General features: G+C 45.2%; 1 protein-coding gene across 1 annotated transcript; it reads right to left on the bottom strand.

Annotated features, from left to right (window-relative positions):
* Positions 1–49,978: 49,978 nt before the first annotated feature.
* On the bottom strand, positions 49,979–279,748 carry LOC138480549 (growth hormone secretagogue receptor type 1-like). The gene is made up of 2 exons (XM_069612291.1): positions 278,989–279,748; positions 49,979–50,325 (listed from the first exon to the last, which is right to left on the bottom strand). Exons 1-2 carry the CDS (start codon positions 279,746–279,748, stop codon positions 49,979–49,981), a joined length of 1,107 nt encoding a protein of 368 aa, XP_069468392.1.
* Positions 279,749–288,358: the final 8,610 nt, after the last annotated feature.

Raw genomic sequence — 288,358 nt, 5'->3', positions numbered from 1 at the left:
TAAGATTAGAACGTTTGATATAATACAACAACAAAAACACAACTGTTGGGATAAAAGTAACATTATGAGCAAACAGTATTATGGTGAAGGTTTCTTTGATGGAAAGTGTCTAAGCCAAACACATGCTTCCTCAGGGTTTTCAGTCAGTTTCACTCCATCGTGTAAAACAATTTTAAAACTGCAGGCTTGATCAAAACAGCTTTAAGCCCACGCTCCCTAGCCAGGTGCTTGGCTTCATTAAATGTCTTTCTTTTAGGTGCAACTTCCTTTGGAAAGTCTGGGTAAATATGGAATTGGTACCCTTGCCAAGTTAGAGAGTCTAGTTGCCTTGTAATTTTTAACACCTTCTCCTTCACCGCGGTTCGTGCACATTTGATGATTTGTCTTGGCTTCCCTTCTTCTTGTTTGTCGGCTCTAAAAATGTATCCAGATCATTTGGTTCAACATCACTACCAGATAGACTTGCTTGCAGCACATCTATCACCAAATCAGACAGATGCTGGTCCGGTTTTTCAGGAATGCCAATTAGGCGAACATTGTTGCTCCTGGCCTGTATTTCCAAATTCATATTTGATATTTGCATCCTGGACATCTTTTCCTGTAATTCCCGATAAGCTCTGTAGCTACCAGGCTTCTCTTTCAAGTCCAGATGCCCTGCTCTCAACATCTACCATACGAGTCTCTGGCCCACAGAATTTTCCAGACAAATCATTCAGAGTAGCCTTAACTTCACTCATGTCAATGGCCACCGGCTTCAGTCGCTTAAAGATGTCAGCACAGCTAGGCGTGTCATCCTCAGGTTCTTCACTAATCTGTTTAGGCTTCTTTGAAAGAGGAATGTCCACAGCCTCGGTTTTCTTCTTAGTAGACATTGGGCCTCATTACAAATCGCCCGGTATGGAAAGAACGGTGGCGGTAAACCCGCCGCCAGCGTTGTTTCCATGCCGGGCGATCACAACTCCTGCAGGCGGGAGGTGATGTTCCCGCCAGGTCTGACCTGGCGGGTTTACCACCTCCCGCCTGCAGGCGGACGAGGAAACACCGGCAGCATTACGAGATGCTGCCGGTGTTTCCATGATCCCCATTCCCATTGAGTCCAATAGGACTCAATGGGAATGGGGATTAACACCATTCTGCCTCTGTGATTCCCGGGAAACCGGGGTTGTAATGCCCCGGTAATTCCAGGAATCACGGAGGCGGAATGGTAATACGAGTCCGGCGGTAACCAGGTGGTTTTACCGCCTCGGTTACCGCCGGACTCGTAATGAGGCCCATTGTCAGCGAGGTTTCAGATGGTTGCCAGGGAGGAGGACAGGAGCTGCTTCCTTAAGCTGCTGCTCCTTCAGAGGCCATTCTTGAATTCCCACTACTAGTTAGAAACTAACAGATCCCAAAGAAAAAGGGGTTCAGCACTGCATCTCTCAAATGCATCAGATTTAAAGATCCAAAACTAGGAGCGGATTTTGGAGTGTCTTGCAGGTATTCAGCGAAACACATACCCTATGTTGAAACACTAGTACATCTAGAGAGACCCTTCAGTCAAAAGGTGTGGATCCTCAAAGTGAAAACCCTAACTTATGCTAACCCACAGCTGAAATGTGCATGAAGGAGAATTGGTGTTTTCCCCTCCTGCAGCCTTAGCATTTACGAAGAAAAATCCATCCTTCCCATTTGCCAAATGGAAAATGATTTTGCATAGGTAGAAAATTACCAGAGGTTTTCCTGTCTCTTGGGAGGGCATTTTAACCACCTGGAACTTAAAAACGTTATTCTGTACAGGAGAGACAACCAGGAAGCCAGGCAGGAGAAGAGCAGCAGACAAACACCCCCTCCTGCACTTGACTAAAGCAATAGAACCTGAGGAGGGGGGCATTACTGGTCAGGTAATGACTCTGGGGTGACAGTTATAAGCCCAAGCAAAGCGAGGGCTCTAACTATAGCCCAGGGGCATTACCTGATCGGTAATGCCCCACCCTCCAAGTGTTCTATTGCTATTAATAAGTCAGCATGGTGTACCGGGGTACTAACAGCCATTTCTCGAGTTGAGACACAGCGTTGTGACCATTTCTCAACTAGAGGGGAAGGAAAGCAAAGTAAAAGGCTGCCAGGGATCAGGGAGAAGAGACTACATGTAGTCCCTTCTCCCTTTTCATGGCGGCCATTGAAAAGATATGAAAAAAAAGAAAACCAACAAAATGGGCGTAATGGATCGGGCAAAGGGACCTTTCTTCCTTTTCATGGAGGCCAGTCGAAGAAAAGGGAAAGAACTTAAGGGACACGCGCCTGCGCACCTAGTAATCCGGCAAGTCTTTCATGTGCTGGTTACGACCCGACGAGGGCCAATCAGATAGTATGTTATAAGCCGATTTTCCTCACTGGGTACTAATGAGGCAAAGAAACAGAGTTTGTTTTAGGCTGGGAGCTGAGGAGAGGAGTTTGCTGAGGAAGCAAGAGAGCATCAGAGTTAGGGAGCCCCTTTAGACCAGAAGAGGGATGTGCTTGAGTGGAGGAGAGAAGATCCCTCACCCCCCCGAACCTCAGAAGTGGGTTCTGCTCCAGTGAGAGGGAGAATAGCCGTCTGAACCAAGATGTGTGTACTGCAGTAAAAAAGAGAAGAGCCCCTGGACCTCAGAAGAGGGGTCTGCTCCAATAATTTGGAGAGGAGTCTGCTGAACCCCAGAAGAGAGGTGCAATTCAGTGAGGGGGTAAAGTGTGACCTCCGAACTCCAAAAGAGGGGTCTGTTCCTGTGTGGTGCAGAAGAGACCCAGAAGAGGGGTGGGATCCATTGAGGGGTCGAAGAGGGCCCCCCAAAAACCCAAGAAAGGTGACTTCAGTAAGGGGGTGGAGTCCCTTGATCCCCAAAATAAGGGTGTACTCCCGTGTGGGGGAGAAAAGCTCCCTGAAATCCAGATGAGTGGTGTGCTCCTGTGAGGAAGAGATGAGCCTGTGGAACCCCAGAAGAGGGGTGGGCTCCAGTGACGGGGAGGAGACCCCCTTGAGATCAAATGAAATCTCCTGACCCAAGGGAGGGGTGAGAAATAGTATGAGAGGGAGTGACTTTCACCCCGGAAGAGGGGATGTGTAACATAAGTGGAGCGTCCATGGCATTCTGAAGAAAGGGGAAAGGGGAGTAGAAGGGGGAGAGAGAGAGAGGTAGGGAGAGAGTGGGAGAGAGCGAGAGAGAGAGAATACATGAATGAATATATACCCATGGTTGTGGCATGGTGAGCAGGCATCATATCCTTCAGTAAAAGACGGGGGGGGGGGATAAGTAACAGAGGGAAGGAGAGCCCCATTTAAGGGGAGGACTTCTGGGACACGTGGCATGGGGAGGGAACCCCTAGGTTCTGAGAGAGGTGGAGAGGCCTTGTGGCCCCAGAAGAAGTGCTAGAGCAAACTAAACAGGAGAACTTTCTTTGCTGTCCTTCATTTATTATCCTGAGTTCAAGGACTACGTCTCCCAGGAATCTTTGTTACAACCATCCTGACCAGTCTTATGTTTTACTTTTGTTTCCTAAACCGCTTATTCAGGTGTCAGTAGTTGTTTCTTCTCAGTCATGTGACAGCATGCAGTAATACAACAATCTCCATCTATTTCAATGCAACTCCTAAATAAAATAATTTTTAATTGTATACCATAGCCAATTAAGGCTTTTTTATACAAGATGTATAAAAAATATAAACCCATATTTATATACAAACAGTATGAAATACAGAGTAAAGTGAGTAACACCAAAAATAATCAACACAAAGGCAGTGTTAGAGATACTAACAGCACAGTGAAGATCTCCATCTGAATGTGCATTGCTGTTGTAATTTCTAAGTATGGGCTTACACCTTGTTTGATTAAGTATTGAGCACTGCAGCATTCTACTTATCCCAGTCGGAGTGTTTTATAACGTGGCCTTTCTTTCTTCAATATGGCCGCCGCCATCACAGGCACCAGAGTGCCTGTTTAGCCCTGCCCAACTACTGCTGTGATTGGCCTATGCCTGCTAACTAAAGCCAATCCAGTGAGCCGGCAGACTGTGTCGGCCCCCCTACAAAGGCCCACTCTAAGGCCGCTGCCTGGCCTGTCCGTCTGTGGCTGCAGTGCTACCATGACTCTCTCAGCATATGCCTTATTGCCTTCCGGCACATCTTCAGTGCTTGGGCCGGCCATCTAGCTCATTTGTTGCTTCATTGGGTAAGTGCCGACAACTTTCCTCTCTCCTGCGACCCGACTCAGCACTCTTTCCTCTAAGCCCTCGTCTGGGTCCTCTAACTGCCGGCGTGCACATCTCCAAGCTCTTTCATCTGAGCTTGTGCGCCCTTTGATCATGCCACCGCAGTCCCTGGGCCCTAGACTGCCTGCCTGCCCTGGCAGGATCAGCGAGCCATGAAATCTTTCCCCTTTATCTCCATTGTGCACGCTCCATTTTCTCTGCTTTATTCCCCATCTGTTTGACCGACTTGTCCTGCCCTCCATATGCACACTGCTACACTGAATCCTCTTTGTTCAGCAGGAAATAGTCGTGCTCCTCCGTTGCATTCCACGCCTATTTGTTGATCTCTTACCTCCCGTCAATCTTTTGATGCCTGGAACCTTGCCTTCATTGCCTACATGGTCATTTCCCATGCATTTGCCTCGCTACCACCTGTGGTGTTTTCATTCTGCTGCCACTGTTTGGTTCTCTAATTGCTTGCATTTTCATGTATGTTTGTATTTCAATTTGTAGGCCCTCTTGAAATCTGTTGCCCCCCTGAAGTGCTTGCATTACAAGTCTGTTTTGAAATTCAATTCTAGGCCTTTTTAAAATAAATCTGTTGCCCTGCCGAATTGCTTGCATTCGGGACTATTGTAATTCAAACGTAGGCGCCTCTAATACCTGTTGCCATATCTGGTTGTTTGTTAAATGTGTTGCCCTGCTCCGGCACTCTTCATGTATGTTTGAACTTTCAAACCTGTGTATTTGTATAACTCTGCTGCCCTCATTTGAACCTTGTTTAAAGTACCTTCTTCATCTATATCTGCTTGGCTGCTAGGACGCCTGGTGAGTTCTTTCGTGCACTGTGCAGTCCTCTGTCTCTCTCCCTCCCCTGGTCATCTCCCCCACCTCCTTTGGTGGTCTCCATTTCCCCTATATATTCAAATTGCTTCTCTACTACCTATCCTCCCTCTCTATCGGAGCCTGGAAGGAAAATGTTTAAGAAGGCTCTCCTGGTCTCTAACCCTGGTCTGCACATTGCTGACACCTGTGACAATGCTCCTCCAGGCAGACTATTACCGACATTCTCTTTGTTGTTCCCTCTCTTGACCTATGGACTCCCCACATGGTTTTGGTCTTCTTCCCTTTCTCTTCGTCACCCATTAATGGTGGAACTAGATGGAAAGTGTTTTCTTCGTAAACACTTCTCATCATCCAGGTCTACCTGAATGGCACTATCATGGCCCAGGGTTCTCAGCCCAACCTCCTTCTTCGTGACAGGTGTCTTCTGTCTCTCATTAACTTCCTCCCTTCTCCTACAACTCCTCCATCCTCCACCACCTCTCATTCTCCCCTGCACCCACCGGCAATGGTACCCCGCCCCTGTAGCCCACCCCAAAAAACCTTTGAAGGGGGCAACCAGCTTCACTTAACCTCAATTCTCGCCCTGCAGTCACTCTTCTGACATCTGTCCCCTCCTTGAAGATTTTGACCTTGACGTCCTCACACTCACCGAGACGTGGTTCAATACCAACTCTGTCACTGCTTTTGACACTCTTCTTCCAGAGGGTTAGAATATCCTCTCCAACTCCAGGCCTTGTGGCCCTTGTCTTCCCTGAGTGTATCTCTGCTTCTATCATGCTCATTCAATCCTATTCCTCCTTTGAATGTCTTGTCTGTAAGCTTTGCTCCGCTCCTACCCTATCGATCACTTTTGCTACCATCTATAGGACCCCTGGGCTGGTCTCCCTCTTCCTATTGGAGTGGGCCAACCTCACCTCTTCTCTCCTGACCCCTACCTCTAAGCTTCTCTTCCTCAGAGACTTTAATATTCATCTTGATTCCCCCGATGTGGCCCCCCCTTCTGCAACCTCTGTGATTCCTTCTCCCTCACCATACTTCCCTCCAGTCTGACTCACTCAGCCAGGCACACTCTTGATGCATTCATCTCAGCTGCCCTTTCTCTCTCTAACCCTCTAAGCACACCTGTCTCTTGGTCTGATCATTCCCTCCTCTCCTCTCACCCGGAGCTCCTTGGCTCCCCAGCTAAGCCTCTGTCTGCACTGCCAGCCTCCTTCTCTATCATCCGACCCATGAAGCGAGTGTCAATAGCTGCCTTTGTCACTTCTTTTATTCACCCCACTCCTGCTCTAAACTCTCACTCTGATTCAGCCCTTGCTAACCTTCGCCTTTCCTTCTCCAACACTCTTGACATCCTTGCCCCTGCCACAAGGATCCGCATGAAGCCTGCCTCCAAATGCAACAGTGGGTACAATTCCAACCTAGTCTCGCTGAAGAGCAAGTGCAGAGTTGCAGAATGGAAATGGTTGGCCTCTGACATGCTGGCCTGCCGCCTGCTCCAAACGCATTACAGACTCTCCATTCGGTCCGAGAAGTGGGCCCATATTCAAGTCTGCATCTCTAGAGCCACCAAAAACACGGCTGAACTGTGCAGAATTGCAAGGAACTTGCCAATCCTACTGCAGTCTCTACTTCTTATCTTCCTTCCCAGGCCCTCTGCACGGCGCTAGCCTCCCACTTCACAAACAAAACTGAAGACTTTCTGTCCTCACTCTCCTCTACTCCCCTCACTTCTCCACTTTCACCTAGGCCTCCCTTGGACTCTCTCTCCACCCCTCCCACTCACCTCCTTTTCACACATAGCACTTGATGAGGTCTCCAAGACTGTTTGCTCTGTGAAAGTCTCCTCTAAACAGGTACTTCCCTGCTCCTCCAGAACTTTCAAGGACAATATTGCTGCTGTCGCTCCCTCTCTGGCTGAGTTCTGCAACCACTTTGCCACTGGCTGCATCCTTTCCACTACCTCTAAAGCACTCCCTTGTGCACCCCCTCCTAAATATGCCATCAGTGGACCCTTCCTGCCCAACTAACTACAGCCGTATCTCCACTACTCCCTTCTTGGGCAAGCTTTTTGAGAAATTGGCCATCTCCCAATTAATCCACTACACCGCATCTGTTGGATGTCTCCACGACCACCAGTCTGGCTTCAGAGCAGCCGGTGGCAAGGAAACTTCTTACCTGAACACCTTTGAAGACTTACTCTCTAACCTCGACTCCTCCACTCCGTCTGTCCTCATCCTCCTTGATCTGTCCTCTGCCATGGACACTGTCAATCACGCTACCCTCTTAAATCGACTCAGTTCTATTCTGGGCATCGCGGACCAGGCACTGGCTTGGCTGACCTCTTTCCTTTCGAATCGGCCCTCCCAGATTTTACTCGGCCCTTTTCTCTCCTTTACCGCACTCGCTACCTGCGGCGCCACTCCGGGCTCTATCCTCTTGCCGTGGCTCCTCAGCATTTTCCTTGCGTCTCTTGCTCACTTGGGGCCTCATCAGGGGTTGGGCGGAGCGGCAAAAATGCAACAGTGATGCTATTACTGCCACATTACTGCTCCGCACAATCTCGAGTTTGGGCGGAAAGCTGGAGATTTTTGGCACTATTACCACTGGCACTATTACCGCTTGTGATAATAGCACTGAAAAACCCATAGAGTCCTATGGACTCCTAACAAATGGGAACTAACAGTGCCACCGTAACTCGGGATCTGGTGCAAATTGCCCTGGACTGAGTTGCGGTTACACTAATTGTGTTGGGCGGTATCCTGGCGCTGTTACTGCCGGGATATCGCCCAACTCATGATGATGCCCTTGATCTCAACCTTCTCTCCACATTTCCATTGTTATGCGGATGACACTCTGCTCTTATTTAAGCTTCTCTCCTCTACCTCCTTTACTTCCTCACTCATTCCTGATTGTCTCACTACTATTCAGGCATGGTGTGCTGCTAACGATTTGTCTGAATGCCAGTAAGACCGAGATCCTTCTCATTGGAACTCCACCCGCTTCATTCCCCCTACTCTCTGGCTGCCCTCATTGGGCCCCCTCCCCCACTTGTGAGGCAAAAAACCTGGGTGTCATCTTTGACTCCCCTCTCCCCATCTCACCTCATATTGCTGACGTTGCCAATAAGGCTCACTTTCAGCTTCACCTTCTCAGAGGCATTCTCTCTTTCCCCGCCTTCCCTCAGAAACTCCATTACTCTAGAGCTCTGGTTCTCTTCAGGCTGGACAACTGTAACAGCTTCTTCCTCAATCTGCCTCTTTCTTACCTCTGCCCTCTCCAACCAATCCAGAAAAGGACTGTGAGACTTATCCTTGGCCTCAAGCCCATGGACTGCATTTCTCCAGCCCTAAAATCTCTCCACTGGCTTCCGGTGCCACAAGGCTTTCTGGGTCCTGGGACCGCATTACATCCAACTTTCTTTCCCTAAATACCTCCCTTCGGTCCTCTAGCTTTAACTCCCTGCAGGTTGGTCGTTTCTCCAAGCAGAGAGTGGGGGGTAGATCTCTTTTTTTTCCTCAGGAGTGGCCTCCCCGCTTCTCTCAGACTTGAGCCGGATATCCTTAAGTTACCGAAGCTTCTCAAGACCTTCCTTTTCTCCTCCTCTTTCCCTCTCCCCCTTCCTTACTAATGCTCCTGTGCTGCTGTGACTGGCTTCCAGGACCCTTCTGAGTCAAACAGGGGCCAGGCCCTCCCTTGACTAGTCTGCCTCAGCACCCCCTTACTGTAACTTGCCCTTGGGCTCCCTTCCGTGACTAGACTAGAGAGTCTGGTCTAGCCCCCTTCTTCGCACTATTGACCCTATTCCTGATCCTCCTGCGCACTACTAGACTACTGAGTCTGCCCCCCACCCCTTGCACTTCACCCTCATCCCATTCACTAGAGCACTTGTCCTGGCTCCCCTTATCCATCCCCTGGGGCCCCTGTTACCTCTCTTATTCCCCCCTTATCCTCCCTCTCACCCTGTCTGCCCCTCCCCAGACTTCTGCTTGCTGCACTTGCACAATCCAAATGTCACAGGACCTAGTAGGACCATTTACTGTTGTTTTTCCCCTTCTGTTCCCCCTCCCCATTTGTCTTGTGGCGCCTGGAAACACACTTTGTGGTGTATAGGCGCCATACAAATGTCCAATAAATAAAATACTATAGTTTAGTGAAGTATTAAGAACAAGAAAAGCAAAAGTACAATAGGTTTAGGCACAGTTGATGGCATGGATTGCCATGGTCCTTTCCAAGAACTTGGAAATGTGGTATATTATTTTGAGGTAATTTCCCAGATAAAAAGCAATGCTCAGTGAGTTCCATGTCCTTCGTGAGGGAATCCGGAGCACCACAAGCCAATGCAAACTTGGTATGGATCTTAATCAAGCTTTTACAATCAAAGATGAGATATTGGGAACTCTCAATGAGTGTGGTTCCACACAGATGGCACATATGCTTTGGAAAATCATGGCAATAACTGATTAAAGGTTTCCACCTGATTGAATATGATCCTCAAATAGGTTATGTGACAAATCCCAGGGTATTGTCACATATTCCATGGGGAGGCCCCTTTGTATGAGGCCAGGGTGGTGAGGCAACTACCCGATAGTCCCCTGGGGAGTGGTACTCAGCGGGTGGATTTCATGGGAGGTGAAGTCCCTCATGAGATTGGTGACAATGGTCCTGGGAAACACAGTATTCACTCATACCTTTGGTGTCCCCATCTTCCTTAACCCGCACTCAAGTTCCTCTGGTCCCCTACACCACTATTTGTTATGGTTTAGTAGAGGGCATCCTTAAAAGACTGGGACGAGGATGAGGGAGACTCATCTTAGCCTGTTGCAAAATATCACTGTGACGAGGAAGATGAAGCAAGGATGTGAAAGCCTACCACGGAGCTAACATGTGGTGCAGCTGCCCAAAGGCTAACATGATCGTAAAAGTGAAGTAGGACTCATTTCCAGGTCGTCGAGCAGCCAGCCCTGGAGGAACAGGGAGAGAGACGCTGGTCCTGTACCGAGAAACCTAAAGTCTGGAGGCTGAGACGCAGACAGTCACAGGTACAGAAAGGTGCTAATGAGGCAGACCTAACTGGTGGCAGAGGCACAGGAAGCCAGACCGGCGAAAAGCGACCAGGAACAGACACACAGGCAGCCAAAGGAATGAGAGAGACACTAGAGCTGCGAGGAGAAAGCTGAGCGGGAAGCTGAAGGGGAGCGAGAGAGAGCTGGAGCTGTGGAGCCGCGAGAAGGACGTCACCAAGCGTGGCAGGAATGGAGAAGCTTTGTTCCACCTCCTGAAGAGACCGGAGGCTGCCCCGAGAGTTCCCAAAGGTAGATAAAGGGACAGACTGGCCAGGGGGTATTGAGGGAGCTAAGAAAACTCCTAAAAACATCCAGAAGAGCCCAAGAGGTTGAAAGGGATCCTGTACAATTTAATACAAACTTTGCATATCTTATAAAAACACCCCGAAGATTACAAGGGGGATTAAAAATGAAGCACACAAGTAAATATAAACTTTATAAATCAAATAACATCCCAAAGCACACAAGGGGTGAAAAAGAGAACATTCAATTTATTGTAAACTGTGTGAAGCAGGTAAACATGCGCTGAGGGGCTCAAGAGAATAATAGAAGAAGCATACAGTTAGATACGAACATTGAGAGTGGACATAGGTGGGACAGTACCTTCTAGGTAAGTGTTCCAGGTCCCTCCAAGTGAAACACTAGGTAACAAAGGGATAAGGATCCCGCCAAGACAAAAGAACAGAGTCTGGGACCCAGATGAAAATGGGCAAAGCCCACCAGTGGAAATGCATAGGGGTCGAGGACCCACCTCAATACAGGAAGAATTATAACAAGTGGGCTGGAGCCCAAAAAACACAAATATCTTTGGAACTGAAAGCTGTGGAAACCAATTCTGGATGGCGAGTATACCAGACTTGCTGTGCTATTGGAAAAGTCTACAGTGAAGTCTGGCATATTAGTGAACCAGACCTGACAAGAGAGTGGAAAGGTTTATCTTTGTGCTACGAGCTGGGGAAAAGGATTCCCCCAGATAATTTGAAGAACTTTGTTTTGTGAACCAGGAACCTAGGAAGAGGTTTCCCAGGAGAGTTGGGAACTGGGTTAACTTTAAATTTGGCTGAACTTATGAACAGTGAACATTAAGCTTTAAGTATTCTTTTGCATAAGAACTACACTTTGGTGTCGACTACCAGAACGGGAGTGGCCTCCTTCTGGAACTAAGAAGACACCAATTTTTCCTTTGGTTAGATTGAGAGTGCAAAGGACACAGTACTGTTGACATTTTCATTTGAATGGCATCCTGACCGAGTCCATAGTATTCTTTTGTTGAGGCAGGGCAACCCCTCTTAGTGGTTAGGCATTGTTGGGCCCTTCCCCAACCCTTTTTTCTTTCATTGTTGAACAAATAAAAGTCTTTATAAATTAAAATGCCACCCCTGTTTCTGACAGCGATGATGGTGCATTGCGCTCCTGCCAGTAGTGAATATATTCCCCACTTAAGCTTTTTGTTACCAGATCAGTGATCAACAGAATGTATTAACTTTTTAGTATACGGGGGCGTGGCTAACCAGCCATGGGACAAGTTGGGTTTCACTGATGCTCCTGCCGATCCTGCAAAATCCTATAATGCGCATATGAAAGAAGTGCTGTAGATGCTATCCAGACGGACCTACAGCTGTGTGAATGAGTATAGCATGCAGCGCGCGACTCGCGGCCTGAATCGGGAGATGAAAAGAAAGTTACGCGACAAAGAACAGTAACAGAGACCCGTCGATGCCCTGGCAAGATGGCCGCATTGCGGGAACAAAGGAAATAGGACCCGCACTTGGAGGTCTTGCCTCAACGGATCAGGAGTGCCTGCAACACAAGAGGAGACAGCGGGGATCTCACATGGTGCCGAGCAACTTTGCGGTGGCTGGCGAACACTTGTGTAAGGTATGGGACAGCTGGGAAGCGGACCCTCATTGCCTGGTGATGCGGATGCCAGTACAGATGATACCGCCGAAGAATGCTGAATAGCGTATCAGCATAACTACAAAGGCGGTTCAGAATGCTTGTCGCCCTGTTGCTAGAACACGATCATGCCCGCAGGCAATTGAGCGCTGGATCTTCAAAGCGAACAGCGTAGTAAGAGAGGCGTGAGCTGCCTTGAACATGGATACAATACAAAAGGCCCGGCGGCACATAACAAGGGGCGAGTCATAGCAAACTGTAACAATAACGCATGGACAATGCTGTGCCGGCACCCCCGAGAGGATTGACAAAAGAGCCCCACATCCTCACTAGGCTGCACAGCTAATAATGCGCACAGCTGTGGGATACTAAGTTGCCCGGCCAGTAACGCTGCAACAAAATCCGTAAATGCACGCAGTAATGCGAGACTCGGCCTGAAGGACTTATCATGGGCCATTCTAGAAGTAACAAAAGGCGGAGTCCTGCATAGGCAGAATCCATGGATATAAAAGTCATGCTACAAAGCACAGCATCAAAGAATATGTGAAGCATAATCAGAGCCCCTGAACAACTTGATTGTATGAATGGAGCCTAGAGGAACCTGAAGGGCAGCAGGAGCAAACATAAGCACAACAAGGGCGGACTCGCTGAACATCGGCGAGGGCCTAAAGAGAGGTGATATGACACTCGAGGGCTGGTGGAATAACCAAAGTGAAGGTTGACATTGAGTGCATGGTGCTAAAATTAAGGAGGATCCAGCAACCTAAGGGAACCACGTGACCAGGGAACCTGATATCGTGGTGCGTATTAGAAGAAGGAAGGCGAGGCGTGGGTTCTGTTGCTACCTAACTCTTGGCTCTAAAAGCAACAACGGGATAATACCAGACTACGCAAGTATTACCCGGAGCGAATAAGCAAAGAGCGGTTCGAGTGGACTCCCATTGGTACACCGGCAGCTCCCAAACAGAACTAAGAACCAAACGAGCCTGGGCAGGCTGAAGGGCCAGAGAGACTAGCCCCAACTACTTTGAACTAATATACTAGGTGGCGCCAGGATGGCTTCCAAATTACCCAAAACAAAAGGGAAACCAGCAACGATGGAGGAATTCACCAAAACACCTCAGCCAACGGCGGGGACCAGGAATAAGGAAAAGAACCCACAATCAGACAACGCACCAGGGCGTAATGATCAGCAGATCCTGGACACAATTGCGGACCTGAAAACTGCATGGGAAACTAAGCTGGAGGCAGCCATGGCCGAACTTAAAACATCATTGGATCTTAAAATTGGAGCGGTGCAAAAGGATGTAAACCTGCTGAGACAGGATGTAAAGAAAATAGCGGAGCGCACAGGTGAACTGGAGAAGGCAGCAAACTCAAACACAGCGGCCTGCACATCACACGCCTCGGAGATCCACATACTGCGGCAACAAGTGAGCAATCTGGAAAACAGAGCAGAGGAAGCTGATGGACGGGCCCGCAGAAACTATATACGCATTATAGGGCTCTCGGAAGGCGAAGAAGGCCCAAACCCCCCACATACTATATAGAGCCGTGTTTATTCCCCCTGGGGAGGTAAATAGGGGTGCCGCGGGAACAACTGCCAGTCTTACAGATACCCTGGGAGACCCGCATGTTCAGATACCTGGGCATTGATATCTATCACACGGTGGAAGCAGAATATAAACATAATACCATGAAAGCGGTAGCGAACATTGAAAATAGCATGAAGTTCTGGACTTGGCTCCCACTGGCTATGAATGGGAGGGGGGCGTTGTTAAAAATTGTCGTATTGCCTAGGCTACTACACTTTTTTGGGAACATACCATATATGATACCAAAGCGCTTCTTTGTCAAACTCCAGAGCATATGCAGGGGCTTCATTTGGCATGGAACTAGGAACAGAATTTCCCTGTGGAAGTTACAGAACACGTATGATAAAGTGGGTATAAAACGGCCTAACTTTGAGATTTATTATTTGGCCAGTCAATTGCAATAAGTGGCCAAATGGTTAACGGAAGACACAACATCAGAGTCCAGACTGTTGAGATCAGAGTGTGCCCCGTTTTTTCTGAAGAAATTGATATGGCTGCCCAAACCTGAGCCAAGAGGGCGCAGTGGATGTTGGAATTGGGATGGAAAATATGGCGCAAGGCCTGCCAGGTCATGGGGAACCCAACCCCGTGTTCTCCGCAAGTGCTGCTAGTGGCACTGACCAGAGGAGACGTGCAACTGAGGAATATGATTCGCAAGCACTGGGAGCCTGTGCGAATTGCAACAGTAGGAGACATATAGCAGGAAAGGGAAGTAAAGGAATTTGGGGAGTTGGTAGCAGAAACGGGTCTACACGTAGGGCAGTATATCACTTACACTAGATTGCCACGGCGGATCAGAGAGACATGGTCCGAAATAATGCTGGATGATCAACCTGACATGGCTATAGAAACGATGTATGATGTAGTAGAGGGAGGCCATGAGGTTTCTTGAGCCTATGAGCTCCTGATGTCCAGAGTGGGAATGGGAAAGGAAGTGACCCAATAGAGACAAGACTGGGAGGAGGCAGCCGGAGAACTCATGAGTGATGGGGTTTGGGAGCGGGCTCAAGGCTATCATAAAAAAGTGTCCAGGAACGCAAGACTACAACAAATATAACGTTATGTAACCCTCAGGAATACATGACCCCCCAGAGAATAGCTCGGTTTAAGAATGCTTGAAGACAAACATACCCCAAATGCAGATAAGAAAACACAGGGATGACACATGTTTTGGGCATGTCCAGAAATGTGGAAGTTCTGGGGAGAAGTAGCCCACCGGTTAAATGAGAAAGGGATCAAGCTAAGCGTTGAATTAGTATGGGCATGCCTGATAGGGGGGTTCCCTAGACCGCATCAATTGAAACATGTGAGCAAGCTTAAGGACTTGCCATATATACATGCCAAGCGTAGGAATGCCATGGGATGGAAAGCATGCAATAGACTGAAGGTGGAAGTTTGGTGGAGCGATCTCCAGAAATGGACCGAAGCTGAAACAGCAGTATGGAATGAAACGGCAGTATGGAATGAAGCGGGCCAGTAGGGGAGAGGAGGAGGAAGCAGGAACCCTGACGGCCTGGAAGCACTTAGTGGCCACACTGTTTGGGTCCACCCAAGACTGCTTAAGTGACCATGACACTTCTGATAATATGGAAGGGGAGGCTCCCACGGAGCAGAGGGAGGAAGAGTGCAAAGTGGAGTCAGCTCGAATTGTGGGGAGGGTAAGGGGTAAACAGTAGATACTTAACAATGTATACATGATGCTAAACTATAATGACAAGTACTACTGGCTTTGTTGAAATGTTGATTGTTTGTTGTAAAACCAATAAAAATTGTTTTAAAAAAAACCTTTTAGTATATGATTTAAAAGCAGATCTAGTTGAATTATTGGGAGAAATGTCATGCCCTAGGCACCATCTTCTGAAAATCTGAATATCTTAATTCATTGCAGTTTAAGGATAGTTGCTCTAATACTGGCGTTGGGTGGGTGTGAACCCCCAGATAGGGGAGGGCTACTGGCAGTCCCTGGATCCAGAACTCATGGGAGGTCCAACACCAATATTATAGTTCCTTTATAGAACTCATTTTCATTGGTCCTATGTTGTCAAAGGGCTGGCCTGGCTGTTTCCCAATTACCTAATTCTAAAATGTTGCATTGTGAATGTCTTCCCATCGGTTTAGCTGATGCCCCAGGCCTGAGACAAAATGTGTTCTCAGCTCTTTCTCGGCTTGAAATGTATCTTCCCAAAGTAAAGGTAACCGTTTTATTTCTGCGTCATAATCATGTGTGACTCACCACTGCTTTTGAATGCACTTGCTTTCAAATGCAACATGCAGGTGTCCTTGTTACACTGTGTTGCAAATCATGTCTGGGCTTTTGCGAAATTGTCTTTCGTTCTCAAGACAGGTCCTTGGCTTTCTGTCAGATTTGCTGAACCACGTGTAATGACTCCATGCTCTGGGCTTTCTCTGCTATGAATTACTCGTATTTATGAAGAATGAAAAATGCTTGTCTGCCGGAGTTCAATGTGGTTCAACATGGGGAATGTTATCTAAGCACAAGACCTTGGCTGAGGCCTGGATTTGTGAGGTGCATTCCATTGTTCGCACCGGCCCAGCGCTACTGGACTTCACTGAGACAAGTGTATTTGGCTGTTATGTCCTAAAACCAGGCATGGCTTCCACTCTGCCATTTTATAATGCATGAATTACTTAGTTATAGCGCTGTTAGGTGGTTCAAATACATTTGCTTTTCCATAGGGTTAATTCATGTAGCATCTGCAAGCTTTTGTGCGGATTGCACATGTCTTTCACGTCTAAAGTGGCTATGTCATAAGGGTCCTAATGGCACTGAGCATGTCTTCTTAACACTTCTAGTCAAGATTGTCAATTGAAGTGTCTCTGCTTGCACCCAGAAGCTCTTCATCCACTCTGGGCAAGGTTTGTGTTGCTTTTAGGTTACAGTGTTGGTGAAGGGGGTATCTTTCAGCATATTTGTCACCCATGGGCGCACTGGGGACTGGTGCAAAATGTTGTGTGCGCTCATTCTTCTTTCTGATCTTCTTTCTGTTCATGTATCTGATGGAAGGAGGAGCAGGAGTAGATTTCGGCCTCCCCTCTTCACTGGTAAGGTTACATTCTAAATAGAGATACTCAATCGAACATCTTTAAGGGCAAATTAAAATTGGCTTTTAAGCAAAGCCTTTCCAATTGGGCAAATTTACCAATATTTGTTAGAGCCCAGGCCTCCACTCCATACAACAATGTGGGTATAGCTTTCATGGTGTAGAGTTTTAATACAGCTTTCAATGGGTATCCACCATGTCTGTGTGCAAAATACCTAATTTCCCAGAGCAATTGCAGTATTGTACGCTTAGTGTTGTTGAAGTGTGAGGACCAAGTTAATATATTGTCCGTAGTGACACATAAGTAGTCAAAATCTTCTACAATGTCCAGGGTACATTATGTAGCTTCCAGGTACATTTTGATCTTAAATGTTTCCTGTCTTTCTGAAAAATCATGATTTTTGTTTTTGTTTATTATTACTAAATCATTTTTGTCTGAGTAATTTGCGACCAGATCAAGTTGGTGCTGCAAACCCTTGGCTGTACAGTCCAAGAAAACAAGGTTGTCTGCATATCCCAGCCACTGTAACTTGGGATCGCCTAGTCGCCTGCCCAGAACATAAATAATCCTGACGGTCAGAAATATATAAATTGAACAATATGGGTGCCAATATGCAACCCTGTAGGTGGGGATGTTCTTGGTAGTGTGCCCCAGTTGGGAGACCCAAACCTTAACCAGAGGTTCACTGTCTCCAGAGCTCTGGTTCTCTCCAGACTTGACTAATGTAACAGTCTCTTTCTCAGTCTTCCTACCTCTTCTTTCCGACCTCTTCAACTTAACCAGAACAGAACCACAAGAATTATCCTTGGCCTCAAGCCCAGGGACCACATTTCTCCGGTGCTGAAATCCCTCCACTGGCTCCCTGTGGCTTCAAGGAAAAATTTCAAGTCCCTCTGCATAGTCCACAAGGCCCTACTATCTACACCGCTCTCTTCCTAAATACTCTCCCTCCAGAGCCCTCCGCTCGGCCTCCTCCAACTTTCTGCAGGTGAGCCGTTTTTCCAAGTAGAGATTTGGGGGTAGATCCTTATCCTCTGCAGGTGCCTCCCTCTAGAACAGCCTGCCTGCCTCTCTCTATCTTGAGCCGGATATCCTTAAGTTCCAGAACTCCTCAAGACATTCCTCTTTTTCTCTCCCTTGCTAACCTCTTTCTTGTCCCTGTCAAACCCACCCCAGTATACAAACTGTACTCCTGTGATGACACAAGGCATCCTGCCATCCCAGGAAGCACAAACCAATCGTGGCCCCCGTCAAACCCATGAAAGCACTGTCATGGTCTGTACATGGCCTACTGCCACACCATAAGTGACAAGTGCATTGCCTATGACATTGCCATGACAAATACCTGATGACTGCCGACTCCCACAATGTGAATGACTGCAAGTGTACCATGTAGGCCAAGTGCCATCAACCTCAATGCACACAACGTGCACCATACACATGCAATGAGTTCTGCACATATAGGTAAACAAATCAGGACTATATACATGTTCCCAACCCACACCCCTCCATGTCTCACACAGTCCTTTCATGTCTTGCAGGTGACACTGGCTATCTGCAGTTACCATGGCTGATGACACCAGTGAGGAACCCTGGCACACCACAGGAGAAAGCCTACAATGAGGCGCAGAGGAGGACCATGTTATGCATTGACAGCACATTTGGGTCGTTGAAAGCAAGATTCAGGTGCCGTCACTACACAGGCAGTGCCCTCATGTACAGCCCAGAGAAAGTAGGCAAAATAGTAGTCCTATGCGCAATGGTCCACAACTTGCGCATACGACAGAACATAGAAATGCCTCCAGATGAGGACCATTCCTAGCTCAGATGAGGAAGACATTGAAGGTGTAAAAAGGGCACCACAGGACATACGTGGGGATGTGAGGTAAGGACGAATGGTCCGCCAGGACTTCATGGACAATTTCCTCTGACTTGGGGCACATGTAGCCCTGATACGTGCACTGAATGCACATGTCTTGACACCATTGAATAAAAACTGTTCAAATGATCATTAATCAACTGTGCTTAGTCATCAAAACAAGGAACCCCTAGCCCCAACACCATCACGCACTAGCCCCAACACAAACTCCCACTAGCGCTTTCTCTTTTCCCCTTTGTCTGCAGGCTTTGCAGCATATAATGCACAGCACTGTGAGCGCCTGGGTGGGGTGCGTGTCTCAATGACACCTCACTAGGGGTAGACGACTGCACGCTTCTCCGGAGATGGTCCATGGTGAGGTGAATGGCTTTGGCACCCTCTGGCTCGTGAGACACTGGCTGGCATTGCTGCGAACCATGCTCCTGCAAAGATCTATGGACCTGGACAACCGTCTGGATGCCCTCTGTATGCAATCCCACAGAGCCTGTGAATGCCCCAATTGTTCTTGGGCTATGGCACACTTATCTGCCTGCTTCTGCTCCATTCTGACTAGATGATCCCAGATGGTCTGCAGTGTGGGGCCCGGCACTGGCTGTGGTGTATGTTCACTGCCATGGACGACATTGTGCACTGAATGGCAAGCAGCCTCGGCCTGCTCATCGCAGGAGGAGTCCTGTTCATAATGTAGAGCACGGTGGGATGACCGATGGGGAAAGTGGTGTGTGCAATGGGGAGAGGCTGCGCAGGGAGCAAGATTCCGGGGGGAATTGGTGCACAGGGGAATGTTGCTAGCTCGATTAGCAGGATGCAGACTCAGACGGCACATATGCATGGGGATGCCGGGGTTGTAGGCTGTCATCCCTACTCTGGCTCACGTGTGACTCCACAGTTGCCCCAGCTACGGTGGTGTTTGGCCCTGTTGCTTGTAGCGGTGCTTCCACGATTGGGTCCTGTGGAGGCCCCATGGCCGTGTCCTTCTCAACGGTTGGTGTGCCCATACATGGCACGCTGACATGGTGCCTTTTCTTCGGTGGCTCACTTCCGCACCCCATACTGCCTTGGCCTGGCTGCTTGCTGACACTGGTTGGTGCAGGTGTCGTAGAGGGTTCGGCAACCTCAGTTTTTTCCTGGGTGTCTTGAGTGCATGCTGGGACAAATTTAAATGTGCGTTAGCACTTTGGTGCATGGCGATTCAACTTTCACTGTCACTTGTACTATGTCATCACAGTGTGTTCGGCCTCCTGTGGGGGCATGCATCATGTGTCAGCCACTGTGTTCGTAGTAGTGTCAGTCACTGTGTTCATAGCATGCATTGCATCTGGATGACCAGGTGTGGGCTGCCCTGCTTGCTTTGGATGTGCAACCTGTGATGGGTTGACCTACAGGCTGTCCTTTCCAAATGTGCATCAGGAATGTTGATGCTTGGTTTCTGGTAGTGCAAGTCAGGCGATTGCAGTGCATTTAGTTGTGTGTGAGTCAGGTGGACGTAATGTCGGGCATGGATTTGACATTGTGTCTACATGGAGCGTTAGAGTTGATGGGCTTGTGGGTCTGACACACATCCCCTGATGTGCATTCATAGACATGGGCTTGTAAAATGGTTACATGATGGCTGTGTTGCCTGTGCATGGGTGACCACTGTGCGGGCAAGGGATGGTTATGATGTGCAATGTGGATGTCCATTGTACCTTTGTCATTCTTGGCTACGTCATCCCCTCCCCTTCCTGCCTGGGTGTCATGTAAGGGGTGTCATTGCTTCACTGACATGGATTGTGTATGCTTGCTGGGGTTCACATCACTTGCAAGCATGGCATCCTGTGTGTTTGTGAATACTTACAGGGTTGGCCATGTATGGGACCATATTTTACTCGGGTACTCGCCAGATTCCCCCTGGCTGCTGGATCCAATCTCAGCCATGCCAACGCCCTCGATCTCGAACATGTGCAGGATGCCACTAACCATCTCCTCCCAGGGTGTGAGTTGCAGTGGTTCTACTGTTCCACCTCTAGTGGCAGCTGTCTCCCGGCGGTGGAGGGATATTAGGCTCCTGGCCTTAAGGTCATTTCATTGCTTCATCATGTCATCAACCTCACGTTGGACGTGGCCTACGGCCACCACCTTGTCCCTTATTTCAGCCATTATGGTGTTTTTCCGCTGTTGGCTGGTCTCACGGTTTTGGGCCCTATATAGCTCCTCGGAGTGGGCCACCACCTGCTCTGCTAGTACAGTCAGCTCCTACTCTGAGAATTTTGGCTTGCGCTGCCTCATATCGGGCACCCTTGCTTTGCCCTTTCCTCCTGACATTATTGGAATTATCTGGGTGTTTGGATGGCACTCATCTGTCCAGATAATTGATGGATTGAGATTTCTAAAATGGCCACCTCTGTGCTTCCTTTTATTGCGATGACAAATTTCCGTCGGCCGAACTCCAGCCAATGGTGATTCTGCTAACCGGTATGGCGTTAACGAATATTCTGCAGATTTTTGGCAGACATTTTGCTATGTACTCTGTTTTCGGCAGTAACACCACTGAGCGGAATTACCATTACCGCTGTTGTTCAGTACCACTATCCCTAGCTTGTATAGTATCTGCTAAATCAAGTACCAAGATTAAAGATCATGCCTAATTAGAACTGCCATGTCCAAAATGTGCATCATTGAAGTGTAATGCACAAAGATGTAGCCAATGATCGAGACACTGTTATAAGTGCCCGCTGACAACCGCACCATCTCCTGAGAGAGGCCATTGTCTGGATGTGTTGCTGGCGAGAGGTAACAGTATGTCTCTGACTGAGATGCTACCAATTTATTGGTCAGATCACTTTGTGCAATTCTTCTCCATAAATCGTCCAATAGAGAATACATTACAAACTAAATATGAACCTTTTGTCATGATGCCTGCCCCCAGAAGACCAGACCAGGCCCATCAGCCCCGGAAGCAGGCATCATGCCACTTGGAGCATGCCCAAAAGCCCCAGTTAGGGGCTGTTTAGGTGCAGTCCTGGCGCCTATGGCGCCAGTCTCATAAAGATAAAGTCAGTCCTGGCGCCATGGGCGCCAGGCTCATTATTGATAACTTACCTGAAGCAGACCATGCTGCATACTCACCTGAGACCGACCATGCTGCATGAAGACTCAAGCCAAATGAGGCTTAGGAGGGACTATTTTACTGAAGGGACTATTTTGTTACTTGGGTGGGGCTGTGGAAGAATACTTACCTGGATCTTCTTCCAAGGCTATTTAAACCACGCCCGGACAGCCACACGTGCTTCGCGTTATTCTGCTTGCTGCAGCGTAACGCTCACCGTGTTTTCATCATGCTCCAGTCTTCAGCGACGCCCGCTTCAGTCCTGGGACTCCTGAAACAAGAAGAAAAGAAGGATAAAGGTTAGAACAGGAGTTTTAACTTTAATCCTTACCTGAATCCTTATCCATTTCGCCACGGAACTGAAAGACAGAAGTCTTTGAAGCATCGCTTTGCATTCCTACGGCGCATCGCTGAACTCACCTGCTTGGCAGTACTTCAGCATTCCATCACGCTCTCTCCATCTCGCGGCCGCCCTCCGACACCTAAGGAGACAAAGACAGCAAGGTGAGCAAGGGGACTCTCTAAGGCTATACAAGCTACCCCCAAGGACTTACCTGATTTACCACGGGAGGTACTCACCTCATCTCGGGTCGGCGCAGTCAACTCTGCTTCATCGCCGTACCCCGGCCCCTAAGGGGAGAAAGCAAAGACAATACGAGTTACCCCCCACAAAACTTACCTGATTTACCACGGGGGTCTCACCTCATATCGGGTCGGCACAGTCAACTCTGCTTCATCGCCGTACCCCGGCCCCTAAGGGGAAAACCACAATAGACTTACCTGAATCTTACCAAGTGCCATTTGGAAATCTTCGAGTGGATTAATCGGCAACCTGCAAGGAATCGGACAGAGTAAAGATCAGACATTTGAACTCTTATGAACAATTGGACTTTAGAGTCAATACTGGAACTCACCAATTCCTCTACGCCAGTGAAGTAAATGGTCATCAACGCGCCCCTGCGGTCGACGCAGGATGGAGAGCTCATCCTTCCAAACCATCAGGTGAGACTAAGGAGGGGACATCAAGAGTAATCTGTCAGAAGACAACGGGAGTGGGGAAGGTGGGTTGACACTCAATTCCACGGGTGGTTAATTCCTCTTCTCCTTTGCAGAAGAATATTCTTGCGAGCCAGACAAACTAGGCTGAGCGGGCCAGTCCAGTCAGTCATCTCGGCGCTACACGTCACGCTGGTGGAAACAGCGGCCCAGTTCCGGTCGACGCCCCTGTGGGAACCAGGTGAGCGTAACAGAACGCAAAGCCTACCCACAAATACCCACCTGGGCGTCATGGAGACCTCGGAAACTGATCAGTTGGCCCAATTATTAGGGGAATTAAGGGCCGAAGTGCATTCCGCCCGCCAAGAAACCAATGCCCTCAGGAGGGAACTGATAGTGTCAAAGGAACGAAATGATGAGTTGGCCAGACAACTATTACAGAGCCTGGCTGGACAAACACCTCTACCAGGACTTGGGGCAAGTCCAGCTCCTGTACCATCGAGTAACCCGGTGCAGATAAATTAACCTGGAGCCGTTCCTTTGGCTCCGCCTGAACGCTTTGCCGGATACCCAAAAGGGTTTGCAACATTCATGAATCAATGCCGCTTGCACTTTTTATGTAGACCAGGAGCTTTCCCAAACGATCAGGCCATGGTAGCCTTTGTACTGTCATATCTCAGCGGCAGTGCGGCAGATTGGTCCATTCCACTAGTTAACCCAATTCTTCGGGATTTCCAGGGTTTTCAAACAAGCATGGTAAGACTATTCGCCCGACACTCCCGAGGACAGGCTTTGGACAACAAACTTTTATCCCTACGTCAAGGTAACCAGGATCTTTTATCTTACATTGCAACTTTCAATAGATTAGGAGTGGAAACCGAATGGCCTGAAGCCAAACGAATCACATTATTCCATCGAGGACTTCGGGGAGAACTCAAAGATGTTTTGGCCCAAATCGTGAACCCGCCTCAAGACTGTGCTGAATATATAGATCTAGTGGTCCAGCTCGATCACAGACTTCAAACCAGGAAGGCTGACCGAACCAAGTTTGAGAACAGGGTGTTGGTTAAAACCCACGTAAGCTCCAAGGGAGTAGATGTCTCAGAACCTATGCAAATCGGGGAGGGGTTAAAGGACCCTTAACCCAAAAGGAGAGAGATAGAAGACGGCAACTGCAATTAAGTTTATATTGCGGAACTACTGGTCATTTTCTTCGGAACTGCCCTGTAAAACCACCCAAGAAAGTTATAGGAGCAGCAGACGAAAACCATGTGAAATGTGACTCGGGAAACGACCACGCCCGGCAAGCGTAGAGGTCCGCTTGTCGAGCTTAAAGAAGGACACTCTGACCTCGCATTTCACCATACCCATGGTCCTTGTAGATCCAGAGCAGCCATCACGCATGCACGCGGTAAAGGCGTACATAGACAGTGGAGCCATAGGAAATTACTTGGACTGGGAATTGGCTACTCTCTCACCCGCAAGACCACGGCTGATGTTGTCACCACTGTAGATGGAACGGAAATTGCCTCTGGACCCGTAACTCATTCCACTGCAGAGATGACATTGCTGAGTCAAGATGGGCATCGAGAGGCTATGATGTTTGACTTAATCAAGGCCCCACAGTTTCAGCTGATACTGGGGATACCTTGGTTGGAAAAACATAATCCCTGCATTGATTGGCAAGAGAAGAGACTCACCTTCCCAGAATGTGCTCACACCTGCTACCCAAGGAAAACTCAAAACTCAGTCCTGGCCCCAGTAATTCCAGTAGCCATACAATTACCTGTTGAATACCAAGACTTTCAGGATGTCTTCCAAAATGAACAGGCAAACATCTTACCACCTCACAGATCGTATGATTGTCAAATAGATCTTGTACCTGGAGCACAACCAGCTTGCAGCAGAATCTATGCCCTTACGGAACCCGAAAATCTCCATTTGCGCCTGTACCTAGACCAGTACCTTGCTAATGGCTTCATTCGCCCGTCCAAGTCTCCTGCATCTTCAGCTTTGTTCTTAGTACCGAAAAAGGAAGGTGACCTTAGAACATGTATAGACTACCGCGCACTGAATCAGATAACCATCAAGAATCGATACCCACTGCCTTTGATCCCAGAACTACTAGACCAGGTGAAGGACGCTTGTATATACACGAAACTAGACCTTAAGGGGGCATATCATCTGGTACGTGTCAAAGAGGGTGACGAATGGAAGACTGCTTTTCGCACCAAGTACGGACTATTTGAGTACCAGGTGATGCCCTTCGGACTATGCAATGCACCAGCAGCCTTCCAGTTCTTCATGAACGATGTCCTCCGAGAGCTTATCGACGTTTGTGTGGTCGTTTACATCGACGACATCTTAGTATACTCTTTATCAGAATCTGAGCATGTAAAACACATCCGAGCAGTCCTCGAGAAGTTACGCCAGCATAAATTATATGCTAAACTGGAAAAGTGCATCTTCCACACTATGGAAGTGGAATCCCTTGGATTTATTCTGACCCCGAGAGGAATCCGGATGGATACAGGAAAAGTGGATGCCATTCTTAATTGGCCTTCGCCAAGTTCAATCAAAGGAGTTCAAAGCATGCTTGGCTTTGCCAATTTCTACCGCAGGTTTATCGTTTATCCCGGACTTCTCGCACATTGTACATCCCATTACAACGCTATTGCGAAAAAACAAACGCTTTGTGTGGACAGAGGAAGCCGAGAACGCCTTCCAAGAGTTAAAAGCTAAATTCACATCTGCTCCCATATTAAGACACCCGCGCCCCGAGCTTCCCTACGTAGTGGAAACAGATGCATCCAGTTCAGCCATAGGAGCAGTCCTTTCCCAAAAGGATCCCGAAACTAACCAGCTTCACCCGGTGGCGTTTTGGTCAAGAAAATTTTCAGCCCCCGAATTAAACTATGCCATAACCGACAAGGAGCTACTGGCATCAAGTCTGCCTTCAAGGCTTGGCGGCACTATCTACTGGGTGCCAGACATACCATCACGGTCATCACCGATCACCGCAACTTACAATACCTAAAGACAGCCAAAGCCCAATCATCGCGCCAACTCCGTTGGGCTTTGTTCTTCGCCGAGTTTGATTTTGTAATAACCTATCGACCAGGTTGTAAGAATGGTAAAGCAGACGCCTTGTCCCGGATTGGAATGGGAGAAGCAGAAATAACTTTAGAACCCATACCCATAATTCCGGAACAGAGAATCCTTGGCCTGACATCCATACAGACACTGGAGGACATTCAAAACAAGATCCACCAACTCTTTGATTCCGTTGCCCTACAGGACTGGGCAAAGAAAGGTCCAGAGTACTCTGTCATCGATGATTTACCTTATTACCAAGGCCGGCTATTTTTACCGCAAAAGGAACTACAGGAACCTGTCATTTTCCATTAACATGACACCTTAATAGAAGGGCATCCGGGTATTGCAAAACCCAAAGCTAAAATTAGGAAGCAATTTTGGTGGCCCACCTGGCGAAAGGATGTCAAGTCATTTGTCATGTCTTGTGGCATTTGCGCACAAAATAAAGGGCAAAAGAAAAAACCTGCTGGATTATTGCAACCATTAGACATACCACCTACCCCTTGGCATACCTTGTCATTAGACTTCATCATGGATTTACCCCCGTACCAAGGTTACAATACCATTCTTGTTATTGTAGATCTTTTTTCTAAAATGGCCCACTTCATTCCTTTAAAAGGGATACCTTCAGCTTCAATCCTGGCCAAGGAATTCCTTGAAAATGTTGTCCGCCTGCATGGCTTTCCTTCAGTGTTAATTTCGGATCGGGGCAGTCAATTCATTTCACATTTTTGGGGGAAATGCTGCCAACTGGCACAAATTGATGTTAGGCTTTCGACCAGTCACCACCCTCAGACCCACGGTCAAACGGAGAGGACCAACCAGACTCTTGAACAGTACCTCAGTTGTATGCTACATCAGTCTGAGGGGAATTGGAAAGACATTCTGTGGATCGCAGAGTATGCATACAATAATTCCGTACACTCAGGAACTAGACAAAGTCCTTTTTTTACCATTTATGGGCACCATCCTCGATCCTCTGTTTTGGACTCACCCCAGCATTTAGAGATGCCCGCAGTGGACCATCTCCACGCTGTTATTACACAAGCCTTCAAAGAAGCAACCATCCATTTGCAAAAGGCTAAGGAAAAATACAAAAAGGATGCGGATCAGCACAGAAGTGAAGCTCCTCAATACCAAATAGGGGACCAAGTATGGTTAGCCACTAAGCACTTACCACTCAAGGGGACTCGGACCTTTAACCCCAGGTATTTGGGACCTTTTTCTGTCAAGGCAATTATTAACCCAGTGGCCGTCAAGTTGGACCTACCTGCTCATATGCGAATCCATCCCGTCTTCCACGTGTCTCTTTTGAAGCCAGTGCAACCAGGAACTAGGCTAACCACTCCACCTGAACCTATCCTCATAGACGGGGAGCCCGAGTTCGAAGTCAAGAATATTTTGGACTCAAAAAGAGCGAGATCAAAACTCTTTTACCTAATTGACTGGAAAGGTTATGGTCTGCAGGAAAGGTCTTGGCAACCTAGTGACCACGTGCATGCACCTCGTTTAGTGAAGATGTTCCATCAGGAATTTCCAGACAAACCACGGCCAAGGGGGAGAACGACTTTAGGAGGGGCCTTGAGGGGGAGTGCTGTCATGATGCCTGCCCCCAGAAGACCAGACCAGGCCCAGCAGCCCCGGAAGCAGGCATCATGCCACTTGGAGCAGTTAGGGGCTGTTTGGGTGCAGTCCTGGCGCCTATGGCGCCAGGCTCATAAAGATAAAGTCAGTCCTGGCGCCATGGGCGCCAGGCTCATTATTGATAACTTACCTGAAGCAGACCATGCTGCATACTCACCTGAGACAGACCATGCTGCATGAAGACTCAAGCCAAAAGAGGCTTAGGAGGAACTATTTTACTGAAGGGACTATTTTGTTACTTGGGTGGGGCTGTGGAAGAATACTTACCTGGATCTTCTTCCAAGGCTATTTAAACCACGCCCGGACAGCCACACATGCTTCGCGTTATTCTGCTTGCTGCAGCGTAACGCTCACCGTGTTTTCAGCAGCTCCAGTCTTCAGCCACACCCGCTTCAGTCCTGGGACTCCTGAAACAAGAAGAAAAGAAGGATAAAGGTTAGAACAGGAGTTTTAACTTTAATCCTTACCTGAATCCTGATCCATTTCGCCACGGAACTGAAAGACAGAAGTCTTTGAAGCATTGCTTCGCATTCCTACGGCACTGCGCTGAACTCACCTGCTTGGCGGTACTTCAGCATTCCATCACGCTCTCTCCATCTCGTGGCCGCCCTCAGGCACCTAAGGAGACAAAGACAGCAAGGTGAGCAAGGGGACTCTCTAAGGTTATACAAGCTACCCCCAAGGACTTACCTGATTTACCACGGGAGGTACTCACCTCATCTCGGGTCGGTGCAGTCAACTCTGCTTCATCGCCGTACCCCGGCCCCTAGGCTTACCTGAATCTTACCAAGTGCCATTTGGAAATCTTTGAGTGGATTAATCGGCAACCTGCAAGGAATCGAACAGAGTGAAGATCAGACATTTGAACTCTTATGAACAATTGGACTTTAGAGTCAATACTGGAACTCACCAATTCCTCTACGCCAGTGAAGTAACTGGTCATCAACGCGCCCCTGCAGTCGACGCAGGATGGAGAGCACATCCTTCAAAACCATCAGGTGAGACTAAGGAGGGGACATCAAGAGTAATCTGTGGGAAGACAACGGGAGTGGGGAAGGTGGGCTGACACTCAATTCCACGGGTGGTTAATTCCTCTTCTCCTTTGCAGAAGAATATTCTTGCGAGCCAGACAAACTAGGCTGAGTGGGCCAGTCCAGTCAGTCATCTCGGCGCTACACGTCACGCTGGAAACAACAGCGGCCCAGTTCCGGTCGACGCCCCCGTGGGAACCAAGTGAGCGTAACACCTTTATTGCTAGCCCGGAAATTCAAAGATCTGTATAAGATCTCTTGAGCTGAGGTACAAGAAACCTCAACCTCTATTGATACCTCATTATTGTGCAAGGAATTTTTTCATTCAGGGTTAAGGATTTTGGATGCAATATGTACTAATATGGCACCCTTGAAACCCAAGAGGAAGAGAACATCCAAACTATGGTTTACTCAAGATTTAATACCTCTACAGAAATTGGTTTGTCTGACAAATCGAAAATGGAGGTAGTGTAGAACCCAAGAGGACTCTAGTTGGGCAAGGATGATGTTATGCAGCTATAAACAGACAATTTTTGAGGCAAATGGAGACTTTTTACACAAGGAAATAGCGACAGCATGTTAACCAGTCAAGAGAACTGTTTGCTATTGTGTCTAAATTCTGCAAGCCTAGTTGCAATGTACCCATTATTCAACCATCCTTAATACTGGCCAGTAGTTTTAATGGATTCTTTAAGGATAAAAATGAGCTTATTAAGCACGATATTATGGCAAAAGCTCAAACTGAGGTAGCAAATCCCTTGGAAAGGCTACCCGTATTGTGCACTCCGCAGGTTAAGACAATGGACTCGGCTGTCATATTTGATTTTCATACGGTATCTGAGCAGTATGTTCAATCTCTGATTACAGCCCTCAAACCCACAAATGATCCTCTGTTCCCTATGCCTGCCTATGAAGCGAGGCGTATGGCTCAAGAGATCACATCTTTTTTAACTGGTTTTATTAATACATCTTTAAACCAGGGCAAAGTGCCACAAAGGTTAAGAAACACTATTCAGACCCCATTGTTAAAAAAAAGCGAACTTGTACCCCACCAGTCTTCAAAACTAAATACTGATTGTAGGACTTCCATGGCACAGGAAAGTCTTAGAAAAGGTGGTTACCTGCCAGCTGCAGGATCACATGGAAAATGAGTCATTGCTGGACCACTTTCAGTCAGGTTTTTGACCTAAGCTCGGAACTGAAATAGCCTTGTTGGCTGTGCAGGGCGATCTTTTAGAGGCCATGGATCGTGGAGAGTGATCACTTTTAGTGATGCTGAACCTGTTTGCGTCCTTTGATACGATCAGCCACCACATCTTATTTGATTGATTGAGAGTGGTAGGCAAAGTCTCTGAACATTCCATTAAGTGGTTGGAATCATTTTTGGTTAACGAAGAACAGCAGGTTAAGTTGGGAGGATACATTTCGGACCCTATTGTGACAGGGTGTGGAGTCCCACAAGGGCCTTCTCTGTCACCTTTGCTTTTCAATTAGTATTTAAAACCATTAATGGCTATTCTGAGGCATCACGGGATGAAGTACCATTCCTATGCCGATGGCACACAGATTTTCATCAAAATTGGACATTTTGATGACACCTTCACTAGGGTCAAACAGTGTTTGGAAGAAGTGAGTTGATGCATATAAATCAGCTTCAGCTGAATGGGTCCAAAACTGAGCTCATTTTGTTCGGACCCAAACATTTACTTACATCTGCAAAAAAAATGGCTAGTCCCCACACTCCTAGGCACGAAGCTAGAGTTTGCCTCTAAGATAAAAAACATAGGCTGCATTTGGCAAAATAATCTTGGTTGTGATTTTTAGGTAGGAGCAAAGGTTCAGGCAGTCTTTTTTTTCACTGCGTTTGTTACAGCAGGTGCTGTTGTTTATACCAGAGGAAGATCATGCTATAGTGGTGGGAGCTTTTTACAAACACCCATCTGGACTACTGCAGTAGTTTGCTGATGGGCATTCCAGCCAAACCAATACTTAGGCCCAAAAAGCACAGAATGCAGTCATTAGATTGGTTAGCCATCAGGGAAAATCAGCTCATGTATCCCCTATCCACCGAGCATTGCCCTGGCTGACAGTAGAGGACTGTATTAAATTTAAGACAGCGTGCCACATTTTTAAATGTTTAAATGGATTGGCACCTCCCTATTTAAGGGACAAGATATGTCGACATGAACGGTTAAGGTGTTTACCGTCAAAGGAGTTTTTGGTTCTGACTGTTCCTACATCAGTATGTGTTTCAAGGGGAGACAGAAGATTCGCAGTTTTTGGGCCAACTGTGGAATGTGTTCCGCAGAGAGATTAGGACTATTTGACACGCTCTACCAGTTTCGTACAGCACTTAAGACATTTTTGTTTAAATAAGGACTACATGGAGGATGATAAGAGACCACCTGGCTATGAAAACTTTGTATGTACATTGCTTGTTTTAAAAAAAAACAAACTTTATTTAACATAGTGGCAGAGTAGACATGTTACCTCCAACACATTTATCATAGACAAGTAAATTACAACATTGCGTCACATAAGCATCAGTTTTCTGTAACCGTTTCAGGAGTCAAATTACACAGTATAGATTAGTTTACATTGTCACATAATTTACTGTTACTCATTTATTCTCAACAGGTAATCTCGAAAACGGGCCCCAAATATCCTTTGGCCTACATATGGGTACAATCATTGAAATATAGTCTTCCTCTCTCTCATTAGCATAAGTTACTTCTTCAAGCCATTCAGCAACATTGGGGGTTGATCTGGAATTCCAATATTTCAGTATTCGTTTTTTGGCGATCTAGCAACCCAGGATGAAGAGTCTATGGATTTTTATTGTTATATTTCCAATGTCTACTAGGGTATCAGCTGCGTACCAACATTTCTGTTGGCTCACCGATATCTGGTTCTTGGGGTAAAAATTGGCCACCGGCGACGGACCGCCGGCCTGATTCTGAAATATTGAAACGATCTGATTGGGTTGTTGCCCAGTTTAGCCACAAATTCCTCAAGTGCAAAGAATGTCCAACCAGGGAACAGGTCCTGTAAAGTCATCTATTCCCCAACATCCCACTTATTTTTGATGTCCTTGTCGTAAATTGGAGGGAGCCCTGGGCAGTTCCATAGAGGAACCGACCCACAGTATGGTGCCGCCACACCTAATCTCTTAAACAGTCTTGGCCAGGCATTTACTGTTGTGCGGACCAGGTCAAACAAACATGAATCCCTGTGTTGGTCAGCCAGAATAATCAACTTTAAATTTGTAGGCAAAGCACTATATGACTCCAGGGCTTGGTGTATTGGGGTATCATTGGTGGAGTACCAATGGCCTGCGAATTGTGCTTGAGATATGATATAGTAGAGGTCAAAGTCAGATGCTACTAGGCCACCTTTTACGAACGGTTCAGACATTCGTGTTCCATTTCAACCCCCGTAGCCCATACATATTTAATTGCTATTGAGCGAAGTTTATTAAAGCTCGTCCCGGCCAAACCGGGATATTGCAGAAATAATATAGCAATAAGTAATGAGACCCTGTCATATAATGACATTGGGAACTTTGCCCATAATTGTAATTTGGTTGCCAGTGTGTCCAAATAAATTTCGTGATTGTCGGCGAGCAGTGAGCGGTGTGAATGGGAGATAAATATGCCCAGGTATTTGAGTTTATGTGGGACCCATCTAAATCCCAACAAGTCTGTCGGGATATGTGTGATGTCGGTCAGTGGGAATAGTTCTGATTTTGCTTCATTGATTCATTATCCGGAATGTGTTGTAAATCTACAGACTTCCTCCATCACTGTGGCAATATTCTCTTCCGGGTTGTGTATATTTAAAAGTTTATCATCCGCATATAGGTATATAATCTGTGGTGGCCCCGCTATATGGAGACCCCTATGCCTGTGGTTATCCCGCATCATTTGGGCGAGAGGTTCAATCATCAATGCAAAAAGCAGTGGGGACAATGGGCAGCCCTGCCTTGTGCCGCGTCCCATAAAGAAGGCAGATGATAGCGTGCCATTGGTACAGACTCTGACAGATGGTTTAATGTATAATAGCCGTATACATTTTATGAAATGATCCCCCATTTGCATCTGGCGCAGGACTGCAAAGAGAAATTGCTAAGAAACCGAGTTGAGTGCTTTTTCTGCGTCAAGTGAGGCAGCAACTGCCCTGGCCTTGCGGTTTATTTAGGACATAATGCATAATGAACAGTCTACGCAAATTAAGTGCTGTTGAGCGCCCAGGGATGAATCCAGATTGATCTTGATGCACCAACGTTGACATGTATGGCAGGAGGGGGGGTGGATAAGATTTTGGCATAAATCTTTATGTCAGTGTTAATCAATGATAACGGTCTATACAAGGCCATTTCAGACACTGGTTTGTTAGGTTTTAGTATACCATAATTACGGCCTCGGAGAACGTAGATGATAGTTGACCGACCTGCAGGGACTTTTCCTAGACCTTCAGCAAATTGGGTGCTAGGATTAGTCGAAGTTCCTTATACAGTTCAATTCCTATCCCATCCGCCCTGGAGCCTTCCCGGATGAAATGGTCATTAATGCTTCTGTAATTTCTTCAAGCGTGAACGGTTGATTGAGTATTGATGTCTCAGGAGGGAGGCATACGAGCAAAATTTCGTCTAGATAACATGACAGGTGTCAGTACATTCATCTGCATTGGTTTATAGGGTTTCATAGTATTGGTGGAATTCACTGTTAATCTCTTTGTGTGTAGTTTAGTATGTTGCCTGTGTGCTCCTTAATCCCAGTGATGTGTTGTCCCTTTTTCCCTCGGGATCACACCTGCAAGAAATGAGCCAGTCTATCTGCTTCCCTGTATCGCTGTGCCTGGAAGGGTTGATTCCTCAGATGGACCTCTCTACCAGCCAGGTCTCTGAATTACAATAGGTTCCCTTTAAAAAGTCCCAGCAGTGCTTTATGTGTAGTGCTGTATTCATTTTCGAGTTGCCTCAAATCTATTTCTACCATTCTCAATTCTTCTCTCGTTTCTTTCAGACCACCAGCAGTCATTGAAATCATTTCTCCCCTCAGCCATACCTTTAATGTTTCCCAGACAGTGGAATAATGGGGTACAGATCCCTCATTTCTTTGGAAAAAATCCTCGATCCTATCTTGTAGTACCTCCAGGAAATTTGCATCAAGTAAGCATCAGGGTGGCAATCTCCACGCGGGCGGGGGACACCGGGACCTTCCCATTGTATCAATAACGATACTGGTGAGTGATCAGAAATGGTTCTAGGGTATATCAAGCACTCTCTGACTTGCGGCATCAGCCCCGTAGAGACCAACCAATAACACTAGATAGTGCATCATGGACCAATAAATAATAAGTATATTCACGTGGATCAGGGTTATGATCTCTCCATACATCCACCAATTGTATTTGTAACAAAATTTGTCTTATCATGTGACGTGCATTCATTAGATCACATTGGGTATCTCTTGATCGGTCCAGAACACAATCCAGGATAGTATTAAAGTCGCCTCCCCAGATAATTGTGTAGTTGTGTCCCCCAAGCAGGATCACCATTATCTGCACATAGAACTCACGGTCATCGAGATTGGGGCCATATGTGTTAACAATATATCTCCCTCCGCTCCCCATAAAATCACATATTTCCCCTGCGGGTCTATACTTTGCCTATCTTCATTAAAGCACAATGAACAATGTATCAGAGTCATTACTCCTCTGGCCTGAGTTGAGTAGTCAGTATAGGCCCGCTGGTTTCCCCAACCAGATGCATATTCCTTATTGAGTGCCCTTTGGGGATGGGTTTCCTGTAACATTACTACCTTAGGGCCATTGTGGTTTATATATGCAAGTACTTTAATTGCCTTAATAGGGTTGTTCAGACCACGGACATTCCATGTTAGGAAGGGGATCTTGTCACCTATAGTATCCGATGTGTTTCATATAATGAACACGTCTCACATGTATAAATGGCAGAAATTCTATTCCTGTGTTTACTAGGCAACACGTCTGTACTTTGATAAAACATATTAGCACCATTTCATACCCTTTCAACAACCCCAGCGGTTGACAACCACATCCACTATTAGCCCCAACTTGACGGATGTCATCACCCCTCCCTCATCATCACCCCCAACTTGACGATGCAGCCCAAAAGGAACTGGAAACTTCCTGGGGTGAACTGCGAACAGTGGTTCTAATCGTGCAGCTGGTTCCAATGTGAGCAACCTGTCCCAACTATACCAGCATTGCACACCAGGGTGTATATATCGTCGAGGCCTGCGGTTCCGATCACGGTCTCGCCTCGGGAGAGGGATTGATGCTTCCACTTACGGAGTGGTCTCAGATTGATTCTCAAAGAAATGTGCACGGCCCCCAGGTTGGATCCTTAGTTTGATCAGGAACATTAGGGCATACAGAATTTGTCTGATTCGCAATAGCTTCTTGACAGTCATATGGTTTTCATAGAGCTTGCATGTGAGCTGCGAAGTTTGGGTAAATATGGATATTGTGAGCCTCATAGCAGAGCGTACCTTGCTCTCTGGACATTTGCAATATGAGATCTCTGTCCCGGTTACTTAGCAGTCTTGCTATGATGGTACGGGGGAGCCCCTGGTTTAGGGATGGGAGCCAGTACACGATGAGCCCATTCCACCAATAATTGTGGGGAGAACTTTTTGGGATCGAACAATGTTTTTAGCAAGTCTTCGGTAAATGTTTCCATAGAACCTTTGCATGCCGCCTCGGGTATTCCAATTATACGAACATTATTTCACCTTGAGCATGATTCCAGGTGATTTCACTTATTACGGATTTGGTTAACCTCCAGTTTCAATTGTGTTATATCGCGGTCATGTTTGTCGACCTTGTCCTCTTTTTTGCCAATCCTGCTTTCTACCTCATTTATGCGGCTGCTTTCTTTCTTCGGTTTGGATTTTAGTGAGCCTATGGTGGAGACGGTGTTATCTAGTTTCATATTCACTGCCATAAAGCTGCTTTGCATCGCCACTAGTATATGGTCTTCGCGGGTATCTCTGGAGTTCGGGGCATGTTCGTCATGGATTTACAGGTCCCGGGGCCTTGGTGGGGGTGTTCGTGAATGAATCCATGGGCCTTTTTTTTCTCTCCGGCCCATTTTGTAATGTTCTCCACTTTTATTATTATTGTTGTTACTGCCCTAGGGTCCTGCCTGCTGAGTAGATCAGGTATCTGGTCTTCAGAGGTGTCTGAAATGGGTGGATAACAGTACTAGGGGTCAGCGAGTGGGATAACTGCTCAATGTGCCAGTATTGCACTCCCACCCAAGGCAACCACCATGTTCTCAGGAGCCGAGGAGTCAGGACAACACCCACCACAGTCTGAAAGGATTTAGCGCGGTTGTGGCATCTGTGCTCGGGCCCGGAGAGTCATACTCTGGTTATTGACCCTATGTAAAATGTTGCCTATTCTTGAAGGATGTTTAGATCGTGAACTTGTTTCCAGAGGGTAACTGAGGACATATAATTGCATTTATCATAGCGCTAGGGTCAGTCCAGGACGAAATTGTGCACAGACCTGTCAATCTGTATTCATGCAGCACTGCAGCATCCAGGCACCAGGCATTCAGGCACTAGGCGGGTGCATCAAGCAGCCTGTGTTCCTGGAGAAGTTGTCTTGATCGATTAATGTTAGCGTATATGTCACAGTAGGGCTAAGGGTAGTAGTCTCCAGGGGTGACTCGGGGTAGTGGCATCATCGCAGAACAAATCTGCACTCCCCAGCAGCCTCAGTGGTCCATGCTGCAGTGCACAATGTTTCATGGCGCAGGCTGCTCCCACCCAGTGGGTCTGCCTAACTCCAAGTAGCCTGTTACATGTATCAATACTGCAGGCCACTTGGAGCAATGCGGGCATTGGGTATAATCAAGGCCCCGGCAGTAGTCTGCCCTCCTAAAGTTTTTAATCCAGTTTTCGGATGACAGCATTTGTATCCCAGTGGGGCTAATGGCTGCAGTCTCAGGAGGCGATTTGAGATGGTATTAGTGAAAAAGAAAGTCAGTTTGTGCTCTCGGGGGATAGTGGAGTATGTTCCAGCATCGATCCGTGCTGTATGTGGGTCTGCCGGATGCCTAGCAGTGTATTGTGTCCTCATACACTATGGCCATCAGGTTCTGTTATCAGGCCGGGTGTAGCCTGAGGGTTCACCTTGTGTGCTCTGTGCCATAAAGCAATGATCTCGCCTGTCCCGCTGTGTGCCCTCACCGTGCGGGCAGGCGTGGTCATGTCTGGGTTCTGCTGATTTATACGCCATGCCCAAATGACAGTGTGCTGCTGGTAGTACGACGATGTGGGTTCCGGTCCACTGCCCAGCTTACCGTTTTATCAGTCAAATATTCTCAGCCTTCTCTGTGTCAATGATGCAGACAGCCAGATTCAGCCATCAGGCCACCTGCTGCGAAACGGGCAGAGGATATGAGCAAGCAAGGCCTCGGTTAGGTGTAATCAGTAGTACAGGCTGTGGATGACAGCATGTGTATCCCATAGGGGCTAATGGCTGCAGTTACCACAGGTGTCTCAAGACAGCAGCAACAAATGTTAAAGCCAGTTGGAGGGCTACATCCCAACGTTGAGCCACACTGCATGTGGGTCTGCCGGGTGTCTAGCTGTATGTTGTGTGCTCATATACTGCAAGCGTCGGATCTCTTTATCAGGTCGCAATGGTGCAGTGGCTGTTGGGTGTAGCCTGACAGTTCCCCTTGGGTACTCCATATCATGAAGCGCTGGCCTCCCGTATCCTGCTACGTGCCCTCAACGCACGCACAGGAAGGCGTGGGCGTTAAGTTCTGCAGGTTTATTATGCTGTGCTCAAATGATGGTTTGTTGCTGGTGGTAAGGTGTTGTGGGCACCGGCCCCCTGCCCAGTTTACCATCCTGCCCAGCTTACCATCTTAACGGTCAGGCGTTCACAGCCTGCTCTCACAGCCAAGATGTGCAGTCCGTCATGCCAGTGCAGTGTGCCTGGAAATGTGGATTGGCCACTTCTCTTCTCATGGCCACGTTTTTCGGCGGCGCACCGCTCAGCCCACACAGTGCGGTTTTACATGGTCTTTGAGCCGCTGGTTCCCCGATCCGTCCACTGCATAATGGGATCTTCAGAAGACGATTTGGTGGTGTGAAACAGGATTTGTGTCAAAACAGGATCTTATGGGGCTGGAGCTTCCAACTCAAGCTGCCATCTTTTAGCTGCTCAGCAGCGCCCCCTCATGTACCCTGCTTGTTGATTCCATCATTTTATTGTCAGCAGCGCCTCTATACGGTTGAGTCTGTTATAAGCGTATTTATAAATGTTCAAAATCAAATCAAGTGGTTCTAGTGGGTTGTCTAGTCACTAGGGAAACGTCTGTTAAGCATACGCACATGAAAGTTAAGTAATCTAGCACAGTTTATTTCCTTTAAAACGAATACTAAAATGAGTCACGGAAGAGAGCGATATGTCTAATCCCAGAAGATGATTTTCCCTAGTGTGAGTTTCGGTGGGAAATATTTGCGTTAAAGTCTCCAACCACCACCCTGGGGATGCCAGGCTTTTGCTCTCCTGTATTGACTTGATTAAATGATAACTACTATAATGTTCCTTGTTATCAGGTGGAGATTGATAATTCATAATGTTATCAGTATTCCATTGGGAAGGGCCCAAGAGATGTTATAATCCGGAAACATAGTCTGTGAATTGAGCTAAAATTTCAATGTGGAGATAATTTTTAAAGCTAATGATGAGACCTTCCTTGGGACTACCTTTAAGGCTCTGCTTAACTACGCTTGTCTTGTGCATCTATTGTCAAAAGCAATCTGGTTAGTTTTCCAGGGTTCTTGAAGTATCATGATACTGTATTCCCTCAGGTGTTCCAAGAGAGCAGAGTAAAGGCACTGCTAGGGCCTCATCGGGTTATTCGGCTGTAAGGTCTTTGGAAGCAATTCCCAATCCATCTCATCTGTGTTCATACAACCCACTAGTGGACTGAGTGTCCTATATCTCTTCCCATTTTGGTCGCCAGATACCCTAATATTCTTGTGTCCGGTTCGTTGAGTGGAATGTTGTCTCGAGGGATATTGACAGGGCTCTTGATGCCTGTCCATGGTCCCAATAGATGATGTCATTATACTAAAGTTTGTCATTTTAGATTGAAACAGTCGATTACAAGTTTCAGGGAGCAGAGGATCTCAATCACAGAACAATGTTTTAACCCAAATGTAGTAAATCATAGTCATAAGATAATACGTAAATATAGTATGTGGCATAAAATATATCAATGAAGAGGCAAATTGAGTATCTTCAAGAAGTTCAACTGTCAGAAAATCTTTAGTAGTAATAGTCCGTAAAAAAGGAATTTGATTAAACTAGTGTAGTATAAGTCCCTGATTGTGATAAATGTCATTGCTCTGACAAAATAGGCTCTGTACTGCCAACATATTGCAAACGCCTTGTGAGCATACATTAGAAGGACCCACAGAAGGCTCTAAGTAAGATTTCTTTTCGCAGCTCTCCCAGCTCTTATAGCTAAAAATGTTGTCATCAGTAGGTAGTGAGAGTCTTGAAGCGTTAATGACTGAAGTGGGATTTTCTGGCTCTGCAAATAATCAGGCGATATCTTGCAATATTTCGACCACCGAATCCTCCATATCTTGAGGGTTAAGTTGGGATTTGGTTGCAGTGGGAAGCTGAGTTGCTGATTTATGTATAGTCAAAGGTAGGAAAGTTGGTATATCGCTTGTGCCAGGTGTGGTAATATCAGTGGGAACATGCCTTGATTTAGATCTAGCTTCAGAACATAAGTCATGTGAGTCTTGTATAGGCGAGAAATACGATGTGTCAGTGGTCGAAGTGGGCGGGAGTGGTTGGGAGCGGTGCTCCTCTACTTTTTTCTATTAAGTGTTACTGCTCCTATACTTTTATTGTAAAAAGAAATCGTTCCAGAATGGTTTTAATTAAAATAAAGGTGTAGGAAGAAGTTGAAACTTGTACTTTCAGTGCAGTGCACGGAGCGTTCCCTTAAAGGGCAGGCACATGTGTTTGGGGGTTTGTATTGTGCGTTCGAGGGAGCGTGGCGATGTGGTTTGTCGGGGGCAGGGGCAGGCCAGTAGGGGAACATAGTTCCACTACTTCTTTTCGTATACTTTGACCACTGCGCTGTGGTCGGCGTGGCGTCATTTGCACGTACCTTCTGCGCTGCTTTTATTGTTTTAGCTGATTTTCCAGGTCAAAGTGACATTTATCGTTAGTAATTAGTAACACCAGTGTAGTAATGGAGTATATTAGACTGTTCTTATAGTGTAGTATATGTTTTCTGATGTGGTTGAGTTTGCACTTTATTTTCTTTCGCTTTCAAACTTGGAGCGAGGAAAGGGTTATTGCCTTGTGTTGAGTTTTAATTTTAGAATTGGTAGTGTTCGCCATCAGCCCTGGTGGTTCTTTGGTAACGATGTCAAGAATTAATGGGGTATATGTATTTATCAACATTATGTTGCAGTTGCAAGGAATAATTTTTTCCAAGATCATGCTGTCCTTTGGTTTTAAGTTGCGGAGTACTATAGTATCAGATAACAGTGATTTCTTGAGTTACCTAAAGGACGTTTGGGAGTGACATAAGTCAAAATGTATTTGATCGTAAGTATGAGTAGTTGAAATTTGGTGTAGGTCATTGCAGTGCTTAACTAGTGCAGTCAGCAAATAGTTAAGAGCACAAAGATGTGTGCCTGGGTGTAATCACTTACGTCTTCACCACTAGCTTGGTTCTCCGGGCTTGCAGGTGCACCCCCATTTAGTTCTTATTCGAGATGGTCTTCATTGTTAGTAGAATTCAAAAAGGAGAGTTGGGGGTATTGAAAAGGCTATTGTCCACTATGTCCAGCTCTGCATGATGGACAGTGAGGTTGTCAGTGTTCACCACTTTCACAGTAGGAATGGTGTGAATGGATGATTTCACCTTTCCAAAAATATCACTGATCCCCATATTTCTCTGAGACTGCTGCTACCACAGTATGTTTTTTGTGTTAGTTGTGTAGATTTCACTGCTCTCTGCTTGAACAAATGTGGGAGAATCATGGTCAGCTAAGGCAAGGGATTGTAAGATGCTGTCTATTAGTTTGCTCCCCAGATATGAATGCAATGACGCTAGGTCTGCACCCAATTGAGCTTCAGGCGGATTTTCAACCATTTCGTTCAGGGGGTAAAATGTTTGTAATTTTACCAGAGGTAACTGTTCGAGATTTAGTATGATTGCTAGATTCTGAGCATAAAGCCTTCGTGTGGCCAAGCCTTGGGTGTCTTAATGGTTAGGGTGGAACTTCTATAGGTTTTTCCGAAGGGCCTGTGGCACTGCCGATATAGTGGTCAATGTATTGGTTGATCTAGGGTTTGAGGCCATAACACCAGAACTGAATAATACTGCCGTACAGTGTCATAACTCTGGACAGTGAGACATGCATCGCCGCCAGGCTGCTTCAGTGGCGCAGTGCGGGTTGAATAGAATCAGCTGTACAGTTCAAACGGCGTCCAGCCTAGCATCACTGCAGAGGGAACCACAGCTTCAACCTCCTCGCCAAAGAACACCCAGGAATTAAGTTGCTGCTCCAGGTAAGCACTGCAATGCAGGATAAATAAGTTTGGCTGTGCAGCTCAAAGGTGTCCAGCCCTGCAGTCACTGCAGAGGGAATCGGTTTCAGCCTTCTCGCCAAAGAAGACCAAGGAGACAAGTCGCTGCTCCAGGTAATCCTCCAAAATCAGGAATGGCTTTTGAGTCTGCGTGACTTGTAATCCTGCAGACCCGTAAAGTGATGGTTTTACTGTTTTGCAGTATTTCCAGATGAAATAGGCAAAACTCGTAATCGGGCCTTAGTACTTACATACTGTTTTTTACGGTTTTGTTGCAAACCTTTGAGCAAACCAGCAGCAAAGCACCCGAATGCTAGACATTACACAACCACAGCATCTAGAACCCCTCGGAGACCACTACAAGCATACATACATTGACAGTGTTGCAGTCTGGACAAATGTACTAAGGTGTAAAGTAACAGGAGCATTCCACAAAGTTTGAGCAATGTGAGCACTTGCAGGCGAGGGTGAGAACAAATTCCTGCTCGGCAGTGATTTTACTATCTGAAACTGGCAGAGTGTGTCTTTGAAGGCCAAAGTTTGAAGTTGGGGTCAAGGAGTACTCATGTTCTATCTGTGCGCTCCTCCTGCTCAGAACGTTTGGTATCAGTAAAAATGCATTCGGCAAAAGTGTACATCGGCAAAAGTTTTAATTCACAGAATTTTATGATGGAAATCAAGACATAATGCAACAATGTAATAGTATATATTTCAAACCGTGAGAAATCATCCAATTTCAAGTTGGCGAATAAATATAACATCATTTCTAATGATAAAGAAATGGGTAAGACACAGTATTTGCTTTGTAGTCGTTTTGAGTCTCGATGTGACCAGCACACATGTTCAGAGGATCGGAGGTAGAGGGGCAGTCTTTCCATGTTGCTAATGATTCAGACTAGTGTGAAGCTGGACTCTCCTACCCCCTTCTAGCCATGTGTACTACTTTGCGATTTCTCAGCATGCATTTCTTTATTTACTGATATAGAGGCGCCAGAGGGCTCTGTCATGCTTGAGTACCAAATGATATCCTTGAAAATATAGAATTCGCAATGTACACAAACTATATATCAGCTGCTCAAAGGGTGCCAAAACTCTACACCTGCTACTGCTTTTTATAATAAGTCTAAGAAAACAAACCAAGTGGTAAACACCTTCTTTGCACTTAAAATAATTCTTAATTCATATTGAACTCCAATCTTCTCTTGGTCACAAAACCATCTGCCACTGTATTTATATACATTTAGTAGTGAAGGTAAACCTATTCTCTGTTGCCAAGGACAGTATCTTTCCTTGGTAACAATTAATTTAAATCTTTATTTGTTGTATTAGTACCCAGCCAGAGGGTGAGGGGCCTCAGCCTCTCAACCAATGGGGAGCCTCAGAACGGGGGCATTACCAGATGGTAATCCCTCCACCCTGAGCCTCCTCAGGGCTGGAGGGTGCCATATTCCCCTCCAATATACCTCCTTTACCTTTTGTGGTAACGTGGGCCGAGGGAAGGCTATACAGCAGCAACCTAAAGAGCTATAGTACAACAGTCCAAAATAAAGAGAATGCCGAATCATGGTTCTATAAAAATATATGTACTTTAATTAAAAACAACATCTGCAACAGTGACTAAATAGAAGAACACACTACACAACTCACCCGTGAGGAAAGAACACAGAATAAGCATAGAAAGAAAGATGTAGCACTCCTGATAAGGAATCTGGTGTTAAGGCAAGTATAAACAACAATGCTTGTAAAAAGGATATGTTCTTGGCTGCAAAAAGGGGATTGGTGACCTAATCAATATCATGGGTGCAACACTGGACATGGGGGGGGGTAGTTAATAATCAGTAGAGCCTTCTTGCAGGTTTACCAGTGTTCAACCAGGTTTCGAGTTGTTTGCAAGTGCACCAAACCAAGATTGAGGACTGGGCTTCTTAGTTGATTTAAGTGTGGAGTGGGCGTCGACCCGGGTCAAATACAGGGGCTCAGGTGCTCGAAGGCGGCCTTCACGCGATTCAGGTTAGAGTATTCACCAGGATCACTTTGAAGTCAAACCGCTTTGAGACGTTGTAACTGGTGGTTAGGGTCGATGAGTTATGGGTTTGGAGCTTGCGATTTGAGGTGTAGCAGGTTCAAATCGTGTGGTAATGACTGGGGGGGAAGTCGACAAGTGACGTCCCAGCGGTTCGAGTCAAGGTTCGGCAAAGTGTAGTTGATTCGGGCAGGTGACAGGCTCAGCAAGGTACGAGATGGCTTTGAGTTGGTTCAATGGGTGCAAGCACATTGGGTCAAAGAGTTTGAGTTGCACTGCCACGTGGTTCCAGGCGACGAGCAGGTGTCAAGCCAACTCGAGCAGAAGTATATTGCGGTTCCCTAACTGTGCTCGAAGGAGCGTGAATCATGAGGGTCACCATGTTCGGTTCGACCTTCCAGGAGATGGCAAAAATGCTCTGGTGGCTGGATGTGCAGATAAGTTTTAGAGGTTCGATGCAGCGTTCAAAGATCGCTGTTCAATGGCATCTCCCAGAGTCTGGTTGACTGTTGATGTAGATCAGCAACAAAGATTCTGGCGGTCTGAAGGCGGTTGAAATGAGGATCTTCTGGTTTGAGCCAAGGCAACGACCTGCTCGCCTGCTGGGGCACAGTGGCAAACTTGTTCGAACACATGGTGAAGTGGTTCAATATAGTAGAGTGCAAAACGCAGCTCTGGTGGGTCCTGTAGATTCGAAGGCGAGAAACAGGCTTGAATTACAGTTTGAAGTCGTTTGACTGGAGATGATCATAGGCTCCCTGGATTTCTTCCTCTGGTTGCTGAGAGTCCCAATCCATGAACTCAAGGATACATTTCAGTCCTTGTTCTCGTGCTCCCCCACACAGGAGAGGCTGGTCCACAACTGCAGGTGTCCCTCAATACAGTGAGGTCCTGGGTACCATTGTGGCTGGCAGGGAGCAGGTCTTGTCCCAGCAGCAGTTCACCCTTGGGATTGTTAGGGGACAAACCATGTCTCTGCCTTGGACTCTGTGTTCACGTCACTGGTGCAGGTATTTGGGAAGATCAACTTCCACAACAGAGGTCCAATTAATTGTTCCTTAGGTGTGTGTTCCAAAGTGAATCAAAGGAATGGAGGCAGACCCCTTGTTTTGAGGGTGAAAGTCCACAGGTGATTGGACTAAAGCTAGCCCGCTCTAGGGGTCCAATCCCTGTTCTTTAGTGGACTTTGCCTTCTGACATCTCACCCAAAGTGCTTTGTGCTAAAAGGAATTGGAATGGGCAGGAAATAAAGATAAAGGAAGATTAAACAAGATGGTGGAAACTTCCAACTGTAAAGCGCTCCCTCCGTCTACATTAACTCTGCCACCTTCCATTCTAAATAGAATCAGAGGCCTTTAGTTAGATATGCAGTACCATGGTGTGAGGCCAACCCTTTTGTGAATGGGTGTTTCCTTTGATTCCTGTTCCCAGGCCTGGTTCCTGTGGAATGGCTCTCTTCTGGGGAGGGTGTTGCCTGCCCACATAGAAGGAAAAAAGAGAGGAAATCCCCAAGGCTACATTCCTGCCAGCTACTGCAAGACAGCCTCCTGTGGGGAAGAAAACACACAATCCTTTCACATCTCAGCTGGGATCACAGGACTGACATATGATATCAAAATGCAGTGGCTGCATGTTCTACTCCCTTTTCTTTGTTTTCTAACATGGTAGGGCCAGTTAGCAATTAGGATTCGGACAAAAGACTTGTTTTGGACTTTGACAAGCACCCTTAGTTTTAGTTTTGATAGGTAGGCAACTTCCCTCATAGAAATAGGGCAAGTTAGCAGATTTCCTTATCATTTGACTAAAACCATATTGAACATGTTACTAAGTCGTCCGACTCCTCCTCCTGGTTCGCTGCAGAGTCTACTGTTCTAGTGGCAGATACATCTTTAAATAGGAGCTATACCTAACTTATGGAATGGTGAATGGTATTTTTCATAAATATTACAGTCTCTGGGTGGTTAGACTTCTGCCTGGCCCAACACTTGAGTGTTATCAATAGTTCATAAAGTTTGACAACAGGTCAGATCTTTCTTGCAGATATTAGTTCAAAAGAAAGATTCTTCAATGCGTTTCCAGTTACTTTCCCCAAGTCTCTTGAGAATATGCCTGTGGCTCTTGGACTCAATGTCTTATGACTCTCTTGGCGACTTTTTCACTCTCGCATATAAACTTTATATTGGGCGTTTGCTCACTCAGGTTCCTGTAACCTTGCTTGGATGCAAAATGTTCATATTCAACTCAATTTGGTTCAAGCAGGTTTGGGTTTCCCATGCTCCCATAACCTTGTCGGTTTCCCCTGCTTATATGCTAAGAGTTTGTGTCTGTTGATCAGATTCACAAAAATGCTTGCCTGTTTGGGTTTCTCAGGTTCCTGTAACCTCATAGGTTCTTCCAACCTGTGCCCAAAGTGTCTGTATTCCTCTTGTTCTGCTTTATACACAGTGCTTACCCGTTCAAATTTCTCAGGCACCCGTAGCCTTGTAGGTTCTCTTAACCTTTATTCAAAATGTTTGTATTTTCCTTTTTCGACTTCATACCAGGCATTTGCCCATTCAGATTTCTCAGGCTCCTGTAACCTAGTATACTCTTCCAGCCTTGGCTTATGGTATTCATACCCTTCAATGGTACTCTCTCAATGGGAGTGTTTGCTTCCCTGGTACTGTGTCCCTCGACACTAACGTCCGTCAGGATATATAGCTCAGACAATTGTTTCCTTCCCGGCAATCTGGTCTCAGCATCGGTAGCTAGGTCCACGGCCTACCACTACTTCCTCACGATCAGGCCACCAGAGGAAACTGGTGCTTCCCTATCTCCGCCTCTCCCTCCGACCCTGGCTTCTCGGTCGGATGGGGTGCCAGCCTTTGACTAGCATTAGGCTTGCTCCCTACCCCACCGCCTGCTCTTCAGTCTGGCGTGGCTCCGCCTCTCCAGGATATCTCTTTCGCAGAGGTTTACCTCTGCGTAGGATTCACTCACCTCCCTGCATTGGAGATTCCTCTTTGTTCACAGTTCCTCCTGCGCTAAAGAATGTCATCATGGTAAAAAGGGGTGTGTCCTTCTTTCGACCGTGGCACTCAGACGGAACTCATTATTTGATGTCAAAGAGCTTGAAGAAATGACAATATTTGGTGAAACCAAAGTGAAATCAGAAATACATGGGTTTTCCTGCAGTTCCTTGACTGTAGAGTTCAGATGAAATCTAGCATTACCTGGAGGCAAAGAGTCTGAAGAAATGTCACTGTTTGGTGGTTTCAAAACAGAAAAAACAACAGTCTTTTCAATTCCCTTATAGGGTGACACAGTAGTCTGGTCTGGTAGGTCCTTCGCGGACTGGGAGTCCTTGCCCCCAAGAGGGGAGTCACTCCCAGTGAGGTCCCACTTGCCCAGACCTCTAAGGAGGGTCTTGTTGAGCGGGCCCGCCTCCCTAGCTGCACAGGAGGTAGTTCCCCTATGGGGAGAAGGTACACATTTTCCAGATTTGTGTCAACTCCTAATTATAGGGTTTTGGTACAGGGGTGCATGTCTTAAATGCAGCTCCATGTGCTGCAGAGCTGTCAGTGCAACTGTCAAATGAGCACCTGTGACTTCTGAACCTGCTCTGTGCCACTGGTAGAGCAGGCACTGCAGATCAGGATACTGATGCAGCAGCATGCGACAGGTACACAGTGTGCTTTTGGCATGGGGCATATGAAAGAGGAATCTGATTGGCAGACTACCCTTCTAGAGATGGAATTACATGTATAATTGTTTTATAAAATAAAAAAAAAACAGAGCTTCTATGCCCTTGACAAATGGCAATCCACCACAAGAGGTAAAAAGACCAGTCCCCAGATCAAAAGGAAAAGAAGAAGCACTGCAAGAGGTACCACTCACAAAGCAACACCTCTCGCCACCACTTATGTTTCTCTTTGAAGACGAGGGGTCACTGCTCCAAGGACTCCCGGATGCAGTGCCATAGCTACCATTTCCCTCCCAATCCTCGGTCACAGTGTAATGGGAAGCTGGCAGGGCCTTCTGACATTGAGACCTTGCAGGCAGCGCCATCCCCCTCCACTGTGGCATTACCCACTTCCCTTGGGGATAATTATTTCACAGATGGGTCAAATATTTGACACCGAAGGGCACCCAATTCCCCTATTTCCTAGAGAGGAAAGGGACTTCCATTATTGGCATTTGCTTCAGACCTTCAGGGAGACAGTGGCCTGGAAACTTCCCCAGAGTTGGACATCCTACCAACGCTGACTCTGGGAAGAGACAGAGGAGTGAATCCATCAGCTGTACCCGGTGCGGACTCTCAGGCGAGGGAAATCATGAAAGATGAACAGCTTGTCCTGGGTTATACTGGTGCCCATGCAGGAGTGGCTATGATCAAAACAAGCCTGCCAAGGTGGAACATTCGCTGCATCTCAGAATATAATGATCTGGCTGGGAAGATGTGCCTGGCCGTCTCCGGGCTCATTCTACCTGAGATCTGATGGCCACCTCTGCTTTACAAAGGGGAGTCCCTGTCTTGTACATTTGCCAAGCAGCTATGTGGGCTTCTCTGCACACCTTTGCCAAACATTACTGCTTGGATTCACTTTCAGTACAGGATGCCCACTTCAGCAGGGTTGTCCTCCAGAGAGATTTCTGGCGTAGGTGGTGTCCTCTTGGTCTCCTCCCTCCTCTACGTCCATTTAGTGCTATGGGAGTATATCATAGATGAGGAATTTGTGTGAGAAAGGAATCCATTAGGAGAATTAATGACTTATACCATGGTAATTTCCTTTCTGATGTATGTTCCTCTCATGGATTCCTCATTGTCCTCCCAACCTACCCCACTTGAAGGATAGCCAGTATACCTTCCCTCAGCATCTGAGTGCTAGGGAAAAAGGATGGAACTAAGGTCACAGCGTGTCACGCCTCAAAACATTTAATCCCAACATTATGTCCTGCTTGTAGCACATAGAATCATTGTGCCGAGTCACGCTGCACCCCTTTGTGGTGGAAAGGTTTTTGAAGAACAGCTACGCTGGGAAAGATTATCATAGATGAGGAAAATACAGGAGGAAAAGTACCAAGAGTTGAGTAATTTCCTCTACTGGAATATTTGGCTCCAAATTCATTCATTGATAATTGTTGGAAAGCCAAAATGCAGTCCTTACTAAGTAAACAAAACAAAAGGTAGAAAACATAAACATTGTACACCTGGACAGGGTAATTGTAATTAAAACTTTAAAAAATGTGTTTATTAGTGTAACAGTTTAATAAAAACTTTTCACACACAATGTAATACAATTATCATTATACATTTTACATTATACACTCATCTAACAGTTTAAAAAAAAATGTTTATTACGAGTTTTAATCACAGAAGTGATTTTTACCAGATACACATAGAGTCACAAACAAATGGAGATGATGAAACTAAAGCAGAGCAAACGTAAAAGCGGGAAGAAGAAAGAGAAAGAAGTGGAACATTCAGTGGTTTCTGTACGATAATCAGAAGAGAGAAAGAACAGCCCCTTTGAAAAAGTGTATGCAGACTCTAAATTTTCTGCCAAGGTCTCTGGTGCTTTATCTTTAAAGATTAAGTCCAAAATTCTGGTAGCTGCTATCGTCCATGAAGGTCTGAGGCCCCCTATAAGCCGTTCCCACCAGAGAGCTTTGTCTGTCAAATAAGCTTTCTCCAAGTGATGAAGCAAGTAGGGAGTTCTGTATGGAGATGTCCCTGGACATGATGGGAGAAGATGCCAGAGCGTTTCAATGGTTTGTTTAGATTTGCAAAAACGGCAGCTGTTAGTCTCGGAGAGGCGTCTTGTTTGCAGGATCTCATTTATGGGCAGTAGATTCAGCCTGCCACGAAGAAGTGTTGATCGTGTTTTTCTATTTGGGTGTCTTATGAGAAAGGGTTCGACTTCGTTCAATTTTCTGACCATTGGGGGCAGATGCGGTCAGTTTGTAAGCAGCTGCCTTCTCTAACGTATTTATCCAGTCCATTTCATCTAAGCGTTTTTTGGTTTTTGTCAGATTACACACCAGTTCTTCAGTGGAGCTGCCACAGACTTCTAGATGTAGTTTGCATTTAGACTCCCAGGTGGTCAGCAATTTGCATTTGCCTGTGTACATTTTTTAATACCACATCATAAAATTAAAACAGCAGTAACTACAATTTGATTAGAACACGAGAATGCGGCTTTGTTGCCCAAGGTCATATATTGCTAATGATTATTTTAAAATGTTTAAACTCCCAACTTTATCTGGTTACCTTTCACACTATTACGAGGCTTTATATTTACTTTGTTATTGTTTACCAAAAACTAAACAGCTGTTCAGCTTGATAACCACATGGTTTATAGCGTTCGGTATATGCCCAGCACTATTTATTTGCTTTATTAATACATGGGAAGTCCATTACTGAAATAAACAAAGCATTTTCTGTAGTGTTCTTCTTCGCCTCGCTGTTCAGTCCTCTTAGCCTGTTTTTACTCAAGTTATTTTCAGGCATCCTACTGTCACCTATAATTGCCATTGCTGCTTGATTGAGGATTAAACCTGTTCATTTGGGTATGTTGGGAGATAAATGAACCCTAATACCAATATATTCACAGTTATTATGAATCAATTAGTGTTTCAATTAGCAACAGCTGAATAACATCAAGTATCCATCATACAAATCAGTTCAGTTTGTGACCCTTGGTTAGGCCAAAAGTTGTGTTTGAATAATAAAAAATGGTCTTAGCTTATTGTTGGCGCAGTTATTTTTTGTGTCCTCCAGATTCTACTAATGGTGTTCCATTGTCCGATTTTGAGCTAAGAGATGACAAGCAACCGTTACCTCCCCATTGGACAATCAAGGGAAACCAAAATAGCCTCTATATTAAAAAATAAGATGCGTGTTGTTAAAATTATCTGAAATATTCAAGAGCTATCCAGCGTGTCAGCATGTGACGTCAAACCGTTGGGTCCCTGGCACCTCTCCAGCTAATGTCAAACATGTAACCTCCGTGGCTGCAAGAGATGACTGCTCGCTCCTGGCTATGTTTCTGGATTTCAAAACGGGGCTCTGCTTCAACATCTTATTCATGGCCCTTCTGTATTTTTGTGACATAATGTTATAGAGAATGGGGTTAATGGAGGCACTTAGGTAAAATAGAAGCATAGAGATAAGGTTGAAGTATTGCGCGATGTAATAGAGTCCACTTTCCCCTACGCTTATCCAGGTGAATAAAATCCGTCCAATGTGAAAGGGCAGCCAGCACAGCGCAAATGCCAGAACTACAACCGCTGGAAAAAAAGAAAAAGATAGGACGGTTACATATTTACAAAACATACGTTTGTAAACAGCTTGTGACGTACATACACAAATAAATATCGACAACGCTAAGATGTTCAAACTAGTGCTTTCCTTTGATAAGTTAAGGCATGTGTAGTAATAAAACTCATACTTCATGATTTTAAGATTTAATTCAGTTTATTAGGAGGACGTCCCCTTAAGGCCAACCTTCAACAGCCAGGCCTCTTCGTGTATGGTTCTGGAATCATGATTCCAGAACCATACAAGGAAGCATGACCCTAGATACAGAACTATATACATGTAAACATTCTACATCATAACATCTCCTCCACATTCATTTTATAATCGATGAAAAATGTGGTAATATATGGAAAAGTTCTATACATTAAAGAACAACAAATAATATGGTTTATAACATACCATGACTGTGAAAACTTTGACTATAATAAGACTTAAACAAAAGAATTCATAGCTGTGGTGACTCCTTTGAGAGAAATCAATTTGGCACAAATCCATCAATGTAATTGTCAACAAGAGTGCCACCAGTTTCAGTAATAAATAAAATCCTTCTTGCAATTTTGCACGATCCTCCTAGATCTTGAGGACATATAAATGTTCCCACACATTTCTCCAGACATCTTTTGATTAGTTATTTTCTCCGCTGTGCCACTATCACTTCCAGGTGTAATATACTCTCTGGCATCTCTTGAAGACATGTAATTGTCGTTCAATATCTTTGGTGGGACATTAACTTGTTTCATTTCTCAATATCCTTCCTTTCTTGCAAGTATGATATCATTACAAGACCACTTCTTGCCATCCTCCAAAAGTACCGACTTCTTGGAACAATCAAACACTCTTTGAGGGGACCGAAATTTTGACTCTCCTTTCATGACTTTCTTAGGTTCTTTTACTGTAATCCAATCTCCTTTTTCAATTCTACTCTCCCTTACATGTTTTTGTTCATAATAATTCTTATATTCATCTTGCCTCTTCTTTACTTTCTTCACAATTTCTTACAAATCAATTTTTTCCTTTTTCTTTAATGCCATCCAAGCAGGTCTAAGTCTGTTAGCGGCAATTCTCCCTTTCAGCAAAGTGAACGGTTCCTCTTCAGTCACAGAGTGCGGAGTGACTTTGTATGTATTGAGTGCTTCCTTAAGTGTTTCTTTCCATGGCAAACTATTGGCAACAGCCAATTGAATAACTCCTTTTATAAAACGATTTATTCTTTCTACTAAGCCGTTTCCCATAGGATGGTATAATGCTGTCGTGCTGTGTTTGATAGCTCGTTCCTTCAAAAAATTCTGAACCTCCTGTGACATAAATTGAGCCCCATTATCGGATATCAATTCTTGTGGTTCACCTTCTCTACTGAATATTTTTTCTAAAAATGTTCCAACCTTCATAGCAGATACAGATTCTTCAATAATTCCGCACTCTACCCATTTAGATGTATAGTCGACCAACACAATGAAATAGATTTTTTGTGGTTCTAGTATCTCATATAGGCCAGCTATATAAATGGCCAACTTTGTCCACATTGAACTGGGTACTTCTACAGGTTGCAACAGTGTAATCCGGGTCAATTTCCCTTTGTCACTCACTGCACATGCAGAACATTCTTTGACTAAGGTTTCTTATTCACTCCACATGTTAGGCCACCAGTAGGCTTCTCTCACGCTTCTCTTCATTAAGCTTCTCCTCACATGACCTTCATGGGCAATTTCCATAATTCTCTCTCTCAACATCACTGGAGGAATTATTCGATCCCCTCGGTAAATACATGCATTATCACATGATATTTCATCTTTTATCTTCTCCCAGGATCTTCTCAGATATTCTTGTTCTGAATCTTGTTTCATGGCCTCGATTCATTCTTCCCTCGAGAAACTGGAATGTACCTGTGCTATGATACATTCCATACTTTGTTTCATCTGTCAATTCATCATTGTCGTTATGGTCCTCCCCTTCAATGTCACATGGTAGGTGAGAAAAACAATCGGCCACTATGTTTGTTCTTCCCGGTGTATACTTTATAATGAAATTGTATTGCATAATGACCAAAGTCCACCTCCTTATTCGTGGAGATGTCAAATGTGGGTTTTTTGAATTTAATACATGTATGAGCTTTGATCGGTCTTAAGTTCTATAGGAATACCCCAAATGAGCCCTTTAAAATGCTCTAAAATCCATTTGACTCCTAAGGCCTCCTTCTCAATAGTTGAATAGTTCTTTTCTGCTCCTCTCAAAGTTCTGGAAGCGAAAGTGAATCCATCTTGCACTTGCTCCAAAAAGCCCCCCAAACCTATGTTGCTGGCGTCTACTGATAGCATAGTCTTGGCACTAGAGTCAAACATTTTGAGGGCAGGTGCTTTGTTAATTAATTTTTTGATCATATCGAATTCTCTCTTGCATTCTTCAGACCAGGAACATTTTGTACCTTTGCTCATCAGGTCCCTCATTTTATTTGTTTTGTCTGAATAATGATCTACAAATTCGGAATAATATTCTGTAAGCCACAAAAAACTCCAAAGCTGGTGTTTGTTGGTCGGATCAGGAATATTAAAAATGGTGTCCACTAGTGCTTCCTTAGGTTTTATGCCATCAGCATTGATACAGTGACCCAGTTAAGTTACTTTCTTCTTCTTTATTTTACATTTCTCAATCTTGAGAGTCAGACCTTTCTGTTGGATTTCTTGTAGCACACCTAACAACTTCGCATCGTGTTCATCTTCAGACATAGCAGATACCAATATATCGTCTTGAAAATAATGTACACCTTGGAGTCCATTAAACAGATGATGCATCAGTCTCTGAAAAAAAAGCAGCTGCTGACGCTAGGCCGAATGGCATCCTTTTATACCTAAATGCTCCCAAAGGTGTTATGAATGATGTAAGTTGTCTGGACTCTTCTTCCAAAACAACCTGGTGGTATGCAGAAGACAGATCTAACGTAGTGAAAAACATTGCCGGTTTCATTGTGGTAAGCATTTCCCCAATATTTGGTAGAGGATGGCGATCTACCCAAATATTGCTGTTAAGATCTCTCCGGTCAACACACATCCTGATCAACCCCGCCAGTTTTTTCACTATAACAATTGGGGATAGCCATTCGGAACTCTCAATTGGTTCAATAATGTCTTGCGAAAATAACTTTTCTAACTCCTTTTGTAGTGCTTCTCTGGTGCCAATCGGAATATTTCTACCTTTGTGCACCACCGGTTTTGCCCCTCTCTTAAGTACAATGCGATTCTTGAAACCTTTAAGGACACCATTGTTATCATTGAACACTTTAGGAAAACTCCTGGCTAAATTGTCAGACTAATCACAACTATTGTCAGTTATGCTCAATATGGGTACACTCTCACCAGGATGTATCCTAATCCTCAACAACGCTTGTTCCCACCAACCAAATATTGAAAATCCATTTTCAGCCACATATGACCTACAGTAGGTTTTTCTTCCTTCAAAATCCAAATGTACCCATGTATAACCTATAATATTAATAGGTGTCTTGTCATAACCAGTCGCTCTTACTTTAGTCAAATGTAAGTCTTCCATTCTTTTCTTTAATACATTCAAATAGGTTTCCACATCCACCATTTGTATACGGAGAACCAGTATCAACCATAACCTGTAATGTTATACCATTTATAGTCATAGGCACCCATGGACCAACAGTGCCTTCAGTTGGTGTAAAAGCTAATATTTGTAGTTCTTCAAAACCGTTTGTGATTGCCAACAAACTACTTGGACCACCAACTTCTTCCAAAGCCTTTATACTTGTCACGGTACCTCTTCCATAGCGACCGGTATTTCTTGGTGCATTATTTACATAACGTGACTTAAATCTGCCTCTTCCCCTGATATTGCGACAGACTTTGCAAAAATGTCCCACTTGTCCACACTTGTAACACTCTGCTGAGAGTGCTGGACAATCTTTCTCTGTATTTGCCATCCACACTTATAACATTTGTTTTGTGATCTATGGGTAGCTTCTTTATCTTGTCTGGGACCCATACCAAAATCCAACTTGACTATTCTCTTTACAATGGCAACCAAAGCTTCCTCATCCTTATTATATTGGAGTGATGTCTTGGACTGACTTTATATCAACACATTCCGGTTTGTTTTGAACTTCCCTCATACATTTCTCTCCCAGTTCTATTGACCTGGCTATCTCAACTGCTTGTTCTAGTGTCGGGTGCTTTGCTTGCCGCAATCGCTGTTGAATCCGGGGATCTGCCACATGTAAAACAAGTTGATCCCTTAAATATTCATCCGCCACTCCTGTGAAGTCACATGTTGATATAAGGCCACTTAATGCAGCAATATAGGCATCAACAGTTTCACCCTTATTTTGTTTCCTGGAAAAGAATCTGTACCGTTCCAGAACATTATTTGTCTTGTTTCCAAAGTGTTTGTTCAACTTTGACATTGCAATCTCATATTTTCTGACACCACCTGCAGAGTCTCCAGACCCTTCCTCCGCCTCGTCTAATACAGGTAATGTTCTAAAAATCCTTAGTGCTTCTGCGCCCACACAATTGAGTAAAGTGGCTTCTTTCAAATCGTCATTGTATTTAGCCTGTCCAATCACTCTCAAATAAACATGAACGTTTTCCAGCCATTGCTCCTAAGAGCAAACAGGATTTCCAGGCTGCGCCAAAATTTTTATCGGGGCCGCAATATTCTGCAATGTGAAAAATGGTTTGCAGTTGAATTAACAGGAGTGATTTATTATTATTCCTTAATTTTAATTTCCTTTTTTTTGTTGCAGTTGAATGTTATTAATATGTGAAAAACACTCTTATTAACACTGTCCAAATGAATTCTAGCAATGTTGCACAATTCGGGTTGAAATATGTATTACTGCAATACTATTTTATTTTTTCTTGATGCTAACATGACCTTGTTCCTGAATTGCAATGAAGCAGTGCACTGTGTCTTTAACTGGATGTTTAATTATAAATGCTTTATTTTCATCCAATGCCCAAGCGATTTCACACTCCACTTGTACTATTCTGATGCTCATATGACCTTGTTCCTGAATTGCAATGATGCGGTGCACTGTGTCTTTAACTGGGCGTTTATTTATAAATGCTGTATTTATCCGTCCAATGCCCAAGCGATTTCACACTCCACTTGTACTATTCTGATGCTCATATGACCTTGTTCCTGAATTGCAATGATGCGGTGCACTGTGTCTTTAACTGGGCGTTTATTTATAAATGCTGTATTTATCCGTCCAATGCCCAAGCGATTTCACACTCTGTTTGTACTATTAGGTGCACCACGTTCTTATTACATTGTCCGGTACACGGATTATATCTGTATATTACTCTGCATCGTTCGCGTAATATAGCTTATTCGTAGCGTGATTTTTTTCCCGGTAACCATGGCAACACAGCACTCCTCAAAATGGTGGCACGTAATTCACGCTGATAGGTAATTTACTTTAACAGTTCTCTACAGTACCTTCAATGCCTTGGCAGATTCGACGTAATCACGTACAGGGTGCTTTACTCTACTTTTATTACCGTTGGCCTTCAAGTCTCGTGCTCTGTTCATATTCTTATTACCGATAACTGTGGAATTAAGGTCACTTTTCCTTTCTCTATCCTGAAATTGATCGGCACCGCATTCAATATCACTTGCCTTATTCTCGCACGTGGGTTCTAGTCGTCTTGTCAATATATCCTGATACATGTAACTACAATCAGGAAATCAATGTCGGGCACGCAGCTGGGGACTTCCTTCACAACGGCTCCTTGTCACCAACTGTAGTAATAAAACTCATACTTCATGAGTTTAAGATTTAATTCAGTTTATTAGGAGGAAGTCCCCTTGAGGCCAACCTTCAACAGCCAGGCATCTTCGTTTATGGTTCTGGAATCATGATTCTAGAACCATACAAGGAAGCATGACCCTATATACAGAACTATATACATGTAAACATTTTACATCATAACAGCATGTTTGGTCCTGCAGATGTTACATTCATACCACGTCACTGCGTACAACGTGATGTGGGATTATTGAACGGCGTGACGTTGGGACTTCAGAGAGGAAACCCGGCAGTTACGTGCCAACAGCAAACCAGGCTGTTTAATTTTAATGTTTAATTTAGCACACCTGTGGGCTGCCATCGTTCCTCGCCCCACACACAGGGCACAAACCATTTGGAACACACTGTTCCCAAAGTCACACTGGCAACGATGGGGTGCATGGCCCACATGCAAACATTAAATAAAATAAAGACAGAAATATATAAGCGCTTCACAGGGCAGCAACATCACTAAATGGACCCGATGGCACCAGAATCTCATCAGGAACCAGCACTATAGTCTAGAGGAGGCAGCTGCAGCTAAGCTGCATGCCGCTGCATTGACTCCAGGAATATTTATTGTGATTAATACTTACAGTGATTTTACTGTGCAGCCTTACCCCAAATTTCCTTTGGTTTTTATACTTTTGATTTTTATTGTGTGCTTCTTCTAGTGCCACGTCTCTCGTGGTCACGTGATCTTCCTGCGGCCACGTATGTGCTAGCAGTCAAGGCAGCGCAGCCGATGGGTACAGCGGGCACGCCTAATGCGTGCTAAAGGCAAGCCCATCTGTGCTTGTCCGGCCATTGGACAGGCCTTGGGGTTCTGCTGTCACTCTAATTAAGACACTGGATAGGTGCTACTCCAGGACAGATTTACTTAATCTAGCACCCAGTAATACTAGTTTCCGAAAAAATTGTACAGTGGGATTAGTAAATGGTGTGAAAATTCCCACTGTTGGCCCTAAGCAGCTTAACTGTCTTATGGCTAATGTGTGTTCCTTATCGGCCCATATTATGGAATGCGATGAGACACTATGAACACCAGCCTGATAAGGTTTTCCTGACTGAAACCTGGCTAAATGAATCACCAGGGCCAGATATTGTTAAAGCTCTTCCAGCTAATTATACAATTCACTGTCAGCATAGAGGCTCATCTAGGTCTGGTGGCGGTTTAGCATTTATTTATCTTCACTTAATTGTATGATTGTGCCTTTTGTACATTCACATAAAATGGAGGCGTTGCTGATACGTTTAGCCCTATCAGCCTCTTTGACTTTTCATGTCCTTATAGTTTATTGCCCACCTACATTTGATTCTTCCTTTCCTTTTACCTTTACTGAGCTAGCAGCAAATTTAAAACTGTGCTTCGCTAATATTCTTATCACTGGAGACTTCAACTTACATCCTAATGACCCTTCTAATCTCTCTGCCATTAGCTTTATAACAACTATGGAGGATTTAGCCGTCCCTCAGCTAGTTCTCCAGCCCACTGTCCATCTTGGTAATACGCTTGACCTAATTTTCTCAGCAGCTACTTTGATAAGCGTGTTTCCTGCTCTTCTTGTTCTTTGTACTGACCACTTTTTGGTGCCTTTTACTATCAATACTACTGTGACTCTTACCACAAGGCTTATCCAAGGACTGTCCCAGCATAAGTGGCACTTGACTAACTCGGCTGATATTTCGGCCCACATTGGCAATGCCTGCATGTCATCAGTTAATATAGATCTTGAAAGTCTTTCTTGAATTTTCACCACTATGGCTAACAACCTAACTCCTCTAAGGCCTTCCCGCTTCCGGTTCTGCACACCCGAGCCCTGGTTCGCTCTACAGTTAGCTGAGCTCAGGCTTCGCTGTAGGAAATCATAAAGGAAATGGTGGGTTGGGTACTGCACTGATATGAGAGTTTTATTTCGCAGTGCGTATGCAACCTACCACAAAGCGAAATTTTGTAAGCAAAATGCTTCCCTTTCACTAATCGTGTAGAAGATGCTCTGAATCAGCCCATGGAGCTTTTTTCAGATTGTTAGGTCACTGTCTTCCTCAACTATTGAGGATGCCTCCATACCCGCCTCCCAAGCGATTCACTCTCTTTGTACTTTCTGGATAAAATTCTGGCTATTAGCCAGGAGATTACCTCTTCTACTGTGTCACGTCCCATTGAGGTTGACCTTCCTCAATTTGAGATATATCTTCATGGACTGCTTTTCTTTTTTCTCCTATGGGTTTTATTAATGCGTAGAAAAAGAGGTCTGCCTCACCCCTTGACTCTATTCCCCTTTCTACGATGAAAATCATTATTGCAGCCATTGCTCCTGCCGTGACTGGTGCAGCCAATCTATCATTCTCATCTGCGGTTATTCCTAACATTCTTAAACACGCCATGGTGATTCGACTTTTTAAAAAAAAAACAACCTTGGACCCCTTTCTTTCTGCTAAATATCGCCCCATCTCTTTACTACCTTTTCTTATGGAGCTTCTGGAATCACTTGTCTCCCCTTTACTCTCTTCTTTCTTGGATAAGTCCTTTTTTTCTGATCCTTTTCAATCTGGTTTCAGACCAAGGCAAGGAACTGAGTCTATACTTGCTTCAGTTGTGGACAACCTATCACGGTTGTCTGACTGGGGTGGGGGCGCTGATCCTTTTAGGTCTCTCGGCGGCCTTAGATACCGTTGCCACCCCAACATGCTTTGTTGACTGGCAAGTGCTGGGATTTCTCAATCTGTCCTGTCCTGGTTTGGATCCTTTGTGGGTAACCACACACAGTCACTCTCTTATTGTGCTTTTCAATCTGATTTCATTCCTATCACATGTTGGGTTTCCCAGGGTTCTGCTCCTTCTCCTATACTGTTTAATGTCTACATTCAGCCTTTGGCCAGGCTCATCCAGTCTTATCTTATCCGAATTTATAAAGCGCAATGTAAGCCTGAAGGCATCTTGGCACTGAAGCTACAGAGGTAAGGCCAGCCAGAGGACAAGGGCTAGAAAAGGAAGGTTTTCAGAGCTCGGCGGAAGGACAGATGGTCCACCATGGTACGTAAAAGGAAAGGAAGGAGATTCTAGGTCTTTGCTGCCACCACTGAAAAGGCAGGACCGCCCACTCGAGTCTTGCCCTGGGGGCTGGATAATCTTGAAAGCTTGCGAATGAAGAGGCCTGGCAGATATGAAGGAATTCTAATCCAATTTTTTGCAAAGCTTTGTGAACCAGACAAAGTGATTTGAACTTAATGTGCTGCTCAACAGGGAGTCAGTGGAGTTAGCGCAGTAACAGGGTAATGTGGGCACCAAATGGAGGATGAATAACTGCTCCAGCTGCCATATTCTGCAGCAGCTGAAGACGCTGGAGCAAATGGCGTGGAATAGCAAGATATAAGGCATTACAGTAGTCAATGTTACTGATGACCAGAGAGGAGACTACTGGAGCATGGAATTTCAAAGGGATACACAGAAGTACTTTCCGGAGGGTCCACAGTTTAAAGTACGCTTTCTGGCAAACAAGAGAGACCTGATCGGCCATGGAAAAAGAGGCTGAGATTTTAATCCCAAGGTCCTTCACCAAAGAGACCGGAATTTAAGCCAGTTTAAGGCCTTCCAATCACCAAATGCTTCTAGGCAATTCCCCAACTGACCGCCGTCTCTGGTTGAGTTAAGTCCAGCCGCACGACAATTTGCCTATCGTCGGCATAGGAATAACACAAGAAGCCAAAGGCGTGAATTATGCCCAGGAGAGGTTTGATGTACAAATTAAATAAAGTGGGAGAAAGTGAGGACTAAGCAATGTTCCCTCATATAATTTTTCTCTGTATGTGTGGAACTCCCTGGCTGTCGTGCGCACATTATTTTCCACATGCACGATTGACTAATGAGGTAATATGTTTTGTGAGCAGGCGTATTTAGTGAACTACAATCTCCGAAGAGAGATTAGAAAGGAATTTCCTCTTCCCAGTCACTGCAATTATTTATCTGTTTAAAAGGTGCATCTTACAATACTTTCTCCAAACACATATGCTAAAAGAAATCATTTTACATGTGATTATAAAGAGTATTAATGAACCAGGCCAGGACTTCAACATCTGCCACCGTACCTTGCAAACGTACTTCTGTGCAGAGAAAAATGTGTTCTTAGTGCCACTGGAAAACACTCATGTGTATTTCAAAAAACAAATATTGCTTGTCATAACTGATGTGGCTGTCAACAAATTCAGACAGAATACGACATTGCAGATGGATTAATGGCAATTAGTACCCCGCGAGGGTCAATCAGATTGTAACAATCAATCTGTTTGACCCTCGCCGGGTTGTTACCCGGCAAGGACAAATTTACCTGACGATTAATGCGCATCGTGTCCCGCGCAGTTCCTTTTGTTCCTCCGGTCATGTCGCCGTGAATAGGGAGAAGTAACTACCTGTAGTCCCTTTCCCTGATCCCTGGCAGACATTTTTCTTCCTCGATTCGTGAAATGGTCGCAGCGCCATTTCTCAACTACCGAAAGATTGCTATTAGTACCCTGGTACGATGTGCTGGGATACGAATAGCATGGGACCCTCAGGGGGAGGGGGGGGGGGCATTTCCGGTCGGGTAATGCCCCCAGGGCTACATCAAAGCCCTTGCTTCACTTGGGCTTCTAACTATCGCCTGTAATGCCCCACCTCCACAGGTTCTGTTGCTTAATTAAAAGCAACGTGTCAAAGAAAAGTGCCAATAGGATTTCCAGTGCCACTTTAATGAAGTAATTAAGGGCCAGGAGAACATGGCTCTAATAATGCGTATAAAGGATGATAATCGCATCAGAATAGCTGCACTTCAGAATATGATAAAACAATCCTGTGCCTATGCTTACTATCCACATTACGTTGTCCTGTAAATTGTGCTAATACCAGCCTTACAGCTAAGAGACATACACCATCATTTTCTACTCCCTAAAAAAAAAAAGGAAAATGCGCCTACTTGATGAGTCGAACAAGTGACCAGCTGGGAAAGACCCAAGTCAGACATTGAGGCCACAAGTTGCTTAGCTAAGCAACAATTTGCTTTGTTGGTGGAGAGATTGAAATCACCAACAATAACCAGATTAGAATATTTTTGGTGTGGCATAGCAACAAGTACAGAGAACTCATCGAGAATTTACGATCATAGCCCGGAGGGCGATATATCAAAAGCACATATATTGGTGTATTGGTGGGTGATAAAGGAATGCGAATCAAGATCCCGTCCATATCAAAAACATGATTAAATTGAATAGAAAACTATAAAATCAGATTTAAAAATAACAGCTACCCCACTAGAGCGGGGGGGGGGGGACTGCGATCACAGCCCAGCAGCTCGTAATTAGGAGGTAGAATTTGAATAACAACAGGTTCAGAAGGAGGGCCCAACCAAGTTGCAGAACTGAAAACAAAGTCTGGATGATCATCTTCCACCAAATCTTTACAGTTGTGTGCATGCGCAGCCAAGGAGCATGCATTCAACAGAAAGCTATTCAAAGTGGGCATTCCATTGCTGATCACAGTAACCTCATGAGCAAGCAATCTATTGAAATGCTCAGGAAAAATAATGGCACCTGTGGCCAGAGCGAGAAGCTCTGGCTGCGGAAAGCCAAGTAAATCAGAAGGAGAGCTTGCACAAGGCAGCAACCATGGCCAAGCCTGGGCATGGACGGGCACAGACGGGTTTGCCATAAGCGCGTCTTTGGTGCACTGACGGCGTGCCCGCTGCGCCCGTCCGCTCCGCGGGCGTTCTCTCCAGCACATTTATGCCGGAGAGAGAGAGCGAAACGCCGGTATGGAGAAAGAAAGAGGACCCGCCGTGGAACATGCAGAGTCTTTGCAACAATAAGCAGTAACAATGTATCAAGCACTGAAGTAATATTCGGGTAAACCACAATGTTAAAAGTTCAGCACAAGCAGACTAAAACAATTTAGATCAGTGCACACAGTTTATACAACCGAGGGGCTTTAAAATGGAAGTCCTAAATAAAGGACAACCTCACCTCTCGCAGTTAACAGCAGCGTTCTCTCCGGCACTTTAATGCAGAGAGAGAGAAAAATGAGGCATGCGGGCTCCGGTGCTAAGTCTTACGCCGACGATACTCAAATTGTCATGTGTCTCGATCTGACGGCAGCAGACGCAGCTATCCGCCTGCGTGATTGCCTGGAGTCCGTGGGTAGCTGGATGACCCATAACTGGCTGAATCTGAATGCTGACAAAACAGAAGTTATGGTGTTTGGGTCTCCTTCATCTACCTCTTTCTGGACACTGGCCTTTTGGCCTACTTCTCTTGGTCCGGTCCCCAGTTGCGGTGATGAAGGACCGTCAGTATGGTCTGCAAAAATTGATATTTCAAACTTAAAATCTTGCGAAAGGTTCTTCCTTTTTTGCCTATGCACTTTCGCGCCCCTGTGGTAACATCTTCCATCTTTGGGTTTCTGGACTATTGCAAATCATTGTATTAGGCAAACCTTTCTACCCTCTCAATAGGCTTCAGGTGCTGCAGAGCTCTGCAGCTAGGACTGCCACTAGCACCCCTACGCATGCCTCCATCTTGCCAGTTCTCCGCCTCCTGCACTGGTTGCCAGTGGACCGCTGTATTGAGTTTAAGGCACTCTTGATCGTCCACTATGCTTTTTATGGACCGTCTAGAGCTTTAAGGTCAGAGCATGCTTACCTGATTCAGGTTCCTAGGTTCAAACATTTGTGGTGGGAGGATGTGCCTTTCTGGTGGCAGCAATAATCCGCTAGGACAGATTGCTATGCTCCATGCGCACGACTGAGAACCATCTGCTGTTCCGACGATTACTCAAAACTCTGTTGTTTTGATTTCTTTCTCTCTAGTTCTTCTGCTGTTCTCCTCTTTAGGTTCTTTTTAGTGACATGATGCCTTTATTGTCGTAAACTTGCGCTCCATAAATTCAGATTAACATAACATAACATTCCACTACATACCCTATCCCACTGACACGGGACATTGGGGTAAAAATAAAAAGCATCACTTTAAAATGTCTGCCACACCAGGCCCAGCCACACCAGTCAGACTTGCACTGGCATTCAAATGAAACAGCCCAGCACAGGGTGCCACATGCAGTACCATGTGGCTGCCTCGATCATTATGCCAAGGTATGCCGATCGTTGGGACCAATGGCGACCCAACGCCAACCAGCCCAGAGGCCAGCACCAAGGAAAAATAAACAGGCCAAAGCATGGCAAGTCGAGGCCGAGAACAACTCATCATTGCATGAATCTGAAGACGAGGATGACAGAACAGTGGCAGCCATCATAGCACAGCATCCATGGAAAAGAAAAGGGAAAGTCCACCTGATATGTGCCTTAGGGCAAGGAGGGAGACAGGAAAAGATAAAGAGAAGACCCTGATGCCTCATACAAGTGGATAAGCAGGACATAACAATGACCATCGACACTGGAGCCTCAGTAAACATCATGCCACTCGACATTACCATGGATGAATCCCCAACCGACACTGAAAAACACCAACACGCTACTGTATTTTAGGGCGATTTTGCACGACACTCAGCAGAAAGGGAGGCACAAAGATTCAGTTTAAGATATGTTGTCGATGCCGGCATAGAGTGCCTACTCAGCTGGGGCTCAGTGTAGGACCTGGGGTTAATACAATTCATCTGCAATGTCACTGACACCGATGGTGTACAAGACTTGCTAGCAAAACATCCCAACATACTTCATGGGATCGGGTGTCTCAAAGGCAAGGTGGTCAAGTTACACATTGACACAACCATACAGCCCCAGGCGGTGCGACATCAGAGAACACTGTTCCATATGCAAGACCTGGTCGCAAAGAAAAGGCTGGAATAATCGAGGTAGTAACAGGGCCCACATAGGGGTCTCCCCTATGGTTGTGACCAAGATCACTTTTTCTCAAAGATAGACCTAAATGCAGGTTACCACCAGCTAAACCTACATAAAGACTCGAGGTACATTACGATGTTCTGGGCGCACCTAGGACCGAGAAGAGACAATAGACTTAACTTCTGCATTTCCTCAGCGGCTGAAGTGTTGCAGCAAACAGTCCTCCAAGATCTCCCGGGCATCTTAAATGTCAACGACATTCTCATCCATGACATTCTATTTTTTTTAATATAACATTTTATTGTTTTTTTTTTTAAACCCAAAGAAAACATACAGCCCCAAACAACGAGGTAAGCAATATTTCCCTTTCCCGCCCATTCGTAGTTCCACATCTTGTTCCACATACAGAAGAGCTTGGTACAACCGGACATTTAACCACATTAATATTGCGCAAACTGGTTCCCTTACGAGTCCTTGGGTTTTAGCACAGTCTGTCCATACAGGTTACTGTTCAGTGTGCATCTTCCCATTTTTGCCATATTTTCTGAGCTTTCTCAGGACATCCCCGGGCTGTATACACTCTTTTTTTCCATCGCAATACAAATGTCCACATCTGTTAACCATTGCTCATAAGTCGGTGCTGTTGGAGAGCCCCAGAGTTGCGCTATATTTCTTTTCAGTATTGCAGAGGTGGTAGATAAAAACGCTTTTTCATAACGTGCTAGCTCGATATCCTCTTCTATTCCCAAAAGTAGTTGTTTGGGGCTCATGTGAATTCTTTTGCCCATTCCCCTTGACAGTTCGCTGCAGCATTGCTGCCAGTATCGTTGGATGACGGCACATTCCCACAGTATGTGGTAGTAGGAGCCTTCCTCCCTTTTACATCTCAGGCAGTGTGGGTTGGTGGTTTTCCCCCAGTTGAATAGGGCTACCCTCGGGTAATAAATTCTGTACAGTACCTTCAGTTGTATTAACCTGAACCTGGAGGAGATAGCCACCTCTCTGGGGAACATTAATGCAGCCACCCAGTCCTCAGGAAGTATGACGCCCACATCCCTCTCCCATTTGGCCTTGAAACCTGATAGTTCTTTCGTGGCGAAGGAAGTTATGGCACTATATAAGGTAGACGTGACTTTGTGTCTAATCATTTCTGGGAACAGGTTGCGTTCCAGCGGGGAGTAGTCCGGCATGTCTATCATATCGGGGAGATGGACCTGTAGTGCATGTTTAAGTTGCACATAGTGGTATCGTTCATTGGGGGGAAGCGTAAAAGTGGTGGCTAAAACTTCGAATGGTATTATTTCGTTTTCTCTCACTACGTCCCCAATTTTCGTAATGCCTAGTTGGGAGCAGGAGCGCCATTTAGGGAGTTTGTTCACTTCCGGGAGGTGTTTATTATTCCACAGTGGTTGTGCTGGGGTTAGCTTCCCGTCCCAGCCTAAGTATTTATGAGTATCTGACCATATTAGAGTTATATGTGTCTGCATGGATGGGGCTGCAGCCCGGTCTTTTTGGCAATAGAGGTATTTCATGATGGGTCTTTCTTGTGGGTTGGAATCCGGCATTCTGTTGTGTGGTGTCCCTGTGCAGTTTATCATTTATTATTGCCATTTGACTGTCCCAGTAATATGTTTGCAGTCGGGGGAGTCCGATTCCGCCTTCCCATATGTAGGGTTGTGAGTGCCAGACATGGGCATACCCCTTTCCATAGCAATTTCCTGAGTATTTGATCTATTCTATGAAACTCACTGGTCGCAACAGGCGTGGAGCATTTTGCAATATATAAAGAAAGCGGGGGAGGGCCATCATTTTGAAAAGGGCAGCACGTCCTAATAGTGTAAGTGGTAAGAACATCCAATGTTGGACGTCATCTTTGAACTTTAACGTTATAGGGAGTAAATTCTTGGGCACATAGTCTGTCAATTTATGTGTAATTTGTATGCCTAGGAATCTAAATTGCTCCCTTTCAATGCGGTTGTCTGGTACTGCGTTGTCTATCTGCCTCACTGGGAACAGTATGGATTTAGACCAGTTGACACGAAGGCCGCTGAACCTGCCGTATCTTTTTAGCAACTGCATCACGATAGGGCAAGAGTCACGTGGGTCCTGTAGGTATAATAGTAGGTCATCTGCGTATAAGGACACCTTGTCCTCCCAGTCTTCTGCCAATCTGAATCCACTCCATGTTTGTGTGGATCTTAGTAGGATTGCTAAAGGTTCAATCGCTAATGCGAATACCAAAGCTGACAGGGGGCAACCCTGTCTTGTGCCCTTTCCCAGCCGGAAAGGATTCGACACATGCCCGTTTACCTTGGTTACCGCTTCAGGAAGGTGATATAGCAGCTTGACCCAGCTCATGAAGTACTGTCCCATACCCATTCTTTGCATAATCGCCCAAATTGCTTCCCAATGAACAGAGTCAAAAGCCTTTTCAAAGTCTATGGCAAGCAAGGCCAGGGGGCTCTGCAGCCCAGGTACTTTTACCAGTGCTGTATGTAATCTGTATATATTCTGTCTAGTGGAACTCTCCGGCATGAACCCGCACTGGTCTGGGTGTACCAGTGTGTGTATAACTTGCTGTAGTCAGTTGGCCAGTACCTTTGCAAGTATCTTGGCCTCGCAGTTTATTAGGGAGATGGGTCTGTAGGAGCTGCACTTGTCAGGTGGTTTATCCGCTTTTGGTAAAACTATTATCGTGGCTTTCCTAAGGTCTGGCGGGAGGCAACTCAGTGAATGTGAGTGTTGAAAAAGGCGTAGCAGGTGCGGGGAGATTACATTCGTGCCAATTTTCTTCCATATTTCGACTGGGAAGCCGTTTGGACCTGGGGTTTTCCCTGATTCGAGTTCTGACATTGCCTGGGTTATTTCTTCCTCTGTGATTTCTTGTTCTAATATGTTGAGCTATTGCACACTTAAAGTAGGGAGAGTGATTTCATCCAGAATATCAGTCGATAGCGGTGAGGATGGTGCTCTGTACAGTTCTGTATAGTACTTTGCGAACCCCTCGGCTATGTCCTGGTCTGTTACCAGTGGATCTGGTCCTTCCGTCATCAGTTTCCTGACTTGGGTAAGGCCCAGCTCCCTACGTTCTAGCCATGCTAGTATTTTCCCGGCCTTGTCCCCTGTCTTGTATACCCTTGCTCGCATCACTGTATGTGCTTGTTTAGCGTTATCTAAAGTTATGTGTTGCAGCTGTTTTTGCGCTAATTGTAGCGTACGGTGTGTAATGGGTTATATGCTCAACTTCAGCATTCTGTACCTTTGTTTCGGCTTTGCGTATTGCTTCTAGATGTTTCTTTTTGTGGGCTGAGGTCCAGGCTATGATTTCACCTCTTAATACCGTCTTTAGAGCCTCCCATAGTGTTACCGGGCTGTCTACAGAGCCAATATTCAATTCAAAGTACGATTCGGTGACCTTTTGAATATGTTCTACCAGTTCTGGGAATCCTAGGTAGTAACCATTTAATCTCCAACTGGGTGGGGGAGTTGATCTGTTGGTCTTAATCGTTATTGTGAATGGAGAGTGATCCGATATGCCTCTGGGGAGTAGGTGTGCCTCACATGCTTCATGTATATTGTTTAATGGTAGGAAGAAATAATCTAACCGGGACAGTGAGGCATGAGCTCCAGAGTGATACGAGTATTCTCTTTCGTTGGGGTGCAATGATCTCCATATGTCTTGCAGCCCCAGAGCATTAGTGAATGTGGCGAGTTTAGTGCGTGTTTCTGGATTTCTGGACCTTACATGTGTTATATCAATGTCTATATTCATTACTTCATTGAAGTCTCCCCCAATTAGTGTAAGATCTGCAGAGTTGGTAGCAAGTAGGGGCGTAATGTCATTGGTCAGAGAGGTTAGCAGATTGGGTGGTGGATATACAGCAGTCATGGATATAGTGCGTTCCCAGAGGGTTCCTGTTGTGTGTACGAATCTGTGTCCTGTGTAACAGTGATGGGTATATATGGAAGTCTTTTGTGTACTAGGATTAATACCCCTCGCAATCCCATTGTGAAACCGGCGTGTAATGCCAATTTATAGTTCGAATGTTTAAATAGTGTGCACTTTGTACCAGCGAGATGTGTCTCCGTTAGGAAAGCTATGTTTGGGGAGTTTCGGTTCAATGCCTGCAGGACCAGTCGCCTTTTGATGCTATTACCAAGCCTGTTTACATTCCATGTCATCAGCCGGATGGTTCTATTTCTGTTCATGTTGGAGGTCGCTGCCATTTGAGCTGTGTGACTATAGTGATGCTGTGTTGGGTGTCTAGAGATGCTGCGTGATACAGCGGCCCGTTCAGGGATTGGTCATGGTCGTGCGTAAGGTGGTTATCTGCCGGGACATATGTACTCCTGTGTTTTGCGTGGCTTATTAGTAAGGAAGCTGTTGCCATGCTTGTGTTGGAACTGGTGCGGTGTTTAACATTACAACTTTGAACCCCCCACCCCATACTCCACCCAACTTGAAGCATCTGTCGCCCAATATAATAAATTCAACACACTGTCAAAAGGACAGTCAACTCATTAACTAATAACTATTACCTAATGTTCTTTTCTCTACTCGTTCTGCCACACCACCCAAATTGTTCACAATCCTCACAGAGTTCGGGATCGTAGGTGGTGGCTCTTAGGGGCCCTCTGCTTACATCATGTCCCTTTGACGGATTTACAGCAAAGTGTGAACAGGATTTCACAGTACCCTTGCATGCATGTCTGGCGCGTGCCCTGGTGTAGTCTCGCTGGGTGTACATCTGTTGTCCTACCTGGTTTAATGCGTCAATTTTCTATTTCTTGAGCCGGACCATTCGGTCCCGGTCGAGGGGGGAGCCGCCCTCGTTGCCCTCTGTCTCCTGGAAGTCTGGGCCTGCCCCCAGAGTCCGGGATCCCCGAATCCCAATTCCCGGCGATGTGTGTCTCAGCCCATTTCCAGGCCTCTTCTGGGTCCGTAAAGTGCACCGTGGTGCCGTTGTGCTGGATCTTGAGTTGTGCCGGGAAAAGCAGTCCATATTTGACGTTCATAGAGTGCAGTTTCCTCTTTAGATGTTCAAAGGATTGCCTGGCTTTTTGCACTTCCCGGGTGTAGTCCGGGAAGAACGCGATTTTGGAGCCGTTGTATGTAGTCGGGCCTCCAGATCGGGCCATCTGCAGTATCGCGTCTCTGTCTCGGTAGTTCAATAGTTTTGCGATGAGGTTCCTCGGGGGGGCCCCAGGTATTGGATGTCCTGATGGTACTCGGTGGGCTCTCTCTATTGAAAAGAAATTGGAGAAGGATTTCGGTGCCGCCAAGTCCGCTAGCAATTGCTCGAGACAGAGCTCCATACTGGGACCTTCTGCTCCTTCCGGCAGTCCCAAAATGCAAATATTGTTACGGCGTGATCTTCCCTCTCGCTCCTCCACTCGTGCCTCCAGAGATTTTAGACGTGTGATTGCCTGTGATAGTTGCAGGTGGACCCCGCCAAGATCATTCTCCACGTTCGAGACTCTCTGTTCTACTTCCCCTGTGCGAGAGGAAAGCTTTTGGAGGTCGAGTCGGAGGAACGAGACCTCTGCTGAGATGCCGTCCATTTTTTTCTCCATTGAGGAGCGAGAAGTAGCGATGGCGGCCATCACGTCCTTTAACGTCAGGTCTCCAGCCTCAGGCGGGGAGGCTGTCGGTGGTTCCACCTCCATTGCAGTGGTGGGGGTGCTAGATGCGTATTGGTCCATGGTGCTTTGCGTGGTACCCTGTTTTGTTTTATCTTTGCCCATGGTGCCCCCTGCTCGTCTCACACGGTGGGGATGCACCTTACAAGGTTGCGGTGCAGCAGGATGTGTCTGGGGCACCAGCGCTTGTCTCACCCCTCGACACAGTCGTGCGTGTGTCTCCGGCACTGCGGAGGTCCAGTTGGCAATCTAGGGTCCCGCCGGGTCAGTGCACGCTTGCGTTCCGCAGGCCCGCATGGAGGAGCTGGCTCTGGGTCCCTCCTCCCCTCCTCGTAGTGCTTCGGCGGCCCGTGTCCTCCTCAGTCGTTGGCCGCGGCGGCCATTTTGACGGTCATTTCCTCACGCCCAGGGGGCCTCCGGGTTTGTCGAAGTAGATGCTGAGCGGATTTCATCCGGGAGTCAGGATTTATTCCAGGGGTGCTATACTGCTTTAGGTCAGCTCGGGTGTCTTTCCAGGCCGATTCGGTCCGTCCAAAGGATATTTAAACAGGATATCGCGGGCGGCCAGAGGGAGCTCACGGGACTTGCGTCCTTGCTGCTCGCATGCTGGCCACGCCCCTCATCCATGACATTCTCATCCATGCAGAGACCAGTGCTGAGCACATGCACCGACTAGCAGCAGCCCTCGACTGACTAGATACAGCCGGCTGGACCATCCTCAAGGAAAAGTGTGAATTTCTCAAGGAAGAGCTGACCTTTTTCGGCTACGTGCTTAACAGTAAGGGCATGTCAGCAAACCCCCCTCAAGGTTGCAGATATCAAGGGAGCCACACCAACCACCACACCCACGGAAGTGCACAGTTTTTCAGGAATGGCAACATACTGTGGGAGGTTTATAAACAACCTCTACACAGTTTTGGAACCACTGCAAGCCTGGACCAAATCAGCTGCTAAATGGGAATGGAGCAAACACTGTCAAGAAGCTTTTGAGTGCAACAAAGAGTCCCTGTCTGCCGTAACCACTATGATATACTACGACACCTGCTTACAGACAGAACTATACATACATGCAAGCCCAGTCAGACTGGGAGCTATTTTGGTCCAAAATGTCCCTTCAGGTGGAATACAACCGGTGGTGTATGCATACCGGGCACTGAACTCCACGGAGCAACGTTATTCCCACATTGATTAAGAGGCCGTTGCTGTACTGTGGGGGTGCAGAGATTTTCACCTGTACTTGTAGGGATGGACGTTCAGACATACATGGATCATAAGCCGCTAATTCCCATTTTCACAGGCTCAGCACTATACCCCCCGGCAAGGATTGGAAAGTGGCTGCTACATTTACAATAATATGATTTTTATCTCATATACCAAGCAGGAACCGACAACCATGCAGATTTCCTGTCCAGGCAACCCTGCGCCGCAACGGCGACTGAAGTAACAAATTACACAGAGACAAAGGAGCACATCTGCCGGATCATACAAGCCATGAATCCAAAGACTGTCACTCTGGCTGATGTGATGGCAGTAACGAACGATGATCCATGCTGTGACTTGGTGAAAAATGAGATACTGGCAGGGAGGGGGGAATTCCTTTTTGCAGAATAACCACAACTGCAGCAAAGCAGCAACAGACTTCCTTGCAGGGGTATTTAAAGTTTGCCACAAACTATCCATCACAAGTGAGGGGCTCATATTGCAGGGCACACACATCCTAGTACCACTCAGTGTATAAGACAGGATCATCACGCTCGCATGCAACTGGCATCAGGGTATCGTCAGAATAAATGTGCGAATATGGAAAAGAGTGTGGTTCCCAAAAGTGGATGCCAAAGTGGAAAGCAGTGTGTTGGCATGTCACCCATACCAGTCCACAGGCGCACCCCGGAGACCATAGCCAATCCAGTCACCCCCGAGAGGCACCTCACAATGGGAGGCATTAAGCATTGAGTTCTGCTCTGTACAGGAAGGGACTTATCTCCTAGTAGCCATCGATGACTATTACCACTATCCGGAAGTGGAATTCACCATCAATGGCAGCGGAAGCGGTGCTGCCAGCACTTGAGAAGATATCTGTGACACAGGGGCACCCAAATCCATAAAGAGTGACAACGGGCCCCCATTCCAATGCAGAAAATGTGCAAAGTATTTGGATGACCTCCACGTACACCATCACCTCATCACACCGATGGCCCCAAGCAAACAGGGATGCCGAGTGGTTCATGAGGATAATCAACCAGTTCCTCAGGATCGTGAAAACTCAAAATGCCCCATGGAAATTTGAGCTATACTGTTTCCTTAGAAACTACAGACTAACACTGCATGCATCAACTGAACCCCCACCCCCTGGCGGATGTCATGTATGGCACCAAGCACAAATCGTCCATACCGCACCACCGCTACAAGTAAGCGAAGGTACTACACCAAAGGCACATACATGCAAAGAGAATCAAAGCGAATTTACAGATGTGTGTCAAACAACGGGCCAAGGAGTCCCACCATAAGGTTGGGTATCAGGTGTTAGTCCTCCAGAACACCATAAGATCAAAATTAGGCAGCCCTTTCGACACCACTGCCTGGACAGTAACCCGACAGAAGGGATCCATGATAACAGCTGGGCGAGGCAGCCAGACAATAAGAAGGAATGCATCATAGTTCAAGAGATCCCCTGCGACCATGTGGAGAGCGAAGCACGACCAAACAGACACCAGGGGCAGAGAGGAAGAAGAGACCATCGGAGTCGGCCATGATCAGGAGGAAAGAATGGGACACAGCCCCAGCTCCGACAGCTGGGCAAAAGCAACTCAGCGAGCAGCCCTAGCCCCAGAGCAAACACAAGCGGCAAGCACCCCACATGAGAAGGCAGCATGGCAGCACAACGGGTACCACCTGAGGGGGCAGCACCCAGCCCCCCAGGAAAATGAAGTGACTGTGTGTTAATCTGGGACTGTAATGTGAAAAACAACAACAAGGGCGAATTTATATATAGCTGTCATGTGGGCAAAGAAGAGGGATGTTGTATTCATAACAGGTCACCGCATACAGCTGGACGTGTGATTAAACGGCAGGACGGCAGGACTTCCCGGAGGAGGCTGGCCGTTACGGGCCGACAGCAAATCAGGCTGTGGCAGGAACACGCGGTTCCCAACGTCACAGCAGAATCCTGCTCAGTAGAAGCTGATTTTGCAATAAAGTTTGCTTTGTAGACTTTTTAAAAAAAATGTTTTTTTGAAAGTGGAATGCAGATTCAGGAATCGTGCCATTTAGCACACCGGAAGTACCGAACACGTCATCTGCCAAAGCTAATTTACTCCACTATCAAATTGTACACTCACATGAAAAAACATGTGTTTTGTTCACTTTTCAAGTGCAAATTGCTAACAGGGGTATTTTCCGTATTCGTGTGTTCTGGGATAGACATGTCATAATGTTGATAGCATAAAGTACGTTACTGGTAGGTAATAATTGGTTTGCCCGTGTAGCTGTTCTCTCAAGGGATAGCCCAGTGTTGCGTATCTGTATTCCGGAGGGCCCCGCACTTGGGGCTGGCTCTGGTCCAGGAGGCCGCGCGGCCTAGGGCGCGGCATCAGCAGGAGCGCGGACAAACAGACACACACACGCTGGACTGTGTTCGCCCGGAACTGCCTCCCACTGTCGGGGGCGGGGCTTTTATTAGGCGGCCCTATGCACCGCGCTGCGGGACGTAGGGCGGATATAACATTCCTCCTTTATTTCAAATAAACTTAACATCAACACAATCAACATACTCAACTTCAACCTCCTGACACAGTTCTCTTTTCACACTGTACCAGCTCCCCCTTGTGTGGGATGCCTGGCGACTGTGTCCTGCTCAACATATATAGTCATTTAGCCTCGCAGGCGGCCTCGCGTTGGTTTTCAGACCATACCGCTTCACCTGGGGGCTGTCCCCGCTCGGCTCGTGAATCTGCTCACCTTCACTGTGTGTGTCCCCACTGCCGGGCAGGCTCTCTGACTGCCAGCTGCGGTCCCATGCGGCTTCTTCCTCTGGGTCTTGTGCCGGCTCTTCGCTGTCCTGTTGTAAGTTGTCGTCGTCTTGAGGGCCCTCGCGATCCGTCCAGAGAGTGCAGGGCACGGGCTTGAACCAGGAGGCATTCCTTGTCACTTTCCGGCGTCCCCGGGTCACAGTTATCATGGTCCCGCGCCGGTTGCTGACAGTCCATGGCAGTTCCTCGTACCTGGTGTCTAGCTTGGACTTTGTGGGGTTTCGTAACATGATGACTTGGTCACCCACTTGATGGTCGGGCGGCCTTGCTCTTCTTTTGGCACTCATGTGAGCATTGGCACGTCTTCTCCTCATTTCCATGCGGGCATTATCAACGTCATCGGGGGTCCTGCTTGGGTGATGGGGAATCGACGATCTGATGATTGTTCCGAACATGAGGTCAGCAGGTGGAATGCCCGTGGTGCTGTGTGGGGTGACCCGATAGTTCCGCAGGAACCGGTATAGGTCGATCTTCCACGGGCTGGCGTTTGCCCTTGATACTCTTAGCACCTTATTGATGGTCCTCATAAAACGCTCGACGTCCCCATTGGCCTGTGGCCACCTTGGCATGATGTGGTGGTATTTTATACCCAGTTCCTGTAGATATAGCCTGAATTCTTCCCCTGTGAACGGGGGTCCATTGTCACTCTTGATAGTTGTGGGCAGACCATGAGTGGCAAACATCTTTTCTATCACCGGGATGACCACTTCTGCGGCGGTGGACTCCAGTATATCGACTTCTGGATAGCGTGAGTGATCATCGATTGCCACCAGTAGATGTAGGCCCTCTCTGATTTTGCAAAAATCAATACTGATCAACTGACCATCGTGCACGGCCGCGCTCGGCCGACAGAATCGGTTCTGGATCTGGGGGCCCACCCGTTATTTGGCAGGGCAAGCATGTGTTTACTAGGCCTTCGACACGATCGTCGATATGAGGGAACCACACCCTGTGTCTGACCCGGGCCTTTGTTCTTGCGAGACCTTGGTGTCCTTCATGTGCTAAGGCTACTATCCTGTCTTGCAACTTTGGGGGTATGATTATACTATCTCCCCTTAGCAGCAGCCCTCCTTCGGTGATTGAGAGGTCCTGTCGAACCGTGAACATGCCAGATAGGAACTCCCTAGCCCCCTCTGTTCTGTTGCGGGTGTGCGTCATGAATTCCTTCCAGTTTCCTGACATGATGGCATCTTTTACCAGGTCGCAACAGGGGTCATTCTGGGTTTCTGTTGCAATGTCCTCAATGTTTACAGCTTTGAGCCTCATGGCCCGAACCACTTGGCAAATGTGTTCCTCCGTTTCTTCGGCGATCAGAACTTCCTGCTGAGTTGCTGGTCGTGGGTGTCTCGAAAGGAAGTCCGCCGGGTTGCCACTGCCCGGCTGATAGACAAGTTCGAAATCATATTGCTGGAGGTGTAGCAGCCACTTGGTGATTCTGGCCGGTGGGTGCGCCGATGACCCGATGAAGATTGGTATTAGGGGCTTGTGGTCAGTGATTGCCGTGAACCTGCGCCCATACAGGTACACCCCCATAGTACGGCAATGGCCTCCTTCTCTATGTGGGAGTACCTTTGTTCCGTTGCTGTGAGTGCCCTGGATGCATATGCGATCGGTCTTTTCTCGCCCTCCTTTGTGACCTGCATCAGGATTGCTCCAAGTCCTACTGGGCTGGCATCCACGAATAGTTCTGTCGGGAGGTCCGTGTCGTAGTAGGCCATCTTGGTTTCAGTCGACAGGGAGTCTTTAATGCTCTCAAAGGCTTCCTGGCATTTCTGCCCCCAGTCCCACTTAGTGCTGACCTTTGTTAGTTTGCGTAGCGGTTCAGATAGGGTTGCTAGGTTTCGAATGAATCTGCCACAGTATGTGGCCATTCTCAGAAAACTGCGTACTCCGGTGGGGGTCACCGGGGGACTAGCAGCTTGGATGTCCGCCACTTTTTGTGGATCAGGTGAGATGCCGGTGCGGTCAAATTCGTACCCAAAAAAAGTGATTTCCGATTTTAGGAACTCACACTTTTCTCGATGGATTGTGAGTCCGGCTTCTTCCAGCCTGCCCAGGAGGGTCTTGAGTCTCGTGATGTGTTCCTTGGTGTCTGGCGCATGTATTAGGATGTCATCACTCACGTTCAATACCCCTGGTATGCCTCTGATGACCTCCTGGATAGTCTGTTGAAAAACTTCTGTGGCCGATGAGATGCCGAAACTCAGGCGCTTGTACCTCCTCAGGCCTAGGTGGGTTGAAAAGGTGGTAATGTAGCGCGACTCTCTGTGGAGCTTGAGTTGGTGGTACCCCGCCTTTAGGTCCACCTTCGAGAACACACATGACCCGGTGAGGTCGGTGATGATTTCATCGATTGTTGGTGTTATGTGTCGTTCCCTTTTTATGGCCGCACTGGGCAGGCGCATGTCAATGCAGATCCGGACTTTTCCGGGCTGTTTGGGCTTCCTGGTGACCACCATCGGGGAGACCCACGGCGTTGGTCCCGTGACCTCTTCAATGATGCCGGCAGCTTCCAGTGTCCTTAGCTCTTTCTCTACCTGTTCCCTCATGTGGAACGGTGTCCTCCGGTGTCTCACCGCACGTGGTTGTACTGATTGATCAATGTGTAATTTGATGGTCTTGCCCTTGAGACAGCCTATCCCCTTCTGTAGCTTGGGGTGTTGCTTGAGAAAGTTCTCGACTTCGGTTGCATTGTCAATCTGGCAGATGAATTTGACCACGCCCAAGTCTTCAGCCGCATCTCCGCTCAGTAGGCTTTCGATTCCTGCCTTCACGACATATATCTTTGACCACACCTTATGTTTGCCATGTTCAAGAGTGGTGCGGAACATCCCGATAAATGGCAGGGGCCTCTGGCTGCCGTAGGCAAACAGACGGGTGTCTGTGGTTTTGAGTTCAGGTGGTATGTTAGGGTTTGGAAGACACTGGATGGCATGACGTTTACCGAGGCTCCCGTGTCGATGGTCATCTGTACATTCTGGCCTTGGATGGTGACCGTGCATTTGCGTCGCCTGGCGGTTCTTGACGGTGGTACTGGACCCTGGTTTACTGTAGATACCAGGTATACCTTCCGGCCCTTTCCTTCGCTCTCCGTGCCTGCCGTTTGCCGTAGGGCTGAGAGATCATCCCCTTCCTCTTCTGTCGAGGAGTTGACTACAGCAACCCTCCTTGCGCTGGCTTGCTTCTTTTTTTTCGATGACCCCTTTTCCTGAGAGCCTTGCGGGGGCTGCAGCGGCATGTTCGCTGATCTGCACACTTTCGCGTAGTGATCCTTCCTGCTGCACGCTCCGCACGTGGTGCCTTGTGCCGGACAGTTTCGCCTTCCGTGTCTTTGGCCACCACACCACCCACATACCTTGGGTCCGGGTACTCGAGGTTGCCACCTGTTCTGGGTGTGGCTGCCGCCAGCTTCACCTCTCGTAAATTGTCTGTCGGAGATCTGGGCGACCATTGCTGTGGAGAGGGACGGCTGCAGTTTCTGTAGTGTTGCTTCCATGTTGGCGGCCCTGGAGTGGGCAAGCTCTCTCTGTCGACCCAATTCCAGGATGCGTTGTAGAGGTATGCCTTTCTCACTGAGTACGAGCCGCCTCAGCTTCTCCGAGTGTATGCCATTTATGATTTGTCTTCTAATCTCCCTCTCAGTGTTCGTGAACTCACACGACATGGCCAGTTTCCTCAGCCTCGTGTGGTAGGCGTCTAGAGTCTCATCAGTGGCCTGGATGGTCGTGCAAAAGATGAAGGTCTCATAGTCTGGATTCAGTTGTGGGAGAAAGTGTGCCGTTAAAGCGTCCTTTGCACTCAGGTATGCGTCTTGGCCATCATCAATGTTCAGGGAGTTGAAGATGCGTAGTACCTCGTCGCCCACACTGAGGAGTAGATGAGCTTTCATCTTTCTGGATGACGTGATATCCTTGCAATCCATGGCCATCTCGAACTTTTGTAGCCATAACTGCCATCTGGGTCCACTGGACGATGGGTCAGTGAACGGATCGAAGGGTTGTACCAGCGTCGACGAACTGCCCTGTGTGCGGGGTGGTGGCGACGCCATCGACAGGTTTGCCGCGATCCTGGACGGCGTGGAGGGTCCAGGAGTTGATGTCCCAGCCGCCATGGTGTCACGTACCTTCGATTTGTTGTTTGTGCTGTCTTACTGGCCAGATGTTGTCCTGCCTTATGGGTTTGTGCGCACTTTGCAGTGAGGAATGTTCTTTCGTGGTGAATGTGCCCACTGGCACTTGTGCGCCGTCCGATGGGCGCCTTGTGGCATGTGCGCCATGCGAGAGAAAGAGAAAAAAAAGTTCTCGACCCCCCCTGGGAGAGGGCTTGAGAAAAAAAAAATGTGGTTTTTTTTTGGGGTGGGGCTCACGTGGTCTCTGTGGCCCCCACCGGGTGTCCAAAAATTCGTTCGGGGCGTCCGTGGGGCATCCGCGTGTTAATTGCTCTTGAGCGCGTGGTTGCTTGTTCACTTTCTCGTCGCCATTGTTGCGTATCTGTATTCCGGAGGGCCCCGCACGTGGGGCTGGCTCCGGTCCAGGAGGCCGCGCGGCCTAGGGCGCGGCATCAGCTGGAGCGCGGACAAACAGACACACACATGCTGGACTGTGTTTGCCCGGAACTGCCTCCCACTGTCAGGGGCGGGGCTTTTATTAGGCGGCCCTACGTCACCGCGCTGCGGGACGTAGGGCGGATATAACACCCAGAATGTGAATAATTATTTTCCGGCTCTTTAAAACAGCCGAGCTAGACAGTCTCTTAGAGCTACAGCACTTAAGATTTTATTTATTTACTTGCTGTTTGGAATGTGTGCATTCTGATTACACTGTCTATCTGTAGGGGCCTGCGTTTTGCCATCTTTTATAAATGCATGTCAGTGTGATTAATTATCAAAGAATGTAGTGTATAATTGGCACAGGATGTTTAGGGAAATATCATCTTTGTTTTGTAATTAATCTTTATATTACATTTCCTGAAGCAGCAAATACAATATGCAAAATGAAAACAAGGAAGGTCTGAAAGGGTGCGGAAAATTGCAGGCGGGATGATGAGAGAGTACAGCAGCAAGAAGACAATAACGGTTAATTGACAAACTGCATTGCGTAATCTCATGTGAATGAACCATCGATAAAAGAAATTCCCCTCTAGGATAAAAATGGGTGCTCAGGCGGTCGACTAATGAAGAAACAGTCTAAAACCTGGCAAGCAGACACAGTATATGCAAACAATTCATTAGTAAGCAGATTGCATGAAAATCACATTGACCACACCAATATGCATTCCTAGATAACTAGTGGAAGACGAGGAGGGAGCATAGTGCTTGATGCAGTCAATGCAAAGCAGACATGCATTGACAAAGCCAACAGTTCTGGCTTTTGTGTGTAGGCATGGGATAGGCATTTGCAAGGCACTACCATAATCCTACTACCTGGCAATAAGAGGACAACTGCTGGAAAATGGTGTGATGACCTAGCCATATGAGAGCAGCACCTATACAGAAGCCAAAAATGTTGGCTTTGTCCATGTTTGTTTTGACCAGAACTTCAGTGCAAGCAACAGATATGGATTACGTGGTGTAAGGTACACTTTGTTAGGACATTTTTTACACCAGTAGCACATTTAGGACTTGGCGTTAAACCAGTAGCACATTTACAAGTAAAATTCAATAATTAACTCTCAACAGACTGCTTGGAATGTTATGTTATGTTAATATATTTATACCGCGTCAAAGCCCGTAGGCATCCAGGCGCCGAGAGCAAGAATACTGTAGCAAGAACTACCACAGAATTACTCTAAAAGAAAGAGATAGGTTTTTAGTTGTTTGCGGAAAGTAAGGAGGTCTGAAGTTTTACGCAAGAATGTTGGCAGAGCATTCCATGCTTTAGCTCCTTGGAGGTGGAAGGCTCTACCCGTACCTCGGGTGCGTTTCACTCGATGTTGTTTAAGGAGATTGGCGTCTGCTGACCTGAGATTTCTCTTCGGCTGGTAAATGCCAATGATATCTTTGAGGTATGCCGGAGCGCTGCCAAAGATACATTTGTGGCATGTGGTCATCAATTTAAATTGGATTCTATTTTTTACCGGGAGCCAGTGTAATTTTTTTCTGCCTATCGATGTGGGTTCGGAGTACTTCATTTTGAAAATGACGCGAATAGCCTTATTTTGGATTTTTTGTAACTCTTGGATGTCTGCATTGCTTGCTCCACCCAAGAGTGCATTGCAATAATCAATGCGAGGCAAAATAACGGCTCTCACAAGTTTCGTGCGATTCTCGACCGAGACTAGAGGAGCGATTTGCCTAAGCACTTTAAGGTAGTAATTGGTACTGATGGTAATAGCTGCGACATGGGCTTGGCAGTCGACTTCGCTATTCATATATGTACCCAAAGTTTTCACTTTCCGAACCGTATTGATAAAACTACCATCGATAGTGAAACCCACGTACTCTTGTCCCAGCTTAGTTTGTGCCTGTCGTGAGCCAAAAATCATAAGATCTGTCTTCATAGCGTTCAGGCATAACCAATTGGTGGACATCCATTGTTTTATCGATTGGTAGACTATGTTTATTGCGCCTTGATCTAAGTCATAATCTCCAGTGATGTTAAGAACCAGTTGGAAATCATCTGCGTAGTTACAAAAGAAGGTCTGTAAGAGACCTAAGTCGTAGCAGAGAGGGAAGATGTATATATTAAACAGCAATGGAGATAGACAAGCCCCCTGGGGCACGCCACAAGTAATGGTTTGTGGCCCAGAAGAGCTGTCTCCCCAATGTACCCGTGACTGACGACCCTCAAGAAATGCTCTCAACCAAGTGGTAGCATTCTCAGAAAGGCCCCCAACAAACTTCATTCTGTTAAGTAAAATTTTGTGGTCAAGCAAGTCAAAGGCTGCCGATAGGTCTAACAACATCAGCAGCCCTGACTTGCTACTATCCAGTCTTGAGAGCATATGCGTCTGCAAGTCCAGGAGCGCACTTTCAGTGCCGTGGTTGCTTCTAAATCCAGATTGCTTAGGGTGCAAGATGCCAGCCATCTGGACGTGGGCTTGAAGCTGGATAGTAGCTATTTTATCGATAAATTTAAAAAAAAAAACAGGGTATTTGTGATAGGCCTTAAGTTGGCCGCATCCGTGGGGTCAAGGCCTGCTTTCTTCAGCAGAGGTGAAACTGCTACGTTTTTTTATGGTTTTGGGAATTACGCCTGTTCTAAAGGAGGCATTTGTGAATCTACAAAGAAAAGGAGCAAAAAGCTCCTTATATTCCAGGATGAATTTGGACGGGAGTAGTTCGCCGGGGCAATTGGTGGGGTGCATTGACTTCAGAATATTAAGGATATCAGCCACAGAGGATGCTGTGAAGGAAAAACCCAAAGTGGAACCTAATAAAGCATCTCGGCTAGATGTAAAGCTGAGCTGAGTTTGGGGTGATTGTGCAGAAGCATAGTATGTCTCGGTGGGCATAGAGGGCGAGGTCACTGATGTCTCGGATTTAATTTTATCTTGGGCTTTCAAAAGTTTGGCTGCGAAGGCCTTTTGTACCCGTTCGCAGTCATCATTAGTAGGATTTATAGGGAGGCAGCAGGCCTCTGGTTTCTCCCAGGATTTGAAAAGACGAAAAAGTTCCTTCGTCTCATCTCCAGCTGAACTGATTTGGTTATTGTAAAAAGTTTTTTTAGCCTCAACAATTGCTGCCTTATATTGTTTCTCTTTTTGTTTCCAGATCGCCAAATTGATGGAGGATCGGTCTTTTTGCCAGGTGTGCTCGGCTTGTCTTTTAATCGCCTTAAGTTCCGCTAGAGAGGGGGAGAACCACTTGTGGCGATTTGGAAGATCTCTAACTAACTTGTCTTTCATGGGAGCGGATTTGTCAAGCATTTTAGTGATCTCTTGGTTATAATTATTTATAAGTGTTTCCGGATCATCAAAGTCCGTGGTTTTATTGATTAGAGTCTGCATACATTCGGCCAGAATCGGCTGGGAAATGTTTTTAAAGTTTCGGGCTTTCACTTTGTGTGTAGGTACGTGCTTTCTATGTGTTAAAGCGGGAAGTTTCAAAGTGAATGAAATGGTGGAATGATCTGACCAGATACATGGTCTGGTCATCACATCTTTAATCTGAATATTATTAGTGCCAATCCAATCCAAAATGTGGCCTTTATTATGGGTAGGTTCCACCTTTTGAATAGTAATCTGATTGTTATTTAGCATTTTTTCTAAGGCTAGTGCTTTTTTGTCTTTTTTATCATTTTTCCAGCGATTGAAATCTCCTAACACGACCAAACCAGTGTTGGTGGTCGACATGGGTGCTAATATGTTGACAATATTTTCATTGAAGCCCTTGTCGACGTCAGGGGGCCTATAGAGGAGAACTAAATTCAGGGTAAAGTTCGGGTTGCAGTTCATCTTAATGTGAATAATATCGCTCCCAGGACATTCGATTTTCGCCTCGTAGAAACCCAGTGATTTTTTGCATAAAATAGCAACTCCACCACCTACAGTCCCTTCACTATGCTTCCCAAGGAAGACATATCCTGGAGGTATGATCTGTTCTATGGTAGGGCCATGTGAGTCGGTGAGCCATGTCTCAGTGAGACACATAACGTCCAGTTTGTGTTCCTGAACGTAGTCGTAAATATTTAATGCATGTTTAACTGCAGAACGTGTATTCAAGAGTGTAATGGAGAGTGGGACGGGTGCAGCGGGATGGCTGTGTAGTATTGAGGTGGGTAGGACGTCAGTATGAGTTTTGGGAGCATTATTATGAAATGCAGAGGTAGGGGTCTTACTTTGCATTTTTTGACGACGATATGTTGGGAGACAACAGAGTTCAGAGTCCAACACGTCTCTGCACGTCTCTGCACGGACCCGCACAGACTCGCAGTTCGTTCGCGCAGGCGCGTTCGCGCCGGAGGACGAAATAAGTGGAGAGCGCAGGAAACTACAATCCTGATGGGATTTGTAGTTCCGTGCGCCTCTTCACTCGTGTGCGTCGTAAAATGAGACAGTCACACGCTTATTTACAGAATTTAACAGAAAGCAGTCATCCACTTCGACCAAAATGCACAAGCAGCAATTCAAGTTTAAAAGTAATTAAATGCTAATGTTAAAATGTTAAAATGTACAGTTTAAAATTCAGTTTTAAGAAAAGATTCTATCTAGGCAACTAACTGTATTTAGTTGCGCACAGTAAGCACAGTTAGAGTAAAGTTTGTTGTTACTTCTTGTAAAAGTTAACTCGTAGATCTTAGGGGGATGTGTTGTGTGGTGGGGCAGGGAGTAGTGGCTGGGAATGGTCATAGGGATTAGCACGTTTATAGGCAGTGTGGTAAATCAGAAGGCCTCAGACAAAGAGGTGGCATTTCAACTTGAGCGTTTTATTTAACAAAAAGGAAAATAACCTTACCCTACATTAAAGGGTTTGCCCCACCTAACTGAATTCTAACTTGGGTGCTTGTCGTCAGGGTGGTTGTCAACTTAAGTGTCCATCCTATGTCTAAAAATCTCCTACTCCGACCCTACCACTAATAAAAGATACTCTAAACAACAGAAGATCACCAGGAGAATGACTTGCTTCTCTTGGTTCACCTTTAGGGCTGTTTTCTAATAGTTCTGAAATAGCTTCTGATTCAACAAAAGGTGGGACCAGGACAATGACTTTCTTCTCCTGGTCAAACTGCATCAGTCTTAAAGCTTGTTTTCGGATAGTCTCTGGTGACAGCCTTCAAGAGCGTTTGTAGTTCCTCCCAGGGACTTTGCTTGGCTTGACCAGATGTCCAAGAGTTCTTCCTTTTCAATACAACAGTCTCAGGCAACCCTGGTCTTCTCTTTGAGCAATGAAACATGGGAGCTCACTCCCGAAGTATCCTTAGCTTCTACCACTATTTTTAACAGCACAATTGTTAAAGAGACCCCTCTTGTAACTTCCTTGGCTCTCAATGTCTCTCTTATGATTATTGTGAATGGGGAGATTTCTCCCGAGGCACTCTTCGCTTCTGCAATCTTTGAAACCATGAAACCATTTTTTATTGCTTTTGGTTTAACAAGGTAACGTGCAGACTTGCATATCAATGTATTACTTTAACATAACACAGTTACGTCTGCTAACCTTCCCATCCCCTCAAATCCCCTCACACGCCTACTGCATACAATAGTACAACAACTTTACAACTGAATCTGATGCATCCACGTTTCTAAGACTATACACATTCCGTACACTCCCCATCAGCCAACATCCTGACACCCAGTTATGTCTATCACCATCTGCCTCCTGGCCTCCAATCCCATAGTGCTCTGTTCCGAGTCATGGCTGGCTGCTTCTTTCCAGTCCAGAATCTCTGCGTTCATCAATTTCAGGAGAACCGTCCACCACCCTCGCATCTCAGGTCCTTTTTGTGCTTTCCACCCCATCGCTATTCTGCGCTTTGCCAGAATGTATGCCAAATCTTTTAATTTAGTCACATATTTAGCTTTCTTTGGTCTTGCAAAGCCACCCAACAGACAGGCTTTTGGGGAACCAGTATGCAACATAATGCTTGCCCGCGCTAACGCCAGGGCTATCTCATCCCAAAATCGTCTTATATTCCCACAGGCCCAGAACATATGAACCAAATCCGCATTAACTAGCACTTCGGACAGGCTTGGGCTGCTGCGTGGCCCTATGTGTCACATACAATTGGATCTACTGTAATCTGGCATTTCTAGACACCTTTTTGTGATAAGGCAATGCTCCGACCACATTTCCTCTGACAATTGTTCCTGCAATTCCGCCTCCCAGCTCTGCCTGACCTGATCCATCCCACCTCCCATCCTAACCATCAACAGTTCGTATATTCTCGAGATCTCATGTTCTCCTTCTGAAACGTCGAAAAAAGCGCCTCTAGTTTTTCATCAACTTGTAAACCCTCTTCTGCTGCTCCCCAATTCAATCGGTGTACGTGAGGTGTTGTCCCGGATGTAGCACTGTATCTGCCGTCAATTCTCTGAAGTCTAAGGGCACCCCTTCTTTCAGCATATCACGCACCGTTGCAACTCCACTGGGCGCCCAATTCTTGCCCACATTTAATCTCATCTGCCTATCATCCCCATACAGTGTGACCAGTGGGATCTGAGGAGAATATGGGTCTACCCTCCCTAGTAGCTTGCAAGTCCGTTGCCATAATTCCCTCCCCAACTTCAATAATAGGTGCGGGCAAAAGTCACGAGGTGCCTTTATCCATATCACTTCTTTAAGAAAATATGGGGTTGCTGCTGCTTGCAACAACCGTGACTCCTGTGTCAGTTCATCTGACAACCATCTGGTCACAAACTGCAATTGGCTAGCGACAAAGTATACTTCGAAGTTGGGCACTTTTATTCCTCCTTGCTCATACGAATTCTGGAGTTTCTGTAATGATACCCTACATCTTGAGTCGTTCCACAGGAAGCTCCTGCATTTTACATTCAATTTCTGAAAAAAAGGCTTCAGGATAGCGTACAGGACATTGTTAAAACAATGAAGAAGCCTCGGCAGCACTACCATTTTTAACAGGGCTACCCATCCCATCATTGAAAATGGCAACTTGGCCCAAAAAGACATGGAATTCTCTATTTTGTCCACTGCTTTCTGTGTATTCTCTCTGTCTCTGTGCTCAGTCTTGGGATCATGATATATATCCACTCCTAGGTACTTGACCGTGTCCACCTCCCATTTAATCGGAAGCACTGGCAAAGTAAGCTCGGGTTGTCCTGCGTATTCTCCCAGGCGGAATAGGCTCGACTTCAGTGCATTTATTGTAATACCCGACAAGACCGCATATCGTTCTAACACATCTAGGATATACTGCAGATTGACCTCAGGGTGCTGCAGTTACAGAAGCATATCATCTGGGTACAATGAGAGGAAATGCATTCCTCCCAGCGTAGCGGTGCCCGCATCTATGTATTCTGCTCGGAGGCAGACCGCCAGTGGCTCCAATGCCAAAATGAACAATATCAGGGACCACCGGCAACCTTGTCTTGTGCTTTTGCCCAGTTGCCACTGTTCTGAAACAATTGTACCCATTTTAACTCTCACTATCGGCTCATTATATAGTAACTGCACCCACCTGATGCACGTGAGGCCCATACCAAATTTTCCTAGCACTGCTATAACCCAAGGCCATCTGACCGAGTCAAACGCCTTGACCACATGTAGCGAAGCCACAACCAAGTGGTGTGAGCTGCCTTTGGTATAATCTATTATGTGATGCAGTCTTCTCAGGTTACTCGTAATGCTCCTATGCGGGACATATCCCGTTTGATCCGGATGTTTTAACTTGGCAATGGAAGGTTTAAGCCTATTGGCCAATAGAGCCGTGGGTATCTTCCCATCTTGATTCAACAGTGACAGAGGCCTATATGAGCCACAGTCCGTAGCTGGCTTGCCTGGTTTCAAAAGGGGAATAATTATTGACTCTCTAAGTGACCCAGGTAGATGGCCTATGTGCAATGCCTCATTAAGCATTGTCATCAGTGGGGCTATGACCTGTGCTCTATATTTTTTGTAAAATTCACCTGGTAACCCGTCAGCTCCACAGAATTTGCACGTCAGCAGCTCACTTATAACTTGCTCTACTTTCTCTACTGTTATAGGGGCCTCCAATTTATATGCATCATCTCAGACATCGGGCACTCTGAGGTTTCCTCATATAATTTCCTATAATACTCATAGAAGCACTTATTTACCTCCTCCTGAGTCTCACACAGTGTCCTGTTTTTTCCCCACCAGTACTCTAATCGTTTCTCGTTTAGTCTCGCTCTTATATAGCCAGGCTAACAGTCACCCAGGCCTGTCCCCTTCTGCATGTTGTCGCTCCACATACTTCCTATAGCTCAACTTGCTTAGCCTGTCCCAGTGTTCCAAGCACTCCTTCTGCAGGCGAGCCACCTCTTGTGCCTTGTCTCGAGGACTGTCCTCCGCCACCTCAGTGGCTTCCAGTTTAGCCTCTGCTTTACTCAGATTCTGCTCAATTAGCTCTTGCATCCCTTTTGATTTTGCCAAAGCGGCCCCTCGCACCGCCACTTCAGACGCTTCCCACAATGTGCCTGCCGTCTCCACACTACCCGTGTTATCTACAAAATATTCCTTCACCTCTCCCCTCAGAGTCTTGCAAAATCCTGTACCTTAGAGCGCCTCAACCCTAAGCCTCCATGTTGGAATTCTGGCCCGGGGAGAAAGCAGCTGCCACGTGGCTGTAAGGGTGCTTGGTCCGATAGCACTCTCGCTTTGTATTCTGCTCCCGTAAACTGTCCCAATATTTACTCCCCAGTGAACACAAAATCCAACCTTGTGTAGAGGTTCTTGGAAGTGGTGTAGTGGGAGTATATCCTCTCATGGGGGCGCATTGCTCTCCATACATCAGACAGCTGGAATGCTTGCAATAACATGCTCAGGGCCTTAGCCGCTGGCGCTGGATGAGTGTATTTACCATCTGATCTATCTACCATCGGGTTAAGTGTACAGTTGAAATCCCCCCATAACAATGTTCCATCTCTGTAGGGGCCAATCTTGGGAAACAATGATTGGAAGTATGCTTTTGTGTTCAGCGCATATGTGTTGACAATACAAATCTCTATTCTCCACCAATCCCTGTAGTACCACCATTCTACCCTCCTCGTCTAGGGATGTTTGGAGGACTTTGACCGGGACTGTCAGCGCCACCCATATCAGGACCCCCCTGGCGTACGCCGAGTATGGTGTGCCAACCGTCAACCCACTCCACTTCTGTGTCAAGGTATTTAAGTTTTTCTTGGTGAGGTGTGTCTCTTGCAACATGGCAATATCTATCTTCTGACGTTTCAGATAAGACATTACCCGGTTACGTTTTATATAACTATTCAATCTCCTGACATTCCAGGATACTATTTTAGGTTCTCGCATTATGTTTCAGCATTTTGTTCATTTAAAGGTCTGTACATATTGCAACTCCAATAAACACCAAATATACATCTGGAGGCCCCCATTAACTTCCCCCTCACCCTCCTCCCAACATCAGCCCAGCTCGGTGTCACATGCTCAGGCCTTCCCATTTGTCGCCTCCTTCCCTGGATCATGTCCTGGTCCGTAAGGCGCAGTGGGCGGATACGTAACTGCTAGTATCCATGCAGTAGTACATTTCTGTGTGGTGTGGTCTAAAATGAGCACCATGTTGTTAGCACCTACTTTTAGCAACTCTTCTGTGCAATGTCTTCTGTCCAGCTTCTTCAGTACTGCTATAGCTGCTGTCTTCTACTTGCATTTATTCCTGACTACTTGGGTCAACGTCTTCTCCCGTGGACAAGTTCTGCCTGTCCATCCATTTTTGTACATCTTCAGGGTTGTCAAAAAAGAGATTGCAGAACTTATAGATCACATTCAGCTTGGCTTGGTACAACAGCATATATTTCTCATTAGCCTCTCTGTCTCCTCTTGACCACTATATAGCTCATTAGCTGTTTCTGGACCTGCAAGGTGTAGTCCAGGTCAGCTTTTATCGTGGCTGATGCCCGTTGGATAGTCCCACCCTTTGGAAAGTGCGCCAGAATCTTTTCCCTGTCATGGTAATTCAAAATCCAGGCTTTTATTGGCTTCAGTATGGCCCCTGGTTGTGGCCTTCTTGTCAATTCTCTGTGCTCCCTTTCTACCCTAAAGCCCTGGCTGAGGGCCCCATCAGCCGATCTCCTGCTGCAATAGGGTTTCGATGTATTACGTCGTATTTGCACCTTCTTCTCCCTCCGGGAGCCCAACAATACGTACATTGTTGCATCTGGCCCTCCCCTCCGCATCGTAAGCTCTGTCCTCCAGGTTACGCACCTGTTGGCGCAGTACTCTTTCTTCTGTGGTGTCCTTAAGGCCACTAGTATTCTCTAGCACTGTTTTTTCCAGCGTACCCGTACGTTCTGCGAGGGCCCTCACATCTTGTCTGAGCAAGGACACGTCAATGCTGATGGTGTCTATCTTGGCTTTGAGAGACTCTTTCAAAGAAGCTATGGCCGCCAGGATCTGCTGGTCTCCCTCCACAAGCTTCTGATCCTTTTGAGGTGTTGACGTTGCTTGGGGAGTACCCTCTGTTGAAGGTGCTGTCTTGGTACATGCTTTCAGGGTAAGTTGTTTCCCTTTGCTCTTCTGATGTTTGGATGCCATGACTGGTCGCCTCCCGCTATCTCGTACTCATCGCACTGTTTGTGACCTGAGCGTGTCAGTCCTCTGCTTGTCACCTTATCTGTGTAGTAATATGGGCAGCGTCTTGCCACGCTTGTCATAGAGTGCACGGTATGCTGTCAAGTGCTGTTTATTGCCTCTTGCGGGCGCCTCCACTGTATGCTTCTTCATGGTGTTGCGAACAGCGGGGCGGCTCTGATGCACGGGACACCAGCCGCCAGGGGCCTTATGGGCCAATGAACTACCTTCCAAGGAGCGCACCATTGTTAATGGCTACGTTTTTAACTCCTCCGGTACTTATCTGTGGCAGCTTAGATCAATCTGAATAGCAGGTCACTCTAGGCTTGACATTGCAGGGCTTTCGGCCCTTCCATGTGCATAAGAGATCATAGATGGGGACCCCTCGAGTGTCATCGGCAATGCTCCTGAGCACTGTCTTACTATTCTGCTACGCCACTACAGTGTCCTGCTCTCATGTCTTCCCCCAGTTTGAAAGATTGGTATCCGTCCCAGACCTCTTGGTTGTGTAATCTTCATTAGGGTTCTTTTCTTTTAGTCTGTTAAGTTTCCCCCCCACCAGGCCTCTGACATCAGCCACAGCTTTACATGCCCCTTTTTCTGCTCCAGTCACACAGGTGAGGTTTTATTGCTCCACGTTCATCTGGCATGAGTAGGAGTGCAAACCGGGGGATCATTTAGCTCCCCCCAGAGTCATGCTGGTGGATGTGCCACCCTTTGTTCCAGCACAGGGTAATATGCAAAAGCCCTTACCGTGTATGAGGCCTAGTGTGTCATGCCCGACACTCCAGCTGGCACTTGCTATATACGCCCATTCAGTGTTTCTGTATTTCCAAACCAAGCCCTTTATTCGTCATGAAGTATCCAACCTCCACAGCACATGACCTTTAGCCAAGCTTCTGTGGACCTCTTCGTGGTCTGGTAACACTCGTGTCTGGGCTTCGCTGCTTGCAGACACCGTGATTGACTCTTACAAACGAGCTTCCTCCCTCGCTCTCTGTGCAATAACTTGATCTCAGTATCTCTGACTTCCCTGCGCACCGCCTCCTGCTCATGGACCGCAGTCCACCTGGTGTTGGTTCCCTGGAGCAGTGCTGAGTACTTCTTATGATGTGCCACTCTGTTATATATGTTCTGTAGCCCTGTTTTGCCCGGTATCCACTGTCTCTTTGTGCAAGCCTGTTAACGTTACATGGCGTGTTTTACATCAGCCTTCACCCTGTCCAGGCCGTACAATGCATGGTTTGTTTCGGCAGTGGGGGTGCTGCGCACTGCTGTTGCTTCGGTCTGCTCCTTCCTTCTCATCCGTGCTGCTGACACGTCTCAGTTCGGTTGCTTTGTCCGGCATACTGCTTTGCTTTGGGCGGACTGAAGTGGGGGCCACCCTTGTTTGTTCTTGCTTCGCATATGGTGCGGTCTGCTGAATCCTCATCTGTTTCACCTTACGGTGCAGACTTTGTTGGGAACTGACACCACGTATTGCTGTACTGTGTTCGGACGGCTTTCTCCGTGTGGGAGCGGACCACACTGGGAACCGCCGCGTTACATTGAAAGCTATTCCTACAGCTTGCTGCCTCGCATGCAGACGCGGACCACAGTGGAAACCACACTGGCACTCCAGTTACAAAATGTTTCCGCGCCCAATCCCATTTAGGATCGCAGCAGGGGACCCTCCAAGGTTTTAAAAGGTTCCCACGTCGGTCGCCTCTGGACTGGGTTCCGTTCTGCTTGTTTGCTTATATTTGGACTCGCTGGGATCGCATCTCTGCGAACTGGTTCAGTTAGTTTACCGGGCGTCAAAATGTGTTCTCTGCCGCCAAAGCGTTTCTATAGCTTTCGCTGCCTTGTTTGTTCTCTTGATGCCGGCGACCCTCTCTATCCTAGCCCCTGAATGCCGGGACCGCCGGTTCTGCAGCATCTCTGGCAGGGCACGTTTTTATCTGGGGCCTCACTCACATGAAGCTGCTTGTCCCAGGGTACCCCCACATTCTGGGGGCTCTCTTCGCACACCGATCGTAAATAAGGTCGGGTCTCACGCTGCAACTGGCAGGGCAGCAGCATACAATGCTTTTCCACTGCTTTCCACCCTACGGCCACAAACTTCTAAAGAATCCTTTGTTGTGTGGCATGTGCCATCTTGGCTATCTGCTTTCTTGCCGGGCCCGCAACTTCTCCATTTCCCGTTGTCCGTCACCGATCTTTTGCAGGTTATTTGTTTGGTCCACTAAGTGCATGGCCACTTCACACCCACGTACATCCTTTTAAAGTGTCCTGATGGTGCTTATAGCCAACGTTCTCTCTGAGGATTATGTCGGATCGTCTGGAGCTTTGCGGGAAACACGTCCTACTGCATGGCTCTTAAGCCACTCTCCTGTTTCTGCAATCTTCCTTTCAATTATTCTGATGAGGAAGCTTTCTTTTGAAGCCATCCTCACTCTTGGTAATTTTGGCTCTGGTACTGTGACAATCACTCCCAATGCACTCTTCCATTGTGATGTCTTTATCACTGGTAGTGTGATGAGAAAGATTACGCCAGAGGCCTTCTTCACCAATAATACCTTCTCAGTAGTTACTGGATGAGGGAGATTACTCCCAAAGTATTCTTCAGTATTGATGGTTTTAACACTTACTGTGACAAGGGAGATTACTCCTGAGATGTTATTCACCCTTAATACCTTCACAGTAATCCCTCTGATGAGGGAGAATACTCCTGAGGTACTCTTCAGTGTTGCCCAAATCCCTACAGGGTCTCCCGTGACTCCTGCTACCTTCTTTCTCATGAGGCCACATCACTGGCTTTTCCCATGGTGTTGTTCTCGTGTCTTCTTGCTGAGGGATCTCAGCATCTCTCTCCATGTTCCGTGCTGAACCGCGTTGGCTCTGCAGCTTACTAGAAGTTTCAGTGTCAGCGTAGTTGAAGGACTGTACGGTCCACTTCCCCGAAGTCATGCCACCATTAGCTTGGTTCCAGCTTCTGCCTAGGTCAGTTCTCTGCTCCACAACGGGGGGAGTTTTTTTTACAAGCCTTCCACAATGTCCTCATGGCTGAGGACCAGCTTCTTCTGCTTGCTTCCTCGTTCCCCGGTATGAACGTCCAGGGTTTGATGGACTTCATTCCAGGTTTTCGTTTCAGTAAGTCCTTTCTTGCATTTAATGGTCTATAGCTGGGTGCTCCCCAGCGGAGTGCCACATTTTTCATGCTTCCTTGGGGCCACCTCTTCTCATTACTGCTGATACATAGAAAAGGAGTAGTTTGCATCACTGCTTCAATCTTCCTCTTCTTAGTACTTTTGAGAGATGTCTCATGATCACCTTGTTTGTTCCTCCTTGTGTTGGTACTGCCATGTTTTATATAAGGAAAGGAGGGCGTATTGCAATAACAGACAGTAGTCTTCTCAAGTTGGTTCTTGGAAGACCTTGAGGATTTCAGGTTCTGAAAGGTCAGTGGGTTAGAGAGTTCCATCACAGAATGGGAGTACGTGTCCCCATGAGGGGAGTATCTCCCTGTGAGGTCCCACATTCTGAACCCCTAGGGGTAATATCAGGTACCGGCCTAGCCTCACAGGGAAGGGCTCCGCTCTGCGGAGAAGTGTTGAGATCCCATGAATTGTCACAGTAGTCAATGGGTTGGTAAATAACCAAAAGAAAACAAGCTGTGTGCCCCTCCTCAAATGTTATCTATCTTCTACATGTACTCTTAATACAATAGTTTCAGCTTATAAGTGGTGCTTGAAACCACTAACAGCCAAAACTAAACAGGGGCTACTTTTTACCCAGCTAAGAAAAACTGCCAATTAATAGGTACCTGTAAGCAATGGATGGGGGTTACAAAGTCCTAAAATTACAGAATATCTTTATATGTTGCTTATTAGTCACTTTTACTTATCCTGAATAGGTGTTCTACACTTGCCTCACAAGATGACTGTCTACCAACCAGTTTCATGTCATATTACTGCCCGCGGAAGAGGCACAGGTGATCATGAAAGCTAGCAGGCAAAAATAATGAGTTACCCTGATAAAGCAATCATCTGTACAGGGCCAGATGTTTTTTTACCTTTGTGTTAAAAGAAAAACAAAAAAAACCTATAGGCATGTTAGTGAAACTATACATGCATTCCACGTGCATCAACACCCAATATCACATTCATTAGTTGTGGAAGCGATGCACAATGATGCATTTTGATTTGCCACACTGTGATAAAATACAATGCGCAGTTCTGCTAGGTCAGGCTACTCTATAGGCATAAGTTAAGTGTTAATTTTGAACATGCAATTCGTAATCAACTGGCCAGGGACCCCCTTCTGAAAGCCCACCTCAACTGATCGACACTCTTAACCGCAGCAACATTCAGCCTTGCATGGTGTCATAATATAGAGCAACAATACATGCACTGATTAGCAAATTGTCGATTATACACCACACTGCAACCATGATATGATATGGCATTTATAACGCGCCTATACACAAGTGTTACAAGGCGCGACGAGGCAAGGGAGGGGAAAACAGTGGAAGACAGACAACGATCCTACTAGGCCAGGTGTCATTCAGATCGCGCATGTGCGAGGGTAGGGAGAAAGGGAACAGTGCAAGGGGAAGGGAGAAGGGAAAGTGCAGTGCAGTACATGTAAGAAGAATAAATACGATAAATAAAACAGCCTGATGGTGGCAAGTGCAAGGTAAGAGCAGACATAAGTGCAGGTAAGGGGACTGAAGGGATTTCAGGGGGTTGCCAGGGAGGCAGGGCAGGTGAGCAAAAGGCAGGACCTGGCCCAAGGATCAGAAAGGGTGGCCAGGAAACCAGTGCAGAATCGGTAGGGAATTTCAGCAGGGGAGAGAGGCAGAGAAAGCGGAAGCAAAGAGGAAGGTTTTGAGGTGTTTCCGGAACCGGAGATGGTTCTCCTCGAGTTTCAGGGAGGCAGGAAGGCTATTCCAGAGGGAGGCCCCAGCCGAGGACACAGATCGACCACCAACTTGTTGCTTGGAGAAGCGGCTAACCCTGAGGGCAGATGAGCGAAGAGCCCGGAAAGGAAGGTATTTAGGAAGAGAGAGTTGAAGGTAGTGAGGTCCCAGGCCCCAGAAGGCCTTGTGGATAATGCAGAGGGTTTTGAACTTAATCCTTGCAGCCACTGGGAGCACTTCAGTATTAATTTTCTGGGAGATACCAACAATGGTTAGACCACTTTGTTGTTGAAGTGTCATGCCAGTCTGCATACAATTTTATGCTGTAACAATGTCATTGCTCATGCATTGATGTCACAAATATATCACACCATGGGTTTTCCCTTACACCGCCTTGTTATGCCATGATATGCCTTAATAAACTATTTTATGCTATGTAATGCTTTCTCAAGTGACTATGCCATGCCATGGAATGTATTTTGGGCTAGATTCTGTAATTAATTGCCTGGGTCTAATTTATGACTCCCCTCTGGCTCTTCAACTGCATCGCCACTTAGGCTTACATAGAAGCGCAATACAATCCAGTTAGGCACCAGCAGCTGACATAGCCAACTACACACTGTAAAGCACCATCAGTACTAGCATGACCACAAATACCAATAAGGGATAGCCGTCTAGATCTAACCACAGGCAATAGTATTGTTAGTGCAATGCTCTTAGCATCAAAACATAAGTGTCAAATGTGCATCACTACACCACGCCTTACTGAATGATATGTATTGTACAATGGCAGGATACATACAACTCTTCAGAAACCCAGAACTGTGCGAACTGATATACACAGACTGGTCAAAGTGCTTCTAGCCCATACCAATGGCAGATGAGTGCTCTATAGAGAACATGTAACATGACATATGAGCTGTTTGCCAATACTTGAAGTAATAGTTCTGAGAAGGGTGACCAGATGACTCCAGGTCCCACTGACACGTAATTTCTATTGGTTGACTTTACATTTCTCAAGTTCCTGGGAGGTTTAGCTTTGGTTCAACTGAAGAAATTGCACAAAAGGAGGTAATACCAGTGGTTTGTACTATAAAGCCTACGTCTGGCAAAGTGTTGTCAGATGGACATAGATGTCCAGTAATCACTACATACATGTCCACATGGCTCATTCAATTTGGGTGTTGCTAATCCAGTCCTGTTTTTACTCTGCATTCTGGGACTTGTAGACCTGAATCTACAATGGGAAAATCCAACACCACACGAGCCACATAATGGCAAGTAAAAAACAGAGAAGGATATTTGTTTCCTGGGAATGCTGACATTTATGCCAATATTACAGATGTGCTTGATCCAGGAAATAATATATCAGGTATGATCCGGATTTGGTCATAAGTTAACTCTCACCCCCAGCGCTGCAGGTGATGCAAAGCAGCATGAGCATGTTTCATCCAGCAAGCTGGGTCTGAACCAAGACACCATTGCAGCGGCCACATGGAAGGTGGGCACTCATTTTACATATTCTGAAAAACACAGGATTACAAAGTAATCTGAATTGTTGTGCGTTCTCTGTGAATTTGATTCAGTGCTTTCAGCAATCTGTGCTTTTTAGGAGTGATTAGAAATCAATTCATAGTTCCTTGATACTGAGTGCCGTCCATTCACATCTAGTAACAAGGCCAAATTCAGGACAATGTTTTTCTCTGCACAATATGCGACTCTGTGCAGCACTGTAGCCAATGAAAATTGCATATAATGGGACAATTGTTTCTTTTGCCGGCTGATACAACTAAGGTATGTGGTAATTTCTTTCAGCAAAATATATGGTAGTTGCAGCAAAAAGGTGAATGCAAAATGAGGGTGTGCAACACACGAAACATAGGAGTTATAGGGTGGGTTTCTTCTGTACCTTGAGGTTTCCTCAAATAGGTACAGCACCAACTAAACAAGACAGATTGGCTGAAAATTGCTGGTATGTCAATCTCACAATCCTACATCCCCCATTCCATTCTGGGTTTGGGAGATGCAAGTCCAGCCTTTTTTTACACTTTTCATTCTGGGACATGTAGTTCAGGATTTCCCTATATTCTGTACTACAATTCGGAAAGAAATAAAAGCAGGCTGGTTTCCCATCCCTCGAATGGAAGGGGGAATGTTTCCATGGATGCTCACAAATTGCAGTAAGACTGAAAGTATAAAAGGCCTGCAGACAAGAGTTGATACTGGAGCCCAGACTATCCTAAACTTACCTGAACGCCCAAACCTCGAGCGCCTGCAATAACTAATTACAGCATGCAGGAACAGGGTGGTGTAGATGTCAGCAAAGCGTGAACAAGAAAATAAACTTTGTTAGGGTTTCCCTCCCGGGCCTTCACTGCATTAAACCCCACAACCACAGCCGTTGAATCTGCAATAACGAAATGAGAGGCAAGATGAGGTTTACAGTGGCTCCTCCAGCAGAAAACTACATGCTGTCACAGGGAACTCCACTCTGGAACACCACAGTAGAGCAGGAACGGTTAAACACTGCTGTCTCTTATCAAGCTGCTCCAGTGCTTTGCTAACGCTTTTTGATTCTCGACTCAAAGCGCACACTGCCTAAATGTAAATGCAGGTGGTGCATTAAACATACAAGCCACCATTTTTCAATCCCTTTCTGAGACTTTAATGGAGTCCTGTTTTAAACTTTGCATTCTGGGGCTTGTAGACCTGACTTTCCCTGTTATGAACTACAAGTTCCAGAATGAAAAATAAAAACGAGGCCTTGGACTATTGTCTCCCAAATGGAGTGAATAACTTTGGCATGTATGGTGTAAATATGCATGTCCAACGTCCTAAAATATAGGCTTAAAGAATATTACTGAGATGTGTATTTCTGCCATTTTATTGAGCTGGTTTTCATTTCTGCCGCCTCCTAGAGAGTCTTTGGACCTCCACGTACGTAGGGGGGGAGGGTGGTGGCCTGGCATCACAAATATGTATGAGCTATTTTCCAAAGAATTAGGCCTTGGTTATACTTTCTCATGGTACCTTCCCCAGAAAGTCGAGCACACGATGAAATAACGGTTTGTGTCCTTGGGATATGCAGATGGGTACACAATAGTAAAAAGGCCATGTTTTAACATCAGAGAGCAGCAAGTTTTGGGAATACCTTGGGATGCCAAGATGTCTGTTCACACGGGAGGGAATATCACTGTATCTAGTTGTTGCTATGGGGAGGAGGGCAGGTCTCGCTCTCCTCACTGACTGTATGTTAGGTCATCTGCGATGGGATGCACATAGAATGTTACATATTCTTGCAGCTGCCAATTAGAGTAGATCAATTATTTTTGTAATTAGTCTGTATAGGCAGGAGCCAATAGGATGGTTTGAAAGTGCTTAAACCTAATGTCTAGAATGTATACAAATATATTTTAATTTTGTGGTTTTTCACCTTTAAATACTACACACTGATGTGGGCGGGTCGAGTTTTCAGTTTTCCAGTCTCTAGAGATTGGCTGACCTCACGTTACTTTACATTTGCATTAAAAATGTGTTTTCTTGCAATTTGTGGTTGTCTTTATTGTTTCCTGAAAATTACTGACGGTCTACTTCTGGAGAGCCTGACTTGATCTCCAGCACCTCCCGAGGAAGCTGGGTTCTCCTGCCACATGTCCCGGGGTGCGCGGCCTGCCTCCAGAGAGTAGTTAATGTGCTCACCCGACTGAGAGGTGAGCAGATGCCGTGTTAATCTAAAGGTCTGTCTGGTTTCCGGCTTGAGGGGGCCAGGCCAGGACTGTGTAGGTTGCTGACGGTGGCATGGCATCGGGTGGGGTACTCAGAGGACACAGTATGAGAGTGCACGCTTTGACAGTGATTTTGTTATTGCATATGTGTTTGATGAATTATTGTGGGGAAAGCGGGGAAAGACAATGTTATATATGAAGTGATCGTCCTATGAAAAAAGGGCAGGATATACATCAGTTCTAGAGTGAAGGGAACTTTGGGAGGTTTTTCAGTACCCTCGTCTCTAGGTATGGGAACAGAGGAAGGATCTACATCATTGTGCAAATAAACATGTTTTTTTCCTTGTTGGGTATTGTTATAAATGATGTAAATAATGGTGTTTGTTGGTAAGTATTTTAAATCTGCAAAATAGATTGGTAGTGAGGTGTACACCTAGATTGAGGAAATGAGTAAAAATGTCTTGGCGCATTGGAGGCTGTGAGAGAAAATTAAAACCCTGGCACTGGGTTGAGTACAACTAAGACAGACAAAAAGTGACTCTCGCACACCTGTTACTACTGGATACCAGTCCATTTTTTAAATGTAAAGCAGAATTTTATCATAATGGTTCCTAAGTGGAATAATACAAATAAGATAGCAGGCACCCCTCTCTAGAATGAACATGACATGATAACCTGTTCTGTAGTTTTTTTCCCACTTTGAGAGTGCGCAGCCATCGCTTTTTGCTCACTGTACTTTTCACAAAGGAGGAATATGCATTTGCATGTCAGTCTTAGTCACGCCTGTTAGGAAAGATTTCATATTTGAATGTAATTTTCCCTCCATGTGTCAACCCCCAAACTTTTTGCTGCTGTTCTGCACCCTGATCTAACCTTTGCCAGAGAAGCGCAGCCCTCAGCCGCACTCCTCTGGGCTTTCGCTCAATTCTTATGGGGAAAATGACATGCCCTTAAGACAGTCAGTACTGGGAGATTTTGATTCCCTTAGTCCTTTTCTTATGTTGCAACTTTTGTGCAACATGTAACAGGTGTACAATGTAACTTACCTTATAGTACACTTGGGTCTCTAGTCATTCCAAAGGCCCTCGAAACTCTCGCTGGACTTATTTATGAACTGTGCAGGTGTGTCACGGACAAGACTGGTAGCAGCTATCGTTTATCTTATGTTTTGAACCCTTTTTTTTGCCATGTTAACCTCATTAACCGTGTTTGGCAAGGATAGGTGGCCTGGCTCCAAAATGGACATGCCACAAGGTTCTATGTTCTGTCCTTTGGCCATCTTGCCCCTTCACATTCCCCAGGTCGAGCCGACCCGGGCCAGTCCTTATTTGGTCATGCACTTTCCCGCAAAACCAAATGCTTTCGCGGGCTTCCGCATGCCTTGTGTGTGTGCCTCCAGGATGTGGGCAGGGATGTCTGTTCCCAATACACATTATGGGTGCCAGAGAGTCTAGAGTGTCCTGAATGCCTGGGACCACTGTGGTCTGTGATTGGTCCACGTATGGTGTGAGTGTTTGTGAGCAGATCTCCCATTGGGTCCTCTCTGTTTTGGCGCGAAGGGAACTTTGGATAAGAGGAGGCTGAAAACACCACTACCATGTCGATCTCCTGAGTTCACACCGAACAAAGGATAAGGAGCCAAGTATCCTGCAGCAAGAAGCCGAGTCGAGGAACCGCTGGTGATCCGCTGGAAGATTTGGCACCCTGAACCCGCTGTCGTCCCGTGGGACCCCTCTGCATCTGATCGTCCTAGAAGGTCTGCGAAGACGCTACGACCCATTGGAATAGTGGGACCAACTATTCTCGGCACCTTCATCAAACCCTGCAAGTAAGCCTCTTCGGAAGTGTCCCTGGGCCAACCAGTGGGCTGACCAGCTTACACGGGACGTTTGCTCTGCCACTGCCGCCGTTTCGGGGAAGCCCTTCAAACTTGCCATACTGCTAGCTCTGTGTCCACGGCACCCTCACACCGAATTTCGTACACTTGGCATTCCCAGGTCTGAAGTCAGACGAGTGCGCCCAGACCCGAGTAAACGCGGTTGCTGTGTTGCCCTGCTGTGGCAACGATCTGTGCACGTTCGCTGCATTTGTGACCCCCTTGACCCTGAATCCTGGTACCGTGGAATCTACACAGTGTCGATACGTCCTGATTTTCGCATTCAAGCCTGCCAGTAAAGTGAACGGAACTGGCGAAGTCTGGGTCTGCCTGCATGGGGGACCGGTGAGTAGTCCATACCCCAACCGGTGGCCCCTAGCGCAGAAGCCCATTTCTTTTCTACCGCTTTTGCGAAATAGCGACTCCATCTTGCACTTGCAACCTGCCTCTGCCCGCAAGTGGATGTCCTGCTTGAGAAGTGGGGACTTGTTCTTCATCGACCGCATCCACCTTCTGAGCTGCTAGTGACCCTTGAAGAGACCATATCTTGACCATTGGCACCAGCGCGTGGAGGTACTATTGAACATAAGGCTCCTCTCTTCGTAGGGCTTGGACTGCCTCTTAGTTAGGTGTATTTCTGATGATGAACTGGGTCTAAAGATTACCTGCACTGCCTGTTTTCCTCCCCATCTAGGTGGTCTACATATTCCGTGCTGTTAACTCCTTAGACCCCTCGGTCTTGTATATATATTGTATTGATTGTGATCTATTGTTTACTTTAGTGTTACTGTGATTCTTTGCTATGGTCTATGTTACAAAGGCCTTGTAATAAATGTATCTATATTTTTTATATAACACCTGTCTGGAGTAATTCATAAGTGTCCTTGCTTTGTGTGCTCATTGAGGTCTTTCAGTCTCCCTCACCCCTCTTGAGACTTAGTCTTGACTGCCGCCATCGCTACCCTGATTGGTCTAGCTTGTCCAGAGGTTACCCTGTTCCAAGAAACTAGGCTGGCCTTCTGAACCTCTGCCCCTCCAGGTGAGAGTTCAGAAATCTGTCTTAACAAATTGGTGGCAGCGGTGGGATAGGATTGAAGGTATCCAGTGTTGCGCACTAGTGAAGGCATTTTGAGTTATTTCTACCAGGACACACAGTGAATTGGTGTAGTATAACTTTTTAAAGGCCATAGTCCTATCTAACAGTATGGAAACAAGTACCTTGTTAACTTTAAATGCTTTTAAATCCGACACATTAAGAAAGATGTGTGCTGAGAGAGGTGTCTCCTCTCAAGGCACGAAAGTGGAAATGATCCAAAGAATCATGGACTAGCAAGAAGCTCAGCTTAGAGCTATAGCTTCTGAGGACAGTGCAGAAGGAGGTGGGGCTGCTCTCACTGGTAGAACTGATGGTTCTGCCACTGCACTGATCCACAGCAACCATGAGGACATGGAGGATGTAATGTCTGTTTCCTCTGCCATAGCTGACGGGGAGGCCATACTTGAATTCAAGAAGCAAGAACTGCTGTTTAGGCAGAAGGAGCTTGAGTTCAATATGGCGAAACTAAAGATAGAGCAGGCAGAAAAACAGAAAGACAGGGATCATCAGTTGGAACTGGCCAAGCTTCAAGTTGCCAATGGATCCAAGGGTCCTGGACATGGGTCGGGGGCCTCCTCTCATCCAAGGTTTCCAAAAGATCTGCTCAGTGTGTATGAGGAAAAGAAAGACATTATGGACTAGCTGAATACATTTGAGTATGCATGTGAAGTTCAACAAGTTGACAATGCTGATAAAAGTGCCTGGTTACTTAGCAGACAGCCCCATTCTGGCTGCAATACCATTATGGAAATGTCAAAAACTGAGAGAGCAGATTTTGAAATGTTGAACCAGACTCTCATCTTAAAGTTTGGAAAGACTCCTGCCCAATACTTAAAAAGATTCAGGGAGTATAAGAAAAAAGAAGGTAAATCTTGGGTATCTTATGTAACCGAATCCTTAAAAAACTTGACTGACTCGGTTGAAGGTTATAGGTGTTGCACTCACCTGGTTCCACGGGGACACCACCCAGCAGTTGGGACTCAGGTATCCTTCTCTGCGGTTCCCAGGTGTAACTAGCGGGAGGGTTCTGCCTGGAATACAGGTGGGCAATGTTCAAGACTGGGCAACTGGAGTAAACAGTCTCCCACCACCCCGTATACCCCCTGCCTCACTGGACCTCTCCTCAACTTGTTTTTAATGCAGGTGTGTTTTCCGTCCTGCCTTCTTGGCAGGGGCGCGTTGTGCTTGGTGGGCGTTTGCGATCGAGTTACTTCACGATGCTGGCCACCTTTGAGTCTTTCAGGTAGGTCTTATTGCTGTGCTGTATTATTGTCCTTGCATGCCTTTTTGGTTTGACTAATGCCTTTTCTCTTCCTTAGGTGCGCGGAAGCCCAATCTGTGGCATAGACTGAATTGGGTCTCGCTGGTAAGTAATGGCGTTTTTAGAGCGTCTTGATGCGGTGAGTAGGCACTAAGCGCAGCGCTATGATGCCTTGCCTCTTGCTAACCTGTTGTCTTGTCTTCACACAGGTCGCGGTGCTCACCCGGTGCATGGAATTCCCGAGGCGATGCTGGTCGAGGAGCGGTTTGCGAGGTAAGCTTTTCGGCACCGTTCATTAGATTGTAAAAATGTCTAATGCCTTGTTTCCTTCTTTTTTGCAGATCCGTGGGTTCGGGAGGAGCGCTGGTTCCAGGATGCTGATCTCAAGAGCCGTGGACAGCTAACGAAGAAATTACAGGTAAGCTGCTGCTGCTAACAATGTCCTTTTTCTCCTTTACAGATGCTGTTCTTCCGAGGTTCGCGGGTGCAGCTGAACACCGTGAGCGGCACGTTGCAGAATTGCAAAGTAACGCGAAGCGTGTTATCCCAGTCGGTGTGGTTTAAATAGCTTCAAGAAAGTAGTCTAGGTAAAATAGTTCCTATGGTACCACACCCAAAAATACTATATCGCATAGCTTGGTTCCAAGGAGCCAAGCTATGTGGATGCCTCCATGTTGATTGACACTGAAATAAAGGAGTTCCCAATACAAGTCCTTTATCAAGTATGAGCCTGGCGCCAAAGGCGCCAGGACTGGCCCCAAGAAGGCCTAGGCCAAAGATGCCTGGTTTTAGTGGAGACCCTTCCTGGCCCATGGGCTTGCCAGGGGGTCTTCTGGATGGGGGTCGTGATAATAGGTCTCTACCTTTGAAGGTATGATAAGTCTTGTCATGCTGGAACATATTTTTGCATCTTCTTCCCCTGAGCTTAAGCAGCACTTGGCAGATTCAAAGGAGATGGATCCGAAGAAGATAACCATTGCAGCAGATTTGTGGGTGTCACATCGAGTGTCCCATAAGGACAAGCCTGCTCCTGCTAAGCAGGAGGAAGGGAAAAAGTCCAAAGATAAAGAGGGTGGGGAAACTGATAAATCTTCTTCCCAAAAGGGCCACAAAAAGAAAAATAAGGGTAAGACACGAGAACTCACAGGGTAGTGAAGGTCAGCCTCCGAAACAGAACTCTGGTTATAGTAAGCCTACCTATGTGCAGGGGCGCCACGGCCACCCTTGTACAAATGCTGCCCCCCTGCCATCGGCCACCCTGCGAAATTTGAAAAGCAAAAAAAATATTTTTTTTTTCGCACTGAACTGTCCATGGAATATAACATGCCCAGTTCAGTGCGAAAAGAAAAGTCTATTTTATTTGCTTTTGCTTTTTTGCTGCGGTTTGCCCTTGATGGACTGGAGGAGTGAAGACCGGACAGACCCGGAAATAAATACAGCCTGAGGCGTGCATTTCTGATTTGGCAATTGGCTTGCGCTTCCCAGGCTGTGCTTATTTCCGGGTTTCCAAAGTTCAGGCTTTGTTGTTTACACAAGCACCGCTGCCAATATGTTTGGATTGGTGGCACTATTGTGCTGGTCTGCCCAGCTGCCTGCGGCGCTGAGAGATTCCAGCACACAGAGCTGAGGAGGTAAGCATAGTGTGTCTGTGTGTAGCCGATTACCATCAGAGAAAAGACGGGGAGGGAGGAAGGAGTTGTCTTTCTTCTGTGCCTGAGGTAGTCCGCCAAGGGAGACCCACCCCACTTTACCTGAGCCTCCTGTCCATATAGCCTCTTGTATACAGCACAGTATCCTGCGATGTCCCCTGTTGCCTTCTATGCAGCACCTGCGTTGCACAACATATTCTTTTTGTCATCTGTTTTCAGTATTGTACTATCTATCTCGTTTGACTGGTATAGCTTTTACAGAGAATTATACTCCCTGTCCATCATAACCTGCACTCGGCAATGTGGTGTAGTCCCCCTGTCTCGATGTGCACCCCTCACTCCATTCCTTCCAGAGTTCAGGCGTGTTTTTCTTTTTCTGTACTCCCATTTCTTCGGTTCTGCATTGTATTCCCCTTTCTTGTCCCCTGCTTCCTGAATGGTACTTTCTCATTGTGGTTTCGTGTACCTGTACCCCTGTCCTTTCTTCTGGATATAGCATGCTGCAGATGGCCCCCCTTGTTTCCTATGCCTTTCCTTGTTTTCTTAGTCCAGCATGGCACCCACTTCTTGTCGTCTGCAACCAACACTGTGAGATGTCTTCTACCATTCAACACTGCTCTGCCCTGCCCTCCTCTGCCGAGCAATGTACATGTCTTCTTGGCCCCAGTTCCCAGTGCTGTCCTTGACGCTTCTACTGTTTCCACTACCCATCATTGCACTCCCTTGCTCCTCCTATGCCCATCATTCTACTACACAACCTATTGTTTTCAGTATCTTACACACTTCTGCCTATCTCTCTTCTCTCCTGCGCACATCATTGTTCTTTTCTACCCCGCCCACCAGTGCTGGAAATGGTGAAAAAAAGACTATTGGACTGGAGCCCACCTCCTGTCAGGGTGTGGGGTGGGGGCAGTGGCCAGAGCGATGGGAACACGGCTAGCGACAGAGTCCTGTAATGCAAGCGAAATGCTTGTAGCAATACAGGGCTAAAATAACACTGTTTTAATAAACCAACCTAACAATATGTAAATCATTACGGTAATATATTGACCAAACACAGTGTGATTGGAACTTTATTTTTCCCTAGCCTAAATGGAAGGATACAATTAGCAGCATGCATGTGACTGTAAACAAATTGCCTCTGGTTTTTACAACTGATCAAGGCTGTAAGAAACTCACTCATAGAAAATGCATAATGTGATCCCCTGCTTGGGGTCATTGTTTCACACAGCACCCAACTTTATTCGCCATCCAATTTCTAACCACCTAGCAGTCTCACCTCTAAATGAAGATGCCAGTGATGATATCCAGCCCTAGAAGTCAACCCTAACGTCTCCTCCGGGCAGTCAGTCAAGCACAGTTATCAGAACCCCCTGTGATCCTATCTCTAGAACATGCATAGCTGTCTCCCCCTTCCTTTGTCCCGGAAGATCCCTAAGTCTCTCAATTTAGGGGAGTACACTGTCAGAATTGTGTGATGCTGCTCTGGTCTGTGGTGTCTGACTGTCCCTGTCGTCCTTCATCAACTTCGTATTTCTGCCCCCTTCCCATGTCACGCTCCTTTCTATGCTGTCCCCCGGGGATCTATACTTTGGTCGCCCTCATTTCTCATCCCCACTTCCCCCTGCATCATCTTCGGACTCTGTCTCCATATCGCTGCAAAAATAGTCCACAAAGCTCAGTCTTCTGGAGGTTGTGTCTTCCGTCGCCTTCCCCTTTAAATAAATCAGATCTATGCTACACTTATCTCCATAGGATCCCATGTGTTCTGCTGCTGTCGTGGTTCTGCTTGGCAGGGTTGTACTGTCTGGTTCTGCGCGCCTACCTCCTGCCCCTATGCTGTCTCCCGTGCCTAGTGCCCATCGTGCTCTTATGTCTTTAAGCAGGCGCTCCTCTTCCTCCTTGCGTGCATGATCTCATGCTATTTGCTCTATTTGCCACTTCCTCCATTCCCTGTCTATTAACATTTGTTTTTCCTTCTCATCTGCTTCCCTTTGTTCCTCCATCTCTTCTTCTCCTTCCTCCTCCTTTCCCTCTGATTTTCTTCCTCCCTCTTCCTTTCTCTGCGACACTCTGTAGTCTCTTTCCTCTCTCCTCTACGCTCTGTCAGTCCCCTCCATTATCCCTGCCCAGTCCCTTGCTTCACTACTCCCCTAAAGTCCTATATTTCTTAGGTTGCTCCCATCATGCTCTGCATTTGTCTTCCCTTCCAGCTTTAGGAGGATCTGTCCCCTACCCACTCGTGCGAGCTATGCCCCCTAACCCCTCATTCGTACCATTCTGCACCTCGCTGCTCACTCCTCTTTCGCTGATTAGCTGCCCCGTCACCTTCTGTCCCTCTTCCTTGGTATATGGTGGTAGTTTATATGCAGCTGTGCTACACATGCAAACCCAGCACAGCAGAAGTAGATTACGTTTGCATGTGTACCAACTACATGCACAATTCATCACTCAGCTGTCTGCACTTTGCTAATGCAAATGTGTACACTCTGTTTGTATCTGTATCTGAAGCCTCATGCAAATACATGACAGGACATCTCCTTCACGGTGTGTGCCATTATTAGCCTGCCAGACTCCTTACTCCATTGCCCAATACATTGAAGTACTCCTTGGTCTTGAAAATGTGTACATTTTGTCTCCTATTTGATATTCAGAGTTAGGCACTCTTCGACACTAGAGTTTCTTTAAAAGTGTGTAGCTACTTCAACGCTGGACGGTATGTCTACACTGAGGTACGCCATGTTAGGTTAAAAAGAGAGGTCTTCAGTTTCAAGTTTGTGAATGAGGAACCTTGAAATTAAGCTGGGATGGTTGTGTACTCTATATAACTTAGGGTGGACCATCCTCTCGGAACACCGGACACAGCTTGTGACGCTAGGCCCAGCCGCTTAACCGCAAGCCTTTATTATTGGGCCCTGACTGGCACCCTGGCCTGGTGTTGTTGCTTTGATTGGCTGATATGTGCAACTGAGCCAGGCTGCCAGAGCCTTCTTTTCCCACAATGGAATTGTAACTTTAGTCAGTTGGGAATCTTTCAATTTATGGCTGTCAGGCAAGGTGCCTCTTGAATGTGCATGTGAAATAAATGTGGTTCCTGTGTAAATGACTAGGGCATTTTCCATAATTTTTGCAGCTAAGCTGTAGGAGTTATTTTTTAAAATATTAAGGACCCTTACTTGAGAGACCTGATGGGGTAGAAAGCATCAAACCTATTACTCTTTTCTAACAGATTTGCAATTCTTAGTATTTGACGCATGGTGAAACTGTGACCAAAAAAAAGGCCAAGGAAACTACAAAAAAAAGTGGACCACATTTTGTCAACGACAGTTTGAGTCTTTTTTGCAACTATCTTAGATGCATAATAGAGTACAGATGCTATCGGTCAGTGGCCGAAGTGTACCAAAAGAAGTGGTGGAACTATGTTACCTGCTGGCCTGCCCCCACTGCCTGTAAACCCCATTGCCATGCCCCCTCCCATGCGTATTTTGTGTTTGTGTTCGCGTGCTACCCCACTGTGGCCTCATCAGGCCACCCCTATAAAATATTTCTGGGGGCGCCACTGCCTATGTGAACAGACCCAATGGATCTTGTTTTGCTTGTGGAGCAACTGACCACATGAAGGGGGATCCCAGATGTAAGGTCAAAACCTTGTGGTCCACTCTGCTAATCTGACCTTCTCCTCCTATGAGGAAGAAGAGATTACAGGAGCATCCTTCTCCTCAGACTCCATCCCCAGTGGGATAGAAGCTGAGGTAGTTTTAGTTTCCCTAGGTTCCTGGGAGCCTAAAGTCTCAGAGGCTTATGCTAGGATTCCAGATAACACCAAGCACTACTTTAAAGACAGTGTGCTGATCGATGGAGTAGATACTCCAGCTCTTAGGGATAGTGGGTGCAGTTGAACTGTAGTAGATTCTACCTTGGTAGACCCAGAGGACGTTGCCAGAGCTACTCTGATGCCCACTAAATTGGTTGACGGCCCACCTCTCATGTTCCCAGTAATACCTGTAAATCTTACTATCAATGGTACAGCAGTCAGGATTCCAGTGAGCATGCAGAGGAGTGTCCCAGGAAAGGTCTTGTTGGGCAATGATCTCAGAGCTCTAGGGCTTGTGGGAGATACTGCTGACAGACCCTGCACAAGGTCTCAAACAAGGGCAGCACTAGCCAAGACCAATGCACTGCCCCACCCAGAGGGGAAACCCAAGGCTAAAGTAGTCAAAAAACCAAAAAGAGGGAAAGAGAATATCCCCCCTAACTCACCTACCACTGAGGTGTAGGTAGTTGGTCCATCACCAGGACCTGACGAGGAGGTGGTGATACCTGAAGTGTTTGACCCCAATGACCATCCTGAACTAAATGATTTATTAGTAGAAGGTGGTCCTGACAGGGAAGAATTCAGTAAAGGCCAACGTGAGTGCCCATCTCTGGAAGGCCTAAGGAGACAGGCCTGCTCCCAGCTTGAGGGTGAACCTCCTGGGAAGCATGGGATTTATTGGGAAGGTGGGCTCCTGTATAGTGAGCCTACAGAGTCTACAGAGGTAGACCATAGGAGGTTGGTGGTTCCCCTTGCTGTAAGACCCTTCCTCCTGCAGATGGCGCATGAAGTGCCCCTTGCTGGTCACCTTGGTATTAAGAGGACCAAGCAAAGGTTATCCATGCACTTCTACTGGCCCACAATGGGGGTGCAAGTAGAAAGTCACTGCAGGAGTTGTGCCTCCTGCCAGTTATCTGGTAAGAGTGGCTCAACAATCCAAGCTCCATTCCAGTGGTGGGGGTACCATTTGAGAGGGTTGGGATCAACATTGTTGGTCCCCTTGACCCCCAAACATCCTCAGGCAATAGGTTTATCCTGGTGCTGGTCGAACATGCCACCAGGTATCCTGAGGCCATCCCATTGAAAACTGTGACTGCCAAGTCAGTTGCAAAAGCGTTACTTGGCATCTTTACTAGGGTTGGCTTCCCTAAAGAAGTTGAGTCTGACTGAGGCAGCAACTTTATGTCTACTTTTATGCAGGCTATGTGGAAGGAATGTGGGGTCACCTATTTTATTTAGCATCATGGCTCCCAGGGGTGAGGACTTTTTCTTAGTGGTCCCTTGTGTAATTGTTTCTGTGCAAAGCAGTTAATGCTGCAGGGTCTTTGGATAAAGATATGGATGCTAAATATCTATTGAACTACTATGAGGCATCTGTTTCTTCCCCTCTTTTGCATCCCATTATATGTTACATATGTTTTTTTAGTGAATTAACTAAATGACATTGTTTTCTTATTGACTGTTTCTGTTGTCATATATTTGTTTCACAATACCTTTGAATTCTTCACTGTATGTACCATGTGGATATATTTATTTTCTCTTTATGCCCTTGGTTGAGATTGTAATCACATTGATTCTTTGTTATACCGTTTGTTATTTACACCTTTTATGAATCTAGAGTTGATTGTTTTTTCTTCTTTTTTTCATAGTTTCTATTTACCTGTTAAGAATTGTCATTTCCATTTATGTGCTTGCTGTTGAAATATACAGCAAGTATACGTCATGAGTGGAAAGTTTTGAACTGCGGCATATTTAGTCCTAGGATTTCCGTATTGAGGAAACCTTACTGTGTTAGAATTTGTTGACAGATTTATAGATTCAGATATCTGTTCCCCCTACATGTCTGTGTTCACTCTCTTAAAAGAAGAACTATTAGTAAGGGTACATTCCTATGTTTAACTGGTTGTCTCATGACACAATAAAACCACCCGGACGCAGAGAGCCAATGGCGTTGGAACGAACCTTGACGGCGCTCCCGCCCACCGGGAAAATATTGACTCTATACAGGCTGCTGGACAGAAGGGACCCCAACGTAAAGGATCCCTACATGCTGAGATGGGAACGGGATATAGGCAAAGAACTAGACGCAGAGAGCTGGAACCACATCTGGACGAGAACCCATGGGAGCTCTAAATGCGTCACAAACAAAGAGGGAGCGATCAAGGTCTGCTATAGATGGTATCTAATGCCGGAGACCCTTCACAAAAACAACCCTGCCGTCCCGCCGCCCTGCTGGAGAGGCTGCACTGACACTGGCTCACAGTATCATCTTCTGTGGTCATGCCCGGAGTCGGCACGGTATTGGAAAGAGGTTTTGGGACAGATCAAACAAATCACAAGCCTCTCAATTCTGTGGGACCCAGGTGTGGTCTTGCTGGGCCAACACAGGCAAGGGCCAATTTCCGATGACAGGCCAACTAGCAGATCTCTGCTGCCACCTGCTCACAGCTGCGAAAATCGCAATGGCAAGACTGTGGAAACACCCTGAGGGCCCATCAATCCCTATGTGGTGGGCGAAGTGTTGGGCTATCGCAGTGGGCGAAATAATATGCGCCTCCCCTTTGGGAACAGAGACAAATTCTACAGCACCTGGGTGCCCTTTTTAGACAATGCAGTACTCCGGCGTGGTGAGGCAGCCACCGCCCCTCCACTGGATAGTGAAATATGACTAAAAGAAGGCTACGACCCCGCCAGAGGCTCCCCTGAGGCCTCCTGCATGAGAACCCCCAGCCACAACAACTCGACTCTGACCACAGCCACCCTTCAACTTGATCTCCACCATTGCCTTTCGATCCAGCACCTGACCAAACAGCGGCCCCAACATGCTTATCTACAAACTAAAGCTGCCTCCCCTCCTGCCAACCCCCGCTGGACCTCCCCCCTGGTTTTCTTAATGTTTTGGCTTGATTTTTGTTTTGCCCTTTTGTTCTACTATTATCACATTATGACTTGAATAATGTTGGCAGCGATCTGTTTGTTACACAAAAGCTTAATAAAAGTCTTGTTGACAAAAGAAAATGGTGTACTTGCAATCCTCGGAAGGCAAGGTCCTAGAATGATAGGTGATGGGATGTGGGAGCATGGTATTAGGATCCGATCTGATGCATCTGCCTCTAACTTATATGGTTGGTTTGAGTCAGGTAGATGTAGTACTGGAGCCGAAATGAAGAATTCTTTGAACTTGAACTGTTGAAATGCCCTTTTGGTGTCGGGGGTCCATAGGATTCTTTCTTCAAAGGTTTGGTTAAAGGAAGTAACAAAGAAGAATATTGAGGGATGAACCGTCTATAGAAGTTAGCAAAACCCAAGAACCTTTGGAGTTTCTTGAAGGTCTTGGGTTCAGGCCACTCTCATATAGCATTCATTTTGTGTGGATCCATCTGCACTTCTTGTGGGAACAGGATATACCCCAGATATACAATACTGTTTTGCTGAAAGTGACATTTCGAGAGTTTAGCATAAAGTTGGTTTTTCAGAAGGCATCCAGGCACTTCTTGAACGTATTCCAGATAGGTGGCTGAATAGATAAAAAATGTCATCCAAGTAAATCACGACATACATACACATCCAAGATAGCCTTAAAAATGTTGTTTAGAAAATAATGGAACGCCATTGGGGTGTTGCAAAGACCAATGGACAGTACAAGATACTTGTAATACCCAAACCTAGTATGGAAACTAGTCTTCCATTCCTTTCCCGGGTAAATCCTCACTAGATTGTATGCACCTCTGAGATCCAATTTGGTGTATATGTGACTCGCCTCATTTAAGAGAACCTGAATCAGAGGTAGAGGATAGCGTTTCTTCTTGGTGATTGAGTTTAACAGGTTGTAGTCTATGCAGGGCCTCAGTTTGTCATCATCGTTCTTTGGAATAAACAAGATTGGGGCTCCTCCTGGCGAAGTGGAGTGCCTAATAAAACCTTTCTGGAGGTTTACTTCAATATAGATTATACGCACTTGCTTTTCTCTTTCTGATAAGGCATAGGTATGTCCACAAGGTATCTGGGCTCCGAGCAGTAGCTCAGTTCGGCAATCATAGGGTCGATGAGGTTGGAGTTTATCAGCTTCTTTGGTATCTTAACCCTCTGCATAGGTCTTGTATTCTTTAGGAATGTTGGATTCCGACATCGTCTTAACGCAGGTTTTCTGTAAAGTTGGACCGCACTTTGGCCCCCTGCACAAGTTGTAGAGGGTTGGACAAGATTTCTGATTTGATGATATGTTTTTCTTTATTCATTTTAAGATAAAGTACACTTAAAATTTGCATATAAATTAGTACTTTCTTCATAAAACCATTTAAAAGAAAGGATCACAATATACAGTACAATCAGTGCAAAATCTCTGGTTAAAATCTGCCTAATTCCAATACAAGTACAAGAGATACGCAAGAGAAATCCACCATACAATATTTCCACTATCCATGCGGTTAAACCATGCATTTACATGTCTTCTGATACTCTCAGACATGTACCTATTTAAAGAGTTGAAACAGAATATAAATGTTTTATCAATGGTTAAAGATTATTACACCTTGATATCATCATGGAATTAATGGCATGAGAATAATCACAATCCCACATTTGCGATGCCTAGTGCAATGATTTTCACATACATTAGTCCTCTATGAAGAAAAGATACAGCATACCTGTATCTTTGTGTCTTAACGTAGTACGATACCAGATGCTATGCAGTCGTAGTTGTCTGCCAAATATGTCTTGAAATACTGTGGCTATGCTATTGAGGAGTAATTAGACAAATCAGCATCAATGATGGTTAACATGCGAGAGTATCTAAGATTTATTTGTTCCCCCATGCATCTTGACCATAGCAGCTCCCTCGATTGAATGGTGTTACTTACTTTACTTCACCCAAATGCAGAATTCTCAGTATTTCGTAGTTTGAACAGTAAATCCCTAGATGTTTTAAGGTTTCGATTTGAGAAATGTTTTACAGAATCGACATGTCACTGATGGTATAATGTTACCTTGTTGCCAATACTTGATGTGCTTGAGTGTGCGCAACTAATTAAGTTTAAAACTCATGTATAACTCATGTATATAGTGCAAGCTTTTTCGGAAGGAAAGCATGCCAAATACATCAGTCTCAGTTTCCTCTGTCTCGTGAATTTAGAATATTCCTGGTACGCTTTGTAACCTCCAAGTTCATCAATTGTACGCAACCAGTCGAATTCTTAATTTTCTTTTCTCACGTAGGCAGGTCGTACAGTGAGATCAAGAGCTGCGATACTAATGCTATCCAAGATCGCTCTCATTCTTTTGTCAAAGTGCACCATAGACAGAGGATTTGATTCCAGAAGCATCTTTGAAAGATCTTCGTAGAGCGAGTGTCTCGTGGGTTAAGAATGCGTGCATAGGTCTTAAATTGCCTCCAATGGAAACGTGCAGACAGAGTTCAGGCCCAATTTGTGGCGTACACAAGCATTTGGGAGAGAATTAACCAACGCCAATGTGCGTTTCCACATTTGCGCTTGAATGGAATTTAAGATGTGATCAATATCGAGGCGGCACATGTCTAAGCCGTATAAAAGAATAGATTCTGCTTTGAGAGAGTAGAATTCGATGGCAGGAATAAGGGAAACCTTGCAGTACCTTCTGTAAATTATTTTTAATTGGGAAGTAAGAGGTCTAGATTTCTGCTTGAGAGAATTATTCCAATTTGCTAGTGATGACACATCGGGCAGGTCATACCACAAGTAATGTATTTCAGTTGTCCTCTCTTTAGGTAAACCATTAAGTGTCCATTTGAATTCGACAATCTTCTTTCTGCCTGTGAATATTATGATTTTAGATTTTACTATATTGGCTTGGAGATTGTGTGGGGTGGCGTCATTAGAGAAAGCATTTAGCTTGTTTTGGAGACCATGTAGAGTTCTATGAAAAAAAAAAGATATAATCTGCAAAAGCTAGCCAATGCAGACGCAGATGACCTATCCTAATAGGTAATGTAATTAGCTGTTTCCATATTGTATCCATATCACAACAGAGAAGGGTCGACAGGAGCCCCCTTTGGAGAAAGGTCCTGTCCGGTCTCTGCAGTCCACCCAGGAGGGCATGGATGGTCGCAGGCTTATAGGGGGGAATTGACACTGAAGACCTTCCGCAGATCCACAGATGTATGACATAGGCATTGCCAAATGGGAGCAGGGGATTTTTGTATAATGAGGGATTGTGAAGAAATACAGAGATTAAGAGAAAATGATTTAGCATCCGACAAGGGTTGGAAAAGATCACATGGTGTAAGACTCCACACGGAACAGAAATAAGAGACCGATACCTCACAGCGGGTGAGATGACAGCTGTATTGTATTTTATTGGGGAGTGATTGCTGGCGCCAGCCTCATGTTGTAAGATAGCTAAGGCCTTGTAGAAGTGGATTTTAGTGTATTTGTGGAAGACGTAAGTGGTGGTGTGGACCGAGTAGTGTGGTTCGTTTGGGAAGCAGTGAGGTGGGGCTGCTTGAAGCATGGGTGGCGGGTTGTGGTGCAGGCCAGAATTATTGGGTGACACAGGGCACGTGGTGTCGGAGAGAGATGCTGAATTATTAATTTGCGGAAAAGTATTGTGGGAAGGTGGTCTGAAAAGGAGAAAAGGGTGAACGAGAAGTAAAGTATGGTGAGTTTTTGGTAGGTTGCGTTGTGAAGTATTATAATAGGGGACACGTCAAATTATCATTTATGTAAGGCATGCCCCGGTACAAGGACAAAATACTTAAGTACCACGCTGAATGGGTTAATGACATGGTGGGCAGGATGTTTATGCCCTGGCCAGAAGAAGGAACTCATCCGAAGACAGTACTGCAACACATGTGCACCTATTTACATGCCGCATGGAAGGGAAAACAGTTACAGAACAGGTTAGGTATACTGGAATTATGGAACCTTTACTCAGAAAACAGAGTAGAACCAGATTCGAAGGAATGGATGCTTAATCATCATGACGAAGGGTGTATGACACCCACGGCTCTTCTGCCCCAGAGCGAGGAGCAGTCCTCGACTGCACCGGGATTATACCCATTACACATATTAAAAGCAGCGGCAGGATATAGTAATCCTGCATATGCACCTCCCCCAGACAGCAGCAAAGACATTGTAAGTGGAGAGAAAATAAGGAAACAACGACCACTGTCCACACATGTAGAATATGGCGAGCGTCACAATTTGCAAGCCAGGCTAACGGAAGCCAATGAAGAGGTTCAGGGAGATGTCCGACACCCAAAGAAAAAACTGAGATGACCAGACTAGTGTGTGTCACAACATATAGCCCATTGAGCAATCTCACCAAACAAACTATTAACAAACACTGGCATTTAATAAAAAACAACGGCACTCTGGAGAAGAAGCCCATGTTTGCATTTAAAAAGAACAGGAACTTGAGGGACACTTTGGTCCACACATACATCGAAGAGACCAAGACCCCAAACACATTGCGGGACCTTCCAAGTGTATAACCCATGTATATAGTGCAAGCTTTTTCGGAAGGAAAGCATGCCAAATACATCAGTCTCAGTTTCCTCTTTCTCGTGAATTTTGTAACCTCCAAGTTCATCAATTGTACGCAACCAGTCGAATTCTTAATTTTCTTTTCTCACGTAGGCAGGTCATACAGTGAGATCAAGAGCTGCGATACTAATGCTATCCAAGATCGCTCTCATTCTTTTGTCAAAGTGCACCATAGACCATAGACAGAAGCATCTTTGAAAGATCTTCGTAGAACGAGTGTCTCGTGGGTTAAGAATGTGTGCATAGGTCTTAAATTGCCTCCAATGGAAACGTGCAGACAGAGTTCAGGCCCAATTTGTGGCGTACACAAGCATTTGGGAGAGAATTAACCAACGCCAATGTGCGTTTCCACATTTGCGCTTGAATGGAATTTAAGATGTGATCAATATCGAGGCGGCACATGTCTAAGACGTATGCCGTATAAAAGAATAGATTCTGCTTTGAGAGAGTAGAATTCGATGGCAGGAATAAGGGAAACCTTGCAGTACCTTCTGTAAATTATTTTTAATTGGGAAGTAAGAGGTCTAGATTTCTGCTTGAGAGAATTATTCCAATTTGCTAGTGATGACACATCGGGCAGGTCATACCACAAGTAATGTATTTCAGTTGTCCTCTCTATAGGTAAACCATTAAGTGTCCATTTGAATTCGACAATCTTCTTTCTGCCTGTGAATATTATGATTTTAGATTTTACTATATTGGCTTGGAGATTGTGTGGGGTGGCGTCATTAGAGAAAGCATTTAGCTTGTTTTGGAGACCATGTAGAGTTCTATGAAAAAAAAAAGATATAATCTGCAAAAGCTAGCCAATGCAGACGCAGATGACCTATCCTAATAGGTAATGTAATTAGCTGTTTCCGTATTGTATCCATATCACAACAGAGAAGGGTCGACAGGAGCCCCCTTTGGAGAAAGGTCCTGTCCGGTCTCTGCAGTCCACCCAGGAGGGCATGGATGGTCGCAGGCTTATAGGGGGGAATTGACACTGAAGACCTTCCGCAGATCCACAGATGTATGACATAGGCATTGCCAAATGGGAGCAGGGGATTTTTGTATAATGAGGGATTGTGAAGAAATACAGAGATTAAGAGAAAATGATTTAGCATCCGACAAGGGTTGGAAAAGATCACATGGTGTAAGACTCCACACGGAACAGAAATAAGAGACCGATACCTCACAGCAGGTGAGATGACAGCTGTATTGTATTTTATTGGGGAGTGATTGCTGGCGCCAGCCTCATGTAAGATAGCTAAGGCCTTGTAGAAGTGGATTTTAGTGTATTTGTGGAAGACGTAAGTGGTGGTGTGGACCGAGTAGTGTGGTTCGTTTGGGAAGCAGTGAGGTGGGGCTGCTTGAAGCATGGGTGGCGGGTTGTGGTGCAGCCCAGAATTATTGGGTGACACAGGGCACGTGGTGTCGGAGAGAGATGCTGAATTATTAATTTGCGGAAAAGTATTGTGGGAAGGTGGTCTGAAAAGGAGAAAAGGGTGAACGAGAAGTAAAGTATGGTGAGTTTTTGGTAGGTTGCGTTGTGAAGTATTATAATGGGGGACACGTCAAATTATCATTTATGTAAGGCATGCCCCGGTACAAGGACAAAATACTTAAGTACCACGCTGAATGGGTTAATGACATGGTGGGCAGGATGTTTATGCCCTGGCCAGAAGAAGGAACTCATCCGAAGACAGTACTGCAACACATGTGCACCTATTTACATGCCGCATGGAAGGGAAAACAGTTACAGAACAGGTTAGGTATACTGGAATTATGGAAACTTTACTCAGAAAACAGAGTAGAACCAGATTCGAAGGAATGGATGCTTAATCATCATGACGAAGGGTGTATGACACCCACGGCTCTTCTGCCCCAGAGCGAGGAGCAGTCCTCGACTGCACCGGGATTATACCCATTACACATATTAAAAGCAGCGGCAGGATATAGTAATCCTGCATATGCACCTCCCCCAGACAGCAGCAAAGACATTGTAAGTGGAGAGAAAATAAGGAAACAACGACCACTGTCCACACATGTAGAATATGGCGAGCGTCACAATTTGCAAGCCAGGCTAACGGAAGCCAATGAAGAGGTTCAGAGAGATGTCCGACACCCAACGAAAGAACTGAGATGACCAGACTAGTGTGTGTCACAACATATAGCCCATTGAGCAATCTCACCAAACAAACTATTGACAAACACTGGCAAATAAAAAACAACGGCACTCTGGAGAAGAAGCCCATGTTTGCATTTAAAAAGAACAGAAACTTGAGGGACTCTTTGGTCCACACATACATCGAAGAGACCAAGACCCCAAACACATTGCGGGACCTTCCAAGTGTTGTGGGACACTACCGGTGTGGAAACTGTGTGGCATGCCGCTACACCACTCCCACAAAATCCTTTGGTCACAAAGACTACCACCGCACTCTACAAACTCACACCAACTGCAATAGTAAGTTTGTGATCTACGAATACGATGTGCATGCCTTTTGCTGTATGTAGGCAAGACCACCATACAGATAAAACAGCGGATCTCAGAGCACAGATCCTGTATCAAGAACAGAATACCGGACAAACCTTTGGTTGAGCATTTCAGCTGATTAGGACACACAAACGAAGATATTTCTTGGACCATCAAACAGCAACTCACTCCACAGAAAAGAAGAGGAGATAGGGACAAAGCGCTTACGAGACTGGAACAATAACTAGTCCACAAACTTGACACGGTCAAAACTGGTTTGAATGTTGCGGTAGAATGGAAGTATTTTTATAAGCAGTGAACAAGAACATTTGACTTCTTTTTACTTTTACCCCTATATCTTGCCCAATATGGGGCTTTGGTGTATTTAGACCAATGGGGACTAGATTCTGTAATGTTATGTGGGTTTCTCCTTCATGGATTTTGAGTTATCCACTATAGGACGTGCTGTTTCTCATAAATGATTCATTTTCAAATGTTTAATGACATCATCATGTACGGCCTTAGATTGGAAGTGTCTGTTACCTTTTTACCACTGATTAACTATATGATGACATCCATTTTGTGTTACAATTGTCACAATGTTGGTTGAAAAGTTCTTTAAGGTCTGTCCCTGACAATTGATCCGAGTATACATGATTGCGATTCCGTGTCCAGTTCAATGATTATCATTTTTAGATTATGCTGTTAAGTTCTTGTGTCCGCACTTGCATATAAATGCTCCGCACACACATCACCATACAGTGCTGACAGGGGCACATGTCTCTAGGTTTAGGTGATATGACTAGTCGTTGTTGTACCTATGACAGTACTTGCAACATGCCGCCTCTCGCAACAAGATTCGATGTCAGCGATTCTTTAAGGGCGGGGTCACTGTCCGTCATCCGCCTCGTGCACATACTTTGGACACAGCGGCTCGCACACGTCCTGCGAGCACGTGCAACACTGCCCATGCGCCTCTCGTACACTCTGTTTTTTTACGAGCACTAGCTTTACATGATTAGAAGCCCACGGCGCGGCACGCCTGCTGAGTGCGACGCATAGCTTGTGCACTTCACTAGTCCCTTGCAGAACCTACCCCTTTGGCCGGCCTCCTGGCTTTCATGGCAGTCGGGCATTGGCCACATCTTTACATGACGCCCTACTGTGGGCGCGCCACCACCGAACCTATCAACAAGATCCATGGGCTTGATTACCCATTGTTGCCTAGGTTACGGTTTCATTTACACAGCCCTTTTCTGCGTTCAGAGCAGACGCCGTGCCTCTCAGCAGAGACAAACACTTCGATTCACAGAAGTAAGTTCGATTTGTGTTAATGTTTTGGGGGTATTTGGAAAGCTAACCATACTTGCGTCTATATAGCGGTCGCTTTCTCCATCATGAGCATGTTTTGGCTCTTGTAGCACACGTGCGTTAGTTACGCCGTTGTGGGGTACTCATGTGCTTTTTTCCATACTGTTGTTATGGGTCATTTTAGAATACTCATCATTTTTGCAGCTTTGTAGTTGTTACATGTACTAATATGAGCTTTAGCAACGCAGTTGGGCATACCCATGTGTTTACTTTAAACACAGGCATTGTCACTGTTGGACAATCTGGCTTAGCAGAGACCATCTGCAGGAAGTGTCTTCACCATTATCAACTTTGAAAACATTCCTTACCGTTTGAGGTAAGATTCTACCTTTTTTCTGTCTCATTAAATATGACATTAGGATCTGTACAAATTCACTTACAGCCCCTCATATGTCATTACAGATACACACTTGTTTCCCTTACGACGCATTTAATGCCGTCTCGAACATCTATACTTATGATGGATTCTCTCGCTTACCCTTGCACTGGATAAGTCTTTGGTAAGAATCTGGCTCCTCTAATAGGGAGTTTTTTCCTTTGTTATGCAATGAAGCATCCAGTAGTAGCTTATTGAATTATCATTTTATATTCAAGGTCACCTTTCCACTCACTACACTCCATTTGTTGTTTTTAGATAGAGATCCCGGGACTACCATTGGTTCCATCACATGTCCTGATGAAGGCCTGTCCACCAAGCTGCACATCACAGCTCCTTTAGGCCGAAACACTGTTGTGTCGACGTTAAACACCACCTGAACAGTGCACAATCCTAGCATTGTTGTTTTTCTTTGATTCACTGTATATATGTTCATGAAATTAAGTCTATGTTCGTTCCTGTGACTGCACAAGTGTTATAATCAAACAAGAGTAACATTTTGCTGTTGTTGTTGACTGCATTGAGATCCAGTTCTGTCCACTGGATCATACATATTTGTATTGTGTTCTCAAACACCCCTGGGTCCTCTATTCCTATCAGTTTTTATCCAGATCAGATGTTATTAAAACACATTGATGTGACAAAAATGTATTTCCAGTGACTTTGATGTATGTTCAGAATGCTGGAGTGGTGTGACCTCTCACCCTGAAATTGTGTTTTTGTTTATTGGAATATACCTACCTGGGTTTTTCAGGGCTTTGCCAGGTGCCCTAATATTTAATCAAGGTTCAGAGAGAGGCATGCAAGATGACAGGCTGGAGATAGCAATAGTACCAAATTAATGGGTAGGAAGATAGATAATGCTTAGGTTGGATGGAAAAGGCATTGATGAGTCCAAAGAAAATCAAGACAAAAAGGGCTGGATCCCGACTCTACTGGGAACTGGGAAAACGTAATCATAAACACTGAAAAAGTGTTCCCACCACGGACGATATTAAGTGAAGGACAAACTAGAATAGAAACATAAACAAATCTGCATAAAAGGCAACATTCAGGCCTACATATGTTGCAACAAAATGACGTATGCAGTAAGGGGGCCCTGTAATAAATAACAAAGAGCTCCTACTCCTAATCTAGGAGATGAAAAAAATTGTGAGAGTATAACTGACAAGAGATCAGAGCCTATGCTAGTTGATGTGCTGCCAATCATGTACTGTGGCTCCATATTATGATTTATATGGAAGAGGGTGCATGATAGGCGTTTTGGTGGACATAATATAGTTTCTACCTTCTTCAGGATGAAAGTTATGAAACTACCCTGTATGAATGAAAGTGGAAAAATACAAAATGTAAATAAATGTATTTAAATATAATAAGCTTGAACAAGGGGGGTTCTGGGAGTTTCTTTACTACTGGCCTATATCCTGGGTTATAGGCTCAACCATAGTCTTTAGCTCACCATCCTTTCACAGAAGAGAAATGTCCACTACACATCAGTCTTTGTCCTGCCCAAGGGCAGTCCAGCACCAAAATGCCTGGCAATTCCCTTCTGAACAAGAGTACCAACTGCAACCCCAGACACGTGTTTCGGCCTGGTTGGGCCTCGTCAGTGAGGTGGAGCTGTGCCTCTCTAAGAACAGTGAGCAAGGCTTTGTGTGATATTTTAACCCACTCTGCTCTGCCCTGCGGCATCAATGTGTGCTGGTGGCACCAGAATCATCAAAATGGCCGCAAAAGCCCCATGCGTGCCAAAACCAAAGGAAATTGCGCTCTACCAAGCCCAAAAAGATGGCTGCCAAATCTACCATGCATGTTGTCGGGGGTGGAATGGAGAGCGCACTTCTGAAACATGTCATTGGACTGCCCAACATATAAAAATGGAGCACGGATGAAAAGCAGTGTTTACTGAAAGAAATCCGAAATCTTGCAGTTAAATCTTTTCTTGGTTGCTGAAAATACGAAATGCTGGTCCTAAACACTCGCAAACATCCAATCTTCTTGTTGGGTGTCACATGTTACTGAAGTCAAGAAAGCATTGTGGAATTGCAATATCCTGGAAAGCTGAATTGGTCACAAAAACATCCACAGCCAGTTTGCCTGCCTGTGAAAGCTGGCAAAATCTGGGCGCAGTACCAGCGGCTGCCTGAAGGACTATTTCAAAAGCCTGTTTTAAAACTGTAAACTTGTACCATTAAGATCTAATGTCTAAAATTTAAGTGAACTGTTATCAAGAGTAACCTAGATTGCAACTATTTAAACTTCATGGTTTAGAGTCTGGAATCAGTGTTCTAAATGTTTGTTTTAAAATTGCAAATTTATTGTCAACCAAGAAAAATGTAACAAATTGACTTTTAAAGTAAGCCTGATTCAAGCCAAAACTACAAACAACTTCCCCACTGTGCAAGGCACCTCCCTTCTGCTCTCTGGGCCAGGAACTTACATCCATGTGTTGATTAAGAGGGGAGGGGCACTGGGGCTGCTCTGGGAAGAGCACAAAGGGATTCCTCCCAGGCATGGAGATGCTAATCAGGAAGGATTGTAAAGGGCCTCTGCCAGAAGGAAGTGGGCGGAGATTGCTGCTGAAGCTGCAAGAAGGAGAAGGAGGCGGGGACACACAAATTTGTTGATTCACAATGGACAAAAAGCAGATTTCTAATAAGACTGATAATTTACTGTGGACAATTGTAAAAAATATATAAACCCCGCACTTCTGAACCTACATTTTTGATGCACATTTTAAGAGGAGCCAGAACTCTGTGCTATGTTCTGGGACATAACTGTAGAAATTGTGGTTTTATACCAAATGTATTGATGTCAGAAGCCTGAAACTTCACACGCTTATGCCCATATACAATGCGCACATGTGTACCAATTTTGGACAAACTAGATATTGTGTCCCGGACGGAAAGTGCGAAATTGTGTGAAATCCAGACCCAAGATCCCACAGAGACGGGGCTTGGAAGAATATTTGCTCTACAAAGTATGGGATAAAGATATGCTATTGTTATCAAGTTTGTAAAATTGTCAATATGTATTATATGAAAAGTAGATTTCATGTTCAAAAGCCAAGGGGAGGATTCCCTGGCTCATAAAACCACATTGTCATGGTGACACACTGTTTTGTCCTCCAATCAAGGGAGAGGAAAGATTGTAGCCTATAGCCAACCTAGGGGACGCGCTTAGGATAATCCAGCATACACACACTTTTATGAAATGCATAAATAGAGACAGCTGAGGATTTAGGACACACACATTCACCCACCAACCGATTGCTGGCAGAGCACTTTGCAAGAGAACTATCCATATTCCAGACTCCAGAAACTTGGCAAGCAGAAAGGCCCATTTCCATAGCTGAACCACTCTCACCTTGCCCTTAAAATTCCAGAAACCAGAATTTACCCCAGACATCTAAGGGGAACCAAAGAACAACCTGGCTGTGCTGTACTGCTTCCTGCTAAGAATTATTGCCAGAATCCAAAGACCCAGCCCAGTAGTGCCGTGCCGTGCTGTGACCAGAGAGCCATTGCAGATCCAGTCCAGTCCTACCGTGCGGTGACCGGAGTGCCTTGCTGATTGCAGACCAGAGCGCCTTGTTGTCCAGTCCGGTGTGCCCAGCAGAATTCCTGTCCAGAAATCTTGACTGACCTGAATCCCTGACGGTTCTGTCCAAACCTATATAGTGAGTATCCTTAGTATAGGACTGTCACTAGTTTATGTACTGTCCATAGTCATCCCTATCCAAACCCATCCTCTATGATATCCTGAACTGCATTGTTAGAATATTCTTGAACTGCCTGAAATCTCTATCTCATTCCTATTATCTCCTTCTGTACCAGTAGTGTTAAACCAATCTTTGCGCTGATATATATGTCATCTGAAGAAGGCGAGCGTCTCGGCAGGAAAAAACCATCCAGAGACGTCCTGGGCTGGTGGCTGTGCTGTCCTGTAGTTTGCTTCTTCATAGTCCATCCCTAGTGTAAGAAATCCTGTTTGCTTTTAAAAGCGCATCTTTGTTTTATAATTTGCCTCTATCTGAAAAAACCCGACCTCCACAAAAACGTCCATAACTTCTTCAATGTTCATGCTAGATACGGAATTTGTCTGCTTGTAGCTAACATCCCAAGTTCTCCAGAGAACCCAAAACCGCATCCCAAACCCTTATAGTTCACGATTACCGCGTGCGGCAAAGTTTGCCGCAAATTTTGTCTCAGGAGATTTCTGTAACGTGTAAAACAGCTTTTAATTGCACCCGACCTCATAATTAAGTTGTCACATTGCTTCTTTGTGTCCAACCGTTGCTAGTGTTTGTCTGCAACCATATAAAGCGGCTCCCATTAGTATTTCAACAATTTCTGTGATTTAGCCCATTTTTAGTGTTTTACCTCTTCCATTCAAAGCCAACTTTAAAACCATTTTGACAGTTTGCCAATTAGTTCGGTTTCTCTCTTGTGTTTGCTGGGGGGAAATTGGGGTTGATATATTTGCTTGAATTCTGCATTCCTGAAACCTGTTTCCTCTCCTCCTATATCTCTACGTTGCATTTTGGGGGTTGAGGGGTGTGCAGAGGGAAATTGTAACCATATTGCTATTTGATTTGAACCCATACACAAAAGTATTATTTCTGTGCTGCATTGTTTTTGCTCATTATTACTCCTTATGATTAAAGAGATTGTTTAGTGTGTCATCACCCCATTGGTGATTATTGCATAACCATTAAAAACAGTGTGATATATTGTGAATATATATAAATAAATATTTTAACATTGCAAACCAGCCTGATTCCTGTTTCAGTGTGACCGGGGTGGGGGGGTTCAAAGAGAGGGGCGTGATATAAGTGGTACATCATTCAGAATAAAAGAACCTATAGACACAACTAAATAATTAAGGGTTTCAGCTGTGCATTACACGCTAGGCATTGACTTAGGTGACGTGCTGGATTGAAATCACTTGCAGGTTCCACATCTGGATTACCCTCATAAGTTAGGGTGAAAACCCAAAGCTACTTAATATGCTAAAACAAGGGGGCTTCTGGGTGTTTCTCCACTACCCGCCTAAATCCTGGGTTGGAGTCTCAACCAGAGTCTTTAGCTCATCCTCCTTTCACAGAAGAGAAATGTCCACTAGACATCAGTCTTCGTCCATCCCAAGGGCAGTCCAGCACCGAAATGCCTGGCAATTCTCTTCTGAACAAGAGTACCAACAGCAACCCCAGACACATGTTTCGTCCTGGTTGGGCCTCGCCAGTGAGGTGGAGCTGTGCCTCTCTAAGAACAGTGAGCAATGGTTCCACGTCTGGATTACCCTCGTAATTTAGGGTGAAAACCCAAATATAATAAAAAAAAGAGGAAGGACACCTCAAAAGCTTCACAAATTGCAAAACCTCGAAAGTAATCTACTGTATGGAGTGTCCTTGTAGACTACTATACGTAGGATAGAATATGCGAGCAGCACATGTCTGCATATCTGAACATAGATCAAGGATATGCTGTAAAGCTACCACAGCTCCGATAGTGACGCACTTCTTGGAGCGTCACCATAAACCAGATGATACACTAGATGATCTCAAGTGGTGGATATTGGATACAGCAAAAATGCAGAGAATACTCAAAGGACCTTACCAAGGTGGCTTGGTGGATTTTTCAATTGGGAACACATGCGCAATGCCTCAAAGAGGAATTAATTCCCCCGCTGTGAGTGTACCTTGGTATGCACACAGTGGCCATATTTATAGGAGCGTATTTACCTGCCTTTTCCAGAACAGTCCTCGCTTAGCTGCAGGCAGTCCATTTTCAGTTCAGAAGAAAGTCATAGGTCTCTGAATCACCATTTCTTGCACATAAGCACCATTATACCTCACTGTTACAGCATTTTCTCAGCCGAGATGAATTCTCACCTCTCCTTTTCATTTGGGTTAGTAATCCTACTATTACATTATTGATATTGATATTTTATTTATATCACGCTCGTGCACAGGTGTTTCGGAGCGCATCAAGGCAAGGGAGGGTAACAAGGGAAAACAAACAATGATCTTACTAGGCCCAGTGACATTGAGAACGCGCAGGTGCATTGGTTAGTCTCCTGGCTCCGCCTGTTTCTCAATTAGCAATTAGCTGAGGGCAGCAATTCTCTGCCCCATGCACTACATTTAACTCTCTTTTCTCGAAATCCTGTATGGTGCCTCACACCGCCACATTGAATTTTTATTCAACCTACATTTCATTCACTATTCATGCTCGGCACTCCGTTCCAAAATGGCGGCTAGCGTATGCGCCGCATTCGGGCAGTCCCTATTGTTCCCATGACCGTGACCACCTGACTTTGAACCAATTGTGGCTTTGCTGCACTGTTATCACAGGCTTTTGTTTTGGTACTGCCAGAAAGCACCACCTTTTAGGAGGCCTAACAAAATAGTGAAGACTTTGATCTGTAAGTTAGACTTCTCCCGGGTAGAGGTTGTCTCCGAATTAACCTATCTGGGAGCTGAATTAAGATCCTTCCCATCTAGGCTTACTTTGATGGCCTCTATTGATTTAAAGGTGATCAAATTGGGAGCCCAGATGAAAAAAATCTACTCTAAGTTTGGCAGATTTACCATCCTCCCTCTTATAAGATTTTATATCGGGAAGGTAGTTCCATAATCCTATATGGCATGGGCTACAATCCTTTAGCCTTCCAACTACACTGGGATGCTATTGAATCAAAGATTTGGAAACATACTTTGGGCCTTCCTGATTGTGTTCAGATTGTTTCTTTACGATATAAGCTTGGCTTGTCTTCACTTAGATCATGGCTAGCCTGGAAGTAGCTTACTCTCTATAGGTCAATTCTTGATCCCCCTAGGAACTCACTTTTTGAGGAAATTAATGTAGAGCGGGAACAAGGAAATAATGTTTTTTTTGTGTAGGCTAGAACTAACTTGCTTAGCACTATTGTCTGGCTGTGGCTCTGATGTACAGTCCCTTTTACAGAATCCTCTAAAAGTAAAGGAGAAATTGAAAGTGACTGATTGGATTCACACGATTGATAAGATGCGGAGAACTACAAGATCAGCCTCACTGACGCTGTTAGATAAGCGTTTATCGTTTCTTCCGGCTTATCTTAAGAAGTCCCCCAGTTTTTGGTTTAGATCTGCTTTTTTGAGATTTCGTTTAAATTTACTCCCTACCCTGGAATTACTTGCTATAAGGGATAAAGAAGGGGGTACTGCACCAATATGTGATAGATGCTTAAATATGGAAGTGCAGACTACTAAGCATTTCCTTTCTAAGTGTATCAGGACTTGGAGTATCAGGGCCAGTTCTTTTGGCAGATTTGTTCATGAGGAGTCTCATTTGAATACTGATGATTTCTGGGTGAGACTATCCTCCGGTAATGAGATGGCTTTATCAATTGAAGTGGGTAGAGTTTTAAAGGAATTGAAGTTAGAAACAACTTGATTTTTCGTTTTATGGAAAAAATGTGTTGGTTAGATCTTTTACTCTTTTTTTTTCTTTTATTATGATATATGTTTTTATCTAGAAATTGCAAATGTTTGTTTTTATTGTTTATGTTAATACATTGTGTATGAAATGTGCTAAAAGTCAAATTTTGGCTAATGCACTTTAAATAAATAAAAAAAAAGAAAAAAAAAAGAAAGCACCACCAGGGAGGCGATCCGTTTTGTGCTTGTGTCAGCTCTGCGTACCATTTGTTTAGATAAGAGAACAAGGATAATTGTATATGTGACTTTATATATCTATATTGCTAAACTGCTTTTTCTACCTCCGCTCTAATTCAGTTCGCTTATCGCTTATGTTTTCACTTTGTAGAACTTTCACGCTTTCCATGCGCTACAGCCATGAAGTAAGGCTGCCTTTCCCTTTAGCTTGCTGGCGGACCTCGCGCTCTAAGGTAAAAACCCTGCTTGCTTAAGTAGCGCTTCCCGTTACCCCAGCTGTTTTCAAAGCCTAATCTCTGTTTCTGCATGCAGGTTGCAGATGCTGTATATTTGATTATTTCGGATCTATGTGATCACTGCGCCGCCCGTAACTGCGACAGTCGAAAATGCTGACTCCAGTTACGGTGCAGCGCAGTGATGATATCGATCACTGTGCCCGCTTCCCTCAGCCTGCATTACCCCTCCAAACCCCCCCACCCCACATACCTTTTGGGGCGGCACACTTCTGTGTGTCCCGCCTGCACTCTGCGATCCCTGCAGTGTCAGCTCCCCCCGCTAACGTGGGTTGGAGCTGACGCTGCAGGGTGCTTTTTTTTTTCTTTTCTTACGTGTAACCTGCTTTCCGAAATGGTAAGCGGGGGACAGCCCTGCAACCCCTAACCCCCGTTAATGTGCCCAAGTAGATCAGGGGACACCCCTGCTCCGCTTGGGTGCAGTAAATGTCTCCCTCATTTTGTGCGCCTCCAAAGTCACAGTGACTGCGGGGGCGCACAAATGAGGGCAACATTTTGGTACAATATTGTTTATTTCTATTCTAGTTTGTCCTTAACTTATGAATGTAATATTTGTGTGTGCAATACTAGTTTGTATACACCAGAATCACTTCATACACTGTGTTAAATAAATATGCATTGAAGTGTTGTATTTGTGTGTAATGATTTGATTTTTGCTTCACAATGCTTACTGGATTGATTTTTCTAATCGTGTCAACTCAATATGATTGTGAGGTTTATATGTTGATGGGATTAAGTTAGTAAACTAATGTTAACTAGATTAACAACACAGCAAATAAGTAAGGGAATGCATTTAAGTAAAAACCCATTTAAAAGCATCCATGGTGGGAACATCTTTTCAGTGTTTGAGTCCAAAGAAAAGTCAAGGGAAGGTACAGAACGAAAGGAGAATGAAGAGAAAAGCGTGGAGGAGGAGAGATAAAGACATCTAAGAAGAGAAAAGAGAGAAGGGATCATAAAGGGAGAGACAAATGGAAGAGAAGGAAAGGGAGGACCGACAAAAGGAGATAATGACAAGAGAAAAGGAAATAGTAAGAAAGGGCAAAGAAAAGAGGGGAAGAGGGAGAACGAGAGAAATGGCAAGGTGAAGAGTGGGAACGAAAGAGGAGCTTAGAGACGCCGCAAGGAAGTTGATGACATTATGAGTAGACATGTGGGTTCAGATAAAGAGGAAGAATGTGTTATAAGGAGAAGTTACAGTTTAGCCAGGAACAGAAAGGAGGGTATTAGCGCAGTAGGAAGTTGGGGACACAATGGAAGAAGTGGTAAGTTGGACATACAGAATAGATCCTCCTAGTAGACTAGATTTTGAGGACAGAGGATGAAGAAGATGACACAATGAAGAGAGTGGAGAAGAGCAAGCTACACAGGCACCTTCTAAGGGTCTGTCTGTAGGGAGAGAGGTAGCTTGGTCAGACATAGAGGATCCAGCAGTAAGGCTAGAACCTGTTGAATATCCGCCACGCCTGAAGGTGCATACAAACAGTTTAGAAAGGAGAACGCCATATGTGTAACGCTTACTTCTGGTGCCCTGCAGGAGTGCCTGGTCCGGACTGTTCTGACATATTGCCCCCACTCAATAACTCTATTGGGATGAATATCCCAGCCACTCCTTTCCCCACTGATCCACTGGGGAATCAAAACCCAGAAGACAGTGAGGTTGGGAGGTGCCTGGATGAACTTGGAACCTCGGGTAAGTGGTGCTAGGGGGTCCGGACGAAGACCTAGAGGGTAAGTAAGTGTTCAGTATTTTGCTTCTCTCTGCTTTCCTTCCCACCTCCCTCTTATCCCTCTAGGTAGGCTGGCTGGCACGCAGATGATGGAGCTCACCATATAAAATGAAGAAAGTAGACCGATGATGTCCAGTAAGCATCCGACTCCAGTTACTTCACTGAAGGTAGTGGTCCAGGTCGGCTGCGACGCACTGGATCCTGGAAATATGAAGGTGAGTTCTTGTAGAATGGTATTTTGAAGCCTTGGCAACTTCAGATGTGAAGCGCAGCTTGGTTTGTGCTGTTTTCTTGTCTTTATTGATGTGATGCGCTTTAATTAGTCTATTTCTCCCTTTCTTACCAGGAGCGGAATAAACGGAATGCTGTTGCAGGAATTGCTTCAGAGCGCTGGAATAAGTAATGCGGGTCAACTCGGACACAGGTGAGTTGGTGCTAAACAGGGAGCTGGGAATGGAAGTCGGGTGGTATTGCAGTCTCTTACTATTGTCTTTCTCCACTTTCTCGTTCTCAGGAGCTACAGTTGCTGTGGACTTAAGTCGGAGATCAGGAACTCGAACAGAACTTGTGTAAGGGATAAAGTCATCTGGTTGAGCGGCTACCAGTTTGCCATGATCCAGGTAGGTGTCGAAACGGAAGTGAGAAGTAGAAGTCCTGCACTGATGCTTTCAATCTTCGGGTGAGTATGATGCAAACAAGCCTGAAGGTTCATTGCATGTGGACGAACAGGAGCGATAAACATTACAGTGCTCTGGTAGGCAGCAGACGAAACGCTAAGCACAGGGTGTGGCACAGGGTTTGGTGTTATAGCCTAGGGCTACGCCCTGTCAACACTAGACCACCAGTGATTTCAGATCCTTGTATGTGCCTTGTATGTGCCAGGTGCCATCTTAGGTTCCATAGGGGGTTCGCTCTTGGCAGCCATGTTGGTGTGGGTCAATGATACGTTCATTGAACGCCTGCGACAGCCAGCCACCTTTCTAGTCCACCTTCTCCCTACATTGTCCTGGGGGGATGTACTCCCAGTCCTAATCCACCTGCCCTGTGCCTGTACTGGAAGAGGGGGATGTACTCCTAGTTCTAGCCTCCCTGCCTTGTGCCTGTGCTGTAATCGTGACAATATATGAACAGGCTGAGAAATTGACCAGACTGGGGAACTGCGGGACAAAAATATCACAATTTTCTATCACATTTTGAGTCAGGGACTCACTGAGGAGGTACATAGGCAATTAAAGAACATTGTGGGAATTGAGGCAAAACCATGGCCCGAGATACAATTGAATATTGTTCATCATTGTAGATTAAAGCAAGAGAAGGACAGAAAGAAAGTTGAGGAAAGAAAGTGTTACGCTCACCTGGTCTCTGCGGAGGCATTGGGGCACGGTTGCAGCCCACTCTGAACTTGAATCCCCCCCTTCAGGCCTCTCGCTCAGTAGAAAAGCTGTGAGCTGTGGTACGTGGTGATACTGCTCCTGCGTGGAGATAAGAGTGTGTGAGTGTGCCAATCTGTGATTGTTGTACCTCTCGAACCCTTCACTCCAATGTACGGATTCTGTGAGCATACGTGGCCCATAAAGCTTCCTGAGAATTATGGAAGATAAGCTCTCAGTCCTGCTACTTCTGGCAGGGGTGCATCGAATGGGATCTAGTTCCTTCACTGATCCCTTATAAGGATTATTCCAGTCCAGCTGTGACTATTCTACTCCTTATGATTGGTACGTCTTTCTTGAGCTCTTGTGATGCTGTTCGTTCTGTTTAATGTCTGTATTTGTTGCTCCTATTTATGCCCGCAATAATGTCTCTCTTCTGTTTTCTTCCCTTAGATGGAAATGCAGCCTCAGTGCAGCTGTGAGACGCGGCCATATGGAAGATGGATGCTACTGCAATGTTCGACAGCAAATAAGTTATGGTTTAAGGCAAAGCACAAAGTATGGCGAAGCGCAACCTTAAACGGACTGTTTATTCGATGTCTAACCTTGTCTTCTGTTTTTCCTTGCAGGCGCTGCTGTCGACAATGGAGTGTGCCGTGCTGCGGTGCCAAGATGAAGATTTCGGCGTTCTGGAAAGTGTAAAGATGAATACTTGGTTCGCTGAAGAGATGTACAGGTAAGAACAGATTCCCCAAGTTAGTAAGTATGCTGGCAGGAAGCAGGTTGTCCAGGAAGCAGGATCTTCAAAGGTAAGTCTAACCTCAGGCGACGGTGAGTGTTACGCTGCTTGCAAGTGCAGAATAACGCGAAGCGTCTGTCTTGAGGATCGGGGCAGTTTATATAGCTGAGATCGCGGGCACGCCCATTAAGGCCGGCTTACCAGCCACACCCTGCCACTCCTAGAGAGTGAGCATGTGCGAAGGCAATCCATTAGCAGCCACACCCAAGAATACACTTGGGGCTCCTTAATGGATGGAATGTCCAAGGTTAATGCATCCTGCTTAATGGATGGAATGTTCAAGGTTAATGCATCTAAAGTGCTATGTCCATAATAAAAGTTTTTTGGTGTTGAATGGATGTTCTTGTTTACTTTTGTTCATGAGCCTGGCGCCAAAGGCGCCAGGACAGTGTCCACCCAGGTCTCCTGTGCATGCGACTCCTACATGCCTGTGCCCCTGACTTCATGACCCTGACAGAAAGATAGAGGAGACAACGTTGGTGCAAAAGAAATGATCAAAATTGATAATGGAAGGGGCTATGTTATGAATGCGGGATAAATCGATGCTGTGCAGCAGGTCAACAGGCGCAGCCAGGCCCAAATGACAACTTTGCAGAAAGGGGGGTGGGAGGGAGTACAACTATTACACCGGGCAGAGGGTTTGGATTCCATGCTCAGCAAGAAGGAGGGTTTATTGGGTGACAACCACGATTTGGAGGACCCCCACAACAACAGTGTTTGAACATGCAGGAAAATGGGGCACATTTCACGTGTATGCAGAAGTAGGGGAGAGATGCAACAGAATTGGTAACCAGTAGACACATGACGGGGACCAGCATACCTCCCACCATATAGTACAGAGCCCCCAGCATATTATGCCCAAGAATGCATGCAGTATCAGGCACAAGCACTGCAAATACAGCAGACGCAGCAATGGCTGCCATCCCAAACACAGCAAGCACCAATGCAAACACAGCAGGTTCCGATGCAACCACAGCCAGTACTCATGCAGGCACAGCAAGTACCAATGCAGACACAGGCACCAGCACAACAGAATGCATTGACACCATGGGCCGCAAACCTATTGCCACAAGCACCTATACCTAGAATAGGGGGTGTGACTGTTACATTCACCTGGTATCCACGGGGACACCACCCACCCCTGGTTGGATGATTTGCACTCTCGAACCATCTCCCGGTCCCTTGGTAAGGCATCTGGTTAAAGATGGGTCTTAATATTGTAAAAGGTGGATTCTCTGTCCTGCTCCTCGTGGCAGGGGTGCGTAGATGTGGGGGGCGAGCAGCGACCAAGTTACTTCACTGGTGCAAGCCCCCCTGTGGGAATACAGGCCTGCTGCGACTCCGTAGGTTTGCTGATTTACAGTCTTTATATGCAGTTCTTATGTTCCTCTTAGTTCGAAAAATGTCATCTTGCTTCTTTCATTTTAGGTATCGAAAGGTATTTTGGTGTTGTCATGCAGTTTGAAGATGAGCATAGGCCAGTAGGCGAAAGCGCGGTGTGCGCGATGCTGTCTGGTGAGTAATGCGCAATGCGCGGCGCTGTTTCTCCTTTTATATTGCTGACCTGTGTCTTTTCTCTCCTTGCAGGTTGCGATGTTCCTCGCCGAGCACCGTAATGTTCCAGCAATGATACTGACCAGGAGATGACTACCCATGTAAGAATTGTGTGGCTTTCTTCATTCGGGAGGAAACGTGAGTGAACGCTTACTAATGCAGTGCCGGATGATGGAGTTCGTACCTTCAGGTGACTGTAACTGAAGTCAGCGATGGATTGAAGACAGGATACTGTTCCAGGTAAGTTTCATAGTGTTCTTTCTCTCTCTGCAGGTCCTTGGTTTCAGGTAAGCTGGCATCAAAGAACTGGACGCGGTGAGCATTACGCTGCCCACAGCAGAATAACGCAAAGCATGTTCTGCTGTTTGGGTGTGGTTTAAATAGTCTCAGGTAAAGTAGTGCAGGTAAAATAGTCCCAGGCCTGCCACACCCAAAGTAGTCCAGGTAAAGTAGTCCCAGGATGCCAGACGCCCAAAAGACTAGACCGCATAGCTCAGTTCCTTGTAACTGAGCTATGTGTGTGCCTCCATGTTGGCTGAAACCCCCCAAGTTAAATAGTCCCAAGTAAATAGTCCCATTCAAATGTTGGTCTTCATGATGGTTATGAGCCTGGCGCCAAAGGCTCCAGGACTGACTCCAAGAGAGTCTTGGATGAGGTTTTAAGGCCTTTGACCTGGCCCTAACTGGAAGGCTGACTTGCCAGTGAGGGCCAGGGCATGACAGCACTCCCCCCAAAGCCCCTCTCACGGTGGCATTTCTGCCTGGTCCTGGTTTGGCTGGGTAATTCTGATGGAACTTTTTAATTAAGTGAGGTGCATGGATGTATTCACTAGGTTCCCATGATCTGCATTGAGGGCCTTACCCTTCCAATCAACTAAGTAGTATAGTTTGGATCTGGTGTATTTTGAGTCTAGGATATCTTTTACTTCAAACTCTGGTTCTCTGTCAACTAATTTTGGTGGTGTTTTAAACCGAGTACGGGTTGTACCGGTTTCAGGAGTGATACGTGAAACACATGCTGAATCTGCATAGTGGGTGGTAGGGCTAATTTAACTGCCACTGGATTTATTATGAATTCAATAGAATAAGGTCACAGATATCGGGGAAGAAAGGTCCGAGTCCCTTTTATGGACACATATTTTGATGCTAACCAGACCTTGTCTCCGATTTGATAGTCGGGGGCTTTACTACAATGTTGGTCAGCAAATTTCTTTTGTCTGTTCTTGGCTTGGAGTAAATGTTGTGCTGCTTCTTTGATGGCCTGGGAAATAGTTGTATGTAGGGTTTTAACAGCTGGCATTTCCAAAGGGGTTGGGCAATCCAATTCTGAAGTACGTGGATGTCTACCATATATAGTGTAGAAAGGGGTTTGTCCAGTGCTGGTGTGTAATGAATTATTATAGGCATATTCAGCTATCCATAACAAGTTCTTCCAATTTCTTTCCACTTGATGTAACATGCAACGTAAGTATTGCTCGAGGGTTTGGTTTGTTGTTTCTGTTTGCCCATTTGTTTGAGGATGGTGACTTGTGGATAGTCGAATGTCAATTTGGGCCATTGAACAGCATTTCCTCCAGAAGTTGGAACCAAACTGACTACCTCGATATGAGATCAAGACCGATTGAAAGCCATGTAGCCGTACGATTTCCTCCAGGAATACTTTTGCTAAAATGGATGCATTTGGAAGACCCTTAAAAGGAATAAAGTGTGCCATTTTAGAGAACAAGTCTACAACTACTAACATGGTGTTGAATCCTTGACTGGGAGGTAGATCTGTAATGAAATCAAGGGACAGTGTGTGCCATGGTGCGGGAGGAATTTCCAATGGTTGGAGAAGACCAGCTGGTTTCTGCTTTTGGGACTTGTTTTGTACACATACACTGCAAGATTGGATACATTGTATGATGTCTTTATGCCATGTTGGCCACCAATAGTTTTGTTTTACTTTAGCTAGAGTTTTGGCAGTTCCAGGATGACCTTCAATCAGGGAGTCGTGATAACCCGAAATAACCTGCCCTTGTAAATCTTTACTTGGCAAGTATAGACGGTTCCTAAAATATGGTAACTGGTCTTTAATGGTGTAATGTTCTCCTTGAGTACACCACTCTTGTGAGAAAGTGGGATCCATTAAGAGTTGGATCTTGTTTTGGAGTTCACCCTATGTCAATGTTGTCGTAAGACCCAGGAGTTTGTCTTCTGGAATGATGGCTACTATATCTGGAGTTATGTATACCTTTTCATCAACACCCATGCGGGACAAGGCGTCAGCCTTTCCGTTTTGGACTCCTGGCCGGTAGGTGATCACATAGTCATATTCAGCGAAGAAAAGAGCCCACCGCAGTTGACGGGATGATTGAGCCTTTGCTGTTTTTAGGTATTGCAGGTTTAGATGATCAGTTATGACCGGGACAGTATGTCTAGCTCCAAGTAGATAGTGTTGCCATGCCATCTTCAGCTTCCGCGCAGCAACCTGTGGATGAAGAAAGACAAAGAACAATACTTACCAGATCCCGGAATCCAGTCACCGGCAAAACCTGCAAAGAATAAACATAAGGTTAGAAAAGTGCAACTCGCTTGCAGCCGCGCCCGCTTACCTGATCCATCCGTGATTGCAACGGAGCTAACCACGGCCTTCCCTTCGGCAGCTTCTCTGCACCTGAAAGGCAAAGGACATAATTAAAAAGGGGTTCGGGTGAAGGCAGTCGCATTCATCTTAACTTACCAGTTTTTGCACGCGCAGAAGCGGACGCATCAACTGCAGCATCTCGGCACCTGAAAACTAGAAAAAGGACATTATTAGAGGTGCCATTAAAAGCGGCCAACGATCATTATACTTACGTGCATCGGCACGTGCAGTGGCAACGGATATAAAGCCCGCAGCATCCCGGCACCTGAAAACTAGAAAAAGGACATTATTAGAGGTGCCATTAAAAGCGGCCAACGAACATTATACTTACGTGCATCGGCACGTGCAGCGGCAACGGAAAACTACGCCCACAGCATCCCGAGGCCTGAAACAAAGGAAAAGGGACATTATTGAGGTGCCCATCTTTTAAAGCCTAAAGACTACAGTATACTTACAGGCATCCGCTCGTGCAGTAACGGCGGCATCGCTCTTCGGCATCCCAGCACCAGTGCCACAAGTAAGGCCGCAAAAGACTTGAGCCTCAACACTGAACTCATCCAGTGACGTAACTGGAATCCACGCACCCCTGCACCAGACGCAGGATGGAGAGCTCAGCATTTATACGCCTAAGGTGAGAGCTCGCCGAGACAAGTAGAAAGCTAGGCTGTGGGAGAAACTGGCGATTGGTGGGAGAAGGAATCCCATCAAACGGTGATTAACCCTTTTTCTTCCACCTGCAGAAAACTTACCCTGCAAGTCAGACATTCGATAAGAGGAAGCCCAGTCCTGAGAGTCGTCCGAGCTCTACGCTTCTCAATTGAAGAAACGATAGCAGCCCAGCCGGGATCGGCGCCTCCGTGGGAATCAGGTGAGCGTTACAGCTAGAGGCATCTGTTTCAATTATATAAGGGAGGCCTGGGTGAGGATGCCGTAGAACCGGAGCAGAAGTGAATTTTTTCTTATGTTCTTGAAAGGCCTTCTCTGCTTCTTTGGTCCAATGGAACTTTTTATTATTTTTTCTCAATAGTGATGTAATTGGATGCACTATTTGGGAAAAATCTGGGATGAATCGGCGGTAAAAGTTTGCAAAGCCCAACATACTCTGGATTCCTTTAAATGAAGTTGGTGACGGCCAGTTAAGAATGGCATCTACCTTGTGCCTATCCATTGTGATACCTTTTGGTGTGAGGATAAAACCGAGGAACTCCACTTCGGTGACATGAAAAGAGCATTTTTCGAGTTAAGCATACAGTTTATGTTGGCGGAGTTTAGTAAGGATGGAGCGGACATGCCTGACATGGTCTTCTTTTGTAGCAGAATACATTAAGATGTCATCAATGTAAACCAGGGCGCAAACGTCGATTAACTCCCGCAAAACATCATTCATAAAGTACTGGAATGCAGCAGGAGCGTTGCAAAGACCAAAAGGCATTACCTGGTATTCATACAAGGCGTATTTGGTACGAAAGGCGGTTTTCCATTCATCTCCTTTCTTCACTCAAACAAGATGGTACGCCCCCCTAAGGTTCAGTTTGGTATAGATTTGGGTGTCTTTGACTTCATCCAATAATTCGGGAATAAGGGGCAGTGGGTAACAGTTTTTTACTGTGATCTGGTTTAATGCGCGATAGTCGATGCAAGTCCTCAAATCTCCTTCCTTCTTTGGTACGAAGAATAAGGGACTGGCTGCCGGTGATTTAGATGGGCGGATAAATCCATTTGCCAGGTACTGATCAAGATAAGACTTCAAATGGAGGTTTTCTGGTTCAGTAAGTGCATAGATTCGACCACAAGGAATTTGCGCACCAGGTATGAGGTCGATCTGACAATCGTAGGGCCTGTGCGGTGGTAGAGTATTGGCTTGTTCTTTCTGGAACACGTCTTGAAAATCTTGGTATTCATTTGATAGAGTACTAGTCACACCTAGTACAATCACCGCCGTACTGGAAGTAGCAGATGTACATAAGTCTGTTTTCCCCTTTTCTTGGTAATAACAGGTGCAAGCACAATCATCGGAAAAGGCCAACTTCTTGGCACGCCAATCTATTAGAGGGTTGTGAGCTACCAGCACCCCTAAGATTAGTCGAAACTGAGGAGCTTTGATGAGATCGAATGCAATAGATTCTCGCTGTCCATCCTGGCACAGTAGGGTTAGTGCTGCTGTACATTGGGTTACTGGTCCGGAAGCTATTTCTGTCCCATCAACAGTAGTAGTCGACTTAGAGCATAAAGGAAGCCCCATCTCTGCTGCCAGATCTTGGTCTACATAATTCCCAACTGCTCCGCTGTCTATGTATGCTTCGACAGCATGCATCTGAGACGGTTGTTGGTGATTGATCAAAATTACTGGTAATGCAAAGTGTGAGGTCTGTGGCTCATCCTTCTCGCTCGACAAGCTGACCTCTACGCTTGCCGGGCTTGGTAGTTTTCCGACTCCTTGTTATTATCTTCCTTCTCTGTGGCTCCAACAGTTCTCTTTGGTGATTTCACTGGATGTTCTTCGAGGAAGTGGCCTGATTTTCCGCAATATAAGCCTAATTGCTGTTGCCTGCTCTTGTCTCTTTCAGTTTTAGTTAAAGGGGGCCATACACCTCCGATTTGCATGGGGTTCTACCGTGTTTTCCAATGTACGTGGAACATTATCCTTTGACCAGACATACACAGCTCGAGTGTCTAACTTTATCCGGTCTGCTTTTTGGTCTTGTAATCTGTGATCTAATTGCACCACAAGGTTGATGAATTCTCCACAGTCTTTAGGTGGGTTAACCACTTGGCCAAGAACATCCTTTAGTTCCCCTCTTAGACCCTGAGGAAATAGTGTGGTCCCTTTTTCCTCAGACCACCCAGCTTCAACGACTAGTCTGTTAAATGTTGTTATATATGTAAGCAAGTCTTGACTTCCTTGATGGAGTGACAAAAGTTTGTTGTCTAATGCTTGGCCTTGGGTATGACGAGCAAAGAGTTTTTCCATTTCCATATGGAAACCCCCAAAGTCATGTAACAACGGGTTATCCTGACTTACCAATGGTACTGACCAATCCGCAGCACTGCCACTCAGATATGACATGACAAAAGTAACCCGCGCTTGGTCGTTAGCAAAAGCCCCAGGTCTGCAAAGGAAATGAAGACAACACTGGTTCATGAACGTTGCATACTTCTTGGGGTCCCCTGTAAATCGTTCAGGTGGAGCTAAAGGAACTGCCCCGGAAGGGTTATTTGTACTGGATTGGTGGAAGAAGTTGGTACAGGTGCTGGCGGAATGTTACCAGGCAATGGGGTCTGTCCTGACTGTGATTGGAGCAATTGTCTAGTTATTCCATCGGTACGATCCTTAGTAACAATCAAATCCCTCTTAAGAGGGTTGGTCTCTTGCCTGGCCGAATGTACTTCAGCGCGTAATTGTCCCAACAACTGAACTAACTGGTCAGTCTCTGAAGTCTCCATGCCGCCCAGGTGGATAATATTATTGAGTCTTTGCGTTCTGTTACGCTCACCTGGTATCCAACGCCACCCAGCCCTGGTTGGATGATTTGCACTCTCGAACCCTCTCCCGGTCCCTTGGTAAGGCCTCTGGTTAAAGATGGGTCTGCAATATAGGAGAGCTGGATTCAATACCAGATTGTCTTTGTTTTCCCACCTCCCTTGGCCTCAACTCCTTCCTCCCCCGTGGGCCTTCTCCTTACCTTAATATGGTAAAAGGTGGATTCTCTGTCCTGCTCCTCGTGGCAGGGGCGCGTAGATGTGGGGGGTGAGCAGCGACCAAGTTACTTCACTGGTGCAAGTCCTCCTGTGGGAATCCAGGATTGCTGCGACTCCGTAGGTTTACTGCTTTACAGTCTTTATATGCAGTTCTTATGTTCCTCTTAGTTCGAATAATAATGTCTTGCTTCTTTCCTTTTAGGTATGGAAAGGTATTTTGGTGTTGTCATGCAGTTTGAAGATGAGCATGGGCCGGTAGGCGAAAGCGCGGTGTGCGCGATGCTGTCCAGTGAGTAATGCGTTTCGCCTTTTATATTGCTAACCTGTGTCTTTTCTCTCCTTGCAGGTTGCGATGCTCCTCGCAGAGTGCTGTAATGTTCTAGCAATGATACTGACCAGGAGATGACTACCCAGGTAAGAATTGTGTGGCTTTCTTCATTCGGGAGGAAACGTGAGTAAACGCTTACTAATGCTGTCTTTCTTTCTCCTCTTTTCAGGTTATGGTATCCCAGGATGCATGCGTTGCCGGATGATGGAGTTCGTACCTTCAGGTGACTGGAACTGAAGTCAGCGATGGATTGAAGACAGGATACTGTTCCAGGTAAGTTTCGTAGTGTTCTTTCTCTCTCTGCAGGTCCTTGGTTTCATGTAAGCTGGCATCAAAGAACTGGACACGGTGAGCGTTACGCTGCCCACAGCAGAATAACGCAAAGCATGTTCTGCTGTTTGGGTGCGGTTTAAATAGTCTCAGGTAAAGTAGTCCAGGTAAAATAGTCCCAGGCCTGCCACACCCAAAGTAGTCCAGGTAAGGTAGTCCCAGGCTTGCCACACCCAAAAGACTAGACCACATAGCTCAGTTCCTTGTAACTGAGCTATGTGTTTGCCTCCATGTTGGCTGAACACCCCCCCCCCCAAGTTAAATAGTTCCAAGTAAATAGTCCCATTGTAATGTTGGTCTTCATGATGGTTATGAGCGTGGCGCCAAAGGCGCCAGGACTGCCTCCAAGAGAGTCTTGGATGAAGTTTTAAGACTTTGACCTGGCCCTAACTGGAAGGCTGACTTGCCAGTCAGGGCCAGGGGCAAGGGTCATGACAATAGCTCACTAACATACATACTAGAGTGTGATTGTGCAGCCATCTTCTTAAAAATGGAAACCGCACCATGCTTTTAAATAAAAAGCCTCAATACTTTGCAAGATGCTGAATCCACAGAAATACAGAGCTGTGCAAAGCTCAGACGGTAGCTGACAATTAGTGGCAAGGGGGATAGCTTGGGGGCAACGTGTTTGTCTTGGAAGCAAGACAACGCAGCACAACACAGGTTCAAATCCTGATCCTGCGCTTTGAAACCAATCTCCGGTATTAAGCACGTTATAAAAGAAAAATTATAATTATAAAACAGGTTAAAGTGAAATAAGGGAGCATGGGTATGGCAGAACAAAGGCACAAGATAGCAGTTCCCAAGACGCAAGCAGGATACTCCCAGATTATTAAGTTTTTATAAGAATACAACCAGTCTTTGTTAGCCAGGTGCAGTAAAATTGCAAGCCAACAGACTCCATGAAGAATAACGCAAGAGTGTCCCTGGTGGAAACAGAAAACATGACACACACATTAATATTAGCTAAGATCACAATAAATAGAAGAATTCAATTTCATTCACTGTTTTCTAATAGGTGACTTATAATTGAAGAACACTGGCTATTCATTAGACGCTAACACAGTTGGAACACCTGCAGTACTCCCTAAAAACATATGCAGATGAGCTTCCCTACAAGGTCAAATACAACGAGATTGCCCGGTCTCATGGCCTGAGGGTGAGGGATGGTAAATTCAATTAAAGAACAAATGACAGTCCATGGGTCTCTCTCCCCCTACTCCCGTCTGGCTCATATCTTGATGGCCTGTCAAGTGTCCAAGGTTGGTGAGCAACGTGCCAACCTATCAAACCCCATAGTGTCATGTGTAAGAAACCTAAAGGTACTCTCACCTCTAGGAGGGATTTGATTGTTACTAAGGATCTTTTGTTTCAGCTGGCCGGGGAAGGGCCATTGCTTTTGGATCCCGACCTTGGGGGTGGACAAACAGAGGAGGATAACCTTGGTGGAGGGTCCTTGGGGATTGGGCAGAGAGTGCCAGATGGCGAGGCATGGTATCCCCCTTTCCTTAGACAGAACCCCCTTTCCTAATATAGACTCGCCCTTCCTTCCCACAGCCTTCATGGGCTACGTCCACTCATGCCCTATCTCTCTTTGTAACTGCCCACCAAGTTCTAATAAGAGGAAGAGGCAACCAAGAACAATACACACTTCCGATGACCAACACCACTCTAGTTCTGAGACGAAGAAGAGAGGTGTAAGAGCATGCACTACTGAAGTTGGCTTCCATGCACTGGCAGGCATGCCAAATTGTGTAGGTGCCCTCAACTGCACCCACGTGGAGTTGGTGGTCCTGCATGCCATGGAGGTGGTGTACTGCAACCGCAAGCAATACCACTCCATCAATGTGCAGATGGTATGCAACGCCAGCAAGATCATCACACATTGTTGTGCCCGATATCCCGGATCAACTCATGACTCTATGGTCCTGCGGAACTCCACGCTACCACGCTTCATGGAGCGACATGTGCCTGCAATTGTTGCACATGACATTGGACTGAAAACCGTATGGCTGGGAACCAGAGGAGGAGACAGAATCAAAAGACTCAGACAAGAAGAAGCACGACTGATCTGACACCTCTCCACAACGAAAATGCAGCAGACTGCGCATGTGCCATCTTTGCCGCTTCTTCCCTGTCATGCGCCCTCATGCAAACAGGGACACTACTCCCCCATGGTTGCGCAGGCCACACACTGCGTGACTCAGCAACCACATGTTAAACAGGTAGGGCACCAATATCAGGACCAGGACCCCACAGGGGGCTCAAGACCTTTTGACAATAGGTAAGAGGCTTCTATCCTCGCCACTCCCAACCCTGACTACAACCGCCTACCACTTCCTTGCTAACCTTGTTCTGTAATCTCTTCTCTTTTCTCCTACTTTGAATTATAATTCATTACATCGAATGTATGTGCTATGCTTTTTTGAATCACGTGCCACTAATTATTCACTTTACTCAAACACCACTACACCTGCACCTTTATAACCTATGTCACAAATGTCACCAACCACATGATTTTTGAATATTCATCAGCCTTGATAAAGACCCACGGGTCGAAACGCGTGTCGGCTGACAAACAAGGCGCACCATTGCCTTTGAGTGTACTTAACACTTATCTGATGTAATATTAAGAAACAATTCGATACTATCATTAATAAAAGCGAATCTTGTATCGCATTAACCAAAGTGTTAGAATGATCATTTCAACTACTGGAGCAAGATAGCCAGGAGACAAACTTTCCTTTTTTATATTAAATATAACAATGATAACGAAAGTACAAAAACCCTCCACCACCCTCACCCCCTCCCCCTCCTCCCACAACTCCCCCACACACCCTCCCTCTCCTCCCCCTCCCCCACATTCCCCCACACACCCTCACCCCCTCACACTCCCCCTTACCCTCCTCCCCCTTCTCCCACAACCTCCCACACACCCTCACCCCCTCCCCCTCCCCCCACAACTCTCCCACACATGTCCCATCGAGTCACCAATGCCTACATGAGGCTGCCCTGATGATCAATTGGCACTCCCTGGTCCAGGTGGCGGCATGTCTTGCCGGCGCAGGGTACATGCCGACCTGCGGAGTGGGCTCGTTTGGGTCGAACTGGATGATGACGGTGTGGCCGCCTGCTGGGATGGGGTAGCCGGATGCCCTCCCTCCATGGCATCCGCTATGCGGCCTAAGACCTGGCAGAGGGCCGAGACCTCCTCGCAGAGGCAGCTGGTGTTATCTGCAATGGATTTGGCCATGGAGGCAGTACTCTCTGTGATGGACCTGCCTAGAGAGGCGAGGTTCTCACGCCACTCCTGTCTGGCCAGTCTTTTGTCCTCGACAAACTGCCGCACAAGGGCAGTTAGCTGTTCTGACCGCTGCGGCCCTGTGGGTGCACCTGTGGAGGTTGATGCTTCCTGGCTGTCCTGCTCAGCCTCCACACTTGGAAAAATGGGACTGATGTTCTCTTCCATCTGCTCCTGACCAGAGTGCTCCGGGGTGGTGGTGTGGTCACTTTCGAGGGATGATATTTGGGGGGATGCTGGTGGACTGGGCGTACAGACCACTTCCGAAGCATCGTCCTCAACGGGCACCCATATGTCATCCTGTGGGTCCTCCACAGCCAGGGGTGCTGTGGCTGCCCCCTCCCCAGCCAAACTGGACTCCTCTGAATGTGGTGGCTCGCCTGATTCCTCAGGATGGCCAATGGGTGGTGGTGTGCTTCGCCCTCTACGGGCCTTGGCGGCACCGGTGTAATGGCTACCTGGGGTGTCTTGCCTGTTGATGCACGGCGGCCCCTGGGTTGTCACCTCGAGGTCGAAGGGCGGTCTGCGTCATCCTGGGACCTCTTCCGGGGTGTGGTCTTGGCGGGGGTTGTGTCCTGCCCATCGCTATCATGGTCAGAGCCTGTGGGGGTCGAAGAGAGGTACGGCATGAGTGATGTTTTGATGGGCATCATACATAAATCTGGACAATTGATCATCCACACAATTGGGGGTAATAGGCATTTGTGTTTGGATGAGCACGTCGTTTGATACTGGGAGGGTTATGCAGGCATACGTCGGCGTCACTCATGTTGGCCAAGAGCTATGCTATCTGACATGCACATTATTTGGGGTCTGCCCGCTGTGTGACTCATGCCATTTACATCTTTGTGTGGTATGTGTCAGGTACGGCATTGCCTTGCAGCAGGCATCTGCATATGTCTGTGATGCGTCCGCCTACTTTGCTGGGAGTGTTTGTGTGTTGGACCATGGCTTGACTCTTTGGACTGACATATTGGTTGACTTTCATCAGACTCGGCATTACAATGTTTACTTAGGACACTCACCTCCATCACCCGATGTTGTGGCGCCACACTCCATCTCGCCAACAGCTTCGATCCCCTCCATCCCGATCATGCTGGCGCAGATGTCCTCCCATGGGGTGAGCTTGATTGGTGAGCTGGGACCTCCTCCTGTTCCCATTGCCCGGCTCCTGTTCACTGAGGGAATATTTCAAACTCTAAGTCGCAGGTCGAACCCAGCTCTTACGGCAGTCTTTGATTGTGCGTGGGGTGTTCCCAACAGCACTGACCTTCTGAGCAACAAGTGCCCAGATCTCCTTTTTTTAAAGTATTGCCTCCCTCCTCAGTTTGTTTGAGAAAACTATCCCAGCATGCTCCTGCAGTGTGTCAACCAGCATCTGCAGCACATCCTCATTAAATTCTCCTTCTGCAGGCGGGCAGCTCCCTTCTTCAAGGCCTTGGGCATAGTGGTGTGATAGTAGGATGTTTTCACGACAACAGCAGAGTCCAACGGGTCCTGTGTGGTGAGGATGGCAATGGATTGTGTTTTTAAAGATGGCCGCCATGCTCCTTCCCGTTCCTGTGCGAAGGCGCTACTTCCGGTTCTGCTTATTAGCGGTGACCGTTATTAGAGGTCATCGCTAATAACGGTCACCGCTATTGCCGCATTGGACCTTGTCGGTAGTGCTATCTGTGCTATGCTTGATGCTGCTAAGGGCATTTAAGGTGCCTTTAACGGCATGGCGGTAATGACCTTACCGGCATGGTGCAAAGCTCATGCCCACAAAGTCATATTAGTCCTCTATTAGCAGACTGATGACTGCCCGGACATGCTATTTACACCATGCCGGTAAGGACCATTACTTACCTCCAAACTCGGAATGAGGGCCTATGGCAGAGGTGAGAAGGAGCAGCTGGGACTGGTGCTGGTGAGACACAACGAGCCGGTGAGTGTCAGAGGACATGGTAAGACCCGAGCGCTCCCATGAGACCGCAGGCAAGTAACGGTCCATAAGCACAAGTGAATGCGAATTATATTGAATACCAAACTGAATGGAACCTGCTATTTGATTAAGAACAAGTGATACTGAATACCAAACGAACATTTGGAAGTTACATTGACATAGTGAATGTCAAATTGTTCAACAGCAACATTGTGAACAGAACTACAGCAAGTGGCAAATTGAACCAATACTTAAGTATTCGAATTACAAATGTGAGGAAGATTTATGAACTTGTGGAAAAGCAAAGACTGGTGAAGAAAAGAGTTGCACCAGCCAAAAGGAAAGCCAAGTGTGGAAAACCCAAAGCCCAAGGCAGAAGAGCCTGTGAGGGGCCAAACATACCTAAAGTGGAGACTTATGATTGCGCGGCCTTGAAAAGTGTGGACCGGGCGTTCTTACAACTACGCCTAGACCAAGGAGCTCTCTACTGTGAATATCGCAGTCATCCTGAATCAAGCCAAGCATAAGTATATGGTTCCTGGTTGCGTGACCTGTTATGGGTGGACCGTGTGGTCTGATAATTGTGCCTAGACCAGGGAGCCCTAAATGATGACCAGCAAAGGGCATTGCCAGTAAGCCGTTGAGAACTGTGAACTAATTGATAAAGTAAGCCAGAAGGCAGATCAAGAAAACCTGTTGTTTCCTTGCACTGAACATTGAACAAGTGACTTTAGAATAAGTACTACATTGGAATGTTGGGGAACGGAACCCTTGGAATTTAAGGAACTGAGAAGCGTTGTCTTGGGCAAGGGAACCTCAAGATCTTCTTTTTGTGTGAACTGTAGTATATTGAACTTGGGGTAGGCCTGGTTGAACATTACTGAAACAAACAGCTATTGGAACTTTGTTAATCCTAAAATAGAAAGCCCAAGAAGGAATTAAGCTGAGAGCAGCTGAGACTTTACTTTTGAACACTATTTTGGTTAAGAGGAATCCCACACTTGGTTTATTTCTAGATGTGAGGGCAAGCATAGGTTTTGGACACAGACAGAACTTTGATTTGGATTTACAGTCACAGACTTCACTTAGTTTTCTTTAAGCAGGAGAAATCCATACCTTAGTTATAGGGCAAGTTAGGCCTTTCACACCATCCTGACATTTTAATAAAGTTTGATGAAACTTGCGTTCTGTTGTCTTTGTTGTCTCTCTTGATACCATGCCTGTCTCACACATGCCACCCATTAAATAGTAGGCCCACCAATTACTTCTCCCAGAGATTAGGTATGTTTACCTTTATCAATGTATGGGTGGTTCCAGGTGCAGCCATCAGATATGTCTATCCCAATAAAATGTTTAACCCGCTATATGATCTATATGTAGCCATACCCACTAACCAATCCCTGTAGGTTTTTTTAACTGAGATTATGTTGTAACGTCATTGATGACGCCTTTGTAGTACTTAAACTACTGCTTTGTATTTGCTCTCTGAGAACAGTGAGATTTTAATGTTTGTATGCTCTCCCTGCTTTTTTTGGATGATGAAGCTGGATTTTGCCTTGCACTTTATCTATTTCGTCATTGAGTCTGGTTTGAATTGACTCCAGTTCCTCTGTTATTTGGGACATTTGGGACCACCTTAACAACTTAAACTAAGATTGCAAGGATGCTATCTTCCCAGAGAAGAGTGTTCATGATAGTTCAAACAAACAGAAATCATACAAATCTCTCAGTCAAAAAGGTGATGAAATAAACAATGTTTATAACTTCAAAGCTAGGGTTGGCTTCCTTTCCCCTAGATTTCTCCTTGCCTAACTGTCTTTCCTTTTTGGGTTTCTGAGCTCTTTTATCCTTTTAGGCAAACGTCTCAGGATCATTCACAGGGATATGTTTCTTGTATTCACAATTCTTTATCCTATCAACTTAATACAGTCAGTTATCAAGTGTAGGATTCCTTTGCTCAGTTCTGGGCTCCTTGACACACTCAGTATCTCACATGGGTGCAGGTCCCAGACTCGCCATATAGCATAGTTCACTCTCCTAGTTCACGCTCCTGCCAAACTAGTATCCTCTTGTGGCTCAAGTGGGTGCGGATCACAGACTCACAATATAACTTGGTTCACTCTCCTGCCAGGCTTATGTCCTCTCATGGACTGTCTCTCTTCTCTCTTTCACATGGGTACCAGACCCTTTTATTCTAATAACATGGGTGTGAGTCCCAAACTCGCAATATAGCTTGGTTGACTCTCCTGCCAAACTAATATCCTCTTCTGGCTCATGTGTCTATCTTATTCTTGTGGTATTGAATGTGTTTGGTTCACTCTCCTGCCAAACACCATATTCCACCATTTTGGTTATTCTCAGCTTTTCATGGGTGCGGTTCACAGACTCTCAATTATCATATCTGTTCGGTTCACTCTCTTGCCAAACATATGATTCCACTCGCTGGGTGATTCCTGGGGTTCCAGACCGTTTTATATTTTGGTTTACATATGGGTGCGGGTACCAGACTTGCAATATCCCCTCAGGGTCCCAGGCCCTCTTTTTCCAATATCTATATTTCTCCCATTCGTGGTCTAGCCAGATGACAAGGACATGCATTCTGAAATGGACTCAGAAGGGGCTACCACTTGGCTCACTGAATCCTTCATCTCTCAATCCCCCTTAAAAAAGGGTTCTTTGGACGTCTTCATCCCAGAGTGTTTGGGCCGCCATATTTCTGAAACGGGCTATGTAGGACAACAGATCCCGATTCCCTTGACGGATTTCAATGAACTAATTTCTGATGGTTTGAGAGGCATACTGGTGATCAAACATGGCACGGAAAGTGTCTAAAAACTCTGCATAATTAGCCAAGATCGGATCGTTATTATCTATAAAAGAGGTAGCCCAACCGAGAGCAGGTTTTTCTAAATGAAGTAGCACAATATCTATCTTAGCTTCGTCTGTGCCATACAAGGTAGGGCAATGATAGTGATTGCAACATTAGGTACAAAAGGCCCTGAACTCCTGAGGATCCCCTCCATATTTTGTAGGCATAGGTGGGGTAGGTATATTACGGCCCAAGACCGGAGGTTGTAGGACAGCGGGGGCTATCACAGGTCTACTAACCCCTCTAAGATTAGAGGGCCCAAAGGGACCTGCAGCGGCACCACCCACCACTCCCCGCAGGTGCCCTACCCCAGGGACCTTTCCCGCGTGTTCTACCTTTCCTTGGAGAACGGTCATTGTTTGAAAGAACACTGCACTTTCCTGCCTAGCATTACTGACTTCAGCCTGCAGTTTCTGTGAGGGTATCGCTAAAGGTCTTTCAATCTGTCATGTTCTTAGTGGCATGAAGCATCCTTAGGAATCATGGAATAGTGCCCATCGCTACCACTTTGCAAATCCTCAACATTTTGTTGTGATAGACTGGTAAAGAGGTAGCCCGTTAGGAATGTTTAGACCTACGCCTTTTTAAACTGAACAATGATTCACAACAGTCATAGAAGGGATTAGGTTACCTGGTCCTCCTGTCAAGTCTAGCTCGACCCATCTGGAGGTTTAGTTCCTGTTATCAATTTAAGAGAAGAGCCCTAGATAAGGACCCTTGCATCCGCTGGATAACCATATAACTGAAAACAGTCAAAATGAATCCCGATAAGTACCAGGAGTTGCTTTAGGCAAACAAATTTAACAACAAAACAGTAATTTGTAGACACTTTACAAATCGATTCATAGGAAAATAAATCATCAATGTAACATTTAATCATGTAGTCAATCAGACAATAAAGAGCTCAACGCGTTTCGGGAAATCCACTTAATCAGGAGCTTGAATTAGGTCATCAGTTCAACATATTGAATCTTTTATTACTGCAAAATAAATATTGTGTATTAACCTTAGCTATATCTCAGTACAAAACTTAGTTAATATCAAGAGAAATCAGACTCCCAAACTGGGGTTCCCCATTCACCTGGATTCCAATGACAGAAAATTAGAGCGAATGGTACTGAAGATCACCTCCAAAGGACAAAGCCCCGTATTCACTTCACATAGATAACTAATGCGGTCTGTGGAGACATGAATAATAATACAGGTCTCACTTTTGAGAATTTGGTAAAGAGCCAAATAATTCAGGAGTAACTTGAGTATCAGTTTCTTACCTATAAACAAGAGTCAGCTCATATCCTTGCTTCCAAACCACAGTCTGTGTGTTCACAAACAAATGATCTCTACCTACCAATGAAATATAATATGAGTAATGTGCCTCAGTGGATCATTCAATGCGCTGGACCAAATGTCCACAACCTAATAATTATAAATCAAGAATTTCATATCTTATGTAGATGTGAGAGAAGTCACAAAAGATCAAAACAGTTTAAGAGATCAAGTCAATAGCAGATGGCAGATTCCACAAAACATGCTAGGTAAACAAGCACACAATAAGGCCAATAAGGTCACTCTTCTGACATGCTGCTAGTATTTGTAAACTGTCCAAACAATAAAATGGGTTAACTCACAGTCATCGCATGTTATGGCATCTCACAATGATGCTTGTAAGTGGGGAAAGCGCGGGCAGCCAGGATGGCCGCTATTTCAATTAAAATATCACGCCTAACGTCATCACGTGAACGCAATGACGTTACAATGTAAATGATGCGTCAACACAATGCATAACCGTCTGGAAGCCCTGTCTGACTGTGTAGGCGGGCAGCGCACCCCAAATTTGATGAACATTATTGTAAATAATGGATAACAGAGCAAATACTCAAAATGTCATGAAGTATCAAGGAACGTCTGTGTCTAGTCAAGTGTATGACTGGTGTCAATGAGACTCAGTGCAGTAGTGTGACATGCGTCAACACGATGCAAGACAGGCTGAAAGCTCTGTCTGATTGTATAGGCGGGTAACACACCCCAAATTGGATGCACAGCAGTGTAGGTGTTGGATAACCAAGAGAAGAGTCACATTGTCATGGTGTGTCAGGTGAAGTACATAACTGATCTCAATGATGGAAATGCGAAGTAGTAATAGTGTGACATAGGGCCCTTATGCCAAGTGCTAAAACAAAAGGGTAAATGCCACCAAGTTCGCAATGCAGTTGGATAGGGACAACCCCAGTATAGTCACAATCTAATAGATATTGTCAAATGATCATATATTTCATGGTATATGGTTACAGCACAATTACAATGACGTTCTGTAGGGTCACGTGTCAACTGAAGGAGGATCGGCAGTTACAGTTGTTCAACAAAAGGATTATAGAAGGGTTCCAAATAGAATTCTTCATTCATCCCTCCTGGGTGAAGACAGTCCAATTTTTCAATCCATAACAATTCTTGCTGTCTCCGTTTCTTAAACATGTTCCCACCTCTCTGGGGATTATATACAACCTCAAGTATTATACGGCGCAGTTGTGCCAATGTGTGTCTCCTCTCCGAAAACTTTCTGCCAACTGTTAACTTGGTGTTTGAGGTTCAAATGTTTGTCTTATGTTTATTCCATCTTTCTTTCGCGCGTCGTGCGGTCTGCCCTACGCAAAAGATGCCACACAGGAAGCTCAGTCAATAGATAACATCACTCGAGTTGCATGTGGCAAAATCCCTCAGTTTGATCTTTGCCCCTGTGTGTGGATGTCACACATTTGTGCCTTTGATTACATTATTGCAATTATTGCAATTTATGGAAAGGTACGATTATTACGTTTGTGCAAATTTGGATGGTTGGATCTTTCAGCCTTTTCTGCCTTTATTAGTTGGTCACGAAAAGGTTTACCCCTTGTATAGGCGGATTGGGGAAATGTTTATTGAGCAGTCTATCCAGCTGGACTAGCTTCCAGTTTATCTTAATGATCCTTGATATATGGTGACTTGACTAGAGTATCTAATGGTCTATATGAACGGGATGTCACAACTCTTGTCTTTTGGGGTCAAAAGGTCATCCTGTGATCTTGCTCTCGCTTTAGTGGGGGCTTCTTGTAGAATGCTGATAGCGTACCCCCTCTCCTGATTCTTCACTGTGAGTATATCACATTCATCTTCAAAAGTTTCTGTGTCAGAAATGACACAACAAAGTCTCAAGAACTAACTATACGGTAACTTGTCTTTTAAATGTCTCGAATGTTGACTTTGATAATGTAAAGCATTGTTTTTGTCTGTAGGCTTCCTACAAATGGTGGTGCATAGTTCAGTGTTAACTATCTCAATCTCCACATCCAAGAAGTGTAGTTTTGGGTCACCTACTTGCATTGTGAACTTAATACGATCATGTATCGAGTTCAAATATTCTAAAAACATGTTAAGTTGATCAATTGTACCAATCCATATGGCAAACACATCACTGATGTATCTCTTCCAAACTAGCAATTTAGAGGACCATTCTATATTTTGAAGCACGGTGTGTATTCGAGATGATACATAAAGATGTTTGCAAAGGTCGGTGGCCATGGCTGAATCCATTGACGTGCCAGATGCTTGTAAATAAAATTGTGAGTCAAATCGGAAGTAGTTGTTACGTAAAATCATTTTTATTAATTCCAGGACAAAAACTTTAGCTGCCTGGCACGTCTCTTCTTCTCTGTAGTGCCCACTTGAGAGTGTCTAAAGCCTGTGAGTGTGGAATGGAGGTATACAAACTCTGTACATCGAAGGAGACTAAGATGCAGTCTGTGGGTAATGTGCCTAGTGTTTTAATGCACTTAATGAAGTCGGGGTGTCTCTGAGGTACGTTTAGGTTCTTGGACAATAAGCTGTAACACCTTATCCGGATAGATAGCCAAGGGGTTGAATATGCTATCTGTACCCACTACTATGGGTCACAAAGGAGGATTGGTTAAATGCTTATGTATTTTAGGGAGACCGTAGAATACAGGAGTGATGGGGAACTCTTGGATCAAAAACGCCTTTGTACTAGGGTTAATCCGTCCATTTCTCTGAGCCTTGTCTAATGTCTCTTTGATAAGTGTTGAAATGATTAGTGAGGGGTCACTGTCAATCTTGATGTAAGTATTAGTGTCATCCAAGAGTACTCTGCACTGTGTGTTGTAAAATTGTGTGTCCATGATGACTACTGCGCCCCTTTTATCTGCAGATTTTAATGTAGGTGTAGTATTATCCGCTAGCTGCCTAATCAGGATACTCTGGTGCTTCTGTATATTATAATTTTTGACTTTGATGTAATTAATGTTCTTCAAGTCTTTAAGCATTTTTTTTTCAAAAACCTCAAGTGCGATTTTCTTGACCTGTGGATCAAAATGGCTTTTAGGTTGCATCTCTAAATAATCGTAAGTACTTGACAGTTCATCCTGTGGAGGTTACAAATCAAAGAACACTTTAATTCTCATCTTCCTAATGAGTCTAAAGAGGTTAACTCTTTCCTAAACAAAATGGGAACTTTGAGTAGATGTGAATGAGAGACCTAAATTCAATGCATCCATTTGTGACTTAGAAAGTTGTTTGCTTGCCAAATGCCTCACTGTGGAATTTCACTGACATCTCCCCCTCATTCAATGAAACCCTGCAGAAAACATGGGTCCCAAATAGTGAGATTAAAATGCGTGACATGTTCCCAAACGGGAAATATGTGACCCTGAATGACTTCATCAATACAGCTGGGGGAGGGCAGCTCAGGTCACTCCAATATTACCGAATGAGAGCAGCGTTCAGTGCTAGATGGCCGCTGTTCCCCGATGAACCTCCTTCTCATGTATGTCTTCAGGCCATGACATCTGGTACCAGACTCGGAATATCCACACTTTGTGCTATGATACAAACGCATTCCCCATCCTTGAATAATGTCAGGACATCATGCATGGGAGGAGGATATGGGGGTAACAATTACGGAAGGGAAGTGGTATAAATATTTCCAATTAACCAAGGCCGTGTCATTGAACGCTGACCATCGCCTGATCCAATTTAAGATCCTGAATAAATTACACTATACACCGGCAAGATGGCCAAATTCACTGTGAACTGTTCCAGGGACTGTCAGAAATGTGGAGAACCGCAAGCAGGCTCGTTTCATATGTATTGGGCATGCCCTGTGGTGGCTGGATTCTGGAGGGAAATGGCAGAGATTATGGAAGAGATAACGCAGATTCCGGCTTCTCTTGCCTCTCAGAAATACTTGTTTGGGGATATTGGAAAAGTGGCGGAAACCACCAGAAGACTTTTTAATGTATCCTGTTTAGTAGCGAAAAGATGTGTACTGCAAAGTTGGAAAAGTCCTTCCGCATCACATGTGGAGCATTTCTTCTGGGAATTGACATTCGTTAATGAATGTGAGGAACAGTATGTGATGACATTGCCCAAGACAAATCGCCCCAAAGACATTTGGGATCCATTTAGGATGTATTTGTGTGACATGATATCCGATGATGAAGCCTCTCCTGGCCTAAACCATGAATAAGTACATCCAGACTATGTTAGAAAACAGAAAATGCCTTTCTTTGTTGTGTTTCAATGGAGTGTACTGCAAGTGGCTGACATGACCATCAATAAATAAAGTTTTTTAAAAAAAGTAGTTTCTTTTAAATCATCTCGAATGCACACATGTGCAATGGTCCTCTAAATTGCTAATTTGGAAGAGATACATCGATGATGTGTTTGCCAAACAAGATCATATTAAGCTCACAATAGAAGTAGGTGACCCGAAACTACACTTCTTGGATGTGGAGACTGAGATAATTAACACTGAATTATACACCACCTTTTTTAGGAAACCTACAGATGTAAACAATACTTTACATTATCTAAGTCAACATATGAGACATTTAAAAGACAGTTTACTGAATAGTCAGTTCTTGAGACTTTGTCGTGTCATTTCCGACACACAAACTTTTGAAGATGAATGTGCTATACTAACAGTGAGTTAACAGGAGAGGGGGTACCTATCAGCATTCTACAAGATGTCCGCACTAAAGCAAGCACAAAATCACGGAATGACCTGTTGACCCCTAAACACAAGATTTGCGACATGCCATTCATATAGACCATGAGATACTCTAGTCAAGTCATCATATATCTAGGATCATTAAGAAAAACTGAAAGCTAGTGCAACTGGATAGACAGCTCAAACTTTTCCTCAGTTTGCCTATGATAGCCTATAAAAGGGGTAAACATTTTCGTGACAGCCTAATAAAGGCAGAAAAAGCTACAATATCAAACCAACCAATTTTGCAGAAACGTAACAATGGTACCTTTCCATGGCTAATTTGCAAAAATTGCAATAATGTAATCAAAGGCACATATGTGAGACATCTATGCACAGGGGCAACGATGAAACTGAGGGATTTTGCCACATGCGACTCGAGTAATGTTATCTATGTACTGAGCTGCCCATGTGGCATCTTTTACGTAGGGCAGACTACAAGACGTGCAAAAGAAAGATGGAATGAACCTAAGAGCAACATTAGAACCTCAGACACCAAGTCACCAGTTGCCAGACATGTTTCAGAGAGTAGACATGGCACAACTGCGCTGTATAATACTTGAGGTTGTACATAAGCCCCAGAGAGGTGGGAACATGTCTAAGAAACTGAGATAGCAGGAATTGTCATGGATTGATAAATTGGACTGTCTTCACCCAGCAGGAGTGAATGAAGAATTCTATTTGGGACCCTTTCCATAATCCTTTTGTTGAACAACAGTAACTGCCGATCCTCCATCAGTTGACACGTGACCCTACAGAAAGTCATTGTAATTGTACTATAACTATATACCATCAAATATATGATCATTTGACAATATCTATTAGATTGTGACTATACTGGGGTGGTCCCTATCCAAATGGATTGCGAACTTGGTGGCATTTACCCTTTTGTTTTAGCACTCGGCATTAGAGCCGTATGTCACGCTAGTACAATGAGATTATTTACTTTACGTTTCCATCTTTGAGATCAGATATGTACTTCACTTGACACACCATGACAATGTGAATCTTCTCTTGGTTATCCAACATCTACACTGCTGTGCATCCAATTTGGAGTGTGCTACCTGCCTATACAATCAGACAGGGCTTTCAGCCCGTCTTGCATCATGTTGATGCATGTCAAACTACTGCATTGAGTCTCATTGACACCAGTCATACACTTGACTTTACACAGACGTTCCTTGATACTCAATGACATTGTGAGTCTTTGCTCTGTTAACCATTATTTAAAATACGGTGCATCGAATTTGGGGTGCGCTACCCGCCTATACAGTCATACAGGGCTTCCAGCCGGTTATGCACCGTGTTGACACATTGTGTACATCGTGACATCATCACGTTCACGTGATGATGGCACGTGGTATTTTAATTGAAATAGCGGCCATCTCGGTGGCCCTCACTTTCCCCACTTACAAGCATCATTGTGAGATGCCATAGCATGCAGTGACGGTGAGTTAACCCTTTTTTTGTTGTTTGGACATTTTACAAATACTAGCAGCATGTCAGAAGAGTGACCTTATTGGCCTTATTTTGTGCTTGTTTTCCTAGCATGTTTTGAGGAATCTGCTATTGACTTGATCCCTGAAACTTTGTTGATCTTTTGTGACTTCTCTCACATCTACATACTGTATGAAATTCTTGCTTTATAATTATTATGTTGCGGACGTTTGGTCCAGCACATTGAATGATCCACTGAGGCACATTACTCATATTAGATTTCATTTGTAGGTAGAGATCATTTGTTTGTGAACACACAGACTGTGGTTTGGAAGCAAGGCTATGAGCTGACTCTTGTTTGGTAAGAAACTTACACTCGAGTTACTCCTGAATTATATGTCTCTTTACCAAATTCCTAAAAGTGAGACATGTGTTATTATTCATGTCTCAAAGACCGCATTAGTTATCTATGTGACGTGAATATGGGGGCTTTATCCTTTGGAGGTGATCTTCAGCCCTATTTGCACTACTTGTCTGCCATTGGAATCCAGGTGAATGGGCATCCCCCTGTATGGGAGTCTGATTTGTTTTGATATTATCTAAATTTTGTATTGAGATATAGCTGAGGCTAATACACTATGTTTATTTTGCAGTAATTAAAGATTTAATATGTTGAACTGATTACCTAATTCAAGCTCCTGATGAAGGGGCTTTCCCAAAACACGTTGAGCTCTTTATTGTTTAACTACATGACTACATGTTACCTTGATTAATTATTTTCCTACAAATCGATTTGTAAAGTGTCTACTAATTTTGTTAATGTGTTTGCCTAAAGCATCTCCTTGTACTTATCAGACTTAATTTTCACTGTTTTCAGTTATATGGTTGTGCATGGGACGCGAGGGTCCTTATCTAGGGCTCTTTCTTTTCATTGATATCATATGTTCTACCTGATGCCAGGGTGTTTGCTCTCTCCTCTGCACCCTACGTTTCTTCACCGTTCTTAGCTGTTACCCTTTACTTTTAGGAGTGCTACACCAGTGTTTCTTTTGACTGGTTTAGTTTCTGTTAAAAACACAGGAAGAACTCTTCCCTATCACGTTCAGGAAATGAAGGGTTTGCTAGTTAATCAAGTGGGAAGTCAAGAACCACCTTTTGGGCTGTCCCCACGGATGATGTCATAAATAATAGTCCTGTTTTAATTACTACAGTGGGACAAGAAATGCACGACTACTATGGCAGTCTCAGGGGAAATACAAGAACGTGAACCCAGAAAGGAAATCGAAACCTTAGGTAAGCAAAACACTCCCACTTGTCTCTTACCTGGCTAAATACTTAATACTGATCGGAAGAATGAAAGACTGAGGGTCGAATCCATAACAAAAACAGTTGACAAACATTGCCGTCTTGTTTCCTCCTCTGCTTTATGCTGCAAGGCTGGAAAGACATAACGGTGCCTGCGTCCGTTCTCCGGCGGCCATCTTGCAAGAACACTAGTATGTATCTCCTTGGAATACAAATGTGTATTCTTGGCAGCCATCTTTGATGAGTCTCATGAACCGTAACCAGTATCTTAGCAGTGTATGTTGTGGTCTATGTGTAGGAACACCAAATTGGATTACAAAAGCCGGATGAATATATTGTCAACCGCCCCTAACTGGGGTCTGGCTTCTGACGGCACCCTGGCATCGTCAGGTCCATGTCAGTTGCCAAAGCCTCCCTGGCAACAGGGGGGGGGGCAGTTCTAGGACATATTCTAACAGCATGTGAATAAGCAGATCTGCTATTAGGATTGTGAGTTTTTGAAGTAGAAATGTCTGGTGTTTTGTTAAGGGAACAGCCACTGTTAGACTTTCTTTTGAGCACGGTCAGAGCTTGTGACAGTATAGATATGCCATTGGAACATATATATAAAGTGCTTCCGCAGTATAAAGAAAAGATTTTAAAGTACCACAATAAGTGGGTTCAGGGAACTGCGTATAAAATGTCTAGGCCCTGGCCTGAAGAAGGCATATACGATAAGAGCTTATTAGAACATCTGCATACGTACTTGCTATCAATCTATAAGGGCAAACAGTTACAAAATCGGCAGGGCGTTCTAGATTTATGAAAAATGTTAGCTGAAGAAGAGAGTTATTTTTATATTGGTGGGGAGGGGTCCACCCAGGTGAGCGAAAGATCTAGTGCCATACCACCACCATATTGATCCTATCCTTCACAGCCTGCCGTAGGCTACAGCATACCCTGGTTCACTCCTCCAACTGGAGATGAGAAAGTGAAACCAGGGCAGCCGGAAGATGCCGCCAGAGACCCATTCATTTTTTAAATTGAGAATAAGGCTCATCAACAATTGGAGGCAACATTACCAAAGGCAGAGTGGGAGCTGGCACATGCATCGCAGGGCCAAAACCCACAGCAGGGGCAAGGAGATGGGCAATGCACATCTATAGCCACAGACGAATGGAGGAGGGCACAGATTATTTTCAATATCAATAGTAAAGTTAGCCAATATCCCCAAATCCCATTTGCTAACATCTAATGTCGAGAAAGTATACGAATATATTTTAATTTGTTGGTTTTCGCAGTTAAATACTACAGCCGGATGTGGTCATGTTGAATTTTCAGTTTTCCAATCTCATAAGACTGGCTGGCCTCACAGCCGTTACTTTGCATTTGCATTAAAAATGTATTCTTGCAATCCGTGCGTCTCTTTATTTTTTCCGGAAAATTAATAAAAGTCTACAATGATTAAAAATGGAGGTGTATTGAGTTTACAGCTCCATTTAACACTCTGCCCCATTTTGGAGCAGTGGCAATATAGAGTGGCGGGGGCACAGAGCAGAAAAATGATTTCCACTGTGCATTCCTGATCCATCTGTTCAGTATACATTATACATTCCATACAGCCGATGCTTGTCCCACCCCTGTTAGTTTGGGCTTTTTTTAACAGGACACACAGATTTCTTATTAATCAAGTGGCTGAAGGCAGGCCTGGTAAGAAGTTTTAATTACACCGGCAGCGTGTTTACAACTCAATTAAAGGATAGTTCCGGGACTTTTTTTTTATTGTCCCTACGGGTCGGCCATGTGTTTGTAAGCATAAATCGGTAGATCGTAGGAAACTTTCCTATGGACCTTACCCGACTTTTCGCCCATTATCGCACTCGAAATCAGCCGCCATTTTGTGATAATCCTATCATTCCGCCGCATCGCCCTGGCTCACCTGCCTTTGCGGCACTAAATCAAATCCCCCGCCCCTGAAACAGACATTATCAAAACATTCATATTCCCCGCCTCTCTCCGTGACCTTACTGTGCTGCGTAGGCAAACGCGCCCAGGCGTCTTCTACGCGACTCCACACAGACCCCGGAAATCAACACAGATCAGCTCACAATACAGCGCACCACAATTCGGAATATGAAACTGTACTTTGAAATCAAACCGCAAGATTGTAAATGTGGTAAAGTACATTTATTTGACATCAAATGTTTAGAGAATATTCAGCGATTTGCATTTTTATTTGCTCATGTTCCAAAAAGTTCGTATTGAGGAACGCGATGGTCCTTTGCTGTACACAGGGTCTTAGAGCATCTCACAATACAGCGCCACAATTCGGAATGTGAAACCGTGGTTTAAAAGCAAACGGCAAGATTGTACATTTGGCAAAGTACGTTTATTGGACATCAAATGTTTAGAGAATATTCAGCGATTTGCATTTTTCTTTGCTCTCGATCCAAATTAGTTCGTCTTGAGGGAAGCGATGTTCGTGTGCAGTACACAGGGTGTTGTTTTACGATAAAAATAAGCTCTTCGGTCGCACTGATAATCGCATGGCTGTTCCAACAACGAGCCACTAGGCCACCACAACGGTAGGTATGTTGCATCTAACCGTTAGTACCGCGTAAGGGCATACTTGTACTTGGCGATCGTCCCATAAAATGGTCAGGGTGGTAACGTTGTTCACGCGGAGAAGCAACTGGCGGCTGTAGAAGCCGTCCGCCGGTGTCCGGTACTCGTGACACAGACAGTAGTGAATGATGTACCTAAAAACATAAAAAATGAAATTAGTCTCACCATCAGATCCTTATTAAAATCATAGCGAGGACAGCGCTACTGGGTGTACACAAGTGTTTAAAGGCGTGGCGAGGCAGGGAGGGGGTGGAGTGGAGTACAAGGTAAGTAGCATAAAATAATAAATAAATAGGGCCAGCTGGTGGCAAGTGCAAGGTAAGTGCAGAACAAGTGCTGGGAAGGGGGGGCTGTAGGATACTGAGACAGTCCCCCAGTGCAGGGGTTGACAGGGAGGCAGTGCAGGTGGAGAGTGGAAGGGCCCAGGACCGAGGTCGCAGACAGTGGACCAGTTGTAGCAGGGGAGAGGGAGAGAGAAAGCAGAAGCAAAGAGGAAGGTTTTGAGGTGCTTCAGTAAAAGCAGATGTTTCTCCTCAAGTTAGTGCGCGGTAGAAAACAATATGCCACATAGAACGAACAAGTACAACTGAACCCGTCTTTAAAGCCACTGTATAGTAATGAAATTGCGGTATAAACTCATCAAAAGTTACTTACATTATATTTGCATTTTCCATTGTGTCTCTGTGTAGGGCAGACCCGAAACACCACTCCTTCTTTGCCGACGTTACTTCTTCTAATGAACGTGGCTCATCGTTTCGTTTCTGAAATTTTATTCATTATCTTTTTTTTTCAGGATGGTCCCGGCCTGTCAAGGTCAAATCACAATAGAACCTTATACTGGGTCGTGGGCCGTTCCGCCACCCGAGCAAAACATCAAAGCAGCTGACCTTCACTTTGAGCGAGCACACATTTCTAGTTAGCTGCAGTTAGTGTAAGGGCATCTTGTCTGCGTGCCTTTTTTTTTATTGTCCCTATGGGTCGGCCATGTGTTTGTAATACGGAAACATTCTATAATTTTTGTAAAAATGATTTATATTACTGTTTGGTTTAATTGCAATGGGCCTGCAACATGAGGAGACTCGAGAGAACAGACAATCAAATTACAATCATTTAAACCGTGATGTGTATTTCTCAATGAGCTCTGCTTTAGGTGGACATGGAACAGAGGCAATGTTGGGTGGCAATGCAGTTGTCCCCTGCATAGGTTTGTTCACCACTCCATGTATGTGCCTATCGAGGACATCTACGATAAGTCTCTCAATAAACTCATATTGCATATCCTCAAACACTGGTTTGATCACCCATTGTTTACTTCTTTTAGTGAAGGCCTTATTGTAGCGAAGCGTCCCTAAAGTTCCGGTCGTCCTACTTTGTTGACGGCCAACATTATGGTTATGTGCCAAGACCGCTAGAAGAGTCCGATTTATCATGCCTTCCATGCCAAAATGCAATCTTTTGGGCCTGTACTTTAGGCACATATTGTGGAACACCTCCAAATCTCCTGTGTGGCAGAATTCCGTGAGTCCCCTCAAATCTCTTGTTATAGTTTTATCAAATACAATCTTTTCAATGGCCTTGTGAGTGGGTGATGAAGGAATCAACCACTTCTTCTTCCGTGCCTCCTCTGTGGACAAATGGCCATGTTCACATTTGTGGAAATGCTCATTTGTCGACCATCGATGTACGTTGCTACAGTGCAACATTACTGACCGCCATTTTTCCAGTAGAATTTCCAACGACCCTTCACATGTTTTTGAGCTCCACCAAAGATGGTTGCTGATTGACTTGGACCACTGTGAAATACCTTGCATATCTTTTTTTTTTTTCCTGCAGCCGACAATTTTTTATTGATTGTTTTTGCAAGATGCCATACGTCAAATTGGTGATTTATATTTTTGTACTCTTCTCTCATTGTCTTGGCAATTGAAACGTGTCTGTCCGTGGCTATCAGGTCGATCACCATTCCCCGCGATTGTAGTTCTTGCAATGATGCTACAAAGCCAACTTTCTCCATGGCCACTGAGGATGTACTTTGTGACACCTGCACGACCACCGAACTCACAATTTTCTTACTTTCCATGTCCTGAAAGTGGTAGGTGCAGTACTTGGCTGAAAATCCTGGGCTGTCGCACTGTCCATCACCGGCTAGCCTGAACCGTTTGCCCGCGAATGTACTATCAATAGACATTTTTTCCATTCTCCAAGCTTCGCTAATGGCTGGAAATAGATAATCGGTTTGGTATTTGTAGAACTGAGTTTTCGCAATGAAATGGATTCCCACAAACTGAAAGAAAGACTCTAACTTTTTAAAACTTGAACCACTAAAAAGTGCAGCCGCTGCACAAAGTAGATTGCCTGCTGGCAGTTGCCCCAGCATGGGTTGTGCAGACCATGCGAACGGATGATATTGTGTACAGGTGGCATGTATTTTAAGGTTAGTGCCTCGAATTGCACGAGTCACATTAATCAATGGCTCCCCACATACTTCCCCACCAACCCAATGCCCACATTTCATCATCATAATAATATCCATCAAACAGCTATCGAATACAATGAATTTGGCCTCTTTCCTTATACTGTCACTCTGCATCCCAGCTGGTTCGGCCTGTAACGTTGAGGACATGTCACTCGCATGAAAGGTACAATCTCTGATATCGTCTTCCGCTATGCTGAGTGATATTGATGGTGTTTCATTGTCGTCCACTTCATTCTCTTCCATTGCAACATCTGTTCCTTGTCCGGAGATGGGAGAAAAAAACAATGTCTTCAACTTTCGCGCGCTCTTATTTTTTGCGGGTGTGGATTCTGTGAATTGATCTCCGACTGCATCCAAACTACCAGGAGGACATTCACTATCAATGGCTGGTGGTGGTATAGCTCCGTTGTCAATCACTTCATATTCTTCCCATTGGCACGATGCATCTCCAGTCTCAAGTCCCTGCCAAAAGGTTTGACAAGCAACATCTCTCGTTCGCTTCACTGTCTGTTTAGATCTAGTTCTTACACCCACTCGCAACTAGAGGACAGATTAGAAAAGGGATGTTCAGTTTAAACACAACTTACAGTATTGAACTATTGACAGTGAAAGACAACATAATATAGTGAACAGGACACTAACCTTCTTTTGCTTTCTTTTCTTTGAAACTTTCTTGCCTCGAACTTCAACATCTGGACGCTGTTGCTCCGACTCGTGTGTGCATGTCTCCACTTCCTCTCGCGCTGCAACGACTATATTTTCATGATAAGCACATCCATCACTCACTGAGGCTCCATCGACTCCCTGAAACATAGAACTTTCATTAGTATGTATAATAATATTGAAAACACAAAATGTACTTGGGGACCAATACCCATACGTACATCTCAATAGCAAAACACGAATGAACGCATTGTGTAGAACATTCAAACGACAATAGTTCACGCATTGTTGATCTAGTTAGATTGAACTGTCAAGATCCATACCTCGGGCTCCGCATAGACTTCCATTGATGATATTATTGAAGATGACGCTTCAGCAACTCCCTGAAACACAGTAATTGCATTAGTATGGTTTTCTATTTTGTTTAAAAGAACATAAACTTTCTGCAGGCGTCAACGGCTCATCTAAATAGACCTGCACAAATGATCAGTTGTCTAAAATAAATAATGGATATCTAAATATGATTCGATTTGCTCCATCGTTGGAAGTGTCACCACCCAGAGATCTGCATCAACTACTAGGGGTGATGTTCTTGTTGAAGAAGCTCCGTCAGCTCCCTGAAACATAGTACTTGCGTTAATAAAGAAGGAAGTATAGCGGATGTAATCACGTCATTTGATCTCGCATGATTGATCTGTCAGTATCCATACCTCGAAATGCATAAGAACATCAAGGGACGCTGTAACTGCGGTGCACACTTCTGCAAGCTGTTGCGCCGACCCGTAACTGCATGCTCCCCCTTCTTCTTGGACTAATGCTCCATCGACTCCCTGAAACATAGGACTTTCATTAGTAATGAACACAATATTGAAAAAAGAAGACACATAGGAGGGCGACGACAGAAGGACATACCAATGGCTAAAAACGAAAGAAACATTGTGTGTAACAATCACGCTACAAGAATGCAAGATCTGATGATCTCCATCGATGGAACTGTCCGGAAACGTACCTCGAGCATCTGAGTGACATCTACGGTTGTCGTCAATGCGTTGGACTCCTCAGCATCTCCCTGAAAGACAGTACTTGCATTATTTTGGATAACAATAATTATAACTGAAAACAAAGACTAGAGGACGAGTACTGTGGTGTACCATTAGGTAAAATAATTACACGATCAATTAAAACTATTGATTTACATGCCTAAAACAAGTCAGTGTCAGAATAGCTAAGTAAGATTACCCGATAGGCGCTTGAAGTGGCTGATGACTGCAATAACGACACGGATGGAGAATCTTCCGCCTTCATATTGAGTGGATACATAAATGGGGAAATTATTGTTAGCTAATGCTACACACTACCGCAAGGCCGAGAGACAAATACGTAAACTTGACTCACCAGTAGAGGGATGTGGACGAATAGAGTGGGAATAGCGGTTGAGAGCAATTTTCGCCTCGCTCGCGGTGTTTTCTTCTTTATTAGCAATGATGTGGAGTACATGTCTGGGCTAAAGTGCCTGCTGCAGATGCGGTATCGATCACCCCTCTTGTCCGCAAAGACTTCTAGGACTCTACTTTCTAGCTCAGAGGCTGGATATCCGCAATATCGGACCCATTCTCTTATCTGATCTATTGTCTTAGGGAAAACATGCATTATAGTACCTTCAGATTTGTTATGAGTCTTCGAAGGGCAACCGCCAATGGAACAGGCAGGCATTATGGAAAGTTCTGAAAAGTAAAGATCAACAATTCTCTATGAATACCAATGTGTTAAAACATTAAATGACACATAAAAGGTTCAATGCAAGGTCCGTTTTGGTTCTTGGAACTATACACGTTATTCACATGCGGATAAGTATTTCAATAACTTTCAAAAAATAGAAAAAGTAATTTGACTAAACTCAGAACATGTGACTAGTTCCTTGCATGTACTGTCGTGAACGAAAAGAAAACATGGATGCAATTTGATGACTACTAGCAAATAGATATAAATTAAAAAATTGGACGCAAAATGATTATGGTACATGGACTTACCTTGACGAACAAACAGTTAGATGCAGGGATCAGAGTAGTTTCTTGTCGTAGAACAGGGAGCAGTTCACAGGTTGCAAACTGACGAGTTTGCTCAAAGTGGTCACGGAAGTTCACAGAGACGAAGAGCAGATAACCAGCACCTTCACGGGTTGACTAGCAAAGCGCAAAGAAGTTCTCATTAGAAATATGAAGTGGGTTATAAAGAATTCGAAACAGGGGTGTGTTTGTGAATGAATGACGTGTATATGTCGTGGCATTATGCGGATTGCAGGGGGGCGTCCAGCGTGAGGGGGGATGCTTGGCAGGAGACACGGGGTCTGGAGGTAGACATGGGAACAACAACCCATGCTCTATAGACCACTTTGAAGTGTACATGGTCTTTGGCACCTCTTGGCCTTTATCGCTCCCTGACAGCTCCACTTGCCAGCAGCGCAAGTACCCTGGTGCGAACTGCCTTTGATAGGGCGGGGGGGGGGTGGATCGGGGCGGTGGTCGTGCAGACAAGACACAGGAAGACTCGTGAATGGAGACACACTTATGTGGATTGCAGGGGGGCGTCCAGCGTGAGGGGGGATGCTTGGCAGGAGACACGGGGTCTGGAGGTAGACATGGGAACAACAACCCATGCTCTATAGACCACTTTGAAGTGTACATGGTCTTTGGCACCTCTTGGCCTTTATCGCTCCCTGACAGCTCCACTTGCCAGCAGCGCAAGTACCCTGGTGCGAACTGCCTTTGATAGGGCGGGGGGGGGGTGGATCGGGGCGGTGGTCGTGCAGACAAGACACAGGAAGACTCGTGAATGGAGACACACTTATGTGGATTGCAGGGGGGCGTCCAGCGTGAGGGGGGATGCTTGGCAGGAGACACGGGGTCTGGAGGTAGACATGGGAACAACAACCCATGCTCTATAGACCACTTTGAAGTGTACATGGTCTTTGGCACCTCTTGGCCTTTATCGCTCCCTGACAGCTCCACTTGCCAGCAGCGCAAGTACCCTGGTGCGAACTGCCTTTGATAGGGCGGGGGGGGGTGGATCGGGGCGGTGGTCATGCAGACAAGACCCGTTTGCCGCAGGGCCTCACCAAGGAGAGGCCATCTAACTGAATGTAAGAGGATGGCTGCAGGATCTACTACATGGAAGGCAGGGGGGTGAGTTTATAAATACCTCACCCTCCCAGGAGAATATACACTAGATTCATTTAAAAAATCAAAACAACCATTGTTAAAATATATGTTGGGCTTTATTTTAGATTTTAGTTAAACATAAATAATAAACATTACACATTGTAAAGTTGAGGTTGCAGCACATCGAGGGAAAATCCGCGGTATTGTCCACTGTCACTGGGGAAATGTTGTCTAATGGCAAGTACCGCACAGGCAGGTATTACTCTCCGAACGCGGTGTCCGAGCCTCCCGTGAAGCCACCAAGTGAAGCAACGACAGGCCACCAGCCTGTACCACCTGTGAAAAAAAAAGATGCAAACTGTATTAAACTGACCAAACTTTCTTATCAATGTCGATTCAGGTAACACATGTCATTTTTCTTAGAAAAAAATTATATCTAGAAAATGCACTATATGGAACCAATTTACATGCGTTCGAATGATATGTAAATGTAATTTTATATGTGGGAGACGACCATGAAATAGTGGTGGCATCACTGACATCACAAACAGAGTATACTTACTCGTTACTCGGATTACGCGGACGAACAGTGCCACGAAGTTCGTGCATAAGCACCATCATCATCCTCAACACTGTCCGTGAGAGGCAGGCTTCCCTGAACTCTGGCAGCTCGGTGATGCATTGCGGACTTTGCTCGCCTTCCTGCAGACTTTGCTCGCTTTCCGAAATGTAGGCCAAGCACCCGGAATTTTCACGGCAGCAGCAGTTCTCCTCCTCAGTTGGCATTAGCTCGCACCGATTGCACGTGCACCAGGTGGAGACGCCGTCCATGCGACATGGTCCAGGCTCTTCATCCGTTGACTGGTCCTCCCAACTGCCGTCCGAATCCCCATCGTTTTCGCGTGCTTGCCTTTCCAGTAGTTCCTCCTCCGTGTACTCGGGCTCGTACATATACGGCATTATTGTGGCCATTGTGCGGTAAAGATAGTAAAATAATTTACAGAGATGGTACAGGTGTTCACACGGGCTACAAGCGGCGAAGGTAGCTGACCAGAGCACTGAAACGAGTCACAGAATACTCAAAGTAACACAGAGAGAGGAATGGAATCGAAAATCTGCTGCTGTATGTTGTGAAACGGTCTGTTTATACTTATTGGGGAAAGAGGCGTCCTGCCATTTCCATGGCAACACGTCAATAGCTGAGGCGCAGCGATTGTTGACACGAGACGTGCTTGAAATGGGCAGTACGCGTCTGCTGATGTCAGGCTCAGGGGCGGGGGATTTGATTTAGTGCCGCAAAGGCAGGTGAGCCAGGGCGATGCGGCGGAATGATAGGATTATCACAAAATGGCGGCTGATTTCGAGTGCGATAATGGGCGAAAAGTCGGGTAAGGTCCATAGGAAAGTTTCCTACGATCTACCGATTTATGCTTACAAACACATGGCCGACCCGTAGGGACAATAAAAAAAAAAGTCCCGGAACTATCCTTTAAGACATTAATTCTCAGATGACTGCTTTGAAAACACCCTGGCAGGCACTTGAGTGCAAAGTCTGGGAAAAATGATTGATTAAAGCAAACTCAAAGAGTTCCCATGAGAAGGAATTTCAGGCGGGTAGAGGCAGGAATGGGTGGGCATAGCCATAGGGATTAGCATGGCCCTGGGCAGTCAATGGGTGGCTCATAACTAAACCACACTTTATAGACTGTGTGTGCCTCCTCATATGTCATTCCCTTGTGTCTCTCCTCAGATGCCATTCCTCCCTATCTGTACTCCATTGCAACAGTCTAGGCTGATAGGTATCGCAAGCTCAAAATGAAATAGTACAGTTAGTCAAAATCGATTGTTGAACGCATGTGTTTGAATTTTATATTCGATGATACACATTTATCTTAATGGAGAACACAATTCGTCATCCTCTATGAGAGGGCAAGTGCGGTTTGTGGCAAGCAGAGCTCCACGGCTGGAGAACACCACCCTGTCTCACCACTAATGGACCAATAGCTTACTAACATTCTTCAAATTTATAGTACACGTTTTTAAAGCTATGGCAGATTGTTTCAAGAGTAAACGATTGTTGAGCACTGTAGCTTTAAATAACACCCTGAGGTCACAAACTCCTCCTTGACTGGTACAATCTTCCTAGTTACGTTTAATTCCAAAAGGACTTAACCTTGGCTCACACAAAGAGCATATGAATGGGGGTCTCGTAACACGGTGAGCCAACACAGTGTACGTGAGGGCTTGGGGCTGGGGGTGGGGTAAAGGAGATGTTTTATTTTATTGGAGCACTTTATTTTGCAGGATCTCGCAGTCCAGGTCTACGTTTGGACTATTGCAGGGTAATGTATACTTTGAACTAACCGAATGCCCCATATCATGGCACCAGAACGCATAGTGATGTTAGCTCAAAATAATTCTTTGGAGCTTGACTATGATAAAGATACACAACGTAAGAAACCGTGTCGTAAAAGCACATGCTTGTAATACATAAAATTGTCAAGGGCCTGCTGCTTGTTGTGTGTACTGTGACAAGATTTGGTATGTCTAAAAAGGATAGATTAAGGAAATAAACATTGACATTTCATTGATTCTTGACCAGAAAAAAACTAACATTTAACTTGATTTAGTACCTTTTATTATTTATTGATCATGACAAATAATGTCTACCAGACTTTCTGGCAGATGCAGATTCAGGGTTGAATCACAGATATTCAGAAACGTTTAGTTTGTCCAGGCAATTGCAATCTTTGCTCTCTAATGAGGGAGCCAGGAGCCATGACCACACATAGCTGCATTTGTAACACACTCACTTTCTCACAGAAAAAGTGTCTGCGTGTTGGGTTCAGTAGTGAGATTTACGTGGTGGCCCTTCACATGGGCAGACGGTGGCAGGTAGGATCACACAAATTCACTTTAAGGGTGTATAAGGAGGAGACTGACACACAGGTGGCATGCTTTTGGGCAAACACTTTTATTTATATCAAAGGAAAGAAGAAAACCTAACTATCCCTAACTCTAAGAGGGGTTTCCCTGCCTTAACAAAAACTAAGGAACTGTCAAAATGTCTGTAACAAAACAATCACCCGCCCAGTGTCAAAATCCTCCTTCTATCCTGTACAATTCGAAACAAACTAAAGTGGTTTACTGTCATATTGGTCCAGAAGAATGACTCCCTTTCTCTGGACACATACAGTTCTATTTTATTGGCAGTTCTATAAAGTAGGGGGAATGGCTGACTTCCCCTAGCCTTTCTCAGGCTTATTTTCACACTTCCACAAAGTAGATGGAATGTATCCCTTTCCCTGGTCTTTCTCAGGCTTATTTTCACAGTTCCACAAGGTGGGGGAATATCTCCCTTCCCCTGGCCTTTCTCACGCCCCTGATGAGTCCCTCCAGTGACTCACTTGGCAAAACCTGGTATTCGACTTTACCAGATACTGTGGCGAAGAAGAGGGCTTGTTGGCGGACCTTGTCCTCATGCACAGTTGGGTATGCTTGACTGCTACTTCACAGTATCCTTGGTGCACTCCCCTGCCAGGAATACTGTCTCCCTGTGTGTACTTGACTGGTTCCTCTCAATATCCCTGGTACACTTCCATGCCAAGGATACTGTCTCTCCTCCAGGGGATACTTGACCTTGTCGTTACGCTTTCTTGTTCTTGGGTCCCAGACTCCTTCACATTGGTTTCTCTTGCTTGGGTCTTCGACCCCTTCACACTGGCTTCTCGGGTCTCATACCCCTGTTTCTGTGTTCCTCTCTCTCTCTCTGGTCCCAGACTCCTTTGTATTGGATTCTAGGGTCGCACACACCTGTTTCTGTGTTTCTTACTCTCGGGTCCCAGATCCCTTTGTATTGGCTTCGCAGGTCTCAGACCCCTGTTTTTGTGTTTCTCTATTCGGTCCCAAAGCCCTTTATATTGGCTTCTGTGGTGCCTTTGAAGCCCCTGGGCCACTCCCACACCTTCTGTATGAGCTCCTGGTCTCTCACCTCAGTCTCAGGCCTCCTCGCCTCTCCCGATGGTTCTCCTGCATGGTCTCCCTGCCTGTGTTGCCTCTGGGTAGGAATTGACTCTTCCTTCCTGAGTCTCTCTTCTTTTTCTATTCTACTTGGACCAATGAGTAACCAGTAACCACTGGAATGCTCAAGGTGGTTCTTAGGAGTGCTCTTCATGGCTCTGCACCTCCTGCCCATCCCAGTACCTATTCTAGGACTCTACCATGGGTATACTATGTTCTTCTTCGTCCCAGTACTATGTACATTCTTTAAGTATTTGTATGTATTACATTTATAGAGCGGTTTACCCCAAAGTAAGTATGTTTCAAGTATGTAGTACGCGCTCTCCCTTGTCTCAGTGCTTCTCGAGGAGGTAGTGTTTTCTATTTTATGCACATATATGGAAGGGTTCTACATTATTTCGCCGAACGAAATTTCACCGTGGGACATTTCATCACCAGAACACTCATTGCCAAAAACCTTGTTTTTTTAAAATTTTATTTCTGGGGGTTCCCCTCCCCAGGCCCACCCCCCCGACTTTAATAATCATACTCCAACCCCTAAAAAACACCCCCCATTTTTTTTTTTTTTTAAAAAGGGTTTTTGCCGATGAGTGTTTTGGCGATGAAATGTCCCACAATGAAATTTCGTTCGGCGAAATGCGTGTATACCATATGGGAGTGTTGGGTGTAGGGGTGACATGGACAGGATAGGAGGGCGAGTGAGGGTGTGGTGGAGTGTTTGAATACAGCGTTCTTTCAGGATAGTCGTTCCTAATTCCACAGGGGGAACTCCCAACAGGAAATCCTGCTGAGTACCACACCCAGGAGGCCTATCGGGTAGTGGCCTCACCTCCCTGACCTCATGAGAAGGGGCTCTCCCCTAGGGAAGAAGGGACGATATGCAAGGATTTGTCATAGCGCACACCAATCATTGAAACCTACACAGACAGCCACGTGAGGAGACTTGCATGCCAAAAACAGTGCAAATTGAGTATTCTGACTCTGAGCGTCATGATGTCCCTCAGGAGAGCACTTACAGTGTACGTATTTCTGATGAGGACTCATCGGGTAAACTTCTGAAGACAATTATGGCACCAAACACACTATTGTGGACCATATCAATTGCAAAAAAAAAAATGTGTTGTATATGCCATCATATGTCAATGTCAGCAGATTTACATAGGCAGCACCATCAGGGAACTGAGAACCAGAATACGGGAGCATTTTTCATCCATAGGAAATCAGGACACCAACCTACCATTAGCCCAACATTTGCAAAAGAATCACCAGTGGAGTGATAAAAGACTCCTGAGGTTTGTGGGTTTGAAAAAAGTGACCCTTGGACCAAGAGGAGGGAAACAGGAAACCAAATTAAGACAAGAAGAAGCCAGAATAATTTGCAGATTCCGCTCAGTAGAAAGAGGCTTGAATTCGGACAACGAGATGTTTTCCTTTCTGTAATCACAAAATCTATTTGCGCTTTGCTTATTGCGCAAACTCACTCTGAAGTATCTATTCATAATGCAATGATGCATGAAAAGTTAATGTATAAATTACGTACAATGTGACAACAATGACTGAAGACTTTTGGTGCAATTAAAATTAGTCTTTAATCATGATTACACCTGACAGTATACACAACAAGAATTACCCAAGGACCAACTAGTAGATCTCCCAATATTCCATATAACCATGTTAGGATACCCACACAAGCATACAAAGTGTAATATCACGATCACCCCTCCCAATGAACACAAAACATATAGAATGATAATACGCATGCATAACATGTAACCAAATGGATCAGGAAGCTCAGCCCTAATCTAGTTAATAGACGGTGAAACGGGAACTTGAATATAATTAATGTGCAATCCATTATTCAGAAACCCATATTAGAGGAACTAGGGTCAGCCTAAACAGGTAATGAGCTGGGAGCCCAAATGAAAAAATAGCTTTTAAGTCATTCACATTAAGGACCGTGCAAAAGCAAGGACTCTTAATGCATGAATAAACGTAAAATTATTAAACAATCATGCAACACAGAACACAGTTTAATATATTATTAGACTTCAACACATACTCATTAACCAACCGCGATTCATACAGTGGCTCAAAACCGAAAGTAATATATCATCACGTAACTAAATGTGGTTCAACACACGATTGGACACTAAAATTCATTACGTTGCTTTGCTGAGCATTACTTAGGGGTAAAATGCGCAAGGGCAATATACAAACATATACAATAGCCCGAAAGATGGCCGCCGCAATAGTACTAGGTTGCCTAGTAACCATACAAGTAACATGGCGCCCGTTCTAAGGACAGACTCCAACGAGGACAGAAACGCACGAACACAGGTAAGAGGTTTTCACCGAGTCTCCTGCCTCCCCTTTCAAACCTAAATGAGTTGACCATTAGATACACGCGGACCCACGTGCATTTTTCTCTATATTTCTGTTAATATGGGGCACAGCAAATTTGTAAACCCAGAATTTAACTCCGAAAAAATAAAATAGTTTAACACGCACGCATGGAACATCACGTCACTAACAAGATTTAGGATTCCAGACTTTTTAATTCAGAAACATATTTAACGCAACACTCGCCCGCACTCAATACTAAAATGAATGTAAGATTTTGACACATATGCATATGCTATTGGCAGCAGCAGGACTCGGGAAACAGCATCAAATAAGCATGTGTTAAAACACGGAGCTCAGATAGGCACGTTAAAACCTTTGTAAATCTCTTCTTAGGACTAACTGGGATTACCCAATGACTGAATCTATAAACTGTAAGAACATAAAGTGTACCACACAGAACTGGGTAAGCAGAACCATACTTATCCATGATACAGTGAATGTTTAAACCCGATGTAGCAAAAAACTCTTATCAACAAGAACAGTAATGAATTCAACAATTTATAATTTTTCTCTCTTTCACTTTTTCTTTTGAATACCTACAAACCTCCTACCCTTTACCTCTCCCGAAATGGCCATTTTTCAATATTTCATTTTTTGCATTGTTTTTATTGTTTCTTTTTATTTTTTTTAATTTTTTATTAGTTATTTAAACAAACAATACAAACCAAACTTGCAGTACATACAATAACATTTCAATTATACATCACTTGATTGTGTTCACTGCTTCCCATATCCCACCCCACGTTACGAGCCCAATTCCTCTAATGCTCTGTTCCTGTGTCTTGCGACAGGGTGTTCCTTTCCATGGGTTCCGTTGGGTCTTGCTTTGACCCAAATAACTCTGCTATTAATAATTTCCATGCCATCAGGGTCTCAGCCTCCTCCTCCCCCTCCATTGCTAGCTTCCTGCCATACCATAGTTTCTGCCTCCTCCCATTTCTGCAAATCCTTCCACCATACCTCCACTCGTGGTTTGTGGCATGTCTTCCATCCCATAGCAATTCTTCTCTTTGCAAGTGCATATGCCAGGTCCTTTAGCTTGCTAACATGCTTAAGTTTCCGTGGCCTAGGAACCCCCCTAACAAGCAGCCCCACACTGTATCCACCACGATCTTAATGCCTCTTTCTGCTAGCTTGTGTGCCACTTCGCTCCAGAAGCGCTCGATAACCGGGCATGACCAAAACATATGCACCATGCCCACATTCTCTTCATCACATTTAGGGCATGCCTGCCGTCCTGCATTTTAAAACCTAGATATCCTCTGGGGTGTCATATACACTCTGTGCGTGATATACAGTTGTATCTGCTTTAGTCTAGCATTCCTCAACACCTTCCTATGATACCCTTGGGCTCTTTCCCACATCCCAACATCCATCAGGCTCCCACTTCCCTTTCCCAGTCTTGTCTCAATTGTACTACCTCCTTCCCCACTTTAGACATCACCATCTCGTATATTCTAGATATCTCGTGTCCCCCCTCTGCTATGTCATATATCATGTCTATAGTAGCATCTGGTTCCTCCTCCAGTACTACTTCAGGCCACGTTTTCTTAATTCTCCGCACCAGTCTATGATATGTGATATACTGGCCTGTTTGCAGCCCGGTTTCCTCCCCCAACACCTCAAAATCTATTATGGTCCCCTCTTGCCAAATATCTCCCATGGTCGCTATTCCAACTGGTTCGCAATGGTTTCTGATTATCATCTGTAGTTGCTTTTCTCCACCCGCTAGTGCAACCAGTGTTACTTGAGGGGAACATGGGGATGGGTTCTCCATTATCTGGCAGGCCCTGTGCCACATCATCCATCCAAGTACCATCATCTTGGGACGCCCTTCCACTTCTGCTTTGGGCAGCCACATAATCTCTCTTAAGTAAAATGGGGCACAATCTTGTCTGAACAACCTGGATTCCGAGGTACTCTCTTCTGAGAGCCATTTGGCCACGTATTGCAGCTGGCCTGCTACATAATAGACTTCATAATTAGGCAGTTTAATACCCCCTCTCTCATAGAAATTCTGTAGCTTCCAGAGGGCCACTCTGTTCCGTGTTCCATGCCACAGGAAGTCCCTACACATACTGTCCAGTCTAGTGAAGAACTTCTTTGGTATCCAGTGCGGGATGTTCCCAAAGTAGTGTAGGAGCCTAGGCAGTACCACCATCTTCAACATCGCCTCACGCCCCATCATTGCTAAAGGCAGCTTTACCCAGAACCTCATGCCATTTTCGATTTTCTTAATGGCTACCTCTGTGTTGCAACTATGCTCCTCTTCCACCATGTGGTATATATCTATCCCTAGATAGCGAAATTTGCTAACCACCCATGTTATCTGTAACACTAGTAGTTGTTTCAAGGGGATCCCTTTATATCCGCCAAATGGGAACATGCTGGACTTCTGAGGGTTCACCGCTATACCAGACATCCCTGCATATCTTTCCATTACTTAAAATGTATTGGAGGTTTTCCTCCGGATGTCACAGATACAACCGCACATCATCTGCATATAAGGATATCAGATGTCGTTCACCCCCCACAGCGATGCCTATCGTATCATATTGTTGCCTCAAGTAGATCGTAAGGGTTCCAGAGCCAATATATAGAGCATAGGGGACCATGGGCAGCCTTGTCTGGTGCCCCTACGGAGTTGCCACCTTTCTGATATCACTGCTCCAGTTTTAACTCTGGCCAGCGTTTCACTGTATAACATTTTAGCCCACTGTAAATATCCAGGACCCATCCCATAGCCGGCCAGGGCCGCCAACAACGATGGCCATTTGACCGAATCAAAGGCCTTTATTGCGTCCAGTGACACAATTGCCAGTTCACCTTCATTCTCGTTTCCATATTCAATGACTCTGTGGAGCCTTCTAAGATTGTTGGATAGGTTTCTATTAGGGACATAGCCTGTCTGGTCCGGATGTATTAATTTACCAATGACCCTCCTCAATCTATTTGCCAAAACGGCCGTCAGCATTTTACTCTCTTGAGTTAACATTGATAGGGATCTGTATGAACTGCAGCTATGCCCGGGCTTATTAGGTTTGGGTAGCGGTATTATAATCGCTTCTCTAAGTGACTCCGGCAGTCTGCCCAGCTCATATGCCTCATTCAACATATCCAACAGCGGGGGAAGCACCTCTCCTTTGAATGTTTTATAGAATTCACTTGGGAGTCCATCAGCCCCCGGGGTCTTACTAGTGGGCAACTGTCTCACCAAGTCCTCTAGCTCCTTTAAAGTGATCGGTGCATCCAGCTCCTCTCTTCCCTCAGCACTAATCTGCGGCAATCCTATGTCCTCCAATGTTTCTACTATCATTGCGCGATTATCCTCTCCATCATCTCCATATAGCCGCCCGTAATAGTCTGCAAACTCCTGGTTGACTTCCTCTTGGGTATCAACCACCCTTCCGTCTTCTCTTGTTATCGTTCTAATCGTGGGTCTAGGGGTTTCACTCTTATATAGCCATGCCAAAATCCTCCCTGGTTTATCCCCTCCCACATGCTGTCTCTCGATATATTTTTTGTAGTTGAGGTTACACAGTCTCTCCCAGTGCCCAGCACATTTCTGCTGCAGCCTGAGTATCAGTTCAGTGTCTTCTTTAGTAATATTACCTCCCTCCACTGCCCTTTCCAATTCACCCTGCTATTCCCGCTGGTCAGCCAGGATCCCTCCTTGCAGTCCTTTAGATTTTGCTATAGCTACCCCCCTCATCACAACCTTGAAGGCCTCCCACAATGTGCCCGCCAAGTCCACACTGCCAGTATTTGTCTCAAAATAGTTAAGGATCTCCTCCCTCATATCCTCCCTAAAGAGGCGGTCGCTCAGTGCCTCTGCTCGGAGGCGCCATGTCGGTATCCTCGCCCTCGGGGGACGATATTGCCATCCGAGGATCAAAGGCGAGTGGTACGAAAGGACTCTCGCTTTATTTTCAACGTGCGTGATCTCTGCCATTATCTCTGGTGTGACAAAGACATAGTCTAGCCTTGTATGTAATTGCTGCGGGGCAGAATAGTTCGAATATTGCCTCTCTTGGGGGTGTTGCGCCCTCCATGCATCTCCGAACCCAAAGTCATTCAGCAGTGTCTGCAGCGCTTTAGCAGCTAGGGCAGGCCTATCCATTTTCCCATCTGATCTGTCTACCTTAGGGTTTAATACGCAGTTAAAGTCCCCCCCCAGATCACCGCACTCCCCACACACATGCTGAGGTTGTTACACAATGTTTTAAAATATGCTACTGTATTTTGGTTTCAGGCATACGTATTTACAACGCTTATCTCCCTATTTTCCACCAATCCCCTCATTATAACCATCCTCCCGTCCGTCTTGAACAGCGTCTGTAGCAGCTGAAATGGGACGTGTGGCGCCACCCAGATAATCACTTCCCTAGCATACGCAGAATATGACAAACCCACCACAGTCCCCTTCCATTTCTTCCCAATCATCTCCATCTTGTCTCGCGTCAGATGCGTCTCTTGCAGCAAGGCTATATCTATCTTCTGTCTATGTAGGTATAGCATGACCTTATTCCTCTTCAAATAACTATTGAGCCCCCTGACGTTCCAGGTAACTACTTTAAGGTCCCCCATGGCATGGTAGCATCCCACTCCTCCTTTCTCGTGTATAGTCCAAATCAAATTGCTTAACTCGTCTATATAGGCTCGTTTCCCAACTTAAACCCCCCTTAACTAAAAATACAACAAACCCCCCACCCTAACCTTCCCTGTCCTAACAACACCCTCCCCAACTGTTGCCCAGCTCCATCCCTGGATCTCAGGCACCCCTGCATCTAGCCCTTTCTGGAAATAGCCTGTACTCGCGGCTCAGCAGGGTGAAGTCGCCCTAATGACCGCCTTACTACTAATTCATGGGGGTAGGTTGCCTTAATCCTACTGCTCCTGCTTACTTCAAATTCACTACGCCTAGAGCTACACAGTTTACTGGTGCATTTTATTCACTATATTCCAGTCCAACAGGGTCAGTGAGTCCAAAAGTTCCATAATGCAGTTACTGGGACTCCCCTCCCATTTATCCCTTAATATTCACAATACATCCTCCTCACTTATCATGCTCCTGACGATCCTGCTCTTCATCCCGCTCCGGACAGCCCTGTAAGTCCAGCCATGCCGCCGCTTCCTCTGGGGTATCAAAAAAGAACGCTCTACTTTTATGCAAGACTTTTAGCTTCACAGGGTACAGCAACATGTATTTGATACCAGCCATGCGCAGTCTTCTCTTGACCCCAACATAGCTGTACCGCTGTCTTTGCACCAACATAGTATAGTCAGGGTACGCCGTGATGTTGGTAGATACCCTTTCTATCGTTCCACCTTTGCGAAAGTACTCCAGGATCTTCTCTCTGTCTTTGTAATTCAGGATCTTTGCAATTATCGCTCGAGGTGGGGCCCCAGGTCTTGGTTTCCTCATCAGGGCCCGATGTGCACGTTCAACCGTAAACCCCTGTGAAAGCTTGTCTGCTCCTATTTCTTGGAGGATCATATACTCCACATAATCCGTGGGGTCCTGGCCTTCTTCTCCCTCCGGCAGGCCGACCACCCGGATGTTGTTTCATCTTGCCCTGCCTTCTGCTTCTTCTGCTCGGTTCTCAAGATTAGCCACCTGCTGCTTTAGTATGTGGACCTCCTTCGCATTACTCGTGCTGACATCTGTATTGGTCTTTACTGCACTCTCCAAGCCACTTGTCCTTTCTGCCAGCCCTCTGACGTCTTGTCGCAGCAGAGGGACTTCAATTCCAACTGCATCTATTTTATTCTCCAGGGCCGTCCATAGATCCGCCATCGCTGTCCCCCATGTGGCCCTCAGCTCTGTTATAGCTGCTAGAACCAGGTGGTTTTCTCCTTCTGGGGTACCATCCACGGAGGCCGCCGTTGCGCTCTGAGCTGAGGCAGTAGGAGTCCCCTGCATCTTGGCGAAGGTCTCCATTGTGAACTGTTTGCTCTTGGCCCTCGCTCCTTTCACCGGCATCATGCAATCCTGCATGTGTATCCAGTTCCAGCTCTCCTGTTTCGTGCTATTTGTATTTCCTGGTGTTACTGTGACTCCCCCAGGGCAGTCAGGCCCAGGAGCGTCATCCTCGGGGGGCTGCGGTATATTGTGGCATGCAAAGTTAAGTCTCGAGTGGGCTGTGTCCTCCCACGTACCTTTTCTGCCTATTGTGATTGATACTCCATTCGCATGTTCTTGAGGATCTGTAGATGCACCCTCCACTCCACTGCCACTATGCCGCAGGCCTATATGGCACTTATTGTTGTGTATTTATCCTAATGGGAACCTTTCTGCAGCGTCGGCATTCAGCCTGCTTGGCGCCTTCCTGCTTGTTATGCCGTCATCCAGCGACAGTCCAGGATAAATTGGGTTCTTGCTCCTTTTAGGTAAAGTGATGCTAATGTCTTCCTATGCTTCCATTTGCATAGCAGCGTGTCCCACTTTGTTGTATCAATCCCATCTACTCTTAGGGATGGCCACTTCAGCTCTGATCTCTGAACCAGTGTCTCCCAACCAAGACAGAAGAGCACTCCCCTGCCAAGCCCAATGTCTTTCATGCACCAGCATGGCACTTCGATATGTAGAGCAGCACTCTAGCTGTCATCTCACTTAGTCATCCGCCCGCCGCTGTAAGCAGTAACTGTATCCTGCCAGCCACATTGATGCCTTGCACAGCACGGCTTGCATCAAATCGATTATACAAAGTAGCAGTGGTTCTGTTTGACGGCGCTCCGCGAGTTGTTACAGCTGTGGGCACGTAGAATGTTCAGTACACGCTCGGGGCTTCACCGTCGTTAAATAGCTCCTGCACGCAGCTACTGTTCTGTGTGAAGACATCTCTGCCGCACCAATCCAATGTTCTATATTAGTTGTGCGCAGCAAGGAGCACGTTATTATAATGCCAATGTCCTCCTATGCTTACATTTGCCTAGCAGCGTGTCTTGCTTCATTGCATCAGTCCCATCTATTCTTAGGGACGGCCACTTCAGTTTAGATCCTCAAACACTTATCTCCCAGCCAAAACAGAAGAGCACTCCACCAGCCGGCTCCCAATGCCCTCTGTGCACCAGTATAGCGCTTCGTTGTGTACCTACTGATGTGATGGCAGAGCGGCGTTCCAGCTGTTGTTTTATTTAATCATCCGCACACTGCTGTGTACAGTGTGTCCTGCAAGCCGCGCTGATTCCCTCGCACATCGCGGTCTGCTTTTCGTCGGTTACACAAAGTAGCAAGATTCTGTGTGGCGGCTCTTCACGTGTGGGTGCCTCTGTGGCTTCAGAGAGCGTTCGATGCGCGTTCAGAGTTCCACTGTTGTTTATTATCACTGCACACGGCAACTGTTCTTTATACGGATCGCTCCGCCGCACCTTGTCTCGTAAAATGTGTTATGTGTGCAGAGCCCTGTTATCTTCGGAGCACACACATGCGGGTGGCAGGGAGCCACGCAAACGACAGTCGCGTATGGCCGGGGGGCCGCGCGAACACCAAATGCCGGTCCGCAATGTTCCACACACGCAGCCGCCGCTTCCGCGACCTAGGTCCATGTAACGCTCACCTGATTCCCGCAGAGGTGCCGGTCTTGACTGGGTGAATGCCGTATCTTCAAAGGTGATGTGTAACACACGGTTGGCTCTTTGGGCTGGACCTCTGTGCACTGTGTGTCTAACTCGAAGAGTAAGATGTCTGCAGGTAGAAAATATGGGATTAATGAACTGGGGTTATTGGGTGCCTCTCTCTTCTTCCCTTTCTCTTCTCCTGTAGAACCCCAAAGGTTAACACCCTCACCTTAGGTAAGTGAACGCCGAGCTCTCCATCTGCCTCGGGGCAGGGTGCCGTAACCAGTTTCTTCACTGGATAAGGGTGCAGGCCTCTTGACCTCAGAGGACTGCTGTCCGTCGTTAACTGCACGAACGGTAAGTTCTGGGCACTTCAAATGTCTTAAAAGTCTTTTGTAATGATATCTCTTGTTTTGCAGGGTTCCGGCGATGGCGGATGGCGGGCTGATGAGAGTTGAGGATCGAACCCGTGTGAGGAATAGAAGCGCCTGGAAGCACGTAAGTAAGCGCTTGTAGCCTGCTTCACGATGCGCACTAACTGCCCCTTTTATCTTGCAGGTACAAGTTCGGAGCTTTAGAGAAGCTGAAGGGTGCTGGAATACCCACTGGATTCGGCATGGGAAGGAGTAATGGCACGTGAGTAATAAAGTTGCCCAATGTCTTTAAACGCACCTTCTTTTGTCTTTCAGATGCGGGATGCAGCGCCGAAGGCCTCCGGAGCGTGCAAAGAGCTGGTAAGCTTTTGTCTTTCAGATGCCGGAATGCAGTGCAAAGACCTCCGGAGCATGCGAAGAGTAGGTAAGCCTTTGTCTTTCAGATGCCGGAATGCAGCGCGAGGCGTTGGTGACAGCCGATGGACCAGGTAAGAGATGCGCTGCCACTGAAGACCGTAGTGCTAACCTGTTCTTTCTTTGTCTTTACAGGTGCTGCTGAAGACTGGATTCCAGGATGGTAAGCCTTTGTTTCCTTAGGCCCAGGATCAGAAGCAGAAGACACGATGAGCGTTCTGCTGCAGAGAATGCAGAATAACGCAAAGCAAGATTCATCCATCGGGTGTGGTTTAAATAGCCTCCTGTAGTGCTTAGGTGTCTCCTTCCACAGCCACGCCTAAGAAAAGAGTTCCTGCTTTCCAGAAGAGTTCCAGTGTTCTGAACCTAGGGAGTGGCTCCTGCCCCACCCAACAGGAAAAGTAATCCCAAACAGAAGAGGATCAGGGGTTCAACTGGCAGGTAAGTAAGCAGCATGGTCTGCTGCAGGTAAGTCCACCCAAGCATTATGAGCCCGGCGCTTCCAGCGATGGGACTGGGCATCTTTATGAGCCTGGTGCCACTGGCGCCAGGACAGGGTCCAAAAGGTCCCACTGGCTGGCACTCGGAACCGGGGTTATGGGTCTGCTTCCAAGGGAGTCGGGCAAGTCCTGATGTTTTGGAAGCAGAGATCATGACAGTCCACTCGTCGCTCTGAGTTCCAGACAATGGCTCAGTATCCTCGCGAACAACCGCTGCTCACCATTTCAGGTGTGAGACGTGCGACCAACAAGGCTCTGCACGACACCCAAAGGCCGGTATTCTCCTTTCTGCTCCGCCGCTCGGGTCTATTTGGCTGCTCCCGCGGCTGTGCTTCCTTTGTTGTCTGCCATTTTAGTTACTTTGGTTCCGTGCGGCCGAATTCTTAAAAGTCAATTTCCCGCCTGATGCTGCACACGATTCACTTGCTTTTTATAGTTGTTGCAGGGCACCTGTTCACACGCCCGTGCTTTCATTCCTGAAGCGTATAGATCATTTTCCAAGCGTAATTTCCCGGATCAATGTCGGAGCCACAGGAGCTGCTCAGCAAGGCACGTCCTACACCATGGCTAGATAACCACACCCCCCTATTGTTTCTTTTGTTATACACAATGTTCATATTTGTGAATGCTTTCATGCAATGACTATTTGAATTGCACAAAATTGTTTCATTATGAATATTATTATTATTATTTGTTCTTTACTTACCTTTGAACCCGAACAACCAAAAATGGCTCATTCACCATGGGTATTGGTATCATTTGTGTGATTTGTGAACGTAGCCCTGATTTGAAAAAGACGGAAGTACCGTTGAAACACGTGTTATCACAAAGGGCATGCTTTTTGACATATATAAAAGAAACTGATTACTAATGAGGAGGCTATTTGTTTTCTCTTCCGGTGTTATGGTCGCATGAGCGTATTTCAGTGTAACTGTCAGAAACCAACTCATCGGGTAAACAGTTTGTTAATCAGCCAGGAAGCATTGAAAAAAAAGAGAGGCCATAAGTCACTGTGACAGGATGGGACATCTAATCCACGCCACAAGAAAATGAGAGAGAAGGTGGGCACCTCCTCAGATTTGACATTGTTAAATACAAAGTAAGGAAAGCAATTGTGCAAACCTGAAACTAGTCTACACAATACGGCAAGACTAATTGAGGACGAAAAACTGAAGAAAGGATTCTTCAGATCGAATTGCACACATACACACAGCAAGTGCGGAATATTTATAAAATGTTTATAATTTAAAACAGTCTCCTGCAGAATATATAATCCCATCATATAATGGTCTCTTCTTCTTTAAATAGTCCATCATCCAGGTTACACAGAGACAGATGAGGACTTGGCCAATGCATTTCGGACCATCTAATCCCCCAACCATGAGGAAAGTTTAAGAATAATGACCATGAAGGTATTCAGAGGGTAGCAAATTGCAAGGTTGGTGGCAAACTATGATTGCAGGATTGGAGTAAAGTGAGGGCATAGGGGCAGATCGATGAGTCAAGGACAGAGTGACGTGGTAGAAGTTAGTGTGAAGTCTGAGTAAAAATGTATGTGCAGTGAGTGGATAGGTACAGGCTTAGTTGATTGGAGAAGAGTGTAAGGCAAGAGGGAGGTGATTTGATTAGCAGAGTTGGCTGAATGAGGAGCGCTAGGGGGCAGGAAAGGAGGGTTTGAGCTGAGGAAGAAAGGATACAAACAAAGTGAGAAGGTAGGAGCAAAGTCGGGGAAGGAGGAGGAGGGTGTAAGAGCATAATGAGTTTGTGGTGTTTTAAGGGGGTGCCACACTGGTGGGGTTTTACTTTGTACCAATTAGGAAAACGTTTCCATGCGCCTGGTTAACTATTACAATTCAAAAAGATGTTGCAGTTGATGTGGGGCAACAAAGGGGCTTTTGACCCCTACCCCTTGAGGAAAAAGTTGAAGAAAAAATGCTCCATACTCGAAGAACTGCGCCACAGCGTATATTTGTGGAAACTGAAATTTATTGATTATAATGCCCTTTTGGATAACACATGTTTCGACACACCAGTGTCTTTTTCAAATCAGGGCTGGTGATAAAAACTATATTCCAAATCAAAAGTCTTCAATTCAGTAGAACAGAAAGTCATGGGTTAAATCCCCCTCCGGCTTGTACTCAATCCCCTTTTGTCTGGGTCGCTTTCGTTTTTTAAAGGGGGATAGATTTATTGTGGGTGTTGGGACAGGGGGGGTGATGGATTAGAGGTCTAGTGAAGGGCTCGAGCAGAGGGAAGGGCTTAGGTGCAGAGAGAGGGAGTGGCAAATTGCAAGGTTCACAGCCAGCAATGAGGGTGTAGGAGGAACAGCCTGCTGCTTCTTTCCACTCCCTCTCCTTGCATTCCTGCTGCACACCCATGCCCTGCCCGTCACCCTAACCACCATGAGACACATTACCTAGTACTTTCACATGATAATGGCCGCCCTTCAAAGCTCAGAAACCATGCTGGGGATTGGCTGCAGAAACTGAGTAAAGCATAGTAGTCCACCAAGGCAGGCACGGTCACCCCAATCTGCAAAGAGAATCATGTGAAGGCATGCGATAGACCTACTCAGTCACGTCAAATGTGCACCCACAAGGGAAACCCAAACCTACCCCCCAAAGAAACTGGAGTGAAAAAAAATCTATTTGCATCCTGACACTGTAATGAAGTTGCTAGTGGGTGGTGTTGTAAACAATTGCCTTAATGACCAGCTAGGCAAAGGATTATGAGACAGTTAGTGGGCATGGGACAAAGGTACCGTGGCAGGTGAAATCACGAAATAATCCAATTATAAACAAAGATGGTTTTTCCTGATGGACCTTGAAAGCCTATAGAAATCAATGAAGAAGAGCCAACACAGTAAGGTCACAATTCATGCTACTAAGAAGGCACATTAAAACAGGTGCGATAAACCCCCAAAAGAACATCAAAATGGAAATAATACTGTTGCAAGATGCAGAATCAAATTTAAGGATTATTCTTTGCACTTTGTTCATTGAATAGCATATGACACCAAATTAAAATACATAAGGCCTACTGGCACAAGGCCCTGTTAGGCCATCTGCTTCAATATCAATGACCTTTATTATTATCGCAAATTCCGAATTTTTATAATTCTATGTAAGCCTGTGCGGAAAAAACATGGCTTCCCTAGAATCGCCACTCAGCTCTGATCCACTTTCAGGCAACATTACTGTGTTTGGTATCTATAAACTGGAGAGGAAGGTAAAGTGTGCAGCAGTGATAACAGATGGATAAAGACTAAGCGGCAGTCGATATGTATTCCTGGTTATTGCTGGAGCCATAAATCCAGGGTGGGGGTCTACCTGCCCACAGCTTGTGGCCTATTGTTATGTTTCTGTGAAGTATAGGAATACGATTAAAAAGTAGTGAACCTTTATTGCAGTTTCATGTGAGTGTGTTTACTAACAATCAAGGCAGAATTGTGGCAAGGAGGTTGAGCTTAATAATGGCTGGATATACTCTCAATTACTTTACAAAAAATGTAGTTTAAACTTCCAACTCAATCAGTTCCCATTATTGCTCCACCTCCCCATGGTGCCCCTGACAAGCTCTCCTCATCTATCCATTTCAATTCGTTTCGATCCTCTGAGTTTGTGCCTCATCACCCCTCTACTTCTAGGATCTCAGATAATCATTATAGGTCTTCAAGTCAGACTGTCATTCATTGATAATGAAATGTTGGGAAGGATCTTTTCCAACATATACTCTAAACAGACAAACTGTGATCAACATCTTTGGAGACGTGCCTGAACTAGAGGACATCAGTTCACGGGACATTGATCAGATTGAATTCATCTCTGACAAGGTCTCCTCTGTCATTAGACTCTGAATTCCGTCAGGTGTCGTGCTCAATACAATTTGGCAAGCCAATATGAGACTTTTTGACATGGGTTTTTTAGTTGCTCAAGACCCAGAAAGATACACCTCCACATCGATTCAAAAAGGGCCGATATCAAACACTCATATTCAGGCGCGAGGTGTGACTGAGTACTCCTTAGACACACGCCAGTTACATAAAACATCAGCCCCCCACCTTGCCACTTTTCCCTTAGTCTTGCCAGCTGGAACACGCAAGGCCATTCCCATCTACAGATCCCTCTTCGCGATTTTTCGGTTACCTATGACATTTTGGCATTCCAAGAAACGTGGCTCTCTGTTCCACCCATCTGGGACAACTATGACACGATTCTTCTACCGGCAATCAAACACGAGAAAGGCCGCCCTTTGTCGGGTTTGCTCGTCGTGGTGAACAAGAATCGAGGCTTTTCTATCTCGGCCTGGGACTCATTAAGGTCATTCCTACAACTGGTTTGCATTGAGTGTCTACAGCATGTCATTGCGCTGATAAACATATACCGCAATCCAGCTGGCCTCACAAATGGCGCCTTTTACTCAGGTCTGGGTAAAGTTCTTGAGTTGATCATGCTCTGCCCCGCGATCACTGACACAGTAGTTGTTGGCGACATAAACTTAGATTGCCTGTCTGCCAGGAATGTTGGACATTGTAATCAAGTCAATCAGTGGGCCTCCTTCATGACAGACAGGAACTTTCACATGCTTAATAGTGCGGTCGAGGGAGACATCCCGGCCAAACCGACATGGCAGCGGGCCTCCTCGACGAGCATCATTGACTGCATTTTTGTCGGCCACACCCTTTTCAAACACGTGAGGACTTTCAACGTCATAGCACAACCAAACAGTGATCATAATCTTTTGTCGGCATGCATCAACTGGAGCACTTCTCCCACTGAGAAATTGTGGATGACGCAATCTATATCGATTAACAATGTTCGATCTGGTCTTCATTGGTCAAACCATACTTTAGGAGTCTTCAATAGAGCAGTTGACCGGAACAGTGTCTGCCCATGTCCAAAGCCATACACAAAGCTTTTGAACTCCTTTCTTCGACCCATTGTTGTCACGGACGGACAAAGATCCAAGCCACCTGCACACTTTTGACCCTGCAGTTCAAGCTAGGAAAGCTGACTATTGTTTGCAGCGCAGACTAATCATGAACTCTAGCAAAGATTGTACAAAATAAGCTCTTAACTCTCTCTGATGTAAATATCGGCATTGTACTAGAGCGCATAAGACCCAACAATATCAAAGGGACAGTGAGCAAATGCTTCAAGTTATAGCCACCAAAAATTCAGCGGCAACCTGGGTCCCTCTTAACCACTGTACCAATCAAGTCCAATCAGTATCACAAGTAAATTCTGTCAAAGAACATCAATGGATAGCTCACTTCAATGCTCTATACACTGATGCTGATTTTGAGCTATTTACTCTGGTCACCAATATAGCAGTAGCGTGGCCCGTAGACTGTTCTCCTTCCATCTTGGAACAATTTATTCGGGAGATAAGCTCATGTAGGGATTCTGGCCCTGATAGACTTCACAATTTAATGTTCAACTCCAACCCAAGATCATGGGCTGTGATTTGGAAAAAATATTCAAACAAGTTGTGCAATCCAAAGAGATACCCCGATCATGGAAAACATTGATCATTGTTCCAATCCACAAAAATGGTGACCGTACCCTGCCACAGAATTACAGGCCGATCGCCTTGTTGGATGAACCGGGCAAGTTATTTGCAAAATGTATACTCTGTGATTTTAATGCATGGACGAAAGCTGGTCAATTTAGTGATCCACATAAATCGGGGTTTGTTGCCGGCTTGGGCACTCACATCAATCTATTATGCCTCAATGCCATAAAAGCGCAGTGCCACATATCCAAACAATTGGTCTACTTTGCATTCATAGACCTAAATGCCACTTTCGACTCAATATCCCGGGTAATGCTGATGTCGAAGTTGGTGAGACCCTGCTGCCCTGCCACCATACGTGAAATCATCTATGCCCTACATTCCCAAACTTCCATTCGCATCTGTCTGAACCTAGATAGTTTACTATCTTCTCCAATTCCTACTGCCCGGGGTCTCAAACAAGGCTGTCTACTCGCTTTTGCAATCTTTAACTACTTCATCTATGATGTTAGCTAGACTTTCGCTGCTGTAGATTCTGACTCCCCAATTTTAAATGTATCTGCCATCAAAACATTAATTTATGCTGACGACCTAGTTCTTATTGCAAAAACACCAATAGGTCTGCAAAAACTATTAACCACATTCAGTGTCTACATTGATTCAAACCAACTCATAATCAATACCAGTAAAACACAAATCGTAGTTTATTCTGCCACCAGAACTACTCATAATAAATTCACATGATCAGTTAAAGAAACCAAACTGTTGATTGTTCCCAGTTACACGTATTCGGGTATGTCTTTTGAGGGTAGACCACATGCTGTAGGCCAAGTACGTAGCGTGGAGCGAAAACTAGCCACTGCCATATCACAAACCAAGATAATTTTAAATCGATACAGTAAATTCACACTGAAAGCCATTCCATGTATTCTTTACGGCCTCTAAACGGAGCAGATTCGGCCTCAATCCTCATTTGACAAATTGGAAGCAAAATTCTGGAGAAGCATTCTCTCCCTGCCACAATGTATCCCAGGCTCATGGCTTCCCCATGACCTTGGCTTAGTATCGCTCCATGCTGTCTATTTGTGGCGCCTTTGCGCTCTCTTTCGGAAATGCTTGATTTCGACTGATTGTTATAACATCTTACAAATTTTGTCGTCATACTTGTTTTCAACCACTCATGTTTTTGTACAAAAATGAATGAGGGAAGTCCTACTTGCTTTAGCCAGAGCTGAAATTACTATAGAAATCTTGGTCACAAACCCAGACAAGGCAAAACATATGTTAAACATCCATGACTGGATTACGACCCAGACCAGATGTCTAAAATACAAGAATCATTGTGACCAAATTTTCTATCCCAAACACATGAAAATTATGGACCCGTATCTGGTAAAATCTCCCTCTCCGGCCATGCAAAGTGCCATCCCAAGAATACGCTTCAATCTGTGGCCCACGCGGGAGATTCAAGCAAGACGCAAAATAGTTGACATACAAATGAATTTTTGTCGCTTTTGTGCGAATAGAGCCATACCTGAGTCACTTGAACATCTTATTTTACTTTGTCCCGCATTAACAGAGTTGCGACACATATATTTGGAAATGGAGCTACGATGGCCTTATATATTATGTGCTGGTAAAATGTCTATTCAGTTAGCTTCTGTGAATTTTCTAAATGCTCTTAAATTGGACTTATAATTTTGTGCAGAAGCGATGTTTCATGTTGAAGTTTATGTAAGCTTTTAACCATGAAGTACAGTGTTTACTTTGATATATGTGCATATTTTGTATTGATATTGAAAAGTTGATATGTCAGCTAAATCAATTAAAAAAAAATAGCAAGTCCCAGAATTCCAGGGGGGAAAAAATGTAGTTTTTCAAGACATTAACATCTACGCCCCCTTGGATCGGACTAGACCAAACAAATAAGTGTCTTGTATTCTGGAGCTCTTTAAATACTATGACGTTAAACATAGAGGTAGAGAATGTATGCAGCCTATGATGTAGTGCAGTAAATCATTAGACTAAATTAGCAAAAATAAACTCTATTGTAAGTAAGTAAAAAATGTGGGTAAAAATAAGTGCATTGTAAGTAAGTAAAAAATGTGGGTAAAAATAAGTGCATACAATTACTCAATAGACTAAAACAGTTATACAAATATCAAAACAGGACACAACAATGAGGTGCACAGAGAATATGCTAGTTGAAAAATAGTGATAAGACCTGGTGCCGGTGTGTCAACTGCAAAGGAAGAAGGAAACTCTAGCTTTTGACCTCACTTTTGACCCCATGCCATGGTATCAGCTGAACATAACCAGAAATTCCTCATTCTTCAAAAAATTTAAAGTTGACAACCATCATGGGCAAGAACTCGCCAGTGCTGTGAACTCTTAGGAAAGTGACTCTGAGTACATGGATAGTGACATTGACACTAGTGGCAGCTTCACTCAAGGAGAGAAAAGCAACATGGTAACTCAGAGTCCCTCGAAGATTGTTGTTCGAACACCCTCAAGGTGTGGATTGAGGAAATGTAATCATTTGGCCACGTGGTATGTTATTGGTTATTTATCTTATCTGGGGGAGATGTCATGTCCTATGTTTATTGTTTATTGTGAGAGCCACCAGACAAGTCACGTGATGGGGGTGGAGCTAAGAAAAGGCCCGCAGTTTTGATTAAATTGCAGACGAATAAGGACGTCTATAATCCAGCTCCTTGTTTCCCACCTTATTATTATTATTGGACTGTGATTCATTCTGCTATTTTAGCACATAACAGTATTGCATATACAATCAACACACGTGTATGATGTGCACCATTTTTAATATTCCATTATTTTCAATGCTCAAACCACAATTTACCTTAATCTCTGCTTAAACCCATCGCATTTTCGGAGTTAACGTTGATGAACCACACAAGGGCAACTTTTAGGCAATATTCGCGAGTGTGAGGCACCTTCCCACTAAAATTGTGCACCTCTCATTGCCAGGTTCAGTCGCGTACTCTTCTCGCAGACTTCCACTCTTTCTACACGGGAGGCTGCCCGACATGTGGGGAACAAAAGCGTCATATTGGTGGGTGGGGACGGGCGTGGGGGGGAATAGGATTTGGCGGAATTACGACTCCCAAATTCTCCTCATTTTATCAATTGTCCAGACACTGAAAACCCTCCTGTGCAGTACCTCCATATATTAGCTATAGGGCCCAAGTCCCTCTATGTGAGAGCATTTCTCTTTCATCGTACATTTAACTGGCAGCAGGTTAAATAAATGCTGCAGTGTTTATTAGCGAACACACCCACACAATAAAGTAGTAGTTTATATCCTGCGGGATGCTTATTTTTGTAAAGGAGTTCCTGCTGCCCTGTTGTGTTCCCTGGCGCTACTTCCCTTTTTTTCTGCTTCCATTTCCTTATTTAGGTTGTGACTGGAGTCACTCAGGATCCTGGAGCGGGGGTCCTCTTCTTAGCTGCAACCTCGGCTCTGGGATAATGTTGAGAGGGCGGCATATTCCCCGCCATCTAGGCAGGCAGGCACAATGCTTGCATGGGCAAGCCATACCTTTCAGCCCTGTAGGAAATGTTAATGTTAAAGGACATTTGTACCGCGCACTATGGCCACCGGAGTGGTCCCTTGGTGCTCTGGTGGCTCTGAAAAAGGGGAAGAGAGGGGATGGGTTAGTGGGAATAAGCTGGAAAAGTGCAAGAGAGCAGTGATGTGCTGTTGGCAGCCTCAGCCCGGTGGGTCCGTCGGCTGGGCTTGGGGTGTTTTATGGTCCGTAGTCGTCGTGTGCTGTTGTGCAAGTCTATGTGTGGTTTGTTTTGTTGTTGCATTGTTGTGAAGTTTGTGCGGATTGCTGCGTTTAAGGCTTGTGGTTGTGTTTGGTTATAGTTTGAGAGGTGTATGCAGAGGGATGGAATTGTTAGTTGGTTGGTTAGTTGGCATTGCTGTCCTTGCAATTGTGTGATTCCATCTAGGTCCTGTACATGCTAACAGTCACATTTCTATCTAGATGCTGCGCAAGCTAGGTTCATAATTCTAAGTGTGGTGCATGCTAAGAATCACATATGCTAACAATCACATTTCTGAGATTCCATCCAGGTGTGGCACTCGCCAACAACCACATTTCCATCAAGATGCAACGCGGGTCAAGCCCGAGAATTCGGTCAAAGTGTGGCACATGCCAACAATCGCACCTCTGCCCAGAATCTAACTGTGGCATGTGCTAGCCATCCTATTTCTATCTGGATGCGACGCGGGCTAAGCTTGAGAATTCCATGTAAGTGTGGCACATGCTAACAATCGCATTTCTGTCTAGATTTGGCGCAGACTAGACTTGAGAAATTCCATCTAAGTGTGGGATATGCTAACAATCACTTTTCTGAAATTCCATATAAGTGTGGTACATGCTAACAATCACACTTCTGTCTAGATATGGCGCAGACCAAGCTTGAGAATTCCATCTAAGTGTGGCACATGCTAACAATCACATTTCTGAAAATTTCATCTAAGTGTGGTACATGCTAACAATCACATTTCTGTCTAGACTTGGCGCAGACCAAGCTTGAGAATTCCATCTAAGTGTGGCATATGCTAACAATCCCATTTCTGAAAGGCAAATATCGTGGAGCAGCAGCTTCTAGTGGGGCCAGACTGTGCTCATAAAACCACACCAGCTTTGTGTGCCCCCCATCCAAGCCCCCACCAGTTGCACACCTGCACTGCCTCCCTGCCAACCCCTGCACCTGGGTACTGTTTTTATGTATCCCTACAGTCCCCTACCAGCACTTATGTCTGCACTTACCTTGCACTTGCCACCAGCTGGTCGTACTTTTTTAATTTATCTTATTTATTCTATTATACGATGTACTGCACTTTCCCCTCCCCCACATACTTTTCCCCTTCCCCCTTCCCATGCACTTGCGCGATCTGAATTACACCTGGCCTAGTAAGATTGTTGTCTGTCGTCCCTCTGTTCCCCTTCCCTTACCTCGTTGCGCCTTGAAACACTTGTGTATAGGTGCATTATAAATACCATATCATATATCCCTTTTTAAGGAACGGATGAGAGCACTGGGGCTAATAGGGATAGTTTGTTGCTGATAGTTTGGCGGAGCCTGCGGCAGAGTCTTCTGGTTCACCTGTTATCTGCTACCTGTTTTGAACCTTCTTGTGTGCCTCTCAGCGTTTTGGTAATCCCAATTCTACCTTTACCAACATCAGCTACAAAAGCTACCCCTGCCGCGGAGCGGCCGCAGAGTCAGCGGCATAGTCTTCTGGTCTTCGGGTCCTTCGAGCCCGAAGAGGCCGGAGTTTTGTTGCAATCCTCCTGGATCCTCTAATTATCTTTGGCAGCTGTTAAGTCAATTGTAGTGTGATCTGGTGGTTTTTGGAGTGCGTAAAAAAAGAAGCTTCAGAAAATGGGAAGCGAGTGAAACTAAAGAGCACAAAGGAGCCCACGTCTGGCGCCAGGAAATATTGCAAGGACTCGGCAAGCCGACGGTAAAAACAGAGGTTGGAGGCAGAAATTATAAGTGAGCCGCAACTACCCGTTACCTTTCTGTGATCCTTCAGTTACTTTAAACTTTAAATTTAAAAATCTATATTGCTTCTCCCCACACATCTGCGCAAATACTTGTTGCTAATTGAGCATGCTAGCAACCGCAGAGAGATAGTTTTCTTAGTGTACCGGAAGGCTGGGTCCCTGTTAACTGGCAACCGTAATTGGGACTGAAGCACGAAATCGTATCTAACAGGGATATACAATGGTTGCCAGTAACCTTTTGGGGGCTAATACAATATAAGTTGGGAGTGCGAACTGACACATAGGGATATTTTCCCCCTTCTAAGTTTTGAGAAGGAGGTTGAGTCTCAAGAAGCTCAGAGCCCTAAAGGTTTTACGGGGGTGTGGTCTCTGAAGTAAAGTACTTCACTCTTGGGCAGCCACACCCGGTTCTAAGCAAATTAAACTACGGAGTACAGAGCTCATTGACTCCACAAAGGCCCCCGAATGGGATGGGTCATATTTGGAACCCTCAACAGCGGTGGAAACACCAGCAACTGTAGAGAATTTAATTTCTGTGCTGTTTATTACTACAACAATAACCCAGGCTCAAGTACATGCCCAAGATCCCCCCACCAGTTAGGAGAGGGAGAAGTTGGCAAGGAAATACAAACAGTATTGACACACTGCTGGAGTAGAGGCCTAGAATATACAGTTAAGATAGAAAGGATCCAAAATAAAATCATGGATCATTTCGGCAAAAAAAGGAACAAAAGCCTAAATGATGTGGAGGGAGAGTCCGACCTTGTTTTGTCCCCCAAACAAACATCGCAAACCCCACTGGGGGGGAAGGAAGGATCAGTTGTTTACTCCCAGGATAGGGAGTAACTCTGGAAATCTGGTCATTGGAGATGAACATCCATCTAACTTACAAGACCTCACATCAGACTCAGAAGAGAGATTGGAAGCTACAATTGAAAAAAGTAAACCTCCGCAAGTGGGGGGAAATACGGACAATGTGTATCCCAATGAAGGGACCCTGTCAGCTCAAATGTGCTGAATTCATTAGTCTATGTTTTCAAGCTCCTTAAAAGAGAAGTTCAGTCCCAGGCAGGAATACTTCTGGAACTCACTAATGAAACAGCGAAATGTGAATCTACAATGGTGAGGCTCGGGACTGCTATTAATACTGTAATTACTCCAATTATGAAGGAGATCAGATTAGAAGTAGCCAAACAAGGCCTGGATATTTTATCAATACAAGGCTCCTTATTCCTCGGAAAGAAAGAGGATGAGGCTACTCAGAAGCTGCTGCAAAAACTAATGCAGCTTTTAAAAGTAAGACTGCCCATCGAGGAAGTGGTGGGGAATGGGAAATTGATCAAAGCCAAATGTTTGACGATACTCCTCTATCAGAATCGATACTGGAAGAATTTAGGAGATTGGCCAATATCGCAGATGAGGAGACAGAGACGAATGCGGAAGTCCCTACCTTACAACTAGAGACAGCACCAACGAAAATGGATGGAACGGACTCAGCTTGGATCTCTGCAGACTGTCAGACTTACAGAGGAAGAAGAAAAGTGAAAAAGATACAAGGAGTAAAAAGAGATCGACAACGCTCTCACCACAAGCCAAGAGAGCTGTAAAAAAAAAATGCAAAGGCTATTAATACAGGATTAAACTCTTTTGTGAAGAGTATCACGCTGCCCACAAGTAATGACTCAGTCATGGAGCCCAAAGATAACTCAAATAAAACCAACTCAGAAAAGGCAATAGACTTATCCTCAGCAGGCATTAAAACCCTGAAAGCAAGGAAATGTCACAAGGAACTACGGAAGAGTGAACAAGCACAAGAACAAATTGAGATAGCAAGTGTGAGTGTGGATCTACTAACAGAGCCACAGGATAAATTGGCAAAAGACTCAGAGTGGCACGAGGGGGAAAGTATTTCAACAAAGACCGGAGTTAAGAGTAATCAACGGCAAGACAAACTATCTGCCTCAAGCCACTCGGACCCCATGGCATCAAGCATTAAATGGGCGCCAATATTCTTGCAGAAAAGGTTACAGACGCTGAAGCAGAGTTCTATTAATAACACGATGCAACCCGCTCATCAGGGGGATTGTGTAAAACTAGCACCTATATTTTTTAAATCAAGCAAAAAAGGAGCGTCTGCATCATTAGTTGTACCAACAAACCCAATCCCCATGGTGGGGTTGGAAATGGGGCAAGGAAAGTTTCACGCCATTTCGGACACATGGAACGGCACAGGGAAATCCAAAGAAATCGAGAAGACTCCAGAACAGGCCAAAAATGGCAAGCCTGCTCAGGTCAGTAATCTTCCAGCAAAGACAAGCACTGAAGAAGAAATCTCAGACTTTGCGATACCAAGGGTTTGCTAAGACCTTTGACTAACACCAAACAACATAAGTCCCTTAGTAGATCTGTGATTCTTGCTTATCTGAAAAAGACCAGAAATCTCTTATTCTCAACCAAGGACATAGCATTTGTAATATTTCCTAAATCACAAGTGCTTCACTTTGTGGAAGTTGGTCTTTCCTCAAAGAAGGCTGAGGTGGCGATTCTAAATACTTCAAGAAACCGAGACCGGCAAGGCCTAAAAGTCTTCTCTGAACCACTGATGGAGGTTTTACTAGACTGCAATCCGACCCAGAGGCCAGTCAAGATAGATAATCGGAGGGATGGAGGGGACACTGAAGATGCCCAAAATGTACAAAGAAGGGAAGCTACTGGAGATTCCACTCAGGAAAAAGCTTTGACCCTTCTCCCAGGCATACTATTCCAAGTGCTCCAGAAATTGGGGCTGGGAACTCAGAAGCTTTAGAAGTGATGGCTTTTGTTTAGTAAGTTGGAACACGCGGAGCTCCAGTACTTTTAAGTCTAAAAAGATGAGGGAATATCTGTTTGATTTGAAAGACATCATCCTGTTTCAGGAAACATGGTTAGTAAACCCTATAGAGATTGAGGGCTGTGCAATCCATTGCCTACCAGCATTGCAAAAATCAAAAGGAAGAGCATCAGGGGGTCTTATGATGGCATTCAAGAATCAAACAGTAAAATCAGTCACTTGTAAATGCCATGGCAATTCAGGCTTGTAGAGTCATTTTAAATTGTGTCTTGCCGGAACCCAACTGGATAGTGATCAATATACACTGGAACCCCGCCTGTTCTGAACTTCAAGCCTTCCTGGTAGTACTGGCATCACTATTGGCGATGAAGAATATGGAGTCGCAAATATTATTCTTGCCAGAGATTTAAATACTGAATGTGTGCAGGTAATAAGGTGAAAAGAAACACCACCTATTAGAAAAATCTCAAAAAAGGGCGCCCTTGGATGGATTTCATGAACTCTTGGGACCTAAAGATGCTGAATGGAGGTAGTGGGGGGAACATTGGTGCCGTGGCAACTTGGCACCGAGATAAGTCGTCTTTTCTGGACTATATATTTGTTTCCCCAGGCCTCTTTTCTCGTATGTCTACCATGGTATTGAAGAACGATGGGGGGAGCGATCATTTGCGTTTAGAGGTATTTTTTTTTCGGATCTATCAGCCATACCATCAAATGTACATTCGCAGGATCTTACTTGCAAAAAGGGGAAAATTACGCTAATCAAGTATAGACAAGATGGGAAACATCTGAATAACCAGTTAAGGAAAATTCCATACTCCATTCTGCAGGCTCAATGTCATCCGGATAGATTTGTAAAATTCATCTGGTCAGCCTCCTCTCCTATAGAACCAGAGGTAGGGATCAAGCAAAAATATGTACATAGCTGTGATGAGGAAACCTGTTGGAAAAAAAGGGAATATAGAAAATGCCTGAGAGAATTGAAGGTAATCCACTCCGATCTTGATACATATAGATTGGAAGCTAAGAGAGTGAAGATAAACTATAAACACTGGTTAGGGAACCAGGGGGCCTCAGGGCTACAGAAAGATGGGGAACTAATGCTACAGCTTTTGAAAGAAGGAAATTCTAGAAAATTCTGGTCGGTTGTAGGACAGTTGGAACCCCAATCTACCAGCACTTTATGTAATCTGGTACCAGAATCCAGATGGGTGGAATGTTTGTCAGGAATTTTTGGGAATCCCGGGGGTGGGGGGGGCTCAATACAGTATGCCCTCAGAGGCCACATGGCACGTATCCTTTAAGGAAGAGGACATTGTTGACATCATCTCTAAATCATCAACCTCTAGAGCTGCTGGGCCGAATGGACCTACTTATCAGGTCCTCAAAAATTACCTGAAGCTCTGGTCCAGGTTACTGTTCCAGCTCTTTAGAGAGCTCCTGGAGAGAAGACAGTTTCCAACCTCTTGGAAGACAGCGTTTCTTATACCATTATTCAAGGGGGGCGATTGTTTAAATCCGGCAAACTATCGCCCGATCGCCCTCCTTGATATAGATAGCAAAGTTTTTATGAAACTTTTGCTAAACGAACTATCAGCTTGGGTGGATACTGAGAAGGTCCTATCCCGTTTTCAAACAGGTTTCAGACGGGTTCTTTCTACTGCTTTAAATGGCCTAGTCCTAAGCCTGGTAAGTGAATACACTATGGGAAAAGGAAAGATGCCTTTGTATGGTGCCTAGGTGGACCTATCTAAGGCCTTTGACCAGGTCGATGGGGTGCTCCTTTGGAACAAACTAAGGTGTCGGCGGGATCCCAGAGACATTGCTTGTGATGATGGTTGAATTACATAGGACACACAAGTGAGGGTGCGTCTCGATAATCAGGGGCACCTATCTGAGTCAATTGGAGTCGAGACAGGGTTCAGACAAGGGTGCTTGGGGGCCCCACCTTTTTTAAACTTGTGCCTAGCAGATATGGGTATCTTCCTGGAATCGTCTGCATTGGCCAGTCCAAAGTTAAATGGAAAAAAGATCTATTGGCTGGCCTATGCAGACAACGTCCTGTTGGACAAAACGGCAATAGGACTACAAAGCCTGTTGACCAAACTGGGAGAATATGCCAGGTTAAATGGGTTATCTATAAACCCTTCAAAATCTAAGATCGTAGTATTCAAGCACCCACAGAAAAAGATCTGCTACTCAAACTGGGTTTTGGAGGGCCTAACCATTCCAAGGGTAGAAGAACTAACATATTTGGGCTATAAAGTCTATGCTTCCCCTGCCTTTCTTAAAGTAGAATCAAACATACTTGGAAAAATCTTGCAGGCCATACCCCAGATGAAAAAATGGAACACTAAATATTGTAAATTTTCTATCCTCCCATTAGTATAGTTTTACATGGCAAAAGTGGTTCCAGTGCTTTTACATGGTCTTTGGCAAATAAATTGGAGTAGACTTGAAGGCTGACTATGGAAGAAGGCACTCGGCCTACCAGTGGTACCCCATCGTGGAGCCTGAGATTCGAGCTAGGCCTAAAATCGCTTGGCTGTTTAACAGACTGGAAATGTATCTCTCTTTATCGGGCGATCATATCCTGATGGAATAGCATGCTATATGGGGACATTAAAGTACATCTTGAATATGCAAGATCTAAGATTTTGATTGATCTGGAAAAGAGAGTGAAGGAGATCTTAGTTAAAGTTGACTCAAATATAGAGTTACTAATTACAAACCCCCAGAAAGTAGAAAGACACGTGGAACTTTCTGATTGGTTTGAAACAATTGCAAAAGTGAGGTAATCAATTCTATTAAACCCATTCTTTTCGGTTGAAAAAAAGCAAGGTTGTCTCCCGCGATATTTGGTAAAATTCCCAGATAATCAGGTAAGAAACAACTTTCTGAGGATAAGGTTGAATTTAATATACACTGAGGAAGTTTTGGCCAAGCGAAATCAAGGAGACAAACCCAGTAAGTTATGTAAAATATGCGATACTCCCTCCAACCAATCGTTAAGACATATCCTGATGGAGTGTAAGGGTACCTGGAATGTGCGACTGGCAGTCTTTAGGAGATTTGTGGATCGGGAGGAGGGAATTAGCACAGATTATTTTTGTGATAGTCATTTCTGGTTCTGAAACAGTATTAACTTCTACTGTTGTGCTAGTTCTGAAAAGATGTAACGTTATCACCTGAAAACAGTTCGTTTGAGAGGATGTGATTCCATTTCTAGAAAGTTGTGTTTTGTTTTTTATTCTAGGTCTTTTATTAGACAGCAGGTTTTATGGTTTTTACGGCACCAGCTTGTGGGAAAAACTATTCTGCTCGCCTTCTCGAAATCTTGTACTTATGTTGAGAGATATGGGAAGTGGTTGAAAGTAAATTTTAGATTAGGAACAGATTTGTTATTACTGGTTGGAGCTAATGAATTTATGAAGCTTTTTCCTAAAGTTGGTTTTATTTTGTATCGAATTTGTAAAGATTTTGTTTCTTAAACCATGTACAAAAAAATGAAAAAAAAAGATAGTTTGTTGCTGGGCGGGTTACTGTTTCATGTGGTGGCCAGTGTACGGGGGCTGGGAGCCAGGGCTGTTTCTTGGGGTGGGCAAAGCGGACAGCTGCCTGGGCGCAGAGCACGGCTGGTGGGGGTGTTAGTTGGGCACAGGAAGCAGCTCCCCAGGCACCCCTGACAACCCGCTGCCGGTGAAAAGTGAAGATTTCCTTTTAATAGGCCTTAACCTGTGTTCAGTCGCAAGTGCGGTTTCAGTCACTTGCATCCTGGTTAAGCGATACACCCCATTTTGGCACAGCCCATTTGGCGCCGGCCGGTTTGGCTCAACCGGTCCTGCGCTGGGATCTTTTGGCTGTGGCATGTTTCGGACCGACAGCACAATTTTTTAATAAAAAGAAAAAAAGAAAATCCTGATGCTGTCCCAAACCCTGGTCTGCAGGGATGCGAGACCGAAGAGTTACTCACTGGGCATCAAAAACGTATTAGTATCAGATGCACCAGTTACTTATATTAAGGTGGATCATTTAGAACGCTGTAAAGCTTAACATAAGTAACTGGTGCAGACAAAATCGATAAGAGCTTTATGGCCCTGCGGTTAACTCTTCAGTCAGCTAGCTCTGCAGGCCAGGCTTGCGATGGACCTAATGGTATATTTTGTTAACATTTTATTAAAAGTGCACTGTTAAAAGTGCAATGTTAATAAAAATTAGTGCAAAGTGGCTGCGCTGAACAGGCCGCGCCAACCCGGCTCCTGCAGCGAAACGTCCACGCCAAATTGGCCCGCGCCAAACTGGCGGCACCGAAATGTCCTGCTCCGCTGGTTAAGCCTGTCGTACGATGCTTTCAGGCAAGTTTATTTTTTCCCCTGCCCTTTTCATCCAGGACAAGCAGCTGTTGTCTCCCGAGTCCCTGGGATACCCAGGAGACACATCCCCACACCTCTCCAGCTGCCAAGCAGTAGCCTTAAGCCCTTCTGGGGCTTCACAAGTACTTCCCCACTGATCGGTCCTTGCCTTGACAGAGCATTTTCCCATGGGACCCGGCAATAGAAGGCCCAGAGGCATACACTGGGAGGTGGGAATGGAGGTAGGAAGGGGGTTTTCCTTCACAAAGGAATGGGAAACAGCCAAAAGGCATGTTTCATTTGGTACCCAGGTGTGCAGGGAGGAGCGCAGGAGAGGAAAGACAAAGGCGACCCAGACTACTGGGTGCCCAGGTCCGGCAGAGGTGACTGGGACAGGTTACACACACCTGACAAACAGGGGGTCCCAGCCCCTGACAACAAAGTTCAAAGGACACCCCCCTCTGGACGGATGGAGGAGGAGGGGGTTACCGGTCCTTTGAGGGAGCAAGAGGGGACTGCCTGCCCTCAAGCCAATTTTGGCCTATATCCGATGAGGGCTAGGCAACCCTCTCCATAACCTTTTGCCTCACAGCACTGGGAGCTGCTCCAGTGAGGCAAGGCACACGAAGTACCGAAGAAAAAAACATCCTACCCACCCCGAAGGAGGTCAGGGAGAGAAAAAATCATCAGCACCAGGGCAAAATGGATAGATAAAACAATCTAAAACAGGAAATTACTACTGGCACAAACGCCTCTGAAAGAGGCAAAGAAAATGGCTGAAAAACATGGCGAAATGAGGTAGTGAATGGAAAATATGAAAAAACAGCTCAAACGCCTCGTAAGAGGCAATGGAATGTGGAGTTTATGATTAACAAAAGGCAAAATAAAGTTGTGAATGGGAAATATGACACGGCTCAACGCTGTCTCAAATAAAAGTCGTGAGCTTTGGCTAAAGGCGGCAGGGATCAGCCTCGAGTTGGCCCTACGATGGAGCAGGGTCCTCGCTCACCTGATCCCATGTTCCCCAAAATGTCTTTTTACTATTGCTGGTTCTATCTGGTGTGGTTGTTATGCGTAGCTTGTTGTGCAATAAAGCTCACAGCCTATTTTTTCCACTTTACATGGCTTGGGATTTCTTTAATATTGTGTACGATAACCATGTAGGAGGGAGGGTTGGGCCGATAATGTTGTGGTCAGCTGTAGTCTGACACACCTGCACCACTTCCCCATGCTATGACACTTCTAGGCTTATGAAGTTTCCTTGCATCAATCTGATCGCTTTGTGTGTGTGTGCTTCAGGCCAGATGAGTTTCTTCCTGTCACTTGCCTTGGGGGTAGGGGTGGGAGATCCATGCCTGCTACATGGGGGAGTCCCAGAGCAATCCACAGAGAGAGGGATTTGGAAGTAGGTGTTCTTCAGCTGCAGTGGCAAAGTAACCGTACATAGTTTCATAAGCCTGGAAGTGGCATAATGCAGAGGCTGTAGAATGCAGTAATATTCTAAGAGCAACCTTCTTACTGTACACAGGTTGTTTTGAAACAAATACCAGGAACGAGATATCTGTGTGGAAAAAGGCTGTATGCTTTATTATACCAAAAGATAAAGCATAAAAAAACAAATATGTCAGGATGTGCTTTTGGGCATTATGGGATCAGGTGAGCAGGGGCCCAGGTGCTGCCAAGTCCAGTGATGGTACAACCCAAGGCTGATCCATGCCGCTGGTTTTTCTGCCTACGACTGATGGACAGCGTTGAGCTGTGCACTCCATATTTTTGCAAATAATATGTTCTTACTTGTTCTTACTCCAATGCGACCCCCAGTGTTCCATCTCTTGTAACTTGCTTTTCTTGTGCCCGTGCCTGGTCAATCATGGGGGAGTGTTTTGTATTTCTCTTACCCTTCCGCGTATTCCCTCACCCTGCGGAGGGGCAGAGAAAGCAAAGCATGGCTGGGCTGCTTTTGCCCATCCTCTTATAGTAAAGAAGATGCCTGAGGGCAGGGAGACACCTCAGACGGTAATTGCCTGTCCAGTTGCTGGCCTTCCTTTGGTCTTTCCTTTGTTCTTGGAGACCTGTGCGTCCATGACAGATAGCTGCTAAAAATTGAGGGCCCCTCAGTATCCGGGCACCCGGCAATCGGCCGCCTCCTTTGTTTTGCCCTTAAACCGACCAAGTAAGTGACAGTGACACGGAAAATGGGCCATCTGTCAGGCCTTTTCTTTGTTATGGGTGACATCACCTCCCTGCCTGCACCCACGCATGCTTATGTGCCTGGGACCTCTACCTCCAGGGCCTTGGCCATTGCGGGTCCCAGGGAATAAGTCTGGAAGTGGCATAATGCAGGGATGTAGAACGCAGTAATATTCTTACAACAACCGTCTTACTGTATGCTATGTTAATAAAACTCGTAAAGGCATTTTGGCGCGAGGGGAACCATAGGTGACCGACAAGCAGAACCACAATTTTAGAACAGGAGAGTCTTCAGGGCACGGTGGAAAGAGAGATGGTTATCCCTATCCTGCAGGGCAAATGGAAGGGAATTCCAAGCTTTTGCTACAGCAACGAAGAACGCACGTCTGCCTATGCTGGAATATTTTATCCTGGGACTTGAATTGTCAGAGATGATAATGAGCGACGTGCTCTGGAAGGGACGTAAGGACAACATTTTGCCTGAAGATATTCAGCTCCCAGTTTGTAGAAGGCTCTGTGCAGAATGCATAAGGATTTAAACGCCACACGCTTCCTACAGGGAGCCAGTGTAGCTGATGCAGAAAAGGGGTCATGGCAGAGCCAAAAGGAGTATGAAGTACAGCTCTTGCAGCCATATTTTGCAGGCGCTCAAGTTGATGAATTAAATGGGCAGGTTGAGCCAAATAGAGCATGTTTTAGCAATCAATACCACTCATTACAAGGGAAGAAACAACAGGCGCATCATGAAATTGAGGAGGAATACAAGGTAGGAGCTTACGAAGGGTCCTTAGCTTAAAGTGGCCAACTGATCGGACATCGACAATGAGACCGAGATTTTAACACCCAGGTCTTTTACTGGAGTAACCATGAGTGGAGGAAAAAGTTCCAAGACTAGAGGGCGAGAAATCCAGAGTCCAGAGGGACAGAGGAAAAGTGTAGCCCACAACCGGCCCCTCTGTCTTTTCACCGTTCAGTTTCAGCCAGTTCCAGGTCATCCATCCACCCACGGCCTCCAAGCAGTCCTTAGCCGAGCAGCCATATCAGGCTGAGATAGAACGAGTCGCAGAAAAATCTGCATTTCGTCAGCATAGGAATAGCACTGGAAGCCGTGGAAGTCGATGAGACCACGAAACGGCTGGATGCAGATGATAAACGGAACAGGCAACACAGCGGTCATTTGAGGGACTCCACAAGACAGAGACACTGGTTTAGCAGAAAAAGGAGGGATAACAATAGATTGGGTACGACCAGAAAGAAAGCTGGAAAACCATGGAAGCACCTGGCCAGAAAGGCGTGCATAGGACAGTTGGGCAACCAGGGTGGGGTGGTCAACAGTATCAAACGCCGCTGAGAGATCAAGTCGAATCAGCGCCCCCACCCCACCCTGGTCCACTAGGCAAGCAAAGTCATCCACCACTGGAACAACAACAGATTCAGTGCCCCTGCCAGGGGCGGAGCCCAAATTGAAAAGGGAAGATTCCAGAAAAGAACCCAGGGAAGGAGAGACCAGAGATTCAAGCAACTTCATAGAGAATGAGAAGAGTGAAATAGGATTGAAATTAGACAAAATGCAGGAACCAGTGGTTTTGTGTATAGAAAAGGGATAACTAGCGCATGCCTCAGGTCATTGGGAATATGGCCTGAGGAAAAAGGGTTGTTCACTGCTACTGTGATCCAGGAAATAATATCAGCTGAACTATCTGTAAGAATAGCAGGGGGGAATGGGATCCAGAGGAGACGCAGATTTAAGCTTATTGGATCGCAGACAGAGTGTCTAGGGAAGAGAAAGTCTGAAAGGAGGACCAGACCGCACTCGAGCAGATGTCTGTACAGGGTGCATTGGATATGGGGAGATGAGCGCAGGACCTGATGATCTTACTCCGAATGGTAGCAATCTTTTCATACAAAAAAGTTGACAATCACAAAGATCCTGTGATGAAATTTGACTTAGCAGGTGAGGACAGAGACTGGACTAGACAGAATTGTACTTTTAGGTTCATTAATAGAGCTTTATACCTTCTTGCTAAAAAAAAAGTTGCTTAGCATAGAGGATGGCTTTCTGATATTTAACTGTGGGTTGATGAAACAGATCTGTGTCACCTGGCCTATAGGTGGTTCTCCATTTCCTCTCCGCCTGTCTACGAAAAAGCCTAAGGGATTTAAGTTCATCAGTGAATCAAGTTTCGGACAGACAATTTTTTGATATGCAGCTCTTGATATGGAGCAACAGAGTCGGCTGCATCAGTAAATATAAGGGACAGAGTAGTTAAAGTACAAGAATCAATCAGAGCAGAATGAGTCACAATGTGGGTTCCTAAATCCTGATGAGAGGTGGAGTGCCAGCTACGCTTCCAAGTTGGCTGTCCAGGCCTCGATAGGAAGGAACCCGTTAAACAGACTGAGAATGGTACAACATAAGGGTCAGAACAGATTATGGAGAGTGCCGGAGAAACAGAAATAGCAGTCATTGGGGCAAAGATAAAATCTAGGATATTACCCAGCTGATGAGTCGGGTACAGAACCCGTTGAGATAGACCCAAGTCCAGCATAGATGCCAAAAAATGAGCTAGCATATGCTCACTAAGCTTATTAGCCAGAAGGTTGAAGTCACCGGCAATAAGCAGATTAGAGTAAATCTGCTGGAGTTCAGACACAAAGACTGGGAAATTAAAACAGAACGACCAGTCAAGCCCAGGAGGGCAACAGACCAATAAAACATACATAGTAGTGGTAGCGGATGTTTGAATGCGAACCAGTAGGGATTCCATTTTAATAGTATGTTCTGTTAATATAGGAGTAATTTTAACAGACGCCTTAGAAATCACTGCAATACCCTCCCCCCACCACCCAGATGAGTGGATATGCGGTCACGGCATAGAATATCATAGCCCGGCAGCAAAGCTTGACTGATAGAACGGTCTGAATATTCGCAGATCCAAGTTTCAGAAATACAAAGCAAATCCGGTTTATGATCATCCATTATAACAATCATGGCCTACCAAGAAACATGATTTGAGTAAAAAGCAAGCGAAGGAAGGGTACCCAGCTCCATACATATGTGTTGTACTCTGCGAGGCCATGCTAAACCCTGCAGGAAAAATAGTATGGTTGGGAGCTAAATTCAGCAAATATAAACAGGATATGTTGCTGGACATATTAATGGAAGAGACATCAGTCGAGGGGGAGACGGCCCAGGGCCCGAGATGCACATGTACGAGCACAGACGGCTTGACTTAGGGCCCTTGCCGGCTGCGCCTCCGATACAACCTCCCATTTTTAATGCACATTCTATCACACCAGCCAGATCCCTACCACTCAGGGGAGTTGAAATCAAAAACAGACTGCAAAGCGTGTCAGAAGCAGGAAGCCAGGCACCTTACAGCCGGAAAGCGGCGTGTACAAGGAACAAATGTAAATTAAAAAAAACAAAGCAACTAAAATAAAGAAAGCAGCGTCCAGTCATCCGCCGTGCATGGAAAGCGTGCTAAAAGGAAAATAATTCAATTAAAAAGCAAATCATTATACAGCTGAGCCGGCCGTACCTGTTAGTTATCCAGGAGGAGGCACAAAGATCTGCCACGGAGCAGAAAAATGCCAGACCCCTCCCAATCAGGGGAGTTAAAATCAAGAACATACCGCAAAGCGTGTCTGAAGCAGGAAGCCAGGCACCTTCAGCCGGTAAGTGGCGAGTACAAGGAACAAATGTAAATTAATAAAAACAGAACAACTAAAATATGCAAAGCATTATCCAGTCAACCGCCATGCACTGAAAGCATACTAAAGGAAAATAATTCAATTAAAAAACAAATCATGAAACAGCCAATCTGGCCGTACCTGATGGTTAACTGTACACAGTTTGCTTTGCAAAAAATACCAGTAACGAGATATCCGTGGGAAAACACAGGCCATAGGCTTTATAATACCAAAAGATAAGAAGCATAAAAAGCAAGTAAGCAATAAGTCAGGATGTGCTTTTGGGCTTCATGGGATCAGGTGAGCAGGGGCCCAGGTGCTGCTAAGTCCACTGATGGGCCAACTCGAGGCTGATCCATGCCGCCCCACCTGAGGGGGTATACGGTCGCTCAGGTTCCCCCAAAAGGACATTACATATACCTTTTGCTAGTGTCCAAAAATATTTCTTGTGAATATTTCCATGCCCTCTAATGGTAGGTGGACCCCATCTAGATGGAACAACTCTCGGTTATTTAAGGATATATACGTGCGACAAGCGTTATTTTCTTTTTTGATATTTCCTCCAGTTGGTTTGTGATGGCCCCCTGCCAATCGCATCTCCGCAGTATCTCGGATAACAAAAAATCTGTTTACCTTCAGCATCCTGCAATCCTCCTAAGCGAATTGCACATTTCTGCCAACAGTTCCTTCCTACCCAATTGTGTTAGATCAGTCTTCCTAAATGTATGACCAGGAATTCGGGGGAGGCGGGTCCCTACCACCTAATAAATCTGCTAATTCGTCATGCAGGTCCCCCCACCTCATCCCCGGCGTGCCCCACCATGACGTGGTTGACTTTTGGAACTGTAATCCATCATGGGTGTCTCCTAACCCTCTTCCTGCTCTTGCCATTAAGGAGAGTCCCACGATCCAAGCTGGCTTGAATGGGACATCGCCTGCCTAACCGCTCCAAAGTAATTTAATGTGAAAGCAGCACTTAATAATGCAGTCTCATAATCATGAACACAGACCTTGCGTACTACATCTAGCAGTCTTTTAAGTTTCTCAAAACTCAGTGGTCGCCTTGTTTCTTTTCTAGGCCATACTTACTTTCCAGAAATTCATTCACCCCTTTTTGATGTCCTTAATGTTATCCATCTTAAGAACTTTACCAAAATTGTATTTTTAATAGGCAAACGAAAAGCACAATGCGCAACAATTAGTCGATATGGATGCCCGGGAGAGTGTAAACGAAACCAATTCCAGCCCTCTGCATTGCGACAGATCTCTATGGGAAGCACAAGTGGCAGAGCGTATAAAGATAACAATGGAGTCTAAATCTCAATCAACAAATGGTGCTTCAGTTAATCAAGCTAATAAACAAGAGCAGCCGAACACTGACAACTGGGATTGGTTGGCAAAAACCCTGGAGGGCCATAATTACAGTTAATGTTTAGAGCGAGAAACACAAGCGAAACTCTGGTTGGGAACATGGAATACCAGAGGTTTTTCTCATCTATTCTGAATCAGACTGGTCAAAGACCCTCCACATTATGTGTCTTCAGGAAACGTGGCTTGATACATGCCCAACTTCGGATGAGTTTGAAATTGGCAATTAAAAAATCCAAAGGTTGCCCATCAGCTGGATTGTTAACTCTTATTCACAAAAAACACTACACTAAAAACATCACACCATATAGCCAAGTAACAGTGATAGAACTTACAAAAAATAAAACAAAAAAAGAAAGTGTCAATATTACATCATTCATTTGTATTGGCAGCATAAAGCTGCTGGCACTACAATGTTTGTGGATAAGGTGACGGAAATCATTGATGAAATCATGGCAGATGGTCCTGGATTTAACACCGTTTTGTGCGGTGACCTAAATGTAAATTGCATAAAAGATGGTAAACAGATGGAAGTAAACAAAAATCACCTTGTAGAACATTGGAGGGAGTAAATGGGAATGAGAGACATGGTCATGCTCAATGGGACTACCTCAGGAGATATACCCCTGCGTCCTACCTGGAAGTAAGATGCATAAACATCAGTGCTTGACTACATCTATGTGTCTGGCAACGTGGCCCAAAATGTACTGTAGATGCAGGTGCTACATATGACTGAGAGTGACCATAATTTGGTAAAAGCGTCAACTATTGCTCCGCAAAAAACTCAACAGTGGAAGCATGCCGTGACTGTCGACTCGAGCAGAGGTAGACGTTGACTTAAGTCCAATGATGTCAACCTAGTGGCTGACAGATATCGCAATAACATGAATGGAAACAGCGTAGAATATGCACATTTGTAGGAACAGTTTGAGGAAAGTCCCCACATCTTATGCAATGGATCATTTAAACGTAAGCATGCATACGATATCCCGATTGCCATAAGAAAACGCAAGATGCGTAAAGAGCTGAGACGAAGCAAAAATGCAAATAGACCTTCTGAGATAGTTGACACAAAAAAGATCAGGCAGAAATATAAAAACTGGTTTATTGCTCACAGGTGCGGTTGAAGAACAAGATGCTGAACATATGTTAAAATGCCTTTCAAATAAAAATTCATCTGACTTTTGGAAGGCAATTAACGAAGATCATAATACCCAAAAGGCGTTACAACAGAACATGGTCTCTGAAAAGCATTGGGTAAAACACTTTGGCCAGTTATATAAAAAAAAGAGGGGATCTCAAACAACATCAAAAAGATTCGCTCATCAAGGGCCCGCGGCCTTGGTGGCTTGACCAATTATATCTTGAAACAAAATCCAGATCCCTGGGTGGAACTTTGCATGCTTTTGTTTACAAAGATAGCTTCTGAACAAACCAGGACGATCTCTTGGAAGAAGGCAATAATTGTGCCCATTTTCAAGAAAGGCAGCAGAGCAAATCCGATGGACTATCGTCCTATTGCATTGCTTGATGTTTTAGGGAAGATCTACTTCAACAGCTTCGACTTGGATAACAAATAGTCAACACTTCGATCTTCGACTGTGAGAATTTGTCCGTGATTTAGGCCGTGTCCTAAATCTACTCCTCATTAACATCATAACATCATAAAAATGGAAGCAATAAGAAAAGGTACTAAAGTTTACCTGCCTTTCATAGATCTAGCACATGCGTTTGATAGTGTTGATCGTAAAATCCTCTGGACAATGCTAGTTAAGTAGAACTGTCCGCCAAGCTTGTTAATGGCAATAAGAGACTCTAATACAGAAATTCAGGCCGTCGCGATGGTGTGGAAGCCTATACAAACATTTTGTGGTGTCAAACAAGGATGCCCTTAGCATCGATAATATTCAATCTGTTCCTATCAGATATTGGGGAAATCTTTGAAAGTTTGTCGTCTTTGTCTCCAAAAATTCATGGATCCCATTTGAGCTGGCTACTCTATGCAGATGATCTCTTCCTTTTGGATGTGACCGCAATGGGGATGCAGCAGAAACTAACTGCCCTGGAACAATATGTTACAGCAAATGGATTGTGCATTAACCCTAAGAAGTCCGAAGTGCTAGTAATTCAGGATTTGAGAAGAAGCAAATTGTGCAGGGGGTAAATTGCACTGCTATTTGGTGAAACAACCTATTAATTGTGTGATGCACACTAGATATTTGGGAATGCTGATTAGTTCCAGTTTGAATGAGCCCTCCTGGGTAGAAAGCCTAAAGGCATAATGCAAACAACTTGCTACCCAAGCAGCAGTAGTTAACAAGAAATTTTGAACATTTTCATTAAAGCCAATTCTAAATTTCTACAATCATAAGGCAGTTCCAGCCATGATTCATGGGGCGGAGTGTGCATTGGGATGTCCAGCGAGTGTCTACTGGACAGCTCATCATATCGAAATCCAAAGAGAAAAACTTTCTAATTTGGCATGGCAACAGGATCTACATCTCTCAAGATATTGGCGAAAGGACTGCCCAACGAAGGAAGGAGTTTCTCTCTTATCACCCAGCGCTTAAACAGCTCAATGTTAGATACGGGCTATATCATCCGTGCTCCTTTAAAGTAACAATTGATGGTCGTACTTCAGTTTTTGATAAGCCCACAGAACTCAAAGCATTCATACGCTCTCTGAAAACCGAAAACATGGATACATCTCTACCCATCATCCCATCAACATCTGAAACCTGACCATCTTCCTTTTACTACATTATGCTGACATTTTTAAGATTCATACACTAGAGTGGTGGGCCGGGTGCCACTGGTACCCATTTTCTCTCGGGCTGTTTTTGCTCTGCTGGTGCCCTCTGCTCCAAATCTTCTTTCTCCCTTTCTCTATCCCACGGGTACTTGACCCCTTTCCCAACTTTAATTCGTTGTGTTTTATCACTGACATGTTTTTCTAGATCAGACTTTTGTCTCTTTTTTCTCAATTTCTCTGGTCAAGTTTAGCCTTCCCTTCCCATGTTCCTTTTGTGTTCTCCCTTTGTGGTCATTCTTGATGGTGCATAGAGAATTCATTCATTTGCTGGCGCAGATTGCTGTATTTATCAATTTGCGCTCAATGCTTAATAACCTCTGTTATCTTCCTAAGGTTTCTCAATGTATATATATTAATAATACCTGTAAACTATAATGGTGTTTGGATGGAATATCAAGGGCTTTAACCACCCAATTAAGAGACATAAAGTTGTTTCCCCATTTGAAAAAGTGTAATCGCTCTATTGCTTGTTTGCAAGAAACCCACCTTTCCATCCTGGAAGCTATGAAACTCAAATCTTTTTGGGTTAAGGGTATGATAGCAAGCGCAGCGGTAGGTAAGAAGAATGGCGTGGCTATTCTAATTAGCAAAAATCTATCATATAAGATTGTGGGCCAAGATGCCGACACCAATGGAAGATGGTCCAGGGTTAAATTGTGTATTGGGTCTCACATCATTACAATCATGAGTGTTTATGGTCCCACCCTACCTGATCCAGATTTGTGTCTCTCTATTGCCTTCAAACTGCATCCCCAGCAGCCAAAAATCTACCAGATGCACCAGTGACAAATGAAATGCTGCCTTGATATCACACTTAGCCATGAATGCCCCACACCCTTCCTTCCTCACCAAACCCACTGCCTGCTTTACACTGGCATAGGACACCCCACAGTCTTCCGGTGCAATAAAATAATTCACTGCCATGCCCTCTGGCCCTGACAAATGGTCAATTAGTCTGAATTCTCCCGCAGCCTTCTTAGGCACGACTCCAATGGAAAAACACCACCAAGTCTCCCGCCAGATCCGCTAACGGCCCTACCACCCTTCTGCAGCCTCTCCTTGTTCCGCTTCACTCTCACCACTCCAAATTCTCCCGTGCAGACTTCTAATTTTCTGCCCACCACTGCATCCTTGGATCTTGATAACCCAACTTAAAAACCCTTGTGAAAACCTTTCTCCAAAATCTTGGCCCCCTCGCTGTCTGGGTAAACGGAGCCACTCTTCCAGAACTGCAACTTCAACTGGAGTATAGGCCTTTTCCTCATCTTCTCGCCCTGCTCCCCGCCCCCTCCATCTGTCCCCTGTTTGGGTTATAGGTCAAAGGTACGAATGCAAAGGATCGAATGACAAAAGGGTCGAGTCAAAAGGACCGAAAAAAAGGGTCTAATTTTTTTTTTCTTTTTTTTTGGGGGGTTCCGCCACCAAACCCCTGTTTTTGGTGTAAAAATCACATTTTTTATCTATACGAAACCCTCCCAAAAAATATACATTTACAAAACAAAAATCGACCCTTTGGTTTTCGGTCCTTTTGATTCGATCCTTTTCAGTCGATCATTTGACCCGACACCCCCTGTTTGAAAACATTGTGTAACCGGATGGCGCCCTGCACATCGGCTACACTCGTGCCTAAATTTGCACACCGTTCTCGTGCAGCTTTCTTTATTGAATGCCCAAAATGCTTCTGATGGTTGACCCCCGCCTCCTCCCCACACCCCCTGCGGGGCGGAGCAACCATAAAAGGGTCGGTAAGGCACGGATAAACCACTTGCCGTATGCAGCGTTGGTGCTGGACATGTAGGTGCCATCTATTGCAGCCATAGGACCATGTCAATCTCTCCCCATACCACTTGGCTATCCTCTGCCATCCTTGCCCTAAATTCCTCATGGTATCTCACCCATGCGAAACCCCCGAAACTCGTAAACGCCTTCCTTATAACGTCCATGTATTTCAGTAATGCTACACACCTCTCGGAAAACTCTCACCCTGCTCCCTGCCCCCTCCATCTGTCCCCTGTTTGGGTTATAGGTCAAAGGTACGAATGCAAAGGATCGAATGACAAAAGGGTCGAGTCAAAAGGGTCGAATTTTTTTTTTCTTTTTTTTTGGGGGGGTTCCGCCCCCAAACCCCTGTTTTTGGTGTAAAAACCACTTTTTTATCTATACGAAACCCCCCCAAAAAATATACATTTACAAAAAAAAAATCGACCCTTTGGTTTTCGGTCCTTTTGACTCGACCCTTTTGTCATTCAATCCTTTTCAGTCGATCCTTTGACCCGACACCCCCTGTTTGAAAACATTGGAGGTCATTACGACCCAGGCGGTAAGGGTTAACGCTGTCGTTAACCCTTAACGCCTGATTCCAATTTTAACGGCTGCTTTTAGCAGGCGTTAAAATCCATAGCGCTAAACCGCCTTGGTGCTAATTACGGCACCATAATTTACGGTGCCGTAATTAGCGCCTTCCCCACTCCCATTATGCCCTATGGGGCAAAAATGGGAATGGGGAAGGGTAAATGGGAAATGGGGATTTACCGCCCCACTCACCTTGGAATGGGGCGGTAAATCCGCCATCCACCATGGTGTAAACATAGTTTACACCATGGTGGTAAAGTTGGGGTACTTACCACCTGGGTCGTAATGAAACTCATTGTGTAACCAGGATGGCGCCCTGCACATCGGCTACACTCGTGCCTAAATTTGCACACCGTTCTCATGCAGCTTTCTTTATTGAATGCCCAAAATGCTTCTGATGGTTGACCCCCGCCTCCTCCCCACACCCCCTGCGGGGCGGAGCAACCATAAAAGGGTCGGTAAGGCACGGATAAACCACTTGCCGTATGCAGCGTTGGTGCTGGACGTGTAGGTGCCATCTATTGCAGCCATAGGACCATGTCAATCTCTCCCCATACCACTTGGCTATCCTCTGCCATCCTTGCCCTAAATTCCTCATCGTATCTCACCCATGCGAAACCCCCGAAACTCGTAAACGCCTTCCTTATAACGTCCATGTATTTCAGTAACGCTACACACCTCTCAGAAAACTTCTCGCAATAAACACTTGCATATAATGCTGATGTCTAATTGTCAATTGTGACCGGCACCTTTGATCTTGCGGCCAACTCCCGCTCTTCCTCCTTGGACCCTTCTTTCTCTCTCACCACCATGTGCAGGGGTTTAAAAACATCCACAAACTCTCCTGCCGATATTTTTTCTTTTGTCGCCCCCATCAAATGCGCACCCAGCTGCTTTGTAATGCCCATATAAGGCATTCTTTTATCCTTCCGTTCACCCTTCGCAATCCTCTCCTTAGGACCTTCAGTCGCCCCCTGGGCCACAGGCTCTGCCACCTTGTCAGTTTGTACTTCCACAGAGGAGACACTGCTTCCACTCCCTCTCACCAAGGGCCCGGCAGTCTCCATCTCCCCACCTGTCCCCTGTGCCCGAGCTCCCTCCCTGCATGCCCCCCTCCTCATACCCAACATAACCCATGCCGCCAACCGCTCCCGTTCCGGCTCCCTTCTTTCTGCCCCGCCGTCACCTAGCCGCGACATCCTGGCCTCCACTCTGACACTCCTCCTCTCTTTTCTCACTGGTCACCTGCTGCGGGGACAAAAAACATCAGCAGAGTCCCCCAGCCAATTTCCCTGTGGTCCTCTTGCGCTTCTGCTCCCCACAACCCCAGCTTCCCCCTTCAAACCTTAGAACTCTCCTCACCCTTTCCCTCTCTCACAACCCATCTTGCTCTTCATCCCCCCAGTGCACACCATTCTCCTTTTCCCATTCATCCTCCCCAGTGAAATACCATTGTTGTTGCAAGGGCACGCTCGGGCAAGGCGGCTCCTCCTTTGGTGAGCCCGGGGTGTCTGCCCCGCCTCTCCAGTGACGTCTTCTTGGCGTGGTCGCGCCAACCCCTTCCTGGTCTTCTCTTCTTGAGTGAGGGGTTCTCTCCTCCACCCGGTGCTCAGCTGTGACAGGGGCCGTACTGCACCCTCTAGTCTGTCCTCCACTGCCTGCTGGAGGGCCGTCCCCAGGCTCTCTGCTTCCACCTCATCAGGAACCACGGGAGCCACACTACGCCCTCCGCATACCACCCTGCTAGGCGGGGAGGTTGTTCCGCACCTTCCCCTTTCTTCACTAACCGACAGAGACAGAGCCCTCCTCTGCCCACCTGCACTCTTTTGCAGGTATTTCCCTGCTCTGCCCCTCTGCAAAGCCACCCCTCTCGGGTCCGAGCTGACCCTGACCTCGCCCCTACCTTGTCCTGTGCCCACCTCTACCCCTGTTACTGCTGCGCTACTCTACCCCGACCCTCTAGCTCCTGCCCCCTGACCGACCCTTGACCGTCTGCTCCCCCCACTCCTGGTTGCTCTCCTAGGTACCTCCCTCCTGCTCTTCCTGGTCCCCCTATCCCATACCTCACCCTTCCTGCCAACGGGCTGCAAACCACTGCTGCGAGGGCCCCATCTGATGCCGCTCTGTGCTGAGGTCTCCCCTCCCCTGCGCCTTTCTCTCTCTCCCGTAACTTAAAATACTGCCCCCTCAAGGTGGGCTTTAGAAGCTCTGCTAATAATACTCATGGCCTCCCCCAATGCCTGGGCGTCCACTGTTAGGGAGAATTCTCTGTATAGGCTAATTTCCCAAACCTAGTGAGTCCCTCAGCAGCTTTGCTGGATTTTTGGGGTTTATTTTTTTCTCCTGCTAAGAGTGAGACTCTTTTTCTCCCACTCTTAGGCATGATTTAAGAATATTCTTTGTCTTTGTAATGTGTTTTATGGGCTATGGGGTCTTTTACTCCATAGGGCTTCATGTGTTTTTGGTAAGTGTGTTACACAGCACCCTCAGTGCAGTAACACAGGGGTGTCATAGTGACCCCCAAACATAGAATCCATACCCTGGGACTGACTACTGTCTCCCAAGTCATGTAAAGTCACCATTAACTTTACTAGTCTTAAATTGTGAACAGAACCAGTATAATCCATCATATTGTGGAAGTACTGGTAGGGGTAATTAGATTACCCCTGGGTCTGTTTTTCGAGGGGGCACTGTGCAGTCCCCTCTCGTCGAGTTTCTGGCTAGTGGCAGTGGTTACCACGCGAAATATTCCACCGGAATATTTCCTATGGGATTTTCCCATTCATTTTAAACGCATCACTTTTTTGGTGCAAAGTTAAAGATACCACCGAGTTATTTATTTAATATGTATTCCCCGCTTGGGTCTTTTTGCCAGGACTCGGTTTTAAAATGGCGTTTGTGTTCGGCTCTGTAACTCCAACCCAAGTCCAGCCCTTTGTTCCACTTTTGGCGGGCTTCTGCACAGAAGCCTCCAAAAGTGGTGCCACTCTGTCTGGGTCTACAGGGTGTGTCGAAGGGGGGAATAGGCACCCTGGACTGAGTTGCCTCGGCAACTCATGTCGCACTCTTGTGTGATTGGCCCAGTGGTGAGCCTCCCGGCTCACCACTTAGCATGTTTGAGTGACAGCTAGGACTGATGAATGGGGGTTTTCTGCATAAAGGCAGGGCTTTGGGGACTGGAACTTCAGAAGTCGCCACAGGACCTAAAGAATCCGAAGAGGGAGAAGCTGAGCCGACCTGCAACGATGACACCACCGCTGGAGCCCTGCTGAACCGACTCACCACTTCCCAACGCCAGAGAAGATCTTCTTCCTGGAGAGTCTTCTTCCTTTGAACTGGTGGGGTTAACCAGTTCACCCTCTTTTCGCCTTCCTGGTCGAATCGCCCGTGCCAAGCACCCCAGTGGCCGGATAGCCACGCTTCACCACTACCGCGAATAAAAGGGTAGTACCTTTTAACCGAGAAACCCCGCGGCTGGTTTCTTCCCTGGCAGTATAATGACCTCTAGCTTTCCTCCACTTTCGAGATCTTCTCTTCCCCTGGACGAAGTACTGACTTGCACCTGCTGCCAGGAACAACTGCCCGCTGGAGCTTTCTCAACATTTCAGGTACTGTGTCCCGCCTGGTCTCCCTTGCAACAGACTGTCCAAGGTGTCCCGTAAATCCTTGACTCTCTATCCTGGGGTGACCTGGGACCTGTTAACTAACTTTTCTGAACTGATCCAACTCGTTTTGAACTATCTGTAAAACTTTTAAAGTGAACTTCAACTGTGTTCTCTCCAGGCCTCTCTCCAAGAGTGGGCCTGGCCTATGAACCTTTTGCTCTACAGTAGACTCTGCCTTTCTTGACTTGCTGTGGTTCTTTTAAAAGTGTTGGTATTGTGTGCTTTCCTAATTCTGCCTTTTCCCTCCCTTTTTAAATAATTATTGGAGTGCCATCTTGGTTAAGCACTCACCTCTGTATTCATAATAAGTGGTGTACTTTTCCTAAAACTTGTCGAATAATTAATCAGGAAGGTGTATATATTTCTAGTGACTGTGTTTGAACTTGCTTGACATATTAGTGCCAGTGTATTTTTATCAGTGTGTTTTTAAATAAATAATTATATGCTTTTATACCCAAGCTCTGGTCAGTGTTTGCTTGTGCTACTGTATTTTTGTACCTAATGTGTATACTCTATATACTGCCTAACTCTTCTTGAGAGAAGTCTGACTGCTCAGCCACAGCTACCAGGTAAATCTGGGTGGTACAGACTGCTACCAATTGGGTTTACTGCCAACACCTGTAGTCTTAAACTTTTTGCAGTGGTCCCTAAGGGAACTGCACAGGTTTCTGCCTAACATCCACCAGGCCCTTAGCGCCAGAGCCCTATCTTGCCATCCTACCCAAAAATGAGATTACTTAAATTTACTACCCCCGGTTCCCGCTGCCACCATGTTAGCCGACTCCCAAGCCTGCACAATATATCTCACCTTGCAGGGCCTATCTGTAATATATTCAGAGGAAGTAGTACCTGATTTTCACAATATATATATATATTATTTTTTAAAATGTCGCCCCCGATAGCAGGCAGGGGCTGCCTCCCTTCCCCTGGGAACAAACTGCTCTTGACACTTAGCCTACAGCTGGGCTAAACCTGTCCCCAGCAATACGGCAGCAAAACCCTTAAATAGAAACAAATGCTTTTTTTGTTGTTTTTTTTATTTACTTCCCCTGACCTCTCAGGAGACTGCCCACAGGGCCCTAGGGGATGTGTGTGGCCAATGAAACAGCTGTCTCAGAGCTGTGCTGGGCTGTACCAAGATCTGGGCGCACTGCCCCCACATGGCCGCAACCCGCACCTGCAGGCCGTATGAAGAAAGGGCCCATGCACCTCTAAAGTAATGGTGCTGCCCCTTTAAGATTTCTGCATTGCCCCCTATCTGTGAGGCTGCGTCACTGTGCTCTCCTGTCAGCGAGGCTGAGGAGAAACCCTGCGGGCCAGATTTTCACCAATTTTGCAGCAGGCGCAGCGGCTTGGTCCCAAAAGCGTGCTTATGTAAATTTGGTGAAAATCCGTCCAATAGTTTTTAAAAAAAAATGACCAAAAAGTAGATCTAAAAAAATTAGTGATATCTATGTCCGCTCCGTAGACACACTTCCCTGTTCGCTCTGTGGACAGGACACCGATTGGTTAATCGGCTTGCATCATGTCCGCGGACATGCGACGTGTTCGCTAATTGGATGGTGAAGAGCATGAAGTGCGTCAGATTTTTGGAAACGCCCACCATCTTGGATTTGCAGACATCTTCCAGTGTCCGCGAACATTGCAGTAAAAACATATTAAAAAACACAACATTGCACTTGTTAAACTTATCAAGTAATCTCTGGGGAGGTGAGGGGTGATGAGGATAGGATGGGATATGGCTGCAAGAAGCAAAAAAACAGGTGTTTTTTGCCGCAGAAGTTAGAGGGGGGTCCCAAAATATTGTTAAGGATTATAAATGTGGTGCCATTTGACAAATCTACACAAAGGTTTGCAAAAAGATTATCGATTACACAGCCACGGTAGTGGCTCTGTAGTTATGGTTATGTTGCTGTTTCCATAGGAAGAGCACTTTTTGGGCGGCTTATAACTCTGCTCCCCGTGGACGAATCCTCACCAAACTTTGCAAAAAGTATATGGCCCACTCTGAATTTTTTTGCAAAATTTGGTGAGGTTTGGTCGAGGGGGGGAAAAGTTATAGGGGGGGTTCCCAAAATGTCTTTTTTTCCCATAGACTGAATGGGGGAAAACCTTTGCGCACACCTACAGCCCAAACCGCTGGACGGATTTTCACCACATTTGCGGCAGGAGCAGCGGCTTGGTCCCGAAAGTGTGCTTTTGTAAATTTGATGAAAATCCGTCCAGTAGTTTTCTTTAAAATGACCAAAAAGTAGGTCTCAAAGAATAAGTGATATCTATGTCTGCTCCACGGACACACTTCCCTGTTCGCTCCGCGGACAGGACATCGATTGGGTACTCAGCGTGCGTCAAGTCCGCGGACATGTGACGCACTCCCTCATTGGATGGTGAAGGGCGTGAAGTGCGTCAGATTGTTCCGATACGGCCGCCATCTTTCAACCATGTTTTGGTGTCCGCGGACATCGCCGAAAAAACATGCAACAATACACCACATTGCACTTGTTAACCTTATCAAATACTGTTTCGAAAGGTGAGGGTTGATGAGGATGTGATGGGATGTGGCAGCAAGAAGCAAAAAAATTGTGTTTTTTTGTCACGAAAGTCATACGGTACATTTGCAGGTGTTCCTTATTACAATGTGCTTAAATTACAGGCGAAGGACTAATGTGTCTGTTTTACAATGTCTTTAAAATAATAATCTAGTCAGATTGGCGCCCCCTAGAGTCTGGCATCTGAGGCAGCCACCTGCAGTGTTTGATGGAAACAGCGGCACTGCACGTGTGTGCGACTACAAGTTCTCATGAATGCGTTGAGCCATGTTGAGAATGTATTTAGATTCTGAGTGAAGGTCACCACCTTCGATTTTTTGGTTGCAAGCTAAGGAGGCCCACGCATGGGCCAGAAACTATAAGGGTCAATTGTTTTTTGACCTTGAGAGAAAGGGAATATTTTGTGAGAAATGCAGTGAGAGGAGGTTTGTATTAATGAACATTTGATAAGGTTATGCATTCCAAAAGTGTGTAAGGAACATGTACAATCAGTTCAGTAAGAATCTTTGGTCCAAGCACATTGAGCTTCACGGTCTGAGTTACGCGAAAAGAATGGAGACAGTGAATATCATGTAAGTTTGCTTTTGACGACTGTACACCGGAACGAGCATTAACTTATTAATAGCTGAACATTTATTTTGGCAATGTAACTCACGTATTATCTTTATGTGTGGTTGTTTTTTTATGTGGCTATGGGGAGTGCAGAATGTAGGTGTATGTAGACTATCACTACATTTACCCAGGTTGAACGCTAATATTTCTTTAAAATGTCATGTATGACCATATCCAATTGTGTATCATTTTCAATGTTATTTTTGTCTTTTTTTAGATTGTTTGATGTGTATGCTAATCGTTAGTTTACACTATATGCCGAATTAAGAAATCAATACATATAATGTGATAAAGGTCAGGTATTGATACTTATTTTCTGTTATGTTTTCAAAATAGCTACATCCTGCCTTACTGCGATTGCCATGGATTCCAGATGCCAACTGATGGATTTTTCGTTCGCCAGGTGCACCTCGTCATCAACGGCTGGCTCACTGTGACTGTTTTGTGGGACGTTCGCGCACGACCCATGTGCCCGTACGCTGCACTAGCGATTAGGAGTAACATAACATCTTTTATGGTACTGTAGGCCCAAGTTGATGCAGATGCCCTGGAATTCACTGTGCGACCCTAGCGGTTGCTTTATTGAAAACAAACACTTTGTGTATGCAAAACGAACAATGTTTGCATTACGATTACCATTTTCTACCACGAGCGAAGAAACAATTTTACAATTTCATTGCATATGAGAATAGTCGGATCTTCTCAGAGACTTCATTGTGAAATAAAAGTAATTTAAAAATTGTACAGTGTTATTGATTTCTTTTAAAGACCGGTTTAATAATTCGATTTCTGACAAGATATGTTGTTACTCGATGTGTGTTGCTTTTCGAGTTCAGCGTCACGTCACGTACGTGCTTATGGGTGCATTTGCCTACACTAAAGAGGAACGTCACCGAGAAAGGTGTTGAATATCACTAGGCTTGGCTATGTGAGGGTCAGGGGCGGAGCATATGATTTAGTAACGTCACAGCAGTTTACCTTAGGCAGATGCAGCAATGGATGAGAATAGCACAAGATGGACGGCCCCTGCTGCCAGATTTCGTATGTTTCCAAGAGAGGCGACGTGAGGTAAGGTGATTTGGAAATGTTTCAGATAGATCAACGTATGTATAAAAATACATGGTCCAACCGTCGCTGCAAATTTATATTTTCTTAACATTGCACTTGTGAAACTTATGAAACAATGTTTGGGGAGGTCAAGCGTGATGATGATGATGGGTGGAATATTTGTGCCTTGCTTTCCAATGATTTCACAAAGTTTGTTGAGATTTTGTGCACAGCTTATATGACGGTTGTATGTGCATTCATTTCACAGTTTTGAAAAAATAAAACTTGGGTGGCTTTCCAGCAAATTTGCGTTAGGCTCTTTGGCAAGGATCGAAAAGCATGGTTTTGCAAATGTGGAAGTGTTTTCTTAAATAGCAATATAGCTTTGGTGACTGAGGAGTAGGCTGTAGCAATGGGCAGTGGCCAGAATGTCGGGGTCATGCTATAAGGTCATGATCCGGACAATGTGGCTACTGCCCATGACCACAAGGGACAACACATAGGATTAAAGTGGCCATGTGCACCTGGGAATGACTTTGATGGTAACGTTATTAGAAATTAGCATACATTTGAAAGGAAAGAAAAATGTGTTTGTTGTAATATGGCCATAGGATCTTCTTTTTCCCTTCTGCAGGCTGCCATGGAAAGCGAAGAGGGGCTCTGTATGGAACCCTCGCTTTTCCTTTCCTTGGGGGCCGTCTTGGAAAAGGATTTTCCTTCATACACCGGAATACCGCAGACGTCCCGGTGTAGGACGAAAAATCTTGGTTTTCAGTACCCCAGGTTCCCGGTTTGGGAACCTATGGTGCTAATGGCCTTCATCCCCCATAACAGGGTTTGGAATGGGGGTATAATGGTCCAGAGATCTCGTTATCCACCCTCGCTTTGCATGGGCTGAAAAACTGGGCTGCCGGGCCGGTATCCACTGTTCCAGTCCCTCGGACACGTCATTATGCCGCTTGCCAGCGTATGGTCATCTGGCACTGTCTGGAAGGTCTGCAATGAAGTCAGATGTTCGTAGACGTCCACGGATGCAAAACTAGTTGAAATAGTTGCAAAGAGTGTATAGAAGTGTTAAAAATGATTCTAGAAGGTGTTTTAAGGTGACACTTTGTAAGTTCAACACAAATATTGCTATATTGGGTAAGTATGATATTAGTAAGTTGTTTGAAAATAGCACGCACCGGTAAAAACCCATGAAAATCAATGAAAACACTTTGTTAAAGGGATGTTACATTTAAGTTGCACTCATAAAAAGCTATGAAATTCAATGAAAAAACTTTCTTAAGGGGACGTTATGGTTAAGTTGGACTAATAAAAAACTTTTGAAATTCACTGAAAAACCTTTGTTAATGGGACGTTACATTGGACTAATAAAAACCTATGAAATTCTGTGAAAAAACATTGTTAAAGGGACGTTATGGTTACAAGTAAAACCGAAAAACCCCTGAAATTCGCTAGTTATGGTAAGCTAAGCAACCATAACTCGCGCCACCACCGTGCACTCCTAAGACTAACACCCAGGACATCAAAGATGACATCACAAATCTCATTGATGGCATCACTGATGACATCACATGTGAAATACATTTTGATGAAAAGTCCCTACAAGGAGTTTTGCTTATATTGTTGGTACCAATATGTGAGGGGTGATCGGGAGACCTATTGTGAAGTACTTAATTTATTAAAGAATGTACTCATCTAAAATCATTGTATTGGAGTGTTGTTGTTAATACAGAAACCTAATCATATATAAACATAGGCAATGACTGCTGCATGCACCATAGAAGTACACTATTTATAATCTTGTAATTTTGGATAGTACCATAATGAATGCTACCTTAGCAGAGTTTTGAGTAATGTTAAACATGTAATAACTAGCTAACAAGTCAAAACGTACAACACTTGTGCTGGTACAAACAATACATATGAAGAACCACAATGCATACAAATCAGAGGCACATACAGGGAAACTAAAGTAAGAAAGAAAGAAACTGCATCGTCAGAAAATGTTAATGAAATTAAAGTTTATCTTCATGTATACAAATGAATTTTGTGTTTGAGGCCTGCTCATTTCCCCATGTATGTACACCATGAGCTGAGACCAAACCCTAAGGAAAGTACTTAAAGAACATATGACAAGGTTAACGTCTAGATGTATTGCACCTTTTTCAATTTTATTATTCTGACTGCCAGTGAACAAAACCACCTGGCCTATATATGTCAATGAACAAAAACAAGTGGGCCAGATATGTGATGTCATCAATGACATTTGGGATGTCATCTTTAATTTCCTGGGTGTTAGTCTTAGGAGTGCACGGTGGTGGCGCGAGTTATGGTTGCTTAGTTTACCATAACTGGCGAATTTCAGGGGTTTTTCGGTTTTACTTGTAACCATAACGTCCCTTTAACAACGTTTTTTCATAGAATTTCATAGGTTTTTATTAGTGCAACTTAACCATAACGTCCCTTTAACAACGTTTTTTCATTGAATCTAGATATAAATGTTTTTGTAAAGTCTGAATGGATTTTGTCAAGTGGTGGCTAGGTTATATGACGTTTGTATGTGCATACATTTGACACTTTTGCAAAAATAAAACATGGGTGGATTTCCAGCAAACTTGTGTACGGAGCATTGGCAAGGACCTACAAGCATGGTTTTGGAAATGTGCCATTGTTTTATTTTTTGACAAGGGTCATAATGTAGCTACAAAAAACAGCGGTATACCTTTAGTGACTGAGGGGTAGCCTGTGGCCCTGGGCAGTGGCCAGATTGTCTGGGTCATGGATTAAGGTCATGATCCAGCCAATCTGGCTACTGGCCATGACTACAAGGGACAAAACATAGGATTAAAGTGGCCATGTCCACCTGGGACTGGCTTTGAGGTAAAGTTATTCGGAATTAGGATAGATTTGAAAGGGAAGAAACATTTGCTCGTGGTAATATGGTCATAGGGTTCTCTTTTTGCCTTCTGCAGGCTGCCATGAAAGCCAAAGAGGGGCCCTGTATGGAACCACCGCCTTCTCTTTCAAAGGCGTCCCGGTGTAGGAAGAAAAATCCTCTTTTTGATCACCCTGGGTACCAGCTTTGGGAACCTAGGCTGCTAATGGCTTCATCCCCCATTTCAGGGGCTGGAATGGGGATAATGGTCCAGAGACCTCATTATCCACCCTCGCTTCGCTTGGGCTGATAACTTGGGCTGCTGGGCCAGTATCCACTGTTCCAGTCCCTGGAACGGAGGATCAACGCCACAATATTCCCATTAGCATAACACAAAATGCAAATGGAAATGTTGGAAAATCTTATTGAGTCTATGTAAGGCAAAAAAATTAGTGATATCTATGTCAGCTCCACCAACACACTTCCCTGTTCGCTCCGCGGACAGGACACTGATTGGCTAATGGACTTGCGTCATGTCCACGGACACACAACGTGTTCACTGATTGGTTGGCCTAAAGCGTGAGGTGCGTCAGATTTTTGGAAACGCCTGCCATCTTGGATTCGCGGACATCACCCGATGTCTGCGGACATTGCAGTAAAAACATATTAAAAAACACAACATTGCACTTGTCAAACTTATGAAATAATCTCTGGGGAGCAGAGGGGTGATGAGGATGGTATGGAATATGGATGCAAGAAGCAAAAAAACAGGTGTTTTGCAGTGCGAAAGTCCGCGAACAGTTTGGATGTTCGCAAACAGTCCTGTGAACGTTCGGGGACACCTCTGCATTACTGGTTTGGTGAAAAGCAGTTCTTGGATGACTTATAACTTTGGCGCCACTTAATGGAACTTCATGTAATTTAGCAATTATATTCCTGACACAATCCTGAATGAGTTTGCAAAGTTTGGTGGGATTCTATCAAGAAGGGGCAAAATTAGAGGGGGGGTTCCAAAATAATGTATAGGCTTATAAATGAGGTGCCATTTGACGAATATACACTTAATTTGGCAAACTGATAATATATATAGATATTCATGTTTTTGCATAGTTTGGTGGGATTTTGTCAAGAGGGGGCAAAATTAGAGGGGGTCCCAAAATAATGTGGCGGCTTATAAATGAGGTGCCATTTGACAAATCTACACTTAATTTGGCAAATTGATAATAGATCTAGTTACACATGTTTTTGCGAAGTTTGGTGGGATTTTGTCAAGAGGGGGCAGAATTAGAGGGGGGGTCCCAAAATATTGTAAAGGCTTATAAATCTGGTGCCAGTTGAGAAATCTACAAAGGTTTGTAATAAGATTATAGATCTAGATATAAATGTTTTTGTAAAGTCTGAATGGATTTTGTCAAGTGGTGGCTAGGTTATATGACGTTTGAATGTGCATACATTTGACACTTTTCAAAAATAAAACATGGGTGGATTTCCAGCAAACTTGCGTAAGGAGCATTGGCAAGGACCTACAAGCATGGTTTTGGAAATGTGCCAGTTTTTATTTTTTGACAAGTGTCATAATGTAGCTACAAAAAACAGCGGTATACCTTTAGTGACTGAGGGGTAGCCTGTGGCCCTGGGCAGTGGCCAGATTGTCTGGGTCATGGAATAAGGTCATGATCCGGACAATCTGGCTACTGGCCATGACCACAAGGGACAAAACATAGGATTAAAGTGGCCATGTCCACCTGGGACTGGCTTTGAGGTAAAATTATTCGAAATTAGGATCCATGCTCGTGGTAATATGGTCATAGGGTTCTCTTTTTGCCTTCTGCAGGCTGCCATGAAAAGCAAAGAGGGGCCCTGTATGGAACCCCCGCCTTCCCTTTCAATGGTGGCCATCTTGGAAAAGGATTTTTCTTCCTACACCCGGATGCCAAAGGCGTCCCGGTGTAGGAAGAAAAATCCTATTTTTATCACCCTGGGTACCCGCTTTGGGAATCTAGGCTGCTAATGGCCTTCATCCCCCATTTCAGGGGCTGGAATGGGGGGATAATGGTCCAGAGACCTCATTATCCATCCTTGCTTCGCTTAGGCTGATAACTTGGGCTGCTGGGCCAGTATCCACCGTTCCACTCCCTGGAACGGAGGATGAACGCCACAATATTGCCATTAGCATAACACAAAATGCAAATGGAAATGTTGGAAAATCTTATTGATTCTATGTACTTTACTGAGAAATATAAAGCAGATGGAGTCTATGGGCCTCATTACGAGTCCGGCGATAACCGTGGCAGTAAAACCGCCTGGTTACCGCCGGACTTGTTTTATCATTCCGCCTCCGTGACTCCCGGAATTACCCGGGCATTACAGCCCTGGTGTCCCGGGAATTCCGGAGGCGGAATTCGGTAAATCCCCATTCCCATTGAATCCCATAGGACTCAATGGGAATGGGGAAGTGGAAACACTGGCACCATCTCGTGATGGTGCTGATGTTTCCACGTCCGCCTGCAGTAGGGAGGTGTTCAACCCGCCAGGTCAGACCTGGCGGGAAGGTCACCTCCCGCCTGCAGGACTCGGGATCGGGCGGTCCGGAATTAACAGTGGCGGCGGATTTACCGCCGCTGTTAATTCCGGACCGCCCGACCTGTAATGAGGCCCTCTGTGGTTTTTTTTTAGTTCTATTTTTTAAATGTGAAAGTTGGTTCCTAAAGGAACATTCCTTTTGTTGTTTTTGGGTGTATTTTTTGGCAGGAGAGCTAAGAACGAAAGGTGGGGAGGGAAATGAGGGAAGAGGAACCAAACACTAATATGGAGGGGTAGATGGACAAGGGAAAATGTTGCGCATGTGTTATTTCTATGGTATGGGGCTATGAAGTCAGATGTTCGTAGACGTCTATGGATACAAAACTAGTTGAAATAGTTGCAAAAAGTGTATAGAAGTGTTAAAAATGATTCCATAAGGTGAGAAGTGGCAGTTTTAAGGTGACACTTTGTAAATGAGACACAACTATTGCTATATTGGGTAAGTATTATATCAGTAAATTGTAGGAAAATAGCATGCACTGGTAAAAACCCATTAAATTCACTGACAAAACTTTGCTAAAGGGGCGTTATGCTTAAGTTGCACTAATAAAAACCTATGAAATTCAATGAAAAAACATTCTTGAAGGGACGTTATAGTTAAGTTGCACTAATAAAAACCTATGAAATTCAATGAAAAAAACTTTTTTAAAGGGACGTTATGGTTTCAAGTAAAACCGAAAAACCCCAGAAATTCGCCATCACAAATCTCATTGATGACATAACTGATGACATCACACGTGAAATTAATTTTGATGAAAAGTCCCTACAATGAGTTGTGTTTATACTGTTGGCAACAAGATGTCAGGGGTGATCGGGAGACCTATCATGAACTATTTAATCTATTAAAGAATGTACTCATCTAATATCATTGCATTGGAGTGTTGTACAGAAACCTAATCATATAAAAACATAGGTAATGACTGCAGCATGCACCATAGAAGTACACTATTTCGATGGTGCATGCTGCAGTCATTGCCTATGACTCCTTTTAAACAGGTTTTTTTTTCTTTCTCTGCTTTTTACTTATACTTGCTCATTTGTCTATCGCATGTTTGTATATATAATTGTAAATAAATAAATAAAGGAAAAAGAAGTACACTATAATCTTTGAATTTCATAGGTTTTTATTAGTGCAACTTAACCATAACGTCCCTTTAACAAAGTTTTTTCAGTGATATATATATATATATATGTATATATATATATATATTCAGTGAAAAAAACGTTGTTAAAGGTACATTATGGTTAAGTTGCGCTAGTAAATTTGGGCATATACAGGGAAAGTGAAGTTAGCAATTCATAACCTAACTGATTATTTTCATGTAAATAAATGATTGCTCTGTTTCAAAGCTGCTATTTACCGTATGTTTATGTATCACTTGATGTGATTGGACCCTAAGGAAAGTAGTGGGAGTACAATGTATACAAATATGAGCATATACAGGGAAAGTACAGTAATAAAAAAACAACAGAACTATCAGAAAGTGCTGATAACTCTACTGATTATCTTCATGCACAGAAAGTATTGCTGTCTTTGAAGCTTGTGTCTTCCCCTATGTATATGTTTCATATCATATGACTGGATACTAAGGGAATTACTATAAGAACATACTTGAAGGATAAGTCTACAAATATAGTACGTTTACAATTTTTAGTTCCTGAAGAAAACCATGTGGCCTAGATGTCAGTAAAGAAAAAAGAGGGAGACAGACATATGATGTCATCAGTGATGCCATCAATGACATTTGTGATGTCATCTTTGATGTCGTGGGTGTTAGTCTTAGCAGTGCACGGTGTTGGTGCTTAGCTTACCATAACTGGCGAATTTCAGGGGGTTTTCGGTTTTACTTGGAACCACAACGTCCCTTTAACAAAGTTTCATATGTTTTTAGTAGCACAATTTCATAATAATATATAATAAATGATTTTATGTACATGTAGAATTGAACATACTGAACCTTCTCTACTTATTTTGATGTCCGCAAACTTTTTTAATGTCCGCGGACATGTTCGGACAACAGTACCACTACCTAAAAACTCTGGGGGGGTATGTTTGATTGTTATATTATAACATATGAACATTTTACAAATTCACAAACCAGCACACATACACATTATATGAAGTAATACATAAAAAGTGTAACCCATTTATGTAACACACTAACCATTCATTTAAATACAATATGTTCTAAAATGGAATATACCAAAAGAAGATAATTAGGCTTCCAACATAATTACCTCACAGACACTCCACAACCAAGAACAATAGCAGACCTACAGACTACTCAGAACATACCTTACCTGAAATAGTAAGTGCACTGCATTTTACTCATATATTTGTAAACTTTCTGTATTAGATTAGAAAAAATTATATTATTTTTTTTTCTCACAGAAATGTCTAGTACTCTGGAGTGGCTAGAGGAGCATTTCCCACATGAGGAAATGTCAGAAGATAGTGAAACTAATGGTAGACACATTACAATATAAACCATTTAATTATTATTATTTTATATACATTTAACATATATATTCTTTTTGTACAGAGCATACCAAAATAGAAAATGCTTCAGAAGAAGCTGTTATGGATAACACTCTTCACAGCATAGAAGAAAAAATGGATTTATTGTTGACCAATTTTAATAATTTAAAAACTTTTGTGGAAGATCATTTTAAACCAAAAACCTCGTACCATCGTCCTAAATGTACCTGTCCACCATATCTAAGTCAATTATCCGCAAACCCTCTCCATGAACCAAAACGTTTTGATGAGTCTTCCATCCCTTCTTCACCTGATACAAATCCTGTTCATACCCCTAATTCTCCTGTTTTTGTTTCCGTTTCTGCCTCACCTTCTCTGTCATAAATTGTTAATATATGTTAAATAAAGTTACATTTTTATATTGTGTTGTAATTAATTTCAATTTATGGTGTCCGCGGACAGCGCAGGTGTCCTGAATGTCCGTAAAATGAAGGTGTCCAGAAGAACACTATACCTGTCAGTACTGTTTGTTAGCAAGTTGAAACTGTTCTAAGAACACACGCGGTGTCCTGAAATGTTCGTAAAGAAACGAAAATGGAGGTGTCCTAAAGAACACTATACCTGTCTCTACTGTTCGCTAGCAAGTTGAAACTGTTCTAAGAACACACACGGTGTCCTGAAATGTTGGTAAAGAAACGAAAATGGAGGTGTCCTGAAGAACACTATACCTGTCCGTACTGTTCGCTAGCAAGTTGAAACTGTTCTAAGAACCAACGCCTGTCCGTAACTGTTTGTTTGACGTGTGACACACTTTCAATTACTTCAGGACCCGAACATTGTTCGTAGAACATCAACATACAGGCGCAAACCGATGTCTGTGCATTTGGTGTATTGCGGACAGCCGCTCCCTTTGCGGACATGTTCGCGAAGCGATCATGTGACCGCGCCCACGCTGATCACGTGTTCTAAAATGCGGACACTGTTCTTGTCCCCGAACCTTGTACCTTGCGATGAGAGTAGCCGGTTGATTTCCTCTACTTCATCCTCTGTTTCTGATCCTGTCAGCACAAGGAACACTCCTGTGGGACAGCGTCTTCCTCAAGCTGCCTCACAGACCATACGCAATGCTGATGACCCTTACCTTTCGAGGGTCACAGTTGTGTGTATGTACTGCCCCGCAGTGCTCTGCAGGGGGGAGCAACGTCGAAGTGCTTTTATAGACTATCATCTCAGAGCACGAGAAGATCTGCCCAGTACCCAAATAAAACCCACTCTACATCTTCCTCCCTCAGCTTGCCCTTTCTTATCCCTGTGGTTGGTGTCCCCCCCTTTAGCCTCCTTTCCCCTCCTCTCTTAGTGTGTCGTGTATAAAAAACCATATAAAACAACAAAAATCAAAAGAAAAATAAGGCTCTTTTCAGAGCCGCCTTTCACAGTTAAAAAATAGAAGTGAAAATAAAAGAAGCAGGGTCCTTTGTATTTTTTAGAAGTCTGCGGACAGTCCTCGGACATCTAAAATTTTGGGGTGCTGCCCTATCATAATCATTGCAAGTTTCTCTGGGAGGAAGTGGTGACTCTGAAAAGAGCCTTTTGGTGGTGTTTGTGTTTAAAAAATTATAAATACTCAACACCTACTTCAAAATGGATGCTGTAAATCTAAAAAAGGTTCCGATGCATTTTGTAGATTTCTTAGAAAAATCTGATTGCCAGCATAAGTTAGATGTACTCCATCTCTGCGAAAAATGTATGTACTATGAAACATAATATTTTCATTGTGAAAAGAGGACATGCCAAAATCTTTTAGAAAGGCACAAACAGCCTTATTGACATTGCGCCTTGCTTTCTCCATTTGTGGTCCAAATTAAGAAGAACGAAGCCACATTTGTCTCAGCGCAATCCGTGAAAAAATTACTTGAGAATTCGGGAACATGTCCATGACCTTTCCAAGTCCTTCTTTCATTGCAAATTGCAAAGAAATTCCAGACACATGTCCTCAACTGTTCCCTCCACAATGAATTACAATTATGTCTGGATGTTGCTCTGTCTCCAAAGTAGCACAGAGAGGTAGCAAGTCCAACCACTTCATTCCACGTACTCCATGCCAGTGCACTTCCACATGTGGGAATCCAAGACCTACAGCTACTCCACAGCTTTCTGCATGCACCTTCAACCAATGTATCCACAAGTCTCCCAAAATCCAAACAATCTGTTTTCTGAAACACACAGCCATAGCTATCTGTTCTTCTCTCAGTAAAAAGAGTATCTGAGAAACTCTCTCCTGTCACAACACACCCACTAAACCTTCCTGACCAAACCCTTTCTATGCTTATTCTCATTTGCAAGGCTTCCCAACCCAAAATTCCTCGGATGTAACATCCGATGTCCGCGAACTACCGCCATGTCCGCGGACATATCGTAACATGAACAGTCCTTGTACCATTTCCTTTTCACTTTCTGTGCCATTCCCTCATTGGATATAGCTAAGAAGTCACATGAACATCCACCAATCACATCCAAGACCTCTATATCTAACTGCATCATCATAGATCACACTTTAAATGTACTGTTAATCTCTCTGAGTACAAGTGTCATATCATTGGAAAGCACCTTCTACAAGAAATACTGTACAAGTCTCCAAGATTTCTACTTGCAGTTCCATGCATATCCATATGCATGAACACAAACTACAGGTATGCATATTTTCTGTAAAATACCTGAACAAATGTTCTAGTTTCATATAAACAGATTAACTGACTTTTAGCTTGTATAATCTGTAAAATGAATTTACAGTCTTTTTTTCAATCTCCTTAAATCAACTGTCACTTACACACCTTTACACTATTTAATTTCTTTATACACACACACACTCAAATCATATTGAGTTTAAATCATATTGAACTAACATTTTATTTTTGAAATAAAATATATAGACTACATATAGTTAAACAAAATTGCATGCACACGCTATGTTCAAATCTCAAACAACAATACTTGTACAATAACATAAACATTTTTTTAATTATTTTTATTTATTTAATTATTACTTGCAAAAGCTTAGTTACAGGAATAGTGGTATTCAGTGGTACATTATGAACTTCACAAGGCACACTAAACATATTTTGTTAGCTACAGTTAGTCATTGCAATACGGTTTATTCATTAACAACATATGATATGTATTCAACTGGTGCAATGTATCTTATGTGAATAAGATAGTTTTAATGGTTTTGAGGAAGGCGCTGAGGATGTCAATTAAAAAAATCAATGACTAAATTAAAAACAGTGGTATATACAAACAAAATTACTAATATATTTCTTTTACAATTGCAGTGAACACCATTCTCCTGAAAAGAAGCAGCCGATTTTGAAGTACAAAGAACAACTAAGAAGTAGCCTGCTCATTATAGAAAAAAAGTAAGTTGAATACCACCATAATATTTGTATTATTACTCAAACAAACTTTAAAGTTAATTCATGCTATTTCTGTGCCTAAAAATAGAGATTGTGCACCATTCTCTCCAAAAATCCCCATTTCTTAAACAGCGATTTGCATCCAGAATGGCCCACAAATTCCTATTGTTCGACACACAAATGACCCAACTCAGCTGCTAGAATTTTGATATTATAGAACAAACAACTGTTTTAATTGTATAGCTTTAGATTTACTATTTATACTTCTCCACACCACTAGCTTACTTTTTTCTGTCATCTGATCCCAAGTTTAGTAGCACATTAATTCAAGAATACCCACCCCTACTAGTTGTAGTTGCCCAATGCACAATCACACACCATTACATACCTCTTCATCATCTTACTCAAACACTCATGCACACAGCACACATACATTGCAGAACACCCCAACCCATACCGTGTTTATTTTTTTCAATAGACACTAAAGAATGCCTACCAAAATCAAGTCCGTAGAAAGCAACGCAGAAGTAGAGCAAATGAAAATAAGTGTCCAACATAAGCATCCATCTCTAGTAGAATTTGTAAAAAAAAGTTGAAACAAAACAGCTAATACAGTCATTTAGTGAAACAAAAGAAGTTTCAAGTACAAAAACTTTGCCTCCTCTATCAAAATGTAAAACAAACCAGAAAACAATTAACAAAAAATCAGCTATCACTACAGATAAAACTGCTTCTATAAATCTTGATATAGTGCAAAGTAAGCAAAATGTTCCGTCACAGAGTCCTTCAAAATCTTATAAAAACAGGAGAGAAGCCAGGTTCAACCCTTAAAACCTATCATAGGAAATTAATCTTAGAAACGTTGATAGACGGTGCAATTCTTCTCAAAAGAAAGTTATTTATTTTAGTGTTAAACAAAATGAAACCACTAACAAAACTAATGACTAAATTACAAAAAAGACTTATCAATAAACGAAATGTCAACAGAAAGAACTTCTTAAGTATCTGTGGAGGTGAATTGAGTCACACTACAAGCACAGAACCATACTTTAAAGAAGAAGCATACAAACAAAAGCAAACAAAAACAATTGCCATACATAGCAGTGGTCGAGGTTATGAAAAAGTTAATAATACCATAATGGAACAAGAAGTACTCCTTACAAAAATATGCCCTGAAAAATTTGAATTACCCCTCCATTCAACTGAATCACAATGTCTAGTGTACAAATGGCCATGCACGTCAATGTGTAACATTCCCAAAAAAAATGTCAAGTCTTTACGCCAATTCCTCAATCAATATGTGAAAAGCAAAGTCAAATTCAAAATTAAACTACTGCAAAATATGGATACCTGTCCAGTGCGCAGGTACACAGGACTACAAGGACATTCATTGGCCTGCATTACAGGACCTACTTGCAAAACCACCTTCCATGATATTAAAAGGATATCAACACATCATTCAACTATAAGAAATCTAGTTTATAAACTGTACTATGCTAAAAGTCCTGCTTTAGCACTAGCCAATTTAAATAACATTCTTCTACATGGTACAGCAAAAGACCTACTTGAAGAAATCGACTATATCCAGAAAAAATATTTTGAAAGTGAAAGCCACTTACAGAATGAAATATCTGTAAACCAAATTAGCAACAATTCTACACATGGCAACCTTTTACTACACAAATACAAAAAAGAAATATTAAAATTTAAAAGTACATCAGCTGAAGTACCAAACCATGTGTGTGTATGTTGCCGCAGAACTTTTTATAAAAGTAACACAAAAACTGTAGTCCTATCCTACAAAATAGAAGGCAATGAAGATTCTAAATGGTTTGAATTAGATCTCTATCTTATAGCAGAAAACAAATACGAAATAACTGACCCCTTAATACTTTGCAGTTACTGCACTACAAAACTTGACAACAACCAAACTCCTTCACGTGCTATCACAAATAATTTGGAATTATATCCACTACCAAAACCCCTACAACAACTTAATTTATATGAGAGCATCATCATCCAAACAGTGCACCCATTTCAAGCAATAATACGCCTTCAACCAAAAATGGCAAAATTACCTCCCTCTGAATTAGTGAAAGGTATTTGTGGAAAAGTAGTGTATTTACCATTACATCTAAAAGAAAATGTGCATACTCTAGGAGTGCAACGTCCAATGCAGCAATCTTTAATTATCTTAGAGTACCTACAAAAGACAAAGAAAATTGGCAACAGCTGGTAGATTTACATAAAGTTAGAGAAGCCTTGCAAAATCTTAAAGAGAATAATGAATATTACAAAGAAATTAATATTGAAGAAAACTTGAAGGATACAACTGAAATAATTCAAGAGACACAAGAAGCTGGTCAATTTGAACTCCTAGATCCTGCTACAATATCAAATACTTTAGACCATTATACAATTCATCCATTGCACTCTAATGACACCATAGAAGATGCACTGGAAACGTACCAAATGCGTCAAACAAAAGGATCACCAATCAGCATATGGGAAAAAAGTATAGAAGCACGTGCTTTTCCTCTACTCTTTCCTACTGGCAAAGGAGGAAGGTACGATGATAGACCTATTCAAATATCAGCATCAGAATACCGTTCATTACGGATGTATTCTAAAGATCCCAGATTTAGACAAAATGTGGAATACATATTCCACCTACTCTTTGAAAGTGAACTAGCAACTTTATGTTACAGAGTTGCACACATATTAAAATCAGGATCCCACTTTCAAAATATGACAGCTACACAATTATTACAAAAAGTGCAACAAAAAGATGAGGTTTTACAATCAAATATTACAAATCTATTAGCAAATATACGTGGTACTAAAGAGTACTGGTTTCAACGTCATGGAGATGTACGTTGTATGATCAGAAACCTTGGCCCACCCACTTGGTTTGTTACATTAAGTTGTGCAGAATATGCATGGGAAGATTTACATGATTTCCTACACATATCAAACAAATTCAAAACAAACATAGATATACTAACACCTGGAGAACTTTGTTCTCTGGATCCTGTTAATGTTTCAAGATATTTTCACCATCGCTTCATTGCTATGCCACATTTTATTTGTAATAAAACTGTTCCTCCCCTTGGAGAAGTGCAACACTTCTTTTGGAGAAAAGAATACCAAGCCAGAGGAGCACCACATATCCACATGCTTTTATGGATTAAAGATGCTCCTAAATTTGGTCAAGACAGTGATGCCACTGTTTTACAGTTTATTGAAAAATATGTCACTTGTGAAATTCCATCAGAATCCACAAATAGTGATCTTTATGGACAAATTTTACAATTTCAAAGACACAAATGTGGCAAATATTGTCGTCGCAAATACAAAAACAAAGGGAAATACTACACCAAATGCCGATTTGGTTTCCCTAGACCAGTTACAAATACAGGTCAAGTGAACAACATCATGTCTTCAGTTAGACATAGTGTTAAAGGTAAGTCACCTAAAAATACATATTACATAAAAAGAAAAGAAGAAGAAAAGTATATCAATGATTACAATGCAATCATTGCCCACTTATGGAATGCAAACATAGATGTGCAGTACATTGCAGACAATTCTACTGCAGTTGCACAATATGTCACAGCATACTTAACCAAAGCAGAAAAGACAGAGCTCCAAGACCTCTGGAATGACCTGTCATCAGATAAAACAGTGTTTCAGAAATCATACAGCTTGGGCATAAAAATGCTCTCCCATAGAGAATGTGGATCCTATGAAGCAGCTGCTCGTTTAACTGGTACTGCATTGTATGGTAAATCTGAAAATATAGTATGGCTAAGTCTTGGTCCAGCTAAATCTAGAAAAAGAGTTCTAAAATCATACGAAGATATAGAAACAATAGCCAAACATGATCCCAACAGCCAAGACATTTTAAAAAACAAATTATTGGACACATACCACCCAAACAGAAGTAATACTTTGGAAACCATGTGTCTATAGCACATTGCCAAAAGCTACACATACAAAAATAATATAAAACCTGATGGAAAAAAAAAGGTAAATACAGAGTGACAAACTGTGGAGGCAGCTTAGTAAAACTCACCACACCAAATTTAATTAATCATATCAAATTGCCATTAAAGACTCCTCAACATAAAGAAGTATATTACATGTCCCTGCTACAACTCTTTAAACCATGGAGAAAAGAAGAAGAAATAATAGATAACTGTGACTCATATGAAGACGCTTTCAAAGCAAATGAAAGCAGTATAACTGATGTAAACTTTACACAGTACAAAACAATGTTGCACAATGAACAGCAACACGAAGAAGAACTCCAGGCCCAACTAGATAAGGACACTCCTGACAGTAGTCAACCTTCTGTAACAGGAAGCCAAGAACCACTGGGAGAACCACTAATAACAAATGAGGCAAAATTAGCTATGATAGAAGTAGAAAACACCATGTGTCAGTATGAAGATAAAGAAGACTTAACTATACTACAATCAAAACTAAACAATGAGCAACATAGCATTTTTCAAGAAGTAACAAAAGAAATTGCACATAATGTACAACATGAATGGAAAAACATTCCTAATCAAAATCATCAGTAAGTTCCTTCAACAATTGACAAACAACAAACTCAACTGTTGTCACTGCACCCACAGGTTTAGCTGCCTACAACATAGATGGTGTCACTTTACACCGATTACTACTCCTGCCAGTAGAACACCAAAACAAATTAGACTATTACAAACTTTCTACAGAATCTGCAATGGAACTACGCAGAGTATTAAAACAAATGAAAATGCTACTAATAGATGAAGTGAGCATGGTGTCCAACCTAATGTTGGCTTTGATTCACCTCAGATTACAAGAAGTACTCAAAACAAACTACGAAGAGCTATTTACAGGAAAACACATTATTGTTTTCGGAGATCTTCAATTGACACCAGTAAAAGGTGAGCCTATTTTTAAAACATTAGGACACAAACTCTGCCGTAAAACTGTTGGCAGCATTGGAAATGTCAACCTTTGGCAACATTTCCAATACAGAGAATTAACAGAAAACATGCGGCAATCTGCAGATCTCACTTATGCCAACATCTTAAAAAGCATCAGAGTTGGTATACTTTCTAAAGAAGCTGAAGCAATATTGAAAACCCGGCACATTCATGCACTTTATGGCGATAATGCATGTGCTACAGATGTTATGGAACAATTAGCCCATAAAAATGTCAATTTTATGGCCTTAATGCCAACTCTTGCAAGCTGTTTCAAATTCAATGAAATAATGTTAAGTAAAGAAATGCAACCAATAATGGAAATTAGCGCCACAGACAAACTAGATGTACATGGTATGACACTACCCATGTGTGAGCAAGCCACAAAAAGACTAAATAGTTTAGAAAATTCAATCTCAAACACAGCTGGCTTGGAAAAGATATTAAAATTATCCTTAAATTGCAGAGTGCTGCTTAAACCTAACCTTGACGTGGACCAAGGACTAGTTAATGGAGCACTGGGTACAGTTGTTGGCTTTCAAACATACCCACGTGACAACAAAATTCAGTTTGTCAATATTTTCTTTGACAAACTTTCAGAAGTAAAAAGGATAGGACGCTCAACAGCTCGATTCCGTTTCTTCAAAGATATGTATGTACGCAGAGAACAATTTTCTCTAACTCTTGCATACGCAGTCACCATTCATAAATCGCAAGGTCTTGCCCTAGACAAAACAACGATAGACATTGGTAACACAGTGTTTAAAAAGGTATGAGCTACGTAGCACTATCACGCTTATGTACACTTGACGGTCTATTTCTAATCAACTTTGATGCAAGTAAAGTAAACACTGATATTCCGTGCATTTTAGAATACAATAGACTTCGCTCACTATACACCCCCCATCTAAACACATATTCTGTACCACAAAAAGTAAAATGTTGTAAAAGAAAACTAAATCAAACAGAAATGCAACAGGATGTCACTGCAAATCCCCCAAAGAGAGTAAAAGAAACTAAAACTTCATCAAGTACCACAAACATAAAAGAACCCATTAGGGAAAGTAAACCAGGTACTTCGTCAAAGAAGGAAGACAAACTAAAAAAAAATCAATCAGATACTGAACTACCTGGTCCATTTAAACTCTCAAATATAGTTGGAGTAAGTTGCTACGCAAATGTAGCAATGAATATTCTATTTCAATTGCCACCAATTGTTGACAACATTTACTTACACAGTACAGACCAATTGTGTTTGCAAATGTTAGTACTTCACAGAAATGCAACACACAATCCTGATGACACGTATAGTGTTTATGGAATAAGACAACAATTGGACTACTGTGCTGGAATGGTGAAATTCACTATAAACTCACAGGAAGGTCCACAAGAATTTATAATATGTACTTACTACAAGTACTGGAAAATAAAAACATACCTATAAATGAAATCTTCCAGATTTCATACATGTGGAAACATACATGCACTCTCTGCAACAATGTGACACAAGAGCGAATCCCCAATGAACACTTTGTATATATATATCAATACCTAATTGTGAATCCATTCCATTTCAGCATTTTGTGCAAAATGCAAACCATGGTAGATTATGTACTACCTGCAATTCGGATAATCGCTCCACCTTACTAATACAAACACATAGTAAATGCGTAATACTAATGCTTCTACGTTACAATTCAGATGGTACCAAAAACAACTGCAAGCTGACTGGATTCACACATGGTCAAGTAAGAAAGCCGTCACAACAATAGGTAATCTACCACGCAGGAGCCACAACCAATTCGGGTCACTACACCGCATATATAAAAAAGAAATGTGGATGGTTTGAATGCAATGATAGTACCATTACTCTAAAGCAGAGACTACCAGAAAATCTTTCAAACGCTTATTTAATGTTTTTAAAACCAAAATGTATTAACTAAACAGTGCTTAAACCTTAAGTAAACTTGTAGTAAAAAAATATAAACTGTTAGAATATTCCAAAGGTATCTAACTGCCCAAAGATTCTACAACAACTAATCAGATAAATGAATACCACTAAATTAGAGCAAAAAACAGATAGTTAGAATACACCAACTGGTATCTAACTAACCCACTATTTAACAATATCCAAACTGATAAATCAATACCACTAAAATATATAAAAAAATAGACAGTTAGAATACGCCTACTGGTATCTAACTGCTCCAAAATCTTACAATATCCAAACAAATAAATATGTTACTGCTCCAAAAAACTGCAACAAGCCAATGTATACAGCATTAGCCAGAAACAACAAGTGAACACTGAAAACAAACAAACAAATAAACTGTAGCATAACTGAAAAAGTTTTTTTTTAATCCAACATGGATTTTTTTTTTCTCCCACAGACCCAATGATTTTAGCAACAAACACAGAAACTGAGCAAATTGCACAGTACTCTGGTTTGTAATCTACTAAATATGAGGGTAAAAAAAAAATGTTGATTATTCAATGTAATAAGTCGTTACAAAATACCAATACTAACATGATCTTTTCTTTTATCACAGAAATGAACAAGAAATACATGTACTCCAGTTACTAAACCAAAAAACAGTAAGTATATTATAATAAGTACAACCATCGCAGCATATCACACCCATAGAGGCGTATAACTTTGTTCCTTATAAATTTGTTTTTGGATCCCAAAGTTATAAGCCACTATGAGTGTGATATGCTGCTGTGGGTGTGGCCAGGGCATAGAGTCTTGGGTGCATAGCCATGCACCCAAGACTCTATGGCTTGGCCACAACCACCGCAGCATTTCACACCCATAGAGTCAAACATTTTAACTATGGTTTATGGGAACTTTTAATGTCCGCGGACATAATGAGTGTTCTTAGAACACTTTCAACTTGCCAGCGAACAATACGGACAGCGGCCTCAGGACACCACCATTTTGTTTATTTACGAACATTTCAGGACACCGCGAGTGTTCTTAGAACACTTTCCACTTGCCACCGAACAATACGGACACCATTCTCAGGACACCCCCATTTTGTTTATTTACGAACATTTCAGGACACCACGAGTGTTCTTAGAACACATTGAACTTGCTAGCGAACAATACGGACAGCGTCTTCAGAACACCCCCATTTTTGTTTATTTGCAAACATTTCAGGACACTGCGAGTGTTCTGAGAACACATTCAATTTGCCAGAGAACAATACGGACAGCGTCCTCAGGACAACCCCACTTTGTTAATTTACGAACATTTCAGGACACCGCAAGTGTTCTTAGGACACATTCAACTTGCCAGAGAACAATACGGACAGCGTCCTCAGGACACACCTATTTTGTTTATTTGCGAACATTTCAGGACACCGTGAGTGTTCTTAGAACACATTCAACTTGCCAGAGAACAATACGGACAGCGTCCTCAGGACACCCCTATTTTGTTTATTTGCGAACATTTCAGGACACCGCGAGTGTTCTTAGAACACATTCAACTTGCCAGCGAACAATACGGACAGCGTCCTCAGGACATCCCATTTTGTTTATTTGCGAACATTGCAGGACACTGCGAGTGTTCTTAGAACACATTCAACTTGCCAGAGAACAATACAGATAGCGTCCTCAGGACACCCCCATTTTGTTAATTTACGAACATTTCAGGACACGGCGAGTGTTATTAGAACACATTCAACTTGCCACCGAACAATACGGACAGCGTCCTCAGGACACCCCCATTTTGTTTATTTGCGAACATTTCAGGACACCGTGAGTGTTCTTAGAACACATTCAACTTGCCAGAGAACTATACGGACAGCGTCCTCAGGACACCCCCATTTTGTTTATTTGCGAACATGTCAGGACACCGCGAGTGTTCTTAGAACACATTCAACTTGCCAGCGAACAATACGGACAGCGTCCTCAGAACAACCCCATTTTCTTTATTTACGAACATTTCAGGACACCGCAAGTGTTCTTAGAACACTTTCAACTTGCCAGCGAACAATACGGATAGCGTCCTCAGGACATCCCCATTTTGTTTATTTGCGAACATTTCAGGACACCGCAAGTGTTTTTCGAACACATTCAACTTGCCAGCGAACAATACGGACAGCGTGCTCAGGACACCCCCATTTTGTTTATTTGCGAACATTTCAGGACACCGCAAGTGTTTTTAGAACACATTCAACTTGCCAGCGAACAATATGGACAGCGTCCTCAGGACACCCCGATTTTGTTTATTTGCGAACATATCAGGACACTGCGAGTGTTTTTAGAACACATTCAATTTGTCAGCGAACAAAACGGACAGCGTCCTCAGGACACCCTCATTTTCTTTATTTACGTACATTTCAGGACACTGCGAGTGTTCTTAGAACAGTTTCAGCTTGCTTGCGAACAAAACGGACACATATTGCATCCTCAGAACACCCCCCCATTTAGTTTATTTAGAACATTTCAGAACAGCCGTGTTGTCCGCAGACAAATCGAACACAACAAGAGGGTCTACCACATAAAAAGATACAACATTTAACCTATCTCATACTCTCTCACCCTCCCCAAAAACTCTTACACACGAACACACTCTACTAAATACAATTTTAAACCAAGTTTCACCGCGCTGTCCGCGGACGTCTGCGAATCCAAAATGGGGGGCGGTACTGAAAATGTGACACGCTTCACGCTCTATGCCATCCAATCAGCAAACACGTTGCATGTCTGCAGACATCACGCAAGCCGATTGGCCAATCAGAACACTGTCCGCGGAGCAAACAGGGAAGTGTGTCCGCGGACCGAACACAGATATCACTAATTTTTTGTGACCTACTTTTTGGTCATTTTAAAAATAACTACTGGACGGATTTTCACTAAATCTGCAAAAGCACACTTTCGGGATCAAGCTGCTACTCCTGGTCCAAATTCGGTGAAAGTCCATCCAGCGGTTTGGGCTGTAGGCGCGAGAAAGGTTTTTTTCCCCATTCAGTCTATGGGGAAAAAAAAGTTTTGGGACCCCCCTTATAACTTTGCCCACCCTGGACGAATCCTCACCAAACTTTGCAAACAAATTCAGAGTGGGCCATATACTTTTTTTTGCAAAGTTTGGTGAGGATTCGTCCAGGGAGAGCGAAGTTATAAGCCGCCCAAAAAGTGCTCTTCCTATGGAAACAGCAACTTAACCATAACTACATGGCCACCACCGTGGCCGTGTAATTACATGGCCTGCGGTAGCGGCCATGTAGTTATGGTTAAGTTGCTAAATCCGTAGGAAGAGCACTTTTTGGGTTGCTTATAACTTCGCTCCCCTGGACGAATCCTCACCAAACTTTGCAACAAAAAGGTATATGGCCCACTCTGAATTTTTTTGCAAAGTTTGGTGAGGTTTGGTCCCGGAGGGGCAAAGTTATAGGAGGGTGCCAAATTTTTTTTTCCCCATAGACATAATGGGAAAACCTTTGCTCACAACTACAGCCCAAACCGCTGGATGGATTTTCACCAAATTTGCTGTTGGAGCGGCAGCTTGGTCCCGAAAGCGTGCTTTTGTTAATTTGGTGTAAAATCGTCCAGTAGTTTTTTTTTAAACGACCAAAACGTAAGGCAAAAAAATTAGTGATATCTATGTCCGCTCCACAGACACACTTGCCTGTTTGCTCCGCGGACTGGACACTGATTGGCTAATGGACTTGCGTCATGTCCACGGGCACACAACGTGTTCACTGATTGGTTGGCCTGAAGCGTGAGGTGCGTCAGATTTTTGGAAACGCCTGCCATCTTGGATTCGCAGACATCATCCGGTGTCCGCGGACATTGCAGTAAAAACATATTAAAAAACACAACATTGCACTTGTCAAATTTATGAAATAATCTCTGGGGAGCTGAGGGGTGATGAGGATAGGATGGAATATGGCTGCAAGAAGCAAAAAAACTGGTGTTTTGCAGCATGAAAGTCCACGAACAGTTCGGATGGTTGCAAACAGTCCTGTGAATGTTCGCAGACACCTCTGCATTACTGGTTTGGTGAAAAGCAGTTCTTGGATGGCTTATAACATTGACGCCACTTAATGGAACGTCATGTAATTTAGCAATTATATTCCTGACCCGATCCTGAATGAGTTTGCAAAGTTTGGTGGGATTATATCAAGAAGGGGCAAAATTAGAGCAGGGGTTCCAAAATAATGTAAAGACTTATAAATGAGGTGCCATTTGACGAATATACACTTAATTTGGCAAACTGATAATACATATAGATATACATGTTTTTGCACAGTTTGGTGGGATTTTGTCAAGAGGGGGCAAAATTACAGGGGGTCCCAAAATAATGTGATGGCTTATAAATGAGGTGCAATTTGACGAATCTACACTTAATTTGGCAAACTGATAATAGATCTAGATATAAATGTTTTTGTGAAGTTTGGTGGGATTTTGTCAAGAGGGGGCTGAATTGGAGGGGGGTCCAAAATAATGTAAAGGCTTATAAATGAGGTGCCATTTGACGAAGCTACACTTAATTTGGCAAACTGATAATAGATCTAGATATAAATGTTTTTGCGAAGTTTGGTGGGATTTTGTCAAGAGGGGGCAGAATTAGAGGGGGTCCCCCAAAATAGTGTAAAGGCTTATAAATCTGGTGCCATTTGAGAAATCTACACAAAGGTTTGTAATAAGATTATAGATCTAGATATAAATGTTTTCATAAAGTCTGAATGGATTTTGTCAAGTGGGGGCTAGGTTATGTGACGATTGTAGGTGCATCAGTTTGACACATTTGAAAAAATAAAAAATGGGTGGATTTCCAGCAAACTTGTGTAAGGAGCATTGAGAAGCACCTGAAAGCATGGTTTTGCAAATGTGCCAGTGTTTTATTTTTTGACAAGTGTCATAATGTAGGTACAAAAAATAGTGATATACGTTTGGTGATTGAGGTGTAGCCAGTGGCCAGATTGTCCAGGTCATGGAATAAGGTCATGATCCGGACAATCTGGCTACTGGCCATGACCACTAGGGACAAAACATGGGATTAAAGCGGCCATGTGCACCTGGGACTGGCTTTGTGGTAAAGTTATTTGAAAATGGGATAGATTTGAAAAGGAAGAAAAATGTGCTTGTGGTAATATGGTCATAGAGTTCTCTTTTTGCCTTCTGCAGGCTGCAATGAAAAGCAAAAAGGGGCCCTGTATGGAATCTCGCCTTCCCTTTCCATAGGTGGCCATCTTGGAAAAGGATTTTCCTTCCTACACCGGGACGCTGCAGGGGTCCCGGTGTAGGAAGAAAACAACTTTTTTTTTAGCACCCTGGGTTCCCGCTTTGGGAACCTAGAGTGCTAATGGCCTTCATCCCCCATTCCAGGGGCTGGAATGGGGGGATAATGGTCCAGAGACCTCGTTATCCACCCTTTCTTCGCTTGGGCTGATAACTTGGACTGCCAGGCCGGTATTCACAATTACTTCCCTGGTACAGAGGATAAACACCACAATATTGCCATTACCATAACACAAAATGCAAATGCAAATGTTGGAAAATCTTATTGAGTCTATGTACTTTACTGAGAAATATAAAGTAGATGGAGTGTATACGTTTTTTTTTGTTCTATTTTGTAATTGTGAAAGGTGGTTCCTAAAGGAACATTTCTCTGCTTTTGGATGCATTTAATTTTTTGGCAGGAGAGCTTAGAACAAAAGGTGGGGAGGGAAGGGGCACCACTGCAATTACTCGTAAGTGCTGTCGGGTGTTTGGCAGGTCCTGCTGTTCCTCCTGCTGTTTGCCTTGATTCGTGGATTTACTTCCTGGATTTAACTTGGCCACGCCCCCTTTTCTGACGTCCCTTCAAATACAAGCGTCTGCGTGCACCAGCAAGTGCGCATCACAGCAAGTACTCGTAAGTACTGGCGGCTGTTTGGCGGGTCCTGCTGCTCCTCCTGTTCGCCTTGCTTTGTGGATTTACTTCCTGGATTTACCTTGGGTACAAATATATACCCCCATTTATACCAACTGGACTTATATGGACTTCATAATATGTGGACTTCATAATACGCTTATACTGCGTCCACTAACACCATATTTTCTTGTTTTTATCTGTAGCCAGGCCCCCTTTTCTGACATCCCTTCAAATACAAGCGCCCGCACGCACCAGTGTGCGTGCACCACCACAAGTACTCGTAAGTACTGTCGGCTGTCTGCTGTGCCGCGGTGTTGCTGTTTGCTGTGGTACTCTGCTTCTTTTTTGTTTAGTTTTTTTGTTTTTTTCCCTTTTTTCGACTCCTCTGAGAGTCGCTATTCTTACTCAGTCACTGGTCGCTCCTAGGCAGCGTGCTGACCCTAGTTGTTGCCGTGACACTCGCCTTGCAAGCCCCTGCCCTTGCTCCATCCTCCCCCCTCCCTGCGTTGTGGAGCCCCGAGTCTTACTATTCTGCTTTTTCACAGCTTTTGAAGCCGTTTGGTTGCTCGTGTCACATCGATCCTCCCGTCTTCCCGCTCTATTGACTCCCTGCTGTTCGCTTGGTTGCTCGTGTCACATCGAGCCTCCCGACTTCCTGCTCTATTGACTCCCTGTTGTTCCCTCTCTCTTCAGGGGTTGGAGTTCCGAGCTCTGTGATTTGCGGCCTTTCGCTACTCTAAAGTGCCCCGTTGTTCCATCAAAAGCTTTACTCCAAAAAATGTTTTAAAAAAGGGGGCTCTACATATTTTGCGTTTCTCTATATCAACTGCCTAATTGCTAACCTTGTAGCCCATAAACGGTTGTTAAACAATCTAACATGCTCTTTTTTCATCTATCTGCACTACTATAAAATATGTTTAGGTTGACCTCGAGAATGCCTCATTCCCCTCCTTGCTATGCTCCTTGTTTTCCTGTACACATACGTCCCGGCTTTCAAATTTCTGCAATTGCTGGTTGTACTGTGGTTCAGGGTCTAGCAAACACGCGTCTCTGTCCCACATCCCTGACCTCCTATGTCCAAGAGTTTGCAAATCTAAACACCACCCACTCGGAAAAAGCTGCCGAGAAACCTTCTGCAAACTGCCTATCTGATAGAACTATGAAAGAATGTTATGAGATCCAACCCTCCCCTCTTGATGAACAAGCTTTTCATACTCCATGCTTTGTCCCTGAGTCATCCCTTAACACATTCCATGAACCAAAATCACTGCCTCAACCAGCCCTTTATTCAGAAGTTCTAAATGGGTTAAACTTCGGATCTCTAAACTCTGCCTTTTATAATGCTGAGTCTGCTGACGAAAAAAAAGGAAGGATAAAAATTAAAAAAAAATTGATAAAATAACTCCTAGCCCCCTCACTAATTGTCCAATTGCTCAGTCAATGCAAAATCCGTCCTCTGTAAATTGTGTTGCTTCCTTTCCTCTAGCAAAAAAAGTCACAATGAACTTGCTGAATCTAGGCTATCTAATTCACCAGAACTGTTTCCGACTGATTGCCCCAATGACATCATTTCCTCCCCGGATTCTGCACTATCACCTAACTCTGAAGTTCCATCATTTGCCAAACCTACCCCTTGTTATTCTTTTGGCTTTCCTATATTTCATAATCTTGCTGTGGAATCTGCCCTCACGGCCATAAACACCTCGATATTCACACTTACCAAACTCTTTGAACTACTAGACTCCCATGCTTCTTCCCAGGAACTATTACTAAACAACTTAATTAGCAAAACTGACTGGATGGCAATAAACTTTCCGGCATTTCTGAAAGCTGAACTCAGCGCTAAAAGTGTTTTTCTTCCTCCTGCGAGTGACATCACGCCTGAAGTTCCGGCACCTGAAAATGAGAATCAAATTCCAATCCCGTCGATTTCTAGCTCCCCGGAGATACCATCTCCTCCGGAGGCGGAAATGTCTCCTGAATATGAACCAACTTTCATTCCCCCCACAGAAAATAGTCCTGTGTATGAGATCTTTAATCGTACTTCACAGAACAAGAGACGAAAATGTAAAAGACATAAAAAGTCAAAAATATCCCAAATTTCAAATACTATGGCAGAAACGTCTTTGGAGAATCTGCATCCAAGAAAAACAAAGAACCAAGTTCTGACAACAAAAAAAAAACTAGCTGCATCTGAATCTAAAAAGTTTGTAGCCAATATCACCTTACCTCCTCAACAAAATTTGCCTTCTATTGCGCCTTCAGCACAAGAGATCACTGTTCATCCACCGAAAGATATCATTCCAGGCCCTGAGCTGCCATCGGCAGGTGTGATGTCTCTCAAAGGTAAGAACCCTGTTTCAATACATCTTGCCTTGAGCCTGTATTACCTTCAAGTGCTGTTGAAATTACAAATAATGATATACCAATTGATGATCTTATGAATTTATCGGTTTACTCGAACAATAACATATCTGTTTTGGAAACGGTTCATCAAAGTTTGCACCAAGACCGTGCAAGAACAACATCTCGAAATCCAACGTTCTGCATTGTATTAGACCATGACTCAAATCCGTTCACAACCCTTGAACAAAAAAGACAAAAACTGGTGAAGAGAGCTCCTTTTCTTAAAGACTCTCCCATTAGAGCCCAAGAGTCTATAGTGGCTAATAAATCCTTACCTTTACCCTCTTCAGAAACTGCAAATGCTGAAGTTTCCCTCAACCTAGCACTTTCAAGTAGCATGCCTGATTCCACCACCCCTGATGAAGAAGTTTCACAAGAGGAAAAATGGTTACCTAAAGTCCTATCAAATGAAACCTTGAGGCTCACTATGATTGACAGAATCTTTTCTGATCCCTTTCCAAACAGGACCACTATATTAACAATATTTCACTCCATCCCGCAGTTAAAACATATTAACTCAGCAGATATTGATGGTGTTTTCTATCCTATCCCAGCCCATCAAGACATTGTTGATGTCAAAATACCATCTTTAATTGTAAAAAATTATGTCTGGGATCAACGACAGCTATCATTTGAAAAGGGCCTTTTACTTGAACCTATATCCCCTCCGATCCCCAAACCCGACCATCATCAAATGCCAGGATCAAAAAAACAATTTGCCCCACAGACCTTTCCGAATTCTTCGTGTACCAACTGTAATACAAATTCCAAAATCCAACCGCCTCCACAACAATCTAAATGTGCGTGGGTATCTAGTGCTAGATCCCTTGAAAAGGAGAACTGCTAGCCATACAAGGTACCTCAACACCAGCGCACCCTGATCTCTTGGAATACTTGTAGGTTCTCCCATCTACTTAATGCCAAATCACTCCTACTCAATAATTATGATGTCACGTTGTTACAAGAAACATGGATGTCAAGTACCCCCGTTTGGCCTGATCATCAACTTGTAGCAATTAATGCCTCCAAACCAGCCAAGGGCAGACCAGCAGCTGGCCTTCTTATAGCAGTAAGAATTGACTCTCAGCTATCTATCACCGCATGGAAAAGTCCACACCCTGGGATCCAACCAGTCTTAATTACGACTTCCAACAAAGACCACCCTTTCTTTCCTAAGACTGCAATTATAAATATATATTGGAACCCTGCCTCATTGACTACTTCCAAATTTGCTGATAATATTGAGTCAATTCTTGACCAAATTCTTCTTGAACCAGATATAAAGAACACAATAATTGCCGACGATTTTAACATGAATCTGATACATTCCTCTCACAATTCAAGTAACTCAAGAACAGGTATTTGGTTATTGCTAATGAAAACTAGAAACTTTACAATATTAAATGGTACTTTCCCTAACGATGTACCCCCAAGACCAACTTGGTCAAGAGGCAATTTTCAGTCTAGTCTAGACTACGTTTTTATCTCCAATAACTCAATTAAAACAATAGTGAACTTCCAAATTATTCAAACTACTTCGGGTGATCATAATTTGGTGGAAACATCTTGTAGATCACATTCTAAATTAAATTCTGACTATTACAAGGTCCCAATTGAAATAAACAACGCGAGGACAAGAATTCGGTGGACCCCCTTTCGGATAAACCATTTACGAGAAATCTTGCATTGAAAACAAGAGGAAGTGGATAATATACATTATAGCGATCTAATTCAGATCCTTGTTCAATCAAGTACACAAAACGGCAAACCGAGGTTTGCACATAAACACAAATGGAATCTTGATATAGCCAACCTCAGAGCAAAATTAAGGTGCGACTTAAGGCTATTACCTCTATATGAGAATGAAAATCTAAAACAAAAAATAAATACAGAAATCAAATTACGCAAATAATAGCGATAACAAAACAAAATAATGCTGAATCAATGCTAAAAGCCCTAGTCTCCAAAAAAGCGGGAGAAATATGGAAAATAATAAACAGATCAGAAATAACAGCTAAAAAATCTATTTTATTAAATTGCATTGTCCAGCTGACATGGGCAACACATTATGAAAAACTTCTATTTAAATCCGAAGAAGTCCTCATCGCTATGAATCAAAGCAGTCCTGATACCAAAGCCTTAGAATTCGACATTCTGGATATAATTATCATAATCAAGAAATTGAACAATTCGCGTGTGCCTGGTCCTGACATGATAACAAATGCCATTTTAAAGGAAAACCCGGAAGCTTGGGCTGACGTTTTATACTTGATTTTTAAAAATGTCATAAATCAAAATAAGTTTCCTCCATCATGGCAGGAGGCAATTATAATTCTGATTTTAAATCTGGGGATAGATCATCCCCAATTAATTATCGCCCAATAGCGCTTTTAGACGTGCCAGGAACAATCTTAGCAAGACTTGTGGTTAGAGACTTCACAAAACGGCTCCATGAGCAGGACTTAATGGATCCCTATCAATCTGGTTTTGTTCCAGGGATATGTACATCATTAAATCTAATTATTATTGCCATACTCAAAGCCCAAGCCATTCGCATGAAACAACATATATATCTTGCCTTAGTCGACTTCAAACAAGCGTTTGATTCTATCTCTCGCTCCTTGCTATGGGAAAAACTTTTAAATGCCAATTGCCCTTCTTATATTTTCAATCTGATTTTATTGTTTTATTCAAGTACGAGCATAAGAATGAAACTTACAACTGACGGTCTCTTGTCAAACAAAATAAGAACAAACACTGGGTTAAAACAGGGCTGTCCGTTCGCTTCAATTCTTTTTAACTTTTACATTAGTGATTTTTTTAAGGAATTGACGGAAGTGCTGTCTTTCTCACCACGCTTAAAATTTTATTTGTTCAGCACTCACCAAAAAACCCAAAATCAAATTCAACTGGTTTATTACCAACTATCCACTTGACATAATACACCAGTACAAATATCTTGGAGTTAACATCAATTCTGATATAGCGGACATCCCCTATAAAGATGAAATTACCAATAGAATGAAACTTCTATCAATCCAAGCAAAAGCCCTACAAATGAAGTATGGTCGCTTTACATATGGAAGTCATACCAAAATCATGAATAAACAAGTAAACTGGGACTTCATAGAAGGTTTATACTGGAAAGCAATATTGCTGGTCCCTCTAAGTTACCCAATAGCCATAATTCGCTATGAACTCGGTTTGTCTTCTTTATCCATGGTGGTCACTTGGGCAATGTTAGCATTATATCGGAAAACTGTTCTTACTACAGATCATGCTAAAAATGTATTTCCAGCTGTAAGAGACATGATGCAATCTACAAGTAATAATGTAATTTCCTCCTGGGTCCAATAGTGTAAAAAGGCTCTTTTGGAGGCAGATATCTCTTTTAATGATCTTGCTCAATTCCCAGACAAAGCCAAACTCAAGCTGCTTTGACATGACTGGGTTGTTACAAGGGAAAAATGTCTCCATTACTCAGCCTTTAAAGCGGGTCATTTTATTGTGAAAGCACTGAATGACATTCCGAAATATATATCAGCATTCCAAGGCAGATCCTATGCGGACACCTTTTTATGTTTCAGGTTAAACCTATTATCAACTAACATCAAACTTCCACAATATGCTAAAGACCCAACACTAAGTATCTCCTGTAGATTCTGTAAATTATCTGTGAATGAGGAATCCATCTTTCTTCTAATTTCGGAATGTCCTTCTCTGCTTGAATTAAGGATAAAACACTTTTTTAAGTTTTTCAAATATATAGTATTACTTACCAAAGAACAATTATGGTATGAGATATTCAATACACCAAAAGGTTCATTAATTATAGCTACTGTTCATTAACTTAATGAACTGAATCTAGCAAAAAAAATAATACCGTCATAATTCATATTGAAACAAAGACTTTCTTAATCTGGGCATTTTAATTTTCTTTTATCAAACTATGGTTTTATGATGATCTATAACGTTTTAAATTTAAATGTGTTGAATCTATGAAAATGTGTTATATTGAAAATATATGTTTTATGTATTGACTTATGTAAATAATTTGGTTGTGACAGATTGAAAAAGTTGATTTTCAACTAAACCAATTTCAATAAAAAAAAGGAAAAAAAGAAGGGGCACCAAACACTAATATGGTGGGGCAGGTGGACAGGGAGAAATGTGGCACGCATGTTATTTCTAAGGTAGGGGGCAGTGTTTCTCATGCTCCTTGATTACAGCAGTGGTGGCATCTCTTGGGGAGGAGGGATGGCATTAGCTGATTCCATTTTAAGATGAATAGCAGTTTTTCTAAAAGTATTTACTGTGTACTAGATTGTTAATGGATGAGTAGGAATAGTGTTGGAGCTGTGCAAGGGAAATTTTGAAGTTGAAAGTTCCTAGATCAGTAGAAAATGCAGTTCCGAACTGTCCGCAAAGCACAGATCTTATTGTGAAGTGCGGACGGGTTCTTGGACACGTCATCATGCCGCGTGCCAGCAGATGGTCATGTGGCACTGTCCGGAAAGTTGCACTAATAAAAACCTATGAAATAGAAACCTATGAAATTCCATGAAAAAACGTTGTTAAGGGGACATTATGGTTAAGTTGCACTAATAAAAATCTATCAAATTCAGTGAAAAAACTTTGTTAAAGGGACGTTATGGTTACAAGTAAAACCGAAAACCCCCTGAAATTCGCCAGTTATGGTAAGCTAAGCAACCATAACTCGCACCACTACCGTGCACTGCTAGGAATAACCCCCATGACATCAAAGATGACATCACAAATATGATTGATGACATCACATTTCTAGCCCCTTCTTTTTTGTTCACTGACATATCTAGGTAAGGTGAGTTTATTCACTGACAGTCAAAAACTTAAAATTCAAAAGGTATTGCATTTGTAGATGTTGCTATTCTCACATGTTCTTACAGTACTTTCCTTAGAATTCAATCGCATCTTATGATGCACATACATAGGGGAAGAAGCAGTCCTGAAACACAGCAATCATTTCTATGCGTAAAGATAATCATGTTGGTTATACACAATGGCTCATGATACTGCCTCTTGTTTACTTACTTTACTCTCCCTCTATAAGCCCCAGATGTGTATACATTGTGGTCTCTTAATGTTATGTGTGTAGTAGTACAAGCATGTAGTAAGTGATGCAATATTACCTACTTAGTATATTTTTCACAGTATGTAAAAGTGTGATACAGAAGCATTCACCGTTTTAATATCCAACATGGGAAAATTAGAAATATTACATCTCTATGGTGTATGCTGCAGCCAATGCCTATGTTTCTGTATGAGTTGGTTCCTGTTCTAGAAACAATACTGCAATGTGCAATGGAATGTTCTTTGGAGCAATACATTGCATAATCAAGTATGTAGTTCATCACACATCTCCAGATGACCCCTGACACTTTTTTGCCAACATTGCATTCACAACCCCTTGTAGGGACTTCCTATGAAAATTAAATGCACATGTGATGTCATCAATCATATTTGTGATGTCATATTTGATGTCATGGGTGTTATTCTTAGCAGTGCACGGTGGTGGCGCAAGTTATGGTTGCTTAGCTTACCATAACTGGCGAATTTCCCATTCAGTCTATGGGAAAAAAATATGTTTTGCGACCTCCCTATAACTTTTGCCCCCCTGCACCAAACATAACCAAACTTTGCAGAGATATTCGGAGTGCCCCATATACTTTTTCTGCAATGTTTGCTGAGGATTCGTCCAGGGGGAGCGGAGTTATAGGCTGCCCAAAAAGTGCTCTTCCTATGGAAACAGCAACTTAACCATAACTACACAGCCACTACTGTGGCTGTGTAATATATATTTTTATATATATCTAAAAACCCGGCCACCCCAGGGAAACCTCTACCCACTACTGCAACCCTACACCCTACCTCTACAGCCACCATCGACCAAGGCCCAAAGCAGGGAAGGCTCTGCAGCAGCAACTAGGAAAAACGCTATACTATCGCCTGCTCCCGAACCTTTCCTCCCCCCTTAAATACACCGAACGGGGCTCTGTGCAGCACTCAAACTCACACCGGGAGGGGGGAACGCTTGCGCGTTCCCCCCAGGAACCGTCTTCTTGCCGTTATTCAGACCGCTCAGAGACTCAACAGCCAGCCATTTCTTCTGCCTACGAATGATGGACAGCGTTGCGCTGTGCACTCCATACTTTTTTGGGGGGTTTTTTGGACACATTTTATTGGGTTTTTAACAAAAACAATTATTGTCATCATTAATGCATCAGTTACAAAATTTCAACCATTCCCCCCTCCCTTCCCCCCCAACTATCCAAGACCACCATTATCAGTCTCTCAGTTCAGTCTATAACGGATAGCCATCAAGGGCTGCCTGTGTCGTCGGTGGAAGTAGCTTCCTCACTTGGATGAAATAATGACACCGTAAGCGCCACCCATTGATGTAGGTCTTCGCTAATGTCCAGTTTATGTACTCTTTGCGCATTTTCCCATGCTCCGGTTTCAGCCATTGACCACTTTCGCAGATCTTCCCACCACAATGTTACGCTAGGGATTTTTGTGCTTTTCCACCTATGGCTATGCGTCTCTTCACTAAAATGTACATCGGGTCCATGAGCCTGTTCAGAGGTTTTTTTTCTTTTCTTTTTTTATATTTGCCCAGGATGCATGCCCTCGGTGACTGTACATCCAAGGTGATGTCCGCCTCGGCTACCTTTGCTGCAACCTGTGACCAAAAGGCTTGTATGGTCTGGCATCCCCAGAACATGTGGGTCATCCCCGCGCTGGGTTCGTTGCATTTCGGGCATTCTATGGTTCTCGGCCCTTTAAATTTGGAGATGACTTCAGGTGTAAGGTATGCTCTGTTGATGATATAAAACTGCATAAGTTGCAGTTGGGCGTTTGTGGATAATTTTTTATGATACTGTGTTATAGATTCCCATTCCTTTTCCTCAAATTGTAGGCCTAGCTCCTGTTCCCATTTCTCTTTGCACTTGAGATCTTGCTTGGTTGGGCTATCTAACAATGTCTCTTAGAGCCTCGAGGTTTTGTGTCCTGCTCAGCAGCGCTTAGCAAGTTTTCTATGCTTTCGTGCCCAGTTTCAAGGTTCTCTACTTCTGGCCATCTGCTTGTGAGCCTTCTTGCCACCGCTCATTAGAGCAGGAACTGCCCTATTGGTAGTCCCGAGGTCTCATGTAACTCCTCAAACGCCAAGGTGCCCTGGTCATCCACTAGGCCGCCCAGAGTGGCAACTCCGTAGGGTTCCCATGAATTTCTTATCTCTTTAAGGCCCTTGGTCTGTTCGCCATAATTGCTGCTATCGGGATCTGGGTAGAATATGGGTCGTTTGTCTTCGTGGCTTTGCAGGCTCTTTTCCAGATCTGGATTCCCAGCTTCATTAGGTACGGGTTGTGTTGGGTCACGCTATCCGGGGTCCAGAATAAGTCTCTAAGTAGCATGTGGGGGATGGCCGGTTGTAGGAGCCGAGAGTGCGTTGTGGCTTCGTCTGCCATCCATTGTATTACATGTTTCAGTTGGCCTGCTAGGTAATATAGTTCAAAGTTGGGGATTTTCAGGCCACCTTTGTCATAGGGTCTCTGTATTACTTCTAACGCCACTCTGTTCCTCCCTCCTTGCCACAGGAATCTCCTGCAGAGTATGTTTAGGTCTTTGAAGAACTGCAGGGGAATGTTGTAGGGGACGTTGGTGAAAAAATGTAGGAGTCGGGGCAACACCACCATTTTAAGAAGCCCAGCTCTGCCTGCCACTAAGAGCGGGAGTCTCCCCCAGAAGTCCATTGATTTTTCTAAGTTATCTTTGGCTCTAACCGTATTCAGGATGTGTTCGGTCTTAGGATCTCGGAGACTGTTTATCCCTAGGTATTTGAAGGAGGTGGGTTCCCACTTGAAGGCCAGGGTGGGGAGGCTTCCTTCTCTGACCTTGCATAGTGCTGCGAGGGGAAAAAGGCATGACTTTTCGTGGTTGATTTGAATCCCTGTGTATCTGTGAAACCCGTCTAAGGTCTCTAGTATGTATGGTAGTATGTGTTCGGGGTTGTTTAGGTAGAGGAGTGTGTCGTCTACATACATGGAGACCAGATGGGTCACTCCGTCTATCACTATGCCCCCGTCTCCGTACTCCTGCCTTAGGTATGCTGCTACAGGCTCTATTGCTATGATGTACAACATGGGAGAGAGTGGGCATCCCTGTCGCGCACCCCTATAGAGATGCATTTTTCAGAGTAAGTGGTGTTCGTTCTTACTCTAGCTGTGGGGTCAGTCTATATGCGTCTGGTCCATTTTAGGAAGGCGGTCCTATTCCGATCTTAGTCATGGTGGCGTGCAGCCAACTCCACTGGACTGAATCAAATGCCTTGCGTATTTCCCAAGCCTGCCATTTGTGCTGTGTATGACATGGTGTAGCTTGCGTAAGTTCTCCGTAATGGTTCGCCCTGGCACATAACCTGTCTGATCGTGGTGGATCAGAAGCGGGATCGCTTTCCGCAGCCTCCTCGCCAGCAGCGCAGTCAGGATCTTGTTATCTGCATTTAGCATAAATAGGGGCCTGTATGAACCGCACTTTTCCCCGTCCCTGCCCGGTTTCAGTAGGGGGATAATTACAGCTTCTCTCATGGTGTCAGGGAGTGTGCCTATTTCGTATGCTTCATTAAACATTTGGGCTAGGAGAGGTGCCAGTGCATCCTCATACGTTTATAAAACTCCCCTGGGAGCCTGTCCGTTCCTGGAGCCTTACCAGACGGCAGCGATTTGATGGTGGCCATAACCTCCTCTGGGGTGATGGGCTCATTGAGGGCATCAGCCATTTGCGTGTCCATTTTGGATAGCTCGATGATGTCTAAGACGTCCTCTATTTTGGTGTCTGTGGGCGACGGGTGGTCGACATAGAGGGCTTGGTAGAACCCGGTAAATGCCAAGTTTATCTCAGCCTGCATGTGTGCTACAGTGCCGTCCAGCCTGCGGACTGGACAAATGGGCTTTCTGGGCGTTTCGCGTCTGTAGAGCCAAGCTAGGAGCTTTCCCGGTTTATCCCCTAGGGCATGACTCTGTTCAATGTGTTTTGTGTAGCTGAGTTTTCCTAACTTTTCCCTGTGCACTAGGCAGGCTTGTTTAAGTTCTATCACTTTGTGTATGTGGATTGGGTCCAGGGAGGCCTCGGCTTCTAATGCCTTCAGCTCTTCCTCGGTGCGTGTTAGTGAGGTTACTATGGACTTCTGGGCACCGCCTATAGCTGCGATAATTTCGCCACACATGACCAGCTTGTACACCTCCTATGCTGTGCTAAAGCGTGGCACGCTCTTTTAATTTATTTGCCAGTAGTCTAGAGTGCTCTTTCTTATCTGTTCGCAGAAGACCTCGTCTAGCAGGGCTTCGCCTCGAAGCCTCCACGTAGACGCAGGCGGTCTGGGTGCAAGCACCGTCCAGGTGGTTATTAAAGGGGATTGGTCCGACAACACTCTGGCTAGGTATTGTGTGTCCCCAAACAAGGCCTGTTGTTCCTCGCTAACATGTATATAGTCTATTCTAGTATGGACAGCATGTGGGGCTGAATAGTAGGAGTACTCTCGTCTCTCAGGATGGTGTTCCCTCCATAAGTCTCTAAGCGCAAATTGCTGTGTTAGTGCTTTCAGTATTTTGGCAGGTGGGGAAGGGCGAGTGTGTTTGCCATCTGATCTGTCTATACGGGGGTCTAGGGTGCAGTTGTAGTCTCCTCCCCATATCAGAGTGCTATCTCTGTACGGGCCAAGGCGATTGTATAAAGAACGGAAGAAGACTGTGGCATCGTGGTTAGGTGCGTAGGTGTTGATTAGGCAGACTTCCTTTCCTTATATCGTGCCGTGAACCAGGGCCAGTCTGCCTTCATCGTCCGTTTTTGAGTGCATCAGTTTTATGGGTATGGTTGGGGCTATCCAGATCAGGACTCCTCTGGCGTACGTGGAGTACGTAGATCCTATCAGTGTCCCTCTCCATGTTTTGGCTAATGCCGCTAGCTTTTGTGCGTCAAGGTGGGTCTCTTGTATGAGGTAGATACCAACGTTGTTCCGTTTAATGAATGTGTGGATTCAGCGTTGTTTAATGTAGCTGTTCATTCCTCTGACATTCCATGTCATGATTCTGATTTTATCAGCCATGGGTTTCGTGTGGTCAATAGTTCGAGGGTGGCGCTCATGGCGATTCCTCCTTTGGCTCCGGCCAACTCCCTGGTTCACTCCCCCCCGAAATTTTAAACTCCCCTGTAACAAAAACTACCCGGCGGGGTTACCCCCGTTCTGACTACCCCGTTTCCGCTCCATTAGACATTTTGGTGGTCTCTTGGTGCCCTACGGGCGGGTAAAATATACCCAGACTACTTCTGGGGGCAGAAGATGTAGTTTCGGCTGCTGTCGTGTTGGGAGCAGTCCGTCTTCAGTGTAGCTCCTGTTAGGATCAGTCTTGCTGTTTCAGGATGTGCGTTCTGCTTATTTTGAGTGTGCATGCCCTTTTTCTGGCTATGAGGTGGACTGTCAGGTTGCGGTTTGCCGTGATTTGCGTTCTCTCATCTCAAGGTCAGGAAGCTGCTCTCCACTCGCTGGCTTCTGCCGGCGTATCGAACAGGTGCGCTTTGTTGTTATGCAGTACTTTCAATCTCGCTGGGTATAGGAGCATATAGCGCAGCCCTGCTTTTTTCAGTCTTGCTTCGGTGTGAATGAATTGGGCTCTTCTCATTTGGACCTGGAAAGTGTAGTCGGGATATATGGCTATCTTCGCTGCAACTCTTTGTATGCAGCCACCAGATCTTGAGAAGGCTAAGATAGTTTCCCTATCCCTGTAGTGGAGCACCTTTGCGATTATTGGCCTGGGTGGGGTTCCTGGGGGCGGCCGTTTGGTGAGAGATCGGTGTGTTCTCTCGATGGTGAAGCCTTGTGTTAATTTCCCAGCCCTGATTTCTTGCAATAGGAGGTTTTCTATATAGTTCGTGGGGTCGTTTCCTTCAATTCCTTCTGGCAGGCCTAAAATTCTGATGTTATTTCGGCGTGCCCACCCTTCGGCCTCGTCTGCTCTATCTTCTAGGTTTTTCACCTTTTGTGCCAGTACATCGACACCCTTCAGGAGCTGGGTTTTGGTCTCGGTGTTCTCACGAACCTGGACTTCAAGTGTCTCAGTTCTGCCCGCTATGGAGCGGACATCTTGTCGTAGTAGGTTCAAATCTATTGCCAATGTGTCTATTTTGCTTTCCATTGTCATCTGGAGTGTTTTGATGGCTTCCAGCAGCTGCAAATTCGCTGGTTCTGCTGGCATTTCTCGGGGCTCGGACCGCGCCGTCGTGGTGCCCGTGGTGATGGTGTCTGGCCTCGCTGATCCTCCGGCCGTGTAGGTCTCCATGGTGGTCTGTTTCTGTTTGCCTCTTGCTCCTTTTGTAGACATTACACCGTGGGCAGGAGGGCTTGCCAGTTTCCCTGGCGGGCTACACCGATGATGGAGGGGGTGCCCGGCCTGGGGGCTGGGCCGCTGCTGTGGGCGCCACGTGGGTATCTCACGGCGTTCTTCATAGTCCCTGGGGTCTGTGCGATTACGGTGGGTACCCAGGCTTTTTCTGTAGCTTTTAGTCTCCCTTAATTCCACAGTTCAGCGTGTGGGGGGACCCACGCAGCCAAGCCTGGCTGAACAAGTGTCACAATGGTCCCAGTGGTGTGCGGGTTCAGTTTCACTGCTTGAAGCTGTTTGGTCCCAAGCAAGTCCGGTGGGGCTGCTGCTTCAGGTGGGCTTCGCGCCACAGCGAGCAGCCCGCGCCTAATGTGCAGTGCTCCAGGCCTTTCCTGGTACTAGGCCCCGGCCTCTATGTCTCCTTGTGTTGGCAAGGGCCCACTGGGGGGGGCTTACGCCTCCCAGATGCAGTGGAGGCGGCTGGCCCAGTCGGGTCCCCCCTTCCGCCGGCTCCTCACATTATGGCTCTGATGATCTCTAGCGCTGGCTCGTTTCGCTGTTCTCTCCCAGTCTGGGTCCACCTCGGTAGGTCCGTGCACTCCCTCCGTTCGCACCGGGGCGGTCTGCCCTCGGGCGCCTCTGTTGGGATCTGCTGCACCGCCGCCCAAGGCGCGGGCCGGATTGCGGCGCTTCTGCCGCCGGTTAGAAAAAGGGAGGGTTTTGGGCCCGGTCCCAAGGCCACGGGGCCGTCTGGCATCCCTGGGCGCAGACCCCACAGCAGCCAGGCCCTGGGTGCAATCTTCTCAGCCAGCACCCGAATCGTCTTCCGGGTCTCTCCTGTGCTCACCGGGCCCTCCGAGCGTTTATGGTTCAAGCGGCCAGCGCCATTTTCTGCCTTCACTCTGTTTTCTGCGACACGGCACCCCGCCTCAGAGAAGAGTTGCAGCCGCTTGAGACTTCGGGCAATGCTGTCTGGTGTGTTTAGCTGCAGGTGTGCAGGTTCTCTGACTCCTGGGCTGCACAAAACACGGTTTTACAGCAATATTAAGGGCACATCTTGCAGAGCTCACTGAATAGGCGACCTTCTTACATGGTGGTTAGCCACGCCCCCCCCGTGCACTCCATACTTACGCCATTTTTTCTTACTCCAATGCGACCTCCAGTGTCCATCTCTCATAACTTGCTTTTCTTGGCCCAGTGCCTGGCCAATCATGGGCAGGTGTTTTGTATTTCACTTACCCATCCGTATGTTCCCACTCCCATCCTTTTTATTTTTTTTTTAGTTTTGGCTGACATGTGGTTCTTTGACAGATGCAATGCTACAAATGGGTACTTGATTTACACTTAAAAAAAACGGTTAAAGGAGCATTTACAAGCCTGCATAAAACCTGTTATTATCATTAACCATGTCTAGACCCTGCACTTCTCTATCTTGGTTTTCATTGGCTGCTGTTTCACTTCGACGAAGGCCTGCCTAATCGTCCTAACTTCACACACTGTTTAGGTATCATAGAAGTAACGTCTACAATCCTCTTTGATGAATCCTCTCATCAAATGCTTTGTTCTGTTGACACACAGTTTATTCCTTACTTCTTCTGTACCACCTTCAAGAAGTAGACCCCCTCTGCCACAAAGTGGATAAGTGCCAATCCAATACACTGCCCTTTTAATAGAACATTCCCTCTTCCCTTTGTATTTGAACCATACCACTACCCCCACGCCCCCCACCACCTTTAAGACTGTTCTCCCATGAAGTGTGACGATGCCTGCAGGGGAACCACCTAGTGCTTAAGTCAGTTACCAAACTCACAGTCTGGTTCAAACAGCTCTTACCTTCTTAAGTCACCATGGTGCTTGGTTTTATATTGTAAATGGGCAGCCCAAGCACACAACAGTGCTCATTTATTTACATACACGTAGTGCACATCATGGCACAAGTGACATTAGAGCATGAGGGCAAGGCGACTGAAAACAGATGTGGCAGGAGGCAGGCAGTCCATGAAGTGGCGAGAGTAAAAACAAGACTTTATTCCCTTCCTAAAACTGTTTCTTCACAAGATTGGCAAATGTGATAAATATAATCCCGTTCACTGCTTTTAAAATAAGGTGATAGAAATTCACATTCGTTTGAATCCCTAAAATGAAAAAGGAAGTTGTTAACTGTGTAATTCTGTGAGAAGGCTGGGGACCTCCTAGCTTGATTGGGGGAGGAGTGGAAGGAAAGGACAGCTACAACTACATAACCCGGGTGAATGGCAACCACACAAACCAGCTCAAAGTAGTAAAGGACAACAGTGTGTGTCTGAACGTTCAAATATTCCCAAATTAGTTTGGCAGTCTATTGTGCTACGACAATACTTCCATAGCCCTAAACCAGATGTCTTGGATCCGCATAAAGTAACATTTCATTTAAAAATATTTCCCAAAGCACTTCATCCACTAATGGTCACTGGGCACTGTACACAGCATAATGACAATCAACTAAATAAAAAAATACAATTGATAATACTAAATATCTTTCAGAAACATCCTCTTTAATCCCCTTTAATCAAAAGCAACAGCTCATCCTGTTCTGCATGACACGGCCTTGACAACCCATATTAAAGAGCACTAACATACTGAAGGAAAAGCAGGTTTAAAAGGTTGAGCCTTCTATTCTTTGGTAAAGAAGAGCAAGGAAGGCATAAGACACTGACGGAGGAGTTGCAGAATTGCAGTAGAGTGGAAGAAAAGGCTTAGGGCCTCATCACGAGTTTGGCGGTAACCCTTAAATTCAGCGGTAGCGCTATTACCGCCGCATTTAAGGGTCCGCCAGATCATGGCCTTGGCGGATTTGCTTATTTTCGGCGCTATTACCGCCAGCAGGAAATCCACCGTCGGTAATAGCGCACATTTTCCCAATTGGGCTCAATGGGGAATGAGGAATTCCCAAATGGGCCCAATGGGAAAAGGGCACTAACCGTTCCGCCCAAACCCGTGATCCGGTGCTAATAGCGCCGGGAGGGTTGGTGGTAGGGCTAATAGCACCGGCGGTAATAGCGCTGGCGTTACCGCCCAACTCGTGATGAGGCCGTTAAATACCTGCATATCCAACCTGAAGGAAGGCTACTTCCTATTATGCATGGATCGTCTAGTCATATGTTCTGTAGTTTTCCTCCTAGGCCAGCATGAGAGAGGACACATGCCTTGTAGGTCATAGAGCACAGCTTAAATGTCATTGTTAAGCGGAAGCAGAGTAGCGCCAATGAACCAAAATGAAAGTGTATGATCAAATGTGCATGCCCCAACCATCAGTGGGCAGTGACAACAAAGATGCATTTTATGGATCCAGCTTGGATGCTAGCAATTCTGTCACAATTGCTTTGTTACCATCAATTCTTGATGAAATCACTGGTTTTATTCTTCGCAGTGAAGACAGTTGATGGCCGCAAGCCATCACCCGCTTTGAGATGCAAACTTAAAGCATCAACAACAAAACCTAAGACGTGGACGGAAGAAAAGGGCACAGGGGATGGAAGGAATAACCTACAGAAAAGAGTCAAGTTTGATCCATTGATGTGTACTTTGAAGTACTTGAATTACAATGTAATAAAACCAGCTTCATTTACAGAGCAGTGATTTACTTCTGTTCAGAGGGGGTTGTCGCATGACACAAGGGTGCAGTTTGAAATTCGCCTGTAAGGTTGGTGGGGGGCGCGTTCTCGGTACACCCTCTCATGGCGCCGCCGTTTGATCGCAAGCAGGTTCAGCGCAGTCACTTTGCCGCAGCAGCCAATTTGGCATACACATTTTGGCACAGGAGCCTTTTTGGCATGGCTGATTTGGCACGAGGGACGTTTGGACGTGGCTGACAGCCACGTCTAAACTCCCTCACGCCAAATCCATAACCCCGGCATCCGTCCATTAGTAACCAACACATACCCATAGCTCATTCCGTTTTCCCCAGAAAAGCATAGAATGAGACCTGTTTGTTTGTTGGCATAAAAGGCCGCAGATTTATTCCACAATACACAAAACCAAACTGCACACATTTGTGGAAAAATTGTTCGCAAGATGCGGCGACTGCTCCGTGTCCAAAAGAACCTGCTTCCGCCTTTCCTTCCCCAAGAGTCCATAAGTAGGCCCAACTCTCCCCACCTTTGCGTCCGAGCCTCTCCTGCCCCTGCAGGCGCTCCTGGACGGGGAGAGTGCCGTTTCCTTGGGGGAAGCTGAGCTGTAGTTGTTCCTCCCAGACGCCCCTGCCGCTTAGGCTCCCAAGGGGCGCTGGGTCTGAGAAGAGCAAAGACCCTTCCTGCTTTCTCCTGGCCCCTCCGGAGTCTGTCTCCTGTGTTTGTCCGGCCAAACACCGCCACACCTCCTTTTCGTCCTGCGACGATGAGGAACAGGTGCTCCCGCTTGTTCTGTTCGTAGGGTTGGTGGGTGGGAAAACAAAACCTTCTCCTGGTGTGCAACGAGCGGGGGTCCCACGGCTGCAGCTGGATGCTGCCTTCCGTGCTGACCCCGATCGTTATAAAGGGGAATCCCCTCCCCTTTCTTTTGTTCGCCCTTTGCGGGCTTTCCCCCAGTTCTGCCGCGCTTTCCATTTCCCAGGCTTTCCTTCCTTTTGCCACCTTGCCCCGGCGCCTCCCCTTCCTTCCTGTGGGGGAGGCCAAAGTGAGGACACTGCCCGGGTTATCAGGGGTGCCTCCTCCATTTGCTGTGCCTTTTGTTCGTCGTCACTGGCAAAAGCATCATTCTTTGCAAATGCAGCACGTTGAGGTACTGTGCCTGTTAACGTGTTGCATTTGCAAATAATTATTTTTATGATTTGTTGTACTTGTATATTCCCTGTTGGTATGTGGAAAGGTGCGCTTGGTCCCCCTTACATTCTGTGTGTATGGTCCAACTACAGACATCGATTGTTATGGAATTAGTTTGTGATTGTGTTTCCACCGAGTTATCAGGTTTTTGTAACGAGGCCTATTGTGGGAAGGATTTGCATTGCACGCTGGTGGCATGCTATGTGTGTTTGAAAGGGGTCACTCAACCTGTGGAGCTAGGTTAGCGCATGACACGTGGGAAGACCTGGTGACTGCTGTTATGATGACAAAGTGTTCGGGTTGGTTTTTTGGGAATGACCGGCTGAAAGCGCAGCTATTCACCCAGACAAGCCTTCTGTTCATTAGTCACCCGCGTTGCATGAAACCCAGCGGCCTGTGTTTACTCGAGGGGGGTGCTTTCCAACAGAGGCACACCTAGACACTCACGCACCCTCACGGTCCCTCCCGTCTTGTTTCGGAGGATATGGACAAAGGGAGATCTATTGCACGGATCAGAGCATGCCCTGCCGGGTAGGAGGTGCATGGGCGCTGCGGTTCTGGGCATGTAGGGGGGGGAGCTCCAACCACGGTGTGTACTGCTGTTAGGGAGAATTTCCATAAATGGCTAATTTCCCTTACCTATTGAGTCCCTCAGCAGCTTTGCTGGATTTCTAGGATTTATTTTTTTCACCTGGTAAGAGTGTGAGCCTTTTTTCCCACTCTTACATGTGTTTTGCTGTGTGTGTTTTTACCATTTGTGTGATCTTGGGCTCTGGAGCCTCAACTACTCCATGAGCACCATTTTTGTGTGTGTTACACAGCACCCTCAGTGCAGTAACACAGGGTTGTCTTTTCAACTTCCCTGACTCCATTTTTCTGGGACTGACTACTGTCTCCCAGAAACATGTAAAGTTGCCATTAACTTTATGTAGGGGGGCGTGGCTACGAGGACGCGATCTGGAGGAGCTCCCGAGATCCTGAAATGATCCTGGCGAAATAGTGCATAACGACGTGCCTATGACTGATGAAAACACACATGTTGGTGTGTGAATGGACAGACTGCGCTTGGTGAACTTTTGAAATGCGTGGGAGGAATGGCGGAGGAGTTTTGTGCGAAAAGGATAAGGAGCGCCGGAGACGGAAGATGAAACAAAATGGCCGATTGACGACCGGAACAAAGGAAGGAGCAGGCCGCATGGTGGTCGGGCGATAGGAGCGGACTGTGTGCGTATTTGTAACTGGTGCGAAACGCAGGTCCCCTATGTTGGGATACTGGCGAGAATCGGCCTGTATTCCTAGAGTGTTCTACTACTGGCGTAGGCCTTTGGGCATGTGATAGAGGGCTGAGGCCGCACTACGACGCATCGAAGTAGCGAGACACCGTGCATGGAAAGCTCGGCGTGAGAAGCTCACAGAATTTGTGTGTGCGTGCCCCTCCCCACTCCGTGGAGCTGCCGGAGCGGGGCTTATGCGGCTACATGTGAAAGCACGGCCCATGGTAGCGGACAGGTCTCGCCTGGGGGTGTCTCGAGAGTGGCCCCCTGGAATATGCCCAGCGGATGCAGAATCATGTCTAATAGAACCGTGAGACTGAAGGCGAAGCAGCCCACGTTGGACGACTTCGCCAAGACGTCCCCGGGTCCGGAAAGTTCCAAGAGCAAGGATAAATTGCCTGCAGGCGGCATGCCTGTGACGGGCACTAACCAGGAGGTCCTGCTGCGATTGTGGACCTGAAGGCGGCCTGGGAGGCTAAACTTGAATTGGCCGTTACTGAGCTGAAAACGGCATTGGACCTTAAGGTCGGTGAGGTGCAGGAAGAGGTGAATTTACTTCGACAGGACGTCAGGTCTCTGGCGGAGCACACTGAGATCCTCGAGAAAGAGGTGAGCCCGAACACTGTGGATTGTGCCTCCCATGAGGCCGAATTGCAGAAAGTGGGCAACTTGGAGAACAGGGCGGAGGAGGCGGAAGGACGTGCCCGACAGAATAACATTCGCATCGTGGGCCTGCCAGAAGGATCAGAGGGCCACAATCCCGCGGAGTTCATCGAATCTATGCTGTTGCAGGAGATACCCGGAGGAGCTTTATCTCAGGGATTTGCGGCGGAACGTGCGCATAGAGCTCTGACAAAGAAGCCGCCGCCGGTAAACCCACCTAGGCCAGTAATTGCCAAAATCCTTAATTACCAGGATCGGGAGAGGATATTAGAATACTTCCGCAAGGGTCGAACGATCAAACGAGGGGTGGCAAACTTAACGGCCTACCCGGACTATACCCTGATGGTGCAGCGTAGTCGTATGAACTTTGGGACGGTAAAGCGGAGATTGAGAGAGGCAGGCCATAAATACATGTTGCTGTATCCAGCGAAATTGAAAGTCTTTCATAAACACAGGACTTTGTTTTTTGAGACTCCGGAGGACACCATGGGATGGCTCGACACGCAGGGATGCCCCCAGGAGTCTGACGTTCGGACGGGAAGAGGAGATGGAGGAGATAAGTAGTGCACGAGGAGGGCGCCACAAGATGACGCGGAATAGGATTCTGGGACTTAATTATAGTCATTTGAGCGGCCTTAGACAGAGAAGGCCAGACCGTTAAACAACATGTTATGAGCGCTGTGACTATTGCTGTTTTTTAGGGGAGCCTTGCAGAGCGGATCTCTTTACCCCATTTAGTAATCTTAGTTGAGTGGCCATTAGGGCGACTTCACCCTACTGACCTCTGGGCATTGGTTGGTGCTTGCAAGGCTAGATGTGGGGGTGCCTGAGCTCCATGGAAGGAGCTGGGCAGCAGTTGGGGAGTGTGGTGTAGGGGAAGGGAAGGGTGGAGGGTGGGGAGGGAAGTGGGGAGTTTGGGGTGTACATAGTTATGGGGAGTCCGAGTTTGTATATGAGGTCACAAGAAAGAGATAGAGGATTGTATCTGTATCGCGTGGGCAGGTGGGATTGGCTGCACGGAAGGAGGGAGGATACTTATGAGCTATGGGGGATCTTAAGATCGTAGCGTGGAATGTCAGGGGACTCAATAGTTACCTCAAGAGGAACAAGGTCATGATGTATTTGAAAAGACAGAAGATTGATATTGCACTGTTGCAGGAGACGCATCTGACGCGGGAAAAGCTGGAGCTGGTGGGGGAAGAAGTGGCGAAGTATTGTAGTGGGTTCTCCGTATTCTGCCTATGCTAGGGGAGTGTTGGTCTGGGTGGGACCGCACGTTCCGCTCCAACTTACACAGGAGGTGGTGGATACGGAGGGGAGGATGGTTATATTGAAGGCGCTGGTGGAGAATAAAGAGGTGTGCATTGTAAATACGTATGCCCACAATCAAAACACGGCGGAATATTTTAGGACTCTGTGTACCAACCTGGGTACGTGTGTGGGTGGGGCGGTTATTTGGGGGGGGGATTTTAATTGTGTGCTGAACCCCAGGGTAGACAGATCTGATGATAAGATTGATAGGCCCACCCCAGCAGCCAGGGCATTGCAGACGCTGCTCGACGACTTCGGGCTGGCAGATGTTTGGAGACTGAAACATCCTAATGGGGAGCAGTATTCGCATTACTCAGCCCCGCAACAACTACATACGAGACTTGATTATTTTTTTTCCACGCCAGATGTGGTGGTAGAGACCACCCAAATAGAATACAAAGCGAGGGTCCTGTCGGACCACTCGCCTCTGGTCCTAGGGTGGCAGTACTGCCACCCCAGAGCGCGCATACCGACGTGGCGCCTCCGTGCTGAGGCGCTCAAGGATCTGGTCTTCAGAGAGGATATCAGAGATGAGATTATACGTTATTTTGAAGAGAACACTGGCAGTGTAGACTCGGCGGGCACGCTCTGGGAAGCCTTTAAGGTGGTGTTGCGGGGTGCTGCCCTTGCTTAATCAAAGGGCCTGCAGGGTGGGGTCCTGACGGAATTAGGGGAAGCTGAGGATGAACTAGAAAGGGAGCTCAATAATGGAGGGGGGGATGTGGAGCTAGTACTTAAGCTACAGCACCGGTGTGCGGAACTTTGGGAAAGGCTCTGCAACCTTAATTATAAGAAGTATGTTGAGAGGCAGCATGCAGGTGGGGATAAAACGGGCCGCCTCTCAGCGTGGCTATACAAGAGTGAAACCCCTAGGCCCCCGATTAGGACGATAACCAGAGAGGATGGAGAGGTAGCGGACATCCAAGAAGGAGTCAATGAGGCATTCTTGGATTATTACAGGGCACTATATGAGGACAAAGGGGGGGGCAGCCGAGAGGAGATAAGGGAAACTTTAAGAGATATTGGATTACCTAAGATTAATCCTGAAGAAAGAGAAAAGCTGGATGCACCGATTACTTTGGAAGAATTGGATGAGGTGGTGAGGAAGCTGCCCACCAGTAAGACCCTGGGAGCGGACGGACTTCCTAGCAAATTTTATAAAGCATATAGGGAGGAAGTACCCCCCCCCCATGCTAGAAATGCTTAATGAAGCGTTTGAGGTGGGCCGGTTGCCGGAATCGCTTAGAGAAGCGGTCATAATACCGCTCCCTAATCCCAACAAACAAGGGCATAGCTGTGGGTCCTACAGACCCTTGTCAATGCTGAATTAGGACGGCAAGATATTGATGGCGGTCCTGGCTAACAGACTGCAGAGAGTTATTAGTAAATTGATACATCCGGACCAAACAGGTTATGTCCCCGACAGGAATATAACCCACAACCATAGGCGACTCCACCGGGTGGTTGAATGGAGGAACAAGAGCGAGGGTGAAATGGCGGTTGTGTCCTTAGATGCAGTCAAAGCTTTCGATTCAGTCAGGTGGTCGTGGTTGCTGGAGGCCCTGAGGGAGTACGGGATGGGGCCGGGCTACATTAGGTGGGCGAAGTTGCTGTACAGTGAGCCACTGGCTAGGGTTCGCACAGGAGCGGTGATATCCGAGAGGTGGCAACTCAGCAGAGGCACCAGACAAGGGTGCCCCTAGTCCCTGATGTTATATATTTTGGCCCTGGATCCCCTGGCAGTATACCTTCGGCAACAATATGACATGATAGGCATCAAGGTAGGTAGAGAGAAACACCTAATATCCCTGTATGCTGACGACTTGCTATTATATTTGAAATATCCGGAGGAAAATCTTCAATATATTCTGGAGGTAATGGAAAGGTATGCGGAACTGTCTGGCATAGCAGTGAACCCCCAGAAATCCAGCATATTCCCATTGGGTAGCTACGGAGGAACCCTTCCGGAGCGGTTGCCAGTGCTGCCGATACCATGGGTGGTTGGTTCCTTCCGCTACCTCGGAATAGATGTGTATCACACGGTAAAGGAGGAACATTTGCATAACACCGAGGTGGCTGTGGGAAAAATCCGTAAAAGCATGAAGTTTTGGGAGAAGCTGCCGTTAACAATGATGGGACGGGGGGCGATGCTTAAAATGGTGGCCCTGCCTAGGCTCTTGCATTTTTTCAGCAATATTCCGTATATGATACCTAAGAAGTTTTTTGCTAAACTGAATAGTATGTGCAGAGACTTCCTATGGCATGGCACCCGGAATAGAGTGGCGCTATGGAAGTTGCAGAATTTCCATGAGAGGGAGGGTATTAAGCTGTCTAATTTTGTGGCCTATTATGTAGCTGGTCAGTTGCAGTATGTAGTCGAATGGCTCTCTGATGAGGCAACTCCCGAGTTTAGGCTGTTTGGACAGGACTGTACTCCGTTTTACCTGAAGGAAATTATTTGGTTGCCTAGTTCAGAAATGAAGGAGCGCCCGGGAATGATTTTGCTGGGGTGGAAGATGTGGCGTAGAGTGTGTCGAATGAGGGAGGACCCATACCCGTGTTCCCCGCAGGTGCCGTTGGTTGCTTTGGCAGGGGGAGACAAGCAACTAAGGATAATCAGGACCTACTGGGAGTCGGTCGGGCTGGTTACATTGGGGGATGTTTGGCAAGAGGGGACCATTAGGGATTTTGAAGGACTAGGGGAAGAGGCGGGCTTGCATAGGGGCCAGTATGTCACGTACCTAAGACTGGTGCAGAATATTTGTAAAATCTGGCCTGAGACTGTATTGGCGGAAGAACCGGATGCCACTATGGGGACAATATATGACATATCAGAAGGGGGCATGAGATCTCTAGATTGTATGAGATGGTGATGACCCGGGTCGGGAAGGAGTTGACGCATTTGAGGTTGGATTGGGAAACTGAGGTGGGAGCACAGATGGAGGATGGGATGTGGGAGCGTGCTATGGGATACCACAAGAAAGTGTCAAGAATTGCTAGATTACAACAAATACAGTTGTATATAACGCACAGAGCTTATATGACCCCGATGAGAATATCTAAGTTCGGAAATGCGGGACGACAAGCGTGCCCAAAATGCGACAAGGAAAATGCTGATATGACACACATGTTTTGGTCTTGCCCAATGATTGAGAGCTTCTGGGGAGAAGTGGTGCAAAAACTAGCGGACAAAGGGGTCACGCTCATTGTAGACACGGCCTGGGCCTGCCTGTTTGGAGGGTTTCCCAGACCACGGAAACTTAAACATTTTGGGAAATTGAAGGACTTGGCATATGTGCTCGCAAAACGGAGGATTGCCATGGGATGGAAGCAGTGTTATAAGCCACGGGTGGAGGTATGGTGGCGGGAATTGCAGAAATGGGCGGAGGCTGAAACGGTGGTATGGCAGGAGGCATGTAGCATGAGTGGGGAAGAAGAAGTGGGTACCCTGATGGCATGGAGCGTACTAATAGAAGGACTGTTTGGAACAATAACAGATTCTGCAGACTCAGAAGGAGGTGATATCCTACCACACGTAGCAGATACGGAAAGTGAAGGACAAACAAGCTCTTGAGGGGGGAGGGATTGGGGGAGCAGTGGTTTTGGCTAATTGATGTTCATGTGATTGTTGCAAAAAGCGCTGCCAGTTTGGTTTGTATTGTTTGTTTGTTTTAAAAATTAATAAAAACCGTTAAAAAAATAAATAATAAATTTAAAAAAAAGGATGCCAAGTGTTAATTCATTAAAAACATTAAAATGCTTGCAGAATGAGCAGGATAGTGGTTTCTTGTCACGTGAGTCAAGGATGGAAATAGGGCTTGAACTTGGAGTTCCAGATACGAAAGTGAATGCCCTCACTCCTGTTGCATTCCCAGAACGAGATTACTCTGCAAGCCCAAGTACAAAGAGAATGTCATGGCAGAAGGGATGGGTGATGAGAGATGCTGGGCTAATTGGGTGGTATTGCAGCCTCATGTCCTATCTACTTTCACATGGGTCTTGGCCTACATGCTGCTAATTGAACGGAATGTTACAGACATGGCACAAGCGTGCCAAACCAATTGTATTAGTCCATATAACGAAGGACCATATAGCTTAAGAAACTGATGAAACACTGTGTAAATGATTTTTCTTAAATGACACGTATGGAGAGGTAGGCATAAGTTGTCCACCGGATATCGGGCAGCCAATAACAAACTTACCTCCTATATGACTGTATATCTGGATGTGTCTCTTAACCGATCACAACACTTGATAGGTTTTTCATTATTGCCACATAGCATGATGTCATTCTGACGCATAAAGAAGGATATTATTGTTTTTTTTTGTGGAAATCACTGAGAATGAGCATATGTTCACTGATGTTCGTTGTAAACTCCCTGTTTTTGATTATTGCTAATAAAACAGCAACTTGCAAAAAAACTTTATGTAGTCTCTTTAAACTACAGACCCAGTACACCCCATCTTACATAGAGTATTGGAAAGGGTTAATTCGTATCCCTTTTTGTCTTTGGGCCTCATTACACGGACAGCGGTGGACCAAAGTGCTATTAGCACCTTGGTCCATGCCGGTAAAATACCGGCACCGCCTTGGTGGAAAGGGGAATTACCGCCCTATTCCAAGGTTGGTGGGGCGTTAATTCCCCCTTCCCCCATTGCCCTTCCCCATTCCCATTTTTGCCCCATAGAGCATAATGGGAATGGGAAAGGTGCCAATTACGGCACCGCAAATTGCGGTACCGTAATTAGCTCCCTGGTCCCTTTGCGGGTTGGTTTTTAACGCCTGCAAAAAGCAGGCGTTAAATTCTTCAACCCGCAAAGGGACCTCGTAGTAAGGCGGTAAGGATTTGCCAGCACCGGTAAACCCTTAATGCCGTCCGTGTAATGAGGCCCTTTGTCTCTTGGAGCGCTGTTTCGCTCCCTTTACATTAAGACTTGGCTGATGGCAGTGGTAACTACCCAAACTTTTCTACCGCAGTTATATTATATAACCATGGTATTGTTTTAGCTATTATATTAGCCTCGAACATGAACCTGCTTGACCAAATACATTTTATTTTGGCTCCAGCTGGGTTTAGTCACCATTTCTTTTTGTTAAAGTCTTTCTCGTGTTCTTCTCTGAGCGCCAAACCGGGGGTGATTCCTTTGTTCGCTGTCTTTTCGCGGGCTTCTGCACAGAAGCCCTCCTTAAGGCACCTGAAAGTCTGGGTAGGCAGGATGTGAGGGAGGGGTCTTCGGACCCCTGCCATGGTTTCCCTTGGCAATCCAAGTCGCACTCTTGTCTGATTGGCTAAGGGGACTGGCCTTGCCAGGCCAGCCGCCCTGCTGTGTGATTGACAGCCAGGCTGTATGAATGGGGGAAAACTGCATAAAAAGCAGGTCTCTGGAACTGGAAAGACAGAGTCGCCATTGGAATGAAAGGACCAACGAGGAACTGGCTGAAGAGGACCCCTACAACGACTGAACCACCCGGTAAAGCCCTGCTGCAGGTCCGAATCTCCAGAATCCGACGACAGAGAAGATCCTCCAGGAAACTTCTTCCCTTGAGCTGGTGGGACCAACCAGTTCACCCAAACTGTAAGCCAGGATCCCTTCTCTGGTCGAATTCGCTGTACAGAGCTACAGTGAGCCGGATAGCCAGGAAGGTCGGACCCTGCTTGGGTTTTAAGGAGTGCACCTTTTATTCAATGCTTTGCTCGGCTGCTGGTTTCTTCCCTGGGTAGTGCAGGGACCTCCAATCATCCAACTTCTGATCAGTCTGACAGTCGCTTCAGGAACCGTGAGCCTGCAGGAACTACCAGGAACGTCTGCCTCAGCTACAACTTCCTCTCCGTTTTAAGGTATTGTGCAAACCCGGTTGCTCGTTTCGTTCAGACGCAGGGAAAGTGTTTGAAATCTTTCTCCAATCCGAGGGCTTGTCCTTCCCTTCTTTTTAAACTAACTTTTCTACCAACCAACCTCGTCCGGAAACCGTACCACAAACTTTATAGCGAACTACCCTGAACTGTGTGACCTTGAGCAAAAGACTTTTGACCCATTGACTTTGGCCCTAGGCCTTTTCTATCTGATCTCCTCACTGAAGTTCCTCTTGTTCAACTGCCCTGAGTACTTACCTGTTGGTTTAATCTAATTTCTAATACCTTTTGTCTTTCCCTCCCTTTTAAATTGCTAGAGTGCCATTTTGCTCCCACTTCATTTTTGTGAGCTTAACTTGTCTAGGATTTAAGGGAAGTGGTGTGGTGTATTGAGAGTGTGATTTTGAAACTGCTTATAAGGGTGTAATGTTATACAACCGAAGAGTGAAATAAATGTATATTTTTTTACTTGAAAACCTTGAGTCGGTATTTGCCTGAATCATAGTAATTGCTGTCCTTTGTGTAACTATTTGATACTGCTCACTTTCTTTTGAGATAAGTCTGGCTGCGAAGCCATCACTTCCACTTTACTGTGTAGTACAGGCTTGTACCAAAGGTGAATTTGTACTGTCACTTGTAGTCTTAATTGTGTGTGGTGTTCCCAAAGGGGACGGAATATAATTCTGCCTAACAACTGCCTGACGGGGAAGCCCACGAAGCCCACGTGGGGCTCAGAGGGATATGCACTCGTAAATCGGTGGGGGTTGAAGAGCAGCTCAGTGGGTGTAGGGGCCATGGGGTCGTGAAATGGCCGCACATGTGTCATGGGGCGGGAGGGTTGTGGGGAGGATGGCTGTAGACCAGGATATGGTCCTCTTGAGTTCCTGCCACCCAGGTTCTGCCACCCTCTCTGCCCATCTGCTAGAGTGCCCATCATCTTGTGTAGCTTGAAGATGAGGTCACCAGGTCACGGTGTGCCTGGTTTGTGCCCTACTGCTGGGGGTGGTCTCTGCTATCCTTCCTACACAGATAAGTGGTGGCAGTGAGATTAAGAGAACCAGGCCCAACTAGCTTCCCCAGTCACTGGAAGCCCTCCCCAGCTCAGTCTTCGCTCTGAAATGCTAATTACATATCATGAATATTAACAGCCGATAATGATCGCCTAGTTGGGCCCATCCAAGGTCTGCTCAAACAATGCAGACCCAACAGGTCTCTTGCTCTGTCTTTACCCTGACACTGTGATGACCATACACGTGCAGAGATAAATAGCAAGTGCTCTTGGCTGGGTTTATATAGCGGTCTCTGTTACAGTGCCGATGGTTTCATGGCGCTTGTTATGCTTGAACTAAAATGGCGCTGGTGGGCAGTGCATTCTGGGAGCGCTCGGAGCCATGATGGATATTTACTTCATGCCGCAGTGAAAAGCTGCACGCATTTTGCTGAGAGTTAGATTCACTGTGCTGAAGAAAACATGCTTTCCAAACTTGGTATGCAGTCAAGGACATTTATGGTGGGAAAGCTAACTTTGTTATGTCTTGTTATGAGCTATGGGACTGTTTTTCGTGGTGCTTGTTTTTAGAGGAGGGAGGTACTCTGCTCCTTGAGGGTACTGTCGGTGGACCCAGCTGGCAACCAACGGCTGCTCATCAATGCGCAAGTGCGTTGCCAGAAGGTTTGAGAAATCGCCACCCCTTTTCGGAGTGTGCATATATGCGGAACCCTGCGGGTGGTCAGGAGAGACTTCAGCCGGAGGGGGACGCTTTCATCCGGCATTCCTTTGGGTTGTTGTGCTCTCGGCCTGGCTGTCATCGGGGTCTTCCAGCCGCTTCTGGCGAGATGAGGAATCCAGTTACGCTCACGGTGATGTATTTCCTCTTGAATTCTTTGCTGCTTCTGTGATTTATGTCTATGTTTCTTCTGTGATTTATTTCTATGTTATCACTGGTTGCTTATAAGCTTTGAATAAATAGCCGTATAAGTGCTCATTATTCTCTAAGAGTGTGTGGTTGCAAGTTATTGCATCCTTCTGCGTTCAAAGTATTGGCTATGTAATTACATTGGTGATTTATGATTTTCCGTGCACTCTGGGAGAGCGCTGTAAATAACAAACGCTACCACTGTCTAACATAATGCACTCGCGTGCTGACTTAGGAAAGATAAAAGCTTGAGCCTGCTCTTTGGTGTTTCACAGTCGCATCGTTGAGTGCTCAACTAACTGAGCTACAGCCAACAGCAGATAATGAAGACTGTAGAGTCAGCCAGCAACAACTGTTTCCCACGCTCCCAGAGGCCATTCCGCTTGTGGTATGTGCTATCTAAATACCATCTAGTTACGTGAACCACGTGACTGTTCACGATATGAAGAGACATTTGGCGGTATCTGCCGGGAAAGTGCAAATGCTATGTTTTTGATTGATAGATATTTTATTTCTATCGCGCTCGTACACAAGTGTGTCAGAGCGCGACAAGGCAAGGGAGGGGAACAAGGGAGAACAAAACAGTGATCTTACTAGGCCCAGTGACATTGAGAACGCGCATGGGAGAGGGGGAGGGGAAAAGTGCATGGAAGGGGGGAGAGGTGGAAAGTGCGAAGCAGAGAAGAAACAGATAAATAACAATAAATAAATAATAAAGGCAACAAACAGTGGTAATGCAGCCAGCAATTTGCAAGTGCTAGGATTAAGGCAGCAGACAGGGTAGGTCTGATAAGTTCACGAAGAAAAAGGGGGGGGCTGTATGGGTACAGATACAGACCCCAGTGCAAGGGGTTGCCCGGAGGCAGAGCGGGAGGGTGGCAGGATGAGCAGGTACCTGGGCCCAAAAGACAGAGGGTGCCAAGAGAGAACAGATCAGCAGGGGAGAGGGGGAGCGAAGGCAGAAGAAAAGAGGAAGGTCTTGAGGTGCTTCTGGAACCGGAGATGGTTCTCCTCAAGTTTTAGAGTGGCAGGGAGGCTGTTCCAGAGGGAGGCCCCAGCCGAAGACAGAGATCTACCCCCCGCTCGTTTCTTAGAAAAACGACTGACCCTGAGTGAGTTGGAGGTAGAGGAGCGAAGAGCTCGAGAGGGGAGGTATTTGCAGAGGGCTAGCTGAAGGTATTTTGGACTCAGGCCCCAGAAAGACTTGTGGATAATGCAGAGGGTTTTGAATTTAATCCTTGCATCCACTGGGAGCCAGTGGAGAGATTTCAGAGCTGGAGAGATACGAAACCAGGGCTTGAGGCCAAGGACAAGTCTCGCAGTCCTGCTCTGGATTAGTTGCAGAGGGCGGAGAGTAGAGGCAGGTAGATTTAGAAAGAGGCTGTTACAGTAATCCACGCTAGAGAGAACCAGAGCTTGAGATACCATGAGCTTCTGGGGGAAGGAGAGGAAAGGCAGAGTACCTCTGAGGAGGTACAGTCGGAAATTTGACTTTTTAGAGACCTCAGAGATGTGGGCAGAGAAGGAAAGGGGGGAGTCAAAGATGACCCTGAAGTTCTTAGCCTCGCAGGTGGGGGTAACTTTGACAGCCAGGTGGTACCTCGGTAGGTTGGGCTGCTGCTGCGAAGACCTGTATACCGCCTGCAGGCAGCAGGTGTAAAGCATGTTGCCGAGGTCCATAATGTAAGTAGGAGTGATTTGTGTAGTGTAGCACACCGAGTCCCATGATCCGAGCACGCAGAGACAGTGGTGTGTGCTCCCGGTGTACTCTGCCCAAATGATTAACTGAAAGCAATGGCGCCCTGTGCACAGACATGGAGGGAAACGTTAGTGATTTTGGGGGAGTCACAGATTACTCCGGTATGTAGGCGCTTTACAAATCCAAAAATAAATAAAAATCACTGGTGTATTATTTTGCAGCTATTTTTTCAAGTCTGAGTTTGTTTTTTTAAATGTTTTTCTTTTGGTTACAGTAGCTCCTTCATGAATGTAGCAGTGGGATGCGTGTACGGAACATGTCCCTAGGCTTGTTGCTTACAATGCGGCCAACCCCCACCAAAACATCCTGGCGCCAGAACATCCCAGCTGGAACTGGTCGTGCTGAAATGGGCGTGCCAAAACAGGTTCTGCGGCCAATTGGCCAGGCCAAATCGTCCTGCTCCACGCGTTCTAGTGTTTCGACCCGTCCACCAATTGTCAAGAAACTGCCCTGAATGACTACTCTTACCTCATCGGAACGTGTACAGTCCTTTCGCGTGATATGCTAATCTCCGTCTGCACAGAAGAGCAGGATTAAATGTATGTTTGTAACACCCACTAAAACATACAACGTGTTTTGCGTACGCGGCTCAGAGTTCTGAAACGTGATGACTGGGTGTATGAAGGACGTGGAGAAGAGAGAGAGAGAGAGAGAGAGAGAGAGAGAGAGGGGAAAAAGAGTGTGCAGAGAAAGTGCTTGACTGGAAAAGGATACGCTGGCTACAGCTAGTAAAAAAAAATACGTTATTTTATACTGAATGCTGGTACCCTAACAATGGCATTTGCAACGTTTGTAGCTTTTACACATTTATAAATAGTGACCTTGTGGTGGTGTCGTTGGGTCTCTCCACACAAGTGCCCTGCAGGCCAGGCCTTCACTTGCTCATTACATTAATACACAAGACAGGGAATTCCATAACCTCTCTTTATTTCCCTCTCCAACATACTGACTCACAGGCTCTGCTAGCCCTTCCTCCTGTTCCCCCTCTCCTTGTCCTTGCCTGCCTCCTGTTCCCTTAAGGTGGCACGCTTCTTAAGGTGGGCTGGCTGCCATCTACGTCACAAATCCCCCCCCTTGCTTATCATCTTTGTAGGGGTTGATCTTTCTTCTCCTGCGTTCTGGAGGCTGTGGTGCTCTTCTCCTTGGCCAAGTTCCCTTTTGCTGTTTTCCCCTTCTGCACCCACGTCGAGGCCTTTGTGCCCTCCTGGCAAACTTGCCCAGGGTGAGCTCTTCCTCCCACATCGTTCGTGCTCGTGATCTCTTCTGTTGTGTCTCCTTGATGTAGTCCTCAGTTGCTTCGGGAGAACTGACATCTTCCTCGCCCTCTGTCGCTTGCTGCTGTTCCACATCCTTCTTCTCCGTTTGCATTGTCCTCTCTGGCATCCTTAGCGGCCTTTCAGCCTGGGCGCCCCTTTCTTTGACCTATCCTCTGCTGGCATTTGCTGTTGCTGATCTCCTTCTCTTTCTCTCTCTGTCGTTGGGGGGTAATGTCAGAGCATTGTTCTTTGCGTCTCCTTTCTGTCCCTTCAAGCTCTTCACCCCATGCCCCATGTCTTTGGTAAGCTGCTGAGCAGCCCTGTTCTTGTGTTACTATTTCCCGTTTCCCTCATCCTTTGCGCTGGCGGCCTTGATGTTCAGGTGCCGCTGTTCTAGAGACTGAGAGGTAGGTTTGTTTCCCATCCCCCCCAGTACATGTGCTGTGTGGTCAGTGGATGATAGTCGTCCTGGAGACTTGTGTTATGGTATCGCCCTGTGTTCTGATCGGTTTCTGTTCTTGTCTTGGGCTTTGTCTTTCCAAAGTCGCTCGATGATGATGGTACCTCACCAGGCAGTGGAAGGCTTGGATTTGGGTGTGGTGCCTCCTTTGTCCACTTACTCGGCTGGGCATGTCTGATTGGTAGCAGGTCATTCCGTGTGCTGAGTGTGCCTGTGCTGAATCTTGCCCCCACTCTCTTTTCTTCTGGGTGGCCCCATTCTCTGTGCTGTCTCTGTGTTGTAGTGTTTGTGGGTGCTCTTGCTTGTGCTGCTTTGTTGGTGTGGCATTTCTTGACAAGCGCTTGTCTTGTTGGTCTTGATGGCTTGATTGTGGGGGGTCTCTGTGGGTGGCCGCCTCATGCTACTTCTCCGGTCGCCTTGTCGGCCATGCCAGGTTGTGTCCTGCGAGCTTTCATTCCTGGCCTGTGCTCTGGTTCCTTGATGGTGGCTCACTTTGTTCGTTGACCCTCCTTTGCTTTCCGGTTTTGTCAGCTGCTACACTGCGTTGGGTCTTTCTCACCCTGGCGCGTCTTCTCAGCGGCCTCCGTCCACTTCTCCTGGTTGGATCAGTCTCCCCCTTCACCGGGTCTCTCCTTCCCTTCTATGGCACCCTGTAGGTCCTCCTCACCTTTAGGTATGCTTGCCTCCAGCAGTACTGGGTCTGCCTTCTCCTACGCTCGGTACTTCATCTGGCCCTTTCCTTGGGCATATTCTTCTTTGGCCCCCTCCTTGGGCGATATCTCCTGTGGCCTCCTCCTTGGGCAGTCACTCATGTGGCCCCCTCCTTGGGCAGTATTCTTCCTTGGCCCCCTCTTTGGGCAGTATTCTTCCTTAGCCCCCTCCTTGGGCGATCTCTCCTGTGGCCCCCTCCTTGGGCGGTCTCTCTTGTGGCCATCTCATTTGCCTTCTCCAGTGTTTTCGTTACATCAGAGTCATCAGGATCTCCCCCTTCACATGAAACTCACGTTTCTGCCTCTTTGTCGTCTGTTGTTCTTGCTTCCAATCTCTTTTCTTTTCTTTTTTCTTTTTCAATTTCTTCTTGCCATGTTGTTTCGTTTACGTTGCTCTCTGCTGTGCACTTTCCTTCTTCTAACCTTGTGAGCCCCACTGGCGTCCTGATTTTAGTGCCCTCTGCAGGTCACATCTTTCTGCCGAACGTTTATTCTCTGTCCTTTGTGCTCCCTTTAGACCATCTCTTCGCTCTCTTGGCGTCATATTCTTTGTTTCCTTCGCCTTCCTGTGTCTGTTGTGCCTGTGGTGGGCACATCCTATGTTGCTGTGTGTGCTACGCATGTTGCCTGTGTGAATGTCTCCTCCATTAGTCTGCTGGGCTGTTTGGTGTAAGGGTGGTCTTGGGGGAAGCACTTCCCTGGTGGTTTACTGGGTAGTCTATGTCCCAGGGTTGTTGAGTTGGTTGGTACTCTTTCATTCTTGGGGCCTGTGCTGGGATGCACGTGGCTCAGCTGTTGCATGTGCTCTCCTTCCTCCCCGCCAGAGCTTGTTCCCTGTGTGCTGCTGTGTAGGAGGTTTCTTTCGTGTTGCAGTATGGTTGTCCTCTCCCCATGGACTCTTCCTCTCAGTCGCCTGGTCAGCGAACCTTTTGCTTCCACCTCTGTGCTCAGGTGCTGTGTCACTATGTCAGCCTCATCCTCCTCCCTCGTGGGCCTTTACTACCTCTGGGGCCGTCCTCCTTCTCCCATCTTGGTGGATGTGTGTGTCTTCCTACTCTTCCCTTTGCCTTTGTGTTCACTTGGCGTCTCTGTGGGTCTCCTAGATTCTGGTATGCCGTTGGTTCTCACTTGCGCTGTTGGCACACCTGTGGTGTGTTGTAACTTGGCAATACTTGTTCTCTGGTGCCCCTTCACTTTGTTTCCTTGTGCACTTCCTTGTACGTGCTGCTAGTTTCGTGTCACGGTACTTCCTATTGCACCCCGCCGGCGTTGTTGTGGTGTGCGTTGTCCCGATGCACTTGTATCCTCTTCCGTTTCCCCCGCAACGCACGTCGCCGCTTTGGTGTGCCACTTCAGCAAGGCGCTTGATCTCCCTCGTTCACGAGGGGAACACGTGCTGTGGGGGGTGGCCGGCATTCCTCCACCCCGCTCATGTCGGGTTGCTGCCAGGGTCCCCAGGAGCACCCAGGTGCTATTAGCGGATGTGCCGGACCTCACCCTTTGATGCAGCACGTAGGGTGGTTACGTTTCCTTCAGGCGTGGGATCGACCGCTCATCGCCAGTTGTTTTGGTGTGGTTGGGTCTCTCCACACAAGGGCCCTGCAGGCCTGGCCTTCACTCGCTCACTACATTAATACACATAATACACAGAGACAGGGGTACGTAACCTCTCTTTTTTACCCTCTCCAACAGACTCCCGGGTTCTGCTTGCCCTTTCTCCTCTCTCCCCCCCCCCCTTGTCCTTGCCTGCCTCTTCTTCCCTTAAGGTGGCTTTCTCCTTAAGGTGGGCTGGCTGCCTTCTACGTCACAACAGACCTCATAATTATTTTTTTTCCACTGTTTTTGTCTGAACAAAAGCAATATCAGAATATCAGCATGTTCGAATATTACAGGAAGACGTTTACATGGGGGCTCCTCCCCCAAAGGGAAAGAGTTGTTCTTGGTTATCCTTACTATTCCTCTTTGAAAGTTCAAGCAATGACCCAAAATGCTTCTGAGTACTGCTCATGCGCATACATTGCACAAGGTAAAAATGTGCTCTATTCCTGGCAAATCACCTTGGACAGCAGCTGCACTCAACAATGATGATCATGAATCCCATAGCTAGGGGCAGTCATCACACATGAGGAATGTTGCCGCTTACCTAACATCTTAACCGTTTGCTTGTGGTACTTCTCTCGTGTTGCAGTCGGAGGCCCTTGCACCCCGTGTCTAGTCATCCAAAGCTTTCTGCAGATTAGCCCGTACAGCAGAGTCAAGCTGAGCATTGGCAGGAAGAAATATATGGTGGAGATCCAAGTCATTGTCTGGAGGAGGCCTGTGTGCACCGAGTGCTCCATGTGCTTGCACTCCTTGGTTTCGTCTGCTGGGGTTCCTTCAGGATGCTCAACCCCAAAAAGAAGCAAGATGGGGCCCGCCGTCAGTAAGGCAAAAATCCACAAAAATAATATCACCGTCCTTACACGGCATTTGGTGATCATCGTTTTAGCTTTCAGGGGAAAGCATATGGCGAGATATCGCTCTACACTTAAGGTAGTTATGTGCAAAATAGTACTGTAGGTACAGGTTTCGCTCATGTAAAAAATAAGCTTGCAGATAAAATCGCCAAAAATATATGGCCTGTATTTCCATAGTCTATATAAATCTGATGGCATGCCCAGGAAAATAAGTATGTCTGAAAGCGCCATGCTGGACAGATACATGTTCACGGTGGACCTCATGTCTTTGTACCTCGTAAAGACGAGGATTGTGAGGAGGTTCCCAGTGACTCCCACTACAAAGAGGACGATGCAGACGGTGGTGACAGGAATTAGCACTTGATCTTCAAATAGAGCTGTCGGAATCCATTCTGCATTGCTGGTTGTCCAGTTCTCCAGTAGGCTGTGATTCTCTGCAAAATCCATTTCTGGTCATGGGGATAGTGTCCCAATGTCATTCATGCTATAGATGGTACGAAAAACGACTGGCCCCTTAGACTTCCTTCTCGAACAATCTGGCAGAACTATACCATCCTAGAACTCCTAAACCTTTCGGGAGAAATAGGTCTACAGCTGCTGTTCGAAGCGTGACAGCAAAGCGTTAGGTGAGCAACACGACACTCTAGGATTTCTTGGTAGCCTTCGAGAGAGAGAGAGAGAGTAGTTGGCTCGTCTGGAGCATTTGGTGTGGAAAGTGATTCCTTTTCTCTGAAGGTGCCCAGTTTTCAGCTTCAGCGTTGTCGAGAAGATTAACTCACAGAGCAGCCTTCAAGCGAGCGCATTTTCATCTGCTGTGGAGAACGCCTTGGGTCGGAGGGCGGGAATGGTGCAACCATCAGCAGGCCAGCGCGCGTGTTATGCTGCTCCATTACTGTTTGCAGAAGGCCCGAGTATGTAAGTCCCTCCAGACCTCTTTTTAGGGAGCCAAGTGCTGCTGCTTCTAATATCTTTCAGCCATCAACTTATAACAGGAGGAAATAGCCCACCCCCTCTCTGTACCATCAAGTCAACAGATAAGCAGCGAGGCGCAAAACTCTGGCAATCATCAGGACGTGCTGCAGAGTGAATTTTACTGGTTCTCTGGATTACAAAGAATAAACATAATGTTCTTGTCATTAATCTTACACCCACTGTCCGTCCCTCCGTGCCTAATGCTAACAGCACTTCCCAACCGCCCCTCATCCAACCGAGAAATATCGATGAGTGAGTGCACATTAAATAAACATCAGCTCTTGTGAAGTGGTCTGAAGGACACTGCTCCATGAAGGACGCTGTGTTTTGCTGCAGGCACCATGTATAATCGTGCTTTGGCATTTTAGTGGTTAAGTTAAAAACATGAATAAGGCGAAGCTAATCGACAGGCTCATGAAATGTGGTTTCATTTTGTAGTATTTAAACATCAAGGCTGTCTTCATAAATGAATAATTTCTCTTGCAGCGTGGTAAAACGAGAGGGAGAAGATTAAACATGAGCACGCATGCATTAGGCATCATGTAAAGGTACACGGCTTCACTTTAAGAAAGTGAAACCATTTCCCCATGCTTTACTTTCTCTTTGGTATGTTAAAAAGAACAGCATCGAAAAAAACAGGTTTCTCCTAGTCTTTCGACTTTGTTGCCACTTTTGGTGACATTTTATAATTGCGCAAAGTACATTACTGTATTGCACAACGAGGTCCTTCTGTTTTCTGGTCCTAGCCATCCCTTAAGGATTTTTTGGTGACTGGACAGTGTGCCTAGGAACTGACTGGTGGCAGCAGAAGCTTTTTCTTGTTCTTGTTACAACTTTTTACTGAGTCATGCTGCGCTTACTGTGTTTGGCTAATGACTCTGGGTAGTGTCCACCATGGCTGTGCCACGAGGTCATTTGTCTATTCCTTTGGCCATCTTGTCCTTTGGCTTTCCCCCTGGTCTTTGTGACCCAGAATTTCCATATTTGGACATGCAGTTGCCCGCGAAAGCCACTTCTTTCACAGGCTACTGCAGGTCAAGTGTGTGATTACCCAGGAAGTGGACTGGGACATTCTGGTGCCAATCCACACTACCGGTGCCAGGTTGGCTGGTGTGCACAAGATCATGAGAGCCACAGTGGTCCCTTATTGGACCAATGCTGGTGTGCTTGAGTGGGGCAGATCGCCTCATTGGCTGACCCGGTGCAAGCACTCGCTAGACTTTGAGAGATGAGGAGGGGTCCTGAATGCAGACCAGCAGGTCAGAAACATGTCTGAATCAACCTGTAGACAGAGTCAAGTATTCAGAAGAGCAGAGCAGATCCAAGGACTATCCAGAACCGTGCTGAAGAAGGTTGGTACCCTGATTGCGCTGCTGTACTAGTAGAGCCCTGCTTTGCGCTCCATCTCAGAAGACCTGCACAGGTGCTTTGAACCTTTGGAGTGGTGGGACCAATCACTTTCAATGCCTCCTGGTTGCCCTGCAAAAGAGCCTGTTCGGAAGTGTCCCCGGGCCATTCAGCTCAAACCTTGTCCATCATGCAGGAGCGTCGCCATGTTGAATTTTGACTTGAAACTTGGGGGAATCCTAACTTGTACTGTATGGCACCTTTCAACTACATTTCGTTGTCCTAGCTGCTTTGGGCCATGAGAGAGAAGCCTGCATCAGATCACAAGAGTTGGGTGCCCCTGCGTCACTGGGCGACAGTGACAGTCGCTGAAGGCAGTTTTCCTGCGTTTCTTCTTGTGCCCTGAGATCAGCTGCACCGGTGTTTCCTTTGTTGTTCAACCGAATAGAGAGATTCAGCTCCTGTTGCAAACTGGATCTGCATCTGCATCTGCACCCGCAGGGCCTATGCACTTAGAAGCCTAACTGAGTGCGGGAAATAGAACCCCGGACAACCCTTTCCAGACCTGCCAAGTTTGGACCAAAACCGAGCTAAGGGCGGTGAGTACTGAAACCACTTCCCAGTGGCCCCTTGTTCATCCATACCGCTTAACACATCGCTTGTGGTCCTCTCTTTGGCTTTGGTAGCCACCGCTTTTTATAAAGTCCTACGAAAGTTGGGAATCGTTTTGTTCATCGCAGCAGATCCTGCCCTAACTCTTGGAACCTGTTTTCACCCTTCATAATTCTGTCCCTAATTTTCCCAGTTCTCTAAAAAGGCACTTTGTGACATTTAAGCACGACCGAACGGTTTTATTCACGCATCGAACATTGAGCACTAGACTCCATTCATCGTAGGTTTGGACCTATAGAGTTAGGGTTTTTCACTTCTGAAGTTCGTCTATGATCTCCAAGTTACCGTGAATTGGTCTGGATACCTTCCATGGCGTGTCCCCTGTTTCACTAACAAGGGTGGCCTCCTAAACATCTGTCTATCAGGCCAGAGTTTAGAAATCCATTTTAACAGCAGTCAATACCAGTAGTTATTGGCTGCACTCTGAACATTCCGACTGGTTGAGAGGAGGTCAATAATATCCATGTGATAATAATCCTTACTGGTTTAGGATTAAAAAAAATCCCAAAACAATGTAATCCAACAATAATCCTAGAAAACAGATTTGCAAACACATTATTTTAGAATTACTTGTGGCTTATTGCCCTCCAAGTGCCCATCTTTCTTGCTTGAGTTTAAATCTAAAAATATTGTTAATAACAATCAAAAAATATAATCCCTATGAAGCATAGCATAAACCTCTAAATAGGGCTAGTTAACAGCACAGCTACTCAAACTGTACTCAAGAACATTGTGTAATCATTGAAACTGAAAGATGTGATGAATAAGAAATATTTTTCTTTCACTGCTAGTATTGAATTCATTTATAAAACCAATTGTAGACCTTGTATTGTTTGATTTCAAAGCGCAGGAAGACCCTATTGGGTGCACTTTAATTTCCAGGAGATAGTATCACTTTCTTGTAAATGTAACCCCTCGAACCAGCCTGCCTCCACCAGCGCCAACACTCTCACCTCCTCCAAATTTTTAAATATTCTTAATCCCCCATCATCTCCTCTCTGCCAAACCCCTCTCTTCCATACAACTCCTCTGTCAACCAAACTCACCCTTCTTTTGCCAATTAATTTTGCACAAAGCTCCTCTCCTGCACTACAATCTACTCTTTTCCGTTGTCAACCCACGATTTTTCCTCTACCCAACCCCTCATGTCCAACCTGCATTCCCATCTCTTCCTTGGCCAAACCGTGCTACTCCACAGCCACCAACAGCCTTTTGTCTGCCACATTCCTCTACTCCATTTATTTCTGCCTTAGTGCTATCTCCGTCTGCCTCCTTCAACCCCTCCTGCTCCACTCGTACCTCTCACTCCCCTCTCCTTTCCCACCTACCCAGCTCTCCTCTTATACCCCCAAACCCTCTGCTCTCCTCCAACCTCACTGCTCTCCTCTCTCCCTTCCAACTCCCTATCTGTTTGCATAATTTGTCTTTTGAAAGCCTGCAATTTGGTCAACTAGTTTTGGTCTACCTACATTTTACCTTTTTTTGCATTGGGCCCTCCCATACCCCTGCCCCCTCCTCCGACTCTCCTACTGCTACATACATGGATTTATTTGGTCGAATCAACGAACATTGGCCTGCCAAATGGCAGAATTTCAAAAGAAACGCTTTAATAATGGTATACCCCCCCCCACGCCAGCCGCCTGCTCTCCTTTCCTCTCTGTAAGGAAGGCATGGTATCAACAGTAAGACAGGCACGAGTGACCACAGTTCAAGGGTGTTTAATGAACTCCAATTGAGTATGAAAAATGCCTATCAAATCCACATCTAAGGATGGGAGCAAGCTACAACCATCAAAGTAAACATAACACAGTCCTAGTGGAGGAAACAATGTTAAGCAAAAGAAAAGTGTTCAAGAAATTATATGTCAAGATGTTCAAGCCGTTGGCTTCCTTTCCCCACATTTTCAGCATGGCATAAGGCGGCATACTTGAGCTTAGCGCAGTCTATGGCTTCCATAGCATGAGGGTGCAGTTCAAGACTCCAATATCATGGCCTTCTGTGCCAAAGTCTCTTTGCCGTTCAAAGTCTCTTCTTTCAGAGGGCCTGATGCAACAAACAAATAATAAAGCTCCTTTCCTTTAAGGATTCTCCTGCGTACACTTTTCTCAGGTGATGTACTGTTCATCTCGGACCTCCCTCCGCCGGCTCAGATCCACTTTAACACAAAGTTTGTATTTCACATATACACAATTTTCTTAGGATTTCCATGTATCCAACTTCTCGGGTGATTCACGATTCACCCTGGATCCCCCTCTGCCGGGCTCAGATCCTTTCTAACACAAAAGGCCTCATCGTGAGTTGGGCGCAAACCCCGGGGGTATTACCGCCGGGGCTATTAGCCCTACTGCCAAACCCCCTGTCGCTATTAGCGCCGGATCACAGGTTTGGCAGAACGGTTGGTTCCCATTCCCCATTGCACCCATTCAGGAATTCCCCATTCCCCATTGGGCCCTATGGGGAATTTTCACGCTATTACCACCGGCGGTATTAGCGCCGAAAATCAGCGAAATCGCAGCGGATTTGCCCCCAGCTGGGGGAAAATCCGCCAAGCCCATGATCTGGTGGACCCTTAAATGCAGCAGTAATAGCGCTACTGCCGCATTTAAGGGTTACCTCCAGACTCGTGATGAGGCCCAAAATCTTCAATGAGTCTCCCTCTGCCAGGCTCAGACCAATGTATCCATTGTGACACAAACTTGCTTTACACAAAGCTTTCAATTGATCTGCCTCTGCCGGGCTCGGACCAACTTTATCCATTTTGCCATCAACTCTCTTTACTGTATCAACATCGAAGACCTTTGATTGTGCACAGGATTCGGCTTGAACCCGTTGCAGGACCACTTCAATTCACACTCCCTTGCCACTCTTTTGTCAACTCTCAGCTGGATACCTTACAGAGACCTTCGATTGAGCACGCATGCGATGCCGGACCACTCTGTCAAAGGTATCGTATATCTTGGTTTCAAATTTCAATCACTCATCTGCAGTTCAACTTTACAAGCATTGGTTATCGCACACGTTTCATACAATGTTCGTTCCAATGCTGCCGAGCCAAAATGCAAAGTGCTCTTTTGGTGTAAAACAAACAGTGATAACGAAGCGCACTGAATGTCTCCTTGCCTCCTTGTGATGGGAACGTGATGAACTTCCTCGCTCTGTGAACAGTAAATTGTACAGAGATGACACAGAGCGAGGTACCATGTGTTGCCATGATAAATGCCCACGTTACGTGGGTCATAAACTATGTATTATTTTAGCAGCCAAAGCTGTTTTGAAGTGCATTTAAGGCTGTCTGTTCCCCATATGCATTGCCCAATTTCTTTGACTGTGCGCAGAGATAGCTGAACTTGGGTCTGCTTCAAGCGAGAATCAACACTTATTTGTCTTCATGACTGATGTTCTTCATTTATTTGCAGTAACTCAGATTTGAGACTTACAAATGGTGCCAAATGTGGGGCTATCTTCCAATGACTACCCATCGCTTTGCGAGGATGGGGTGGACGGACTGAGACCAGTGAGTATCGGGGGCCCCTGCACTTAGGAGACACTGCACTTAGGAGACACTGTTCCTTGCAGTCTGCTACTTGTGATCTCTGTTCGCCACTTCGCCCAGAGGTCGTAACGGCGAGATTCCCGGACCGTATGCTGCGTTTCGCTTTTTGGTAGACCATCCAGCAACAGAGGGGTTCGTTTTGAATTGATGAGGGGAGTGATTTTGTTTTGATCAGGTGAGTTTGTTTCAAACTGGAATTGTTTGGTTCAAATATTTAGCGCAATATATTTACCAGGTAATAATCATTGTTTTTGATAATAATGCCTGGGTTCAATAAGTTGTCGACTTGTTGGGCAACGCTTTGTTGTAAGAAAAGACAGCGGAATGACTTAGAACATAGTCAGCCGGCGCCGCCGGAAGGGTCACCTGCATACGAGATGTACATAAAGTTTGCATTAGGAGCTATCGTTTTTAACAGTATTTGGCATCGCCAGACCAAACATGAGGCGGACCTTGAGTAGCCTAAATTGGGAAGTTTTGAAATAAATCAAATACAGTATTTAGAGCTAATGTTATTGAGGAAGAAAGCAAGGCCTGCTGCCTTTGACGCAGCTAGGGATTGGCTAAAAGAAGCCACCCAATGCCTCAAAAGTAGGGAGAAATTTGCACGCAGACACATTACCCAAGCTGAAAAGGCATTAGTGCACGATCAGCAGAAACAAGAGGAGGCTATGAGGGGAATGGATAGGGGGTTTCAATTAGAGGTACAGAAAATATACCTGTAAAAAGAATTGCATGCATCTGATGAATTAATACATAAACTGTTGATTAAAAGACGAACACCTCCTACTGCACCTCCTCCGTATGTTCCACCACCCAGTACCGCTAGGATGGAGAAAGTATGGAGAAAGGCTTTACAGCAATGGGCGCAATTATATATACAGGAAGGCGATGAAACAGCCGATTCAGGCTCTCTGACCGATCACAGAGGTGTCCCTGAACAAAAGGTATTAATAGAACAAATGGGACAATACTTAGCTCAGATTTGCTAAAAGCAGGCGTTTAAAGTGCAACCCGCAAAGGGACCTCGTAATCAGGCGTTAAGGGTTTAACGGCACCGACACCTTTTACGGCGCCGTTAACCCCTTAACGCCTTGGTTGTAATGAGGCCCATTATGTTGCATATATTATGGTAATATACAAATGCACGTTTTCGAATGACACTCCGCCAGCCTCATTGTCCCTCGACCTAGCATTGCTCCTTAATGAACGCCATAGGCGCCAGGCTCATAAGTTCACACTTACCTGATGCAGACCATGCTGCAAGAAGATCCAAGCCCATGTGAGGCCTGGACGGGGCTACTTTACCTTAGGGACTATTTTGTTACTCGGGTGTGGTCGGGGAGGAATACCTACCTGGGACTACTTTGAAGGCTATTTAAACCACGCCCGAAGAGCAGCACACGCTTCGCGTTATTCTGCATCCAGCAGCGTAATGTTCACCGTGCCAGCAGCAGCATCCAGCCTGCTGCCACGCCCGCTCCGAACCTGGAGCACCTAGAAAGAAGGAAAGAAGCAAAGGTTAGAACAAGAGTATTACCTGATTTCTTACCTGATTCTGGATTCATCGCATCTTCAAAACAGAGGAAAGACTTTGTTTTAAACGCGTCGCATCGCCAGCAGCAGCGCCGCGCCATACTCACCGTTCCACGCAGCATCTCTTCGATCCGGCGCTGTCACTATCCTTACATCGCCGAATCCCGGCACCTAAGGGGGACAAGAAACAACAAGGTGAGCAGAGAGGACAGACTGAGACAATCTCCTTAGCCGCCATATGCTTACCTGATTTTACCGCCGGAGGTATAATTCATCAGCACGCCACATCTTCTTATGCCGCACCTGTAAAATAAGGAGAAAGCAGCAAGTTTAACCCTTGGCATTATTTACCGGACAGTGTTGGGTAACACAGACTTTTACCAGAGCGCTTTCAGCTGTCAATCTTCAAAGCTGCAAGATAAAAGAGGAATTGGACAGGAGTGAACTCCAGACATTTTGAACTCTTACGAACTATATACTTACGGCTCTTTCCCAGGACCTTTTGGAGTCAGGATTCGTCTACAACTCTTCCAATATCCTCAGGCCAGTGAAGTAACTGGTCATCAACGCGCCCCTGCGTGCTTCGCAGGATGGAGGGCTCATCCTTCAAGAATATAAGGTGAGATTGCTGAGAGGGCGCTTCAGAGGTGATTAGTGGGGAGGACAGTGGGGGTGCTATCACTTGAGTCCACAAGTGGCTAAATCCATCTCTCCACTTGTAGGAGAATATTTCTACGGGTCAAGCTGACAAGATTAGGAGGGCAGATCCAGTCAGTCATCGCTGCACTACGCATCACGTGGGTGGAGGCTGCAGCAGTCCGGGTCCGACCGACGCCCCTGTGGGAGCCAGGTGAGCGTAACACAAACACTCTTAAACAGTCTATCCCTGACATTAGGAAGAACCCCACAGGGTTCTGTAAAGAAATAGAGTCTGTATTGAACTTGAAGTTTTCACCTTAGGAGACAAAGGTGGTCAT

Source organism: Ambystoma mexicanum, chromosome 5p (assembly GCF_040938575.1).
Source record: "Ambystoma mexicanum isolate Mex_15411 chromosome 5p, UKY_AmexF1_1, whole genome shotgun sequence".
In the NCBI taxonomy this organism is placed as follows: Eukaryota; Metazoa; Chordata; class Amphibia; order Caudata; family Ambystomatidae; genus Ambystoma; species Ambystoma mexicanum.
The sequence above is the reverse complement of the archived record's forward strand: the minus strand, read 5'-3'. Positions and strand labels throughout refer to the sequence as shown.

Excerpts from the sequence above, each read along its gene's own strand:
- LOC138480549 (XM_069612291.1), bottom strand. The coding sequence starts at position 279,748 with ATGGATTTTGCAGAGAATCACAGCCTACTGGAGAACTGGACAACCAGC. Across the intron at positions 50,326-278,988 it reads GCAAACGGTTAAGATGTTAG|CGGTTGTAGTTCTGGCATTT; the intron begins GTAAGCGGCAAC and ends CTTTTTTTCCAG.